The sequence below is a fragment of the Pongo abelii genome, chromosome X (assembly GCF_028885655.2).
Source record: "Pongo abelii isolate AG06213 chromosome X, NHGRI_mPonAbe1-v2.0_pri, whole genome shotgun sequence".
Lineage (NCBI taxonomy): Eukaryota > Metazoa > Chordata > Mammalia > Primates > Hominidae > Pongo > Pongo abelii.
The window spans coordinates 43,804,563-44,038,981 of NC_072008.2; the positions used below are offsets into that span (position 1 = coordinate 43,804,563).

Sequence of the window (234,419 nt, forward strand, 5' to 3'; positions counted from 1 at the left end):
AAGGAAAAGAAGGAGGCAGGATGGTCAGAGTCAGAGAGGGAAGATATAAACATAGAAGCAGAGGTTTGAGAGAAGATAAGATGCCTGATATGCTGCTAGTTTTCAAGATAGAAGGGTTTACAAGCCAAGGACTACAGATGACCTCTAGAAGCTAGAAAGGGAAAGGGAATGGATTCTCCCTAAGAGCCTTCAGAAGGAAGGAGCCCTGCTGACACTTTGATTTTAGTCCAGTGAGATCCACTGTAGACTTCTGATCTCCAAAAACCATAAGATTACAACCTTGTGTTATTTGAAGCCACAAATTTATGGTAATTTATTACATCCAACAATAGAAAATGTATACAAAAGACCTCAGCCAATTCCAGCAGGAAGTTCTGAAGCTGAGATGGTCTTTCAGAGTTTCCCCAAGCTGGATTGATGGGCTGGGCATTTATACCCCCCAAATAAACTACTCACTGGAAACGAACTGCTCCTCAGAAAAGGTTGTGACCTTGAGCAAGGCAGTTTTTGTTTTCAGCCAAAGTCAATTCCCAGAGAGGACGTATAGCACTCCTAGGGACTGAGGCAAACTAGTGCCTAAGCCCTGGAAGGATGAGGGGATTTATCTGAGTGGCAAAACATGACAACCACTGTGCTCTGAAAATCTATGCATTTTCCCCATCCTCACCTCCAGTCCTTGCAGTACTGATATGTAGAAAAAGAAAATTCAGTTAGTTGTGCTCTTACCAAGAAAATTAAACTCTTTTATCCTATGCTCACTTTAACATTCTTGAGCTTACCTGCTCTATTTGGAGAGGGGAGGGTTACACTTATGTTCTCTATGCCTCAATTCCCTTGGGTTCCTAAAGTTAAGAAAAGCTTCAGAGTGCAGATTTTCCCAGAAACTATTCAAGAGCAAAATTAATACAATTATTCTGAAACATGCTAAAAGTGAAACAGAAATACTGTTTAACTGAGTACTGTAGAAGAGAAATTAGGAATTCATTTTAAGAAACACATTTCTAAAGATTAAGTCTTTGAGGAACTTGCCAAATGATGCAATTCTAATTTCACACATGCTATCGATGTTATTTGTTGAAATATCGTGACAAACTGTTAAATGAATGTTTAAAGGGGGTAATAAGTGAACTCATTTTTAGTACAACAGGAGTTACATTTTTGGCCATTTTGCATTTTATTGCTACAATCTGGTATCACGCATTGCTTGATTATTAGAACATGAAAATACAACTATTCCTTTGTATGTGCTATTTTCTTTTTTTTTTTTGAGTGCTTTATAAAGTTTTTTTTTGAGATCATAAAGTCTTTTATTTTCAAGTATCATTATTACAGAATGCTTAGTAAATGTGTAGAGCATTGTATTAGTACCAAAACAAATTTAAAACTCTCTGTTTCTCATTTTTCAGGATATGACATAACTAAATATTCAAATTCTGTATAGACTGTGAAATATTTCCATGTGTTCAGACACTCATTACACCTTGTTTGAACTAATTCCATAGTCTGCCCACTTGTCCTGCTCTCAGCCACTACTCCAACCCATTCTGCGCACTGGAGTCAGATTCATCTTTTTGAACAATAGCTTTAATTATGCCATGCTTTTATTCAAAACCTTTCAGTATCTCCTCAATGTCAAGCTAGTTGCAAAGTCTTCTCCCTAGCATTGAAAGCCCTCAACATAATGTCCCTAAAATATCTTCCTAGCCTTTTTCCATTAACCTCCACCTCCACCACCACTACTCTACCTACCCCATGGTAGATCCAGCCAAATTGTAATGCTTCCTGCTCTTGAGAACTCTTTATTAGCCTGTTTTTGTTACTGCTCTTCCTTCAACCTGGAACATGCTCCTCATTTTTGGTAGTTTGAGTCATATCCATCCAGAAAAGTAAATGTTATAAACCACCACATAAAGTCTTTGCCCATTCAACTAACTAGATGTGATCTCTCCCACTTTTGATTCTCCATAAGATTCCTGTCCTAGTTAGGGATTGTTTTGATTGCAAGTAGTAGAAACCCACCCAAATGATTTAAATAAAAGGAAGAATTTATGTGAAATATGAAAGGGGTATCATAATACCCAAAGTCCCAAACAGCAGCTACAGTCCATGAGGTTAAAGAGAAAAACTCACTCAGAAGCACAAAACTGATTGCTATGAAAAAGATGAAATCAGTTATTAGAAATTGAAAACATGATTTATGACAATAACAATACAGAGTTGAATAGCAGAATGGACATAGTTGAAGAAATTAGTGAATTGCTCTGCTTGATTTTCCAGTTCACTAATAAATTCAGCAAAAAGATATGGGGGGAGCAAAGATGAAAAGCAGATTAAAGGGGGAGGTTAAGAAATAATGTAATTTTAGATGTTGATAGAAAATTTTCAGTTTAAAACAAAAAATGCTTCACTTTAATACCATGTACCAGCATGAATATAAGATGTATGGCTTCTGGAACACAAGAGGAAGTCTGGGGCAAAGGGTGAGAGGAGTGTAGAATGCAGAAATCTTGTTCAATCACTTCCTTTCAGTTTTGCCAAAACAGTAGATAGCAAGGGATCTTATTTTTGTTTTCATTTGCATTTTCTGCATTACTAGTGAAGTTACTTATCTTCTCATATGTTTATTGGGTGTTGGTATTTCTTCTGTCAATACCTGTACATACACTTTGCCCATGTCTATTGGGTTGTCTTTCTTATTAATTTACAGTTCTCTTTATATATTAAGAATATCAAAACTTTGTCTGATGGACTGGGAGGAAACAGAGTATATGTTTCTTCCCCCCCTCCTTTTTTTTTTTTGTATTGTGTTTTCAAAATGGAGTCTCACTCGTCGCCCAGGCTGGAGTGCAGTGGCACGATCTCAACTCACTGCAACCTCCGCCTCCCAGGTTCAAGCGATTCTACTGCCCTAGCCTCTTGAGTAGCTGGGACTACAGGCACATGCCACCATGCCCAACTAATTTTTGTATTTTTAATAGAGATGGGGTTTCACCATGTTGACCAGGCTGGTCTTGAACTCCTGACCTCAACTGATCCACCCACCTTGGCCTCCCAAAGTGCTGGGATTACAGGCATGAGCCATCACACCCAGCCCAAAGTATATGTTTCTTGTCTTTAAAGTTTATTTTATTATTTTCTATAACATATTTTTAATTATTTAGAGAAATAGGCTAGAGGAAAATATAAATGAAGGCTAATAGTGTTAGGATCAGATTGTCTATTTTTCTTCCTCTACAATTTCTTGCCTTAAAGAAAAAATAAAAAGGAAATACTGACGGATCTGACTACAAACTAAACTTAAAAATTCTACATGGCAAGCAATGAAGTTCACATTATAATAGTAATATGATGCTTCCCATATGCCAGGCACTATACTAAGGGCTTTATATAGATTAACTCATTCAATTTGCACAACTACTTTATCAGATGGATATTATCATCATTTTCTTCATTTGACAAATGAGGAAACTGAGGCACAGAGAGGCTAAATACTTTCCCAAAGCCATTCAGTAGGTAAACAGCAAAGGGAGGATTTGAACTCAGGCAGTCTTCTGGTTCCTGGACCCATGCTTTAAAGCGCTGTGCTATAATTCTGCCTTTCAGACAGCCAAACTCTATAGAAAAATATCTTTCCAGAGCTAAAAGAATTTGGATATGGACATATTTTTCACAGATAGCTGGGTGCTGATCCTGCTGTCTTTCCTACAATGATGTTGTCTTAGAGGTGCTAAACTTGGCTCAAGAACCAGGAGAGACTGATGTTTGTGAAAATTGCCCTAAACTGAACTACACGGATTTGTGGTGTATGTTCTTCCAGAATAGTTACATAAGCCACAGTATAAATGACTTGCAGCATGGCAACAAATAAGCTGTTTTGTCAATTTTGTACCCTATCAGGGCACCTCAGCTGCCTCTGACAGTGTTTGTGCAAGTCCAAAACAAGATAATGCTGCTTCTGTCCCTTCTCTGTGTAGTACCTCAATTCCACCAAGCTCTGAATCCTCAGTAAATACATTGGGGCATTATAAAAGGAGTGTGTATGTGTGCGTGTGTGCTTGTGTGTGTGTGTGTGTGTGTGTGTGTGTGTGTGTGTTGGGGGGGGTATGTAAATGTGACAGACCAAAAAAGGTGATAAAATACATAAGTAAAAAGTATGTTCAACACACCCTATTCCCACAGTCAGAACAACCCCAAATCCCCTGGTCTATGTGAAAAACAAACAAACAAAAAAGTCCTGTTGTGAATCATGAGCCTGCATTTAATGGGATAAATAATAAACATAATATCCTGTACCAGTCAGGGTCCCAGCAGGAAACAGATGGTACACTCAAATTAGGATAATTTAAAGAGGAATTGTTATAGGTAATATCCCCCAGGAAGCAGACGACTCTGAGATGGAGATTAGCAAACAGAAAGTTTATTGTGCAATGCTCTGAGGATCAAAACTTGGGAAAGAAAAGGAAGCTGACTTGGGCAGAGGGAGAAGTTGGGTTGGTAATGCCATCTCAGCCAAGGTTTTGGTGGACTCTAACAGGAGCTACGAAGCTGGAGCAGTCCTTCAGAGTTGTCCCAAGTTGGGCTGAGGAGGCTGGGCCTTTATGCCTCCTGCATTGACCAGTCACTAGATATTGGCTGCCCATGGGACAGGGGATTACTTGGGCATCATATCAGCTCCCTCAGCAGAGGGCAATTCCCAGAGAGGACAGGACTGACACCTGACGGCAGTTGGTGGAATAAATCCTCCCATCCTGAAGGGGAATCCTGATAACTTAGTGTAGCATCCACTACAGGGTTTATAAAAGGAACTATTTCCCAAAGTAAATGCAGAGTGTATGAAAAAGCCACGTGGAAAGTTATCAGGTAACTTTATTCAAAGAGATATGACGTGCTGTATCTCTCAACTGAGAGAATGAATAGAAATAGAAAAATGGCCATATCATATATATATAAAATAGAACTCTAACCCACAACCTAGAGTAACAGGCCCAGGAAACCAATCAATTATCTACAGTAACCAGCCCAGGAAGCCAGCCTGCTATCTATAAGTCAGACTTGTAGAAAGTCAGACTGCTATCTCTAATAACAACCCAGGAAACTAAATAGAAATCCCTGTACAATCAGCCCAAAGTAGACAGAACTTGATTAATAATTGATAGATTCCCTAATATTTGTCCCCTCCTCCAACTTAGGACCAGAGAAAAACAAATACGCACCCCTAACCAATCACATAAGATGCCATGCTTCTAGTTAGCCCCTCACAACTTCCCCAGGTCAATAGCATCTAATCAGGGCATACATGAGACCTACCCTTTTATCCAACATAAAGCTTTCCCACTCCTCTGCCCACCTTGGAGTCTATCCCAAAACCCAAGTGATGGTGGTTGACTCTCTTGCTATAGCAAGCTCTGAATAAATAGCTTTTGTTTGTTTTCATTGGAGTGGTCTTCATTTATTTCCACATGACAAAGCCTCCACTGAGAAGATTATCTCAGGACAAATTGTAAGAGGACAATTCGCCTAGCCCTGAGGCATTTGGATCTAAACTTAAGTTTCTGGAAGTCAACTAAGAATTTTCTTGTTGTATAGAATAAACATTCAGAATGATGAATATACCTCCTTGCTTTTAAGACATATCTAGGTCGACAGCAGGTCCAGGAGCAAGAGCAAGTCTGAGGCTGGGTACACCAAAAATATATAAGAAAGATCCTCCAATATACAGGAGTGGAAAAGAAACTTCAATTTTAACAGTCCAGTTGCCCAGTTACACTCTTAGTTATTCCAAATATTTCACATGAGAATATGCCCTGAGGTAAGGTACTTTGTGAATGTTCCTGATCTGATATGCATAGGTAGCTTTGAGAGAAATGAGCTTGGGGTCGGGGTGGGGGGTGCGGGAGTAGGGGGGAGTTACTTTATTAAGTACACTCTCTATGTTCTCTTCCCACCCTAAATCACTGTGTCCATGCAAAATGGGTAGCTTTTGCTTGAACAAGGGGCTCTTGTTAAGATCTCCTTTTTGTTCCAGCACATCCCTGCTTAAGAACTTAACTTTCAGGCCACACACAATAGCTTATTAACCCAAATAAATGATTCATGCTGGACATTTTCAGAATTAAATGCTGGCCATTTTCAACAGCCCAGTGGGAATGGTCAGGTGAAGAAGAATGGAAAAATTATGCCGTCAAATAATTTAGTAGATGGTTAACTATACCACCTCAAGCTGGCGCTGGATGAAACTAACTCACTAACCCTCTTTAATACATCAGCAGGCCTTAGTTTACCATATTAGCTAGATTTAGAGCTGAGCCCCTAGAGAAGAGACTCCAGATTGATTCAGTTTAAATGAGAGGAGTATCTGAGAGGCTTGGGGTTACCATGGAAATACTATTAAACAGCACACAAAGCACCTGTTGGAGTTGGAGTAATGAGTGGATAATTTTTTTTTTTTTTTTTTTTTTTTGAGACAGAGTCTTGCTCTGTCTCCCAGGCTGGAGTGCAGTGGCACGATCTCAGCTCACTGCAACCTCTGCCTCCCGGGTTCAAGTGATTTTCCTGCCTCAGCCTCCCGAGTAGCTGGGACTACAGGGGCCCAACACCACACCCGGCTAACTTTTGTATTTTTAGTACAGACAGGGTTTCACCATATTGGCCAGGGCGGTCTCAAACTCCTGACCTTGTGATCCGCCTGCCTCAGCCTCCCAAAGTGTTGGGATTACAGGTGTTAGCCACCGTGCCTGGCCCAAAATATTGATTAGAGAGCAAGACAAGGTGCTATTAAGAAAAACAACTTTGCCTGTGGCTGAACCTAATCCTTAGCTTGAGCCAGTTATGGATGAAAGTCTTTAGAACATAGGAATATTATGATCAAATAGCTGCAGTGGGGGTAAGAGAAGTGGCCGTTAGAGATTACTTAGTGAATCATCATTCCTCATCTGCTCAGCCCAATTCCACCTAACCACCAGCCAAGCTGTCTCACCACCAACATACTCTAAGCCCCTATGGTAAATAAAAGATCTTTGGTGAGGTGAGGCCTTGCTCCCCATGACTACTTGATTTTCCACCTAGGCTTCTGTAGGGATGTTGTTGAGGAAGGCACTCCATTTCCCCAGGGGTCCCTAAAGAGCATGTACATACTTCCCCTGCTATGTGATTTAGAGCCTGTTCCTCTACCTCACTGAAAGGGAAAAAGAGTACTTATAAAATGTTTACTACTGTTAATCCTTATAACAACCCTCTGGAATTCTTACTCTTCAAACTTCACAAGGAAGGGGATCAGATTGTGCCACCCCAAAATATGCCACTTTGGCATAAGGATTATTTTGAGCTAAAGGCAATTAAGAAGCAGCAAGAAGAGAAAAGGAATTCTTTTTTGGGGGGGGTGGGGGGGCCAGAGTCTCGCTCTGTCACCGAGGCTGGAGTGCAGTGGCGCGATCTCGGCTCACTGCAAGCTCCGCCTCCCGGGTTCACGCCATTCTCCTGCCTCAGCCTCCCAAGTAGCTGGACTACAGGCGCCTGCCACCACGCCCAGCTAATTTTTTTATATTTTTAGTAGAGACGGGGTTTCACCATGTTAGCCAGGATGGTCTCGATCTCATGACCTCATGATCCACCGGCCTCGGCCTCGGCCTCCCAAAGTGCTGGGATTACAGGCGTGAGCCACCTCGCCCAGCGAGAATAGGAATTCTTTATCCTCCCCGCTTCTGCCTAAAAGCAGGGCGTAAATTTCCCTTTGTGAAGGTGTCCCCCCTCCCCTCTCCAGTACTGGGAAGAGGAGAATGACTCTTAATCACCACAGACACTGGAGATGGCCCTGATTTGAGTCTGCATAACAAAGCTTACTAAGTAACTCTATCTTCTTTAATTTTTTTCCCATATATTTACCTTCCCACTATTTACTGCCCCTAAAAATCCAAACCACTTTTGCTTTGTCTAGTCACTTCTCCATAATTTATTGCCCTTTGTTATAATGGTACATAAGGTCTGAAGTCTAACCACCTCTTTCGATTTTTACTTTTTTAATAAAGTTCCTGCATGCATGCATAGTAAACATTTTCTTCTGTCAATCTTTCTTTTGTCAATTTAATTTGCAGGCCCAGCGCTTGAACCTAAGAGGGCAAAGTTTTTCCTCCCCTACAACATTCGCCACACTTTACAGATGGGAAATTGAGTTGGAGAAATTGAGGCTAAAACAGCAAGTAGCTAGTGCCAGAATTTGGGACCTGTCAGTCTGATTCCAGTCCCTATGCTCTTTCTTAACTACTCCACTACAACTTCAGTTTAGAGAAACAGAATTTTTCCATAAAGCCCGGTTGCACACAAGGGCTACATTGGATTCAAAATACATGCTGAGTCTTTAAATACTAGAATCAGACTCAGTGAAGCAAGAAACATTGCAAGGAACATGAGACAGAAGCCTAGAATCTGCTGTCCCCTCAGGAAGTCTCTATCTGGGGCACATGCCTCTTGAGTGAAGGATGGGCAAAATCTCTTAAAGTGTTTAAATCCTTCCTTGTTATGTATGATCACAATAAGGAGATTATCAAAATGTGACTTCATTAATCACACAGTTTATTGCCACAAAAAGAGAATTTTTTTTTCCTTAGGTTCACAATGCTTATAAAGGGGGAGAATAACAGGAACAAATCTCACAGGGAACACACTCAATAGATGAGGGACATTAAGCATATAGTGAATGAGATCCAAAATTATTAAAGTCTGGTTGTTCAAGCAGGCCTCTGTGGAAAGTAACATCAAACGAAAGTTTGAGTTATACCTTTTGGTTACAAGCAGTTTTTTGGGAGCGATGGCATTCAACGTAACAGAGATCCATGAGGACATGTAAGGCCCCTCAGTGCTAGAGGACAGTACCAGTATTGGTGGGCAAGACTTCAAAGCTCAAAGATTAACAGAGCAAACCTCAGGTATCAGAGAAGTGGCTGACAGAGTGCAGCCTCGTCACAGCAAACGCTCTGTCTCTCATATGAGGTCTGATAAGACATCACATGCTCGAGGGGAAGAAGGAATATATTCCAAGTTCTTGCACAGCAAAACATGTTACTCACATAGCAAACTATGTAAGTATTTGGAATCACTTCCAAGATACATAACATTCCTTCATCCCTCTTTGCTGCACACATACAGGAAAATTTACGTATATTAAATGTGCACATGAGGCCAGGCCATCATTTGTAAAACAAGGCAAGGTGTGTGGATTTTCAAAGTACTTAGAAATATAATTGACAAAGAAAATAGACAAAAAGGATCTAAGGCCTGTAGACTGGTCAACTTCCTTGCCTGTGTGTTGCTTCTAGTTGGCCTGTGGTTGTGCAGCAGAATAGAAAACATTATTTCCGCTGGTTAATAGAAGACAGGTCTGAAGCCTCACGCGATTGAAGAAGTTGGTCAGTGCTTCTAACAAGCTCTGCAGGAGAAAGTGCAGCTAGGAGGATAAGGAGAAAATGGAAAACCTCAGGGAGGCTTCCTCCCAGTAAGGCTGCTGCAGGAAGGCAAGGCACTGAGCATTTCTGACAGCTCTCTTGTTTTCTGCTCCCCTATCGTATTGATAAAATATCACCAAAGGGCTTCTGAGCCTCGGACCTGGAGGAAGTACTTGGTTGAGCTGTTACTGATATTATGCACATATTCATACAGCTCCCAGAGGCTCAGGATTTGTTTGTCAAGAAAGCTACAATCAACACTTTCACCATATCAGGAAGACATTCTAGGTTGTGAGCATGAGGTTAATGTCTGCACCCCTCACTCGGATGGAGCCACTTGGTCTCACATCATGAGATGTGAGCTGTAAACAGAAATGGCAGATGCTGTACATCCCACCTCATTACCTAATGCCTTCAAATGAAAAGCAATAAACATGCTGCTACCTTAAGCATCTTGTACTTGTTCCACATTAATGGAAACTCTATGTTCTAGCTACAAGTAGTGGATTTCAGGTTGTTGGTTAATAACGATTCACTAATTTAAAACAAACAATTGGAGCATTCATTTGAAGGGTGGTTACTAGATGGGGAGCCTGAACTCTCTCAGGCTTCATTGAGCTTGGTTTCAGGTGACTCTGCAATGACAGACTTTGGATACATGCATTGACTTCATCAGCAGAAGGAAAGATTTTTATAATATTCACACATTCCAGGAATAATAACGAGGAAGGACAGGAGAGAGAAACAGAGAAGGGAAGAGGGGAGGGAAACATCAGTGAGGGTGAGAGGAAGAGAAAAAGAGAACAGAGAGGTAGAGAAGAAGGGAAAAAGAAAGTGACGGGGGAGGGGGAACACACAGAGGAAAGGTAGAAGGGAAGAAAAAAAGAAAAGAAAAAAATATGTTCTATCATATACCATATGAGTTGGAAAATTATGGGAAGAAAAACAATAGCGGAGAGGTTTTGTTTGTTGTTTCTTAATGCAAGGAGGTTTTTGATTGCTACTACCACAGCTGGCTGTACTCCATGGTGACTGAGTTTTGTTTTTTGGTTTTTGGTTTTTTTTTTTTTTGGAAAAGACCTAATAGAATAACTTAAGCAACCTAGGGAAACAAAAGACAAAAAGGAAAAGGGAGGTTGATGAAGAGAGGATGATGAGGCTTCAAATGTATTACTATTGCTATCGTACAAAGGAATCCCAGGTAGATAAAGTTCCAGAGTGGTGCTGACCTGATTTTAGTGACATTTCTAATCCTGCCTAGGAGTACTCAGTAATTGACAGCAGGTAGGTTTTATTTAAAAGGGAGAAGAGAGAAGGGAAAAACATCAGTCATTAAATGCTGTTTACCATTTTGGCTCCCACTTTGCATTGAACCGAAGTTTGAAAACAATGGCTAGAATAAGCAGAAATAAAAATGAGAAGGTTCCAAGGATTTCTTTTTGGCAGTACTGCAATGCGGATCTGACAGAGCCAAGGGGCCCAGGAGCAGTCAGTGAGCACTGCAGAAAAAGTACGTTCACAACTCTGCAGTTAGTTGCCCTGTAGAGGGTTTTACCAGGTGGCACTCCTTTCAGTATTTTTCTGTGTAAAATGGTATAACATTTGGTCTATTTTTGCTAAAAATAATATTTAGGCAGGGACTCAGAAAAGTAAGGTCGATAAATAAAGTTTAGAGGCTTGGTACTGTAACTACCTTATGGGTTGTTCCTGCTCACTGCACAGACAAAACCAATTCACTGAGACCATGCCATTGCAATAAAGAAAGAGTTTAATCAACACAAAGCCAGCCACATCATGTGGGAGATAGAGTTATTACTCAAATCAATCTCCCTGAAAATTCAGAGGCTAGGGTTTTTCAAGGATAGTTTGGCGAGCAAAGGAAGGGGTGTGTGGAAAGTGGTCCTTCTTTTTTAGAGGGCGCATGGGGGGCAGGTCTGGGTGGAGCCATCATTGTCAGAAATGCAAAAACCTGAAAAGACATCTCCCAAGGCCAGTCTCAGGTTCTACAATAGTGATGTTATCCACAGGAGTAATTGGGAAAGTTGCATATCTTGTGGAATATCTCTGGAATAAGGGCTGGTAATCAGGTGGCCTTTCATTAGTTTTACGAAGGAGGTTTAGTTTTGGGAAAGGGCTGTTATCATTTATACTATAAACTAAATGTCTCCCAAAGTTAGTTTGGCCCAGGCCCAGGAAGGATTAAGGGCAGTTTAGAGGTTAAAGGCAAGATGGGGGTTGGTTAGATCGGATCTCTTTCACTGTCATAATTTTCTCATAGTTATAGCTTTTGCAAAGGCAGTTTCAATACTGAAATCATAGTTTGAAGACCAGCAGCAGGAGAAGCATCTGGGAGCTGGTTAGAAATGCAGAATGTGGGTCCTACTCCAGGCAGACTGAATCAGAATCGGCATATTAATAAAATCCCAGGAGATTAATACACAGATGAAATTTGAGCAGCCCTGGTTAAGAGAAAAATGGTAGGCTAACATCTCAAGTCTCTATTTACTGAAGGCCTTTTGTTCTATCTGAGATCCTTAGTGCTTAACTGTGTATGCCCTTGCAAGTGACATGTACAACCTCCATCCCCTTCCCCATCTCACGGCCAAGGCAGATGTTCCTAATTGATTAATCAATACTGGACACCAGGAACACTGTCCTGAATTGTGAAGCTGAAAAGTGATTGGGTGGAAAATCTGGTTTAGCTTTTGTGTGTATGTGTGTCTTTATCAGAATTTCTCAAGCTTTAGCATGCATCAGAATCATCTGGAGAACTTGCTAAAACACAGAGTGCTGAACCCCAGAGACAGAGTTTCTGAAGCAGTAGGTCTGGGGTGAAGCCTGAGGATTTGCATTTCTAACTCATTCTAAATGCTGATGGTCCAGGGATTGTACTTTGAGAACCGCCAGACACTATCCTTTCCCTACCCCTCTCCCTCATATAAAGGCATTGTCATCTATCCTTGCCCTTGTTCTCTGCAAAGTGAGGGATAGTAGCTTGATGTGGTAACAAATATTGGCTGCTTAACCTGTTATACTCAAGAGAACAGAAATTTTATGAATATCTTAAAACGAACTCCTAAGAGTATTGTCTTAAATTATCTGCAGATGGTATTTTAAAAGTAAGAGTCAGCCGGGCGTGGTGGCTCATGCCTGTAATCCCAGCACTTTGGGAGGCCGAGGTGGGCAGATCATGAGGTCAGGAGTTCGAGACCAGCCTGGCCAACATGGTGAAACCCCATCTCTACTAAAAATTCAAAAAGTTAGCCAGGCGTGGTGGCGGGCGCCTGTAATCCCAACTACTCGGGAGGCAGAGGCTGGAGAATTGCTTGAACCCAGGAAGCGGAGGTTGCAGTGAGCCAAGATCGTACCACTGCACTCCAGCTTGGGAGACAACAGTGAAAACTCTGTCTAGAAAAAAAAAAAGTAAGAGTCATGTGTTAGAGATGGAGAGGAGGTGTTTGGGGGCAGTCAGTACCATGCTATGTCCTCTAGGTACCATCACCTAGACACTTGCCTCCGTAGGCCCTACCAACAGGACCAGGGGTCAGCTTCTGTGAATGTTTCCAGCAAGGCATGAGTCACTCTGCCAGGGAAACCCCTTTCTTTATCATAAAATGTAAGGGAAAAAAAACCTATCCAAAAAAGGAAGAAAGGCTGCCTTGCAACATTTTTGGGAAACAAGTAAGTTCTTTGTCTTATTGTAAAATGTGAAGCCTTCTTTATTTCAGAGACTAAAATGAGTACTAGAGACAGAAAGTCAAATAAGATATGGTTCCCAGGTTCAACCATGCAATTACAGTATATTTTGGATAATACAGTACAGGTATGAACCAGGTCCCATAGAAAGAGAAGAAGGGAGGCTAATTTAGTCCAAAGGTTATGAGGGCTTCCTGGAGTAGAGGATGGTCAAGGAAATGAAAATATGAGTATATATGTAAAATGAGTATATTACACCAAAATATACTTCTTTGACATATTTTGACATGGATATTCAGACAATCAGAAAACAAAAGTATCTCTGCAAAGCTGTCTTTTGTGAAGGAGATTTGCATCAGGAGAGAAAATCTGCATTGACGCAGATTGACCTCGTCCAGATCTAGGAAGGTTTAACTGATAATTCGACACCTTTAAAAGTCTGAAAAACAAACAAACAAAAACAAAAACAACAACAACAAAAACATTTACCATCTGTTGTCTCTGAGGGCTGCTACCTGTGAAGTTTCAACTACATAACAAGATCCCCTTCGCTAGCCAGGCCTCCTGTTCTCCCCACTCCCATAATCTGTCTTGTCACCATAACTGTTTTGCCAGGATCCAAGCTCCCATTCTTTCTGTAACCTCAAGATGGTATGAAAGCATCAACCAGTTTACCTTTGAGTTTTTATGTAATGTGTGACTCCCATGCACATGTAATACATGTGTGTATTTTTTCTTGTTAGTCTATTATCAGTTTGTTTCATAGACTCAAATTATCAAACCTTCAGAAAAACATTTAAACTTTCTTACAATGGCTAATCTGATTATGAAATAATGATTAGGACTTACCTTTAGTAAGGGAATAACATGATAGTTGTACTTACCAGAATGATTACAGTGACAGCTTTGTGAAGAAAGGATTGAGTTAAGACTTGGGATAGGGACTGGTTAGAAGATGGTCATGTTAGCAGCAGAGAATCTGTATGGGTCTGCAGCAGCCTCAATTCTTGCCTCCACACAAGAAAGAATTCAACCAAGTGGCACGAGGCAGAGTGAGAGGCTGAGGAAAGTTTTAGAGCAGAGTGAAAGTTTATTTAGGTTTTAGAGCAGGAACAAGAAGAAGTACACTTGGAAGAGGGCCAAACAGATGACTTGAGAAATTCAAGTGCCCATTTGACATTTGACTTGGGGTTTTATATGTTGGCAGGCTTGCAGGGGTTGCATCCCTTCTCCCTGAATTCTTCCTTTGGGATGGGCTGTCTGCCTGCACAGTGGCTTGCCAGCGCTCGGGAGGGGCTGCATGTGTTTACTGAAATTGTGCACATACTCACTTGAGGCATTTTCCCCTTAGCAGTTGAATGTTCCTAGGGGAAGATTATATGTCAATTAAACTCCGCCATTTTGCCTCTTAGCGCACATGCTTGATCCCACTTGCCCAAATCCTGAGATCTTATTGGGAAGCTGCTAATCACCAGCTTCAGGTATTTCTATCCATTGGAAGACTGCCTTTCCCTGGTGCCGGCTGCAACCAAGCATTATTTTAGAGAGAGTTTAACAACTGCCTGACCATCTCCTGATGGTTGCTTAACATTCCTGGTGAGGGGTGGTGGCGGGGGTGGGGGTGTTCCCCTGACCTGCTCATGTCTGACTAACTACCTACAGTAGCAGTCACAGTAGTATATGGAGACCTAAACTAGAGAATGGCAATAGAGAAGGGGAGAGATAGACAGTCAGAAAATATCCAAGATATGGAATTATCCAGTCCTCATAATTCTAGCTGTAGGTTCCTCTTATGCAGAGTCATGCTTCTTGAGAATGATACCCAGAAATGTGGTCACAGCTCATTTAGCTCTGCCTTCTGGAGAGGACTTCATCTTATTTTAACCCTCTACTACCACCATGTAGGGGCCAAGGGAAAACTTCTCCTTTGCCCTTTGAAGTTTCATTGAAAATCAACTGACAAAAGGCAGAGTAATAAGAGAAATGGCATACAAATTTACTAACATGTACAGGAGAATACCAGAGTGATTACCCCAACTCTCCAATGGGGTTCAGAAGCTTATATACCATCTTGAGGTTACAGAAAGAATATGGGCTTTAATCCTGGAGAAACAGTTTAGGGTGGCAAGATAGATTATAGGAGAGAGAGAAGAAGCGGTCTGGTTAGCAAAGGTGGTCTTGTTATGTAGATGAAACCTCCAAGGTAGCAGTCCTAAGTGAGAATATAGATTGTAAATGTTTCTTTCAGACCTGTAAGGTGTCAAACTCTCAACTAATCTTTTCTAGATACAGACAAGGGAAGGCCCTCAGAGAAAACCTGGAAGTATCAATGCAGATTTTATCTACAGATGCAAATCTCCTCCACAAAAGACAGCTTTGCAGGGTTACCTCTGTTTGCAGACCCTCTAAACAGCCATCTCAAAATATGTCAAATTAGTATATTTTGTGGTAAAATATTTTCATTTCCTTCAACCATCACACTCTTTTACTTCTATTTTACTAGATTCCTCTAGAACTGACTATAGTGCCACTTCAATATTCTTGTTTTCAGACATCCCAATTAAAGAGGACTCCTTATTAGACCATGTTATTTTTATGAAATGCCCCAAGTGTCTGCCCTGGCTCTGCTTCCCTCCCCCAGGTACCAAACTCTGCTAGCAGATTTGACTGGTACCTGTCCTCACGGGGAGCCATCTTTAAATACCAACTCTCCTAGCCAAGAGCTGCTTGTATCTATGTACATGTATCTTTGCTGACTTGTGTCTTGCTGACATCTGCCTTCTAGTTACTCTGACGGTCTACTTATGCCACTATATCGATAAACTCATGATTTTCTTTCTGAATCAAGACTTTTGGCTGGCAGGTAAACTCACAGCCCAATCTGTCTCAGCAGCTTTCACCCCCAGCAGTTATTTGCCATCGGGGTATTTGATCTAGACCAAGGAGTGTCTCAGTCTCCACTATTTGGCCATTATAGCAGATGCCTCTGGTACCCTAGCCTTATCCCCTATGTTCACCTCTGATTTCAGCCAAAGATATTATAAATAGTTCTGTGCAAAGGCCCCACTTTTGCCTTTATCCCACCTCAAGCCACACCTCTTTTCGCTTTTTGCCCTAGGGCCTTATCCAATATTTGAGGGAACTTCAAAAAGTTCATGGAAAAATGGAATTAAAAGATAAAAATTCAAAATATAAACTTTATTTTTTCACATAAGCTCCATCAAGTCCAAGACACTTTTCTAAGTGATAATAACAGCCATTTAGTTCATCCCTAGAGAACTGAGGATCCTGGGAATTTAACCGTGTCAATGCAGTCATTGCACAGCATTAACTGAAGAAAAATGGGTGTCCTTTAAAGATTTTTTCTGAGACAAAGTCTTGCTCTATTGCCCAGGCTGGAGCGCAGTGGCACAATCTTGGCTCACTGCAACCTCCGCCTCCCAGGCTCAAGCAATCCTCCCGCCTCAGCCTCTTGAGTAGCTGGGCCTACAGACACATGCCACCACGCTTGGCTAATTTTTGTATTTTTTGTAGAGATGGGGTTTCATCATATTGTCCAGGCTGGTCTTGAACTCCTGGGCTTAAGTGATCCACCCATCTTGGCCTCCCAGAGTGCAGGCATGAGCCACTGCACTATGCAAAAGATGTTTTAAGATTAGGAAACAAAAGGAAGTCAGAAGGGGCCAAATCAGGACTGTAAGGTAGATGCCTAATAATTTCCCTTGAAACTCTTGCAAAATTGTATTTGTTTTGATGCAAGGAATGAACAGGAGCATTGTCATGGTAGAGAAGAACTCTCTGTTGAAGTTTTCCTGGGCATTTTTCTGATAAAGCTTTGGCTAGCTTTTTCAAAACACCCTCATAATAAGCAGATGCTATTGTTATTTGGCCCCCCAGAATATCAACAAGCAAAATTCCTTGAGCATTCAAAAAAACTGTTGTCATGACCTTTGCTCTTGACCAGTTTGCTTTTGCTTTGACTGGACCACTTCCACTTCTTGGTAGTCATTCCTTTTATTGTGTTTTGTCTTCAGGATCATAGTGGTAAAGCCATGTTTCATCTCCTGTTACAATTCTTCAAAGAAATATTTCAGGATCTTGATCCCACTTACTTAAAATTTCCATTGGAAACTCTGTTCTTGTCTGCATTTGATCTAGGCACAATGGTTTTGGTGCCCATCGAGTGAAAAGTTTGCTCAACCTTAATTTTCCAATCACAGTAGTGTAAGCTGAACCAGTTGAGATGTCTACGGTGTTGGCTATTGTTTCTGCTGTTAATCATCAGTCTTCTTCAATTAGAGCACAAATGGGATGGATTTTTTTCCTGGCAAATTGATGAGGATGATCTGCCACCATGGGCTTCATCTTCAACACCATCCTGTCTGTTCTTAAAATGAGTTACCCATTTCTAAACTGCTGATTTCTTTGGACATCGTCCTTGTAAACTTTTCATGAAGCACCAGTGATTTCACCGTTCTTCTACCCAAGCTTTACCATGAATTTGATGTTTATTCTTGCTTCAATTTTAGCATAATTCATGTTGCTCTAATAGGGGCTCTTTTCAAACTGGTATCTTATCCTTCCTAGTGTCTCAAACTAGATCCTGTCAAAAGTTAGTACTAGCTTATTGTACTAACAATACATGCATTTTATATTGTTCAATACATTAATTATATATTTTGAAATTCATCCATAATTTTTTCATAATACAAATTTTCTCATGAACTTTTTGAAGCTTTCTCATATTAGTAGTTTGCCTGTACATAAGCATACCCCAAAAGTGTGGGAAGGTAGTGTCTGCAGGGGTGATTTTCAAACAATAAGGGGGTAGGGAGTGATGTATAAATAGATGAAACCTCCTACCAACCATGAGATTCTTTATACTTCTTTGGAAGCCCTGGTGGAATCAAGACCCTGTTCATCACAGCAATTACCTCAATTAAGTGCCCATATATTAGGTTTTTCACTCTCCCTGCCTCATTTCCCCATTTCTTCACTCTTGCTTCATGAAATCATATCCCAAATAAACCATCTACATTCAAATCCTTGTCTCAGTTTGGGTTCCCTGCAAGGCAGAGTCAAAGATAGTCATATAGCATGTTTTAGTCTGTCTCCTATATTACTCATTTCCAGAAAATGCCAAACAATATACAACATTTAAGAGGAAGAAAGAAGGGGTATAGAGATCTACAAGGTAGATGGAATAAACGTAGTATTAAAGTAGAAAAGTGGTGATATTAGGGACAACAAGGAATTATATATGCAGACAAAAAATCTGAGACCAAAGTTGCCAACATTCTTTCAATTAAAGGACTAATTCTTAGGCAGACCACAAATACAACTCAGAGCTCTTAGTCAAAGGAATATAGAGGTTGGCATGCCACCAAGTTGCTCAGCATCATAGTTGTTAGATTAAAATGTGATGATGCCTCCAGGGTAGTGCAATATAGAGACTGTGATGTGAAGAAGTAATTTGTTTGAGATCCATTTGTCTAGTGGTAAAAAAATAACCTTTTGGTTGGGACAGGGGGTAAAGAGGAGGAGTCAGGGAGAGAATGTATATGTGTTTGGGAAGGGATGAAGTAAATTTTAAGAAGCAGTTGAGGTGGGGTATGGTAGCTCATGCCTGTAATCCCAGCACTTTGGAGGCGGGAGGAGCACTGAGGTCATGAGTTCTAGACTAGCCTGGCCAACATGGTGAAACCCCGTCTCTACTAAAAATACAAAAATTAGCCAGGTGTGGTGGTATATGCCTGTAATCCCAGCTACTCAGAAGCTGCTCAGGAAGCTGAGGCAGGAGAATCACTTGAACCTGGGAGGCAGAAGTTGCAGTGAGCCAAGATCACACCACTGCACTCCAGCCTGGGAGACAAGAGTGAAACTCCATCTCAAAAAAAAAAAAAAAAAAAGAAGAAGAAGAAGAAGCAGTTGACAGATTCACTCATCCTTTATGCCTTTTGTCAGAAAATGTAAGAACCCAGGATGGTGACAGGTAAAACTTAGGATATATAGACCCACCATTAGCAGATGCCATTGGTGCCCAGCCTATGTCTTCCCATATTCACTGTGGTGGTTTTCAAATAAGTCCACAAATTCTTTGACATACCTCCTTTCAAAAGGTGATGATAAAGTTCCCCTTGAGTGTGTGCATTGGAATTAGTGATTTCCTTCTTACCAAAATAGGATATAGCAGGACTAGGTAACGGTGTGTGACTGTCAATACTAGGTTATAAAAGGCATTGTGGTTTTCTCCTTGCACTCTCTCTTGTGTTGCTCACTCTGAAGAAATCAGTTGCTGTATCTTGAGAATACTCAAGTAGCCCTAATGAGGGGCCCACATGGTGAGAACATGGGGCCTCTTGCTAACAGCCAGAAAAGAACTGAGCCTTTCTGCCAACAGCCATGCATCTTGGAAGCGGATCCTCCAGTCCCCGTCAAGCCTTCAGATGACTGCAGCCTGGCTGACATCTTGAATGTAACTTTATGGGAAACCTCGATCCAGAACCACCCAGTTAAGCTGATTTCCCGATTCACAGAAACAATGGCTTAGAAACATTTATTATCCCACAAAATGTGGAAGTAATTTATTATGCAACAATAGACAATTATTCACTATTCTAGTACCTGCCAATCCAACAGCTACCAACTGAAGGTGCTTGTAACTCTGTGCCTGAGGGGTTTCTCTGGCTGCTGCTACCCTCTCATTCATCATGCTGGGGCAGGCTAGAAGTATCAGAGAGTCAACATTCTCAGAAGTAGCTTTCAGTCAATCACTCAGAGAGTTTAGTGGACAAAGATTTTCACCTTCTTGCCCCCGCATGTAGAAAACTATCTTCCAGAGTCCTCCAACAGAAGTGAGGCCCAGGTGCTCGCAGGTAAGTAATCTGCTCTCATTTCATGTTCATCTTACCTTTCCAGTCCCTTACCTATGACTACTGATATAATCTCCTGAACAAAGTACTGCTACTCAAATCCTTGCCTCAGGGTTGGCTTTTGGAGTAACCTTACCTAAGATATCACCAGATAATTAAGTCCCAGCCTTTCTATTAAAATGAAATAAAATTATGGGAGAAAAAAATATACAGTCAGAAATTAAGATTTTTTTTTTCTTAATAAGACAAGATGGCTGGGCATGGCGGCTCACACCTGTAGTCTGAGCAGTTTGGGAGGCTGAAGTGGGTGGATCGCTTGAGGTCAGGAGTTCAAGATCAGCCTGGCCAACATGGTGAAACCCTGTCTCTACTAAAAATACAAAAATTAGCCAGGCGTGGAGGCGCATGTCTGTAGTCCCAGCTACTTGGGAGGCTGAGGCACCAGGAGGCAGAGGTTGAAGTGAGCCAAGATCGTGCCACTACACTCCAGACTGGGCGACAGAGCAAGACTATGTCTCAAAAAAAGACACAAGACTATTATTGATCACATAATATCTTCTAGTGCAAATGTGCCCCCTCACGACCATAAACTCTACAGCTCATTGCTAAAGATTAAGATGGAAAAAGAAAAAGAGGGCTGATGACACAGCATAGCAGAGATCTCTAGTTTGGGGTGATGATCTTGAAGAAAGTGGCTCTGGGTAAACCGTTCTTTTGATAAACTTCTCCACCCTCCTCCGTTCTATCTGGCTTGCGTGAGGATTGCCCATAACAAGATTTTCTGAATTGGAATTAAGAAAATATATTTCACTGGCTGCTCCAGGATTCACATATATGAATATGAATGTGGTAACTTTCCCAGTTTCACCAATAGAGAAATATGGGCCTTGATTTTTGCCTTGAGGAGAAAGATAGCCTGAGAGAACAAAGCTGAAACAAAGAGAGAAGCAGAGAAGGAAGGAGAAGAGTAAGGGTCAGCTGGCATTTCAACTCCTGGTTCCTGAAGCCAGTAATATATCTGGCTCTCTTACAGACAGTTTACATAAGCCAATAAATCCCTCTTTTGCTTCATCTTATTTTGGGTTGCAAATGAAAGAAACCCAAGATGTGAATACTAATTAATACATCTTACTTTAATAATCCCCAAATAATCAGACATTCCTCTTCTTGAACCTCCAGCTCCCAAACTGGTCTTAATCAGGCTAATTGAGCTTAATTTAAAGGTCAACTTTCACCTAAAAAGAAGATGCACTAAAAACTTATGGCAGATGCTTTCCGCAGAGAATTTTTAAAACCTGTCATTTAACCCTCACAATTATCTTTCAATGATATTCCTGTATCGTACATCAGGAAATCAAGGCTCAGAGAAGTTAGGAAAGATTTGCCAAAGGTTATCTAACTGGTAGTGATAGAACTACAGATGGTCACAAAGCACTAGGCTGGAAAAGGAGAAAGGCCCAGGCCTTCAGCTTCTCCCTCGTGTCATTTATCTCAAACCCTGACCCTTAAGACTGCAAGATCGTATTTAACACCTGTTGTTATTTTTTGCATTCATGTATTCCACAAGGGTAACCCTAAAATGAATCCACTTTGCACTCACAAAAAGAAGACATGACATGTAGCAGCCAGGGAGGCGTACCACTCATATCCCCCTCCAAGAAAGTACTTGTCATTCAGCTGTAAAAAAAAAATGCAGTTAGCTGACAGTTTCCAGCTTTTGAGCCAAGGCTGTGCTTCCTGGGAAGCCCCAGCTGATGACTGAGCTCGGCAAGGCTCCTAGAGCCCTGCCATTTCCTGTGCACCATGGGACTTCTCTAATGAACTGTCTTTGCTCTGGGGCTCCCCACTGGGTTGGCCAAAACTTTGTCATATTTGCATGGCAGTCTGAAGCTCTTTTGCCCTGTCCTGCTTTTTAACTTCTTTCTTCAGGAGTCGGATCAGTATCATAGCCTGGAAGCTGTGCCTGCCCAGTCCTGCCTCCTCTCTGTTTTCCACACAGACATTTACCCCTCAATGAACTGCTTGCATTTTTTATTCCATCTCAGCTTCTGTTTCCTGGAGGACCCAACTGGCACACTAAACAGCGAGGGAACGAGCAAGAGAAGCAGAATTCAAGGGAAAATAGTTCTTTTGCAAGACATATTTTCCTATAGATAAGGCAGCTGTGGTAGACCTTTGTAATTCTAGTTCAGTAAAGCAGATTGTGCTGAATATGCCAAATGGCTCCTCTTAGCTGGAGGGAGTGCTTCCCTGAGATCTGTCAGGCAATAGTATTTATGCGACCATTTCTATCTTAGTGACCCAGTCCCTCTTTATGTGGATGATTGCTTTGCAGCCCTGCCATAGGTATTTACCATCAGGGCTATTATAGCCTACTGAGCCATCCAGGAGAGAAATCCAAGTTGATAATTAACATCCTGAGGAAGGTAATTGTGAAACACTTAAGCATGGGGCTATAACTTCTGGCTGAGTGTCAGTAAGGACAACCTGTAGGGCATATCATACTTAATGAGTCAGTAGCTACCTAAGATGATTATAAAAACCCAAAGCATATTATTTTTATTGCTGCGTGCAGTAGCTGCAGATTATGTCCTTTTGACCTATTTTGTGTTTTCATTCCCAGCTAAATAATAACCGTTCGAGAGTGGAGGAGATGAATGATTCTTCTCATTATTAGGAAATGCTATATATCTGCAGTATGTTTTTCTAAATAGAAAACTTGTAGGGTAGGAGCTTTTCTCCTTTCCCTCATGAGTTAATGTTCTGTTTTAATTATGAACGTGATTCTCCTTCTTACTTTAGAGTTAGTGGAAAGTAGTAGACAAATGTACATCACAGTCCATAGACAGAGCATGCATTGATAACGAAAGGGTCAGAGGTTGGGTTTGACCTTGGAAAGAAAAGCTGGAGCAGCACCCTTCAAACAAAAGGGGCAACACATTCACAGACAAGCCAACTATTCAACCAAAGTTTTAGAGTCTCCCTCAACTGCTCCGCTAGTTTCAATCACTGATGGTTTAAATGTAACCGTCCATTACTCCCAGAAGGATGTTATTTCATCTCTACTCATTTCTGATAGTTTCTTCTCCTTGTCTGTGCTGCAGTCTACATGCTCTATTTACCAGGTACACAAAGTAGATGACTTTTACCGTAGTATAATGGTATCAGTTCAGGTCCTCTGGTAAGCAGACATCAAAGACAAGTTAGCAGTGTAAGATGTGTATTGGGGAGTAATGCCTGTGAAAAATGACTGGGGAGAAAGGAGTAGACATAGAAAGTCATAGAAAGATCATGATGCCAATCAGACTCATGACTGGGTGTGGCTTTTGTTGCAGAAAAAAAAAAATCAGACTTGTGAAAGGAAAGAAGGAAGAGGACAGAATCTGGCAGGCAGAACCTCAGAATGCAATGCAAATGTGGTCAACGCAATAGACAGCACAGAAACAAAGGGTGTCCAATAGCAAAGTCCCACACTGGGCAGAGAGGCTAGGCCCTAGTATATCCTCGCCTTGCTCAGTCTCAGTCATTGTGTGGGGAGCTGCCTGAGAAAAACATGGCCTTCGCTCAAACACTGCAGTGGATCCCAAAGGTGAAGCAGCTGGAGGCTGTCAGCTAGCTGTCCTCCTTGCCTTGCAGCTGATCAGCAAGTTCTTCGTTGAAAGGAAATCCAAGAAGCACGCCTCCACAGCCACTAGGATAATCTAGTCTCTTGGGACTGTGATACAAAAAGCAAAGGCTTATTTCTTGGTTATGTTACATGTTATTTGTGGATTAACTGTGGTTCTATTCTATTTTGTCCCAAGTTCAGGACCCAAGCTAAGAGAGGAGCCACCATTTAGAGCATTGCCAGTAGGTGTGGTAGAGGGAGAGGCTCCACTAGGTTTCACACTAACAAGAGCTCACAATTCATTGGCAAGACTAGGTCATATGATTCCCACCCAACCACAGAGGAGAAGAAAGTTCAATCCTACCACATGCTTGGAAAGCAGAGAGCCTAAAACAAGCAACACCAACAATTACAACAGTGAACAAATTGGTTAACTCCCAAAGCCTCCTTTATATTCTATAAATAACAATTTGTGGGGTACTCAATAAGCCCAAAGGTTTGTATTGGTTTTTTCCCCTGATAACTTATAAGTCATCATTTCTCTAAGAACCCTTTCTATTTACATTATTCCTTACAAAATCTCCCTGTTTTGTAAGGAATAAATCCTATGCTCCCTTTTGGTTGTTTGGAAGCAAGGCAAATAGAAATTCACCATTTCGGGAGGAAGCATTGGAGCTCCAGCTCTTTCAACCATTGGGCAGAATCACCCAGCATCCCCACCTCTGCCCATTTCTACAAACTGTAAAACTCTGTAAGCTTTCTGAGAAGGTGGTGAGAAATTTTTCCAGGAACCTACTGTGGGAGAAGAAGATGAGGCCACAAACTATTTCTTGAGAGTCAAAGTTATTAAAACGAATTTTGGTGTTTGGAAGTGTTTCTGTCTAAGGCCTAATGTTAGAAAAGAAAGTCATACGTTGACGAAGAAATTTTCCTGAAAATAGAAAGAGACTGGATCAGGATGCTGGCTTCTGCACCAGTATTTACATTGCCAAAAGAGAATATCATCCTGGGTTTACGAAAAGACCAACTGAAGATTCTACACAAAATCTTCTCCTGGTCATGGGATTTAACCCCAAAGAAGTACCTGTGAGTGGAGATACTAACTAACAAAGCCTTGTAAGTGAAGAACTGTAACTTGGAGACCAAGGCAAATGTGAGATAATCTGTAATTATGGGTAAAAGGAGATTCTAGCACCATATCAAAGAGAGCACCTCAGCCATCACAGGTCACTTAACAGAAACAGAATTGAATTGCATGGTAAAGGAAATCAAAATATTTTACCCCAAAATGTATTTCTTTGACAAATTTTGAAATCGCTGTCACAGAGCCAGAAGATTGAGATGGAAGAAATTTGCATCTGTAGAGAATCTCTACTAAAGCAGCCAGGCCTTCCCTTTCTAGGCTTTTCCTGGATCTAGAAGAAGTCTACTAAAGTCTGACAACTTTAAAAGTCTGAAAAGAAACACTTACAATTTATTCCCTCTGAGGGCTACTACCTATGAGGCTTCATCTATATAACAAGACTACTTTTGCTAGCCAAACCTCTTCCTTTCTCACTCCCATAACCTGTCTTGCCATGAAAACCTGATTTACCAACATATCTGTTTTGGGCCATGCTCTGAGCCTGCATTCTTTCTATTGCCTCGAGATAATAGATGAACTTCTGTACTCTGTTGGGGGGTTCGGTCTTCCTTCTGAAGGCTCCCATGTATACATGTTAAATAAATTTGTATGCCTTTTCTCCTATTAATCAATCTGCCTCATGTCCATGATTTTTCAGTGAGGGCCTTGGCCCCCACAATGGCAAGACAAGTAGAACCCTTTGGAGTTCCAAGCAATTTCTTTGCTTTTCTCCTCCTCGGGGTGCAGCAAGGTGGACCCTTAGGATTGTAGGATTGGCTAAACCACTATTCTTGTGCTTGTTACAAAGAAGAAAACCTAGAGAGAGAGGGGCTAAACTCTCTGCTAATATGAATCTAAGAAGACAAGAGGGCTGGGTGGAGCAGCTCATGCCTGTAATCCTAGCACTTTGGGAGGCCAAGGCAGGTGGATTGTTTGAGCCCAGGAGTTCGAGACCAGTCTGGGCAACATGGCGAAATCCTGTCTCTACAAAAAATATTAAATATCAAAAATTATCCGGGTGTGGTGGCATGTGCCTGTAGTCATAGCTGTTTAGGAGGCTGTGGTGGGAGGATCATCTGAGCCTGGGAGATCAGGGCTGCAGTGAGCCATGATTGTGACACTGCACTGCAGCTTGAGTGACAGAGTGAGACCTTGTCTCAAAAAAAAAAAAAAAAAAAAAAAAGAAGAAGAAGAAGGACAAGAGCAGCTTGGGGCATTGTACTAGGGGGGCATTATTTTTTTTCCATGAATCTAATGTGATCAGAAAATGTTGATTTGTAAAGCTATGTTTTGAACACCCCAACAAGAACTCCTAAGGGAAAATTACTCTAATTTGTTTTTGTATGATCTGTCTTGATTCCTGGGGATTTCATTTGAATATGGACTTGTACAAATCACAATCATCAGTAATATTTCTCTGAATCTTTTTCCCATGCCTGCTAAAGTAAGATCTTTAGCAGGTTGGGGTGGAGGGAGAGGAAAGGACAGAGGCACTATTTCTAGGAGTCTCCAAAAGACACCTTGCCTGAGCCCACAGGAATATTTCTTTTTGCCACTCCATGGCATTAGCCATTTCTTTTTTCTGCTGTGTTTCCCTGTAGCTGAGATGTCAGGCCGCTCATGCCCTCAAGAGGCAATGTCCTTCAGTTTATAACAACTCTGTCATCATAGGTGAGGGCCTTGGCACTGCCACGGGTGAGATAACATAACAGGGCAACTCACTGGGTTATTTAGAGGCTTTGTTCTACCATATCTGGGCTGTTTTCCTCAGAAGCAGAGACAATTCCTCTTTCCTCATCTTGGCATTTTAAATGTTACTCCAAAACAAAGCTGCACTGTTTTAGATCCTGAGTAAAAGCATTTTAATGCAGCTATTCTGCCAGTTTTTTCCTGTAGTTTTCTCAACCCCAGGACTTCAGCGTCAGTCAGTGGGGATTAGATTGGAGAACTGGCTGAGCAGTAGGACATGTTAATACTCAAAATCATCCCAACCCCGATCAACATGGGCATTGTTATTAGGAAGGACAGTTGAGAAAATCCACTTTGTTTGGAGGAGTTATTTCCCAAGAGACTTCTTGATCTTTCATCGAAGGGGAAACCTGGTGACCCCTAGCTCCACTGAGCAGAGGCAAGAAGCTCACAGACAGACTCTTGCTACCCATGCAGAGATCATATTGCCCCATGATTAGTGAAACACAGTGACTGGACAATGGGGGTGAAAAGTGAGGAGTGAGCGCTCCGACGCTTGAAGGCAGGGGTCAGGTGTCTCCACTTCTCTCTAGTATTTAGACCACACCCTCTTATATCTGTTATCTGCCTGGTGCTAATCTGTTGTGAGCAAAAAAGGTAAGAAGCAGAGAGACAAGGCAATGTCTTCTTTCCAAGTGAAGGTATATTGTGAGCATAGGTACTAATGGGAAGGTGGCAAACATGCTGGAAAATACCCTGACACATACAGCATTAGCACACAGGTATTTTTTGTTGGATGCTGTAAAATTCAGAGAAAGTTTGCCAAGAGGCAGAGTCAAAAAAAAAAATTGGGTTATTATTTTAGAAACTGATTTTAAAAGAAGGAAGATTAAAAAAAGAAAAAAAGGCTTCTTACTAGAAGATACAGCTGACCTCAGAAATAAGCAGATGTGCCTCCACCACCAGGAGACAGTTTTAGAAAGGATTCCCCCTTGTTAGCTCAAGTTTATTCTTATCCCTAAGTACAAACTCCCTAGGGGATTTGGACGCAGGCTGATTGCAGAATTCCATATGCTGAGAGCCAGAGTAGCATAATAGCAGGGAATACAGACTTTGAAAGCAACCTGTCTGTGTTGAAAGACCTTAGATGTGACATTTAACTAGCTATGTGCTAGTGAGCAACTGACTTAACCTCTCTATGTCTCAGTTATCCCTTTTTGATAGATGAGGTAAGGACGCCTGCCTTACATAACTGCAGTAAGAATCACGTGGCTATATGTGAAAAGCGCTTAGCTCAGTTCTCTGCACATAATCATTCAAAAGATGTTGGCTTTAACATTTTGTTACCATCTAATTTTAAGATTGACACAGTAGAAATCAGAAATCTAATATGTATGCAGATATTTAGACTCAGGGCTCAACTTGCTTTAAAATTTTGTTCTAAAGAATATAATTTACTTAAATATATTTGAATTTTTACAAGTTATTTGCACAAATGTGCAGAAATCCAGTTGTATTACCAAACATGATTAAGACCCACCATCTTGAATCACGGAAAACACGTTTCCAGCAAAGCTGAATTCTGAGATTATGGTACAGTGCTGACATCTGGTGGCAGCAAGCCCTGAAACATGAAATTGAAGTTCTGTCACTAAAAGGAAATAGGTAAACACCCATAATAAGTCTTCATTGGGCGGATATGTTTTAGAACCCCTTCAAACTCTAAAATATAAATGAGTCTTAGAAGTTTTATAGATAAGAAACTCCAAATGACTAATAAACATACTAAAGATGCTTATCTCCCCTAAAAACCAAAGAGATGAAAACTGAAGCAATTAGATACCATTATACCATTTTTATCCAACAGACTGAGAAATAGTAAAAAGACTGATAATACCAATTGGAGATGAGTATGGAAAAATTGGGACTCTCAAACACTGCTGTCCAAATTTGAAGTGCTATTTTGCTGTACCAATAGACATTTAGCAGAATCTGGTAAAAGTGATGATGTGCATGGCCTGTAGCTCATCAATTCTAGTTCAGGGTATGTATTCCAGACCCCAGGAAAAGCCTGTGCTCAAAGAAATGTGGTAAGGATACAAATAATACGTGGCAGCATTATTTGTAACAGCAAAAAAAAAAAACCTGGAAACATCCTAAATGTTCAGCAATAGGATGATGGCTAATTTGTCATATGCACGTACTTAAAAGGATAAAACAGTAAAACGAAATGCACTGGAACCACATGCATCAACATGGATAAATCTTGAAAACAACAGTAAGAGATGGAAACTTCAGAATGTCACATATAGTATGCTATTTATTGAATATAAAAACACAAGAGAATACTATATATTGTTTTGGAAAACTAAACATATAATATAAAAATATTAAATGGGAAGAAACCCATCAACTTCAGGGTAGTGATTACCTTTAGGGAGGGAGGAGGGAGAATAGGATTGGGAAGGGGAATAAAGGAAGTTTAACTATAACTGCAATTTCAGTTATTAAAATTTCTTAATCTCTCTAACATTTTTATACCATTTATTTTTTGCTATTTATTGTACCCTTCAATATTTTCTGCACGTTTATATACATACAATGGAATATTACTCAGCTATGAAAAGGAATGAAATTCTGATACATACTACAACATGGATGAATCTTGAGGACATTATACTAAGTGAAATAAGCCAGTCATAAAAGGACAAATATTGTATAATCCCACTTCTGTATAGTACCTAGAATAGGCAAATTCATAAAGACAGAAAGTAGAATAGAGTTTACTGGAGCTGGGGGTAGGAGGAATGAGGAGTTCTTGTTTAATGGGTAGAGATTTTCTGTTTAGGATGATAAGGAAGTTCTAGAGATGGATGGTGGCAATGGTTGCACAACAATGTGAATGTACTTAATGCTACTGAATTACACACTTAAAAATAGTTACAATGGCTTTATGTTTTTATTTATATATATATATATATATAAAACCACACTAAAAAATTAAAAACCTATAAGTCAGTTCCTGCCCTTTGGGCAACCACTCCAAGCATGGCAGAGAAGTATGATATCTCCACATCTGTGCTGGCAGTTGTACAGAAGTTGGTGGAGAGGCAAAGAGGTGGCTGTCGCTGGCATTTCTTTTTTTTTTTTTTTTTTTAATTAGAGCTGTAGTAAGAGGATGAAACCAAAGTTTAGGGTTTGGCATCTGAAGACTAGAAAAATTGTATTTTATTGCTTCTTGAAATGCTAGCTTTTGCTGCCCTCTAACCAACAGGAGACCAGGGCCAGCTGGGCCTTCTTGTCTTTGAGCAAGGTCTACTTCTTTCATTCCCCCTGGGCCCACCTCCCCAGGGGAGGTGTGACTTGATTCAATTTCCTAAGAGTCTGGGTTGTAGTGAAAGGATGCCAGAAGGTGGCAGCAAAAGACCATCTCGTGGAAAAGACCTTATGCTTTCTTCTCTCCACTCTCCTGGGCATCTGGCAGAAGTTGGCTTTGATTGCCAGGGTCCCCACCTCAATTCAAGATGAAGCCTAGTGTAGTAACACCATGCCTGGGGCCAAGAGAGACACACCAAGCACAAGGTAATCAAGAGGCAATAATTCAAGAAAGGGTGCTTCCAAAGGCAGGGGAAGGATAGGAAAAGATATAGGTGAACCTGGCCAGTTAAACTCAATGAAACTTCCTATGTTTGGGGCTCTGTGGACCCAAAGCTGGGTAAAGCAATCTCTTTCCTTGAAACATAGTCTAGTAAGAGAGATAAAATACATGCACTTACATGAGGAAAAACAAAAGATCAAGGCCCAAGGTTTTTGGAATGAGCCCATGTTTGGTATTTTCCTTTCCCCTCCAGATCTACTTTTTCTACCCTTTTCCTTACCTCTCCCTGTCCAGAGATGCTGATCTGTATAGATTGGAAGCCAGAAGATAAAGGCACCTGTGAAAATGTTGGCAAGATCACAAGGAAACAGGTAAACGTGCTCAGGCTTTTATTCCCAGGACTCCCTCCTGTGATGTTGCCTTGGCCTGGCCCTGTTGCAGAAGATCTGTTCCTCTCAATGGGCCTGCTCTACAGGATTCTCTCTCATTCTAGTTTCCAGCAACCACTCCTTCCCCTCATCTCTTCTAGCCTATTGGTAGTAGTAGCTGCTTCTAGTCTTGGGTTCCTGCACTCTCTTGTAGTCCTCTTCACCCCACCTATGCTTTAATTAAACCCTTTGTAAATAAATCCTCCTTAAATGATCCTAATTTGTGTATGCCATCTGTTTCCTGTTGGGATCCTGCCTGATACAACACCTGGCTAAATTATATTCATCCTCTACAACTAAGCTCATATAAAACAAGGAATAGCAAGGAGTGGTTTACATGAAGGCTGTGGCATGTTTTCACAGAGGACTATGAGTAATTCAGTACCACCAGAAAATAAGTTATAAGACTAGACGTGGCAGTTCAGTTGAAGGTGACAAGGAGTTAATATGAGACACGAGGTTCTCTTGATCTAGCACCTAGCATCTTAAACTTATGTCTGAAGGATAAAGACAGTTCTTAAAGGGCACTGATTAGTTAAGTGGTTTAGAATCTTGAATATAATTTCTACCCAACATAGAGATTTAAGACAGTAGTTAAGGCATAAAGTTAGCAACATGGAAACCAGTTAGGAAAAATTTACCACAACCTAAAGACATGGCAATTTGAACCAGATTTTTTTTTTTTTAAGTTTTAAGTTCAGGGATACATATGCACAATGTGCAGGTTTGTTACATAGGTAAATATGTGTCATGGGGTTTGTTGTACACATTATTTCATCAGCCAGGTATTAAGCCTAGTATCCATTAGTTATTTTTCCTGATACTCTTCCTCCTCCCACCTTCCATCCTCCAATAGGTCCCAGTGTGTGTAGTTCCCCTCTATGTGTCCATGTTGAACCAGATTCACGGTACTTGGAATGCATATGATAAATATTTAGAAGGTAAAATATCAATAGACCTGGATATTCAAATATTAGGGATGTCAAGGAATAAAATAAAACCACCAGAGGTTTAAAAATTACGAAATTGGGTGCTATGGTTTGAATGTTTCCTCTAAAACTCATGTTGAAATTTAACTGTCATTGCAACGGTATTAAAAGATAGGACCTTTAAGAGGTAAGACCTTTGGCCGGGCACGGTGGCTCACACCTGTAATCCTAGCACTTTGGGAGGCCGAGGCGGGCGAATCACCTGAGGTTGGGAGTTCAGGACCAGCCTGACCAACATGGAGAAACCCCGTCTCTACTAAAAAAGTACAAAATTAGCCAGGCGTAGTGGTGCATGCCTGTAATCCCAGCTACTCAGGAGGCTGAGGCAGGAGAATCCCTTGAACCCGGGAGGTAGAGGTTGCGGTGAGCCAAGATTGCACCATTGCACTCCAGCCTGGGCAACAAGAGCAAAACTCTGTCTCAAAAAAAAAAAAAAAAAAAAAAAAAAGAGGTAAGACCTTTAAGAGGTGATTAGGTCATGAGGACTTTTTCATCATGAATAGATTAATGCCATTATCGTGGTGGTGGACTAGTTAGCCCAAGAGTTTGGCCTTCTTTTTCTCACTGTATCTTGTGCACTCTCACCTTCTCTCACCATGTGATGCCTTCCACCATGGGCTGATGCAACAAGAAGGATTTCACCACAGGCGGACCCTGAATCTTGGACTTCCCAGCCTCCAGAACCATAAGCCAAATTTATTTTGTTTATAAATTGTCCAGTCTCAGGTATTCTGTTCTAGTAACACAAAATGGACTAAGACATTTAGTCGATTAACTTCCTAGGCAAAGGAAAGCATGCCTTTCAAGAAATGCACTGATTTCTTCATTGAGAGAAAAAAAATAGTTTTTAAATACCAGAAAGCAGGTTTCATAGTGGTTATACTAATTGAGAATTAAAAACTAGCACTCTGGCTAACATAGAATGAATCCATAGGTCTGACAAGGTTGGTTTACTCAATTCCTATTATTCATTGGTGAGGAAAGCATCATCAGTTAGGTCCAGTCAGTGTTTGGCTTACCAGGGGCACTCAAACAGTGTGGTTTTAGTTTTTTGAAAAGAAAAATACTTCAGCTGTTTATAGACAGTTGCAATGACACACAACATTTAGTTTTGGTATTTCTTAGGTAAGTGTTGCTGTACTTAAAACATCTTCCTTTGGTAATGAGGGCACTGGGGAGGAGGACATGGGGGAAGGGAAGGTAATGAAAGCATTGAAGATCCTCTCAGGTTACTGCCTTACATGATGAGTTGGATAAGAATACCATTGACTGTAGTCCTGAATATCAAAAAAAAAAAAAAAAGAAAAGAAAAGGGGGTTTATGGGTAGGCAGGTGATGAGAAAGAAAATCAGACATCTTGGCCATAGCGAATTTGAAATACCAGTGGGATAGACAAGTCTGCAATACAGAGGCTGTAAAGAAAGTCTTGAGATACAGCTCTGGCAGCCAGCATTGCTTAAGAAGAGCATGAAGAAAGGCAGTGGGCGAAGAAAGGCAGTGGGCAAAGAAAGATTGTGATGGTTAATTTTACATGTCAACTTGGCTGGGCAAACAATGCCTGGATATTCAGTCAGACATTATTCTGGATGTTTCTCTGAAGGTGTTTTTGGATGAGATTAACATTTAAATTGGTGGACTTTCTCTCCATAATGTGAGTGTGCCTCATCCAATCAGGTGAAGGCCTGAATTGAAGAAAAGACCGACTCCCCCCAAGCAAAGAGGAATCTGGCCAGCCGATGGTCTTCTGACTTGAACTGCAACATCGGCTCTTCCCTGGGTTTCCAGTCTGAAGGAATTCAGACCTGAACTGTAGATTTTGGACTTGCCAGCGTCCATAATCACATGAGTCTATTCCTTAAGTGGCTCTATATATACACACATCCTACTGGTTCTGTTTCTCTGAAGAACCCTGACTAACACAGACATCTATCCCTCAGCCTTTTACTATTTACATTAAAATAGGAAAATAACTATTTTCAGGTGGAATGAAAACATCTTTCCTTTCCTGAAAGGAATAGAGATCCTTCACAGCAGGAAATAGATATTGGTCAAGCTTATACCACTCACCCCTAACCCTGCCCCTCGTCCAGGATGTGGAGAACCAGTTTTCTGTTGCTTATAATTTTAACTCTAGTGATACTGACACTAGATAATGACTCTGGTGATAGAACTATTAAGGCTCCTCCTGACTGGCCATCAGACTTCTTCTGAGGGAAAAAAAAAGAGACCCTATCTCTAAAGGGATTGATGAAAGAAAATAGGGCCAGCTTCTCCATATCTGGTTCCTGCAAAGGTAAAGCATAGTTTTGGGCACTGTCCTCTTGAGGAGAAGTTTTAGCATCTCCAGACTCACTCCGTTTCATAAGGCTAACAAGAAACCCTGAGTGGGCATCTGCTTGAGAACCACTGACCTAGGGTACTTCTTTTCAAACTCTAACATGCATATGAATCACTTGGGGACCCTGTTACAAAGCAGATTCTGATTCAGCAAGTCCTGAGTAGGGCCTGAGCATCTACATTTCTAGGAACCTCCTGAGTTATGCCTATCCTGTCAGTTCATGGTCCCCAGTTTAGTAGCAAAGTCCTAAAGAGCAGGAGGTTACAAATGCCCAATTGACTTCTTTACAAAAATCAGGATAGCTTTTTGAAGAATTAGGCAACAGGCTTCACGTGGCCCAATGGAAAGCTCTGAGTAATAATTGTTCTCTTGATAGTTGTCTTCTGTGCACACATTTATTCTGGGGGACCTTACAGGTAAGAGTAATTTGTTAAGGACTAGTCTCTTGTCCATCAGGAGTGAGAAGGGGAGATAAGGTATGTCAGCAATTCCTCATGTGTCTTGTGTTCGTGAAGTTTTTTCTCTTTTTTATTTTTCCAAGACCGAGTCTTGCTCTGTCACCCAGGCTGGAGTGCAGTGGCATGATCTCGGCTCACTGCAACCTTTGCCTCCAAGGTTCAAGCAATTCTCCTGCCTCAGCCTCCTGAGTAGCTGGGATTACAGGCACCCACCACCATGCCTAGCTAATTTTTGTATTTCTAGTAGAGACGGGGTTTCACCACGTTGGCCAGGCTGATCTCGAACACCTGACCTCATGATCCGCCCGCCTCAGCCTCCCAAAGTGCTGGGATTGTGAGCCGCTGCACCAAGTCCTGAAGTAATTTTTATAGGTTTAAAACTATGTACACAGAGGCCTGGCTATTATGTGCTTGGCCTCACCCTCTTTGACCAGCACTAGATATTGCTCTCAATCAGGGTCTCTGCCGGTTTAAACAAACTGATTGTGAAAAGTTACAGTTAGCAAGTAGCATTTGTGATGAATTCCCCTCCTCCTGGTTCAACATCTAAATGTAAACATACCTCTATTATTTTCCATCAGTACTGTCACTGACAGGAATAGAACCCCACAACCATTATCCCATTACATTTATTTTTCTTGCTAATGAGTTTGCACTAGCAGCAACGGTCTACCCAGGATCCAGCTTATATCCCTGGTTCCACTAATACCAGATCCAACTTCCATTATGTGTGAAGTCACCTTTCCAAGCTATAGGCTTACTTACTGCCTGTGGGATGTTGGGAACTTAGGAGACTGGATGTTTTGAACCTACCTCCAGTGAAATGTTTTATTGGGATGGATATGATGAGACGCACCTGTGGAACGTGCTCCAGGAGAGGGATCCACTCACCTGAAACTCCACATTTTTATGAAGAAGTAGAGAGGAGAGAGGGAATATCCAACCGGTCTTGTAAACATCACTTAAAAGTCCTTGAGCTCACAGAGTCAGAAAAATATCTTTCTGATAGGAACATGCCATTCTCAAAAATCAGGCAGGCAGGGAAGTTTGCACACCCATGCCAGAACCAGCCAGGGAAACAGCATTTCCTAAGCTACCTATGGTAGAGGGGAGGGGAGCTACCTACAGTGGGTGAGTGGGTGGGTGGGGGGTGGGTGCGCAAAGGGAACTATCTATAGGGGTGGGGCAACCTGGGCTGTCTAATAGACAAATGGGCTTATGTCTGTCTCCTCTAAAAACTATTTTAAGAGGTCCACAGTGTATACACAACCTCTGTGGGATGGTATAATTAATCCATAAGTAATTAAAGAACATGAGCCTAGGGAAGGCAGCTTCTTAAACCAAAACATAGTGGGGCAGGGTGGAAACCAATGAAAAAAGAATTGGAAGAAAATAAAAGACTAAGAAAAACCAACACCTGTCATGTCTTGACTTTAGGAATCAGACATAAGTGAGCGGAGAATCTTAGTTCTGTCCATTCAAAACCAATTCAGCAGACAATTAAAGCTTTAGAGATAGCATAGACACATCTAGAAAGAGTTGGAATCTAACAGAACATGAACCAACTCAAGAAAACACAGAAACTATTAGAGTCAAGGCTGATACCATAAGAAAAGAAACAAGGTGGCTCTAAACTGGAGAGAATGCCGTACCCAGCTCTGCCTCAACTTGGGAGAAGGTTGACTAACTGACCTTGTTTTAAAATATAGGAGTAAATATTTCATAGACTTGGAAAACACACAAAAAGTAAGCACTAGAGGTAAGGTAAAATTATCCCAAATCCCTCAACTCAAAGAGAATTTGTGTTAGATTTCTTCTGCTCTTTTCCTTAGGCACATTATTTTCTCTTCTTAAAGATTGGGATTATGATATATAACAGTATCATGCAGTACTATTTGAATTCTAAAACTTTTGTGAAGTATTAAATAATTAAAATTTAACATAGCTGCAAGACTTATAGTGAAAATAAACAGGTTTTTCTCCCATGCTCCACATTAACATTTCATAAGTTTACTTATTATAGAAGATGAATATTAGCACTCTTATAAAATACCAGTTTCCCTCTCTTTTGATGTTATATAAGTTTCTGGTTAAACCAGTATTTAATATTTACCTTTATGATTACTATGAGTCACTGCTAAGCCAAGTGGTACATATGATTATGAGTCCTTGTTGATATTCTTCTACCTCATTCCTGGAATTTGCCTGGCTTTTCTTCTTTTTTATCATCAGTTATATATTTGTATAGGTTCAAAGGAAATAATTTGGAAATTCAACATGTCTTACAAGACTTACAATTTAGTTATCAGTCATTAGTGGAGAAAAACCTTTTTGAACTAAAAAACACTACTATTATATTGCTTCAGCTTTGTGTATTGAAACAGATGCCTATACGTTCTCAATTCTTTCCAGAATTGCCAAGTCCCCAAAAATATTATTTGATGATGTATTATACACACTTCAAAGCCCCATTTCTCTTATACTAAATGTCCAGAAGTAGACATGTTTTCAGGAGATGTTGATGATGTACTCTTTGTCAACAGGAAAGAGGAAGAGAAGGAAGGATGGAAAAGCAGGTCTTTTTCTTGTTTGGCATTCATTTTCAACATTTCTTCTTTCTGAGAGATTTCTTACATTCACTTTTCCATCACAACTTACGTACATGTTCTGAGCAATAGTCCTAAGTGCTGAAGTGGAGATGTCTGCTCATTACTGAGTATTGGGTCAATGGCACTTCCTTGAGTATACCAGTATTTTCTGGATTTTTCCTTAACAGCTTCAGAATCCAAGTTCCAAAACACTAAGAAAATCTGAAGCCTTTTTGTGCATTTCTGTGCATCTACCTCAAATGAATCTTCAATTTTTGAATCACACTAGCAATTGCCTGATTCACTTTTTGCTTTACTTCCAGTAAAATCATTTTTAATTTGTAATCTTGTTTCCAAACTCTTCATCTCTGCCATTTGCAAATGTCTGGACATTCCCTTTTATCCCATACTGTGGCATCAATACTGTTCCCTTTTTCCCCTTTCACTTTCTTTCAAGATTGGCTGGAGTTGCATGGTTTTCTCTTCCTTCTTCCCTTCATCTTGCAGTCTTCTAATTTGATCTTCAAGCAGAAGCTGCATAATTTCCTATGGAACAGGACAATCTTTTCATGTACACTAAAAGGACAGCAAACCTCAGGATATTTTGCATGTTTGGATATGTATCTGTCATACTTGAGTACTAAAGCCATGGTCACATGTATTGCAAGGGAGTAGAATACCCTTTTTTCCCTATTTTCTACTGGAGATATTAAAATCATTGCAATCTATGTCTTGTTTTCCACAAAAAATAAGAGTTTTCAATATCATAGTACTGGGGACAGTGTCTTGAAATTTCGTTTTTCTCAGCCGAAGTATTACAAGCCTCTGGATGAAAATTGGGAATCCGGGAAGGCTGTAAAACAAGGAGGGCACTAGGCGCAGAAGGGGCAGTGCCTGGGGAAAGGCTGGGCATCAAGAAGGTGCTACACCTCTGAGAAAAGTGGTAGAGGTGGTAAGGATAGAAGCTGCTGCAGCATTGCTCAGAGCATCCAGTTGTCCAACAGGGGGACAGTGCTCTCCAGAGGCCCCAACATGGGTGTCAACCGTGGGGTTGGGTGCAGCAACCATATCATAGGAGGGATGAAAAACTAGCTGCCCCAGCTATAGGACTTGCCAGCTTGGGAAACTCACCCACAAATGCCTTTTTTGTCTTATTTTTCATTACCTCACTTTCCTATCTATTATTAATTCTTTAGGTTCTATAATAGAACTCTAAAACTCTTATGAATGCTACTTTCTACATAATCAAAATCTAATATTTTTATCATGGAGAAAAAAATCCATGACTGGGCAATTATTTTGATTTTTTTATTTTGATTTATTTGATATGACCCCAGAAGCACAGGCAACAAAAGCAAAAATAGACAAATGAGACTATATCAAACTTAAAAACTTCTGCACAGCAAAGGAAACCGAGTGAAGAGATAATCTATGGATTGGGAGAAAATATTTGCAAACCACACCTCTTATAAGGAGTTAATATCCAAAATATATAAAGAAACAGATTCAATAGCAAGAAAATAAATAACCCAATTTAAAAATGGGCAAAGGACTTGAATAGACATTTCTCCAAAGAAGATATACTAATGGACAACAAGTATGTGAAAAAGTGTTCAACCCCACTAGCAAAATGCAAATTACCAATACTTAGGAAAATGCAAATTAAAACCATAATGAGCTATCATCTCATACCCGTTAGAATGGTTATTGCCAAAAAGACAAAGAGCAAGCGTTAATGAGGATGTGGAGAAAAGGGAACCCTTGTACATTAAGAATGTAAGTTAGTACAGCTATTATGAAAAATAGTATAGGGTTTTCTCTAAAAAAACTAAGACTAGAATTACTATATGATCCAACAATCCCGCTTCTGAGTCCATATCCAAAAACGGAAGTCACTATGTTGAAGAGATACCTTCACTCCTATGTTCAATGCAGCATTATTCACAATAGCCAAGATATGGAATCAACCTAAGTGTCTATCAACAGATGGATGGATTTAAAAATATGGTACACATGTACAATGGAATACTATTCAGCCCTTACAAGGAAGGAAATTCTGTCATTTATGACAACATGGATGAATCTGGAGAACGTTATGCTAAGTGAAACAAGCCAGGCAAAGAAAGAAAACTACTACATGATCTCACTTCCATGTGTAGCCTAAGGAAGTTGAACTCCTGGAAGTATAGAGTACAATAGTGGTTACCAGAGGCTGGGAGAAGTGAAAGAGAGATGGGAAGATGTTGGTTAAAGGGTACTAAAATTCCAGTTAGGCAAGAAGAATCAGGTTGAGATCTATTACGTAAAAGTGATAGATGTGAGGTGATGGACATGTTAGCTTGATTTAAGTATATCAAACTGGTATCTACATTTCCATGTCTACTGTAACACTATTCACAATACCCAAGGTATGTAATCAACGAAATATTCATCAACAGATGAATGGATAAAGAATGTGGTATATATACACAATGGAATATTATTTAGTCATAAAAGAAAAATGAACTGGATGGAACTGGAGGTCATTATGTTAAGTGAAATAAGCCAGACACTGAAAGACAAATACTGCATGTTCTCATATTTTGAAGCTAAAATGGGAGATCTCATGGAGCTAGAAAGTAGAATGGTGATTACCAGAAGCTGGGAAGGGAAGAAGGATGGTAGTGGATGAAGAGAAATTGGTTAAAGGGTTTAAAAATACAGTTAGATAGAAGGTATAAGTTCTAGTATTTGATGATACAGTAGGAAAATTATAGTTAATGATAATGTACTATATATTACAAAATAGCTAGAAGAGAAGAATTATAATGGTCCCAACACAAAGAAAAGATAAATATTTGAGGTGATGGATATCCCAATTACCCTGATGGATCATTATACATTGCAGACAGGTATCAAAATATCACATGTACCCCCCAAAATATGTGCCAATTAAAAATGATGTTTAAATGTAATTTATGCATATCTTGTTAAGATTTTAAAGACCAAAAACACCCTTCAGTGTTAAACTCAAGAGACTTTTCATTATTTTAATGCAATTCAATTGTATTAAAAGGAAAGCCATTAAGTATCCACTATGTGTAAAGAATTATGCTCCCAGGGCAGGAGATACAGAGATGAATAAGGCATAGTCCTGGCCCAAGAAGGGTCTTTCATGTTACTGTCAACAAGCAAATGAGTAACCTATCAAATGAAAGATCTGTGATAATCATAATGTTGTATTCCAGCAAATGATTACCAAAAATATTTTTCATGATTCATAGTGAAAAAGCTATGTTTTTTAAAAAGCTGGCAGAAAATACTTAACAATTTAGAAGTATGCTGCAATAAGTACACCTTCAACTTATTACAGGTCTCCACAGAGTAACAGAGGTTCTGGGGGTAAAGATAGGTATAACCCTCCAACAACCAATAAATTTCAGAGTTAAAGTTATCTTTTTTAGAAAGCAATGTATGGCCTAATGCAGTTTTCTTTACATCCAAAAATTAGTTTGATTTAATCATTCCTTGATGTATACATATATTAAAACATTGTGCTGTGCCCTATAAACATATACAATTATCAATTAAATAAAATTTTTAAAAAATGATTTAAAAAAAATCTAGTGTTTTGTTTTCTTGGAACCACCCCTCCTGCAGCCCTCCGTTTTTCTTCCACAGCTCACTGGATGTTGCTCTGGTAAGGTAATGCAAGCTTGTTAGAGTCCCACCAACTGTCATACCAATAGGTTTTCTCTAGGAATTTTGCTTTTGGAGATGTTGAGCAAGCCCTGTCTCCAGTGTGGGATGGAAGGGAAGAGAAAAAAGCCCAATGGCCAGCATTTTTAGGGTGAGCTTGAGAAAGTATTGTGAATCTCCCCACTCAATTAAGAATATCTTCATTTCATCATTCCTCTCAATGTGGCAGTTGAAGGATCAACTCCTATTGTGTTTAATGCCCTGAAATTTAGAGCTTCTCTGGTACAATGTTTCCTCAGAACAAGCCTCCAGATTCCAGTGCCATTCTGGGATAAGTGGTCTCCAGGATTTATAGGAGAGGGAAAGGGGGCTGGGAGATTAATGAGTTCATTACACAGACTTTTTAAACAACTCCTTTTTTTTTGTTGTTTTTGTTTTTGTTTTTGTTTTTTGTTTTTTTTCTTTTTATTATTATTATTATTATTATTATTATTATTATACTTTAGGCTCTATGGTACATGTGCGCAACGTGCAGGTAAGTTACATATGTATACATGTGCCATGCTGGTGCGCTGCACCCACCAACTCGTCATCTAGCATTAGGTATATCTCCCAATGCTATCCCTCCCCCCTCCCCCCACCCCACAACAGTCCCCGAAGTGTGATGTTCCCCTTCCTGTGTCCATGTGTTCTCATTGTTCAATTCCCACCTATGAGTGAGAATATGCGGTGTTTGGTTTTTTGTTCTTGCGATAGTTTACTGAGAATGATGATTTCCAATTTCATCCATGTCCCTACAAAGGACATGAACTCATCATTTTTTATGGCTGCATAGTATTCCATGGTGTATATGTGCCACATTTTCTTAATCCAGTCTATCATTGTTGGACATTTGGGTTGGTGGAAGTCAGTGTGGCGATTCCTCAGGGATCTAGAACTAGAAATTCCATTTGACCCAGCCATCCCATTACTGGGTATATACCCAAAGGACTATAAATCATGCTGCTATAAAGACACACGCACACGTATGTTTATTGCAGCATTATTCACAATAACAACTCCTTTATTTTCGCCACTACGACTCATCTTCTGAGGTACAGTATCTTGTCTGAAGCATTTTCTTGTCAGCAGACCAAATCAGAATACTTTTCATGGCATCCCCTCTGCCAACACTTGTTATTAGAAAGGAGACAGAGGAGCTGATAACATTTCTTTCTTAGCTTTCAAAGATGTGTTGATATTTTTCCACTGTTGTCTCCTCTCCCATCTTCTTTCTGCCTGTTTCTTTACAGAACCAAATTAAAATGAGAAGCAGGAATTCCTTAAAAGTATTAACCCCCAAAGGCAAACAGTTCCAATCCAATATGTATAAGCATAAATCTACCCTTTTCCTTGGGTTTTGTGAGCTTTAACCTAGCGAAATTGTTTTAACTTAAGTTTGTATTTTGGAATATAAACAGCTTGACATTTTACTTCTCAAATTAGTATATTTACTGTTCCTCCCTCTTCACCTCCCTTTTCTCCAACAACCTGATTGTTATTGATTACCTTGTCCTTCTTAGCTTTAACGGTATAAAATTAAACATAAATGCTATCGTAGCAAACAATGTGACCTCTCAGCTATAAAAGATGAGGAAATCAGCATATGTATAAACTCTGATAATGTAGAAATGACCATTACTTCCCAGCATCCCTCTCCTTTTCATTCTATGTTTATTGGTTACAAAATAGAATGTGAATGTCCAAATTTATTTGAAACAATCTTTCAAGCATATTTGATTTCATAAGTTCTTTTACCATAGTTTTTTCAGTAATTTTATCTGATTGAATTTAATGTTTAATATTTCTAAGGAAAGGGCTCATTCCCTGAGATCTAGAATGCTCATTAAAATACATTTATAGGTATTTCTTTTGTTCAAATAAGGGCAAGCAAAGTACTCAAGAAAATAAAACATGGCCCAAGAATTTTACATGCAGCAACTACTCTTCAAGAACAATTTTATATGCAGAAACTACTCTTCAAGAAGAATTTTATGTGCAGCAACTACTCTTCAAGAAGTAGTGAATATTGAGGAATGAAGGCAATCATTTTATCCAGAAAGCTTTTAAACTAGAAGGCCATACCATGACCTAGGAAGATTAAGTCATTATGTTTTAATGATGAACATCTTATGTCCAAAACAAAAATGAATCTTTGGGCAGCCAGGCAAAAAACTGTCATTCACAAGAGAAAGAGAAAAAACTTGAAGCTATAAATTAATGCTTAATTTGAAACCATTAAAAGTACTGAATGGTGGCCCAGAAGTAAAGGGATAAGAAGAATTTAAAAGGATGAGTGAGAAAAGAAATAGGGGATCACCAAAACATGCACAATTTCATTTCTTTCTTATTTTTCTTTCCTATTCCTTGCTATAATTTCAGCAATGCCTACCTTCTTCTACATTTCCTCTTAATTTGTGTTTTTTTCTTCCATTTAAAGTGTGAGCTGGTAGAGCTCAGAAAATATTGGCCGGGCACAGTGGCTCATGCTTGTAATCCCAGCACTTTGGGAGGCCGAGGCAGGTGGATCACTTGAGGTCAGGAGTTTGAGACCAGCCTTTGCAACATGGTGAAACACCGTCTCTACTAAAAATACAAAAAATTAGCCGGGCGTGATGGCAGGTGCCTGTAGTCCCAGCTACTCGAGAGGCTGAGGCAGGAGAATGATGTGAACCTGGGAGGCGGAGCTTGCAGTGAGCCGAGATCACGCCCCTGCACTCCAGCCTGGGCGACAGAGCAAGAGTCCATCTCAAAAAAAAAAAAAAAAAAAAATACAAAAAATTAGCCAAGTGTGGTGGTGCAAGCCTGTAATCCTAGCTACTCGGGAGGCTGAGGCAGGAGAATCACTTGAACCCAGGACGCAGAGGTTGCAGTGAGCTGAGATCATGCCACTGCACTCCATCCTGAGCGAAAGAGCGGGACTCCATTTCAAAAAAATAAGAAAAGAAAATATGGGTTTTCCTGGGTCAGTATATTTCCCGTGAGCTCTTATGCATCTACTTTTGCTATTGTTTTAGAGAGATAATTGCTTTAAATTTTCTTTTTAGGATAACATATTTTAGTTTTTATTTTCTCCGTGACAATATTTTTCTTGTATTAGTCTGCCACAAGGTATTCCTATGAATTTCCTGTATTTTTTTTTATCTCTAAACAGGTCATGTGCTGTTTCCTCTTTTTTTTTTTTTTTTTTTTTTGAGAGGGAGTTTCACTCTGTCACCCAGGCTGGAGTGCAGCGGCGCAATCTCAGCTCACTGCAACCTCTGCCTCCCAGGTTCAAGCAATTCTCCTGCCTCAGCCTCCTGAGTAGCTGAGATTACAGTCGCATGCCACCACGCCCAGCTAATTTTTATGTTTTTAGTAGAGATGGGGTTTTGCTATGTTGGCCAGGCTGGTCTTGAACTCCTGACCTCAAGTGATCTGCCCACCTCGGCCTCCCAAAGTGCTGGGATTACAGGCATCAGCCACCGCGCCTGGCTGCTGTTTCCTTTTTAATTACTCATCTTTAGTTCAGAAAAGCCTTTTTCTGCCAGTCAAAATCATTTGCAGATTTATGGTGGATGGGTTAGGCCCTGTTCCAAACAAGGAAAATTTTATCCAATGGATATAGACTTAGCATAAGGAACACCTCTATGACTACGTCTTCTCCCAACAGCCACATGGACAAAATGTGGCTTGTCTGTGTGCATTTCTGTTCAGCTTCACCAACTTTTCCCTCTAAGAACCAGGAAACCTTTGGCAGACAGGCTGTGTTTCCCATTTCTACTACTGCCATCAAGGAATTTATGTTTAGGGTGTGTTTATCACCTTAAAGAAATGATTTTTGTCAGCCCTTACTGAAATCTACAGCCACACGAATTCTCTTTCCATTTCCTCCCATATGTATTCCAGTTTGATTATCACTTTGGGCACTCATTCCACTCATTTTGTGGTTTGGGTTTTTAGTGAAAGCAGAAGTCCACTAAGATGGAACACATTTCTTTTTCTGCCTCCTGGGGTATGTCTGGATGATTTCCAAGAGGACAGGGAAATGCTAACTTTACATCTACATCTTCATACCAAAATATCTCCAGAACAGGAATTCCTGATGATCTTTTGGAAAGCTGAAATAATACAGAGTTCACAGGTCTCTTCCTCTCATATATCCTCACATTTTACCCAGCTTCTACAGCAAAGCAAGTACCAGAGAAAACGAATGTCTATATAATCCAGCCAAGCTTTTCAATTAAGAATTTTTCTTCGGTTTATATATGTATTTTTTAGAGACCTTGAGGAAGCAAGTTGTTCAGGCAAGGGTCACTTTGGGGCAGGGAACCCATATACACTTCTCTCCACTTAGCACACTTAACTGCCATCAAAATTCTGTATGTCTTTACAACTCTGAATCATATAACATCTGATGGGATTGTGTTCTCGCGAAATTTTTCCTATCCAAAGAAGGGCCAGGAAGGAAAAAGATTACTGTACTCCTGATTGCCAGGTCTTCAGCATTCAGTGATATTACAGGATGTTGCTGGAACTGTACCCTATTATAATGGGGGCAATTGGTCCCTAAATGGATATCATGTTGGGGACGCCTAAGGATCTGGGTTCATCAGGGTTTCCGGTTTCCAAACAAAATTCAGTCACTATTTGAACTTCTGCATGTCACACTAGATTTGGAGAAGAGGAAAGTACCTTGTCTATTTAAGCTAAACAGGCCTGATAAAAGGTCACTTCCAAAACAGAATGTTTCTGAAGAAAAGTCTTTTTTTTAAATTTTATTATTATTATACTTTAAGTTTTAGGGTACATGTGCACAACGTGCAGGTTAGTTACATATGTATACATCTGCCATGTTGGTGTGCTGCACCCACCAACTCGTCATTTAGCATTAGGTATATCTCCTAATGCTATCCCTCCCTGCTACCCCCACCCCACAACAGTCCCTGGTGTGTGATGTTCCCCTTCCTGTGTCCATGTGTTCTCATTGTTCAATTCCCACCTATGAGTGAGAACATGTGGTGCTTGGTTTTTTGTCCTTGCGATAATTTGCTGAGAATGATGGTTTCCAGTTTCATCCATGTCCCTACAAAGGACATGAACTCATCCTTTTTTATGGCTGCATAGTATTCCATGGTGTATATGTGCCAGGTTTTCTTAATCCAGTCTATCGTTGTTGGACATTTAGGTTGGTTCCAAGTCTTTGCTATTGTGAATAGTGCGCTATAAACATATGTGTGCATGTGTCTTTATAGCAGCATGATTTATAATCCTTTGGGTATATACCCAGTAATGGGATGGCTGGGTTGAATGGTATTTCTAGTTCTAGATCCCTGAGGAATCGCCACACTGACTTCCACAATGGTTGAACTAGTTTACAGTCCCACCAACAGTGTAAAAGTGTTCCTATTTCTCCACATCCTCTCCAGCACCTGTTGTTTCCTGATTTTTTAATGATCGCCATTCTAACTGATGTGAGATGGTATCTCATTGTGGTTTTGATTTGCATTTCTCTGATGGCCAGTGATGATGAGCATTTTTTCATGTGTTTTTTTGGCTGCATAAATGTCTTCTTTTGAGAAGTGTCTGTTCATATCCTTTGCCCACTTTTTGATGGGGTTGTTTGTTTTTTTCTTGTAAATTTGTTTGAGTTCATTGTAGATTCTGGATATTAGCCCTTTGTCAGATGAGTAGGTTGCAAAAATTTTCTCCCATTCTGTAGGTTGCCTGTTCACTCTGACATTAGTTTCTTTTGCTGTGCAGAAGCTCTTTAGTTTCATTAGATCCCATTTGTCAATTTTGGCTTTTGTTGCCATTGCTTTTGGGGTTTTAGACATGAAGTCCTTGCCTATGTCCTGAATGATATTGCCTAGGTTTTCTTCTAGGGTTTTTATGGTTTTAGGTCTAACATTTAAGTCTTTAATCCATCTTGAATTAATTTTAGTATAAGGTGTAAGGAAGGGATCCAGTTTCAGCTTCCTACATATGGCTAGCCAGTTTTCCCAGCACCATTTATTAAATAGGGAATCCTTTCCCCATTGCTTGTTTTTCTCAGGTTTGTCAAAGATCAGATAGTTGTAGATATGCGGCATTATTTCTGAGGGCTCTGTTTTGTTCCATTGGTCTATATCTCTGTTTTGGTACCAGTACCATGCTGTTTTGGTTACTGTAGCCTCATAGTATAGTTTGAAGTCAGGTAGTTTGATGCCTCCAGCTTTGTTCTTTTGGCTTAGTATTGAATTGGCAATGTGGGCTCTTTTTTGTTCCATATGAACTTTAAAGTAGTTTTTTCCAATTCTGTGAAGAAAGTCATTGGTAGCTTGATGGGGATGGCATTGAATCTATAAATTACCTTGGGCAGTATGGCCATTTTCACGATATTGATTCTTCCTACCCATGAGCATGGAATGTTCTTCCATTTGTTTGTGTCCTCTTTTATTTCGTTGAGCAGTGGTTTGTAGTTTTCCTTGAAGAGGTCCTTCACATCCCTTGTAAGTTGGATTCCTAGGTGTTTTATTCTCTTTGAAGCAATTGTGAATGGGAGTTCACTCATGATTTGGCTCTCTGTTCATCTGTTTTTGGTGTATAAGAATGCTTGTGATTTTTGCACATTGATTTTGTGTCCTGAGACTTTGCTGAAGTTGCTTATCAGCTTGAGGAGATTTGGGGCTGAGACGATGGGGTTTTCTAGATATACAGTCACGTCATCTGCAAACAGGGACAATTTGACTTCCTCTTTTCCTAAAAGAGTTGGGAGGATGTTGGTGGGAAAGAGAAAAATGAAAGATGATTTCCTAAAGTTAATTTATCTTCTTTCTGGGAAACTCAGGTTAATAGAGATCCATTAAAAACAAACAAAAAACTTAAAGGCAAAGGCTTATGCGCCACTAATTTTTAAGGAAAGTATCATCCCACAGAAAGAAAGGAAAGGAGGGAAAGATGAGGAAGGCATATTACTAAATTTGAGCAAGTGGTTCTATGAGTTTCCCTGTTTGGTATCAAGAGCAACTGTCTTCCCAGAGGCCGTATAAAGAGCTACTTCTCAGAGCGGTGTGCTTGTGGAAGGAAGAGGAAGAATTTTTCTGCCAGCTGCCTCTCATTGTTTAAAATTTCAACCCATACCAAATCATCTCTCCTGTGCTATTCTGATCCTTCTAGGCCTCAGCATCAAGCATGCCCCAGGAGCAAGAGATAAGCACTCTGTGGCTTAGGTATAGAGCTGCTGTGAGGTTGCACCTGCATGAAGTTGGAATCCATGTAGATTTCATGACTGGCCATTTGTTCCAGCAACATCTGCTGCTGCAAAGGCAACATAATGATAAAAGGATCAGTCCATCCAGAAGCCATAACAATTTTAAATTGTATGTACCAAACAGAGCCTAAAAATACATAAAGCAATAACTGATAGAGATGAAGTGAAAAATAGACAAACTCCCAACTATAGCTAGGGACTATAACACTCCCTCTCAGTGACTGATAAAACTACTAGACAGAAATTGGCAAAGATATAGAAGAGGCGAGCAATTCAACCAATAGGATCTAACTGACGTATATAAAACACACCACTGCACCACCCACTAGTAGAATATTTTTCCCCAAAATGCTCAAGGGGCATTCACCAAGATAGACCATATGTATGGCCATAAAACAAATTTAAAAGAATGAAAGTCATACAGAGTGTTGCTCTCCAACCATAATGGAATGAAACTTAAAGAAAACATGGATGTCTCTAAATATGTAGAAAATAAACATACTTATAAATAAACCATGGATAAAATATGAAGTTAAGGCAAATAAAAATACACAGAAGTTAATGAAAATGAAAATGCAATATATTAAATTGTAGGTGATGCGGCTCAAGCAATGCTAAGAGAGATTTATAGCACTATAGGTTTCTATTAGACATGAGAAAAGGTCATTAAACAGTACAACTTGTTACCTCAAGAAACTGGAAAAAGATAAAGTAAACCCAAAGCAAGCAGAAGGAATAAAACATCAGCAGAAATCAATGAAATTAAAAACTAGAAAACAATAGAGAAAAAAACAAGTGAAACAAAAATATGGCTCTTCGAAAAAAGTCAATAGAATTGATAAACTTCTAACAAGACTGATAAATAGAGAAAAGATACAATCACCAGTATCAGGAATAAAATAAGAGACATCAATATTAATCTTGCAGCCATCAAAAAGATAACAAGCAAATACTACAAATAACTTTTTGTTCATGAATTTGTCAACTTAGAAGAAACGGATCGATTTCTCAAAAGCTACTAAAACTCCATCAAGATGAAATAGATAATATAAGTAGCTGTGTGATGATTAAAGAAATCGAATTTATAATTTAAGAGCTTATAAAGAAGAAATCTCCGGGACCAAATGGTTTGCTGGAGAATTCAACCAATAATTTAAAGAAGAATTAACACCAGTATTTCACAATCTCCTCCATTTTATGAGGCCAGTTATTACCTGATACCAAACCAGAAAAATGCATGTTCTGCATTTATGGTCATTATGCTTCCCATACTAAGTGAAACCGTTAGTTTCCTAAGGCTGCTGAAAAAAAAAAAAAAGCACCACAAACTGGGTGGCTTTCAACAAAAATTTATTCTCTCACAGCTCTGGAGGCTAGAAGTCTGAAATAAAGATGTCAGCAGGATCATGCTGTCTCTGAAGGTTCTAGGGGAGAATCTGTTCCATGTGTTTTGTTGTCTTCTGATGTTAGCTGCAATCCTTGCTGATACTTGGTTTGTAGACCCATCACTCTAATCTCTCTTGTTATCACTTGGCATTCTCCTTTGTGTGTGTGTTTTCCTTCTCTCATAAGAACAGTCATTGGATTAGGACTCACGCTAATCCAGTGAGGTCTCATTTTAACTTTATTACATTTTCAAAGATCCTATTTCCAACTATATTCAATTCATGGGTGCCAGGAGTTAGGATTTCAACATACTTTTCTGGGGGACATAATTCAACCCACAGCACCATCTGAATAAGTAGAACAACATTTGAAGAAAAGCTTTGTTTAATGTGATTTCATTAATTAAAAAAGGAAGAGGCACAGATAGTTGATGCCAAATTTACAGATTTACTTTTAACAGAAATCACATCTATGTAACCATGATAAACAATCAACATCCTCCAAAATGCAATTACAAATGCAATCCTGTTATCAGGAGCAATGTTACTGCAAGCAAAGGAAATACAAACAGTTGTCCAATTTCAGTTGCTTTATCTATGGTTTCAATGACTGTTTACAACCATTTACTTGCAGTGCCTGAATGTCATCAAAACAAAAGACTGTTTATGAATTCCTTTCATTCTGAGGTGGTTGAACTGCAGGCATTTACTATCTCACTCCCTCCTTCATAGACTCACACTTTCTCATCTTCACCCACCAAGCAGCAAGTGTATCTATCAGTCAAACGAAAACAGAAGCCACTTCAAGGATTTGCAACAGGTGAAATTTAACACAATAAATTGTTCACAAATAATAGAGTAAATGAAAGGAAAAAAAGTGGTGAGGCAACGTAGAAATGAGGAAAAACAGGAACTGACTACAATTCTTAACCTAGAAGGTCAAAGGAAAGAAGCAATTCTCAGAGCCCAGGGGGAGTTGAAAGAGGCTGGAAACATAGCAGAAGTTGGGTTTCAGGAAAGAATGGAACCATTGCCAAAGCTGTACCTAAGGCTAAGAAGGCGATAGAGAGAGATCCTAACTTCTCCCCACCCTCCAATCTGATATGTGACCCTTGTCTCCTATTGGTCAAATCCAGCCAGAAATCACCTTTGTAGAGGCCAAGGGAATGCAGCTTTATGAGGAAGGGCAGAGCAAGAAAAGGGCAAGAAGTCTGTCGGGAAATAATGCCCGGGTCCTGCACATCTTACTCCTCTCACCAAACTTTACTCAGGCAATTCTTCTACCAGTGACACTTTTTGTATTGCCTTTTTATTGGCATGTTAGATGTCTAATATTCTACTGCTTATGTGTTTGCTGCTATGTAGAAGGAAGATAGCTCATATTTGTTGAACCCTGAAAACAAACATACCCAGCTAATGAATTCATTGTTAAGTAACTAGGAATCACAGTTTAATATGCTATTATACAAAAACCTCTTGTGAATTGCTGTAGGTGTTTAAGAGTTTGTTTTTGTTGCTTTTTAGTAGAATTTAGAGGAATGGATTAGGATTTGGAAATGGAATGGGAACACATTTTTCTTATTTAAAGTAATAGCTCCTGCATTTCCAAAATTCTCTGCCACCAAGTTTTGGGAAACAAATTAAGAGTCAGAAATTAAGAGATGCATGGACTTGCCTAAATCTGCTAACAAGTTTTTCAAATTGGGTCTGTAGAGTCCTCTTTCTAACTCTTGATTTATATTTTATTTCTTCCAAGATTTTAGAGATACCTATAGCCTAGACATTTTCTACTTGGATATATGCTAAGCCTTGCTTTTTTTTTTTTTTTTTTTTTGAGACAGAGTCTCGCTCTGTCGCCCAGGCTGGAGTGCAGTGGCATGATCTCAGCTCACTGCAGCCTCTGCCTCCCAGATTCAAGCGATTCTCCTGCCTCACTCTCCTGAGTAGCTGAGACTACAGGCATGTGCCATCATGCCCAGCTAAGTTTTGTATTTTTAGTAGAAGCGGGGATTTCACCATGTTGCCCAGGCTGGTCTCAAACTCCTGAACTCAAGTGATCTGCCTGCCTCAGCCTCCCAAAGTGCTAGGATTACAGGCATGAGCCACCATGCCCAGTGAAGTCTTGCTTTTGATCACTATTTATAAAGGATTTTTTTTTATCAGATTCATTTAAAACATCAGTAGGCAAATTCGGTTACCCACACTATTATGAGTTAGAACATCGCTGCCTTGAGACCTAGATCTATTTGAAATTTTTTTTAAAAGGTTAAAATGTTTTCTGCTGTGAACTCCTGGCCTCAAGCAATTCTCCTGCCTTAGCTTTCCTAGTAGCTAGAACTACAGGCATGTGCCATCATGCCTCGCTCTTGTTACTGAATTCTTACATTCACACATAACTTCACTTAGGAAGGAAGAGTGCTAAAAATAGTAATAATTTTTATTTCCTTTAAATCAAAGTTATACAAATTAAAAGAAGAATAACTAGTGTTTGGGTACAACATTTATTCTCTGAATAATGTCCTTTATCATGTTATATGTATAAAAACAAAGTTTATGGAAAGAACAGTGATATAAAATTTTATATATGGGACAAAGCCAATAGAGTCATCATTCTTTATGAGAATGGTGAGCCTGATACTAGGAAGCCTGGAATATTCCAGACATTGCATTCCAATCACAGCCTTGCCTCAGTATTCTATGATTTCACAAAAGTAAGACAAGGGGACAGTGTCAATAGTCCCCTCTCTGTCAACACAACTGATAATATCAAAGAGAATAAACGTACCAGCAAGAAGGGTTTGGCCTCCAGGCATGTCAAAGAAGTTACAGAAACACACATGGAAGGCCCTGGTTCAAAGCATAGTATCAAACACCTGAAAGCAACATGTGGCAACTTGCAAGGTAGCTGCTGGTTCACAAATTGGACACCAATACAGCAGTGGGAGAGGAGGGAGGAGTACTCAGTGGAGAGACTCTTCCAAACAAAGGCTAACCGCATCTTCTAGGGATCATTTGGTGGGCTAGTCCTAGGTGGGCTCAGGTGCTCTATTTAACAATCATAGCACAATTACACAACCATTTTCAAACACTGTGACTACAGTACCACCAATATGACACCTTTCAAGCCTCACACTTGAATTTCTCCAGCTGGGTTAAAAGCCATATCCCACACCAAGAGGGTGTGACATAGTCTTGGCCACAGACTGGGTTCTAGAAGGTGAGTATCTGGAAAATGTGGTCAAACTAACTGCCACAGAACATACTTTAAGAAGTTGAGTAGGAATATATTAGAGGACAAAAAATGTCAAACCCTAGCTTTCTGCTAATATGTAGTTCCTTGATCCATAGACCTCAAGTCATTTTCATGTGCTAGGGAGAAAGATGACTAACACAGTTATCTGCCTCTTAAGAGTTATTACATCTAGTAACAGACTCTATAATATTGTATTTTAATGTTGGAATATGAAGTATTTACCAAGACCTGTGGCAATACAAAACAAATGTGTGACGGTACTGCATGAAGTAGAGGGTATTCTGGCACTTGAGGTCTATGCATTCTCTAAACGTGACCAAATTGCTCAATACACTACCAGGTATTATCTAGTACACCCTTAGGTGTTAAAAAAAAGTCTCACTGGGCTATTCATGCTCAGTAATATGAGCATGAAAATGAGCAAGGATATGACAGCTCAGGCTGTCATAGGATCCAGAATTTATATCAAAAAAGCTAGACATTTAGAACAGTATGTTTCCATATTTTATCTTGGGATGTGATGCAGGTTTTCCCAAGGCCCTGTGGAGCTCTGTCTGAAGCATGAAACTACTTGCAGGGAACAGAAGAAAGCCTTTTGGTGAGGACAAAATATTGCCTAATAGATTGAGCAAGCCCAAGACAAGTGAACATAGCATGACTCCTGAGAAGTGAGGTACTTCAGCTTACAACACTCCAAACTTTGGGATCCTGTTCCTTCTCAGGTGATAGAAGATTGGCCCATGCTATCAAATCCCAAGTATTCCTTCAGAGTAAGAAGCAACTAACAAAATGTACTTGAGGCTAACAGCGGATATTCAACTTAGGTGATTAATTTCCTTAGATCAAGACATCCCAATATCCCAATATAAAAATAAAAAACAAAATACCAATGCCAATTTCCTGGTTTTGACGTTGTACTAGAGTTATGCCAATGCTACTATTAGGAGAAATGGATGAAAAGTACATGGGACTCTCTGTTCTATTTTTGCAACTTCCCAGGAGTCTATGATTACTTAAAAAATGTTTTTTGAAGTAATAGAGTCAGAGATCTTGCCCAAAGTCATAGACCTTTTAAAAACTTATAATTAGATCCTAGGATAGAATAACTTGTTTGATTAACTAGCCTTACGAAACATGCTATCACAGTAGAGATCACCTTGACCCATGAGCTACAGGCCAAAATAAGCAATCTATTACATTAGGGGTTCTTAAGTTGGGGGTCTGTAATATCCATGGGGTTTTTGAGCTTGATTTAGAAAGCATTTATCTTTATTTTTAGTAAACTCCAACTTAAATTTAATACTTCCTTTAGCTAATACATTCAAACCACAGCACCGTTAGCAGAACCTGTGAATTTGTCACAATAGAAATCAGCTATTTTCATTTCACATTACCTTGTTGCAGATTTCAAATTACAACTTGTGCTTATTATTATTTCAAAACTATGGTAGTAAATAGATTAGCCACCAGATCTTATATGACTGCTCTCTTTGTGTCTACAAACAGTAAAACGTAGTCGCTCAACTCTGGGTCAGTAAGATATTCAGCTACTAAACAACAAAGTAGAAAGTTATTTCATGGGTAATCGAGGCAGTCACGTTGCTTTCGAGTACTCCCTATCTACATTTTTTTTTTTTTTTGAGATGGCGTCTTGTTCTGTCACCCGGGCTGGAGTGCAGTGGCGCCATCTCAGCTCACGGCCACCTCCGTCTCCCAGATTCAACTGATTCTCCTGCCTCAGCTTCCCGAGTAGCTGGGACTACAGGTGTACACCACCGTGCCCAGCTAATTTTTGTATTTTTAGTAGAGACGGGGTTTCACCATGTTGGCCAGGCTACTCTCCAACTCCTGACCTCAGGTGATCCGCCCACCTCAGCTTCTCAAAGTGCTGGGATTACAGGTGTGAGCCACTGCACCCAGCTACAATTTTTTTTTTTTAATCTATTCACTAAAGGTGGCAAGTCATTCTCATTAAGTTGTTGCAAAACTAGCACTCAAATGAGAGCTCTTAACTCTCCATAAGGCAGCATGACTTTCATAACAGAGAGTACATAGACTATAAGGGTGGACCAGGCAAGTTCAAACACATCTAACACTTGCAGTAACTTCAAATAATACGTTTTAACAGTTATTACTAATAGATTAAACAATGATGTAGGTAGGTCATGCACAGGGTAAACATGAATAACAAGTGATTTTTTTCTTCTTATACTCTTTTTGCACACTGTTAGGAAATAAAGCTATATACAAGGCACATACAAGGTATTTTATGAGGGGCATTTACGTATTATTCTGTGAAAACACCCCACATTTAAAACATAACTTTTGAAGGAAAACCAGTCACACTTGTAAACCATTTTCCTAGGAAGGCACAGAAAGCTACATAACTGCAATGCTGGGGGGAGTGTCTTACCACGATGAAGATGCAAGTTCATTTCTTTGAGGAAGGATAGTTGTCAACACCTGGAAACACTGCAGAACTTTTTCAGAAAGTCATTTTTCCTTAAAGGCAAAATTCAATCATGGATTCATAATCTTTTTGTAAGTATAAAACTCTGTCAAAGATCTTGGCCTAGTCAAAGATGACCTATTGATTTTAAAAAATAATGGCTCTGAGACACGATTCACGTATGAAAAGAATAACCCATTTCTGCTGTACAATTCAGTGGTTTCTTAGTATATTCACAAGGTTGGGCAACCATCATCCCTATCTGATTTCCAAACATTCCATCACCCTAAAAGAACTCCCATACCCATCAGTAGTCATTCCTTTCTCCCAGTCCCTGAAAACCACTAATCTATTTTATTTCTATAGATTTATTCTAAACATTTCATAGAAATGGAATAATCCAACACATGGCCTTTTGTGTTTCCTTCACTTAGCATGATGTTTTCAAGGTTCATCCCTTTTATCACCAAGTAATATTCCATTGTATAGATATGTCAGATTTTGTTTACCCATTCAGTTGGACATTTGGGTTGTTTCTACCTTTTTTGGCTATTAGGAATAATGCTGCTATGAACATTTATTTACAGAGTTTTGTTAGACACATTTTAAATTCTCTTGGTATATATCTAATAATAGAGTTGCTGGGTCATGTGATAATTCTATATTTAATATTTTAAGGAACTGCCTAACTGTTCTTCATAGCAGTGGTGCCATTTTTTTTTTTTTTTCTGAGACAGTCTCACTCTGTTGGCTAGGCTGGAGTGCAGTGGCGCGATCTTGGCTCACTGCAAGCTCTGCCTCCCAGGTTCATGCCATTCTCCTGCCTCAGCCTCCCGAGTAGCTGGGACTACAGGTACCCGCCACCACGCCCGGCTAATTTTTTTGTATTTTTAGTAGAGACAGGGTTTCACCGTGTTAGCCAGGATGGTCTCGATCTCCTGATCTCGTGATCCACCCACCTCAGCCTCCCAAAGTGCTGGGATTACAGGCGTGAGACGGTGGTGCCATTTTACATTCTTAGCAGCAACATATGAAGGTTTAATTCTTTGCAACCTTGCTAACACTTGTTATTGTTTGTTTGTATTTTAGCCATCCAGGTGGGTGTGAAATCATATCTCATGGTGATTTTTATTTACATTTCTCTAATGACTAATATAGAGTATCTTTTTGTGTATTTATTAGCTAATTATATATCTTCTTTAGATTTGTCTATTTAAATCCTTTGCTCATTTTTAAGTTGGGTTAATTTCTCTATTATTGACTTGTAAAAGGGCCTATCAATCTTAGTGTGAATACTTTTCTATAACTGGACTTTGAACTCAAAAACGCTTGGTGAATTCAAGTGTTTTTGCCTCTCAATGTGAGTTAAAGAAGCTTTAATTCATTGTGAAACTATATATTTGTGAAATTGAGATTTTTTTTTTCAAACCCTTGTATCCATTAAACAAAAAAACAGAACGGATATGGACAACTAATTGGATATCTATATTGTCTTGGCCAAAGACCACCCTCAATTTAATGTTCTAACTCAAGCTAAACAGCGTTCACTCTGATGTCTTTAAACTTTAACCTGCCTGTGCTTAATATGTATCATCTTGTTACTTAATGCATTAAGGTATATTTTTATATCACAAGTTTGTTTTAAATTGATACCTTTAATTACTCTCTTTAAAATCTCAAGTGTTTTATTTTAGAACTTTATACACATTACACTGTACTGCCCACAAGCTGCCAAAGTGGTCCATGCAAAACAAAAACACACAAAAATGCAGAGCTGCAACTGCAGACAGGAGCACACTTTCCAAAGGGCACAAAGAATCACTGCAGCATTTAAAAAAATGGTACACTGAATTATATAGCTGGTGACAATGAGCCTCTGGCTTTTTTCTATTTCATTCTAACACTGCACACTGGAATGGGCAACATTGCTGATTTTGTTGTGAGCAAAAGGAAAGACAAAACCTTTGGCTTTTCTTAAAGACGCAAGCAAATCGATATTTGGGAGATAGCTTGTCTGTAATGATTACAATCAAATTTGTAAAGCAGATCCTTAGGCCAGCCCAAAATGGTAATGTCTGCACAGCTACATTTGATTTTTCAGAAAAACCTCTTAGCTTCTTTAAGCAGTATCACTGTAAAAGAGTTGATGTAAATTTGTGAATCTTCACTGCTGTCTTATGAATGTGAGCAAGATGAGCTTTTCCAACTAAGTCAGATGGTAGAAATACAAGTCAATGGGGTCGGGCATCATGGCTCACACCTGTAATCCCAGCACTTTGGGAGGCTGAGGGGGGCAGATCACCTGAGGTCAGGAGTTTGAGACCAGCCTGGCCAACGTGATGAAACCTCATCTCTACTAAAAATGGAAAAATTAGCTAAGCCGGGTGGCGGGCGCCTGTAATCCCAGCTACTCAGGAGGCTGAGGTAGGGGAATTGCTTGAGCCCAAGAGACGGAGTTTGCAGTGAGCTGAGATCACGCCACTGCACTCACTCTAGCCTGGGCGACAGAGTGAGACTCCATCTCAAAAAAAAAAAAAAAGAAAAGAAATACAAGTCAAAGTTTCTGGGATCTGAGGAATCTAACTGATTTTTACCCACCCCAGTAAAAATCTTATAGAGAAGAGCATGACAGATCTCATTTGCTCTGTTCCTAGAGCACCTGGATGTTGCAGGCAGGTTCTTTGGGAAAACCCAGGATCTGGAATCCCAAACACAGGAGACATCTGAAGAGGAGATTCTGTGATTTAATCAACAAACTATTCGTTTTATTGTCTCAGAAACACGGAGAACTAGTCACAGAGAATGAAAGTTTGCACACTAGAAAAACTAGATACTCAGGAAATAAAGGATGGAGAGAGGAAGACCTCCTACTAAGGACATGGTGAGATCCCTTCTAAATTCCCTAACTCTAATAGGACAAATAGTTATTGCATGCGGGGCTTAAAACCTAGATGATGGGTTGATAGGTGCAGCAAACCACCATGGCACACGTATATCTATGTAACAAACCTACACATTCTGCACTTATATCCTGGAACTTAAAGTAAAATTTTAAAAAAAGAATCAGAATTATATCTTGGATAAATTAGCATAAATAAATAAATGCCCTAGCTCTAATTTAATGATTTTGGAAAAATAGTATCTATCCATTTCAATCATTTGTGCAACTGCTCTGTCAGGTGCTAGATGCTTCAGATACAGATAAATGGCTGTTCTTGAACTCAAGGACTTTGTGTTCTGGCATTTGACACACTTAGGCATGTCAACCTCAACACTTTCAAAATAGAACTCTTCAGGGTCCCTATGCAGTACCTAGCCCTCACCCCGTCAGGTCTTACTCGTCTCAGCCATTGTCACCATCCACCCAGTTGTTCAGACCGAAAGTTTATATCATCCTCAATTTATCTCTTATCCCACAATTAAGCCATCAATATTCGTGGAAGTTCAAGCTTCAAAGTTCTCAAAATTAGGTTCACTTCTTACTAGCTCCCATCACCTCCACCTGAGGCACCACCATGTGGCAGACTACTGCCAATTTTCCTAGCTGGCCCTGTTCATTTTTACCCTGACACAAGTCAAAGTGACTTTTCTACTACATAAGTCACATGCAATGACTTTGCTTAAAACCTCCCAATAACTTAAAAAATATCCTTTAAAAATACATTTTAAAATGAATTTGCAGTTCTTTACCATGGCCTCCAAGACTCTACATGATCCAGCCCCTGTCTGCCTGATTTCCTTCCACTTTTCTATTTACTCAAAACTCTTCAGTCACACTGGACACATTGCTGTCTCTCTACATTTACAGTTCTGGTAAAAAGAGACTCCTACCCCCAGTATTCATTCTGCTGCATCCTTCTCATTCAGGTCTCTACACTAAAGAGGCCTCCCTCACAACCTAAACTAAAACAGTCACCTTGGCTATAGTTACTCTCAACCACATCACCCTATCTTTATGGAACGTGATTCTACAAATTCTGACATACATGTGTCATCTCCCTGCAGTACGATATAAATTCCTTGGAGACTAGTACTCATTTTAGAGCCTGGTAAAAGAGTAGTAAGTCATGTCTGTTGACTGCTTGACTCAGTGACAGCCATTCCTGGCTGTTTTTTCTGGTAGCTAAAGCTGTCTACAAATACGATTATCTGATTTTTGATTTGGACATTTGCTCATTCTGTGTCTTTTGGGTGGGGGGGTGGGGGGTGGGGGGTGGGGGATGGGGCCTTGCTATATTGCCCAGGCTGGTCTCAAACTCCTGGGATCAAGTGATCCTCCTGCCTCAGCATCCTGAGTAGCTGAGATTACAGGCATGCACCACCATGCCTGGCCTATTCTGCTTCTTAAATGTATTCAACTACCTCCCGAGCCCAGCCTAAAACATCTTCCTCTTTACTTCCTTACTTGCTCCCTTTTTACCCCTACATGACTCTCCCCTCAGAATTAAACAGAGGCAGACGTTTACCTGGTGCTTCCCATACAAAGATGTACATCTCTTTCTTTTTTAAAATTTTTATTTTTTATTTTTGTTATTTCCATAGGTCTTCAGGGAACAGGTGGTGTTTGGTTATATGAGTAGATTATTTAGTGGTGATTTGTGAGATTTGGGTGCACTCATCACCCGAGCAGTCTACACTGTACCCAATTTGTAGTCTTTTATCCCTCACCTCCCTCCCACCTTTTTCCCTGAGTCCCCAAAGTCCATTGTATCATTCTTATGCCTTTGCATCGTCATAGCTTAGCTCCCATTTATGAGTGAGAACATACGATGTTTGGTTTTCCATTCCTGAGTTACTTCACTTGGAATAATGGTCTCCAATTCCATCCAGGTTGCTGTGAATGCCATTATTTCATCCCATTTTAGGGCTGAATAGTATCCTGTGGTGTGTATGTATCTATATATATCTCTCACAATTTCTTTATCCACTCATTAATTGATGGGCATTTGGGCTGGTTCCATATTTTTGCAATTGTGAATTGTGCTGCTATAAACTTGTGTGTGCACGTGTCTTTTTCGTATAATGACTTCTTTCCTCTGGGTAGATACCCAGTAGTGCAATTACTGGATCAAATGGTAATTCTACTTTTAGTTCTTTAAGGAATTTCCACAGTGTTTTCCATAGTGGTTGTACTAGTTTACATTCCCACTAGCAGTGTAAAAGTGTTCCCTTTTCACTGCATCCCTGCCAACATCTATTATTTTTTTATTTTTTGATTATAGCCATTCTTGCAGGAGTAAGGTGGTATCTCATTGTGGTCTTGATTTGCACTTCCCTGATCACTGGTGATATTGAGCATTTTTTCATATGCTTTTTGGCCATTTGTGCATCTTCTTTTGATAATTGTCTGTTTATATTCTTAGTCCATTTTTGATGGGTTTGTTTTTTTCTTGCTAATTTGAGTTCCTTGTAGATTCTGAATGTTAGTCCTTTGTCAGATGTGTAGATTGTGAAGATTTTCTCGCACTCCATCAGTTGGCTGTTTACTCTGCTGATTGTTTCTTTCACTGTGCAGAAACTTTTTAGTTTAATTAAGTCCCACCTGCTTATCATTGTTTTTGTTGCATTTGCTTTTGGGTTCTTGGTCATGAAGTCTTTGCCTAAGCCAATGTCTGGAAGGGTTTCTCTGATGTTATCTTCTAGAATTGTTATGGTTTCATGTCTCAAATTTAAGTCCTTGATCCATCTCGAGTTGATTCTTATATAAGGTGAGAGATGAGGATATCTCTTTATTAATGCAAATCTTGCCTACTAGCTGTCCTAGTAGCAGATCCTGCCAACAGCAACCTTAAATTTAATAGACTACGCTTGAGACTCCCAAGGGTCTTATAATGAAACATGACCATAAAGGTCTGCGAGTCTGTCTAGCAGAGGCCACCCTCCCTTGCCTCACTGGGAAAATGATTACATAGGTGGTCTGATAAATGCATCAGGAAATCTGTCATATGCGATTCCAACAAGAAGTCTAACACCTTTGGGAGACCAGGACAAACGATGACCTCAGTTTGAAAAGGAAGAGATTTGATCTGAAGATGGATGCTGGAGTTGTGTCAATCAAATACAGAATACAAGAGGTGGCCAACCAATTGTCCATCAAACCCAAGGTCTGGTACATGTTCAAACTGATTATATTGACCAGGTAATTTCCCAGGCTCAAGATCTGAGCTGATGCCCCACCTCATTTCTTTCCTCCCCTCCCACGACCCGCATCCACAAGATAGCACCAACTCTACAGGTTTCTCCTAGTTTGTAAGTAAATTAGAGGTGATAGAAGGCTTCAGCTTCAGGAACCAAAGTTGCCTCTTTCTCTCCCATTACAAGGCCCATTCATTGAGCAGTTGGATTACATGAAGCCAACCCCACAGATTCTAGGACTTCAGTGAAGACAGGGCAGCTCTGCAACTCAGCTGACTCTGAAAAGACTAGCACTGCAGAGAAACCACCAGGTCAGCTCTGCAACTCAGCTGACTCTGAAAAGACTAGCACTGCAGAGAACCCACCAGGTCAGAAATACTGGCTCTATAATCTCAAACAGTAACTGTTCTGATGCTCCAGTGCCCATGTTGCTTTCATCCTAGACCATTTCATGTCAATCCCACCCATTTGTCCAGCTGTTCTGTTCAGTTATAACTAAATATTGAAATGCAGAACTCAAAGTCCATGGGGAACAGAATAGCAACATTCTTCAGGTCCTAGCTTACTAAGGAAGGGGAACATGGAGCAGACCCATAGCTCTAGTCATGAAGTCTGGTAACCCACAGAGAAGCCATGGGATTTTTCATCACAAGACATGTGCTCTATGCATACGTATGACTGGGCAATGGCACTGGCTCAATTATTAAGTCCAGGAAGAAGTATAGTAAGTCTTCTCTTAACATCCTAAACTCTTAGAAACTGTGACTTTGTGCAAAACAGCATACAACAAGACCAATTTGACCATAGGCTAATTGACATAAATGAGAATTAAGTTCCCACAGCATGCCTCTGGTCACAAAAAACATCAAACTTCTAAATAAAGACCAAAACACTTCTAACATTAAACACTGAAATAAATGGGAGCCATATATGGAAAGATTAACAAAAACAAGGTAATTATTTACCTGCTTATTCCAGTTCAGAATCAGGTGACCAGAGCCTGTCCTGGCAGCTGAAGGCACCAGGGAGAAACTCACTGTAGACAGGATGCCATCCCATCACAGGGCACACTCATATACACACCCACTCACACTGAAACCATGTAGACACACCAATTCACTTCACATGCACAGCTTTGGGATGTGGAAGGAAACTGAAGTCCCTGGAGAAAACCCATGCACACATGGGAAGAATGTGCAGGCTCCACACAGACAGAGGCCCTGGCTGAGAATCAGTGATTGTCATCAACATTATAACAAAATAATGTTGAATGAAATAACATTATTTGAGGACCTGCTGTACACGGAGTGAAGCAGATGGGGACCCAGCCCAATGGCTGCTAAACCTCTAAATAAGTAGATTTTAGAATGGCTGCTTCTAAATAAGTAGATTTGAGAATGGCTAAAGTTCAGCTACCTTCCCCTCTCCACACACATTTGCACCTACCTCCACTGAACAGGAGATGGGGAACTGCAACCAGCTATGTTCAAGCTAGCACTTATAGAGGGGGTATGACATGCTGCAGGGGCTGCTATACCATGGCACCTAAGGCTCAGAAAGCTTTTGCCTCTGCTGCTAGGAAGCACCTGGCCCAGTAGACATTGACCAGCAAGGCCCTACATTGTATCTCCCATCCTCATGTTCTCATTTCATCCTTCTGAGAAGTGTGGATGAGTAAACCTGTCTCCAAGCCAACATGATGGGTAATTAAAGAGAATGAGCATATTTGTGAATCAAACCTTGGTCCAACAGGCCAGCAGCAACCATAAGCCACTTGTTGATGGATAGCCCCTGCTGAGGGGAGGGCAACATCCCACATGACCACTCCTGTGTAGCTACCCATGGATAAGCAAAATTTTGTTTTACTTTACTGAGACTTTGCCATTAGGATCCTTCCAGCTATTAACCTCATCAGCATTACTACAAGATCCACCCATTATTTTCGCAGTTTTGCCGCCAGACCTATCTATGTGTCCCACAGTGCCCTGTTCCTCATATTCAGGACTCCAAGTGCTCTATCTCTACAAATACTTCAAACACAGGGACAAGGGAGTTGCCACTACATTTTATATAACAGCACAACTAGCCTGGATCCCAGCAGCTATAGCAAAAGGAGACTCACTTTGGGAAGCCAAACAGACTGAGTTTGTTGACAGTAACTTGCAGCAGGGGTTATTCCAGGGTTTGGCTAATGGAGATTCGATCTCTGCCACGTGACTGAGATCAGAGTGTTGCCCATCCCTTAATTGCTCTTGATCCTTCAAATCTGGAGGTCACAGATCTTCAGTAGATTATACCTCTGTGATAACCCCAGCCTTGCCAGCCCTCAGGAAGGACTTTCACCTGTTACTAAAACTGAGGAAAACAATATGGCTTGGGCAATAAATGAATGCCCACCCACAGCAAGGGCAAAATCCAAGGTTACAGATGCAGTTAGAGCAGTTTACCTGGGCATTATCTTCCTGAGACTCTGCTCCAAGATGCTTGTGTAAAATAGCATGTAGGTGTTTAAGAGGTAGAGGAAGTCACTTGTGGGAAAAAATTGAAAGTCTGAATCAAGGTTTTTTAGAATGACTTAAAGAATGAATAGGAAAAGTAGTTAAGTTTTTTAGTTTGTTTGCAGACATAAGATGAGAAATAACACAGAATAGAGAGAAAACCAAAGGAATTGCCAACAGTAATCTTTAGCTTTTTAGCAGTCACAGGCATGGAGCCCTAGCAGTGTGTGGCCAAGGAGAGGCTTTTATATCATAAGTGAAGCTGTCCTTCCAAAGTTTAACTCATTTCATTACTGAAGATCCTTATCAGGTTATAGCCAATACTGAGAACTTTGTTGGAGAATGCCATTTCCCAAATAAACCTACATCTAGATGTATTAGGACTTTTTATTTTATTTTTTATTTTTTTTTACAACAGAGACTCGCTCTGTCACCCAGGCTGGAGTGCAGTGGCGTGACCTTGGCTCACTGCAACCTCTGCCTCTTGGGCACAAGCAATTCTCCTGCCTCAGCCTCCCGAGTAGCTGGGACTATAGGCGTGCGCCACCATGCCCAGCTAATTTTTTTATTTTTAGTAGAGATGGGTTTTCACCATGTTGGCCAGGCTGGTCTACGAACTCCTGACCTCAAGTGATCCACCTGCCTCTGCCTCCCAAATTGCTGGGATTACAGGTGTGAGCCACCATGCCTGGCCAGAACTTCTTCCTCATTCGTAGCTGGGAGATTAAACCAGCTGTGCAGGAGGACAGGCAATTTAGAAAACAACCTGAAACAGCAACATCCAACAGACTCAGGTCTCTTTCCCTGAGAAAGATTCTTAAACTGGTGCTTTCTGAATGAATTTGTTTTCTGGAAAACCAACTAACCTATTGCCCACCAATCTTAGCTCAACAGGCTAAAACCACCAGGGACAAACCTATAGTTCAACAAGGTCAGGTTTATTGACCCATTGCAATAAGGAAGACTGGACAACAGAGGAGTGTTAGAGAGCAGCTCTCCCCAAAGGACAAGGTGGTTATTTGAGGGTTTGAGAGAAGACAGAGTATAGGTAAGTAATGGGCTCAAAGAAAAGCAGACCAATGTGTAAGGGAGTCAACATCAAAACTAGTCTGCAAAGTAGTCACAAGCTCCTGCATCCTTGAAGATTGCAAAGCTAAGGTAGATGTGGAACACTGTATTCTGTAACCACTTTTCTGCACCTGGGTTAAAATGCCAGGCTGATTCTGTCTGTCACAGCAACTCAGAAACTCTAGGCAGGAGTGGGTGATTTAATGTTACTGTTCTAATTTTAAACACTTAAGTTTCTGATAGTCTATGATTTTGGAGAACACGTTTCTCAGTAAAAACACAGTAGTTAAAGAAGGAGGTGCTTATGACTTATACAGCTGCAGTGACCTGAAAACATATTCTTTCCTGATAACATACAGCTGGCTTTATTTGTATCTGAGATTGTACCAACTTGATGAATAGCAAGGCAGATTTTTACCTTCTGAATGTAAGCTAATTTTTACTATATCACATTCAAGCAGGGCCTTTCCACTGCCCCTCACTTGTTTGCCAAGTGTTTTTAAAAAATGAAGTATTTGCCAACTCTCATTAGGTCTAACAGTACTGCAAGCAGGAAAACCTGAGGTCATTAGTGCTTTCCAAATGAGGAAACCCAGGATAAAAAGCTTACTTGAGTCCTAACCATATTGGAAAGGCAAACTCATACGTAAACAAAAGTTACACTAGGGAAAAGTTATAAAGGTAACTGATTGAGCAAGAGTCTAGAAAAGGGAGTGGTAGTCAGAATAGAACAGAACTAGGTGTTCTAGTTATATTACAACAGAAAAACCTTTCCAGTGAAAACAGCTAGAGTTAAAATAGTTAACCCCTTGCTGACAGTGAGAAGCCCTTTATTATTGCCTCTTTCCTGATTTCATTAAACAAAGAAAGCCCCACACTGTTAGATTAATTTTGGTCAAATGATTTCAGAGCCAAAGACAAACAACATTTAAAAGTCCCTGACACTGAAATATGATTAAAATGTGAGGCCATTTCTAGAGAGGAGTTAGCACACAAAGACTCCCCGGAACATGAAGGGCAGTGGTGATGTAACTTAGGCTGGTTTTGAGTTAATACCAAAAACTTGCTTGGCAAGAAAAAAATAAGCAGTCTCATTTCAACTTGGCCACTTACTAACTCTGTATCCTTGAGAAATTGCACATCTAAAGCTTCAGTTATTTAAGCCACAGAGCACAGATCACTCACTGATGAGTGATAATCAGATCACAGATGCTTAACAACGAAGTGAGAACAAAAGTGGGAAAACTGTGAGATATGAAGCACCGTACCATGTAAAATATTATTGCTGATGAGCCAAGATTCTGGTCTATTTGAGGCAAGTATTAAATCCAAGAAGAAAGCCAGGGAACACCAATTTCAAGATAAGTCCTACTATGACAGAAATAATCCAGTGGTGGACCCCTAAAATTTCCCTCTTAGCTCTCTGAGTACATAGTAGGAAATCACTTTTAGAAGTTGTTAGGGTGTTTTCTGAAAAATACTCTTGATTAAACTCACAGCTCCAGCACTTAAAGTTAATTGTACTCAAAAGAGAATTGACATATGAGGGAACAAAAAACAGAAGCCAACAAGAATGTAAAGCCTTGTGCTATGGTTGCCTCATACAGTGATAGTCTCTAAAAAACAAAGTACCTCAAAGAAAATTGTAATGTCTTGTTTCTCATCTGGCCCAAGTGGTTGTGTTAGTCAAGCAGAGCTGTCTAGTTTATTTACTTATTTATTTATTTTTTGAGATGGAGTCTCATTCTGTCGCCCAGGCTGGAGTGCAGTGGCGCAATCTTGGCTCATTGCAACCTCTGCCTCCCAGGTTCCAGCGATTCTCCTGCCTCAGCCTCCTGAGTAGCTGGGACTACAGGTCCCCGCCACCAGGCCTATCTAATTTTTGAATTTTTAGTAGAGACAGTGTTTCACCATGTTGGCCAGGCTAGTCTCTAACCCCAGTTGATCTGCATATCTCGGCCTCCCAAAGTGCTGGGATTACAGGCGTGAGCCACCACGCCCGGCTGGGAGAGCTGTGTAGTTTAGAACTGAATGGCAAATATCAGAGTTAGATGTAGAAACTTAATCTCATTTAAGGATAAAATAATTTGGAGTAAGATAAAGCAAAAAGTGTTTAGGTGTTCTTTCTGCTAAATTATTCTACTAGTACTTTCTTCCAGTTATTTGTTACAATTTCCATTCATTGACTATACTGTAAAATTCACATGTTTCATCTTGACCAAGGACAAAGTAAAATCAGCTCTCTGCTCTCACAGTTAACAAACCACTTGTTACTCAACCGGACTGTCAAGAGTTGTCAAGAAATGAAAACAGCAAACTAGAAAAAGGCTAACTAGAGGAAGAACTATTGTGCCTAATGAAAAGATCAAAGCAATTGAGAAGGAAGGAGCACCTATCTTTATGACATTCAGAAAACATAAATGGTGTTTGGCTACCCTCTTTATATAAACTGACCTTCTGACTGGCTGGTTGAATACTGACTCATTTTTGACCTTATCAAACAGGTGCTCCCTTTTAACTTTTGTTGTGTGTGTGTGTGTGTGTGCGTGTGTGTGTTGTTGTTGTTGTTGTTGCTGTTGTTTTTTTGAGATGGAGTTTCATTCTTTTGCTCAGGCTGGAGTGAGGTGGCACGATCTCGACTCACTGCAACCTCTGCCCTCCATGTTCAAGTGATTCTCCTGCCTCAGCCCCCAAGTAGCTGGGATTATAGGCACCCGCCACCACTCCTGGCTAGTTTTTGTATTTTTAGTGGGGATGGGGTTTCACCGTGTTGGCCAGGCTGGTCTTGAACTCCTGACCTCAGGTGATCCACCCGCCTCAGCCTCCCAAAGTGCTAGGATTACAGGCGTGAACCACTGCGCACGGCCCTTTTTAACTTTTGGCTCAGAGGTATTCCTACTGGAAAATCAGAGCCATTAAAAGCCTAATGTAGGACAAACTAATTAAATTCTAATAAAGTTTGTGGTTTATATCACAATGTTTATACCAAAGTTTATTTCTTAGTTTTGAGAAATGCACCATGGTATGTAAGATGTTCACATTAAGGGTAGCCAGGTAAAGGGTACACAGGAACTCTCTGTATTTTGTTTGTAACCCTTCTCGAAATCTAAAATTATTTCAAAATAAAAGTTTATTAACCAAAAAAGTCTACTGTATTCTCGGCATTGTGCTCCACAAGGTGATGGCTAGCCTCCAAGAGCTGGATATATTCTTGCTCTGTCAGCTACACAGCCTCTACAGTCAATTCAGCAATATAAGGGAATTTTCCAGGCAGCATCCAGTACAGACTTCTTTGATGAAGAGGAGAAACATCTCTAAAAACAGAGCTTTGTTCACGATGGGAAAGAACGTGGGACTCTGCAAGACTTGTTACTACCTGCCTGTCTCACTCCCACCCCTAGGGCCACTGGATTCTGGAGTCCATCTAAAGGGCCTCAGGAGGACTATAACTGTCAGGGAAAACTTTCACTACTGGAAAGCTTGTTAGCACTTTCCTCTTGCAAATGCTCCTTCCAAGAAAGCTCATCTTCTACTCCATTGACGTGTGGGACAAATGTTGAAGTTTAATTTGTAGGCAGGGAGTTCTCCATCGACACACACTGTGGCACTCTGCTTTGATGGCTAGAGTGTCTGCTTAGGCAAACCTAGTGGTGCTGAGCAACATCCTTGACACCTTTGTATCGAGGCATTCCTGCTAAGGATTCATTATGATGTCATAACAAGAAGATCCCTGTAAAAGACTTTGGTGGGCATTTTACTTGGTGGGAGTATTTTGTGCTAGATGGCCTTTTGCTAGTTGTTTCCTTACAGATGATAGATTATTTACTCTCTCTTTATTGGAAGGTTCCTGCCTCTAGTTTGAGATGTATTAAAGCTAACATTTTCTACTCCCCTTCCTCAATAAATTCTTCAGCCTTTCTTGATGTTTAAAGGAGCATTAAAGCCTCTAGGCTAAGCTTTATTTATTTGCAAGCTCCATTACTAAGCCATCCATGTGACTCAGTGAAAGCCTTTTATTGAAAAAGTAAACATCTTAAACCAAATCGATCACTTGCTTTTTCTCAGTCTATCAAAAACTTCATATCATTTTTTTTTGTCCATCAGATATAGGTGAAAGAAAGACAATAAAAAGATATGTTGCATGGGGGCTGTGGATGGGAAGTAGAACAAGCCAATGTTTTGTGTCATTCCCTATAAGATTCAAGGAGCATTGGGAATATAATGAGAAATGAGACAAACTTCCTTCCTTCATGGAGCTTACCTGCTCATAGAGGAGGGAAATAAAAATCGATTAAACATAGACATTGATAAAATAAATGTAAATTGTCATAGATGCTATGCAGCAGACAAATAAGGGGCTGAGTCAGGGAATATGGTGGAAGGAAGGGGCTCTCTACCTGGAATGAGTTGTCAGAGGAGGCTTCTCTGGGAAAATGATTTGAGCTGAGACCTAAAGAAGGAAACAACCAAACCCATAAAGATTGGAAGAAGCAATATATGTAAATCCCTGGGGTGGGAAAGCTGCTAGTGAAAACTAGTGGGGTTGAAGCACACTGAGCAAGGGGAAAATGGTCCAAGATTGGGCTGGAGAGATGAGCAGGGGCCAAGTGATTCAGGGCCTCATAGGTCATGGGAAGGAGGTTGGATTTTTTTCCAGGTATAGAGGGAAGCCATGGAAAAGCTGTAAGCTAGGAAGTGACATGATCTGTCTAAGACTTTAAGAAGATTACTTTTGCTGCTATTTGACATGATGTACTAAAGCAGATCAAGAGGGGAGCTGGAAGGCCAGTTTGAAGCTGTTGCACTGCTCTGTACCTGGATGAGGAAGATGCCAATGGAGAATGGTGAAAGTGGGCAGATTCAGGATATGTCTTGGAGAAAGAAACTACTAAACACTTCCATGGATTAGATGTATGAAGTGAGGGAAAGGAAGGAGACTAAAATAACTACTAAGTATGACTTAAATGACAGGACTTCATTGTAAGGGCTGTCATTACAAAGTAAGGTTTTAAAAATAGGATTTTCTTTTTACAAAAGATAATAATCTCAATTTTTAAAAATAAAGGTTGGTGTCTTTGGTTTTTAAACTTTTATGTGTATTAGAAACCATTGTAGGCTTGTTTTCTTTGCTTAAGATACAGATGCTTAGGCTTCTACTCCAGCCCTACTGAATCCAACTGGGAAGGCATAGGGCCCAGGCATCTGCTCTTATAACAAGCTGTGAAGAGTTCTGATGTAGTTTGAGACCCACTGGTTTAAAGAGAAAAACGTGAGATGCACAGACACAGCAATTTGTTGAAGGAATGGGCCAGGCACAGTGGCTCACACCTGTAATCCCAGCACTTTGGGAGGCCACGGCAGGTGGATCATCTGAGGTCAGGAGTTCGAGACCAGCCTGGCCAACATGGTGAAACCCTATCTTTACTAAAAATACAAAAATTAGCTGGACGTAGTGGTGGGTGCCTGTAATCCCAGCTACTCGGGAGGCTGAGGCAGGAGAATCACTTGAACCCAGGAGGTGGAGGTTGCAGTGAGCCGAGATCATGCCATTGCACTCCAGTCTGGACGACAGAGTGAGACTCCATCTCAAAAAAAAAAGGAAAAAAAGAGAATAGATAATAAATCAGATTTACCTACAAGTTTATTCAAACCACTGTTTCTGGTTAACACAAAAATAATAGTATTCAGATAACAATGATAAAGAACTCATGAATATCCTAACAAATTGTGTTTCTAAAAGATAAATTGAATGACTGGTAAAGAGGAAAGGCAAGCAGCAATTTTGAAAGGAAAGAATTATCTCTACTCTCATGATTCTATATTTGAATCAACTTGTTTTGTGTTTATAAGGATATATCAGGTAATATAATTACACACATGCACACACAGCGGGAGAGAGTGATTTGGCTAATCAATAACAGATATTTCTGCCATAGTTTATAAAACTCCAAAGTGTTTTTGATACCCTCAACAAAATAATGAATTCAGTAAATATTAATGGAGAAGCACTATAGGAGGGACCATAGAATGTTATGGAGTACATAAGGATGGGACGCACGAGTGGTGGTTTACAGTGATGAAGACAGGTGGAAAGGGAAAAGGTGTCTCTACAATGTGACATTCAGAGCATACATTATTTCCCTGAGTCTTTAGAGACCACTGTAAGACTGAAGTCATATGTTCATTTTATAAATGAAGATACAAAAACTCAAGAATATTATGTACTGTGTTTAATCCTGCTGTGAGTGAGCAGTAGAACCAGAATTTAAACCAATTATGTCTGGTTCTAAAGCCTGTGTATGCTTTTTGTGTGCATGCATTGGCACAGAAAATCAAATGATACAGTCATCCCTCAAATTTTTCAGCAAATACTTGATGGAAAGGAAGACTGTGAAATAATTGCTGAAAGCTGAAATATTTCTTCCTCCTAACACGGTGGACATTATATGAAGTCTACCAGGAATAAATATAAATTTGGCATGACCACAAGTCAGACAGGCAGGCAACAAGAAGAGTATTCATTGTATTGTGTTATGTAGTCACTCTGCTGCAGCATTGCAAAACACAGTTCTGCTGCAAGTATTACATTCTTGAGGTTTCCCGAAGCTTGGCCTAAGCCTAATATAAATTAAGTAAACATATTTTTTTAAGGGGGGTGGGTGTGAACTTTGGTAAGTTAAATACAATTTTAGGTTAAATATAAATTTGAGGAGCAACAATAAGGCATTAAATGCATATGAGGTTTTTGCTTCTGATGAGGTATTGACTCCCTTGGAGATATCATTCATCATTCAAACATAGAAAGGGCCAAGCAAATTATTTCAAGCTTTTTTTAATATCATGAAGGTGGCACAGCCTTATGAAAATTAAACAATTTTATGGCCAGACGTGGTGGCTCACGCCTATAATCCCAACACTTTGGGAGGCCAAGGCGGGCAGATCACCTGAGGTCAGGAGTTCAAGACCAGCCTGGCCAACATGGCGAAACCCCGTCTCTACTAAAAATACAAAAATCAGCCAGGTGTGGTGGTGCGCCCCTGTAGTCCCAGCTACTCAGGGGGCTGAGGCAGGAGAATCGCTTGAACCAGGGAGTCGGAAGTTGCAGTGAGCCAAGATGGCGCCACTGCACTCAAGCCTGGGAAACAGAGCAAGACTCCATCTCAAAAGAAAAAGAAAGAAAAGAAAATTAAACAATTTTAAATGCAAGATTTCCTACAGTTCTTTTCACAAAACCGAGAAATGTTGATTCTTTATTCTCTACAAATTACTGGTTTCCTTGATCTCCCTGTGCCCTAAGATAAAATTAGACTTTTTGAAAGGAAATGAAAGACCCTTTTCCATGAATACTCATATCAAAGAACCCCTCACACTTGCCTATCTATCAGGGTGACTCATTGTATTAGTTTCTTATGACTGAATTAACAACTCACCCCAAAACTTAGCCTAAAATAGCAAATGTTTATTTAACAATTTCTGTGGATCAAATATTTGAGAATGGCTTAGAATGGTTCTGATTCACGATTGGCCAAGACATTATAATCAAGATGTCCGCCAGGGCTGTAGTCACCTGAAGGCTTGCCTGAGGTTGGAAGATCCCATTCCAAGCTCACTCAGGTGGCTATTGGCCAGAGTCATCAGTTCTTCACCAGATGGATCATACCATAGTGTTGTTTGAGTGTTCTCATGTGACAGTTGTTTTCCCGCCAGAGGAAATGATCCAAGACAAAGAGAAGCAAGAAGTAAGCCACAATGTAACTTAGAAGTTACAAACCATTGTTTCTGCCATATGCCATTGATGAGAAGTGAGTCTCTAAGTCCAGCCCACACTCAAAAAGAATGAAATTAAGCTTCAACTCTTCAAAGGAAAAACATCAAATAATTTGTGAACTTATTTTAAAACCACCATAACCACTGAAGTAAAACAAAACAAAACAAAACAAAAAAACAAAAAACTAATATAGTTCCCTGTGAGACGGAGAAAGTTTCTATTAAATACTAGTGGTACTCTTTTGTGATTTCTAAATCACAGCTAAGAATGATGAATTGCTCAGTAAGAAAACACTATATCAGGTGGGAAACCATTTTTATACAATGGTGGTCATACAAATTACTATCAGGCAAGCTATCCTAGAGGTTATGAAACAGAAAGGCTTATTAACGAAATTATAAATGTTTAAATCACACACAGTCTTTAAATAAGTTTAAAACACAGAGTGAGAAACAAGAGGAAAGAGATAGGGTACCTTAGTACACTTAAGATAGGGTACAAGCAGGGTGGAAGGACTGCACACCTGAATCCTTAGAACCTTCTTCTGTTCTCTCTTTCTCTCTCTCTCTCTCCCACCTCCAAATCCCCACCGTACTACATCATGCTACATTGATAATGTAGTTATAAAATTATGTGTTATGGGATCTCAGGCCACAAATGGAAGATTCCTGGGACTAATGGCACACATTTGCTCTGTTGCAGATGTACAGGGATCAGCACACCTGAACACAGATGTAGCTTATTGATACTTCTGCTGAAGAGCTATGAGATTTATTTGTTTTTTTGGGAAGAGCACATGTGAGTCCAGTATTGTACTCTACTGGATGTCACCAATGGATGACCAATTTAGGGGCTACACAACTGTCAGTCTAAAGGTAGCATAATCATGACTTGGTCTTGGCCTATCCATCACTTTCTAGCCATAATAACACGCTATTCTATTGCACATTTCATTTATTCTATCTTTTAACATATCTTATAGGTTACTAATTTACTATTTACATTTAAACCCTTTTATATATTCTGCCTGTATCACAAACTACATGCTTATTTATTACTTATACTTAACACATTCTATAAATTTTGTCTGTATTTTATAAGCTTCTAGCTTACTATTTTTTGTTAACACTTCTTATGACTTTCTTCTATTCCATTTAATTTTCTTTTCTATAGCAGAGTTGAATTATTGAATTATGGCAGAAATATCAATTATAGCAGTTGTATTATCCTCAAATAATACAACAAAAGACATTTCACAATATTTCCAAAAGCAGAGACAGCTCTTCTCTTATTGAGGAAATATGTTTTTCCCAATATGCAGTTGGGTTGTATAATCTCTAAAAGGAATGGATTAGCATTTAAAAGAGGTGATTATGTCACTGGATAATGGAGCTACGTGGCTGTCAGTTTGCTTGGACAACAGGAAATCTCCACAAACACCTTACCCCCACCTCTGCCCCTGAACAACCAGTGACAAACAAAGTCTACCCAGAAAATGCAGGAGACCCCTAGTAATGACTTCAGGAACCAAACAGGATCCAGAGAGCCTCTTGCAGGTTGAGTTCTCTGGAAGCAGATGCTGTGATAGAATTTGGGGTGCAAGATGTTTATTAGGGGTCAACGTGTTAGGAAGTGAGAGCAGAGGGAGCAGGTGAGCTACAGTGTAGGCTCAATACATCCTAGTTCAATTCAGTGGAGATCTCTGAAGAGAAGATTGCCCATAAGAGTTGTCTCCCATTAGGCCAAAATAAGAGGGCCTTTATACCTCCTCCTCACTCAGTCATTGAATGCTTGCTACCCTGGAAGGACTCAACCTCCAACAGGGCTGCTCTCTGCAGATGAGGCTGATTCTGAAGGACTGACAGCCAGAGACTGCCTGCTGACTATACTTCTCACAGCTGGGTAACAAATCCTTCCTTGAAGGAGAATCTAGGGGGTATATCTCTGTGTCTAACACAGAGCCAGATAGATCTTTCCTTCTGGGGTAGCGTGTGGTTTTCCTGACAGAGAAGAAAGAGTATTCAGACTGAGAGATTTGAAAGAAATCGTTCTTGGGAAGAAGAGGCCCAAGCTGAGGGTGAAAAGGCCAATTAGGAGTTAAGGGAAGCTGGGAGAGGTTGGCCTTCTCCAAGGGAAGACCTATGTCTTTGGGAGCATCCCTTGGGAGATGGAAAGCAAAGTCTAATGTAGCTAGAACTTTAATTTGTATCTCCCTCTCTATACCTCTTTTCTAAAAATGCTTTATCCCTATAGGAACAGGGTGTAGAGGCAGAGTATCCAGAGCACATAGGTCTGTTGTATTCTATCCCCCATTCCTTGCCTAAGGAGAAAGGAGAGGTACATCTGCTGACTAACTGGACCAGATCTCTGAGAGCACAGAGGTGATTTCCAGTCCTGGAAAGCTTCCCACAGTTAAGCCCGAGGCAGAAGAAAGAACCAAGACATAAGATAATTTTTCTGGAGAGAACATATGCAGAAAAGACCAAGCCTTTTGACTATGTTCATAGATTAGCAAATGATGGCTCCTAAGAAAGAAGGAAGGGACTCCAGAAAACTCCTGATTTTGTAACAAACTTCCCACATTGTGAAGTGAAGTAGCTTTTTCTGAAATGTTTACCTAGGAACCAGAATATATTTTTAATCGACCCAAGTTTTGAGTTTTTCAGTTCAGTCACAGGTTCCTACCAATGGTGGCTGGATTAGTCAGGAAACAGTAACAAATAAAACCTAAAATCTCAGTGGTTCAACATGACAACAAATTACTTCTAACTCACATTATATGATCAGCACAGTCAATGGGGGACTGCGCTACACAATCAGTCATCCAAGTCTTAGAAGCTCCACCATCTTGAATATATAGCATTCGGAAAACATGGCCTTCACCCACTTCCACCACACACAACCCATTACCTAGAATCCAGTTACATGGCTGAAATTTCAAAGCAAGTGAATTTGGAGACTGTAACTTTCCTATTTATCCAGACAGTGGAAAATGAAATGGGATTTGGTGAGCATATAGCATTGTTTCTAGCACAATGAGGAACAGCTGGCTGTCTGGTTTTGCAGAAAAGCCTGGTGAACCTTACAAACCCCTTCTCAGTTGGTTCTTACTTTTATCTGGGCTAAATAATCCTAGACTTGGAAACACATACAGGCAACACAGAACAACTGCTTTTGAGAAGAGGATATTAAACTACACTTCTGAGATGAATTGGTACCCAGAGATTATTGCCTTAGCTTATTAATAAACCTTCAAGCAGTTAGGGTAAAGAAATGATGAGTACAGCTGAAAAACCATGATAATATTTTCAGGTTCAAATAATATTTTAGAAATAGTCTTCACAATTTTAAGAAAACCAGAATCAGTAGAGGACTGATGTGCTCTGTCAAAACACCAAGGAGTAACATAAACATCCTTCTATAGTCTTCAGAAATTATTTCTTACAGAAAGTAAGATAAGGCCAGGCGCAGTGGCTCACGCCTGTAATCTCAGTACTTTGGGAGGTTGAGGCAAGCGGATCACCTGAGATCAGGAGTTCGAGACCAGCCTGGCCAACATGGAGAAACCCTGTCTCTACTAAAAATACAAAAATTATCCAGGTGTGGTGATATGCACCTGTCATCCCAGCTACTCAGGAGGCTGAGGCAGGAGAATCGCTTGAACCTGGGTGGCAGAGGTTGCAGTGAGCCAAGACCCCGCCTTTGCACTCCAGCCTGGGCAACAAGGGCAAAACTCCATCTCAAAACAAAAAAAAAGTAAGATAAAGTAGTTCCCTGGGGTTGTTTCTGTGGATTCTTTTAAAAAAACATGAAAAAACAGACTGTTTCCAGAACATTCATGACATCTAAACCCATGGATAAATACAGCATCTGAATATCTTCTATTCATTCCATCTTTTGCTCAGTTCAATAAAACCATGACTTATTAGCAAACAGGTACCATAAATTGCATCACTGAAATGAGTAGATAACTTACCTTTAGTCTACAAATTTTTATTGAATATGTATTATGTGTGGGGCAATTTCCTCTAGAGCTATAACAGTGATCATAACAGAAAAATTCCCTGCCCACTTAAAGATTACATTTTAATGGATAAATTCAAACAAAGAATTTAGTAAAGCAAACATTGTGTCAGAAAGTTGTAAGTGCTGTAGAGAAAAAACAGAGCAAGGAAGAAGGATGGAACTTGAGATAGGGGTTGTCACTGCTCAGAGAATTACTTGGGGATTAGTGTCTGGGAGAATAGAAAAGAAATGTTGGGTTTCTTATGGGTACTGCCATAAACAGGGACAAAGATCATGGTGAGACTTTTTAAAAGTGTTTATTTTAGGTTAGGGGTACATGTGAAGCTTTATTACATAGGTAAACTCATGTCAAGGGGGTTTGTTGTACGAATTATTTCATCACCCAGGTATTAAGCCCAGTACATGATAGTTATCTTTTCTGTTCCTCTACCTCCTCCCACTCTCCACCCTCAAGTAGACCAGTGTCTGCTGTTTCCTTCTTTGTGTTCATAAATTCACATCACTTAGTTCCCACTTATAAGTGAGAACATGCAGCATTTGGTTTTCTCTTCCTGCATTAGTTTGCTGAGGATAACAGCCTCCAGCTCCGTTTAAAGGACATGATCTCATTTCTTTTTATGGCTGCATAGTACTCCATGGTGTATATGTACCACGTTTTCTTTATCCAATCTGTCATTGATGGGCATTTAGATTGATTCCATGCCTTTGCTATTGTGAATTGTGCTGCAATGAACATTCACATGCCTGTGTCTTTATGGTAAAATGATTTATATTCCTCTGAGTATATACCCAGTAATGGGATTGGTAGGTTAAATGATAGTTCTGCTTTTAGCTCTTTGAGGAATCACCATACTGCTTTCCACAATGACTGAATTAATTTATACTCCCTAAGATCATGGTGAGATTATTCTTGATTCCCTCAAGGCAAATAGTGGTAGTAAAGCTGTAATGAGTGGAGAGATGGAAGTCTTGCCAGAAACACACAGAGATCTCGTCTCCCTTTTCATTCCTGCCAGTGATGACATGGAGACTGGGGAGTAGATGATTGTAAGTAGAGAATGTAGATCTCTGGGACTCCATCTGCACTCTTGCTCTCCATTGATGGAACTGTGAATTTCTTAAAGGCAGGAGACTGTACCTCTTATCTATTGAGACTTGTCAACTTAAAAATCACAAATTTATAAATTTAGAAAAGAGACTTTGTTTTGTATAAAGGTTTATAGTCTGCAGGGCAGCCATTCCACAGGCTGGGAAGTATGGCCTTCATTAGAGACCAGAAATAGGCACTTTGAGGGAGGGGAGGGTGGAAGAAGAACTTACGTTGAACAGGTTGGCCAAGTATATATATTTAACAGGTTATAGCAGGAGCTATGAATATTCACAAAGGGGATCCTGACACATGGGTATTCAACAAACATGTATGTAACATACAACCCAAGTTCATGTTAGGGTAGAGACTTAACATTTAAATGAATTACTATTAGGCCCTATACATCAAAAGCTAAAGCAGGAACATGGAGGCAATCAGGTGTGCAGCCTCTGTAAACAAGCGAGAACCAGTCTATGGTTGGTGGTCTCTCATCAGAAGAAAGTTACTGAAATCATTCTCCTTCGTGGCTTTTGGTACAAGAGGTTAGTTAGTCAGTGCCTGGCGGTGGATGAGCCGCAATTGTTTAAAAATTGTTTATCTCAGGCCATGTGCGGTGACTCACGCCTGTAATTGCAACACTTTGGGAGGCCAAGGCAGGCAGATCGCCTGAGGTCAGAAGTTCAAGACCAACCTGGCCAACATGATGAAACCCTGTCTCTACTAAAAATACAAAACCTAGCCAGGTGTGGTGGTGTGCACCTGTAATCCCAGCTACTTGGGGGGCTGAGGCAAGAGAATCGCTTGACCCGGGAGGTGGAGGTTGTAGTGAGCTGAGATTGCGCCACTGCACTCCAGCCTGGGAGATAGAGTGAGACTCAGTCTCAAAAAAAAAAAAAAAAAAAAGTTGTCTATCTCAAGGCCAGTGCTTGTTTAGCTACTAGTGAAAAAGAAAAATGTTGTGGCAGATAGAACATAGTTTATTCTTTAAGTGTGGTGGTGCGTGACTTAACCCTTGCCTGGCATGTTTATAATTTGGTATCTTATTGTCACAAAGACCCCGTTCTATCAATCTTATGATCTCTGTTTAACACTATTGTTGGTTAATTGTTGTGTCTAAACCACAAAAGGGAGGGAATATAACAAACTGTGTCCAACCTCTTGTCACATCATGACTGGGAACTCAATTTTTAAGATTTCTCTGGGGTCCCCTTGGCCAGTCCATTCAGTGGTTGGGAGGCATAGGATCTTATTTTTAGTTCTCAGATTCAGTACATGTTGAATGAATCAGTCTCTATGAAATGCATTTTTAAATGTATGGTATGAGCAATCTATAGCAATCTAAAAAGTAGTTTGGTGTTGGGCGCGGTGGCTCACACCTGTAATCCCAGCACTTTGGGAGGCCGAGGCAGGTGGATCACGAGGTCAGGAGATCGAGACCATCCTGGTGAACACTGTGAAACCCCGTCTCTACTAAAAATACAAAAAAAATTAGCTGGGCGTGGTGGCTGGCGCCTGTAGTCCCAGCTACTCGGGAGGCTGAGGCAGGAGAATGGCATGAACCTGGGAGGTGGAGCTTGCAGTGAGCAGAGACTGTGCCACTGCAAGCCAGCCTGGGCAACAGAGTGAGACTCCGTCTCAGAAAAAAAAAAAAAGTAGTTTGGTAATTGTGGTGGCTTTATAATGTGTCGACTTGGCTACACTGAACTACATTTCCCAGAATTCTCTTTATTGTATGTTTCCTGTTGCCATCAGCCGCAAGGGAGATTCTTGGAAGATTTGGAGCTTAGACAGGAAACAGTAGCCATTTTGTAGCTCACACAAGTTGTTGCTAATCTGCTGACTCGTGTTGGTGTGAAGTAGTGGCTGAACCAGCAACTTCTCTACCTTCCCCGGATCCTCCTTCAGCTTTTCCAATTCCTAAGGCAGGTATGTGTGTTTACCTCCAAGATGAAGCAGAACACTCACACCACTAAGGTCAGAACTGACATGGATTTCAATCTCTCCTTATGAGATCCCAGACTGCATTTTCCATTCCCCACTTTACAGTTATCTTCTCTCATGACACACTGCTCTGTGGACTTCACATTCTAACATCAGATACAAAGAAACACAGACACACACACACACACACACACCCCTCCTTGTGGCTCTGTCTCTCTAGTTGAACCATAATGGATACAAATATTTTAATTATTAACATCCCCAGGGAGTTAAGAGAAAATATTGCATCCATGAAACAAGACTAGGGTACTACAATGGAAAAACCATTTAGAAAATGGCAATCAAAAAAAGTTATTAGAAGTGAAAAACATGATAGCAAAAATTTCAAAAACCAACATAAGATTTGGAAAACAGAGATGAAGAAATCTCAGAAATAAGAGCAAAAAAAATATGTCTTCCACCTTATACTCTCTCTCAGACTCTTCTTGCTTGTTTGCTCTTATGAAGCCAGCTGCCATGTTATAAGCTGTCATATGGAGAGGCCCATATGACAGAAACTGAGAATGGCCTCCAGTCAACAGCCAGCAAGGAACTGAGGCCCTCAGTCTAACAGCTCACAAGGAACTGAGTCCTGACAGCAACCACATGCGTGAATTTGGAATTGGCTCTTCCTCCAGTAGAGCCTTGAGATGACTGTGGCCACAGCTGACACCTTGATTGAGGCTCATGAGAGACTCTGAGCCAGAGGCACCCAGGTAAGCTGCATTCAGATTTCTGATCCACAGAAACTAGAAAATAATAAATGTTTGCTGTTTTAAGCTGCTAAGTTTTAGGGTAATTTGTTATGCAGCAATAGATAATTAATATACTGATAGTGGATGATCGATAATCTAAAATTAGTTATTTCTATTCAGAAGTTCTAAGTGAAATATTATCACTCTTATTACAGACTTGTATCCCAATGGAATTGTGTGCAGGTTAGGTGGAAAGCATTAGTGTTTTGGAGTATAATAAAGTATGTAAACGTTGTTCTACTCTCTCTCCCTGCCTAAAAGTATCATAGAGTAAACATGGCAGTGAACAAGACATTCTCAGAAGAGGAAGGTGAGTTTCCATGGGTCCTGGACTAACATGAGAATTTGGCAAGGCTGGGAATCCTGAAATTGAAATAAAGAAGTGTTTGTCTGTAATTAGGCTTTCCTGGAAAGTTTTCAGAAGTGAGTAACTCACATCCTGATATACCAAGATACCTAACCCTACGTGAAGTGTGTCATTATTAGGATTGTGTATAAGTGTATGTAGTACTGCCTTACTATAACTTATAAACCACTGAGAAGGGCCAAGGCCCTCCAGTTTCAGAATTAGGCTTAATTCTTGGATTATTCTTCTTTTATTGTATGTTTTTAAAGAAATATCAAAACTATTAAATACCAATAAAAATTTTGAAAAATAAAAATAACTATATCATTTAAAAATTTTTAAATAAAAAATGATTGTTCTGTATTTAGGAAATATTCCATAAAAGCAATGACAACTGTGGTATTTAGATAATGGTTCAAGGATTTCTGTGTTAAAAATGTGTCATATAGAGTTGCTTTTCTAACTTTCAAATGGAGATTTCATATTGTAATGAGTCTTTTATGCATGTTTAAGGATTTTAAAATATAGAGGATGTGGAAAATGAAGAAGATGAAATGAAATCTACATTGTTGAGCTCCAAAAGAATTAGTAGTTTTATATTAGAAAGCGTCTTTCTGTATGTGATATTTTTGGGTCAGTATTTTACCAAGATTATGCAATGCTCACTTACTATTGATTTTTTAGTATCTATCTTGTTGTTTCAAATCTATGACTTGCTAAGGGATAGACCAAATTAGCAAGTAAAAATGCATGTAAATAATTATAGGAAAATACAATAAAAATTGATTTCAATAACTTAAAACTCTCTAAACACAGGAGAACTGTCAAATTTACTTTTTAATTTTAATTTTATTTTTATTTATAATTTTTTATTTTAATTTTTGTAAGTACATAGTAGGTGTTTACATTTGTAAGACACATGAGATGTTTTGATACAGGAATGCAGTGCATAATAATCACATCAAGTAAAATGGGATATGCATCCCTGCAAGCATTCATCCTTGTTGTTACAAACAATCCAATTATACTCTTACAGTTCTTTTTAAATGTACAACTAAATTATTATTTTCTATAGTCACCCTGTTGTGCTATCAAATGCTAGAACTTATTATTCTTTCTGCCTATTTTTTTGTACCCATTAACCATCCCACCTCCCTCCCCACCTCCCTCCCCACCATCCACCACTATATTTCCCAACCTCTGGTACTCATCCTTCTACTCTCTATCTCCATGAGTTCAATTGTTTTGATTTTTAGATGCCACAAATAAGTGAAAACATGCAAAGTTTGTCTTTCTGTATGTGATTTATTTCACTTAGCATAACGACCCCCAGTTCCATCCATGTAGTTGCAAGTCACAGGATCTCATTCTTTTTTTATGGCTGAATAGTACTTCATTGTGTATATGTACCACATTTTCTTTATCCGTTCATTTGTTGTTAGACACTTTAGTTGCTTCCAAAGTTTGGCTATTGTGAACAGAGCTGCAACAAACATGGGAGTGCAGATATCTCTTCAATATACTGATTTCCTTTCTTTTAGTTATATACCCAGCAGTGAGATTGCTGGATCATACAGTAGCTTTATTTTTAGTTTTTTGAGGAACCTCTAAACAATTCTCCATAGTAGTTGTACTAATTTACATTCTCACCAATGGCGTGAGAGGGTTCCCTTTTTCCACATCCTTACCAGCATTTGTTGTCACCTGTCTTTTGTATAAAAGCCATTTTAACTGGGGTGAGATGATATCTCATTGTAGTTTTGATTTGCATTTATCTGATGATCAGTGATGTTGAGTGTCTTTTCGTGTGCCTGTTTGTCATTTGTATGTCTTCTTTTGAGAAATGTCTACTCAAATCTTTCACCTTTTTTCTTTTTCTTTCTTTCTTTTTTTTTTTTTTTTTTTTTTTTTGAGACAGTATTGCTCTGCTGCCCAGGCTGGAGTGCAGTGGCACGATCTTGGCTCACTGCAATCTCCGCCTCCCAGGCTCAAGAGATTCTCATGCCTCAGCTTCCTGAGTAGCTGGGATTACAGGCGTCCACCACCACAACCAGCTAATTTTTGTATATTTAGTAGAGATGAGGTTTCACCATGTTGTCCAGGATGGTCTCGAACTACTTAACTCAGGTGATCCACCTACCTCGGCCTCCCAAAATGCTGGGATTACAGTCATAAGCCACCGTGCCTGGCTTTCACCCATTTTTTAATCAGATTATTAGATTTTTTTCCTATAGAGTTTTTTGAGCTCCTTATATATTCTGACTATTAATACCTTGTCAGATGAGTAATTTGGTTAGGTGAATTCCTAGGTATTTAACTTTATGTGTGGTTATTGTAAATGGAATTACTTTTTAAATTTTTTTCACATTGTTTATTGTTGGCATATAGAAATGCTACTGATTTTTGTATGTTGATTTTGTACCCTGCAACTTTACTGAATTTTTAAGTTCTAATAGTTTTTTTGGTGGAGTTTTGAGATTTTTCCAAATATAAGATAATATCATCTACAAACAAGGATAATTTGACCTCTTCCTTTTCAATTTGGATGCCCTTTATTTCATTCTCTTGTCTGATTGCTCTAGCTAGGACTTCCAGTACTATGTTGAATAACAGTGGTGCAAGTGAGCATCCTCGTCATGTTCCCTACCTTAGAGGAAAGGCTTTCAGTTTTTCCCTATTCAGTATTATACTAGCAGTGGGTCTGTAGCATATGGCTTTTATGATGTTGAATTGTGTTCCTATTATACCCAGTTTTTTAGGGTTTTTATCATGAAGGTTGTTGAATTTTATCAAATGCTTTTTCATCATCAATTGAAATGATCATATGGTCTTTGTCATTCATTCTGTTGATGTAATGCATCACATTGATTGACTTCTGTATGTTGAACCATCCTTGCATCCCAGGGATAAATCCCACTTGGTCATGATGAATGATCTTTTTAATATGCTGTTAAATTAAGTTTGCCAGTGTTTTGTTGGAATTTTTCCAACAACGTTCATTATCGATATTGGATTATAGTTTTCTTTTTTTGATGCATGCTTGTCTGGTTTTAGTATCAGGATAGTACTTGCCTTGCAGGATGAGTTTAGAAGTATTGCCTCCCCCTCTATTTTTCAGGATAGTTTGAGTAGGATTGGTATTAGTTCTTCTTTAAATGTTTGGTAGAATTCAGCAGTAAAGCCCTCAGGTCCCTGGCTTTTCTTTACTGGGTGACTTTTTATTATGGCTTCAATCTTGTTACTTGTTATTGGATTTCTTCATGGTTTTGGATTTCTTCATGGTTAAATTTTGGTAGGTTGTATGTGTCTAGGAAATTTGTCCATTTCTTCTAGATTTTCCAATTTATTGGCATATCATTGCTCATAGTAATCACTAATGTTCCTTTGAATTTCTGTGATAAAAGTTGTAATGTATCCTTTTTCATCTCTGATTTTATTTATTTATTCTCTCTTTTCCTTAGTCTAGCTAAAGGTTTGTCAATTTTGTTTAACTTTTCAAAAAAACGTTTTGTTGCATTGATCTTTTGCATTATTTTCTTCATTTCAAATTCATTTATTTCTGCTCTGATCATTATTATTTCTTCTACTAGTTTTGAGTTTGGTTTGCTCTTACTCTTCTAGCCTTTAAGATGCAGCGTTAGGTTGTTTCTTTGAAGTTTTTCTTCTTTTTTGATATAGACACTTATAGCTATAAACTTCCCTTTCAATACTGCTTTTGCTGTATCCCATTGGTTTGTGTATGTTGTGTTTCCATTATCATTTGTTTCAAGAAGTTTTTCAATTTCCTTCTTAATTTCTTCAATGACCTACTGGTCATTCAGGAGCATATTGTTTAATTTCCATGTTTGTACAGTTTCCAAAATCCCTCTTGTTATTAATTTCTAGTTTTACTCCATTGCGGCCAGAGAAGATACTTAATATTATTTCAACTTTTTTGAATGTTTTAAGACTTGTTTTGTGACCTAACACATGATCTGTCTTTGAGAATGATCCATGTGCTCAGGAAAAGAATGTATATTCTGCAGCCATTGGAGGAAATATTCTGTAAATATTTATTAAGTCCAATGTTTATTTGCTGATTTTCTGCTTAGAAAATCTGTGCATTGCTAAAAGTAGGATATTGAAGTATCTAGCTCTTATTGTATTGGGGCCTACGTCTCTCTTTAGCTCTAATATTTGTTTATATATCTGCGTGCTCCGACGTTGGGTGCATATATATTTAAAATTGTTATATCCTCTTGCTGAATTGGCCCCTTTACCATTAGTGAATTTATTTGTCTCTTTTATAGTTTTTGTCTTGAAATCTATTTTGTCTGATATACGTATAGCGTATAGCTACTTCTGCCCTTTTTTTTGTTTCCATTGGCATGGAATATCTTTTTCTATCCCTTTATTTTCAGTCTGTGTGTGTATTTATTGGTGAAGTGTGTTTCTTGTGGGCAACATATTATTGGATTTTGTTTATTTTATCCATTTAGTCACTCTGTATCTTTTGTTTGGAGAGTTTAGTGCATTTACAGTAAATGTTGTTATTGATAAGTAAGGACTTACTCCTGCCATTTTGTTATCTGTTTTCTGGGTGTGTGTGTGTGTGTGTGTGTGTGTGTGTGTGTGTGGTCTTCTCTTCCTTCTTTCCTTGTTTCTTTCCTTCCTGTCTTCCTTTTAGTGGACATGATTTTCTCTGATGATATGATTTAGTTTTTTTGCTTTTAATTTTTTTGTGTATCTATTTTATGTTTTTTGGTTTGAAGTTACCACGAGACTTGCAAATACTATCTTATAATGCATTATCTTAAGCTGATAACAACTTAGGACTGTTTGCATAAACAAATACACAAAAAGAAAACTAATAAAGGCTCTATGCCTTAACTTTGTTCCCCCTCATTTTAACTTTTTGTTCTTTCTATTAATATCTTATTGTTCTCTATGTCTTGAAAAGTTTTACTTATTATTTTTGATTGGATCATCTTTTAGTCTTTCTACTTAAAATAAGAGGGGTTTACACACCGCAGTTATAGTGTTATGATATTCTGTGCTTTTCTGTGCACTTACTATTGCCAGTGAGTTTTATACCTTCAAATGATTTCTTCTTGGTCATTAACATCCTTTTCTTTCTGATTAAAGTACTCCCTTTAGCATTTCTTTTTTTTTTTTTTTTTTTTTTTTGAGACGGAATCTTACTGTGTCGCCCAGGCTGGAGTGCAGTGGCGTGATCTCAGCTCACTGCAAGCTCCACCTCCTGGGTTCAGGCCATTCTCCTACCTCAGCCTCCCAAGTAGCTGGGACTACAGGCACCCGCCACCATGCGTGGCTAATTTTTTGTATTTTTAGTAGAGACGGGGTTTCACCGTGTTAGCCACAATGGTCTTGATCTCCTGACCTCGTGATCCGCCCGCCTCGGCCTCCCAAAGTGCCGGGATTACAGGCGTGAGCCACCGCGCCCAGCCTCCTTTAGCATTTCTTGTAGGACAGGTCTGGTGTCGATGAAATCCCTCAGCTTTTGTTTGTCTGTGAAAGACTTTATTTCTCCTTCATGTTTGAAACATATTTTCACCAGATATACTATTCTAGGGTAAAAGTTTTTTCATTCAGGACTTGAAATACGTCATACCACTCTCTCCTGGTCTATAAGGTTTCCACTGAAAAATCTGCTACCAGACATAGTGGAGCTGCATTGTAGGTTATTTGTTTCTTTTCTCATGATGCTTTCAGGATCCTTTTTAAATCCTTGATCTTTGAGTGTTTGATTATTAAATGCATTGAAGTAGTCTTTTTTGGGTTAAATCTGCTTGGTATTCTATAACATTATTGTATTTGGATATTGCTATCCTTCTCTAGGTTTGGGAAGTTCTCTATTATTATCCCTTAGAATAAACTTTCTACCCTTATTTTTTTTCTCTACCTCCACTTTAAAGCCAATAGCTCTTAGATTTGCCCTTTTTATGGTATTTTTTAGATCCTATAGGCATGCTTCATTCTTTTTTATTCTTTTGTCTTTTGCCTCTTCTGACTGTGTATTTTCAAATAGCATGTCTTAAAGCACACTAAATATTTCTTCTGCTTGATCAATTCTGCTATTAAAGAACTCTGGTGTGTTCTTCAGTATGCCAATTGCATTTTTCAGCTCCAGAATTTCTGCTTGATTTTTAAAAAATATTTCAATTTCTTTGTTAAATTTATCTGGTAAAATTCTGAATTCTTTCTCTGTTTTATCTTTTTTTTAATTTTATTTTATTTTTATTTTGAGACGGAGTCTCACTCTGTCGCCCAGGTTGGAGTGCAGTGGCACGATCTTGGCTCACTGCAACCTCTGCCTCCCAGGTTCAAGCAATTCTCCTGCCTCAGCCTCCTGAGTAGCTGGGATTACAGGCACCTGCCACCACACCCAGCTAATTTTTGTATTTTTAGTAGAGACGTCATTTCACCTTGTTGGTCAGGCTGGACTCGAACCCCTGACCTCGTGATCCACCTACCTCGGCCTCCCAAAGTGCTGGGATTTCAGGCGTGAGCCACTGCGCCCGGCCTCTCTGTGTTATCTTGAATTTCTTTGAGTGTTATCAACACAGCCATTTTGAATTCTCGGTCTGAAAGGTCACATATCTCTGTTTTTCTAGGATAGGCCACTGGTGGCTTACCAGTTCATTTGGTGAGGTCATGTTTTCCTGAATGGTGTAAATGCTAGTCAATGCTCTTTGGGGTCTGGGCATTGAAGAGTTAGGTATTTATTGTAGTCATTACTGTCTGAGCTTGTTTGTACCCACCTTTCTTGGGAAGGCTTTCTAGATATTCTAAAGGACTTGACTATTGTGATCTAAGCTGTATCTGCTTTAGGGGGCACCCCAAGCCCAGTAACACTGTGGTTCTTGCAGACTCATGGAGGTATACCTTGATGGTTTTGGACAAGATCCAGAAGAATTCTCTAGATTACCAGGCAGAGACTTTTGTTCTCTTCCCTTATGCTCTTCCAAACAAATGAAATCTCTTTCTCTCTGTTTGGAGCCACCTGGAATTGGGAGTGTCGTGACACAAGCATCCCTGTGGCCATCACCCCCAGGACTACACTGAGTCAGACCTAAAGCCAGCACAGCACCGGGTTTTACCCAAGTTCTGCTGTAACCACTCTCTGGCTACTGCCTATGTTTGCTCAAGGCCCTGGGGTTGTACATTCAGCAGGTGGCAAAGCCAGCTAGGCCTGTGCTCTTCCCTTTAGGGTGGCAAGTTCCCCCAGGCCCCAGGCATGTCCAGAGGTGCCATCTGGGAGCTACAGACTACAGTCGAAAACCTCAGAAGTCTACCTAGTGTTCTATTATACTGTGGCTGAGCTCACACTCAAACCACAAGATGCAGTCCTTCCCACTCTTCCCTTCCCTTTTCAAAGGCAGAGGAGCCTCACCCCATGGCCACCATCACCAGAGGCCCATATAGAGTAATACCAAGCTAGCACTGATGTTCCTTTAAGGCCCAAGGACTCTTCAAGTCAGCTTGTGGTGAATGCTGCCTGGCCTGGGACTCACCCTTCAGGGTGATAGGTGCCGCTCTTACCTGAGGGAGGTCCAGAAATGCTTTCTAAGAGCTAAATCCTGAAATTGGGAACCCCAAGAGCCCACTTGGTGCTCTACCTGCCGTGACCAAGCTGGTACCTGAGATGCAAGAGAAAGTCCCTTTTACTTTTCGCTCTGCTTTTTTGAAGTGGAAGGAATCTTGTCCAATAGGTACCACCAGCTGGGAATGTGCTGAGTCTCACCTGAAGCCAGGAAGTCTCAGAGTCTCACCTAAGGCCCTTGACATAGTACCTGGATATCACTGCTGGTTATTCAGGGCCCAAGGGCTCTTCAGTTAGCAGGTGATGAATTCTTTCAAGACTGGGTCTTTCCTTTCAAAGCATCAGGTTCCCTTGCCCAGGGTGTGTCTAGAACTGTCAAGGGAGCAAGGGCCTGGAATGGGGGCCTCACAACTCTGACTGGTGCCCTGTGCTCCTATGGCTGAGCTGATATCCAAGATGATAGTCTTCCCCACTCTTTCCTCTCCCCTCCTTTCCTCTCCTCTGCCCTCCTCTCCTCTCCTTTCCTCAAATAAGGGGAAAGGGTCGCTTTTGGAGCCACAAGCTGTACATTCTGGGGTTAGGGATAGGGTGATGCCAGCGCTCCTTTAGCCACCCCAGCTGGTGTCTCAGTAGGTCATGGACCCCCCAGTCCACTATCTCTGAGCGCAGTTCAGCACTAGGACTCACCTAAGGTTTGCTTGTCTATTTAGGGCCCTGGAACACTTTAGCCCATGGTGGTGAAGCTTGTGGGAACTCAGGTATGGCCCACTGGGATTGGCCATTCTCCTCTGGCTAGGACTAGTTTAAATGCTCCCTCTGTGGGTGGGTGTCAGCTGAGTTTGGTCTGGTTTTGTTTTCTGTTAAACAGGGAAGCACTGACTAGATTGCCTCACAGTTGCTGCCATCTCCTGCTCCGCAGCATACAGAAATGCTCTCTGCACCAGACTGCCAGTGCTGGAGGATGGGGGAGGGGTGGCATCAGCAATTCAAGACTGTTTTTCTTATCTCTCCGGTGCCTGTTTTAATGATATGAAGTTAAAACCAGGTACTGTGAGTGGTCATCTGATTTTTGGTTCTGATGAAGGTGCTTTTTTTGTGTGTAGATAGTTATTAAATTGGTGTCCTCGCAGCAAGAAGGATTGGTGGAGCCTTCTATTCTGCCATCTTGCCTCAAATTTTCTTTTGATGATGATACTAGATTTTGAGAACGGAAGAACCAACTAGAGCAATTACCAGAATTGTGTATTAAAAGAACAGCATATTGTGTTTTCCCTGAAATTTAAGCTATCTATTTAATGCTTAACTATTGTGGTGCGGAATGATGGTTTAAATCAGGAAATCAATCATTTGACTTCAGGTCTGGAACTTTTGTTTTTCCTGAATGGGTATAAAAAGAAGAGTGCTGAAGAAATGTCTAATAATATGCAGGAAGAGGTAATGCCTTTTCCCTACCTTCTCTTCAGTCACCTAAAATAAAGCTTATCATGTAATTTATTCATATTGGAGTGCCCCAAGCTATCACTCTGAATTTATTTACAATTCTAACATATGTTATTCATTCATTAAACAAATAATAAATTGAGCACCTACTATATGTCAGCTTCCTATCTAGTTGTTGGGATTATAACTGCAAGAAAAATAGAAACAGTTCCTGCCCTAATGAATCTTACATTGTATGGGGGATATAGATAATTAAACCAATGGCCGGGTGTGATGGCTTACACCTGTAATACCCAACAAATGTAATAAAATATCATAAGTGCCGTTACTGGGGAGGAATTAAAGAAGCACATGGCAGGGAGACCTAAACTAGTACAGGCAATCAGAGAAGTCTTCCCTCATGAAGTGATATTTTAGCCAGGCAAAAGATAATGCCTCTCATTAAGATAATAGAGGAGGAAGAGCAGTTATGTCAGGTGTAAGAGAAATAAAAATTATTTTTTCAACATTCATAGGTTCTTAGCTGGAATGGACCCCTGTACCAAAAGATAAATTAACAAGAGAAAAACAAATTTATTAACATGTATATTTCATACATGAAGCATACACTTGGAGAATGAGTAGTTCTCAAAGAGGTAGCTTTGAATTACAGCTTATATATCATCTTCAACAAAGAATGGTCAACTTTTGGAGAAGTGACAAGACAAAGGAAAAAGACTTTGAATCTCTAGAGGTGGAAACTTGAGGGAAGGCAAATAAATGGCAGGTAAAGGCTAGTTAGTAAAGCTTATAGATTCCTCTAGTAGCATCTACAGGCCAATAAGGGCTTACACTGTCTTGTTTTCTCTGATAGAGAAAGGACAGGATATCTTTTGTCTCTGTAAATTTATGTCCTGATTTTAAGCAAATAGAGGGAGAGCAGGGAGCTTTCCTGCATCTGCTGCTTAATTGCCTTCAGCTCAACTATCATTCATATTATGGCATGGCACAGGAAAGGTGGATTTTATTGTAGATCTGTTGAATAGGCTTATGGCGCCTAGGCACAAGTGATATTTTGGTGGCACTGAGATGTATCTTTGTCTTGAGCTCACAAGAAAGGTCAGACTTGGGACTCTTCACCCTGTGGATAGTAAAGGAAGCCGGAGGAATAAATGAGTTCACCTAGTCAGAGGGCATGGAGTGAGAAGAAAGGATACCTAGAGAAGAATCCCGACAAACAAAACATCCAGAAACAGGCAGAAGAAAATAAGAGCTGCCAAAACAGTGGGAAGAAATCCAAGGGTATGGCATGCCAGCAGTGAAGGGAGAGGAGAGCTTCAGGGAGAGAGAGAACATTGAGTGCTCGGGAAAGCCAAGTAAAATGACAACGGAGAAATGTTAATTAGATTCCAACAAGCAGCTCCTTAATAAACCTGGCAAAGCCAGTTGGAGCAGAGTGTTAGAAAACAGAATACAGATTGCTAAAGAGTGGGAGCTGAATTAGGAGAAACATCCAGTACAGACAACTTACCCAAGAAGTTTGTGAATGGGGATTGAAAGAGGTAGAGGCTGAGCGAGAGGGCAAGAAAAAAAATGAATTGCATAAGCAATAGGTGAAGCCGGATGAAACCCAAAGAGACTTTGTTCTTTGTTTTGTCCTTTTAATGATATTAACTTGAGCATATTTACATTTCGATGGGATAGAGAGTGTAGAAAAGAAGGGGATAAAAATAAAAGCAGGAGAGAGCAGGAGTGGGGGGAAGGGGCAGAGGTTGGGAAAAGGAAATGAAAATAGCCATAAATTATAACAATACTACAGGAGATAGGATCCAGAGCACAGGTTTTACTGCAAGGAATGAGGAAAAGACTGGTGCAGGTTTTACTGCAAAGAATGAGGAAAAGACCATGGTTTGTAGATGTAATTGCAGGGAGTTGAGAGGATTTTGTTACACGGGTTCTCAAACCTCGTAAGATTCAAGATAAGAAATCTGAAAGTGTGGACTTACTTGGGGCAAATACATTGACAGTAATAAAAAGTAACAGTTGGCCAGGCGCGGTGGCTCACGCCTGTAATCCCAGCACTTTGGGAGGCCGAGGTGGGCGGATCACGAGGTCAGGAGATCGAGACCATCGTGGCTAACATGGTGAAACCCCGTCTCTACTAAAAATACAAAAAATTAGCCGGGCGTGGTGGTGGGCACCTGTAGTCCCAGCTACTCAGGAGGCTGAGGCAGGAGAATGGGGAGAACCTGGGAGGCGGAGCTTGCAGTGAGCCGAGATCGTGCCACTGCACTCCAGCCTGGGCAACAGAGTGAGACTCCATCTCAAAAAGAAAAAAAAAAGTAACAGTTGATCACAAAAGATACTCAATTCATTTATGTAACAACATTCAGCTAGTACTATAATAGGTTTTATAAGTGTTACCAGAAAGGTGTTTCAATCCAGACCCCAGGAGAGGGTTCTTGGATCTCGCGCAAGAAAGAATTTGAGGTGAGTCCATAGAGTAGAGTAAAAGCAAGTTAATTAAGATAGTAAAGGTATAAAAGAAATGGCTACTCCATAGGCAGAGCAGCCCTTCGGGCTGCTGGTTGCCCATTTTTCTGGTTATTTCTTGATTATATGCTAAACAACGGGTGGATTATTCATGCTTCCCCTTTTTAGACCATATAGGGTAAGTTCCTGACATTGCCGTGGCATTTGTAAACTGTCATGGCGCAGGTCAGAGTGTAGTAGTGAGGACAAACAGAGGCCACTCTCTTCCCCATCGTGGTTTTGGTGGGTTTTGGATGGCTTCTTTACTGTAAACCTGTTTTATTAGCAAGGTCTTTATGACCTGTAGCTTGTGCCCACCTCTTATCTCATCCTGTGACTTAGAATGCCTAAACATCTGGGAATGCAGCCCAGCAGGTCTCAGCCTTATTTTACCCAGCCCCTATTCCAGATGGAGTTGCTCTGGATCAAATGTCTCTGACATAAGGATACTTCAATAAAAAACTCATTGTCTTGGCCGGGCACGGTGGCTCACGCCTGTAATCCCAGCACTTTGGGAGGCTGAGGCGGGCAGATCATGAGGTCAGGAGATCGAGACCATCCTGGCTAACACTGCGAAACCCCGTCTCTACTAAAAATATAAAAAATTAGCCAGAGTGGTGACATGCGCCTGTAGTCCCAGCTACTTGGGAGGCTGAGGCAGGAGAATTGCTTGAACCCGGGAGGCGGAGGTTGCAGTGAGCCAAGATCACTCCACTGCACTCCAGCCTGGGCAACAGCAAGACTCCGTCTCAAAAAAAACAAAACAAAACAAAAAAACAAAAAAAAACCCATTGTCTTAATCTTATGAACAAGTAAGAAAAAACAGGCTTCCTGCTCTCAGGAAATGGTGGCTCCCCAATTCATCTATTTGCTTCCAAAAGAAACCCAGGAATCAACATTGATTCCTTCCTTTCCTTCCCCTATGCCCCACCATCCCCTCGCTCCAGAAAACACACCACACAAATAAATATATACACACCATACTCAATTCACTGGGGAGCCTGTCAATTCTCCTTCCAAAACAGATCTGGAATTTGACTTCCATTTCCATCTTTACTGTCACAACCTTGATCCAAGCCACTAGTGTTTTCCACCTGGAACTAATGCAATCACCGTCTAACTGGTCTTCTCTCCATATCTACCTTGGTCCCTTTCCGTCCATTCTCTATACAGCATCTATAACATAGATCAGATCATTATTCTCCCCTACTTAAAACCTCCCAATGATTTCCAACTGCTCAGAAATAAAATTCCAAATCCTAGCCATGTCCTGTGTAGAAGCAGAGGGAAAGCTTCCCTTTCACCCTCTCTGAAGGCTCACTGAAATGAGCTGACAATAGACACTATCAGGATAAGAAACATACAAATTTATTTACGCGCACATGGACACAGAAGTCCGGCAAATATGAGACCCAAAGAAGGGCCAGAGAGTTGAGACTTAAATACCCTCTTCATAGTGGAGAAGAAACATGGGGGATGTAGGTAATCCTGATGGGTAGTAAATGCTTTTCAGGGGAAATGCATGGACCCAAAGAGCAAACAATTGGGCTAGGACAAAGTTCCTCTGAGCTCTGGGGGAGGTGGTGGCAATTTGTGGGAAGTGAGAGGTAGAATTTCACTGTGAACAAAGGTGATCTTATTATGCAGATAAAGTCTCCCAGGCAATCTCTGGGAGCTGCCCTCAGAAAAGTAGACGAAAACTCTATCTGGGTGTGGTGATGACTTTTAGTCTTTTTACCTGCTCTGGTCATTAATCTTTTCTGATTATTTGATGAGATTTCTAAAGGAGAAAGTTTTAAGACAATTGCATTTCCTCTGGAAGAACTTCCCTTAATGGCATAAAGGGACTTCAGAGAAAGCTCCTGTCTGTGCTTCAGGAAAGAAGGGATCAGAGCAGGGGCAGAGGGAGACCTTGGTTCTGAGGCTTATTTCTGAGGCCTTTTCCTTCCTTCCTTCTCTCCCTCTCTCCTTCCTTCCTTCCTTCCTCCCTTCCTTCTTTCTTTCTTTCTCTCTTTCTTTCTTTCCTTTTCTTTCTTTCTCTTTTTCTTTTCCTTCCTTCCTCCCTCTCTCCCTCCCTTCCTTCCTTCCTTTCTCTCTCTCTCTTTCTTTCTTTCTTTCTTTCCTTTTTGATAGCTGTTGTTGCTGTTATTTTCTTCTGAAGTTTGAGTTGCCTGGCTTCAGTTTGCAGGGCTTTACGAAAGCACAGCTTAGTTTTCAGTGACTCCAAATTAGGAAAAATAGGGGAAAAAAGAAGGAAAAAAATGAAAACATTATTTTGAAGACTTGTAGCCAAGAAAAATTAGAATTCTGTCCAAACTGTAGAAAATAATAAAAACTGAAAAACATTAGGCAAGACTAGAATCTAACAACAGGTGTACTATAGTTTTGAAACAATTATAATTATTACTGATAATGTAAACTAAGTCATATCAGAAGTATAGGAGTTTACCATGATTTTAGAACACATACCAATAACATATTTATACAAAGACAGCTCAAAGAAAACCAAACACCATTTCATATTTGACAATGTTTCCTATATAATTTTTATACCAAAAAAGCCAAATCATGCTATTTTTGGACTTTAGGGAATCTAATATCATAAAAGATTAATTAGATCAGAAAAAAACATAATTTATAATTTGATTTTGGGAAGTTTGTCAAATAGCAAAGGTTTAAAACACTTGATATCACAGTATCACAGTTCATTGTAAAATAAGTCATTCATTTGACCAAAGTGATAACTCAAGTATTTAAAAAAAAAAAAAAAAGGTGAAAACCTTCATTATCTGAGAGAAGACACTTAATTTTCCAAACAATAAGTCTTGATAAAAACAGCATGAAGCCAATTAAATTTGTTTTTCAAAATTTTATAAGCAGTCTATAAAATTTTAATCTTGACCATAAGATATAACTTCCATAAGCCTTTTATAACCTTTGTAATATTTATTAAGGAGTTGGTTAATGCTTCAAGAAAACCTTGTTAATCTGACACAGGGGCCCTTATGCTGGTCTTGCATCAGCGTGTCTTTGACATTAATGATTAATTAACAGAGAAACTGAACTTATTTTATCTCTCAAAATCAGCCTTTACAATCTCACATACCCACCTCTTCTACAATAATCTCTGGCCTTGAGGAGTTGAATAGCTTTAATTTCTGGTCCTGTGTCTCAGGAATGCCGTTTATTTTGATTGCCATCTTCTACTGGGCCTGAAGATGAGGCTTTAATTACTGTCAGTGTTTAAGATTTAGCAGGACTTGGTGTCCTTTTTAGACTCAGGGGTCAAAGCTCTGTAACTCAATGTCACAAGAACTTTAAAAGCACATACAGAAAGGTACATGGATGTAATAACTTTAATTAAAAAGAAGTTTTTTATCTCAGTTTTTTCCCTAAGCAAGCCAAAATGTAACAATAATGGCATAGAAATTGTTTTGATAAACCATAAAATCTATTAAGCCAGTTACCAAAAGGCAAAAGAAAAGACCTTCTGCACTGCACTGAATATTATGTTGGAAGGAAACTTTCTCTTTAGACCTTTAAGAAAACATTGTTAGCATCAAGCCACAACAAACACAACTGGAGGAAAAAACTTATATGAGTTGAAGAAAATGAGTTGAAGGAGAGCATTACTATTTCACGCCCTTTAAAAGGGGAGAGAAAACCGAAAATGGCGAGATGCAATAAAAGTTGAACTTTGGGTTAAAAAAATTAAAATATGTTATAGTTTATTAAGGGTAAATTAATCCCTTAAGGAAATTTTATTGTTCTAACCAATTATTTAGTGTATAAGGGTTTTTTTAAATGTCAAGCCCAATCTCTAGAAACACCATTATAATTTTCCTTTAATTATAGACAACTTGATCATATAAAAGTTTTTTTTTTTTCCTGGTTTGTCCTGAACATCTCTCTTTCTTAAACAACCACTCATTTTATTCTAGGCCTAAATTTACCATACAAGATTCTTTCTCATATAAAATTACTTCTCTTTAGCTTTCTTACCAAAGGAAAAAAAAAGAAAACCTCTTTATTTTTATAAATTTCCTTATAGCTCTCTTATTTCCTGGTTTCTTTTACCTTGTTTTATACTAACCTTTAAATAAGCTTTGAATTAGACAAAATTGTTCACCTTTTTTAAAAGAACACATGGCCGGTGGTGTTGGCTCAGGCCTGTAATCCCAGCACTTTGGGAGGCCGAGGCGGGCGGATCACGAGGTCGGGAGATTGAGACCATCCTGGCTAACACGGTGAAACCTTGTCTCTACTAAAAATACAAAAAATTAGCTGGGCGTGGTGATGGGCGCCTGTAGTCCCAGCTACTCGGGAGGCTGAGACAGGAGAATGGCGTGAACCCGGGAGGCGGAGCTTGCAGTGAGCCGAGATCGTGCCACTGCACTCCAGCCTGGGCAACTGAGTGAGACTGTCTCAGAAAAATAATGAATAAATAAATAAATAAATAAATAAATAAAATAAAAAGGACACACATTTCTTTTTTAGAAAGAATGTTTTCCTACAATATATTTTTATTGGAAAATGCCCAAATAACGAAATATCTATTATTTAATTTAATATAATTTTAGATTCTAAATTATAATGAGTTTGTCTACAAGTATTTATTCCATTACATTTGCCTAGTAATTTAATTTTAATCGTTTATCTATATTATTTATAAAAACTGCAATAGTTATCATTTAAAATTATGGAACTGCCATTGCAAAATTATAACTGAGACAGTGAAAAAGAGCTGACCTAACTAACTCTATCTTGCTTCAAACCTCCAAGCTGTCTTGTTCATTCCTGGGCATAGGCCAAACTAACTTTAGGAGGAATTTAGTTTATAGTTTAGCTTTGAAACAAAGATGATAACAGTCCTTACCCAAAACAAATCTTACTGCCTGTGGACTGGACAGTCTAAAGCCACAAGATTAGAAGTTATAGTAATCTTATTAAATTCAAGATGTAGCTAGTTTCATGAAACCAGTATCAATGTCTTATTTATTAAAAATTACATAAGCAAATATTATTCTGTCTTAGGCTAGGTTTGTAGTTTTGTAACTCCTATGCCAAATTTTGACACCCTATAGTATTTGGCAGGGGTAAGTATGAAATTGCTTGATTAATAAATGCAAACAAAAATGTATGCTGGACAGTCTTAAGACATTTCTAATATTACTTTACCAATAATTTTAAAGCTAGGTTATTTATTGAAGATTTTACTTAAGTTACATAAACTTCAAAAAGCATTTGACTAGTGTTTTCTTTTTTCCTGATAAAGTATTGGATCAAGTGCTTTTATTAAGCCAATTAACTAGAATTCTTTTATACATTTTCAGTAGTGAAACTTTGTGTGCACACCACATAAATACGTAGACGTATTAGGCATGCCAATAGAAGTACATTTTACAGATTCATAAAAACCTTTTTTTCCCTATCTTAGACTTTCAAATTCTTGATAACCTGTTTTACTACCCTATGTAGTTGTCAGCTAAATAGCTTTAAATTTGCATATTAAAGGAAACAACTCAGGTGAAAATCAAATAGCAAAATTTACATCATAAGGCATGGAGAGAAAAAGTCTGGTGTGCTAGAGGGAAATTAAAACAGATTTAATTGCCAATTCAACATAAACTTATAGAAATTATAAAGGCCTTTTAAATATATACACACACAAAGATTCTGTAGCTTTTACTTCAGAACTTTAGCCATGAGATAAATACAAATTCACCTGCTTGCAAAAAGAACTTGTTGGATCCAAACAGTGGCTTTTATCTGAATAGAAAAATAATAGCAGATTTAAAGCAGGCAGAAAAGAAAATAGAGAAAAAGAGGACTTAGGAACTCTGTAGTATAAAGGTCAACCTTAGGGCTCTTTTTCCTTCATGTAAATGTGCACAAAGACCATATTACTTCCATTTTACATAAACTCTGGCAAGTCGAGGTGCCATCAAACCTATGGAGTGTTCACCAGGGTGTCATTCTCCTTGTTTTCTCCTCATTCTCAGATTATTTGTTTCTCACTTTTTTTTTCTTAAGAGGAGGAACTGAGCTATGGCCTAGGGTTTTAGTGTGGTGGATCTGTGTGTGCTGCTTGTGGGCAGGACTCCACAGTGTATCACCACTGAGTCGTTTCTGTCAGGCCTCTGAGCCCAAGCTAAGCCATCATATCCCCTGTGACCTGCAGGTATACATCCTGAAGCAGGTGAAGAATCACAAAAGAAGTGAAAATGGCCGGTTCCTGCCTTAACTGATGACATTCCACCATTGTGATTTGTTTCTGCCCCACCTTAACCTGAGCGATTAACCTTGTGAAATTCCTTCTCCTGGCTCAGAAGCTCCCCCACTGAGCACCTTGTGACCCCCGCCCCTGCCCGCAAGAAAACAACCCCCTTTGACTGTAATTTTCCACTACCCACCCAAATCCTATAAAATGATCCCACCCCTATCTCCCTTCGCTGACTCTCTTTTCAGACTCAGCCTGCCTGCACCCAGGTGAAATAAACAGCCTTGTTGCTCACACAAAGCCTGTTTGGTGGTCTCTTCACACGGATGTGTGTGACAGTTTCCACCCACTTACATGTCTGTTTCTCTCCCCAGTGGTCTATGACCTCTGAAATGACTGAAAATGCCAGGTGATCAGCCCTTATATGTGTTTCCTGGAAGAACCTTTTTTTTTTTTTTTTTGAGACGGAGTCTCACTGTCGCCCAGGCTGGGGTGCAGTGGTGTGATCTCCGCTCACTGCAAGCTCCGCCTCCTGGGTTCACGCCATTCTCCTGCCTCAGCCTCCCGAGTAACTGGGACTACAGGTGCCCACCACCACATCCAGCTAATTTTTTGTATTTTTAGTAGAAACGGGGTTTCATCATGTTAGCCAGGATGGTCTCAATCTCCTGACCTCGTGGTCTGCCCGCCTTGGCCTCCCAAAGTGCTGGGATTACAGGCCTGAGCCACCGCGCCCGGCCGCTTTTTTTTAAAACTAATTTTTATTGAGGATTTCCCTGTAGGACTGCTGCACATTGTGGGAGATTAACCCCCTAGACACCCCTACGAGGCCCCTGGACACCCAGGGGTGCCTTTTGGCTGGGAGGAGAAGAATGCCTTTTCTCTTCAGAGCTAAGAAAACTCAGTCTCTCATTTATCTATTAAAATAACAGCTCAGCTCCTCACACAAATGTGCACAGACAATCCGAATCGAGATTAATATTGGGAGAAAAAGCAATAGAATGCATCTCTGAACTAAAATTAGTATCCTTAAACAACAACTTCCTAGGAGAAGAAAAAAAGAAAAACAACAGCCAAGACCTCTCCCTGTAAACTGGGCTCAGCCACCACTACTTTGCAGCTCTTGTCTGCTATTATACTCACCAAGGTCAAATCCTCTCACAATACAAAGTAAATCTCTGGTACCTCCAAAGATAAAGACGTCAGGTCATGCAATACAAGAAAACAGAGCTTTAGACCTAAGAAGAATCTGCCCGTGACTCTTGAAACTCCACAAGGAAAACAGAACACCCCAAAAGGGGTGAGTGGCAGCTTTGTTCTGAATTCTTTAAAGGGGTTCAAGTCATTAGAAGCCTTCTCTAGATTTTTTGGTACTGCAAATGGCAAAGGGGGAAGGAGGTATAGGGTGGAAGAAAAGTAAACGAAGGAATTTTTTATTTTTAAGACAAGCAAACACAGGGATCAAACACATGGTTTTTTGTGTTTTGTTTTGTTTTGTTTTTCTTTTTTTGCAGCTGCGAGGAATTTTAGCCAAATTAAAGAGGATTTGTTATTCATAATTTGGAATTCTCACTCGGATTTGACCAAGTCGGGTAGAGTCGGTCAAACCTGATGGGAGAAAGACCAGAACGAACAATAACAACAAAAAAACCAACAATATGATCACTGAGCGCTCTAATGGTAAAGAGAAATTAAGACTAGCTGGTTATTAAACTTTAGCCAAGACAAAACCCCAATTCAGCTACTTACCTAGGGACAGGTCTCAGGCTGAAGACTGCTTTCTACTATCCTAGAAGCAGGAACAAAACCTCAAACTCGTCTTCCCTCCTGGGAGCGAGTTGAAACTCCATGAAGGAGTTACCTGCCTTCTATCATTATGGAAGCAGGAAATTTTGCCTTCCTTGTTGGAAGCAAGTAAAACTCCAAGAAAAGGGGAGGTGTAAAGCAAAATAAACTAGATCTCAACCAAATTTTGGGAGATCTGGGATTCTCTGGAGGGGGACCTCAGACCTCAGCAAATTGTCCTATTGGTTTGAGCCATAAAGTTAGCTCATGCTGGTCCCAAGCACTGATAGGAGATTTGTCAAAGGTCGGGGCACCCCCACTCAGAATCCCCCCATGGTTACCAAAATGTGAACCCCAAATATCTAAGACAGGTCTCAGTTAATTTAGAAAGTTTATTTTGCCAAGGTTGAGGGCACGTGCCCGTGACACAGCCTCAGGTGCTCCTGATGACATGTGCCCAAGGTGGCAGGGGCACAGTTTGGTTTTATACATTTTAGGGAGACATGAGACATCAATCAGTATGATGTGTAAGATGTACATTGGTTTAGTCTCGAAAGGTGGGACAACTTGAGGCAAAGGGGGGACAACTTGAAGCGAGGAGGGGGTTTCCAAGTTATAGGTAGATAAGGACAAGTGATTGCATTCTTCTGAGTTTCTGATTCACCTCTCCAAATGAGCCAATCAGATATGCATTTATCTCAGTGAGCAGAGGGGTGACTTTGAATAGAATGGGAGGCAGGTTGGCCCTAAGCAGTTCCCACCTTGACTTTTCCCTTTAACTTAGTGATTTGGGGACCTCAAGATTTATTTTCCTTTCACAGTTTACTTTTATTGTCTGTCTTCCCCTCTGGAATGTAAATTCTATGAGGGCAGAAACTACATCTGTCTTATCTCTACTTCCTGAAAAAGTACCTGACATATAGCAGGTATTCAAAAAGGTAGCTTGAATAAATGAACTAATCAAAATCAATTGAACAATAAACAAGGCAGAATGAAAGTGTATTTAATTACACATAAGATAAAAGCTATGAGAATACATAAGAAGGGATGATTAATTACCATTGTTAAATGATAATAGTTACAGTGAGATAAGGTTTAAGGCAAAACTAATCTATGCTGTCAGAACATAGGATGATGTTTTGTTTTGCAGGGGGCTGCAGGTAATGACTAAAAGGGAATGTGAGTCAGGCTTCTAAAGTGCTGGTAGTATTTTGTTACTTTATTTGTTTACTGGTTACCCAGGTATGTTCAGTTTGTGACTATAGACTTATGTGCACTTTTCTGGATGTATAATGTTCTTCAATAAAAGATTAAAGTTGAGGAAAAACATAGTTATATGGACCATATTACATCAAAGTACTATAACTGATGTTCATAATGATGTCTAATTCATCAAAAAGATTAAGTTTAGTGTGACTGTTTTCAAAAACGTCAAGGGTATAATGTAGTTTTAAAAAGATTTCCATGAAAAATAGTTAACATTATGCCACGATGTTGTGTCTATAACATGCTGACTTAGATGGAACACCTTCTGTTTCAATGATGCTCAAGAAATAAGGTATTAACACATTCATATCTTTAGAACAACCACAAACCCCATGCTGGCATTATTGCCCCTGATTTTGCAGAAGTACCTGAGGGAGGTAACTCGATTTCTTCAGTTGCATGTAAAGAAAGTGGTTGCTCCAAGGCCAAGATTCCATTTACTCTGACTTCAGGAGCAGGACAGTATGCTTCTTTCAATACATGGTAATATGGAAAAGGAGAGGCACATCCAATGGCATTGAGCCATCTCAAGGAGAAGGGTCTGCTAAGAAGATGATCTGCGAGTGGCCCCCACCTTCAAGACTCTTCTTGAGTCTTGAAGTTTTAAATATCTCCCATGCCTCCTCCTCACCTCCTTTGAGTGGTACTTGGCATTCTTTTGAGCAGTGAAACCATGATTTTTCAACAGATATTCATGAACTCCTACCATGGATATACCTTGTCTTAGTAGAGCCGTCTTTTATTTCTAGGGGCTATTGTGCATCTATTCTCTGGTTGTAAAGAGCAACAAACATGTGCAGAAATGACTCTGAAAAATGACTATATTCTGTTGAGGTCTAAAAATTTTACCCTAAAGCATGGGTAACCACTTCAGCATTCAAGTTCTACAGCTGATTGACTTTGACTCAATCAAGGACTATCAGGTCCGAATTGAGTGAAGAAGTGGAGTGTTACAGGAAAAGGAAGAAATGAGGCCCACTCTGGTATACAGTGGTTCTGAGAAGGCTAGGTTTTCCAGGCTGTCATATCTGGAGGGCTTAGTGCAGGCCTCTTCTTAAGCCAACATGGTAAGTGCATGCAGATCAGATAAAGCCCACATAGCTACAGAGCCCCCATGACCCTCAGAAAGGGGCAATTCTATGGCCTGGGAAGAGCCTGAACTTGATCCAAAGCTCTAAAGTAAACTTCTAGGTAAGATCCATAATTGACATAAGACCTGAGAGCAGATTAGTTGAACAAAGCCACACTTACCCTCCCAGGCCTATGAGAGACCATTGGCAGAGAGTGGGAGACACCATGTGGCAGAGAAGGAGTCATTGCCCCCTAAAATTCCAAGTAATGCCAGTGTTTTCAACCCTCTAGTGGATGCTATGGTTGGTCATCCCAGATTCCACCTTCAGGGCTGAGACAGTCACTCATTAGCCCAGCTGCCAGGAATGTTGGTGGCTGGTAACCATCAGCTGAGTCTCTGTCCAGGAGTTTCTGTAAGCCAAAAAGAGCCACTTGACTCAAGGTCCTGCTGCCTGCGTAGAGGTAGACATCATCCAATGACCAGTTATGACAGGAGTTGAAAGCTTGGTCCCTGTGTCTCAAAGTGGGACAACACTAAGGGGCCATCCCTGGGAGATCAGCTGAGATCTTTTCTGTGACTGTATCACAGCTCACCTCCACCCAGTACTGCTTCTTTCACTTTCCCACTTTCAATGTTCACTTCAACATTTCCAGGTATCAATCTTTGTGTATAGGAAGATCCTTAACACACTTCCTATACACAAAGCTGTGGCTCAGAGTCAACTTCCCCAGAAACAGAGAACCTGACTTCAAACAATCCCTTATTAAAACATAAAAGGTATCATAAGTTTAGAAATCAGAAAGGCCGTGAGTATAAATAGCTAAAATATGAATGCAGCAGAAAATACCTTCCTTAGAACATTGTTTTAGAAGTGGCAAACTAGGAAACTTTGAAAAGAGGTCAGTATGAAACTGTGATTTTTTTTAAAAAGATTTCATTTTGACTTAGTTTTAAGGGTGTTTCAGCCTGCAGTTATTTCAGAACTAGAGATCTAAGCAGATGTGCTGAGTTTTCATTCGTGGGAAATTTTGCATCAATAGACCAAGGGTTGATATTTTTAATGTCTAAGAAGCTCATACACATCAATAAATAAAAACATGAATACTTCAAAAGACATAAATGTTTAATGGTGTGAGTATGCAACTCAAAAGCAGCAAATAATAACAATCTCTAGTAATAAAAAAAGTAATCAAAACTAAACAATGTTTTCCCTATTAAATTAGGACACATTAAAAAATTATAAAATGTCTAACCCTGGTGAGATTTTAATGAAACATAACTGTTACTTACTGCCAATGGGGAGCAAATTGGCACAGTCTTTTTGGGGATCACTTTAACATTTGATGTTAAAACTAAGAGAATAATATTACTTGTTAAAGCAATTCTATTTCTGGAAATCTAAAGAAATAATTCCAAATGTGGGAAAAGTTTTTCTCTACGTATTTTTTTTTTTATCACAACATTAATTCAAGTTGAAAAAAACATGAAAACAAATACATGTGAAATTTGTTTAAAAGAGTCACTATATATATTTCATGGGTTGTTATGCAATCATAAAAAGTGATTACAATGAGTTTATGAAAATTTGAAGAATGCTTATAATTTAGTGTTAAGTGAAAGAAGACACATACTTTTTCTATTTCCTCTCTGCTGTTGAGTAGAAAGTTTCTCTTCCATTGATACCACTTTAAAACTGTTATATCCTGCATTTAAACTATGTTTTCTTATCTCAACAATTTAAGATACTAAAAAGGTGTTTTCTATGTCAGTTTTACTTACTTTTAAGATGATTCTTATGTTGGATATGATTCATTCACATTAGTTTTCTCTAGGAATTGGACAGAATGGTTCACTGAAACTTTGACTGGAACACAACACAGTAGCAGGTTAAAACACTGTCCTACTGTGCAGTGGTTTTCAATAATTTTAGGGCTTTTAAGCACTCCTGGATCATTGCCTTAACTGTATTTGCTCTAGTAAATGCAATAAGACTTTACTGAACCGCCAAAGAGATTTTGCCTCAAGGTCACTTCACCCATAAAGCCATCAACAGTAAAGCTCAAGGACATTCTGGCAGGGATACTGCACCCTGCTGTTGTTAGCTCTGGTAGGAAGAGCTGTACTTCAAGCTGAACTTCATCATTAACTGGTTAGTCCCCACGTTATTTGAGCAGTGTCCAGCCAGAAGTGAAGGTAATGGCTTTGTATTTTGTACACATGTTCCAGAGTAAAATCCACAGTGAGGTACTGGAAACACAAAAATACTTCTACTATATTGCATTTCTCTGCATTTCTAGAACAATAGTTCTTAAGGGAAGAAATGTTCATTAGATTGCTTGGTCTGTGACTTTCTAGACCTCATTGCCCTGGATGAGTTTGATACATACAAGTCTATTCCTTTACCAGAGCAATACTTGGAAAGTCACATACATATCAGCAAGAAATGTGTCAATTTTCAAACGCTTTGAATGTTTCGTGCTTTAAAAAAATTTCAAACCCAAAAATATGGTGAGAAATATATCATCTTTCCTCATGTCATATAACTTTGCAAAAATTATTCCTAATGTGTTAAAATATCTTAGCTATTGCACATATAAAGTTAATGGTTTTCTTATTTTTCATACTTGAATGTTACTGCCTTATTCCTTCTCTTTGGGATGTAATTTTCCATAACGGGTTAATAGAAGACTGGATTTTAAGGTCAGTTAATGTTTGTTAGAACCATATTATTTGTCCCTAATACAGATTATTCATATGCACTGCTTTACCAAAAATAAAAAATAGAAACAACAAAAAAGAGGGAAAGAAAAATTTTCCTCTTTAGGTTCAATTATAACAAATCCATTTCACCAAAGTGACACTCTTAATAACAGAATATGCAAGGATGTGGAAGAACTAGAATTCTCATAGATTGCTGGTGGGAATGTAAAATACTGCAATCGCTTTAAAAAACAGTGTGGCCATCTCTTAAAAAGTTAAAATTAAACATATTTTTACATTATGATCTAGCCATTCTACTTCTAGGTATTTATTTAAGAGAAATGAAAGCGTAAGTCCATACAAGACTTGTACATGAATGTTCATAGCAGCTTTTTTTTTTTTTTTTTTTTTTGAGACAGAGTCTTGCTCTGTCACCCAGGCTGGAGTGCAATGGCGCGATCTCAGCTCACTGCAATCTCCACCTCCCGGGTTCAAGCGATTCTCCCGCCTCAGCTTCCCAAGTAGCTGGGATTACAAGCACTCGCCATCATGCCTGGCTAATTTTTGTATTTTTGTAGAGACAGGGTTTCACCATATTGGCCAGGCTGGTCTTGAACTCCTGACCTCAGGTGATCCACCCACCTCGGCCTCCCAAAATGCTAGGATTACAGGCGTGAGCCACTGCACCAGGCCAAGCAGCTCTATTTGTAATAACCAAAACCCGGAGTCATTGAAATATCCATCAGGAGGTGAATGGATAAACACATTGTGGCATATCCACAATTGTCCAATATCCACAAATACCCAATATCAGCAATAAAAACAGAATGAACTGTTGATACACACAATGTGGATGCATTTCAAAATAATTATGCTCAGTGAAAGAAAAGAGATAAAAAAGAATATGTTGTGTTTGACCTCGTGTATATAAAATTCTAGAAAATGCAAACTAGAGTGGCAAAAAGCAGATCAGTGGCTGCCTAGGAGATAGGTGTAAGGGAAGGGCAGGAAAGAGAGATGACAAAGGAGCTCGAAGAAATTTGTGAGGCTGGTAAATATGTTCATTTTCTTAAATATAGTGATGGTTTCAGCCACGTATACAAATGCCAAAATGTGTCAAATTATACTCTTTAAATATGTGCAGTTCATTATATGTAAATTAGACTTTATTAAAGCTCTTAAAAAAAATAATAGGCCAGGCAGGGTGGCTCACGCCTGTAATCCCAGCACTTTGGGAGGCTGAGCTGGGCGGATCACGAGGTCAAGAGTTCGAGACCAGGCTGACCAACATGGTGAAACCCCATCTCTACTAAAAATACAAAAATTAGCTGGGTGTGGTGGCGGGCACCTGTAATCCCAGCTACTCGGGAGGCTGAGGCGGGAGAATCGCTTGAACTTGGGAGGCAGAGGTTGCAGTGAGCCGAGTTCTTGCCATTGCACTCCAGCCTGGGCATCTCAAAAAAAAAAAAAAAAAAAAAAAAGAATAACATTCAGTAGAACAAAGGTTGTAAAAAATGTGATAACTAAGTTTCTTTGAAAAGGGATATAAAATTTAAACATCCTGTTTTTTTTAAAGAAAGGCTTGGGGGTTACATAAGGAGTAGGACTAGAACTGGAAAAGCCTTGTGGAAGGGACAATCACTGAGTGACTTTCTATTCACTAAGTCATCAGCTATGAGATATAGGGGCCAAGGCCCTTGGCTCCCTGGAGGCTTGAAAGTGATATGAGGCAGGCTAATAAGAGAAAAGGCATACAAATTTAGTTAATGTGCATACACAGGAGCCTTCAGAATGAAGACACAAAGATACAGGGGAAATGGTCCATTGTTATGCCTAGGTTCAACAAAGTATGGACAGCCGTGTAGAAATATAATTGGAAAAGAAGGGCATTATTTCATGTTAATAAACTGTGTGGGGAGACACAGCAAGGTCTATCTTCTTGGCCTCTCTGAACAACACTCTTTGTCTAGATTTTTCTTGGCCTCTCTGAGCAACATTCCTTCCTTCTGAGTGTGGGGCAGGGCCATCTCTGGAATGAGGGTCTTATGACTGACAAACAAGGAAGGTCAGATAATTTCTTTATGGCCAGTTTTTACACAGAAAGGCAGAGGGAGCATTAGAATAATAGTTTTAGGTTTTATGACAAGTTTTGTGGGGAAGGGGTTCTGGTTTCTATGACCCAGCTTGGGGAAGAGGGATTATAATTTCTATGGCTGGCCTTGAGGAGAATGGGACTGAGACATGCGGGCAGAAGGTCAGAGAGAAACTTTTGCCCTCTTTCTAATGCCTTCATTTTAGGCATTGTTTTCTGAGCCCCAACAGTAAAAATACCCCCAGAATAGATAGAAATAGTCTAGATTATTATATCAATAATTGTGTAGATTAAAATACCAATGGCCAGGCACGGTGGCTCATGTCTGTAATCCCAGCACTTTGGGAGGCCGAGGTGGGTAGATCACCTGAGGTCAGGAGTTCGAGACCAGCCTGACCAACATGGCGAAACTCTGTCTCTACTAAAAATACAAAAATTAGCCAGGCATGGTGGTGCATGCCTGTAATCCCAGCTACTCGGGAGGCTGAGGCACGACAATCGCTTGAACCCAGGAGGCAGAGGTTGCAGTGAGCCAAAACCATGCCATTGCACTCCAGCCTGGGCAACAAGAGCAAAACTCCATCTCAAAAAATAAAAAAAAAAGTACCAATGACAACACTCAGAGATTAAGGGAGAGCAAAGTAAGATACTGAGCATATAAAATCCTGGTCCAAATATAATCCAAAGTTTCTCCACCCAAGAGAAAGGGATATAAAAAATTTAAAAGCCTTTAGAATCCACAGAAGGTATTCTCCTGACAAATTGCATCTTATTGCATAGGCCAGAAAAGGTGTTAGGAATGCATGTGAAAACACATATTATCCTGCAAATCTCTTTTTTAAATAAAACTCTACCCATGGACCATTTTTCCAAGCATCCATTAGTATTTAAAACACAAACCCAGTTGAAAAATTTTACATTTCACTTAGGGACACACCAAGGAAGGGGTTGGAGGGAGGGGGAGAACATAAAGGTTAGAGGCCTGAGGATCTGCCATTCCTGATTTAATGTGCCAAGAAACAGATACCCTAAATGAGTTAGGATTACTGGATCTGCCTTTCCTCAAAGCAAGGAAATAATCCTACTGAATATATCTTCCCTCTGAGGCAGCTTTGGAACTGCTGTTTCACCCTAAATCTTCTCTGGATCCTCTTGGCAAATGGCTTTGAGATGACATAATGAAAATGGACTTTGGGTCTTGTTTTTAATTTCATTCATGCAAATGGAAAGATGGGTTCCATCTAAAGTTCTGATGTGGACACTGGCAAGTGTTGGAAGTAACACAAACACAAAACAGGCAAGATGAGGAGAGAAGCAGAGAATACAAGAAGAGATGAAAGGAGGGAAGAAAGACCCTATGTATGATTATTTGGAGTTAGGAAAGGAAATTGGATTGCCTAGAATGGCAGACACTTGGAATAAGTGGGAACCCACAATATTTACTGATGGATACAGCTTCATTAGGAGATAATCGTTAATTTAGTCTAAAAGAATGAATAGGGAATATCCAGGTAAAAATTTATATAGAGAGAGAATGAAGCCCAGGATGCAGCACAAATAAAGGCGTGACATTATGTGCTGCTATTACTAGTGCATAGAATGTGTGTATATTGAGGGTGGAGGGCGGGGCAGGTGAAGAAATGTGTAGAGGGTCAAAATCAGGAAACTGACATTGGCACAATACAATTGATTTGACTACAGATCTTACTCACATTTACCAAGTAACAGTGTTTTAAAAATTGAAGTGTTGACATTTCAACAGTGACATGTATATTAGTCAGGTATCATTACTAATGGCTTACGTGGACCGTCATTCAGAAATAACTTCAGTGATGCTGGTGAACATGTACTAACCTATATAAGTACATTTCCTGGTATGAGGCACAGATGGCCCCTGTCTCCAGTTGGGGAGCTGATGTAGGGGAGGAAAAACAATTTTCTCTTTATCCTTTGTAGTTCTTAGTTGAGATGGATCCTTGTATCAAAAGATAAATTAATAGGAGAAAAACAAAGTTTAATAACATGTATGCTTCATGTATACAAGGGATATATTCAGGGAGAATGAGTAATTCTCAAAAAGGTAGCTTTGAATTCAGGCTTAAAAAATCATCATTCTCTAAAGCAAAGAAGGAAAAGAAGACCAGTTATGGGGAGATAGCTAGGAAAAGGAAAAGCATGGTAAAGAAGGATAAGGTTTGTTACACAGATTTAAGTTGATTCCTTCTCCATTGATAAGAGTCTTTATTGATTTAGAATCATTCCTCTCCTCCTGATACAAAGAGGGAGACACCCTTATAAGTGAATTATTTCCTTTATAGATGTAAATTTCCCTTACAAAAGGATAACCTCTACTCTGTTTTCAGAGTTTCCCCTGTGTCTTCCATTTCTCAAAATAATCTTTATGCCAAAGAGCTATATTTTGGGGTGGCATATTCTGGTCTCCTACAGTCACATTTTGGGGTGGTGTTGGGGTGGAGAGACCAATACCACAAAGTATAGTGCTTGGGCATGCTGAACACTTTTGAATTAATATGCTGAACACTTGAAGGCCTTCGAAGCTGCCTCAAAACCAAGGACTCTCTAACCTTCTCTTGCTTTTCCCTGACTAGCACAGGGAGAGAATCTTTCTGGAATTTCCTCATCTGACTAAGAAATCTTCTTTCCAAATAAAATGCAATTGTCTTAAGACTCCCTCCCTAGGAATAAATAACCAAGAAAAATTAACCAGCAGGGAAGAAAAAACACAAAAAGTTGTCACTATGCCCAGACAGACTTTTCATCTATTCTTCTGAGGACAGCTCCAAGAGATTACCTGGGAAACTTTATCTGCATAATAAAACAACCATTGTTCACAATGAAGTTCTGCCCCTCATCTTCCTGCTACCTCACCCAGAGCTCAGAGGAACTCTGTCACAGGTCATTGTTATTTGTGTTCATTCGTTTCCCCTGAAAATCATTTATTACCCCTCACTGCTAGGTGGGGTGTCAGAGCCCTGGCATCAGAAAGTGATCGACTCATGGGTTGGTAGGAAGAATTTACCAATGACAGTGTAGGTTTGAAAAAGGAAAGTTTTATTAGAAAGAAATAATGCTGTAGATGAGTGCAACGGGGCACCTCAGAAAGACAGGATGGAGTGTGCCATGGTGGATTTTTTTCCTCAGGGGTATTTATGGACCTTAAAGCAGAAGCTTAAGGGTAATTTGGAGTATATTAGTCACAAAGGTCATGATAAATGATTACATTTGTAGACATTTTGGTGCCTTAATGTCAGCAATGATTGCACAATGAGTTTCAGTATGCATGCATTCCAGAGATGTATAGAAATTCTAGTTACTTAAAAATTTGGGGGAAAGAGACCTGGAACCAGATGCCTGCTTTGGATAATAGGGAAGTCTAATTACTTCTGAATTCCTCAGATAAGGAGTTTTGTCTCTAGATGGTCTGCTTGCTGGTCACCAGGTGATCTTGCTCTCCTCATTTTCTGCCTGAAAAATATCTTGGTCAAATCTTTGACCCTTTATATTCCCCCATGCTCATGTCTAGCTGCTGCCTATTAGGGTCTCAAGAAGAAAGGGAAAATGGCACAGTGAAGAGCAGTGTCAAGTCTGGTTACCTCCTGCTGAAAGGGAGCATTGAGGGGATACATTGTGTTTTCCCCTTTCTTGCCCTCTGTCATGAAGGGGATGAGAAAGGTCATGAAAACTTGTTCACAGGGAAGACTAGATTCCATCAAGAGTCCTCATGTAAATGGAAGTTGCTGTTGCAGGCCAGTATTGGGATTGCATAGTCATCTGTAGATGGAATCGTTGTAATCTGGAAGATATAAACTTAATAAGAGCATTTAAGAGGCAGGGACTAAATATTAAAACAAGAATGATAAGGATTAAAGGTGCAAAGAATGGGGGAAGCCAAGTGATTTATGGAAACCAATCAGTAAAGGTTTTGGGCCAGTCTTGGTTACCTTGGGAAAGTGTGTGTAGCCATTTGGCTTGTTTGAAAATTTCTTGGACATTATTTTTCACTTCTCCAGACACAGATGCAACAGATTTTGTTGATGACAGCACAGACTTCTCCTTGCTCAGCTTGGAGGTAATCTAGAACTCATCTATTCAAAAACTATTTCTGCTAGTGGGTTTAAAGGCTTTTCTAGCACCGATAGACTTGCACTAGCTTTGGCTAAGGCTATTTCAAGGGAGGCAGTAAGTTCTCATAGTGTGATTTTATGGTAAATAAAACCTCCCCAAGGGGCAAGAATTGTAATGGTTCCTACAACTCCAGTCGCAATAAATCCTAGGGCCCTTTTTCTTCTTGAATGGAATTATAGATTGGAAGTTATGCTCAAGACAGTAATTTGGATGGGAGCTATTGTTCCCAGAGTGCAATCACCATAATGAAGAGAGAATTATCAAGGTGGTATAGTGCCAAAGCTTGAAAAGGGTTTAAATAATTCTTAGCAGTGCCACAAAGCCATAAGAGCCCAGGATGGGCAGGTAATATAGTTTGAGGCTTTTTGGACTAAGAGGTCCTCCACTGCTGAGGCTTTTAAGTGGGTGCTGGGGGGCCATCCCTAGGATACTAGGTCTAATGTTTTTGAAAAATATGCCATAGGGTCCTTAGACAGCCCCAGATTTTGGGCTAAGAATCTTAAACCTATTCCTCTTTGTTCATGTACATACAAAAAGAAAGGCTTAGTCAAATCTGGTAGGGCCAAGGTCGGGGCTGAGATTAAAACTTGTCTTAAAGTGTTTAGAGCATGCATCATATCATTAGTCCAGAATAGAGGTAGTTCCTCAATTCCCTTGAGGGCTCATATAACGGTTTTGCTATTAATCCAAAGGAAGGAATCCATATTCCGGCAAAGCTACTGTTTAGTTTCTGGAGTTGTCACATTTAAAATGAGATCTTTTCAAGCACTAGAGAGGCTCTTTGTACCAGGGGTTAAAATAAGACCCCAAAATTGAACACTTTGTGTGGATATTTGTACCTTAGAAGGAGATACTTTGTACCCACAATTAGCAAGTTACTTTACTACTACTACTGTATTTTGGTCTGAAACAGTCTTGTTAGGACTACAGATTAGTAGGTCATCCACATACTGGAGTAGACTGCTATCTGGGAGAAGCTGCAGGGTGGACAAGTCTTTAGCTAGGCCCTGTCCAAAAAGGTGGGGGCTATCTCTGAATCCCTGGCACAGAACTGTCCAAGTTAACTGTTGAGTTATTTGAATATTTGGGTCTTGCCATTCAAAAGCAAACAAACATTGGCTATTTGGGTGTATAGGAATGCAGAAAAAGACATCTTTACGATTAAGTATAGTAAACCACGCTGTGGGAGAGGGAATGTGTCCAAAAAAGGTAAAAGGGTTTGGGACAATAGGATGAATAGGAATAACAGCTTCGTTAATAATTCTAAGACACTGTACTAGTCAGTAGGAGCCATCTGGTTTCTTTACAGCTAAAATGGGAGTGTTGCAAGGCACATTGCACGGATGCAATAATCCATGGGTTAAAAATGTTGTTATTAGGTGCTTAACCCTTTTTGTGCTTCTGGTTTCAAGAGGTCTTGGGGGTTTCTAGGGAACTTATTTAGGATTTTTAGGCTGAATGATGATAGGAGCAGCTGATATTGAATGGCCAGGAATGGAAGTATTCCAAACCTCAAATGGCACTTGTTTTAGAATGTGAAATTCTATAGACTGCAGTGGCTCTTTTGGTGACATGTGAGTTAATACAGCTAGAAGGTGGGGGGTGTTAGCTGTAAATTAGCTTGTAATTTTGTGAATATGTCATGACCTAATAATGGAACAGGGCAGCTTGGCAGGACTAAAAAGGAGTAAGTAAAGGAATAACCTTCCGTTTTACAAGGGAGTGGCAATGTGAAACAGCCTCATTGGGGTTTTCCATCAATACCTTTGAGGAAAATGGAGGACTGGCACATTGGGCCATAATAAGCATTTAAAGCTGAATAACTGGCCCCTGTATCTACAAGGAGTATTCTCTCTTGTTCAGCTATGATCAGATTTACTTGAGGCTTGTGCAAAGATAGGGGCCTGGACAGCCTCAAGGCCCTATCAGTCATCTAGAGGATGACTTTCAGAGGCTTGATCATAATCCAGGAATAGAGTGAGAGATGCTTGTTCTTGCCCTTGCCCTTGCCCTAGTCCTCGTACTGTAGGATCCCTTTGTTGGGTAGGTTGGCAAGGTTGTGGCTGTGACAGCCCAGAAGGAAGAGATGCCCCCCTTCTCATGAGGGAGAGAGGGGCACTCACTCTTCCAATGACCCTCTTGTTTGCAATGAGGACAGGGTCTAGGGCACAGCTTGTAACCCAGAGGTTTGGGACATTCTTTACTCCAGTGTCCTAGATTTCTACAGCAATGCCAGGCCCCCATTCTGTTAGTATTATAGGGACGAGCCTTGGGGTTATTAGCTAACAAAAAAGAATGTGCCAACGCTGTTGCCATGTATTTAGCTTGGCAACAGCATTTTTTTCTCCTCTAATTGAGCCTTTTTTATTTTTTGGTGTTTTCTCCTGGTTATTAAAAACCTAAAGTCTGTATTTAATAAAGTAGGAAAGGGAGTTTGTGGGTCTTGCTCTAACTTTTGGAGTTTTCGTCTGATGTCTAGGGAAGCCTGACAAAATGGATTGGCCCTCAGGGCTTTTGGAGTCTAAATTTGTATATTTATGCATGGCTTCCACCAGTCTAGCTTGGAAAAGGGCAGGATTGTCAGATGGCTCCTGAGTGATTTCTTGTAGTTTAGAAAAATTAACAGATTTTATTACAGCCTTTCTCCTTCCTTCCAAGAAATAAGTTATCATATAGTTTCATCTGCCCCTGCCTCTGTTTGGGCTGGCATCCGCAGCCTGGTATTGCAAATTGGGTTGTGTGTTGGGGACAGCTTCTGCACCAGCTCTATCATCATTAGGATTATAAGCATGAGCCTCATCTGCCCAAGCTGGAACTAAAGACCATATGTGTGATTTTTCTTCATGGAAACAGCAAGTAGTTAATACCACAAATATGTCTTGCCAGGTTAAATGAAAGACAATAGTTAAAGCCCCTAATTCTTGAATGAACTTAGAGGGATCCTGGCTAAACGAACCCAACTTGGATTGAATTTGCAAAAAATCAAACATTGGAAAAGGAACATAAACTCGAATTGTTCCCAAATCTTCATTTGCCACCTCATGGAGAGACAAAACTGTACTAGTGGTATATGTGACTCCTGTGTGAGTATGTGAGAGGGATAAAGTGTCTAGATATGGAAGGGGGGTTGATTAGCAGATGGAGCAGATGGAGGGGGTGTAGGTGAAGTGGGAGCAGGCTGAGGAGAGTGTGATAGGCAAAAGGAAGGATCATCTAAGACATAGAATCAGGGAGGGAGGAAGTTCCTTGGAAGCATATGCGACAATTTTTATGTTATTTTGACTTTTGGGATAAAGCCAAAAGGACCTGAACATTTGGGACCTCGGAATCCTTTCCAAGGTTCTGGCAAAATGAATCTAGTTGTAAAATAATATTCCCGTCCAAGGTTGGTTCAATTAAGAGGCCAATTTAAATTATTGGGAAGCTTATATTGAACCCAAGCTGTATTACAAAAGAAAATCATACACTTCTTTTTGAGAGTGTGTGGGTCAAAATGGGACTAGTTTTTAAGTATGCAACCCAAGGGCAAGTCGAGTGGAACTGAAGAATCGATTGAACCCATGTTGGATTTTGGTAAAGGACTACAAGATCCCTGGGGCAACCCTGAGGGATTTAGACCTCCCTTTTTCCATTGGCTTGCTCTATTCAGGGATGTTCCACCATGGATGTATGGCCTGCCCTTGCCTGGATGACCAGTCCAAGAGTGCCCTTGTTTGAGTGGTCAGCTCAAACCTAACGTGAAGGAGAACTCACCTATAACTTGGGATGAGGTGCTTGTAATGAAGGTGAATCCAAAATTTGGTCCACAACCAGTAGAGTGTGTCTGCGCAGAGTTGAGATTGCTGCTGCTCGTTTCCAAGTCACGGTTTACAGAGTGTTAAGTGAAAGTGGACTTGCCATCCTGACGGGCAATAGGGAAATTCACTCTTTTGTCTTGGCCTTCCTGTAACACCAGGGAGTGCCCTCAGCCAGAAACCCTCAATTACCAAAGAATACTTAAGCTGATTCGCTGGCAGTCAGAAAACAGAAAAAATCCCTGGCCAGTCCCTCACCCCTAAAGGCAATGACGGACAGGTGTCCCTTCTCTAGGGCTGCAGGATCTCACCGAAGAGTGGCCTCAGCCAAGGATCTTCAGCTCCCAAGAGTAAAGAACCAGACCATCAAGGGAAGCAGGGAGGAAAAAAAGAAAGGAGAAATCCCAGTAAAGTCTCACTATGGGCAAGCAAGATGCCGAGCAAGGTATCAGAGCCCCAGCATCGAAAAGTGGTCAGCTCATGGGTTGGTAAGAAGAATTTACCAACGACAGCATAGGTTTGAAAAAGGAAAGTTTTGTTTGTTTGTTTTGAGATGGAGTCTCACTCTGTCACCCAGGCTAGAGTGCAATGGTACAATCTCGGATCACTGCAACCTCCGCCTCCCGGTTTCAAGCAATTCTCCTGTCTCAGCCTCCCAAGCAGCTGAGATTACAGGGCCCTGCCACTGTGCCTGGCTAAGTTTTGTATTTTTAGTAGAGATGGGGGTTTCATCATGTTAGTCTGGCTGGTCTCGAACTCCTGACCTCAGGTGATCTGACCACCTCGACCTCCCAAAGTGCTGGGATTACAGGCATGAGCCACCATGCCCACCTAGGAAAGTTTTATTAGAAAGAAAGAACACTGTAGAAGAGTGCAGCGGGGTGCCTCAGCAAGACAGGACTGACAGCGTCATAGTGGATTTTTTCCTCAGGGATATTTATGGACCTTAAAGCAGGAGCTTAAGGGTACTTGGGAGCATATTAGCCACACAGGTCATGATAAATGATTACATTTGTAGATATTTTGGTGCCTTAATGTCAGCAATGCCTGTGATTTTTGTTGTTGACAGGTACTGCTAATACTACAGTTGTTTGTTACCTACATTCATAGTAAAAAAATATTAATTTCGGTTAGAAGTTAGCAAAAATGAGTATGTAATTTTTTTTCCTTTTCAAGATCACAGATCCTCCTGAATTCTATTAGTTGACTTCAAGTTGAGAACTTCTGGTCTAAAAATCTGTGGTTTTATTGTATACCTACAACACTGGATCTGCTAGTGTGTCCTGAGAAAACTCCCATTAAACAGCAAACTACATGCTCAGAGACAATTGCCAATCTTCACATATCCCTCACCTCTTCAAGTCATAGAGAACTGGTCAGGAGCATGTGCAGGGCCTGGCATCTCTGCCACTTGTATAGTATCTGTTTGTGTCTTTTTATCCTTAAATCTCTCTTTTATCCTGTCCCTGATGACCTTAGGGCATATTCTTTTTTCTTTTTTTCTTTTTTTTTTTTTTTTTCAGTAATTATGGTTTCAGCTTTTATTTCCCTCTAGGGAAAACCTTTAAAAGTTTTATTTTAATGTATCACAGATGTAAACTGGAGGGATTTCCACAAACATGAGTGCTCTACACTTGTAGTAAGAGTTGTTAGCTCCAAATTTTTATTCTAAACAAACATGAAAACAATTGAAAATAATGAGACGCTAACTCATGCTCATATTTATCAATCTAAGTGGTGCTAAAGAACTTTCATCCCCATGCAAAGGACTTTGGTGACTGATAGCAACTGACTGATAACAGATGTCACGTCCCACTTTCTCTTTTTAAACATTCTTTTCCAGCTCAGCAAATTTAGAATGGTATATTCACCATGCATATACACTGTAATTACAACTTCATTTTTAAATTTTTTTTTTTTTTTGAGACGCAGTCCCGTTTTGTCACCCAGGCTGGAGTGCAGTGGCGTGATCTCGGCTCACTGCTACCTCCGCCTCCCGGGTTCAAGCAATTCTCCTGCCTCAGCCTCCCTAGTAGCAGGGATTACAAGCATGTGACACCACACCTGGCTAATTTTTTTTTTTTTTTGTATGTTTAGTAGAGATGGGGTTTCACCATGTTGGCCAGGCTGGTCTCGAACTCCAGACCTCAGGTGATCCACCCGCCTCGGCCTCCCAAAGTGCTGGGATTGCAGGCGTGAGCCACTGCGCCCAGCCCATTTTTGAAATTTTTAAGGAACTCATTCAAAGCACAACATAGAAAGTGGACACAGATCCAGAGCCTTGCTTATCAGCTGCTGTAGTAGGTCATGTTGACATGGTCGACCATCAGTCAGGATCCTAATAAGAAACACATGACAAACTCAGCTGAGATTTTTGTATAGAGTTTTAAAGATGGCAATATTCACAAAAGTATGAGCTGGGTTAAGAAAACTGACAAGGGATATTGAAGCATCCAGGGACTAGTCATGATGGGAAGCCACTACTTGGCCTGACAGGATATAGGGAGGAAAAGGTGTTAGGGTATCCCAGCTGAGAGCTGGAGCTGTGGACAATGACAGGACAGAAGCTATAGTTAGAAAGGGGCAATCGTGGCCATGTCTCAGCTGTGGAAGATGGGGTGAGGAAAGATGGTGACAGTGATGAAATAAATACCATGACCGTTCTCTCCTGCCGTTTAGTCTCTTGTCAATCCCCACTCCAATGCCCCAACCCAACCAGAAGCTAAAAGGCAGGGGCACCCAGGTGATGCATTCCATGGGGGTCAGAGCAGGACAGAGAAAGGTGGAAAATCAATGTGGAGGAGAGAGAAACAGAGAATAACCAGTACCTTCCCTCCACACTTTTGAACAGTGTTTTTACAAAAATAGGTTGAGGAAATTGAAGGCAGTAATCTGGTTTAAAATTCAAGTCCCTCTTAAGATGATGCTTTTAAGGAAGGTCTTGTCTGCCTAGCATTCCATATTGATCAAATTGTGTAGATAATTGTTTGTTTACCTTACCATTTTACTTTGCCTTCCTGGTCCCAGTCAGTGGGAATGCCTAGAGCTGCATCTCTTAAGTGAGTCTGATTTGAACTTAATTGCTTATCTGCTGAAAGAAGGGCACTGCCTGGTTTTTTAAAAATCATTCTTGTTCAAATTGTGTCTTGAAATATTGAAAGTTAAAAGAATGATTTAAAGAGCCTGGACTTAAAATTGCCCAGAGCTGCATGATTCAGAGGATTCTCTGACTCTTGTCTATTTAGATGGAAGGAAGAGTAAACACGTTTATAAATGTCAGACATGGCCCCTGTAGGGGCTATTGATGCAGACAGCCAGAGCCAGCATTAAAAAAATTATCCAAAGGGCTGGATTCAATATCACTGCTGACCAGAAGTCTGGGAAAGAACTGAGGTTTATGTGCTTGAAAGCCCTAAATTACCCTTATCCTCTGTCCCTGCACATAAGAACTTCTTTAAAGGAGCAGCAGTTCTTGTGGTATGAGCATAGAAGCTTCATCTTCAACTGTTGAGTAGCTGGAATGCTGTACCTTCCACCCCACCACAATACATCCAATACCTTGCTCTGAGCTTAAGTCACCTGTCACTTATTAAGGAACTAAACAACATACATTTATACTTCTTGAATCGGGGAGAGTCCTCTGAGGATTTAATTAGGTCCACATATATCATATCTCAGTGATACCATCACTAGTTATCACTATGATAATCGGTGAAGCCCCTTCCCATAATGGAATGGGTTATACTTCAAAGTATTATTCTGCTTGTTTTCAATGTTCTCCCCTGCTCCTTCTTCTCTCTCACTGATATACTATGGTTCAATTTCACTCTTCCAGTCTACATTGAAGTTGAAATAAAGTTACACAGAAAACATAAAAGAAACTTTTAAATTTATGTGTCAAATGGAAATTCAAATGCAAGAGGAAGGACACAAGGATGGGCGGAATGAACTTTCTGTCATGATAAAAGAGCCAAATAAAAGGGATTCAGTAGGGGCTGTTGTTGAATGCAGATTCCCCTTCCTCTACCCATGCCAACTCACAGCATGTAGACAGCCCACCTTTCAATAATATTGGATATTTGTAAGTCTTCTCCACTCACACCCTCCTCTGACCAAAAGGTGGAGATGCGAGGCATGAAAGGAGAACCTCAGCCCCCGGTAAGGTAGAACTGAACAGGGCCAATTGGGAGTATCCTCCTTGGGCAGGGCAACAGTAGACAGACATTTACTGTTCTACATTCATTTAAAGAACTGTATCAGAAGGATTAAGTTCAGCTGCTTTTGACAGAAAACCCCAAATAATAGTGACTTCAACCAAAAGAAGTGTATCTGTCATATAAAAAATGTCTAGCAATGTACATACTCCTTCTAATTATTCTGCCAGCCTTCTTCTATCTCTTTGTCTCAGGTGACAATGCCTACATTCCAGGTGGCAGAAAAGAGGAAGGAAAGAAGAGAGAACAATCTTTCCCTTTAAGAAAACTTTGTGGGAGTTTCACATGACATTTCCAATTATATCTGTTGACCAGAACTTAGTCACACTTAACTGGAAGGGAGGCTGGGAAATTATGGTGTTTATTCTGAGCAGCAAAATTGTGGTTATATTTCTAAGGAAGAAAGAGAAAACAGATACTGGGGGATAACTGTCTCTTCCACAAAGATAATCACAGTGATCTTTCATTTACAATGAAGTAGAAGATTGCGGGGAGAAAGACAGATGAAAGAACAGAAATAATGCTCAGATTCTTGGTAGTTATGCTTTTTAAGAGTAGAAGTATACTAAGAAAATTGGTGCCTCATAATGTGGCAACAGACAAATGAAAGGTAATTTTAACATATCTGTACTACATGCAATAGAAGATATAATACCCACAGGAGGACCAGAGGCTAGACATTTATTTAGGACTGGAGACTGGACAAAAAGGGCTGCTGTCAGGGCCTGCTACATAATTTGCATGGGCCAGTGCAAAACGAAAATTCAGAACTCCTTACTCAAAAAAAGGCATGCTGGCAGGGTGTGGTGGCACACACCTATACTCCCAGCTACTCAGCAGGCTGAGGCAGGGGGATTGCTTGAGCACAGGAATTTGAGGCCAGCCTGAGAAACATAGTGAGCCCCTTATCTCTTTAAAAAAAAAAAAAATCCTAACACTATGCAAATAGGGCAACAATGGGATGACAAGGAACAGAAGACATGCATATTACATGGATCTCCTCAGCTCATATGCATACTCCATTGCCCAGTGAAGTCTCTTTGGGCTTCATTTAAAAAATGCAAGTTCAAAGGTAAAATCATTAAGAATTTCAAGACAGAAACAGCAGGGCATTAAACCTAGGGCCAGACCCTTCTAAGAGAGGGGCCCTATAGGCCCATGAGGGGCCCTATATACCCAGCCCTGGGTGCTATAACAGGCATGGACATGCGTCACTCATATCCTTCAAGAAGGCTCCTGCACAGATGTGAGAAGTGTGGCTAGCTGACAGCCCCTTGCTGTGATTTTCTTCAGGATCTGCCTCAGCTTTAGTGTTAACTTCACAATATTCTTGGGGAAACACAAGCCAATGACTAAACAAAACAGTCTTCATAGGAAAACCTGCAGTGAATGACTAAGCAAGGCAGTGGTATGGGGCTAGTACTCCAGTTGAGTAACTCCGGGCTTCTCTGAGAAGTATCTTTCACTGGGAACTCCCACTTGGCTGGCGGAGACTTTCTAGATCTGCATCTGGATAGCTCTCTTCTGAAGTTTCCTTTCAGAAAGAGAGATAAAGTTTATTTTTTGTTTGTATGAAGATGAATTTCTTTTGCCTTCACAATTGAATAACAGCTTACCTTGGTAAAGGATTTTTGGCTCAAAATAACTTTTCCTCTGAACCGTTTCTCCCCAATGCTTAATATTGAGCAAATGTCAAGCCTAGAGAACAGTTAAAAGAATATTTTGACCAACACCAACATAGTCTTGACCTGGACTCACCAATTGTCATAGGTATTACCACATTTTCATTATTTGTCTATTTTCCTTTTTTTTTTTTTTTTTTTTGAGTCAGAGCTTTGCTCTTGTTGCCCAGGCGGGAGTGCAATGGCGTGACCTCAGCTCACTGCAACCTCCGCCTCCTGGATTCAAGCAATTCTCCTACCTCAACCTCCTGAGTAGCTGGGATTACAGGCATGAGCCACCATGCCCAGCTAATTTTTTGTATTTTTAGTAGAGATAGGGTTTCTCCATGTTGGTCAGGCTGGTCTTGAACTCCCAACCTCAGGTGATCCACCCACCTTGGCCTCCCAAAGTGCTGAGATTACAAGTGTGAGCCACCGTGCCCAGCCTTGTGTTTTTTAATAAATTATTTAAAAATAAGTTGAAGCACTCATGACATTTCACCTCAAAGAACTTCAGCCTGCATCTTCTAGGAATAAGAACATTCTCGGCCTGATGCGGTGGCTCACACATGTAATCCCAGCACTTTAGGAGGCTGAGGTGGACAAATCACGAGGTCAGGAGTTTGAGACCAGCCCGGCCAACATGGTGAAATCCCGTCTCTACTAAAAATACAAAAAAATTAGCTGGGTGTGGTGGCGGGTACCTGTAATCCCAGCTACTTGGGAGGCTGAGGCAGAAGAGTCACTTGAACCCGGGAGGCGGAGGTTGCAGTAAACCAAGATCGCACCACTGCACTCCAGCCTGGGTGACAGTACGAGACTCCATCTCAAAAAAAAAGAAAAAAAAAACATTCTCCCCATAACTATAGTACTATTATCACATGTAGTAAAATTAACACTAGTCAATAATATCATCCAATATGCAGTCCATATTTAAATTTCCTCCATTGTCACAATAGCTTTCTAATTTTCCAAACCAGAATCCAGCCAAGTTTTACAAATAGTCTTTGATCATATCTCTTTATTCTCTTAATCTTGCACAGTCCCAATGCTTTTTAGTTTTTTCACAACATTAACTTTTATTGAAGGATCCAAGCCAGTTGTCTTGTAAAACAGCCTGTATCTGAATTTGTTGGATTGTTCTCTCATGATTGGATTCAAGTTAAGCATTCTTTGGTAAGAATACTGCATAAGTAAGGTTGTGAACTTTTTTTTTTTTTTGAGACGGAGTTTCACTTTTGTTGCCCAGGCTGGAGTGCAATGGCGTGATCTCAGCTCACCACAACCTCTGCCTCCCGGGTTCCAGCGATTCTCCTGCCTCAGCCTCCTGAGTAGCTGGGATTACAGGCATGCACCACTACACCCAGCTAATTCTGTATTTTTAGTAGAGACGGGGTTTCTCCATGTTGGTCAGGCTGGTCTTGAACTCCTGACCTCAGGTGATCTGCCCGCCTCGGCCTCCCAAAGTGCTGGGATTACAGGCGTGAGCCACCACGCCTGGCTGGTTGTGAACTTATTACATGACATCAAAGGACATATTATATTAGATTATTGATGATTGATGATCTTAAGTTTGATCATTTGGCTTAGGTGGTAACTGCCAGATCTCTTACCTGTAAAGGATTTTTTTTCCCTTTATAGTTAATAAAATAATCTGTGGGGTGATAGTTGGAGACCTTGTGAATGAACAATTTCCTAATAATCTTTCACTCCTGGTTTTTAGCATCTGCTGAGAAGCTTGAATTGATTACTACAAGAGTTCAAAGTGGCTGTTTTTAATAATGCCTTCTACATTTACTACCTGATATCTTTCTGTAAAGAAAAACTTTCCTTTTTAACATCTTTCTTCTTATGTTTTATTAACTTATTTATCTTGGTATAACACAATGGGCTGATGGATTTTCTATTAATGTTTTATTATTGTCATCATTTTTTGATGCTCAAATTGTTCCAACTTCAGGCAACATTACTTATAGCAAAAAAGTGCCCTCTGACTGGTAAATAGCATCTGGACTGGTAGACTTCATAAATAAACTCTAAATACTCAATGCAGATACCATAATTTTGGGCTTCCTTTAGTGTGGTAACTGTTATAATTGGCTATGTCCCATGTGAGGGATCCTGGAAACTATGCCTGTGTAATTATTACAAAAGTTATTGGCTCCTATGGGGCATAAGGCTGCTAAATCAGGCTAAGTTCCACCGTTGTCTGAAGTGAAACTTGTTCCCTTGTACGTAAACTACCACTTGGGAAACTAATGAGAATAGCTGCAGGATAGCTAGTCTGACTGCTCTTTGATCTGCTGTAAGAACACCCATGGAAGGTAAACGCTCCATGCTGTCCTGCTGGCAAGCTGTGGTTTGTTGTATCCCTTTGAGTGTACTGATGCCAAATATAGTCCATGGTAGTTTTGTGAGTCTGAAGGTTTAGTTGGACCCATGAAGAATCCCTAACGGGAGTTGCATTATTTAAAAAGAGTACTCAGAGAAACTTCACTTCCATTCCTACCCCTTCCATCCCATTCTCATTCATTTCTCCATATACAATTTATCCTTCCTACATATTTTTGAAGGTATAAGTAATGTATCCTTACACAGAGATACAAATAGGCATACATACATATAGACATATTCAAAGGTATGGTATATATATATTCTCTCATACCTTCATTTTACTACTTTTTTTTTTTTTTTTTTTTTTTTTTTGAGATGGCGTTTCGCTCTTGTTGCCCAGGCTGGAGTGCAATGGCATGATCTCAGCTCACTGCAACCTCTGCCTCCTGGGTTCAAGCGATTCTCCTGCCTCAGCCTCCCTAGTAGCTGGGATTACAGGCATGCACCACCATGTCTGGCTAATTTTGTATTTTTAGTAGAGACAGGGTTTCTCCATGTTGGTCAGGCTGCTCTTGAACTCTCAACCTCAGGTGATCCACCCTCCTCTGCCTCCCAAAGTGCTGGGATTACAGGTGTGAGCCACCGCACCCGGCCTTCATTTTACTACTTGAAAATACATCCTGAAAATCACTCCATATTCCATATCAGTTCATAGAGATCTTCTTTCTTTTCCTTTTTGTAATGACTGCATAGTGTTTCATTGTGTAGACTTATCAATGTTTATGCAAACAGTCCTCTATAGATGGGCATGTAAATTGTTTTGAATATTTTGCTATTCAAAATAATTCCACAATAGATAACCTTGGGCATATTTTTTCACTGTTTGTGGAAGTGTATTATTAAGGTAAATTCCTAGGAGGATTGCTGGGTCTAGGGGTAAATGCATAGGTAATTTTGTTAGATATTACCAAATTCCCCACTATCAGAGGTTGTACCATTTGTACTTGAGCCAGCAATGTATGAGAATGCCATATGTGTCTATAGACCGAGAATAGCATTTTTGGCCTAGGGCAGTGGTTCACACCTGTAATCCCAGCACATGGAGAGGCCGAAGTAGAAGGTCGCTCGAGACCAGGAGTTCGAGAACAGCCTGGGCAATAAAGTGAGACCCTAATCTCCACAACAAATTTTAAAAATAGCCAGATGAGGGCCGGGTGTGGTGGCTCATGCCTGTAATCCCAGCACTTCAGGAGGCCGAGACGGGCGGATCACGAGTTCAGGACATGGAGACCACCCTGGCTAACACGGGGAAACCCCGTCTCTGCTAAAAATACAAAAAATTAGCCGGCCTGGTGGCGGGTGCCTGTAGTCCCAGCTACTCGGGAGGCTGAGGTAGGAGAATGGCATGAACCCGGGAGGCAGAGCTTGCAGTGAGCCCAGATCATGCCACTGCACACCAGCCTGGGCAACAGAGCAAGACTACATCTCAAAAAAAAAAAACAAAAAAAACAAAAAAAAGCCAGATGGGGTGGTGTGTACCTGAAGTCCCAGCTACTTGGGAAGCTGATGTGAGAGGATCCTTTGAACCCAGGAGTTCAAGGTTACAGCAAGTTATGATCTGGCCACCGCACTCCAGCCTGGGTAACAGAGCAAGACACCATCTCAAAACAAAACAAAACAAAACAAAACAAAACAAAACAAAGAAGAGCATTCTCAAAAACAGTTGATGTTGTCCCCAGAAAATACATGAATTAGGTTTCTGTGAAACAGTGAGGAAATCATAAGGAGAAAATGCATTGAGATATACATGGCATAAATGAAAAGTGAGTTGGCTGAAATAAGAACTTAAAGTAAAAAACAAAACAAAACCTAAAATGAAATGACAGTTAAAATCTACATTAGAAGCAGTACAAATAGAATTAGAACTTCAGAAAATTAAATCAGTAATGTGAAGGATAAATTTGATTAGCTCTCAGAATTCAGAGGAAAAGGACAAAGATGACAACAATGATAAAGGACGTAGAAAGGTGATCCAACAAGATAACTATGGGTGTTTCTCAGGAAGAAACCAAATATTTACAACAGATACAATAATCCAAGTTATAGTAGAGACAAACTCCTTGCCCAGGAATGAACAAAAACCCCAAATTAAAAACCCACAGATTGAAAGGATTTATGATACTACACACACACAAATAGACACACACAGACACACACACAGACTCTTATTGTCCTCATAAAATTGTTTAATTTCAAGGATAAATGAAACAATTTCTCAAGAGTATTCTGTAAATGAAGACTTATTTTAAAAGATGCGAGGGCTGCCAAATAGAAATTTTTCAAATTGATGTCTAGGAAATATCATCACAATTAAATTAACCAGTCATTTCATTGATGAAATGATTTTGAAATTTATTTAAATATATAAGAATATATTAATAAAAGGACTACGTAAGAATATTGCTAAGAATTTGTTAAAAAAAACTATTGGGAAGGGACTAATCTTTCTATCTGATAAAATCTAATAAGGCAACAATAAGTAAATCAATGTGGCATTGATGGTAATGTGGCAAAAATAAGCAGGTCAATATAACACAAGAGACAGTTCAAAAGCATATCACTATTTATGTTACATGAGGTAAAACAAATCAGTGGAGAATGGAAGGATTTTTCAACAGACAGTTCTCTTATGATTGGTTAGCTATTTGGGTGGGGGAGCAGAGAATCCATTTAGGTCCTCACCTTATAGCACATAGCAAAATACATACCAGTAGATTAGGATTAAATAATTAAATTTTAAAATATCAGGCTGGGCACGGTGGCTCACGCCTGTAATCCTAGCACTTTGGGAGGTTGAGGCGGGCAGATCACTTGAGGTGAGAAGTTCGAGACCAGCCTGGCCAACATGGTAAAACCCCTTCTCTACTAAAAATACAAAAATTATCTGCATGTGGTGGCGCAGGCCTGTAGTCCCAGCTACTTGGGAGGCTGAGGCAGGAGAATCTCTTGAACCCGGGAGGCAGAAGTTGCAGTGAGCCGAGATCATGCCACTGCACCCCAGACTGGGCAACAGAGCAAGACTCCGTCTCAAAAAAAGAAAAAAAGAATTTAAAATATCAAACCATCAAAAACTATTATAAAAGAAAACAGACTTTTTCCTTCAAATCTTTGAAAGACAAAGCCCTTCTAAGTTGAAAAGCAATGAAAGAAATCACTAAATAATAGATACAACCACATAAATTTATTTATTTATTTATTTATTTATTTTATTATACTTTAAGTTTTAGGGTACATGTGCACAATGTGCAGGTTTGTTACATATGTATACATGTGCCATGTTGGTGTGCTGCACCCATTAACTCGTCATTTAACATTTGATATATCTCCTAATGCTATCCCTCCCCCCTCCCCCCACCCCACAACAGGCCCTGGTGTGTGATGTTCCCCTTCCTGTGTCCATGTGTTCTCATTGTTCAGTTCCCACCTATGAGTGAGAATATGTGGTGTTTGGTTTTTTGCCCTTGCAATAGTTTGCTGAGAATGATGGTTTCCAGCTTCATCCACGTCCCTACAAAGGACATGAACTCATCATTTTTTATGGCTGCATAGTATTCCATGGTGTATATGTGCCACATTTTCTTAATTCAGTCTGTCATTGTTGGACATTTGGGTTGGTTCCAAGTCTTTGCTATTGTGAATAGTGCCACAATAAACATACATGTGCATGTGTCTTTATAGCAGCATGTTTTATAATCCTTTGGGTATATACCCAGTAATGGGATGGCTGGGTCAAATGGTATTTCTAGTTCTAGATCTCTGAGGAATCGCCACACTGACTTCCACAATGGTTGAACTAGTTTACAGTCCCACCAACAGTGTCAAAGTGTTCCTATTTCTCCAAATCCTCTCCAGCACCTGTTGTTTCCTGACTTTTTAATGATTGTCATTCTAACTGGTGTGAGATGGTATCTCATTGTGGTTTTGATTTGCATTTCTCTGATGGCCAGTGATGATGAGCATTTTTTCATGTGTCTTTTGGCTGCATAAATGTCTTCTTTTGAGAAGTGTCTGTTCATATCCTTTGCCCACTTTTTGATGGGGTTGTTTGTTTTTTTCTTGTAAATTTGTTTGAGTTCATTGTAGATTCTGGATATTAGCCCTTTGTCAGATGAGTAGATTGCAAAAATTTTCTCCCATTCTGTAGGTTGCCTGTTCACTCTGATATAACCACATAAATTTAAATGTTATGCATATCTAAAATGTCATAAACAGCACTAAAATACAAATTGGAATAAACTATCTTCAGTGAAAATAGCAAGCAAGGGGTTACTATCTTTTATAAAGCACTTTCGGAAATCAACTGCAGAAAGGCATGAAGTGATCATTCACAACAGAAGAGATGGAAATGGCTATAATACATTTTTGAAAGATGTATTTCACCAGTAAGCAAATAAATGCTAATTTAAATAGCAACGCCATGCTGATTTTTCACCTTTCAAGTTAAGAAAGGTTCAAAGTGAACTTGTTTATTGTTGGAGTGGGTATAGTAAGAAGATAGCCATTCTTAGACATTACTAATGAAGTATAAATTTGTATAATCTTTTGGGGAAGTAATTTGGTAACTTCAGTCAAAGAGCTTAAAAATGCTCCTACTTTCTTACCTCATAATCCTGTTTTTAGGATTCTATCTCAAGGAAATTGTAAAAACTACATACAATATTTTATGCACAAAATGTTCGTCTCCATGTTATGTATTATATTAAAAATTGGAAAGTACTAAACGCTTAATGTTAGAGGGTAATGATTAAGTAGACTAGAGTAGGCAATTGAACATAGAGAGTGAATATATATATATGGCATGAATATATAATGTAGTTTTTAAAAAATTGAAGTGTGAATATGTATTGAGTAATTCTTACATGTCTGGTACTACCCTAAATGTTTTAATGCATTTGCTCACTTAACCCTCGCTTCAGCTGTGCTAGATATCTTCATTTTGCTTCTCCAGGTGCCACTACCACACTTCTCTACTCTGTTCTGGCCCCTGAAGGCTGACCTGTGTCAACTAAGGGAAAAAAATCAAGCTTTTAAAGAATTACAGTTAATTTTATTCAGAAGTCTTACTGGAGACTATAGACCAAGGCTTATAGCCCGGGAGCAGTTCCGTCAGACGGCTCGGGCACAGTATTTCAGCCCATTGCTTATAGACAAGCGTGGGAGTTCAGTACATGCAAAATTGCATCAAACCTGCTTGGAAGTTACAATGAAGCAGAATCACATCTAGATTTGGTTGTAAGAATACATCTGGCAACAGATTACGGACGCATAATCACCAACCCCCATCAGACGTTACCTTATGTGTGGGGAAAGGCAAGGACTAGGGTCATTTATCTTTTAAGGAATATAGTGACTCAGACAAGAAACATGGGAGGCCGTGTGCTCTATCCTGTTGTGTCTTCAAAGCATCCTTCTGGTGAGCTGCATATCTTCACAGAGTCAGAGGCTTTGTGAAATTATGCTGGCAAGCAGAAATGAGCAAACATGGCTTCTTGGCACTTGCTATTTTGTCTCACACCTGTATGGACTGCATCAACAGAGTCTCCCTTGTTTTCTAGCTTCTGGTTGGGTTAGGTCTATGCAGAGGACCAGCAGGAGACTGGAGGGAGGGAGATTAGGTATTTATTCTCCCAGCTTCCTCCCTGCGGGTTTCCTGTGGGCTGGCTGTCTCCCTGAACTAAAGGCCACACCTTGTGTCAGCAGCCCTTTCCTAATAACATTGTCACTAAATTTCTGATGACTGCTTTCTCCCCCTACCTGTTCAGAGTGATACCTTCTTGCTGTTACCAACCCAGGGTACTGCGCAATTCCTTACGGCATCTCTCCATCTTGCCCACGTCTTTGAAAATAGTTCGTTGATGATACGCTCTTGAAGTTACTTAATTTGAGTTTGCTGTTTCCTGCTGGAACCCTGACTGATTCAACAACTTATAGGATTCTATGATTCTACGGCTGGGACAATAGGCAAAGAGAAGTCCAGTAATTTGCCTAAGGTCACACAAGGGAGGAAATAATACTTATGGAATGTTTCACAGTTATTCTTTTATTTGTTAATTTAAAATGAACTTTTATTGTTTTCATACAACACAAATAAAATGAAGAGAGAAAATACTCATATTTCTACTCATCGATTTCCATCCTTTATTTAATAAAACTTCCACATTTTCATCTCCATCCAAACTCTTGCTTTGAGTCTCAGGCTTTATGTTCAGTTGCCTACTCTATAACATTCATCTGGATGTCTCAAAAGCACTTGAAACTCATCATGTCCAAAAACATGCTCATGGTCTTCCAAATCCTAGCTACAACCAAGTCCTGTCAACCTTATATGTAAATGTCTCTAAGATAGCCACATGTCTGCAGCTCCACTGCCACCACCTACCTCAGTCTAAGACACTTTCACCTCATTCTTTAAAGAATTCCTAACTTTGGTCTACCTGTACCTATCTACTCTTGCTCAATTATGCACATGGCAGGCAGATAGACCTCTCCAAGTTGCAATCTATGTATATTGCCACTTGCCTAAAGTCTTGCAGTGGCTTTTGTTGCTCTTAGGATCGAGGCCAAGGATGCTACCTTGGCCCAGCCGGCCTCAGCATCCTTGTCTCCCCCTTGCCCTGAGCTCCACAGAGTAACTTTTAGTTGCCTTAATGAACTATGCTTTTTTTCTACCACAGGGCCCTTGCACACATTGTTTCTTCTTTCTAAAACATTTTTACACTCCCTTTCCCAAAGTTAATCTCCAGAGGGGTCAGGACTCAGGACACCCTAACACTTTCTTATCCCTGTGGATCTTTCTAATATAACATTCGTCAGAGTTTGTATTTACACGTCAGATAGACAGTTGTCTATGTCCTCTATTAGCTCCTCCACTAGACTGTGTGTTCGATGATGATGGTCTCTGTCTTGTGTTGCCTGTGTATCCCAGTACCATGCCCTGTGCCTAGCACATACTGTGAAATCAAGTATTTGAACGAAAATAAATGAAAACAATGAGAATAAGGAGAAAGGTGAACAGAATCACATTAGAAAGAGCTGATTTCTTCATATCTAGTTTTTCTTCTCTCTGTGCTCAAAGTCTACCAAGATAAAAATGATTTCAATTTAGTCATAAGTCTCAAGTCCTTTTCTAGGAAGTAAAAGTTATTGAAACAGGATGAAGAAAAGACTAAATCCATATTTCTTTACAGTTTATTCAACAAGATGTTTGATACAGAATGGGGTGAGGGGCAACAGGAGGAATGTTTATAGGTGGGAGCAGACATCGTTAGCTTCCTTGAGTTCTCATCACTTTCTCTAAATTTACGTCACGATTTCACCTTTTTTTTTTTTTTTTTTTTTTTTTTGAGACGGAGTTTCGCTCTTGTTGCCCAGGCTGGAGTGCAATGGCGTGATCTTGGCTCATCACAACCTCCACCTCCTGGGTTCAAACAATTTTCCTGCCTCAGCCTCCCGAGTAGCTGGGATTACAGGCATGCACCACCACACCGGGCTAATTTTGTATTTTTAGTAGAGACGGGGTTTCTCCATGTTGGTCAGGCTGGTCGTGAACTCCCAACCTCAGTTGATCCGCCCGCCTCGGCCTCCCAAAGTGCCGGGATTACAGGCGTGAGCCACCGCGCCCGGCCAGATTTCACCTATTTTTGAGAGTTCCAGTAATGACAAATTCAGCTTTTGATGACAAATTCAGGATAAGAAAAAGTGGAAAATTAAGAAAGGGATAAAACTAGCAAACAGAAGGCTGGCTGCACAGTAAAATATGTGCACTAAATAGCACTCTTTTCAGTAGGATGGGGAAACACGTTTTCTTATTTCATTTGTTTCTGCACCTTAGCCATCCCTTTGACCTTCCCTTTTAAAATGCAGTCCCACTTAATACATGATAGGTGAGTTATTTTTCTTGCCTACTTGCTTCGATTTGGGTTAAGCGCCTCAGCTTGAAAAACCCCATAGAGAACCAATATTTGCCTGGTCTCCCCCAAGTGACGGTTCTCGCCCCGCCCCGTCCCGTCTCGCCTCGCCCCGCCCCGCCCCGCTCCTCCCCGCCCCGCCCCTCCCCGCTCCTCCCCGCCCCGCCCCTCCCCGCTCCTCCCTGCCCCGCCCCTCCCCGCTCCTCCCCGCCCCGCCCTCAACCTAGTGAGGGCTGGAGGCTGCGCAGACCTCGACTGGCCCTACATGACGTCACAAAGGTGCCAGACCAAGTGGGGCAGCACCCTGCGACCCTGCGATCCTGCCCGGCTCAGCCTCCTTCACATATCTGCCTCCTTAAGTCCAGTCTTGCCCAGATAGCTTTCAGTTAAAACTAAAGAATGAAAGCACTAGGTTGAGAGCCCACGCGGCTACACCCACATCCACTCTCCCACTCTCGCCAGGCAACCGCGCCCCCCACCTGCAGTGGCATCGCCCGGCCACGCCCAGTGGCAGGGCTTCCAGCGCGAGCCGGCAGGCAGGCTGGGAAGGCGGAGCCAGGCCGGCCTAGAGTCACTTCTCCCCGCCCCTGACTGGGCCGGGCGCCCGGGGCAGGCCTCCAAGAGTGGGTACCGGGAACATCCTGACCGTGGAGAAGGGCTGCGGGAAGCAGAACACCGCCCCCAGCGCCCAGCGTGCTCCAGAAACATGAGCACAAACGCCTCAGCCTCCTCCCCTGGCGGCACCGGCACCGTCACCGGCACCAGCACCGGCACCGGCACCGGTACCGGCACGGGCACCGGCACCGGGCGCAAGGCGGAGGGCCCGCCCGAAGCCGGGGGCACAACTGCCCAGGTCCCGAACCCGGACTCCAGCTTGGACGACACCTCCTACAGCCCGTCCGAATGGAGCGTCCGTTCTGAGTGGCGGTCCGTCTCGGATCCGCTAGCCAGTTCCCAGTGGAGTACGTCCTCAAAGGCCGAGGCCGCCTCCTGGAGCTCCAGCATACACTCCCCAATCAGCACTACCGGTCTTAGCGAGAGTATTGACTCCGACTCCAAGAGTGGCCTCCGGGGTTTCAGCGCTTACAACTCGAGCAGTCGGATCCCCAAGTCTACCACCAGCTCGAACTCCTCCGATGGGGCCGCCACAGCCTCCAACCAGGACACCGGCATTCCCTGGGTATTAGTAACAGGACCTACCCCGCCCGTAAACTCCCCCCTAGAGTCATTGCAAGGGTCTGCCTTCTCCTCAGGGTTCAGCACCCCACGGGGTTCGGTAAAAGGACCGACCCTGCCCCCGGATTCCATCCTGACCTCAGTGCCCGGCCACACTTGGATATTTGTACGGGGACCTCCTATACCCAATGACCTTTCGCAAGTGTCAATACAAGCACCTCCTATACCCGGTAACACCCCCCGAGGGTCAGTACAAGGGTCTGCCGCATCCTCAGTGTCCAGCTTCCCCTGGGGTTTGGTACCAGGACCACCTCTACCCAATAACATTTCCCCAGTGTCGCCACAAGCACCTCCTGCACCCCATAACATCCCCTCAGTGTCAAGGCAGGCGTCTACCCCCACCTCAGTGCCTGACACTCCGCGGGGTTCAATACAAGAACCTCCTGCACCCAGTAATCCTTTCCAACTGCCGACACAAGGACATTCTAAACCTAATAACTCTCACCAAGTGTCAGTACAAGGGTCCGCCCCGCTCTCAGTGCCCAGCTCCCCCCGGGTATCAGCTGAAACATCAGCTCCGCCCCTGAGCGCTCCCGGAGTATCAGCAAAAGGGTTCGCCCCGCCCACAGTGCCCGGCTCCCCCCCGGTATCAAAAGAAGGATCGGCTCCGCCCCCGGGCTCCCCGGGGGAGTTGATAGAAGGGTCCTTCCCACCCTTTGCCGTCCCCACTCCTGTGCCTACGACCCAGGAGAGTGTCAGCCAAAGCATGGAGAATCAAGAGAAGGCGAGTATCGCGGGCCACATGTTCGACGTAGTCGTGATCGGAGGTGGCATTTCAGGTCAGTGTGGACCGTAGCGGTGGCCTGGGGGACCCTGGCCAGTGAGGGGTAGGGGAACCTACAGTAGCTCTTGTGGTGTTTGGGGGTCTCTGATGCATGCGAGAGTGTAGTGTAGCCATGGCTTGGCCCCATATCCTGCGAGGTGGGAGTGGGGGATTGTGCCAGTTTTGCTGGTGGTGTGACTGGGGGAGGCAGACACAATAATTTTACTACTACTACTATTAAATACCAATATTTAATTAGCTCTTGCTGTGCAGTTATATTTAGCACTTTACGTGGCTTTTCTCAGTCCTCAACAGTCCTGCGAGGTGGGAACTAAATTCATCCCTGTTTTGCAAAACCAGGAAACTGAGGTCTGGGGAGTTTCAATAACTCTCTTGAGGTCGAATCACCTAGCTTGTAAGTGGCTGAACGATTTTCTCCCGTTTAAGACCTGCAATACTAATTCCTGAGGTGGCTGCTTTGCCTCACTGATTTCATATCCTTTGCCCTAAACAGAACATCAGGATACAGATTTCTGTAGTATTGAGGGAGCAGTAGTGTTATTCTAGCCCTGCTCTTCTCTGTTTTCCGTAGAAAATTTAGTAGGTGAAGAGGAAGGAGGTAGACTCCTTTAAGAAAAGGTTAAAAAAAAAAAGAGGGGAAGAGGGGGTGAGCTCTTAAACTATTACTGTGTGTGTGTGTGTGTGTGTACATGAACTGTGTTTATATATATATATGAACTGTGTTTATATATATATATGAATTGTGTTTATGTATATATATATGAACTTGCGGGAAGGTGTAGGGCATTTATTGTCCAAAGAGAATCCCTTTATGAAGCAGGGGCTGAGTGCCCTGTTGTATCCTCCTTCCTCCTTTCACTAAGAGCTCCCACCACCTGAATCTTGTCTTCTGATGAGCCAGTTGGTGGGCCAGGGTGCCCCTGGTCCTGGCTTGGATTTGTGGCTAACCAAGTGAGTGGTGCGTGAGGCTTTCCAATATCTTCCTGGAAGCCTCATCATGATTGATATATTGTCACCTATGTTGCCATCATTGGTAAAATGTTTGAAAATTAGGAATTTTGTTGCCTTTCATCCCTGGCTAGAATGCCACACTGACCTATCCTCCCCCCATTAGGTGTTAATAATTTCTGAGTTATCCCTGCAGGATCTGATTCAGAAAGAGAAAGATGATGGGAGGGAGTAAGTAGAGTGGCCCCACAGTAGCCATTTTTATATATAAATCTTTCGAGGAGACTCTGAACATGCTTACAAATTAATGTTGGGTAGAGATAGCTTTATCTGTACCCAACATTGTTTATCCTGAACAGGCCAAGAGAAGAGATTGGCATGAACTGTTGCTTTGACAGTTCCAGCCAGTATCAGCAAAAACATACATGTATGTTGGAGCATCAGAGGAAAGCAGCTCCTGGTGGAGAGTAAGAAAAAGGAGTATTTCACCTTGTTTATATATTTATTTATTCATTCAAAAAACACTTGTTGAGTATCTGCAATGAAGTGGACTGCTGTTTCCCAAAATCTGGTCCCACTAGGCAAGCCTCCTAAAAGCAATATGGTTGTAGATCACTGGAAAATAAATATGATGACAATGTGTTATATACATTGACTAGGGGTTCTGGGTCCTCTCCCATCTCCATACCATCTGTATTCTGCAATTCAGAGTTCTTTCTGGGATTTTATTCTTAGTCTTTTTCTTGTTCAGTCTCCAGAATTCCTTAAGGAGCGTTGTTTTTTTATTTTTCCTCTGCCTGATTACCTGCTCTTCCTCCCTTTCTGTACTTTATGCTCAATACTTGGTCATTAGCAGAGGTGAAATTACCATGTAGCTGATAAACTTTATGCTTTATGGCCTTATAACTGTAGGTCGCTTCTGGTTCTCATTCTAAATAAATAACCAGTTTCATACTCAGTCCTGTATTTGCAATTTTGCTTTCTTATTTCTTAGAGAGGATACCCAAGTTATATAAGTTGTAGGTCCCACAAAACCTGAATCTGTTCATGGTCACTCTTAATTATTAATTTATTTCCATTGGAGGGAAGTAGAGGGCATTTCTTGCACAGTAGTTCACACCCCTATTCCAGAGGCCAGCTTCAGTGACACTGGAAAAAGCACTTGGCTTCCTCTAATGCCATCTCCATCAGTCAGATCTGAGTGATTTTAATACTCAAACTGACCAGAAACATTGCTTTCTATCTGTGGTACCTTCCCAGATGGTTCACAACTAAAATGAAAGTTGTTGCAAGTGTGGTTCATGTTAGATCCTGGACATAAACTGAGTGTTTCATGAGCGGGTGAGAAGCATCACTTCCCAAGCATTCTTGTGAATTCAGAAACATACCATTTTTGTGTGTGCTTGGCAGTATTCCATGAATTACTTAATAGTCCCTGTGGCAGTTTTATATGCCTTTGGATGTTCTTTATAACTTTTGTTAGGACTTGCACACTTTGATAGGTTACCCACACATTCATAATACGTCACCAATCCATAGCATCAGCAGTGTTATTTCTATTATATAGCACCCAGAAGAGTACATATTCTAAGTGACATTACTCAAAATTGATCCATGTTAGCAACATTTTTTAATAACTCTCTCTACACAGAGAATAGCAGCATCTTGATGTATCTCCTTTTTTGTCATTATAAAACATAAAATAGACTGTCTTACAACCACAAACTCTTTTTATCTGCCTAACCACCAATTAAATAATTATATATAGTATGTTAATAGTTGAGAGGGGAAATAAACCTGCTGATTTGCTGGTCTAGTGATATCTTTAAAATGCTGTGGTCCTTAACCATCATTCATCATCTATCACCCATTCCTTTTTGAAACTCCTTTCATGTTTTCTGCGATGCTATTGGATCCTGAATTTTTATCCCATACTGATTGCTGCTTTTCCATCCCTTTCATTGTCCTCATATTCTTGCAAACATCTGGTTTTGAAAGGTTCCACTGTTCATCACTTTGGGGCTCTTGGTACTCTCTCCCTCTCTTTCTCATTCTAGGACTTCAGCTGTCCCTTATCTGTAGAAAACTCTCAAGTCTCTAATTTGAATCCTCTTCTTTCCCTGAACTCCCATCCCATAGCTTATCTGCTCCTGGGTATTTCACGATTGAACACTTCAGGTTCAACATGTACCATATTGAACATGTGCTAGCCAATCCAGCTTCTTTTCCTCAGTTCCTTGACTCTGTTCCTAGCACCACCATCCCTTCTATAATTTTTGACATAATCTTTTCTTTTATCTTCTGCACCTTTTTAGCAGATCCTTCTCACTCTTCTTTGGGGCTATCTCTCTTCTCCTTTCTCTATGATGACCTCCCTCCCCCTATCACCAGGACAGACTCTTTTTTAAAAATATTTTGTATAAATGTAAGGGATACAACTGCAATTTTGTTACATGGATAGATTGTGTAGTGGTGAAGTCTGGGCTTTTAATGTATTCATAATGTGAATAATGTACGTTGTACCCATTAGGTACCTCCTTCCTCCTGCCCTCACACCCTTCCAGTCACCAATGTCTATTATTCCATACCTCTATGTCTGTTTGTGCACATTATTTAGCTCCCACTTATAAGTGAGAACATATGGTATTGGACTTTCTATTTCTGAGTTGTTTCACTTAAGATAATGGTCTCCAGTTCCATCAATGTTGTTGCAAAAGCTCTTGACCCCTGAAGCTACCTGGTTATGACCCCCTTCCCAGTGGCCACCCTTTACAATAATGGCTCTCCCTTTATGTCCATCCTGCATTCAGTGTTCTCCCAAACTTGATTTTTCTTAAACACTTCTTTCAGCACCTTGCCCCTCTGCTCAGGGCCTTCAATGGTCTCCTATTAGCAGCCTCCCAAACACCTCCCTATCCCGCCCCCCAAGTAGCATTTCCTACTATTTTCCAACATGGATTTGAGCTTTAGTCTCACTGCCTCATGTCCTCAGGCTACACTAAGTTTATTTTGTCTCTTCATGCCTTTTCTGTTTTTATCTTTCTTAACATGGAAGTGCTTTTCTCTTACATTTATATTCTATCTATCCTTCAATGCATGGTTGAAGATCCTTTCCTTGATCACTCTGGCTCCCATTGATTTTTCTCTCCTCTTGTAGAGCTTGTAATCTGTACTTAACAAACAATTTACACTTATTTTCTATCTCTTATTTCATGATTTGATTTTAAGGATAATGGCTCGGTCACTGAATTCAGATGCTAGTTCTTACTCATGAGCTGCCACAGATACAATAAATGACAGAAAACTAGCAGTGGAAGATTTTTAAATCTGCCCTCAACTGAGAATTTCTGAAATGGCTCTCTTTAGTAAATAAAAAAAGGAAACAAGAAAAAAGCCCACCTCCAGGGGACAATGTATACTTCCTTCATGAGTCTGTTTGGAATTTGAGTCTTTGGGTCAAAGGAGTTTTAAAAGGCAATCTAGTCCAATCACCTAAGATTTTAATCTTCTTGACAGCACCTCGCTAGTGATTAGGGCCAGATGGCTGTAGCTTTGAACACATTTAAGGATAGGAAATGCTCAATCTCTCAAAGCAACTCATTACAAGTAGAGGTAGCTCTGGCTCCTGGTCTTGTTTAAGCATTTCAAGAACCTCTACCTATATATTAAGCAGTGACTGGGGATCATGGGGAAAGAAAGAGATATATAATGATGAGTAAGTAGCATCCCTGTACATAAGGTACTTCTATCTTCTGGAAGAAGTAATCAAGTGGGTGAATAATTGACATGAATACAGTGAGATAATAATTGATATGAATATAGTGAGATAAATATCAATGCGGTGAGATAAATATTAATGTTTTGAATATGAACAAAGTGCAGTGATCTTGAGAGAAAAGTAGAATTTTAACAGGTAGGGATAAGAGGATGGAAAAAAAGACATACCATACAGGAGAGACTAGAGGAACACAGATGCAGTCATGAGGGTGTAAGCCAGACATGAGCAGTGCTTAATTTCCCAACGGCGAGAGTTCCAGGGAATGAAAATAGTTGTTTCCTATGCCTCTAGGTATGTGATCCTGGTAGCTATTGAGATGAGCCCAGTGTGCCACGTCTACCCATGATTTTTGTTCCTGTGTGAGCTGTGAATGGTTAGCGAGTGCACAGTGAAAATGCCTTAGTCATAATGCTGGATTGTCCTGGGTGAATAAAGCGTTTCTTCATTTTTTTTTTTTTTTTTTTTGCAATTAAATTCCAAGTGTCATGTAGAAAGACCTCTTCGTGTCCAAATAGTGTTTAAGCAATAGAACTCCTCTCTATTTTTGTCCATCAGCTGAGCTCTGCTAAAAGAATTGAGAACACTAGCTGCCCAGAATTCAGTGCTGTATAAAACCAGCAGGAATGAATTTTTCTTATCTTCTGAGAGACAGAAAAGCCATTTTGCAAGAGAAATGACTAATGTTCAGCGTTCCAATGATTGAGTCCACAACATACCACAATTTCCCCTTTTTGCTGAAATATATCACCCGTAAAAATTATTCTGCTAGGACCATTTTAGGCATTTTAACCCAGAATTTGGCAGCATGTACTGTGTGGTTTTGCAGTGATTAAGAAAAGCTTCCATTTAAGAAATGCCACTTATTTTTGGTGTCTTAGTTATTTAAATACTCTGAGGTTCAATGTGGGCTGAGCATTAATTTTGTGCTGTTTAGGACACTTCTCTGCCCCTAATTTATATTTTATTTTTCTAAAAAATAAACTAGGGTGTTTTTACTTCATAAACTTTTAAAATACTAAACAAAGAATACAAGAATTACATTTATTTGTGTTCTGATTTTTTTTTTTTTTTGAAATCTTCATGGTTGAAGGAGCTTTTGGATTTATCCGGCATTAAATGGGAATTTTAGCATTTAGTCAATACTGATTGATTTGAATTGTTACATAATCCTCAGCTATTGTGAAAAATGTATTTAACAATAGATCTAGTTATAGCATAATTGCATATATTACAGAGACCAATAATGGAGAAAAAGAATCATGGAGCACCATTATTGGTGAATATTGGGTCACAATCTTTGTGCAGTTGTGGCATAAAAATATTTTAACCTATGAAAAATCTTGCAGTATTTGCATCCAAGTGTACTCAGAAAGACTAAGGTTGTATTCTAGTTTTATATTACATATAGGGTACCCAGCCCTGTGATTTAGAAAGTGTAGACACCCGATAAATAGTTGTTAAGGAATATACTTGTATGTATGAGATGTATAGATTTCATAATGATAGGTTTTTTTTTTTTCATTGTAATTAGAACTTCAAAAATTGAATCAAAACATTTTCTAAATGTTGTGAGCATTTGAGACAAATTGATTGTTGGGACTGTTTCTCCTCCTTTATCATGACAAATATTTTATATTTTTACCAGCAATTTGTATTTTCCTTCAAACAATCTATTTCTTGTTATGTTGCCATCTGTCATTGTGTATTAGGGAAATTTAAAGTCTTTGAACTGTGGTTTTGTCATCCAAGAAGTTGGATTAAGTTATATGTGATATATCTTCTGGTATGGATTTTTAGTAATTAGTCAATTTCATGAAGATCTGTCTCTTTAGCTTTCTTTCTTGGACCCTCCTCAACGTTTTTTTCTTCTATGCTTTATTCTGGGAAGAGTTTGCATTATCTCTCATACTGACATTCTTCACAAACTTAAATCAGGGCCTGGGTCTCTTCACAGGTGCTCATTCACACTTTCCCCATGGCTTCTCTGAGACTTTGTTTAAAAACCCTTTTCTAGTTGTTGCTAGGCGAAAGTAAACAAAGCACACTCAATGACAATATTTAATTGATTGATTAAGTAAGAGTGTTAAGAACATAAAAAACAGATGATAAGATTTAAGAGTTGAAGTAATTATATATTAACCATGTCCAAGGGTTATAGGATGGTGGCCTGTAAGAGCCCAAAGGGACTGAAACAGAGGCTTAGAGGGGTCAAGGGAATTACCAAATGCCACAAAATTCTTAGCTGTCTAACTTGTCCTTGGATGCGTAAAATACTGACTTCCAGGACAGTGCTCTTTCTGTACCTCACCTCACTGGACTTGCTTTGTCAGCTCATCCATAGATCTGCAGTAAACCTTATTATTGCTTTACTTTGAAGGTTGATGCTCTAAAGCATAGTGACTACTGCTTAACAGTAATTTATATATTATAAGGTATCACAAGCAATATTATTGCTTTCTGAACATTTAAATTTAAAAATATGGGACACCCTATTAGATAAAATGACTTTCATATGACAAATCTATTTCCTTTTTGGAAAGTCCATTCCTAGTGCATTTGGGATATGTGGAGATTGTTGGGATAGTTTAGATCAGTGATTCTTGACCTTTTGAACCAAATGTCTCTTGGAAAATCTGATGAAAGATATTGGACCTTTTCACCAAAAAAATGCATATTTTTACGCATAGATGTTTTTCTCCTCTGCACTAGGCCAGTGTTCTGGAAACCTCTTCTGTGTCACTGTCCTAATAGTGTAATTATTTTTAGCTGATACTGAGACTTCACAAAAGTGGTGAAAAATATTTCAGAGGATTCATTACATCATTAGACAGTTACTAGTAATGAATTTTTAAGTAGACCAAAACATTCAGGCTGGAAACGAAGGCACCTACATTTGCTATATTAGCTCTGTGATAACTAGAGAAGTGAAATTGACATGTTTTGAAAAGAAAGAATTTGGGAGAAAACATTGGTGAAGGAAATGGAAGGCTGTGGTGGTTGAGATTTCTTTTAGTAGTTTTCAAAGATTGTTTATTTAAAGTATCATTAGCCCATCGTCTATTCAGTGACTTGTGTGAGGCATAGAATCTATGTAACCTCTGTGTCACAGGGGTTACAGAGATGAGCCTAAAATGCTCTTCAAAGTTGGTTCAGAGGTCCAATGTCAGCACGGAGGAGGGAGGAGTTAATTCCACCTGGAGGAAGTGACAAGGAAAGGATTTCATGGAGGAAGTCATACTCGACAGAAGTGTCATAGATTTTGGATAAATTCTGAAATGTAATGAAGATGACCTTTAAGGTGACCGTTTCCAGATTAAATGAGTTAGCTTGGAGCTGTGGCCTAAGTTGAAGACCATTTTCTTGCTTGTATGTATCTGTTCATTCATTCAGTAAATATTTATCAGTTGTGCATCACTATATGCCTTGGGTAAAATTTGTGGGGTTTGCACTCTGCTTTTCTGCTTTGGGCATATTGCCTCAAAAATGAAATGCCTCTTCAAAAATCTGATGAAATCTGATTGCCTCAAAAATGAGGCAATATTAGTTGATATTTGACTATACTTTTTATTGCCCTTGGAGTGTTCAGTCCAAGAGTCCAAATGTGCAGTTATGTAAGAATTCTGTTGGCCAGAGATCACTTCACTGAATAATAGAGAATTAACTTAATGTATCATGCAGTGTACTCTGTACAATTTCTAGGTGATGATGCATATCGAAGTTGAAGAAAGATGTCACTTTTGGGAATAAAGAGAAAGAACTAGGCAGGCATCAGAGTATATACCATAGCTACACTAAAACCTTGCTCCAACATGCTCAGCTTGTGCTCTGGGCATTGTTCACCTAGGACCTTGCCTTTGGGAGTTTATTATGCTATTTGAACAATCAATCTTGTAAGATATTAAACAAGCTTTCCTAAAGTGTGTTTTCAGGTATACATTTTTTTTAAAAGCAGAGGGTGGATAAATGCTGAGTTAAATGGGTCTTTTTGCTGCGGGACTTCTCAGGACCATATGCCGGTGTGCACCAGGCATTTCCCAGAAGGAGAAACAGTATATGGTGTCTCAACTTCCATGAACATTGATACTTCTCCCCAGAGCATCTTTCTTGAGGACTCATGTTCCATAAAACATTTGGGGAACTACAGCCCATCCTAGTGTGCACAGTCCAAGAACAGCAATATGGAGTGTCCCTGGTGTATTTTAAGTTTCAATGAAAGAATGGGACAAATAATGAATTAAGGGGTAAATTGCATTCCCTAACTTGGGTGAGATCCTTTTATCTAAAGTGAAGATGAATGCTGAACAATAATCAAATAAATTAGGACTGTCTAGACAACCAGTCTGTTGAATTCAGGGCAAATTGAAGTTAATTGTTAGCTTTCATCTGTTTATTACTTGAGACAGCCCTATCTTTTTTAGCCTATCAAAGGGATTAGAAGATTTGGCCTTTCCAAAAGCAGAGAATTATGTATCTGAAAGGAAGTACAAAATGCAGATGGGCATAGGTATAGATTAGATAGATAGATAGGTAGGAATGTTTTTATGTATCAAGGGCAAGTTTGTGTGTACATTGATATTCTCTGTTGTCTTCTGCCAAAAAGCACAATGCTGGTTCAAAGATCAGAGAATGTGCTAGCAGTATTTAGAATCTGCTGACTTACTTAGGAATAAAGGAATAAAGGACTTACTTAGGCATAAAGGCATAAAGGAATAAATATTGCCCTTGGACTGAACACTCCAAGGGCAATAAAAATGACATGCCACCCTATCCTTGTCAATGTTTCTTAGTTGCTTGAGATAAATATATTCTAGGTAGCATTAGAAACTTCCCTGTTGCCCTCATCCACATAAGCATGATTTTGTTTTCTTAGTATGTGGTTCTTCTATTCATTGCAACAAGCATTTGGGCACTGCAACATGCAGGCTCCATCCTAGGGATGCAAAGATTTGTAACACATTTCTGTTTTTCATAACACACATTTAGCTCATTTATGCATCTCAAGATTAATGCATCTAAAGTAAGACACTTGATATTTCCCCATAACTCTTCTTCCCCTGGCTGTTTCCAGCTTAATAAATGGTACCACCATTTAACCAGTTGCTCAGATTAAAAAGATTGTATCCATTCTTGGTTCCTCCCTTTTTGTCATACACCACATCCATTCCAGCAGCAAATCCTATTGGCTGTAGCCTCAAAATATGTTCTGTATCTCACAGCTTCCCACAACAACTGCAACCACAGTTATCCCCACCCAAGCCATTGTGGTCTTTTGCCTTTGTCCAAGCCACCATGATCTCTTGGCCAGAGATCTGCCTCTTTACTAGTCTCTGTACTTCCTTCCTCTTTTGCCCCACTACAGTCTGCTTTCCTCACAGAAACCAGGATGATCTTTTAAAAAGTTAAAATAAGGTGAATCACTCCCCTACTTATAAGCCTCCAGTAGCCCCCATCATACTTAGACCAAAACCTAGAGTTTTGCTGTGGTCTACAAGACACTCTGTCACTTAGTCTCTTCTTACTTTTCCAGTCTCATCTTCTCCTCACTAATTTCCCTTTGGCTGTGCCAGCCTTACTGGTCTTTGAGCACCTCAGCCTTTTTCCTATCTTCCCCAGATACTTGCATGGCTCACTTCCTTCATTAAGATCTCTGCTTTTGTTCTCACTCATAGGTGGGAATTGAACAATGAGAACACTTGGACACAGGAAGGGGAACATCACACACCGGGGTCTGTCATGGGGTGGGGGGTGGGGGGAGGGATAGCATTAGGAGGTATACCTAATGTAAATGACGAGTTAATGGGTGCAGCACACCAACATGGCGCATGTATACATATGTAACAAACCTGCAGGTTGTGCACATGTACCCTAGAACTTAAAGTATATATAAAAAAAAAAGATCTCTGCTTTAATGTCACCTCTCAGATACATTCACTGATGACCCTGTGTAAAAGTACTCCCCACCTCCATGGCTCACTCTTCCCTTACTCTGCTTTGTTTGCCTTCATAGCACTTAATATTTCCTTAATAGTTCCTAATCACTTAATCTTAATATTTATTCCTTTATTTGTCTCTCTTCCCATAAAAATGTAAGCTTCATGAGGACTTAGTTATATTCACCTGTATCACAGCACCTAGGATGATGCCCGGGACTCAGTAAGAGTGCAATATTATTTGATGGGTGAATAGATAAAGGAATGACTTTAGCTAGGTTTATGATACTTGTGAAGGGGTAAGTATATGTACTTGCAGAAAGATTCCACTGTTATCCATGCCTTAGATGCTTCTCATGAAGACAGCCCACATTTCATATATCTGTAGGCTGTATTTGAAACATTTTAAGGGGAAAAATAATTTGGGGTAGCAAAACATTCTTAATGTTTGTGTGTACTAGTTTTCTCTTTGCAAACACAGTGATGTTCTACAGGAAACATATATATGCAGTACATTCAAGTAAGTGTATTGAAAGATGACTCTTCATTCCACTTCAGCCCCAAGCACTATACCCCAAAAATAACTGCTATGATAGTTTATTGTGTATCCTTTCAGATATTTACTGTGCAAGTATGAAGTATATACATTTTTTGCTATTCTACAATGGGCCTATACTATATACAGGGAATCTCAACTTTGCTTATTTTACCTTATTTATTTCAAAGAACTTTCATTCTTTTTAATAGTTGTGTAGTATTTCAAAGAATGCCTCTACCACATCCTTGTATGTAGCTCTTGGAGCACATAGGTAAGTTTATATGTAAGAGAGCTTACTAGGGTTGTAATTGCTGGATCAAAGGGAGGTCCATTTATAGTTTTGATAGCTAATGACAACAAAATTGAATCACTTTACTTTGCCACCAACAGTGTAAGACAGAATCTGTTTTTCTGCATCCATTTCAATACTATGTTTTAACTATTTTCATTCTTCAACCCAATAAGCCAAAATGGTACCTTATTTTTATATTTCTCCAGTTATGAGTGAGATTGAACACCTTTTCATTGAAAGGCATTTACATTTCTTCTGTAAAAGCTCATGTTCACATTTTTTAACCTATTTTAAAAGCATGTCTGGTCATTTTTTCTTATTGATTTGTGAGAACTTTTTATATTTTGAAGAAATGAATTCTTTGTTGAATGTTGCAAATATTTTCTTTTTATGGCTTCTGGGTTTTGTGTCTTGTACAGGAAACATTCTTTATTCCAAGAATATTACTTTATAAAAATCTGCCCTACTTTATTCTAGTTTTTTAAGGTTTTTATGTTATGCATTTAAATCTTTCTTCTGAGTTTATTCTGAGTAAAGAGTTAGAGAGAGATTCTGCTTTACTTTTTTAATTTCCCCAAATCAGATGTCTCAACACAATTTATTGACTAAACCAGGATTTACCTACTGATTTGTATAATTTAGGCTATTTCTAGACCATATGCTCTTATTTCTCTGTCTCTCTAATCTTGTACCAGCACAACTCTTTCTACTGTAGCTTTGTCATACATTTTAATGAAAAGTTGAGCTAGTTATAATGCTTTTTCAGGAATTTTCTGGCAAGCTGGCCATGCTATTTTTCCATGTGAACTTTAGAATCAGGCTTTCTAATATAAAGAAAAAGTTACTAATATTTTAATTGAGATTTCATTACATTTGTAGATTTATTTGGAGGAATTAAGGTCTTTATAATACTATTTCCTTTTATCAAAAAATAAAAACTATTTTTCTGTTCAAATCTTCTATTGTGTCTTTTGGTGATTTTGAAGATATTTTTCAGGTTTCTTTTTCAGAGCTCTTGTTGAGTTGATGTTGCTCTAAGAAGTGAGCTTATTTTTTTCCATCATATTCCAATTCATTGTACATAGGGTAGATATTTATCTTTTAATATTAATTTTGGCTGGGCATGGTTTTCACAGCTGTAATCCCAGCACTTTGGGAGACTGAGGCGGGTGGATCATGAGATCAGGAGTTCGAGACCACCCTGGCCAACATGGTAAAACCCCATCTCTACTAAAAATACAAAAAAAAAATAGCCAGGCGTGGTGGTGTGCACCTGTAATCCCAGCTACTTGGGAGGCTGAGGCAAGAGAATTACTTAAACCCAGGGGGCAGAGATTGCAGTGAGCTGAGACCGCACCACTGCACTCCAGCCTGGGCGAAAGAGCAAGACTCCATCTCGAAAAAAATAATAATAATTTTTAAACTAGACACCTTATTCCTTGAATTTTCTTTTTGTTTTTCTTTCATTCATTTATTCATTCCTTCTCATCAATTTTCCAGGCTAAGTTTCCACTATCCATCCACTATGATAATTTTCTCTCTTCTCTAATTTTTATGCCTCATTTCACCCTTATCTAATGGCATTGATTAGTACTTGCCCAATAATGTTAAATAAAATTGGTAATGGTGGCATTTCTACCTTGTTTCTGATTTTAATGCTACTGTTTTTTCACCATTAAGCATAGTGTTCAAGCCAATCACTCCAAAAGCTCTGGAAGCTCTCCTAAATCACTCCATAGCACCTTTTCTTTACCTTTATTGTAATCTGGAACACAATGAACTTGAGAATGTGTTTATCTTACTGAACAATGTTGACAAATTCTGTGTACATCCTCAAAGAAGTACTTTTCCACAGATCGCCCTCTGGGAAACACAGATTTAGAGAAATACATGATCAACAATACCAACCATAGCATAAAAGAGTTTAAGGATTGAGACAAAACCATGAGGCTTAGAAAAAAGGAGGTCATCAGTGACCTTAAGGATAATGGTGATGATGATAGCTCATACTAATGGTATATTTACCAGGCATCAGTCTCTTGGCTGAGTAATTATACATGTTACCTTGTTTAATCTTCACATTACCCACCAAGGCAGAACAATTATTATCTCTGTTTTATAGCTGTGGCAACAGGCTGAAGAAACTTTCTTAAGATTATCACACAGTAAATAATAAAATGTGATTTCAAATTGCACTAGCTCTATAGCAGGAGCTCTTCCACATAATACTAGGAGAATAAATCCAGAGCCTGCCCCAGGAATGTTTTGTCTGGCCAATTCATTATGGGATTTTTGTTTTGTTTTGTTTGTTTTTAAACTGTGAATGCCTTCAGTAGGCATACATACCATTGAATTTGTGAGTGTTTTTGAATTGCAGTCTCTGAAGTTTTATAAACTCTATTCATTCATTAATAAATTATTTCAACAAATATTTCCTGAGTGTCCACTGCATGCCAGGTACTATGTTAGGCTCTGGAGATACAGCAATAAGCAAAAATGAGCAAAGACCCTATTTTCATGTGGGCTTAGTTAAATAACATACAAAAAATGTGTGTGTGTGTGTGTGTGTGTGTGTAGTGCCAGGTAGTAATGTGTACTAAGAAGAAAAATAAATCAGGGTAGCAGGGACAGAGTGTGACAGATGACTATATTGATTGTCTGCATTGATGGTGGGGTCACTGGGCATTTTTTATGAGGAGTACACTACATTTCCAGGTTTATTCAAGTTAGGAAATGGAGACACCTGATCATGTGTTGTAGAAAGAAAATCAGAAATCACATAGGAGCTGAAAAGGGTGGCATGAGTCAAATTGAGGAATTTCTTACTTTTCTGTGATAGAATAATGTGAATATTCTTGAAGAAATAAGGTAAAGCAAATGGCCCTGGGAGAGGTGGAGAAGACAGGGCTAAATGTGGAAGCTAGGTTCCAAAGCAACAGTATGCCTGAGATTTATGCCCTGGGAAGCAAAGGGATTATTTTCTCAAAGGCTTCATTGCACAAATTAACTCCCAAGGTATGCTATGTGGGTAAAATCATCTCCTATACCAGTTCTCTGGGGACAGCAACCATTTTGGGTTGTTGGAAGCATTGCAGAATTGGTGGTAACACTGTTTCTATGGGCAGTTACTTTAAGAACCTGGAGCTTGGTTTAAGGTTGCCATGGTAACACCACTGCTGGCTGCATACAACATCTCAACCAGGCTCTCTTGATCTAATAACCAGGACCCACATTGCCTTGAACTCCGTTAAACAAGGTGTGCTTTTAGCAGACTAGCTTTTTTTTTTTTTTTTTTAACCTCTCTGATAAATCCATTAACCTATTTTATTTTGGTTTCTGTAAATTGCAAATGATTGAGGAGAGAGAAATTAGGAGAGGAATTGTATTGCTTTAAACTCATCATCCCGATTTAGAATACTTAATGCAAACTAATTAAAGATCTGCTTGTGCTATGATCTGCTATCTTCCTGTTTTCAAGTTTTTGCATTTTGAAGTCTATCATATCTCCTTGTTCACACAACAAGGCCTTAACAAACTCTTTGTGAATGTAGTTTCTCTGACCTCTCTACTCTCATAGAAAACCACAGGATACTCAGGAGTCTTGGGCTCTTTTCTTCCTAATGAGCTCTGTTTGCCATGGTTTGGGAGAGGAAGAACTCTGAGTATAGGGGACGATAGATTTTGCTAGTGTTCATTTAGACCTCTTCTCTCAAAAACATGGGTGAGAGAATCACAAATTTTTGACACTAGGATACTTGAGAGTTTGGCCCAATGGTCTTTTACCAAGATGGCCCCACATCTCCTACATCCCAATGATGATCATAAACACTTGCTGATTTAATAGACAATAATGTTAGTAGCCTGAAATCACACTAGTAGTTTGAAACCCATGATGAGAGTGCATATACACCATGGAAATCTAAATGCTGTGAAACAGTCCTCGCTTCCCACTACTGGACTGGTTGTTAATCATTTACGGGCATACCTGTATCAAACCCTCCCCTTATCATGCGGGTGGGGAGACGTGAGAAACAGGCTTCTTATCACTAGATTCTATGTGGCCATTAAATGATGGAAAATGAAAGAAAGGGAGATCTGTAATGCATAATGCTCTTCATTTTTGTTTAGCAATTTATATTACTTTGGAACAAGATGAAATAAAAGATTTAAGATGAGATTTTTCTCTTTTCATAATAAAATGTGAAAAAATATTTGATTACAAAAGCTATCTTTATAGTAGCCACATTTTATTTGGTGACTTGCCTTCAGACTTAAGAGTCTTTTCTAACAATTTTATCCCATTTACAAAAAAATGCTCAATAAATATTTCGAAAGATTAAGTCAAAAGCCCTTAAACTAATCTGTAGGGTTGACAATTAAGATATCATTTTTTTTCTGTAACTGATCATTGAATTTTGTAGTGATGAGGGAAGGGTAGAATGCATAGTGAGTGACACACAAGTACAAAAAACAGTTGGTTATAATCCAAGACTTACATCTTAAAGTAGGAATAATCTTTAGGTTTTGCCATTCAAATCAGCAGATAGCCACAGTTATTACATTACAAAAGATTTCTGAGCTCCAAGTGTTTGCGTGTACTTTGACTTACTAAGCATTCAAAAATAGTTTCCTAACAGCATCATACTTTTATTTTCATATTGTATATATTTTAACCTTTAAGTTATCATGGAGATTCCTTAACAGGGTCTTCTTCCCAGTAAACATGCAAACTGAAACATCAGCACCCATTTATTTAGCATCTTAGAAGAAATATGCTTAATATAATAGATTTTCCTAAATAACTTAAATCTTCACCCTTCAAATTCTAAGACCTTTCAGAAACCATTTCTCTGAAATCCTTTTTAAATATTTTAAACATATTTCTTATTTCTTAAACTAAGAGTTTAAACTCTCCTTGCTGTGATAGGGCTAATCGTTTTTCTGCAATGTAGAAACAACTACTTTCACCAGCTTTTAAATTTTATTTAGTTATATCCTTAAATGCCAAACTGCAAAATGACCTTTGTCACTGGTGTGGTCACTGTATTGGCTCAGACAGCCCTGCTCCCCCCTCCCCTTTTAGTTTCCTAAGTAGTGTTTATTTATTATTGGCACTGAAATCCATTCATAAAACTTGTTTGGAGTTACATACTAGATTAGATTTTATTAAGACTCTAAGTGAGGGTGTGAGAAGTAAAATCCTTCGCTTTTCAGGAGACTTTGTTGTGGTTATATCAGGCACTTGGAATGTGGAGATAATGAAATCTACTCCAAGGGATGGTTGTGAGAGGCAACAAGGAAAGGCATATGAAATGAATCTGTAGGATGCTACTGAGAGGTCCCTTTATGCACACAACTGCTACAGGTCCCACCACTGTTGTTCAAAGTTCCCCACTACTCCATCCCCTTAGGCAGTGTGGGGAGAGCCAGTTTCTCCTCCTTACAAGAGGAACTGCCAGAGCAATTCTAGTAGACCCTTGGGTATATTTATCTACCTAACTGGTTTTTATTTAGGTTGATGAAAGGGAATGGGAAGAAATAAAAATTTTGCATCTGAGTTTCTCTGTTTTTAAATATGGAGTATTACTTTGGGCCTAAAAATGTTCATCACTTTCGACTTAGTAATCTCCCTTCTAGAACTTAACCCTAAAGAAATAATCAGACATAAGGAGAAAGATTTATGCATAAACATATTTTTCATTTCACCTTCATCCCATTTTTACATTAGTCAGCACAACCTTTGGCTGTGTTCCAGAAAACATATTGTGCCAAGACTGGCAGACATTGGTTTGAGTTTATTTATCTGTCAGGGGATGGCTTTCTTTGTGAGCTGATTCCACAAATTCATTACATACTTAAATCTTTGATGGGCATCAGCAATGTAAGAGTAGTGTACTCGAAGGGCTCAAAATTGCACACGAACAGCAGATAGCAGTGCTGGATATTATGGTTTAGACTTAATATCTTTTAAGATATTTTAGATCTTGTAGACCCAAACTCATCCTTGATTTGGCTATGTGTATTCTATGACATTCTGTATATGAGTAAAATACTGGGTTCTGTGAGAGCAGGCATCAAGATAGAACTAGCTCTCTAAGAGATTTATTGTGGGAGAAGCCCATGAAGGATAAAGGGGAAGGAGAGCATGAGTAGGGAATTAAAGAAAAAAAATAGGGTAGTCCTGTATAATTTCCTACAATTTGGATTTTGTTCATTTCATCCCAGTAGTATTATTTAACATGTTCCTCTGTCCCCTAAGTATCAGATACAGAGGGCCGATCACATTAGAATTTAATTTGTTCCTTCCTTCCTTCTCCCCTCTCCTCCCCTCCATCCTCTCCCATTCCCTGTCCTTTCCTTCATTCTTGCAAAACTACTTCATAGGTGATGGTGTGTGCTTCCATCAAGAGGCAGATAACATTTGTCTGATCTGTTTTTCTGTGTGTGTTAGCAGCTTGATTATCATTATGCTAGATTCATTAATTCATTAGGGGTTGCAAAATGCTGACATTTGAATTATTTCTGTCTTCACTTACTAACTAGCATACTTTTATACAGAGAAACTTCCCCTCATTAGCTATTTGGTTGTTTTGAGGTTCAGCGCAAATGGGAAAGGTAGGATGAATACTAGATTTTTTCTTTTGCTTACCATTTTTCAAAATGGTAAGTTGATTCCTTATCATTTTCCAAAGCTGGAAAATGAGAGTTTTTGTGTTTGTTTAGTATTATTATGAACTCATGGATTTAAGCCATTGTAGTTGTTATCTTTATTTGACACTCAAATTATTTCATCTTTGGCCAGTAGGAGTTTATATAGGTAGGCTCCTGAGTCTTTTTGACAGAATCCTAGTAGTCTCTGACAGCCTTCTTGCTTTCTGGTATGATTTAGTGTTCAGGCTCATCTTGTACATTTCCTGCCTCAGATCTCACTAGGTCACAAGCCGTAGTTCATTGTAGTGAGAATTGATTTTTTAGAAACAACACTCTAAGTGTTGGGAGTGTTCATTGCTACTGGGTAGGTTATTTTTTCTAGGCCTTTTCATTGTACAAAACTAAGAAATATTTTTTTTTAAATTAGAGTATATCCAGAGATCATACTTATAATTCCAATTTATATCTAGGACTACAGGGTTACTACTTCATCTCATCATTTTTTACATCTGAATTTCTTTATCTCCGTGCTAAAAAACCTGCTTCTCAACAACACAAGCCTGATTACTCACTTGTTTTATCACATACTACAAATGTAACAGCCTTGGGATCACAATGCTAATACTAGGACTAGCTAAATTATTATTTAAAAAAAATGTGAAGTTCTTTTTATCTTTAGGATATAAATGGACTATCAAATCCGTGTGTTTTAAAATCAGTTAGAATAGTTCTTCTCCTCAACTACTTGTATACATATTTAGGTATTATTTGTATCACTTTACTAATCTTGTCTCTGGTGCCATTCTTATTTCCCTCTACCCTAATATAACTAGCATTTTCTCCCTATATTATGTTTATCTCTGTAATAATGAGAAGTTTATGAGAAGTATAATGAGAAGTATAAAGTTAACTAGGAACCGAGACAGAATTTGAAGTACAAAAATGAATGTAGATTTAAAAATAAATGTATGCACAATAGCACAGTATATATATATATATATATATGTATTTTTTTTTTGAGATGAAGTCTTGCTCTGTTGCCCAGGCTGGAGTGCAGTGGCACAATCTCGGCTCACTGCAAGCTCCGCCTCCCGGGTTCAAGCAATTCTCCTGCCTCAGCCTCCCGAGTAGCTGGGACTACAGGCGCCCACCACCATGCCCAGCTAATTTTTTGTATTTTTCGTAGAGACGGGGTTTCACCATTTTAGCCAGGATGGTCTTGATCTCTTGACCTCGTGATCCACCTGCCTTGGCCTCCCAAAGTGCTGGGATTACAGGCGTGACTGTGCCTGGCCTGTATTTCTTTGTGAGCTGAGAGGTCTTAGAAGCAATGACACCCCAGTAGCAATGAGCACACCTAGAACCCAGATCTTGGTTTCTAATACTGTTCTCCAGTAAAAGGGACCAAAGCTCACTGAAGAAATGCCTGATTCTAAGGCTGTGGCAGAGAAAGATAAGATGAGTCTGGAGCATTGTGTAGTACTAGAAAGGAAGGAAGTGCTCAAACACACACACAAAATGATAGGGGCATGTCAAAGGGGCATAGGAGCCAACTAACAGAACTCCTAATAACCATAGCTGGAAGAATTTAAGCAACGAAATAAATGACATAGTGTTGGATTATAATCCAAAGTATAAAACAAATATCTGTGAGTCCATATTGATATATTAATAAGTAAATGATTGAAAAAATCAATAAGTGAGGAGAAGAGACACATCTCCAGTGCAGAATTCCAAATAATTTATACAGATACTCTACCCTCAAAAAGCTGGAACATACTTCCCACTCCTTAAGTGTGGGCTATGCATAGCCTTTCTTTCAAAGAGTACAGTATGTTAAGATGGGAAAAAGAATAACTATAGTGGAAAAACTTGACAAACACTACCTCAGCCAGGTGATTAGATCAAAGTCAACATCAGTGATAAATCATGCTTGTAGCATGCACCCTTGATATAATGTTAATCTGCAATACTTCCTTAATTTTTCTGGTATTACTATGTTGGGTTTAAAAAATATTTTATCTTTCCTGAAGGCTTTTAATTACAGGTGAAAACCTGTTCTCAGCTTTGTTTGAGCTAGTGAAAAAAGTATAAAGCATGGTTTCTACCTTATGGTAACTTAGAAACTAGTGAAGGAAACAAGATCTAGCAAGCATGTAATCAAAATATAAATCATAGGACATGATTATACAGGATTTTTAAGTTGAGAAAAGCAAAGCATAGATATTCTGAGACCTGGTGTAGCTAAAGGAAGTTTTAAAGAAAATCGTCTCTTCTGCTAATACTATCAGGATTTCTGGATGAGGGAAATAATAGGGATTGATTTAGAGGCTCAAAAATTCTCTAAATATATGATTATCACCAGGAAACAAGATATATATATTTTAAGACCATTACATTTTGTTTCTGTTGACCAACTGAAATGCAAGATGACTAAATTAGTTATTTTTGAATCCCTTATGACAAATAATAAAAATTGGTGGCTCATTTAATCACAGTGTGGTCAGAATTTATTAGAAAGGCAGCAAAATCATTGGATTGTATATGATACCCTGCATTTATTTGATGTGTAGACCTGGTTAAATCTTGGATTTTAAGCATTTGAATGTTACGTTGCTCTCTTTTGTTTTTCCTGTAGGACTATCTGCTGCCAAACTCTTGACTGAATATGGTGTTAGTGTTTTGGTTTTAGAAGCTCGGGACAGGGTTGGAGGAAGAACATATACTATAAGGGTAAGTGATTTTAATACTTACATGTAATGTAATATCTCACTCAAACTACAAGTGGCACCACTGGAAATCACAGGGCTAGAGGAGGTTTTAAGAGTTCATGCAGTTAAGCCGTTTGTCCTCCATAGCCCTAAAGTACTCCCATCAAATAAGCGTCCATTCTCTTTAACATGTACACACGGAAGACTGACAGCTTCTGACTTTCAGTGGAGTGAATTCAACAAACATGAGCAAATAACTTCAATACAGTGTCACAATTTCCATATTAGAGACGTAAATGAAGTGTGTAGTATCGCAGATGGGGTGATAGTTTGGCTGTACTGGAAGTGACTATACACCCACAATACACACAGACACAGACACACACACACACACACACACACTTAGATTCCTTATTTATCCAATGACACACAACTTAATAGAAATGTGGTGGCAAAAACCCAAAAAACCAAAAACAAACAAAAAAAGAAATGTGGTGGCTGCAGTAAGCAGGAACAAATATAGCGTATTTTTGCATAACTTTTCCCTTGGCCGTTGTTCCCTAAGAAGTATGCTGCTGCCAGAGATACTCCTCAGGTCGCGTCTGGCTATATATAAGAAGGAAGCCCAGTTCTTGCTACATCACTGCTTTTTTTATACTTGGGCTTACATCACCATTCTGGAAAAAATGCATGCTATTATTTACTACTATTAAGGGAATGGTTGCAGGTGGTTGACTCTGTGGGTACTGATGAAAGTACGTAGGGAGACAATGAAGAGTGGGAAGGAAATAGGGGCAAAGATGGAAGTTTTTGCACATAAAAGTGGGGGAGAAAGGGAGAAGAGCCAGAGAGAAGTACTAGAGGCAGAAGAGGAGGACCAGACTAGACCAGCAATGGGTAAGTCAGTGGACGAAAGAGGAAGGGGTGCTCAACAGTCAACTGACACGGTATGAAGGCAAAACAAAACAACAAAAACCCTCGCATTTGACAGTTAGAAGTTCATTAATTAATGAGCCCCTTTGCTAGAGTACACAAATAGAGTGTTAAAGACTAGGGATTGAGAGTAAAGACAAAACTAGACTGTTGAAGTGACTGGAAAGAGAGGAAGCATCTATCTAACTAGAAGATGCTTCAGTTAGACTAATAACAGAATGGCGTAAGCAATGCAAACATTTGATTATTTCACAGAAGTCTGGTGGTAGATAGTCCAGGCTGGTGCTCTTGCTTTTTGCTCTTCTTTCTGCTCTGATATTCTTTCTTTTCTTTTTCTTTTTTTTTTTTTTTTTGAGACGGTGTTTTGCTCTTGTCGCCCAGGCTGGAGTGCAATGGTGTGATTTTGGCTCACTGCAACCTCCGTCTCCCAGGTTCAAGTGATTCTCCTGTCTCAGCCTCCAGAGTAGCTGGGAATACAGGCACCCCCCACCACGCCAGCCAATTTTGTATTTTTAGTAGAGACTGGGTTCTACCATGTTGGCCAGGCTGGTTGCGAACTCCTGACCTCAGGTGATCCACTGGCCTTGAAGCCTCCCAAAGTGCTGGGATAACAGGCATGAGCCACCGCACCCAGCCCTGCTCTGATATTCTTTGCATGTAAGCTTATTGTCTTGTGGTAACAAGATGGATGCTGAGATTCTAAGCATCAAGTTCTCATTCAAGGCTGAAAGGAGAGTGAAAGGGTGGCACTAGCCTTATCTGCAACTAAGCTTTTCCTTCGCCAAAAGACCCCAGCAGACATTTGCTTTAGTCTCATTGGCTAGAGTTGAGTCACATGGCTACCCTCAGCTGTCAGGGATCCTGGGAAAGTAAGTATTTCACAATACTAGGCTACATAATAGAAGCAGGCATGGGAGAGGAAATATCAATGGGTATTGGAGTAGCCTACAGACAACATTTGAATTAGGATTTCATAGCAGCGATTTCAGCCACATTGTACCATGCTACCCTTCTGTCATTTGCTTCCTACCTTTTTAGATACAGGGATGTATCTAGGCCTATTTCTGCTTTGCTCAGCTCTAAGGGTGCTGTACAGCCTTGCTATGCAAAGTGTTGTCTGTGGGTCAGTAGCCCCAGAATCAACTGGGATTTTGATAGAAATGCAGAATATCAGGCCCTGTCTCAGAACTGCTGAATCTGGATCTGCATTTTGACAACATCTCCAGGGAACACTATAGAAGTGCTACTCTATGGCATTTGTTTTCTTGCTTGCCTTAAATTAATGCCAATCCGGATTAAATTTTCTGAGTGCTCCCTTAGATGTAGTCCACTGGGAAGCTATTGGTCTGGGAGTGAGGAGACTGGGATTCTAGCCTCTGTACTGACTTGACATGATGTCTTGGATAAGTCCTATTAGCACTTTACCTCTCAGTTTTCTCATCTGTGTAATAAGATACTATCTAAATGTCCTTGAAGAAACTCCCTTCCATCTTCAAATTCTAATTGAAGGCAGCGTGTTATAGTACAAATGAAGAGTTGCATCTTCTGCCTGTATGCCTTTATTAGATATGATTCTTCTGTCATTTTCTGAAAAATATTCCTTCATTTTGGAGATAGTTATTGAGTTGTCCCTTAGCCCTATTTTTCTTATCTCTAAAACCTTTTGGTTATTAAACAGGAGCATCAGTCATGTTGCGGATTTTCAGTTAAGAACAAGTTTCTTTGTATAAGGGAAATGAGAATTCCAACATACTTGTCCCCATCTGTGTTATTGGCCCCAATTACTTTGCCATGCTGTGTCATTTATATATGTCAGCACCACACAGGAACCGTTATTGTCTATTCAGCATGATATTACACCCCCCTTAGCAATGTGAGAAAGGAATCTCCGAAATGCTTGGAAATTAGGACTTAGCATTTATACTCCAAATGATGAGAAGGAGAAAAAGAGGGCTTTAAGAAACAGGCATGGAGGCTGGGCATGGTGGCTCACACCTGTAATCCCAGCACTTTGGGAGGCCAAGGCAGGTGGATCACTTGAGCTTGGGAGTTTGAGAACAGCCTGGGCAACATGGTGAAACCCCATCTCTACTGAAAATACAAAAAGTAGCCAGGTGCAGTGGTGTACACCTGTAGTCACAGCTGCTTGGGAGGCTGAGGTAGGAGAATCACTTGAGCCCGAAAGGCAGAGATTGCAGTGAGCCGAGATTGCACCATTGCACTCCAGTCTGGGTGACAGGAGTGAAACCCTGATTCAAAAAATTAAAAATTTTAAAAAAGGAAACAGGCATGAAAATTGTATTTAATAAGAAACTGAAGCAAATATTTTTAAAATTGCTTCTAATAACATAATCAATTAGGATAATTTTGGGAGGAGATGCCATAAAAGCTACTATGGATTTCTGAGTACCAGAATGTCAAATTTGGTATTACCTGGCAAGCTGTTCAGATGCGTCTTCCATTAGTTCAGAACTTCCCCATTTTTCCTAATGTGATTCATCCATGATTCTTCAGAGTCAAATTAATAAAGTTGAAATGCCTGCAGGGCTGCCACAGGGTTGGTGTATTTGTTTCCAATATTGTTGCATGTCTGTGGCCTCTTCAAAGGCTGAGTAGTGAGATCTAAATCAAGACCCCAAAGACTGAGGTGCAACATAGTAGAATACAGTGTTACCGCTTCTAGTGTCTTCATGCTGAATTTGAGGCACCTCATTTAGAATGTTCTTACTTTGTAAAGGAACATTCTGCAAAATGCCTCACTCTTTTTACTGCTTCATTTAGGATTATTTGCTTTAAAGATAGTGTCAGCGTTCTAAAGACATCATGTTTGGAAACTCCCAGGAGTCCCCTTGCTGTCTTTGTTAAAGCCCAGAAATTTATTGGAGTACTGATTCCAGTTTTGTTCTTTATATCTTAAAATGGATGTTGGAGATTAGAAGAGGTTTGAAGGACAGCACTGATGGTTACTAAAAGAGAGAATAAACATCATATGAGGGCACATTAAAGAAGTCACAGAAACACTTCATTTCTGGTATTATGGCAGAATGGAAACCCTAACTCCTCATTGAAATAAGTAAAATGCTGAATACAATAGGCTGTGCTCATCTGACATGGAAGTTAGAAATTTGTAGATCTCCTGGATGTTGCATAGACATCTCAAACATAACACATCCAACACTAGACTTCTGATCTTCCTCAAGGCCGCTATTCCAGCTGCCCATGTTAGAAGATGGCAACTTTGAAAAAACTCAGAGTCATGCTCAACACTACCAGACCCTCATTTGTTTTGTCAGGAAATTCTGTTGGCCCTGCCTTCAAAACATATCCAGAATTCAACGCTTCCCACCACTTCCACCGCTATCTCCTGGTGGGAGCCACCATTATATCTCTAGGCCAGATTACTACAGTAGGCTCCTGATTTTCCTGCTTTTACTCCTGCCCCCTACGTTCTGTTCTTTCTTAGTGCATCAGTGAGAGTGAGCCTTTCAAATATAAGTCAGATTTTAGCATTTCCCTGCTCAAGACCTTCCAAGGGCTCCTCTTCTCACTGACAGCCAAAGCCTATGTCCTTACAATGTCCTGTGAGGCTTTACGTGACCTGCTCTGCCAATAACCTCTGTAACCTCATCTTCAATTTTTTTCCTTGCTCACATTGTTCCGGCCACTTTGGCCTCCTTGCTATTTCTTGAATATACCAGCAGACTTCTGTATTACAGTCTTTAGATCCATGTTGCTAGGAGTTTTTGCTTTTTTTTTTTCGAGACGGAGTCTCACTCTGTCGCCCAGGCTGGAGTGCAGTAGGACGATCTCACCTCACTGCAACCTCTGTCTCCTGGGTTCCAGCAATTCTCCCGCCTCAGCCTCCTGAGTAGATGGGATTACAGGCTCATGCTACCATGCCCGGCTAATTTTTGTATTTTCGGTAGAGACAGGTTTTCACCACACTGGCCAGGCTGGTGTGTTTTAATTTCTACAGCTGGAATGTTTTTCAGTTATTTTTCGTCATCACTGCATTGTGGTCAAAGAATGTTGTTTTATGGTAACAATCCTTGAGGCTCACTTTATAACCTAGCAAGCACATGGTTAATATTCAAAGATCTTCTAATTTCTGCTTGAAAAGAACATGTAGTCTCTAAAAACTATATGCAGTTTTATATATGTCCACTAGAATAAGCTTAATTGTGCTCCTTCTTTTTTGTTTGCTTAATCTATTATTCACTTTTAAAAGTATGTTAAAAATTCTCTGTTCTACTGGGCACTTATCTTTGGTTCCTGTCAAATGTTGCTTACATTTTGAAGCTATATTACTCAGTTTATGCAAGTTTAAACTTGGTTAGCCTTCTGGATCTTTTAGCATTACGTAGTGACACTTATTTCACTGAGATTTATTTTGTTTAAGGTTTTCTTTGATATTAATATAGTTATAACAGCTTACATTAGTATTTGTATATCTCTTTATCTTTCAGAGTTTTCTTTATTCTGACTTTTTTTCCTTTTTTTAAATTTTAGATTCAGGGGGTACAGGATTTTTAATTTTTTTTTTTTTTTTTTGAGACGGAGTCTCGCTGTGTTGCCCAGGCTGGAGTGCAGTGGCGTAATCTCAGCTCGCTGCAACCTCCGCCTCCTGGGTTCAAGCTGTTCTCCTGCCTCAGCCTCCCCAGTAGCTGGGATCACAGGCGCCTGCCACCACACCCAACTAATTTTTGCATTTTTAGTGGAGTTAATTGACAAACTTGGTCCATCAGTATTTGTTATGATTTCTTTTTTAAATGTTTTAACTTTATTATATTATGGCTTTCCATTTGTCCTACTTTAACAGTTTTCCTCTTGGTTTCTTTCTTTCCCTCTTTTGGGTTAATGGTTTTCTTCTTTTTGTTTTCTTTTTAAGTTTTTTCTTCTACTTGTTTGGAAGTTATATAGTCAGACCAATGTTTTTCAGACAATTTTTCTAACTATATTAACACTCAATGTAGTCTAAAGTTTATCAATATACTATCTTTCTACTAAAAAATACAAAAGCTTTCATGCTTCAGTTGTGAGCACCCTTCTTCCAATCTGTAAACTATAAAAGTATTTCAAGTTTGTATGTTTCTCAGACATTATTAATTTTGTTTTATTCTATTGTTGATGTTGCTTAATTTTCTTTAAAGTTTTGCCAATATCTTTGTTCACTGTCTGTTCTTGAATCTCAGACCTTTTATTTGTAACCATTTTCATTCTACTTGAAACACACCCTTTCCTCCAATCTGGGTCCTAAACTCTGAACATTTGTCAGCTTGACAAAAACATAGTTCTAACAGGTAACAAATTCTACTTAGAATTTCTCTTCCTCTTTTTTTTCTCTCAGAACAGCAAAGATATTATTCCCCTATCTTCTGGCTTGTATTTTTATTGTTGAAGAGTTACTCATAAGTCTAATTTTTGATTTTTTTCAGAGTATGTATGATTTGCCTCTTTTGTTTTCTGAAAAAGAATTGCTTTTAGGAGCTCTTTTCTTTGGTATACTGCAGTTTCTCTGTGTCTGGGTGAGAAATTCTTTTTTATTTATCATTCTTTGGACCTCTTGGGTTTCTTATCTTCCAACAATGCTGGTAAATCCTCAGCCACTATTTTTTTATACTACTTAATATTTTGACAACATTTTCCATGTCTTAACTACCTCCTCAACATATTTTCCAATTCTTTATCTTTGAACTGCATTTTAGATAATTTATTCAGATCTAGCAGTTTACTCACTCTTTAACTATGTCAAATATACTGTTTAATCCATTCACGGAGTTTTTAAAATTTTAATTAGTACATTTTTATTACTAGCAGTTATTTTTTAATCTACTTGATAATATTTTCAGTTTCTTTTCCCCTGCTCCTAGTTTTAATGACTTATTTTATTTAAAATATATTGCATAGTACTTTTAGATTCTGTGTATAATTCAACTATTACAAAATCTTTCTGGATTATTTTTTCTGCTTATTTTCTTTTGGTGCCTTGTTTGCACGTATGTTTTGTAACTTTTGGCCGTTGGTTGCTAATTTTCCATGGAACTTTATCTGTGTGTAAATTATTTGAGGCCTAGGGGAAAAGGACTTAAGTCTACTTCTACCACCCTCCTTGACACTTTAAATTTTCTGCCCAAGGTTTTTCATATCATATGGATAGCGTAAATTCAGATGGAAAACATAAATAAAAATAGGCTTGTTTTTTTTCCTTTTCTTTGTGACAATACTTACAGCTGCAAAATAATGGAAAATATAAAGTCGTGGATGCAGCTAAAGCAATACTTAGAAGATGTATAGTCTAAATTCTTCCATTAGAAAAGAAAAAGGCTATATATGAATAAGCTAATCATGCAAAGAGTTAGAAAATTAAGAGCAAAATAAATCCAAAGAAGGGGTAAAAAGGGCATAAATCAATGATATAGAAGATAGACACCCAACAAAGAGGATCAATAAAATAAAAGTTGATTCTTTGAAGAGACCTATTAAAGATACACAAGAAGTGTCTGATAAGATTTTTCCAGAAAAAGAAACAGCCCAAATAAATAAGAGATGAGAGCCAGATGTGGGGCTCACGCCTGTAATCCCAGCACTTTGGGAGGCTAAGGCAGGTGTATTGCTTGAGCTTAGGAGCTCGGGATCTGCCTGAGCAACTCTAACTCTACAAAAAATACAAAAATTAGCTGAGTATGGTGGCACATGCCTGTGATCCCAGCTACTCAGGAGGCTGAGGTGGGAGAATTCATAGAGCCCAGGAAAGTCGAGGCTGCAGTAAGCCATGATCATGCCATTGTACTCCAGCCTGGCTGATAGAGTAAGACCCTGTCTCAAAAAAAATAATAAAAAAGATGAAAATGAAGATATAATTACTGATGCTAATAAAGAATAATTAAATGAAAAGAAGATGCTATGAACATTAAACCAACAGTTTTGAAACATATATGAAATGTACATATTATGAGAAAAATATAATTCGTCAAAGTTAACACTGATTAGTCTGGAAATAGAAAAGATGGGTAGTGCTTTAACCTAAAAATAAATTAAATGTCTAGTTTAAGATTTTCCCTAAAAAAATCACCAAGCCTAGATAGTTCTACAGGTATGTTCTATGTAATGTTCAAAGAATGGATCACTTTATTTACGTACAAACCTTTCTAGAGAATAGAAAAAAGTATGATCACTAACTAAGGAGATTAGCAGTACTCTAATGCAAAAAACAGACCAGGCAGTAGAAGAAAGGAGAATCATAGACCAGTCTCAATATTGCTTATAAACATAGATATAAAAATTCTAAACAAAATGTTAGCAAAGCATATCCTCCAACAGAAAGATAATATCACGTTGGGTAGCTCCAGGAAGGAAATGTTGAATAATACTAGACAATTTTCTGGAAATAGCAGATTAGGTAAATTATAACAAAATACAAAGAGGCTAGACAAGTTGCACTGTATAGACACACACACACACACACACACACACACACACACACACACACACACATCTTTAAAGCATTAAAGAGCCAGCAAGCTAACAAGATAGTGAAGAATCACTGGGCCAACATCTGGAAAGGATTAACCTACTTTTCCCTGGGTGGCAGGGGGAGTTGCTGACCACTGAAGAAGCTCCTGAAGGCTGAGCAGTGCTTTGGACCTAGTGCAAAGCTAGGGTGACAGGTCAAGTCCAGAGCCCCATGAAGTGTGTACTGATTTCTGGGGGAGTGTTTGTCAACTCCTTGTGCTGTGGGTTGGGCTGCATCTAAGGACCAAGGGTGAATGGCAAGAAAACTAGGCCAAATGTGCATTTCGGCCCAGCTTCAAATCCTCTCAGGTACTGAAAATGAAATAAAGTTATCTGGTACTGTGAGAGTCCCAGGCTGTGGGCAGAAGCAAACATAAATCCTTTCTGAGAAAGATATCATCTTCCTAGGATTCAAATGATTTCTACATGTTTTCAAGTGCAATGAGTGGCATTCAATAAAAAATAATCAGGCAAACAAGGAAAAAATGAATGACAACATGCTTGAGAACTGGTATACACAACGAAATAGACACAGACCCTTTATTAAAAAAGAAAAACCACGGAGGGGTTGCAGCCCACCAATATTCAATTATTGATTAAATCATTGGGACTTGCCAATTAATAAAAACAGCTGAAAAGCATGGAGAACTGTATTTATGAGGGAGGAAGTAAACAATTTTAGTTTATGATAGAGGGTTTGCATATTTGTAAATAATTTAGTGATATGTGAATCTTTTTATACCTTCTTGTATTCTTTTCCTATGACACATTCTTTCCTGGAAGTGTTTTAAAATAGCATCTAGAGCCATCAGTGTGGACTGATTTAAGATTTCACCTGGTGGAAATTAGGGAATTAGGCTTTGGGTGGCTTCTCCAGGAATAACACCAGACAGAAGCTCACATAATAATTTAAATGTTTCGTAAAGGATCTAAACTGGCAGAATATACTACAGTGTTCTTTATCTTTTATGCATTGTATTGCTGAATTGGCCTTACCAATAGCTTTACCAAATGATGGTGCTTAGTGATGAGTGTTAGACAGGATTGTGCCCCAGTTCTTGAGTGGACAAGGAAAGATTGCCATTTTCAGTTGCTCTTTATAGGGGAGACGTAAGGCACAATTAACTTTTAAAAAAATAAATGCGGTTATTTTTTTACAAGACACATTTTTCCAAGTTTTAACTAAAGTCCTCTGACCAATTTTTCTCTTTTTGCAGAATGAGCATGTTGATTACGTAGATGTTGGTGGAGCTTATGTGGGACCAACCCAAAACAGAATCTTACGCTTGTCTAAGGAGCTGGGCATAGAGACTTACAAAGTGAATGTCAGTGAGCGTCTCGTTCAATATGTCAAGGTAAGGCTGACTTTTCACCCAAGTGACTGATAGGGAAACATTTTATTTGAGAAAACGTTTGGTTTGTTTTTAGTTATTTTTCTTTCAAAGCAATTGTAAAAGTAGGCTCTTGACTTTGAAGTAGCATTTGCCTTTCTTTTCTTGTTTTCTTTTTTCTTTTTCTTTTGAAAAAAATTGCTAAAGTCTCCTGGAATCACTGCAGGATATTATGACTCAGCTTGACCTTCCTCCCTGTCACCCTCAGTGGCCCTCACAAGCTATCCTCACTCCCGGAGAGTAGGAATGGGAGGCTCTGGGTTCCCTCCTAATGCATTTGAAGGCCACAGGGGTGGGGGCGGCAGGTGCCTGCAACAGACATGTACACACACACACACACACACACACACACACACACACTCCCCTCCCCCAGCTACAGGGAATCCCTGAGCAACCTAGGAAGCAACTCTAGAGCCCCAAGGAACACAAGAGTTTGAGGCCACTTCTTTAGCCTTTGAACTGGTTATTCATCCTCATTCTTACCTGGCATTATTTGGAATGCTTTATTTCCTCTGTACCTGGCCTTCACTCTTGGGAAGTCTAGCTTGTTTGTGCAGTTTCCTACTGTTTAAACAAGAGATTGTTTAAACTCTAGCCACTGATATCCACAGCTGTTGCCAATGTTATTCTTTCTCACTGAAGCCAAACATGGAGTGGCTGGAGTCTGGAAACATGCCTTGAGAAATCAAAGTTCCCATCTGACATTGCAGCCTACTTCCTAGAGCTAGTGTCACTGAGGAAGGGGTCATTTACTCATTCTAATGTCAGGATTCCCACACCAAAAACCACATCACTTCTCAACAAATACATCCCTTCCCCTACTTCACCTCGGGCAATAACTGTGGGTCCGGAGGCTACAGGGCTTTGAGTGTGTCCTGGGAGTTGAGGATACTTGTGACATATGTACACTGATAACCAATCAGGAGAGACCAGAAACCTTTGTAAACTCTGATAGCCACGTGGTTTGAGATACTTGGGATAGTCTGGTGGTGACAGATGTGAAAAAGCAAATCAGTAGTCTTTTTATTCTTTTCTTTTCTTTTTACCTTTAAGCTCTGTTGGACTTGAAAATCAGTAGTCTTTAGAAAAACTGTGGGTTCAGAGGTCAAGGGAGGAATGAAGAAGGTATAAAAAATTTCACAAAGTATTTAGGAACTCTGGCTACAACAGGCCGTGATCAAAAAGGAAAAACCCCTTTGCTTCCTCATTTTCTCTTTTCTGCACTGCATAGTGTTTCCATGGACTAGTAAGTAATAACAACAGTGAGAATAATAGCTGCTAACATTTATTAAGCACTTTTACCTGTATTCTCACATTTAATATAGGGAGAGAGACCAAACCCTTTGCACTCAACTACTAATTAAACAGCCATGTAAATTCACTCTCCACTCCAACTGGGAAGCAAATGAGTGTGATGATTATCTTGGAATCTGAGCAGATTCATGCTGATAAGATTCAGAGGCTGAGAGGTTTTTAGTTTGCCTGGAGGCTAACAATAAACAACAACTAAAAGCTTTTTATGCATGAACTCATTAAATCCTTACATCCACCCTGCTAGGCAGGCATTATCATCCCCATTTTACATATGAGAAACCAGAAGTTCAAAGAGGTTAAAGTGACTTGACAAGGCTATAAAACTACTAACAGTCTACCTAACCCCTGAGTGCATGCTCTTCATTATCCCAATATATGGCCTAGAAAATGAAACTGAGGACTCTGAATGGAGATGTGCTGGACCTCCAATGTTTGTTTGTCCTCACACACATCTATAGTAAGGTATCTCACTGTCAATATCACTGAAGCCTGGGTCATATGATGAGGAGATGCAGTCATTGAAAGACCACTTTTTTTTCTACTTTCTTACTCTTCTTCTGGTTTCATGTTCCTTTTATGTACATTTTAAAAACTGGGAAAAACTGGAAAAAACTGGAAATTTACAAGTATGTCCTCAAGCTAGGTACCTGCTAGTCTCCCAGCCACGCCCAGTCTAAAACTTGATATTGGGCTGGGTGTGGTGGCTCACATCTGTAATCCCAGCCCTTTGGGAGGCCAAGGTGGGAGGATCATCTGAGACCAGGAGTTCTAGACCAGCCTGGGCAACATAGTGAGACCTCTTATCAATGAAAAATAAAAAAATTAGCTGGGCATGGTGGTGCACGTCCTGTAGTCCCAGCTATTTGGGAGGCTGAGGCAAGAGGATGGCTTGAGCCCAGGAGGTCGAGGTTACAGTGAGCCATGATCATGCCACTGCATTTCAACTTGGGCAACAGAGCAATACCCTATCCCAAAAATAAAAATAAGAAATAAAAAAAGTAAAACATGGTGCTAAGGTGATAGTTTGAAAGTGGCACCCATAGGCAGCTTTTGTAAGTAATTTAGCTCCTCATTGTTCTTGATGGAGGCATGGAGGGGTTAAAATGATAAAGTTCTGTTTGAGAATTTTGACTTTGCCTGAAAGTGATCAACAGATCGTGACATGCTGTCCAATCTTCCTAACAGGACCTTACAAATTACGTATCTTAAGTGTCAGACTTTCTGATGTCTCTGAAATTTTCTGGGCTTTACTGGGAACCCTGCTTTCTAGAAATCCAGGTGTAATTGTTCCGTACTTTAAGAAGGTGGTCCTGCTGCAAGCTTTAATAGAGGATGAACTAATGGAAAGACTTAAGGAGATGATGCATGTTACATTAGGTGCCTAAGTAAGAAAAGAGAAATGTTAAGAGTAGCATCCAGGGTCCCTTTTTTGATTTTGTTGCTGCTGCTGAGTCCCACTGTAAGGTTAGGTCCACACTACCCCGATAGTCCTGTTCCTAAAGAAAAAACAACTTCAGCTTTCTGGAGGGGAGAACTGCTCAACTCTACCATATTTTTCTTTCACAAAAATACAAATATGGCTACACTATTGCATAACCTACTGGACAAAGGTATCTTGCCATGGCATTGGACTTGGTAGCCTGAGGCTGCTTTCAAGAATGTAAGGCAGAAAATAAAATAAAAACAAAAAAAGAGGCCAGGCGTGGTGGCTCATGCCTGTAATCCCAGCACTTTGGGAGGCTGAGGCGGGCAGATCATGAGGTCAGGAGATCGAGACCATCCTGGCTAACACGGTGAAACTTCATCTCCACTAAAAATACAAAAAATTAGCCAGGTGTGCTGGCAGGTGCCTGTAGTCCCAGCTACCAGTTACTCGGAAGGCTGAGGCAGGACAATGGTGTGAACCTGGGAGGTGGAGGTTGCAGTGAGCCAAGATCACGCCACTGCACTCCAGCCTGGGCAACAGAGTGAGACTCTGTCTCAAAAAAAAAAAAAGAAAAAGAACAAAAAACAACCAAACAAACAAGAATGCAAGGCATTGTTAACCTCTGGATCTTTGCCATTGCATGGCCATGGACATCAACACAATGGTAATATTAGACCATAATTATTGCATATGCAGCACGTGGCAGGTGTGTGCTAAAACACATACCGTGCCTACACTTTGGACAACAAATGGCACCTTTAAATCACAGCCGCTGTGGTTGATCCCTCAAGGTCAGTACCACTCCCATAGTAATAATAATGACCACGCTCCCTACTGAGCTCCCAGTGTGTTCCAGGCCCTGTGCCAGGGCCTTCACCTCCATTATCTTAACCCTCACATGGATCCTAAGTTAGGGGTTATTGTGCCATTTCACAGAAAGAGTCTGAAGTTCAGAGGCCCAGTAACCTGCCTAAGAGAGTAAGGGAATTCAGATTAAGGTCTTTTGACTTTATGCTGTCTCTTGCTAGTCCAGATTCTACTGTCAGGGACTATGGACTCCAGGAAGCTGCCTTACAGTGTGTGCTTGTCCTGGCTCTTTCTGGCAGCTCTCTTCTGGTGGGTCATCCTGTGTCCTTCATTGTGTCCTCATATGCAGTGCTGTTGACCATTTTGCTCAATCTTTTGGCCTGGAAGCCAGAAAGAGCAGTGTTAACTACCTGCTGTGATACAAGCACTGTGCCTTAGTTATTGTTTGATGGATGCAGTAACTGGAAAACAGCCATTTAACTGTCAGAAAACAAAGATTGAAGCTCTATTTTGAATTTTAGTACTTATTTTCAAATAGCTACACATTTAAGATGGTAAGCATCATTCTTTTCATTGAATACTTAATCTCATCAAATGAAAAGATGAAAAATAGAAATACATATCATTAAGCCATCCTCTCACATACTTTAACCTTTCAGAGAATACATATTTTCACCCAAGGCAGACAGCAATGTGAAGGCAAAAAAGTAGTGGGTTGGTTAAAGTTTAGTTTATTTGATCTGAATGAGTGCCTTTTTGCTAGTGTTTTCCAATACATCATATCATTTCTGGAATGAGAAGTACTCATTGTAGTAGATGTTTTTATGATTATCAGGAAACTATATTAGGGAAAAGCAGGAAGATATTTAATTCAATATTCCAGATAAGATGGTTAATAAATTGTATACTAAAAGTAACTCTACTTATTTTAAAATATCTTAACTCTCACTGTTTTTCTCCACTTCTAGGGGAAAAGTGGGTGTTTCCCCAATGTGATAGTGTATTGGGTTAATAATGCAAATTGTCTTTGTGACATTTTCTGCATTGCTTTTTGACAACTTCAGCTTTCATAATCTAATACAGTCAATATTCGTTTCTGTAAATAAACAGAAGAGGAAGATTGCCATTTTCTAGATAAACCAATCAATAATCTTTGTGGCCCTGATTGCTTCAGCTCTTAAATTTTTCCAATGCGAAACCTTAAAGAATGTTTAAATTGTTTAAACACTGTCAACAGTCTGTGGCACATCTAGTCTCAGCTTACTCCAGGATGGTTTTTACTATTCACCAAGGAACTACTCGTTACCTTTGTTAGATTGTGTTTACAGTGCAAGTTTTAACAAGACAGTATATAGTTCCAAGCCTGAGCCTCTCAGATGAATACTGAGGATACACCTTAGTGGTGTTTCCTCTACCTGATCCCTTCCTTTTCTGAGACTATGCCTATCTACTACGTTCATAGAGGATTCACATCGACATGCTAAATTCACTCATTGCTTAATATTTATATTTATGTATTTGATAAATATATAAGTATTTACAGAACAAAATCTACTCTGTACCAGATATTGTTCCAGGCTGCAGATAGAGTGGTGAATAAATGATCAAAATTTCTGCTCTCATGGTCCTTCTAATCTAAAGAGAGAAGACAAGTAAACAAGAACAGTAAATAAATATTAGCTAACATTTTTGCCTGTATCCTTCGTGGATCTTGTGAATAGAATCCCTCTTCTAATTCTGGTTTAGTAGATCCTGATTCTTATATAATATGTTCCTGACTGGTTTCTACAGTGAGCAGCTTTTATGAATTTTGTGAATTTGACATGGTTTTATTGGGGAGATTATATCTGATCTGTGAAATTAACATAAATTAATCATATCATTGTGAGCCTTAAAAGTAGATTCTTAAATGGCGTCAGCTAGATATTTTTATACTTGATCTTAGCCAAAAAGCCAGGAAGCAGTAGCTAGATATGTTTAAAACATTCTCTTTATCGGCTGGACGCGGTGGCTCATGCCTGTAATCCCAGCACTTTGAGAGGCTGAGGCAGGAGGATTGCTTGAGCCCAGGAGTTTGAGACTAGCCTGGGCAACATAGTGAGGCCCCCATTGCTACAAAAAAATTTAAAATATAATTTTAAAAATAAATAAAATAAAACATTCTCTTTATCAGTTCATCTCTTCTGCATGGCATAAAGGAAGCAGCTGGACCTGAATGCCAAGTGGATTGATTCATTACTTGCATTAGTAAATAAGATGCTCCATCATTATGAGTGTGTTTCATTGAGTTGTGGAGATCTTTTGTTAAATTTTGCAGTGCTATGTCTTGCAGAAAAAAATGAAAATGTTGGATTCTATTTTTTTTTTTCTTTCCATGAGTTTCCTGCACATCATAATGCAGGTAGGGTGAGGGGTATGGAGAGGGAGAACCCAGCCAGAAATGGAGCAAGGCATTTTGCAGAGGCTACTTCAAAGGAGAAATTGACAATTACATGCATTCTCACGTTCTTCCTGCTTTTCACGTCCTCTCTAAATAAAAGTAGAGACTATAAATATATACCACCCATTTGTTTTTAGAGAATGGTGTGATAAAGATTTATTTAAAACAACATAGGCTTTGCTGACAGTAACAGCTCAGCAAGAATTTTTTTTTTTTCTTTTTGTATTGGTTCTATTCTTCCCACAGCCCTTTACTCCAGGTTTCTATGACAACGACTGAAATCAAAGGCTTTTCACAATGTGTATGTTCTGGAATACTAAGTAAATTTTGTTGTTGCTAAGAGGGAAACTTGGTTTTAGCCAGCAGGCCATGTAGAAAACAGAGTTTGTCTTAATGCTTACCAGATATAACCCCTCACTTCTAATAGAATTTGACCCATGGCTTATAACAGAATTTCTTTTGGATACATGACATTTCATTTTAAGTTTCTTTTAGTACCTTGTCCATACTAACTCACAGAAGATATTTCTTTTGTCTTCAAAGAAAGATACATTTTCACTTTCAACCCCTCTCAGAAGGAAACTCAAGAAGCGGAAAGTGTTAAGTCCTTGTAGGGATGTTGCTTGTTGTATATTTGCCTCCTTTCTTTTAAACACCTAAATTCGTCCCTCCTGATTCCATGCTATTAATATTGCCTTCCATCTGTAATGTACCTATACATGTTTTACCTCACTTGAGCTTCCCAATGGTCCTCGGAGTAAAAAGCATTATTTTTCCCAACTCAAAAAGCGTAGGAGCCAAAGTGTGGCTTTCCAGCTCTGAGCCCAGTGTTCTGTGGGTTACATCACCTTGTTTTTTATTCCAAAGTTAACTTGTGAACCCTTCTAATAAACTGCTCCAAGATATGACAAAAATCACTTTATCCCAACAGGCTCTGAAGTTGTAAGATGCCACTTTGGAAACAGGGACTCCTGTGGATATGGGGGTCATCGTTCATGGGAGCTGTATGTGACACAGTTCATATTTCACAGTTCACAGTTCACAGTGGTTGTACATGGGAGCTGTATGTGGCACAGTGGCTTCTCCTCTCTTGCACCCTGAGCTGTAGTCTGAGAGGTCCTCTGGCCTTCAGTGAACACCTGGCAACTAAACAGCCCCCAGTGTGTCCCAGTTAGGCTCAGCAGGCTGAAGACCACAGATGGATTCTATTATTTTGTTAAAATACTAAATCTGGAGGTCTAAGGCATGGTTTGAAATTGCTGGCTATATATTATTTTTGTTAAATGATCCATGTAAACTTATTATTCAAAGTATGGCCCAAGTATTGGCCAGTATTTTATGTTATGCCATTATATCCTGCCTGATTTTAAAAATAACAAAAAAGGAAAGGATTTAAAGTGGTTCTTGACAAGTATTACTAATTTGGATAAGTCAGGGTAGAAGATAGAAAAACAAAACAAAACAAAAACACCAGTTAGGTAAGGACAAGCAAGTGGTTACAGGCCTGTGCTCATGATAAGAAATTCTGTTTTGATGATAGAAATGAGGTAATACAGGAAGGATTGCTTTCTTCTCTCAATTACAATTCTGAGTAGGTTTTAAAAACAGAGAGGCTAAAAATGTTTACATATTTTCAGTTTGATCTATCCAGTATCCAGTATAAGGATATTTGAAGATAGCTGGTAAAAAATAGTTTTTAGTAACTTTCATTCTTTTTCCCCCCCGCTCACTTTGAAAAGACTTCATTTGCTGCTTGTGAGTTCCCAGAGAGCTTAATGGCAGAATTCCTCTTAAAGCTTTGCACTGTTTAGAGAGCTAGGTCAGCATTAGCCATCTCCTTTCAGAGGCTCCTTCTTCCTATAAACTCTCAGGGTTACATCTCAGATTTGGTTTCAAAAATATAAAGTTCCTACTCAGCGACAACCCAATATATAGCAAAATAAGTTAATTATTAGATTTTTTCTTAAAAAATGGTAAAGTACACTAACATAAAATTTATCATCTTCACCATTTTTAGGTGTACAGTTAATTCAGTAGCATTAAGTTCATCCACATTGTTGTGCCACTGTCACCGCCATCCATCCAACAGAACCCCTCTCATCTTCCTTCCATTCATTTCTAATAGGGACTAATTCACTACAGGAATTGTTTTCTAACCATTCATTGAGAAGTAACCTAGCATCACCCTCCCACTGGCGGTTAAGTCAGACACAAAGGATTTCTCTCACACTCAGGCTGAGGGACTTTGTGATCCCACATAATCATGTAGGGCCTCAGCATTTGGGTTAATGGCCAAAAGAACTTTGTGAATGGAATTAAACATTATATGAGCAGCTTCCTCAAGAGAAATTGCTCTAGTCTCCATAATAACTGAACTCCTGGAGGTTCTGACCTTTCAGGTTAAAATGCAGTTGCCTCTCAGAGGTTAAAATCTCCTCCTTCCTCCTTGCTTTCTACTTCCTTCCTATTTCTTCTCAGCAACCCCTGTCCTCACCCCAGTGGCATGCACATTACTCCAATCAAAAGACTCAATCATTGATCTTTAATTTTCAAACTTTTGCAAAGTAGCCTTCTAACAGTTGAAATCTTAAACAGCCTCTAATGTCCAATGAATCCCATATGTAGTCCATTCTGGGCACTTCCTGAAGAAGGGAAATTCAGTTGTCCCATGATCACATGTTGAGCCAGCTAGAAAACCTTTTCTGTCATTGCCTCATCCTGCTGCCTAATAGGATCGATGCGGCCATGTAGCCCTCTGTATCACTTGCAGATTCAAACCTTTTTCATTTCTATGTCAAATTAAATGAACAGATACCTTTTGAAAACGTACTGGGCCACCGAGTTTTAGTAAGTGACAGTTATTCCTACTTTAGAGATAAGAGAAAGTTATAATAATGAGAGTGGTTCAAGGTCCTACAGAAGTGAGAGAGAAAGAGGGACAGGCATAAAAGCCTAGTTAATTACTAACCTTTGCAAACACAGAGCTTCAAACCAAAAAGAGACAAATAATGATAATAATGTCAATACCTGATATTTGACAGTCCAGTACTATTTTCATAGCACTTCATTTAAGTTTTTGCTTTGTGTTTGGGTTTTATGCAACCAGAAGAAGAAAATTCTTGATGGAATCACAGAAAGCTTGAGAGTTAATTATAGTTCAGTGTAGTGAATGCTTTGATCCTGAAGGCTGTGAAACTGAGTTGTTTTCATTTAGAAGACTTCTCATGTCAGGTTTTTCAAACAAAAAGAATGATTAGTAAACTATTCTATTACCTTTCGTTCCCACAGCTCTCCTGTAATTTGTAAGACTCAAATGATACACGCTGAACCTCGGGCTGAGATTTAGTTTTGTATATTTGCCAAAGTACACAGTAGCCTAGTTTCCATAGCCATATCTAGCAGATAAATGTCTCTGGAAAAAAAAATCAGGCTTCAGAGACAATGGGAGGAAATCACTGTGGCTCACACTTGCAGACCAGCAGTGGGTGACAAAAGTGGACCCTGGGACACACACATGGGTACAGTCACTAATTGACATAATTATTTGAGCATCCGCCAGTCGAGTAGTCCTGAGTATCTGTGACTTTTCCTAATCTGTAGATTAAAAAAAAAAAAATACTGTTCTGATGTTTAAATGCTGGGAAGATGGTGCTAAGAGTATAATGGCTCTTAATTCATCCACCCTTTCATTCCATGCCATCACCCTATCTCCGCCATCATGGTTATAAAGCCATCACTGAAGTAACTTCATCTAGTAGTAGGGGGCAGGGCCATATCCTCCCAGACACTGTGATACACAAGGTGAATGCACTCACTTAACAGCTTAGCTGACAAGAAGTTCTGCTTTGCCCTTGGCCCCTCCCTACCTGCTCTTATGTACTTTCTCACTGCACTGTCTTGTTACGAGGAGGATGGGCTAAGGGCAGAAACTCAGCGTGAAGCCCATGATGCACTTGCAATTTTAGCTAGATGTACAAGCAATTTCCTTCCTTTCTCCTCGGTGTTGTGGAATGATGTGCCCTTTTGTCCAGAAGGGATACAAATGAAATTGTATTCCCATGTGTAACATTTGGAAAATAAACATTCTGGTTGTCACAGCTTCTATTTCATTGCATATTTTCCTGTGTTATGTCATGCTTCTGCCAGTGCAAGCCAGAATGTGAAGAATGCCTAGGGGAATATTTCTCAAGTGTTTTCTAAGCAACATTAATCGTAAAAATACTTTGCAAAAACAGGGCATTTGGTGTTCAGATAAATTTTGGAAGTACTCCATATTCTATCCCTGTCTTTGATAGTCAAGATACCCATGAACAAATTAGGAGTCCTAGGAAGCCTGGCAATAAAAAAGACTATTGAACGCAAACCAGGATTTCCCAGACTTATGACCATGGAAACTATTTTCATATAACACCTGTAAAGATCAGAGTAAGAGATGCTATCACAGGAAGTGTTTTTAGAGATTTAGGTTCACAAATTACCAAAACTACTCAGGAATAAATAGAAAATTGAATAGACCTATAATAAGAAAAGAGATTGAATTAGTAATTTAAAATCTCCCACAGAAACAAACCCAGACACAAATGGCTTTACTGGTAAATTTTACCAAAAGTTTTAAGAAGAATTAATACCAATTCTTTATAAACTCTTCCAAAAAAATACAAGAGGAGGAAAGATTTCTCAATTCATCCTATGAGGCCAGTATTATCCCGAATAACAAAACCAAGGACATCACAAGAAAACTACAAACCAATATCCCTATATAGAGATGCAAAAATCTTCAAGAAAATACTAGCAAACTGAATCTAGCAATATATTAAAAGGTTTATACACCATGACTAAGTAGGATTTATTCCAGGAATGCAAGGTTAGTTTAATATACAAAAATCCAATAATGTAATGCACCACCATATTAATAGGATGAAGGACCAATAACACGTGATCATCTCAATAGATGGAGCAGAAACATTTGACAAAATTCAACATCCTTTTGTGATAAAACCACTAGAAAAACTAAGAATAGAGGAGAACTTCCTCAACCTAATAAAGGCCATCTACAAAAAACCCACAGCTACCATAATACTCAATGGTAAAAGATTGAAAGCTTTCCTTCTAAAATCAGGAGCAAGACAAAGATATTTACTCTGGCCACTTGTATTTAACATTGTACTAGGGATTTTAGCCAGGGCACTTAGGCAAGAAATACAAAAAAAAAAAAAAAAAAAAAAAAGAAGAAAAATTGTATTTGCAGATGACATGATCTTGTATATAGAAAATCCTGATACTGACTAAAACAACTCATAGAACTGTTAAACAAGTTCATCAAGGTTGCAGGATACAAGATCAATATTCAAAAATAAATTTTATTTCTATACAGTAGCAATGAACAATCTGAAATGAAATTAAGAAAACAACTTCACTTAAAATAGCATCAAAAAACAATAAAATACTTAGCCATAAATTTAACCAAAGAAGTGCAAGACTTATATACCTAAAACCACAAAATAACACTGAAATAAATTAAAGATGTAGATAAATGGAGGCATCTTGTATTCATGGACTTAATATTGTTAGGGTGACAATACTTCCCAAATTGAACTACATTTTTAACACAATTCCTTTCAAAATCCTAGCTGACAGTTTTTGCAGAAATTGGGAGATTGATCCTAAAATGTATATGTAAATGCAAGAGACCCATAATAGCCAAAGCAGTTTTAAAAGAGAAGAACAAATTTGAAGGACCCACACTTCCTGATTTCAAAAATTACTATGAAGCTAGTATGCTAAAACAATGCGTACTTGCATAAAAACAATGTATACTTGTATAAGGATAAACATATAGGTAAATGGAGTAGAACTGTGATTTCAGAAATAAACCCTTACATTTACACCCAACTGATTTTTGTCAAGGGTGGCAAGACAACTCAGTGCAAAAAGTAAAATAAGTTATTTCAACAAATGGTGTTGGAAAAACTGGATATCCACATGCAAAAGAATGAAGTTGGACCTCTTCTCACACTATACACAAACATTAACTCATTTTAGACCTAACTATAAGAGCTAAAAATATAAAACTCCTAGAAGAAAAAATAATAAATCTCTGTGAGTTAGGCGGTGATTTATTTGATGATACTGAAAGCACAAGCAACAGAAGAAAAAATAGATAAATTGGTCTTCATCAAAAAAAGTTTTTGAAGTGTTGTCATTTGTATACCATCAAGAAACTGAAAAGACAATCCATAGAATGGGAGAAAATATTTGCAAATCATATATCTGATAAAGGACTTGTATACAGAATATATAAAGAACTCTAACAACTCAATAATAAAAAGACAACCCAATTCAAAAATGGACAAAGGACTTGAATAGATACTTTGCCAAAAAAAAGATATGCATATGATCAATAAGCATCTGAAAAGATGATCAGTGTTACTAGTTATTAGGGAGATGCAAGTCAAAACCACAATGAGATATCCCTTCACACCCAACAGGATGGCTGTAATAAAAAAGGCAGACATTAATAAGTGTTGTGCAGGATGGGGCGACATTGGAACCTCCATCCATTGCTGGTAGAAATGTAAAATGTTGCAGCCACTTTGGAAAATAGTTTGGCAGTTCTTCAAAATGCAGTGTCAGAGAAAGAAGAGTGACTACTAATAATTAAGGGCTTCTTGTTGGGGTAAAGAAAATGTTCTAAAATGAGATGTGATGATGGTTGCATGCTCTGTGAATATACCAAAGACCATTGAATTGTACACTATAAATGGATGAATTATAGGATATGTGAATGATATGTTAATAAAGCTGTTAAATAGCTATTTGTCCTCACAATGTGATATTTTCATCTTTTTTCACACTTCCTGTTTCTCCTGAGTTAATGGCATCTGTGAAAGAGGAAAACTATTTTTTTAAAAACTCTGTCAATTATCTTTAATTACACAAAAGCCACCAGAAGAACTCATTATTGTTTCTATCTGAACTGTTTTGTTTGTAATTTCTGTATATAACTAGAATCCCTTGGAGAAGATGACATAAATTTCTTTTAAAACCCTTCAGTGTTGGGGCCAGGCACAGTGGCTCATGCCTGCAATCCCAGCACTTTGGGAGGCCAAGACAGGAGGATCAGTTGAGCCCAGGAGTTCAAGACCAGCCTGAGCAATAAAGTGAGGCCCCATCTCTACAACACAAATAAATAAATAAATAAAAATACAAAAATTAGCCATGCATAGTGGCACACACCTATAGTCCCAGCTTACTTGGGAGGCTGAGGCTGGAGAATCACTTAAACCTGAGAGTTTGAGACTGCAGTGAGCTGTTATCACAACACTACACTCCAGCCTGGGTGACAGAGAAAGATCCTGTCTAAAAAAACAAATAAAACCCTTCATTGTTGATGGTATGGCATCATTTATATCTGAGTTTAGTGGTTCTCTTTTTCCAGAGATGGGACTACACAACTCAGGCGCCCATTGCATTGGTAGCTGTACAAGTCCTGAGACAGAGGCTGATAATATGAAGTATCAGGTCATAAGCAAACACAGAGGAATGTGCTGCCAGCCCTTGAAATGGTGTGAGAGGTTATAGATAATTTGGTATTCATAAACATGGAGCAGAGGCATGAAAAATGTAAACCATAAGACTGTGCAAATACAATAACAAATTTGAGAGTGGATGAGTTCCCCAGGGAAATGGGAAAGGGGTGGGCAGAAGGAAAGGAAAAGGCTAAGGATCAGACTCTGGGGGATTCAGTGGATCATAGAAGGAGGGGTCTTGGGGAACTAGGCTGAGGCTTGGGACAACTAGCACTATCTGATGGGGTGGTGTCAGATGCAGCCAAGTGCTAATGGGATGGATACATCCCTTCATATCTGGCTAAAGGGAGCTCATTGGTGACCATAGAGAAAAGGGCATCCACGGACTTTTGAGGATACAAGTCAGATGTTAGAAAAAAGAAGGATATGAAGGCAATGGGGGCATCATTTGAGTGGGACTGTTAAAAGAATGCAAAGAGGATGACAAATGAAAAGGACAGATGTCTCCATGTAGGGTATGAAGGCTTTTTCTAGATAGAGTGAAGCTATGTATGTTTGAAGAGAGCTTGGATACCTGCATTTGGAAAGAGGAAGATAATGCTTTTGTAAACTATTAATACAACACAAAACTGCCATCCTATTTAATGGGTCTCTTCTTAGATGATTTTAAAATTTAAAGCATTGTTATAAACTATAGAAAATAAATCATCAAAAGATTCATCTTACAGGCTTTGTCACAAAACAATGGGACTAGAAGGGTCTCAAGGTATTCATATAAGCTGGACAAGCATGTTTCTAAATTAATCTGGAAGATAACTATTTTCCAGATGATTAAAGAAGGCTATTTGGCAGCTTCCCCAGTGACTTATGATACTCTAATAACGCTCACTTCCTTTTGCTTAACTCAAATATAAAAGTACAGAGAGATGAAACTCTCCAGTGTGCCAATCAGGAAATGCTATTTTGCTTACTATAAACTTAGCTTATCTTATAGGACCAACAATAAAGAATTATGTGGGAGCCATAAACTGCCATCTCCTGGCAATAGTCTCCTGTTATTATGAACATTAGTAGATTGAAGATGTACTTTCTCAAAGTCACTTAAGTGTTTGGGGGCACGGTTCCAGGGACATTGCATTCTGCTTGACATAAACAATTTCTGCTGTATCAAAGACACTGCCCTTTAGAGATTAAAGGCCGCTTTGGAAAACTAGTAAGCTTTCAGAGTGTAGGTACAAAATGAACTTGACCATTACACTAGATTTTTCTCCTTTTATTTTTAAAGAGCAGTAATCATTTGGAAGTATTCCCAGAGCGCCTGCTTCACCCTCTTAGGTCATGAAGGCATTCGTTACTGAGAAGTGGCTTAGTATTGAGAAACTGCTGACACCTTGGTGAGAAAACTATAGAATCACATTTTGGAGACTGAGAGGGTCCACACTGTCAGGCAGTTCTCACTCAGCCAAAAGACATCTTCCAGGCCCCCCTACTGCACTACTTTAGGGATTCACACATGCAAAAGTGTTCCCCACACATGTGCATTTCTTTTTAGCAGGTTTGGGTTTTCTGTGAAACGAGAACAGAGGAGCCAGAAACTGATAGGGGTGAAACTAATTGATGAAATCCTTTATCAACTGCAAAGAAGTTTATGTTATGGGCCTTTATGGTCTTCTTGTTTTTTTTTTTTTTTCTTTTGAGACAGTCTCGCACTGTCGCCCAAGCTGGAGTGTAGTGGCACGATATTGGCTCACTGCAGCCTCCGCCTCTAGGGTTCAAGCAATTCTCCTGCCTCAGCCTCTCGAGTAGCTGAGATTACAGGTACCTGCCACCATGCCTGGCTGATTTTTTTTTTTTTTTTTGTATTTTTAGTAGAGACAGGTTTTTTTGTTTGTTTGTGTGTTTGAGACAGAGTCGTGCTCTGTCGCTCAGGCTGGAGTGCAGTGGCGTGATCTCGGCTCACTGCAACCTCTGCCTCCTGGGTTCAAGTGATTCTCCTGCCCCAGCCTCCCAAGTAGTTGGGATTACAGGCGCCCATCACCACGCCCGGCTAATTTTCGTATTTTTTTAAGTAGAGACAGGGTTTTGCCATGTCGGTCAGGCTGGTCTCAGACTCCTGACCTCAGGTGATCTGCCTGTCTCAGCCTCTCAAAGTGCTGGGATTACAGGTGTGAACCACCGCCTTTTCTTTTAAAATATTCCGTGGCTCCCATTTCTAAAATGATTGCCAGGCCAGACTTTCCTCTTTCCTTGAACTCTTTACTTCTCCTGCCACCTCTGTTTATCAAGGCTCAGATCAAGGGGTCTTTGGACCTTGTGTGAAATCATACTCAAGTTGGCATCTTTCTGTGAAGAACTTCGTTGGGAATGTGGGACACATTTTGTTGAGTTATATTTATAATACTTTTCTTTATGTTCCCAGACTATTGAGAATATTTATTTATTTATTCATTTAAGGCAGAGTCTCTCTCTGTTGCCCAGGCTGGAGTGCAGTGGTGCAATCTTGGCTCACTGCAACCTCCACCTCCTGAGTTAAAGCAATTCTCCTGCCTCAGCCTCCCGGGCAATATTTATGTTTTTTAATAAATTTTTTTTTCCAAAGCAAAGATCAGTTTTGCATTAGACTATTCCTTGACTATACATTTATTTTACGGAGGAAAATGTAGATTTTTCCAGATTTCAGTTGAAGGAAGAATTATAACAAGGACCAGCTGCTCTGAGGCTGCCCCTGAACTGTTACTTAACCTCAGGCCCTCTCTTCTCCATAGCTATTTTTGTTTTCTATGTAAAATATCTTTGCCCATTTCTCTCAGAGTATGCATTAGCATTTTCCAAAGCTGTTTATGTTCCCTCAGTGGTCGTCTTCCACCCCTGAAGCTTCTTAAGTCTCTATTTTTACTCCTTAGAAACAGAAAAGGTACATGTGGAAGATTTCTAAGTTTCACATTTCAAAGTTCTCTTTCTTTTGGGAAAGAAAAAGTTGGAAGTTTAAAAATGCCTCTAGAACAAACCTATCTCCACATTCCATCAACTGTATAGGAGGCAGGAAAGCACGTTTTATGAGCAAAGGCTTGGGGAGCAGGAAATTTACATTCTATGATGTCCTAGCTACTGCCGCTGGGCTTTAGTTTCCTTATTTATAAAATGGAAATATCAATAGTGCTTGCCTTCACAGGGTTGGAGTGAGCATTGCACGAGATAATGCATATGAAGGGCTTTAGCCAGTGTCAGGCATAGAGAAGGATCTCAATAAATGTTAGTGATGATGGTGGTGATGATGATAAAGGATTTGGAGTCTCAAAAAGTTGTATTGCAGCGTTACAACATAACATTTTCAGATAAGAAACGAGATCACATATTCTGCCAAGGTTATTTTAATTTGCTATGTGGAAGGGAAAATTACTTCTCTGTCACTTAATGGCTGCCATATATTCTTACTCATTTAGGAGGTGTGCATACACGTGCTTGTGATGTCGTGTGTCCTTGCCCTGATGGTCAGGAGTTTTGTTTTAGCCCTTTAAAAAATCCAATACAGCTTTCAGTATTCTGCAGTGCATGCAGTAGACTTTTTACAAGTAAATGTTTTAATTTAAAAAATCAAATTATCATGCAAATTATACTGGTAGAAAAGATTTTGGCCTTATGAACATTTACAAGACATTGATTTTTAAAGTAAAAGAAATTAAATTAGCAAATAAGGCCTTATAAACTACCTATTTCTGGTCTATTTCCTAGGGACTCACCTCTACTCACCCTTGCTTCTCTTAGCACTTTGGCTGTTACACAATGAAATGAAGTTAATGGTTTCTGATAATGAATGAGCCATCTTTATGTTAGAGGTCTTGGTACCAAGCAATAGAAACCAACTCAGGCTAACAAGAGGGAATGTACTGAAAGGAAATGAGAGGACCTACAGAACTGATGTGAGGCTGGAGGACCACACTTGAGAATGAGCAAAGAGCATGAGAGCTCTGGCAAGTTAGGGGCAGGAACCATAGCCATGGTCTTTGTAGCAGGAAGCATCTGCTCAACACTTGGCCATGGGGAAAGAAAACTCACAGTCTACTTTCTTCTCTATGTGGGTGACCCACTTCATGGTCAGAGTCCTCTGAGAGTGTATGACTGGCCAAGCTCAGATAACAGGCTCACAGCCAGGCTATACCAGGAGCTGGGGATAGGGGTGTAGAGATAAAAAAAAAAAATCTAACTTATCATTTTCTGTAATGGGAGCTGGTAGCTGGGACCATCCTCCCAACACCGCTATACAGAAAAGAAGAGAGACAATTTCCCAGAAAGAAACCAGGATACCACCAGGAAAGGGGAATGGATGCTCGGCAGCCCACAGTGGCAACTGCCTGATATTCCACACTGCTAATAATCTGATTCTTTACATCAGGCATAGTCTGTAGTCTAGCCAGTCTTTATTAAGCCTTTGTAGACTTTAAAACACAGTATAAGACATTCCACTTTGCTATTCTTGTCCTATATGTGGTCTAAAGACAGTCCTCCACGTCATCATCCTGCTCTCGTCTAAGTGGGAACAGCTTTCTCAAGAGATTAGATGGGAATTCAGGAGTTGAGAATATTGTAGCACCAGCATTAGATACTAGGATGTGCTACCTTTATTTATGTATAATTTCCAAATAAATAGAAATAAATTTAAAGCTATTATTTACTGTAAATTAAAACCGCCAACACAGCACCAGGGAGATTCTGCACATTTTATTAAATTGGGGCCTGTATAGGTATAATGTATTCAGTTTCCATCAAAGGGAATGTTTCTGACACAGTAGAGGGTCTGGTTACTTTGAAAGTCTTAGGTTCGTTGCTTTTTTGTTGTTTTAGAACACCATTCAAATTTAAGGTATTACTCTTTTTGATTGATTCTGTTTGCTTTTATGTTCTAGGGGAAAACATATCCATTTCGGGGCGCCTTTCCACCAGTATGGAATCCCATTGCATATTTGGATTACAATAATCTGTGGCGGACAATAGATAACATGGGGAAGGAGGTAAAATATGTGTTCAGTTTGCACATGACCCATTACTGAAATAACAATGGCAACTGTTTAATATCCTTCCATAGTGCAGGGAACATTGCTCTGGACACCAATGCATATCATTTCCAATGTACCCAAACTGCAAAGTTGGTCGTATTTGCACTTCACAAATGGGAGAAATGAGTGCCCAGAGATTATGTAATTTACTCAAGACCTCATAGCAAGGGAATCAGCATACCAACCCACTCTCTTATACAAATGCCTGTGTGCCTTCAACTCTATGCTACTGAGCATTTATATGACATATTTTTGCCAAGTATCTCTACTTACAGTTGTCTGTCTGTCTGTAATGCCATTTTAAATAGTAAAGGAGAGAAGGACTTGCTGCCCCAAAGCTTTTTTACTTAGTCTAAGGCTCTGTAATATCAATTTGGGACATAAAATGGGTATTAGCTTTCAATAATAATGATGATGATAATTGTCATTATTATAATAATTACATATAAATTTGTACATAGACATATATAATATTATCACTATTATTATTGTTTTGGCAATGGCATTAGGACACAGAATCCAAAGAATTCTACCCCACTCCCTCTCTCTATATAGAATTCTATGCCAATCACACATTTCAACACAGAGACCCAAGAGACCCATTTTCAGAGGTTTTCATGAGGGCCTTCCCGAGAAGAGGTGGCAGTTACCATCAAACCTGACAGGGGACTTCCTTTCTCTACAGATTCCAGCTGATGCACCCTGGGAGGCTCAACATGCTGACGAATGGGACAAAATGACCATGAAAGAGCTCATTGACAAAATCTGCTGGACAAAGTAAGTAGACTTGACCATTCAAAATTTACTTTTTATCTTCCCTTCTCGTCTTTTATATCTTGCCTTGAACTGCAGTGCTTTTCTTAACAACTTACAGAAAAAAAGAGGAAAGCTAGTAATCTTTCAGTCAGTAGCAATGTTGAGGGCACCTCAAAGTAGGTTAGAACAGAAAATGAATCTAAAAATTAAGAAAAGTAGGTGAATGAAGTAGAACTTCTTTTAATGAAAGCATTGTGTGATCTGCAATAAAATCAATAATTGTGTTTTCATATTATGGAAAGGTTGCCTACAAAAGCAGTTTGAAAAGATATTTTTTAAAAATGTGGTACATTTACACCATGGAATACTATGCAGCCATAAAAAAGAATGAAATCATGTCCTTTTCAGGGACATGGATGAAGCTGGAAGCCATCATTCTCAGCAAACTAACACAGGAACAGAAAACCAAACACCGCATGTTCTCACTCATAAGTGGGAACTGAACATTAAGAAGACATGGATGCGGGGAGGGGAACAACACACACTGGAGCCTGTCAGGTGGTGGGAGGAGGGAGAGCATCACGATAAATAACTAATGCATGTGGGTCTTAATACCTAGGTGATGGGTTGATGGGTGCAGCAAACCACCATGGCACATGTTTACCTATCTAATAAACCTGCACATGTACCCTGGAACTTAAAATAAAATAAAATGGTAATCCCATATAGATGTAGAATACTAGGAAATGAGAGGAAAGCTAGTCTGTAGTAATAAAAATGTTTTCAATTAGACCACGTGTTATTAGTTTATGTGGGGCCTACTATGTGAAGGCACCATACCAGGCACTGAGGAATGGGGGTGAACTTCTTAGGAATAGCCCCTACCCTCATGGAGTTTATGTTTTCCTAGCAGGCAAGACTGACCTTGAACACAATTGCATAATGCTAGGAGAGTTCCTGTAACAGGGAGAACCTTACATGGTCTGAGGGTAAAGGAAGCATTCTTTGATGAAGCAATCTTTAACCTGAAACTAAGGAGTTAGTGCATCAACTAAGAATGAGCCATCGGGGCAGGGGGGAGTCAGAAAAGGTGAACAGTGTAGGGCGATGGTATCTTCCAGGAATGACACACAGGGACAGGAGAGAGAAAGGAAGAGTGGATGAAGTTGGGGGGATAGTATCTGCCAAGAATAAGCCATGGGGCAGGAGAGAGACAGGAAGGGTGGATGGTGTGGTAGAAATGGTACCTTCCAGGAGTAACCCATAGGGTTGATAGTAGTGCGGCAGATGGTATGATCTAAGAATGACACACAGTGTCAACGGGAGAGAGGGAAGGTTGGACAGTGGTGGTGGGAGGAGGGAATGATATCTTCCAAAAATTACCCACAAGGGCAAGAAGGGAGAAAGGGATAATGGAGAAAGATGGGTGGTGTTTTAGGAAAGACCCACAGAAACAAGGGGAGATGGGGACTGGAAGGGTGGATGGCATTGGGGGATTTTGTCTTCTAGGAATGAGCCACAGGGATTACGGGGAGATAGGAAGGACTGATGGGGTAGGAAGATAGTATGTTCCACGTATGATCCACAGGTTCAGAGGGGAGACAAGTATAGGGGATGGTGTTTGCCATGGATGAACCACTAGGATAGTGGGGGAGACAGAAAAGGTTGATGGTGTGGTGGGATGGTATCTTTTATGAATGACCCAAAGGGGCAAAGGGAAGACAGGAAAGATGGATGTTGTGGGGATATCATCCACCAACAACCCAGAGGTGTAGTGGGGAGACAGGAGGTGTAGATGGTATTACCAGGATATGTCTTCTAGAAATGAGCCACAAAGGCAGGGATGAGATAGGAAGAGTGAATGGTGTGGCCTGGTTGCATCTTTCAGGAATGCCCCCACAGTGTTAGGGAGTGGGGAACAAGGATGGATCCCTGTGGGGGTATGGTATCTTCTAGGAATGGCCCACAGGGTCAAGAGGAAACAGGCAACATTAGGTAGTGTGTGTGTGTGGTGGGGAGATGGGGCGGGGGTGGGGTGGGGAGAATGAAATTTTCCAGCTATTTCTCTCTCTCTGGGGAGAGAAAGGGAAGGTTGGTTTGTGTGGATGGAGATGGTATCTTCTAGGAATTACCCAAACCAGAAGGGTGGATGTCTTAGGGGAAGGGGAATTTTCCAGCAATGACCCAGAGGGATGGTGGGGAGACAGGAAACATAGATAGTGAGGCAAGATGATGTATTCCAGAAATGACCCATAGGGCAAGGGGTAGATACAAAGGTGGACTGGGTGAGGGAGATGGTCTCTTCCAGTTATGACCCACAAGGGTAGAGGGGACACAGGTAGTGTAGATCATTTGGCAAAATGGAATTTTCCAGGAATGGTCCACAGGGAAGAGGGTACATAGGAAGGTTTGGTGGTGTGGCAGGATGGTATCTTCCAGGAATGAGCCACACTGGCAGTGGTAGGGGGGAGAAAGGAAGGGTGGATGGTGAGGGGTCATGGTTTCTTCCAAGAATGACTCATAGGATTGTACAGGAATGACCCAGAGGGGTAGCGCAGAGAGAGGAAACATGACTGGTGTGGCAGGATATACCTTCCAGGAATGGTCCACAGGAGCTAGGGGATGCAGGGAAGATGGGCTTGTTTGCAGGCATGGTTCTTCCTGGAGTAACCCAAAGGGTGAGGGGTGAGACAGCAAGGGTGGATATCGGGCCGTGGATAACTTCCAGCAATGACCAAAAGAGATGGGAGGAGACAGGAAGTGTGGAAGGTGACCAGGATGGTATTTCCAGGAATGACCCTCAAGAGTTGGGAGAGACAAGTAGGATAGATGATTTGGTGGAGTGGTATCTTCCAGGAATGAACCAAAGGGGCAGAAGAAAACATGGTACATTGTGTTTAGAGAGATGGAATCTTCCAGGAATGAGTTACCCTGGTGGTGTTTGGGGGCACACGGAAAGGGTGGGGATAGTATCTTCCAGGATGACCCACAAGGCCAAGGGGGAGACAGGACAGGGTGGATAGTGTGTTTGTAGGGGGAGGGCATGTTACTTCTGAGGGATGTGACACAGGCACTGTGGGGACACAGAGAAGGGTAGATGTTTTGTGGAGGAGGTGGTCTCATCCCGAAATGACCCAGAGGGTTTAGAAAGGTGTAGCAGGATGGTATCTTCCAGGAATGAGCCACACAGTTGGTGGCCGGGGGAAGATGGGTGGTATAGAGAGATGGTAACTTCCAGGAATCACCCACAGGGGCAAGGGGGTGACCTGAAGGGTAAAGGTTGTGAAGGGGGATATCTTCCAGTAATCACCCAAAGGGGTAGAGGGAGATAGGAAGAAAAGATAGTGAGGCAGGATGATATTTTCTAAGAATGGTCTTCAGAATGTGTGGGGTTAAGTAAACAGGAAAGGTGGATGGTGTAGGAAGATAGTATCTTCCAGGAATGAGCCACCGAGGTTGGGGTGAGACAGGTAGGTAGATGGTTTCGTGGAATGGTATTTTCCAGGAATGAGCCACAGGGCAGGGGGTAAAGGATGGATGGTATGGAGGAGATGGTATCTTCCAGGAATGAACTACAAAATTGAGGAAGGAGGGGAATGATGGATGAGCTAGGTGGATGGGATCTGCCAGGATGGCCCACAGAGCCAAAAGAAAGACAAGGCAGAGTGGATAATGTAGGGGAAATAGTATCTTCCAGGAATATGACACAGGCAATGCAGGGAGGCAGGAGAGGGTAGATGTTTTGGTGAGGGAGTGGTATCATCCCCAAATGACACAGAGCGGTAGAGGGGAGATAGGATAGTTGAATGACAGGATAGTATCTTCCAGGAATGAGCCACGGTGACAGTGATGGGGGTGGGAGACAGTAAGGGTGTATGTGGATGGTGTCTTCCACGAATCACCCACAGAAGTCAGGGAAATAAGTTTAGGCAAATGGTATCTCCTAGGAATGTGCCAAAAGTGTAGTGGTGGGGGGAGATGGGAATGGTGGATATTGTGGAGGTGATATCATACAGGAATGAGCCAGAGGGGGTAGTGAGGAGTCAGGAATCATGAATGGTGTGCAGGATATATTTTCAAGGAATGACCCACATGGGCTAAGGGGACACAAGGAATGTTGGCCTGACTGGGGACATGGTATCTTCCTGGAGTGACTCAAAGGGTTGGGGGGAGATAAGAAGGGTGGATGTTGTGGGGAATACATTCCAACAATGACACAGAAGGATGGAGCGAGATACAAAGTGGTTAAGGTGAGGCAGGGTGGTATTTTCCAGGTATGACCCACAAGGTTGGGAGAGTAAGAAAGATGAGTGACGGTGGGGGGAAATGGTATCTTCCAGGATAACCCTCAGGGGTAAGGCTAAACAGGACAGGGTGGATAGTGTTGAAGGGGTTATATCTTTCAGGAATGTGACTAAGTCTGTGGGGGGAAACAGGGAAGGGTAGATGTTTTGTGAGGGAGTGATACCAAAATGACCCAGAGGAATAGTAGGGAAATAGGACAGTTGCATGGCATGTCAGGATGGTATCTTCCAGAAATGAGCCACACTGGTGGTGTTGGAAAGAGACAAGAAAGGTGGATGTTATCATTCAAGATGATATCATTCAAGAATTACCCAGAGGAATAGGGGAGAGAGAGGAAGCCTGACTGGTGTGGCAGGATATATCTTCTGGGAATGAGCCACAGGTGTGGGAGAAGACAGTCAGGGTAGATGGTTTGGTGGAATGAAATTTTCCAGGAATGACCCACAGGGTCATGGGGGAAAACTGAAGGGTAGACATTGTGGATGGAGATATCTTCCAGCAATGACCTAGAAGGATGGGGGAGACAGGAAATGATAATGGTGCAGCAGGATGGTATCCTCCAGGATTGAGCCACACTGGTGGGGTTATGGGGGTCATGGTATCCTCCATGAATGACCCACTGGGGTCGAGGGAAGACTGGTAGGGTAGATGGTTTGGCAGAATGTTATTTTACAGGAATGACCCACGGGGCAGAAGGTAGATAGGAAGGATGGATACAGTAGAAGAGACGGTATGTTCCAGTAATGAGCTATAGAATTCGGGGAGGGGGGGAATGTTGGATGAGGTAGGGAGATGGTATCTTCCAGGATGACCCACAGAGCCAAGGGGGAGACAAGGCAGACTGGATAATATAAGGGGTATAGTATCTTTCAGGAGTGTGAACCAAGCACTGCAAGGAGGCAGGGAAGGGTAGATGTTTTCGGAAGAAGGTGGTATCATCCCAAAATAACCAAGAGGATAACAGGAAAATAGAATGGTTAGATGGTGTGGCAGGATGGTATCTTCCAGAAATGAGCCAAATGACAGTGGTGGGGGTGGCAGAAGGTATGGGTGGATGGTATCTTCCAAGAATGATTCACAGAGGCACGGGGAGACAGGGTACATTGGGTTTAGAGAGATGGTGTCTTCCAGGAATGAGACACCTGGGTAGTGGTGGGGGGAAACAGGAAGGGTTGAAGTATGGGGGGATGATATCATCCTGGAATGAGCCAGAGGATTAGTGTTGGGGGGGTTATATCAGGAATGTGACAAAGGCTCTGCGGGGAAACAGGGAAGCCTAGATGTTTTAGGGATGGTGTGGTATCACCCCGAAATGATCAGAGGGGTAGTGGGGAGATACAACGGTTGCATGGCGTGGCAGGATGGTATCTTCCAGGAATGAGCCACGCTATATGTGGTGGGGGAGACCATCAGGGGGATGTTGGCTGGCATGGTATCGTTGTGGAATGACCCAGAGGGACAGGGCAGAGAGAGAAAGCATGAATGGTGTGGCAGGATATATTTTCCAGGAATGAGTCACAGGGGCAGTAGGGAAACATGAAGAGTAGATGGTGAGGTGGGATGGTACCGCCCAGGAATGGTCCACAGGAGCTAGGGGATGCAGAGAACATTGGCTTGTTGGCAGGCATGGTTTTTCCTGTAGTGACCCAAAGGGTTGGGAGTGGTGGGGGAGGTAACTTCCATCCACGACCCAGAGGAGAGGGAGGAGACAGGAAGTGTGGAAGATGACCACGATGGTATCTTCCAGGGATGACCCAAAGGGGCAGCAGGACACAGGATGGATTGTGTTTTGAGAGATGGTGTCTTCTAGGAATGAGCCACCCTGGTGGTGCCTGGGGGGGACACAGGAAGAGGTATGTGGAGATGGCATCTTCCTGGATGACCAAAGGGGAAAGGGTGGTGGAAAGGCAAGGTGGAAGTGTTGGGGGGGGGGGGGGTATGATAGTATCTTTCAGGAATGTGGTATAGTCACTGTGGGGAAACAGTGGAAGGGTAGATGTGGTTATATCATCTCAAAATGACCCAGAGGGCTAGGGGGAAATAGGAAGGTTGCATGGTGTGGCAAGATGGTATCTTCCAGGAGTGAGCCACACTTGCCGTAGTGGGGGTGGAGACAGGATGGAAGGTGGATGTGGATGGTATTTTCCTGGAGTGACCCACAGGGGCAGTAGGTAACAGTGGGTTGGGTTTAGAGAGATGGTATCTTCCAGCAATCTGCCACAAGGGTGGTTAGAGGTCCGGGGGATACCGGAAGGGTGAATGGTGTGGCAGGATGGTATCTTCCAGCAATAAACCCTGGCAGGTGGGTGTTTTGGGGGGATTGTGTCTTCCAGGAATGGACCACAGGGGTAGATGGGAGACAGGTAGGGTATGACAGAATGATATTTTCCAGGCATGACCCACAGGGCAGGGGATAGAGAAGAAGGATGAATGTTGCATTGGAGATGGTACCTTCCAGGAATGAACTACGGAATTGGGGAAGCAGGGGAATGATGGATGAGGTAGGGGAATGGGATCTTCCAGGATGGCTCAGAGATCCCAGAGGGAGTCAAGGCAGGGTAAATAATGTAAGAGGGGATAGTATCTTTCAGGAATATGACACAGGCACTATAGGGTCACAGGAAAGGGTAGACGTTTTGGGGAGGAGGCGGTATCATCCTGAAATGACCCGGAGGAGTAGTGGGGAAACAGGAAGGTTGGATTGTGTGGCAGGATGGTATCTTCCAGGAATAAACCACACTGGTGATGCTTCGAGGGGGACACAGGACCGGAGATGGTATCTAACAAAATGACAGGGAAGAGTACATAGTTCTGTGTAGGGGTATAGTATCTTTCAGGAACGTGACATAGCCACTGCGGGGAGGCAGGGAAGGGTAGATGTCTTAGGGAGTGGGTGGTATCATCCAGATATGACTCAGGAGTAGGGGGGAAATAGAAAGGTTGGATGGTGTGGCAATATGGTATCTTCCAGGAATGAACCACACAGGTGGTGACTGGGGGAGGCAGGAAAGGTGGGTGGTGTTGGGGGATGGCGTCTTCTAGGAATGACCCACAGGAGAAGGGGGAGACAGGGTGTATTGGCTTTGGAGAGAGCCACAGGTGCGGTGGCTGGGGAGACAAGAAGGGCAGATGGTGTGGAAGGATGGTATCTTCCAGAAACAACCCACAGGGATACGGGGAGACGGGTTTAGAGAGATGGTATCTTCCAGGAATGAGCCACATGGGGAGTGGTAGGGAGAGACACGAAGGATGGATGTTGTGGGGGGTGGTATTCGGGAATGACATAGCTGGGAATGGGGGAGACAGGAAACAGGAATGCTGTGGCAAGATACATCTTCCAGGAATGAGCCACGAGGGCTTGAGGGGAGACATTATGATTGGATAGTGTTGGTACATGGTATATTCAAGGAATTAGCCATAGGTTTAGAGGGGAGACAGCAAGAGTAGATGGTGTGAAGGGGATATCTGCCTCTAATGGCCCACAGGTGCACGGGGTAGATAGGGGAGATTAGATAGTGTTGGGGGAATTATATCTTCCGGGAATGTGACACAGGCTCTGGAAGAGATGGTGAAGGTGGAATTTGGTTGTGGGGCAGGGGAGGGGGGAGGTAATGATATCCCCAAATCACCCATAGTATTAGGGTGGCAAGAGGAAGATTGGATGGTGTAGGCAGATGGTATCTACTAGGAATGACTTTCAGAGTCAGTGGGGACATGTGAAGATAGAAAATGTGTTTGCGGAGATACTGTCTTCTAGGAATGAGACACAACTGCTGAGGGGAAGCAGGGAAGGGTGTATGTTTTGGGGGCAATGGTACCATCCAGAAATGAACCAGAGGAGTAGGGGATAGACAGGAAGAGTCAATGGTGTGTGGCAGGATGCTACCTTCCAGAAATGACCCACAGGTACGTGGGGAGACAGGAAAGGTTGGATGATGTGGGGAGAATGGTATCTTTCAAGAATGACTCAAAGTTCTCAGGGGAATGGGGAGACAGGGACAGGTAGATGATGTACAGTGATGGAATCTTCTAGGCATAGAGGACAGGGACAAGCTTTTGTGAAGGCCTTGAGGTGAGAAGGATATTGGCATGTTTGAGCAACTGAGTGGAACAGTGTAGCTGGACCATAGTGATGACAAGAGCAAGTGGTATAAGGGGAGTTTGGAGGACTGGTCTAGAGGCTGACAGTGCAGGATCTATTGGCCACATTGAAGATTTGTCCTTTCTTCACTGAAGATCATTGAAGGGTTTTAAGCAGAGGGTTTTTTGAGTTTGGCACTTTTAAAAGACCTCATTGGCTATAGTGTAGAGGATACAAGAGGAGATGCAAGATGACCAAGTAGGAGCCACCACTGCTATAGCCTGGACATATTGGTAGCCTGGAACAGGGCTGTGGCAATGAAGATGGAGAGGAGAGGATGGGTATTGAAAGAAGCTTATTGATGCTTAGAGAGAACCTGGATTAGCATACTTGGAGCTAACTCATAATTTCTTTTTTTTTTTAAATTATACTTTAAGTTCTGGGGTACATGTGCACAACGTGCAGGTTTGTTACATAGGTATCCATGTGCCATGTTGGTTTGCTACACCCATCAACTCGTTATTTACATTAGGCATTTCTCCTAATGCTATCCCTCCCTGAGCCCCCCATCCCCTGACAGGCCCTGGTGTGTGATGTTCCCCTCCCTGTGTCCATGTGTTCTCATTGTTCAACTCTCACTTATGAGTGAGAACATGCGGTGTTTGGTTTTCTCTTCTTGTGTTACTTTGCTGAGAATGATGGTTTCCAGTTTCATCCATGTCCCTGCAAAGGACATGAACTCATCCTTTTTTATGGCTGCATAGTATTCCATGGTGTATATGTGCCACATTTTCTTCATCCAGTCTATCATTGATGGGCATTTGGGTTGGTTCCAAGACTTTGCTATTGTTAACAGTGCTGTAATAAACATATGTGTGCATGTGTCTTTATAGTAGAATGATTTATAATTCTTTGGGTATATACCCAGTAATGGGATTGCTGCGTCAAATGGTATTTCTAGTTCCAGATCTTTGAGGAATCGCCATACTGTCTTCCATAATGGTTGAACTAATTGACATTCCCACCAACATTGTAAAAGCGTTCCTATTTCTCCACATCCTCTCCAGCATCTGTTGTTTCATGACTTTTTAATGATTGCCATTCTAACTGGCATGAGATGGTATCTCATTGTGGTTTTGATTTGCATTTCTCTAATGACCAGTGATGATGAACATTTTTTCATAAGTTTTTCGGCTGCATAAATGTCTTCTTTTGAGAAGTGTCTGTTCATATCCTTTGCCCATTTTTTGATGGGGTTGTTTATTTCTTGTAAATTTGTTTAGGTTCTTTGTAGATTCTAGATATTAGCCCTTTGTCAGATGGGTAGATTACAAAAATTTTCTCCCATTCTGTAGGTTGCCTGTTAACTCTGATGATAGTTTATTTTGCTGTGCCAAAGCTCTTTAGTTTAATTAGATCCCATTTTTCTGTTTTGGCTTTTGTTGCTATTGCTTTTGGTGTTTTAGTTATGAAGTCTTTGTCCATCCCTATGTCCTGAATGGTATTGCCTAGGTTTTCTTCTAGGGTTTTTATGGTTTTAAGTTATACGTTTAAATCTTTAATCCATCTTGAGTTAATTTTTGTATAAAATGTAAGGAAGGGATCCAATTTCAGCTTTCTGCATATGGCTAGCCAGTTTTCCCAGCACTATTTATTAAATAGGGAATCCTTTCCCTGTTGCTTGTTTTTGTCAGGTTTGTCAAAGATCAGATGGTTGTAGATGTGTGGTGTTATTTCTGAGGCCTCTGTTCTGTTCCATTGGTCTATATATATCTGTTTTGGTACCAGTACCATGCTGTTTTGGTTACTGCAGCCTTGTAGTATAGTTTGAAGTCAGGTAACGTGATGCCTCCAGCTTTGTTCTTTTTGCTTAGGATTGTCTTGGCTATGCAGGCTCTTTTTTTGGTTCCATATGAAGTTTAAAGTAGTTTTTTCCAATTCTGTGAAGAAAGTCAGTGGTAGCTTGATGGGGATAGCACTGAATCTATAAATTACTTTGGGCAGTATGGCCATTTTTGTGATATTGATTCTTCCTATCCATGAGCATGGAATGTTCTTCCATTTGTTTGTGCCCTCTTTTATTGCGTTGAGAAGTGGTTTGTAGTTCTCCTTAAAGAGGTCCTTCACATCCCTTGTAAATTGGATTCCTAGGTATGCTATTCTCTTTGTAGCAATTGTGAATGGGAGTTCACTCATGATTTGGCTCTCTGTCTGTTATTGGTGTATAGGAATGCTTGTGATTTTTGCACATTGATTTTGTATCCTGTGACTTTGCTGAAGTTGCTTATCAGCTTAAGGAGATTTTGGGCTAAGACGATGGGGCTTTCTAAATATGTAATCATGTCATCTGCAAACAGAGACAATTTGACTTCCTCTCTTCCTAATTGAATACCCTTTATTTCTTTCTCTTGTGTGATTGCCCTGGTCAGAACTTCCAATACTATGTTGAATAGGAGTGGTGAGAGAGGGCATCCTTGTGCCAGTTTTCAAAGGGAATGCTTCCAGTTTTTGGCCATTCAGTATGATTTTGGCTGTGGGTTTGTCATAAATAGCTCTTATTATTTTGAGATACGTCCCATCAATACCTAGTTTATGGAGAGTTTTTAGCATGAAGTGCTGTTGAATTTTGTCCAAGGCCTTTTCTGCATCTATTGAGATAATCTTGTGGTTTTTGTCATTGGTTCTGTTTATGTGACGGATTACGTTTATTGATTTGTATATGTTGAACCAGCCTTGCATCCCAGGGAAGCTGACTTGATCTTGGTGGATACACTTTTTGATGTGCTGCTGGATTTGGTTTGCTAGTATTTTATTGAGGATTTTCGCATCAATGTTCATCAAGGATATTGGCCTAAAATTCTCTTTTTTGTTGTGTCTCTGCCAGGTTTTGGTATCAGGATGATGCTGGCCTCATAAAATGAGTTAGGGAGGATCCCCTCTTTTTCTATTGATTGGAATAGTTTCAGAACGAATGGTACCAGCTCCTCCTTGTACCTCTGGTAGAATTCGGCTGTGAATCCATCTGGTCCTAGACTTTTTTTGGTTGGTAGGCTATTAATTACTGCCTCAATTTCAGAACCTGTTATTGGTCTATTGAGAGATTCGACTTCTTCCTGGTTTAGTCTTGGGAGGGTGTATGTGTCCAGGAATTTATCCATTTCTTCTAGATTTTCTAGTTTATTTGCATAGAGGTGTTTATAGTATTCTCTGTTGGTAGTTTGTATTTCTGTGGGATTGGTGGTGATATCCCCTTTTTCTTTTTTTATTGTGTATATTTGATTCTTCTCTCTTTTCTTTATTAGTCTTGCTAGTGGTCTATTTTGTTGATCTTTTCAAAAAACCAGCTCCTGGATTCATTGATGTTTTTGAAGGGTTTTTTGTGTCTCTATCTCCTTCAGTTCTGCTCTGATCTTAGTTATTTCTTGTCTTCTGCTAGCTTTTGAATTTGTTTGCTCTTGCTTCTCTAGTTCTTTTAATTGTGATATTAGCGTATCGGTTTTAGATCTTCCCTGCCTTCTCTTGTGGGCATTTAGTGCTATAAATTTTCTTCTACACACTGCTTTAAATGTGTCCCAGAGATTCTGGTACGTTGTGTCTTTGTTCTCATTCATATCAAAGAACATCTTTATTTCTGTCTTCATTTTGTTAATTACTCAGTAGTCATTCAAGAGCAGGTTGTTCAGTTTCCATGTAGTTGTGCGGTTTTGAGTGAGTTTCTTCATCCTGAGTTCTAATTTGATTGTACTGTGGTCTGACAGACAGTTTGTTGTGATTTCTGTACTTTTACATTTGCTGAGGAGTGTTTTACTTCCAATTATGTGGTCATTTTAGAGTAAGTGTGATGTGGTACTGAGAAGAATGTATACTCTCTTGAATTGGGGTGGAGAGTTCTGTAGATGTCTGTTAAGTCCACTTGGTCCAGAGCTGAATTCAAGTCCTGAATATCCTTGTTAATTTTTGTCTTGTTGATCTAATATTGACAGTGGGTTATTAAAGTCTCCCACTGTTATTGTGTGGGATTCTAAGTCTCTTTGTAGGTCTCTAAGAACTTGCTTTATGAACCTGGATGCTCCTGTATTGGGTGCGTATGTATTTAGGATAGTTAGCTCTTCTCGTTGGATTGATCCCTTTACAATTATGTAATGCCCTTCTTTGTCTCTTTTGACCTTTGTTCGTTTAAAGTCTGTTTTATCAGAGACTAAGATTGCAATCCCTGCTTTTTTTTTTTTTTTTTTTGCTTTCCATCTGGTTGGTAAATATTCCTCCATCCCTTTATTTTGAGCCTATGTGTGTCTTTGCATGTGAGATGGGTCTCCCGAATACAGCACACCGATGGGTCTTAACTCTTTAGCCAGTTTGCCAGTCTGTGTCTTTTAATTGGGGCATTTAGCCCATTTACATTTAAGGTTGATATTGTTATGTGTGAATTTGATCCTATCATTTTGATGCTAGCTGGTTATTTTTCCCACTAGTTGATGCAGTTTCTTCATAGCGTCAATGGTCTTTACAATTTGGCATGTTTTTGCAGTGGCTGGTACTGGTTGTCCTTTCCATGTTTAGTGCTTCCTTCAGGAGCTCTTGCAAGGCAGGCCTGGTGGTAACAAAATCTCTCAGCATTTGCTTGTCTGTAAAGGGTTTTATTTCTCCTTCATTTATGAAACTTAGTTTGGCGGGATATGAAATTCTGGGTTGAAAATTCTTTTCTTTAAGAATGTTGAATATTGGCCCCCACTCTCTTCTGGCTTGTAGGGTTTCTGCTGAGAGATCCACTGTTCGTCTGATGGGCTTTCCTTTGTGGGTAACTCGACCTTTCTGTCTGGCTGCCCTTAACATTTTTTTCCTTCATTTCAACCTTGGTGAATCTGACAATTATGTGTCTCTGGGTTGCTCTTTTCGAGGAATATCTTTGTGGTGTTCTCTGTATTTCCTGAATTTGAATGTTGGCCTGCCTTGCTAGGTTAGGGAAGTTCTCCTGGATAATATCCTGAAGAGTGTTTTCCAAGTTGGTTCCATTCTCCCCGTCAATTTCAGGTATACCAATCAAACATAGATTTGGTCTTTTCACATAGTCCCGTATTTCTTGGAGGCTTTGTTCGTTTCTTTTCACTCTTTTTTCTCTAATCTTGTCTTCTCACTTTATTTCATTAGGTTGATCTTCAATCACTGATATCCTTTCCTCCACTTGATCGATTCAGCTGTTGAAACTTGTGTCTGCTTCACGAAGTTCTTGTGGTGCGTTTTTCAGCTTCATCAGGTCATTTATGTTCTTCTCTACACTGGTTATTCTAGTTAGCAATTCATCTAACCTTTTTTCAAGGTTCTTAGCTTCCTTGCATTGGGTTAGAACCTGCTCCTTTAGCTCGGAGGAGTTTGTTATTACCCACCTTCTGAAGCCTACTTCTGTCAACTCGTCAAACTCATTCTCTGTTCAGTTTTGTTCCCGTGCTGGCGAGGAGTTGTGATCCTTTGAAAGAGAAGAGGCGTTCTGGTTTTTGGAATTTTTCAGCCTTTCTGCACTTGTTTCTCCCCACCTTTGTGGTTTTATCTACCTTTGGTCTTTGATGTTGGTGACCTATGGATGGGGTTTCTGTGTGGATGTCCTTTTTGTTGATGTTGATGCTATTCCTTTCTGCTTGTTAGTTTTCCTTCTAACAGGCCCCTCAGCTGCAAGTCTGTTGGAGTTTGCTGGAGGTCCACTCCAGACGCTGTTTCCTGGGGTATCACTAGCAGAGGCTGCAGAACAGCAACTATTGCTGCCTGATCCTTCCTCTGGAAGCTTCGTCCCAGGGGGGCACCCACCAGATGCCAGCCAGAGCTCTCCTGTATGAGGTGTCTGTTGGCCCCTACTGGGAGGTATCTCTCAGTCAGGCTATACGGGGGTCAGGGACCCACTTGAGGAGGCAGTCTGTCCATTATCAGAGCTCAAACGCTGTGCTGGGAGAACCACTGCTCTCTTCAGAGCTGTCAGGCGGGGACATTTAAGTCTGCTGAAGCTGCACCCACAGCTGCCCCTTCCCCCAGGTGCTCTGGCCCAAGGAGATGGGGGTTTTATCTATAAGTCCCTGACTGGGGCTGCTGCCTTTTGTTCAGAGATGCCCTGCCCACAGAGGTGGAATCTAGAGAGGCAGTAGGCCTTGCTGAGCTGTGGTGGGGTCCACCCAGTTCGAACTTCCCGGTGGCTTTGTTTACACTCTGAGCATAAAACTTCCTACTCAAGCCTCAGCAATGGCAGACGCCCCTCTCCACACCAAGCTCGAGCATCCCAGGTCGATCTCAGGCTGCTGTGCTAGCAGCGAGGATTTCAAGCCAATGGATATTAGCTTGCTGGGCTCCATGGGCAGGGGACCCACTGAGCCAGGCACCGGAGGGAATCTCCTGATCTGCCGATTGCGAAGACTCTGGGAAAAGCACAGTATCTGCGCAAGAGTGTACCATTCTTCCTGGGACAGTCTCTCACGGCTTCCCTTGGCTAGGAAAGGGAAATCCCCCGACCCCTTGCACTTTCCGGGTGAGGCGACACCCCGCCCTGCTTTGGCTTGCCCTCCATGAGCTGCACCCACTGTCCAACCAGTCCCAATGAGATGAACCAGGTACCTCAGTTGGAAACACAGAAATCACCCACCTTCTGCGTGGATCTCACTGGGAGCTGCAGACTGGAGCTGTTTCTGTTTGGCCGTCTTGCTGGACCCTCGGCTCCTTTTCAACTCAATTTCTTAAGCAGGAGAAAATGTTAGTTTCTCCAAGAGTTAAAGAATGCATTCCTTCAGAAACTGAATCCTTGAGAGTTTTTTTTCAATTGCAGCAGAAAAACTTTCTGAACACACTAAATAGTGTTGTAAAAACCTGACATTCTCTGACTCCTGTACATATTGACACCTGACTTGCACTTTTGTTCTATGAACAGGACTGCTAGGCGGTTTGCTTATCTTTTTGTGAATATCAATGTGACCTCTGAGCCTCACGAAGTGTCTGCCCTGTGGTTCTTGTGGTATGTGAAGCAGTGCGGGGGCACCACTCGGATATTCTCTGTCACCAATGGCGGCCAGGTATGGTGTGTATGTGTCTGTTCTGAAACAAGAGCTTCATCTGTGATTTTGCTTTCTCCCAGGGCAGTGTCTTTAATAATTGCTTCAGTATTTTGAAACCTGAATAATTAGCAGCATGAAATGATCTCAAAAGATTTTCTGAAAAAAAAATTTCTCATTTCCTTTTGTCACTCCTGTAAAGGAGTTCACAGATAAAGATTGTTTCATTTTGAATTAATTAGGTTTTGAGAATTAAGTTCCTTCCTTTTGGTGGCAGGTAGAATTAGGCTGTTTATGTAGGAGAAGCTAAATTCCTAAAATAATTTCCAAAAAATTCTAGAAATTGTACAATTATTGTACTTAAAATCATCTCTGTTCCAGACACAAGGTTTCTGTCCCATCTGTTTATCAGAGTGATTCTTTTATGTTAACTGTTACAGAAGGGAAGTGACTGTTCTTCCTTCTAATTCACACAAGTGATTATGGCCACTCTTGCAATAGTAAATTCTGCCTTTCGGATTCTTAGTTTTTGCTACTCACTTGAATTTGCCCAGCTTCCATATCATTTCCTTTATTAATAAGTGAATTCATTTGGTTCATTGGCTGGACACATGGCGAAGCCAGAATCCTAATTCCCCAGACTCTGAGATTCTCTGCTTCAACCTTTTCTGTTATCCAAAGAGAATGGGTATCTCTGTTCTATAAATGTTGTGCTTGGATGGTATGAGGTTTAATTAGTAGCAGTTTACTTCTAACTTAGGTTCTCTGAGTTCCCGAATTCTGAGTGCACAGTACAAGGTATGGTCTTTCTCTGCCAAGTGAATTATTCTTCTCCTGAGGAGATCACCGGAAATCCCCAAGTTCTTGTGACACCAAGACTCATTGCCCATTTGACCCCTAGCCTTGACAAAAGCAGGACAGTTGCATTTTTTAAGTGTCTTTACCTACAGGCAGAGATGACAGATACTCCTTTTAGCCAGTATTTTACTTTCTGAGGTATTTTGATTCACATTTGATATTTGTGTCCTTCATTCAGAGGAGCCAGGATACTTCTAGCCAAATTCTACATGACCTTTTGGAAAATATGGTTCAGATGATTAATCTCAAACCATGATCACAATATTTTTATAAAGAACTTAGGCTTATCCTGTAATTTAATTCAACAAATACTAGACCTGGAGGGGTGGACAGTGAACAAGTTCGTGGTCTTTCCACCACACAAAAACTCAAAGTAGCTCTTAGAAAATAGACCAGATTATAAGTTAAATGGTCTGGGTTTCTTGAGGAAAGACAAATCATGAATGTAGGTCTGAACCACTCTGGGATTTCTTTTTCCTTTCTTTAATTTAATTTTTGAGACAGAGTCTCGCTTTGTTGCCTAGGCTGGTCTCCAACTCCTGGGCTCAAGCAGTCCTTCTGCCTCAGCCTCTCAAAGTGCTAGGATCACAGGCATGAGCCACCATGCCTAGCCAGGAGTATTTTTTATAAAGAACTTTGGTGTTGTCATTAAAACAGTAGCCAGTTACAAAAGTGCAAAAATCACTGCATGGCTGCTTGTGCAGTTTTCTGGAGGAGCATGATTGAGGAATCTGTTAAGTGGTGGGCTGTGCACTTCTAACCATTTAAAGAACCTTCTGGCCGGGTGCGGTGGCTCACACCTGTAATCCCAGCACTTTTGGAGGCCTAGGCGGGTGGATCACCTGAGGTCAGGAGTTTGAGACCAGCCTGGCTAACATGATGAAACCCCATTTCTGCTAAAAATACAAAAAATTAGCCAGGCGTCATGGCACGCACCTGTAATCCCAGCTACTCGGGAGGCCGAGGCAAGAGAATCACTTGAACCCAGGAGGCGGAGGTTATAGTGAGCCAAGATCGCGCCATTGCACGCCAGCTTGGGCAATAAGAGTGAAATTCCGTCTCAAAAAAGAATCTTCTATAATAGGCCAAAAATATCCTTCTGGTTCTTACCAAAAGCATTGTGTTAAGGACTTACCTTCTTAGATTAAGCTGGAAATATTTCCATGGTGATCGTAGCAGAAGGCAGAGGGTAGAGCACTTCTGGTCTTATAAGGGCCGCTCAAGAGAACTATTTAACAATATCTAAAGGAGCAAGCTGATGCTTAGCCTTCACCCTCTGCCTCCACCTTGAAGCTTCCAGATAGTTTTGCAAAAAGTTACTCAAGATCTGATATTCCGAATCTTTTTTTTTTTTTTTTTTTTTGAGACGGAGTTTAGCTCTGTCGCCCACGCTGGAGTGCAGTGGCGCAATCTCGGCTCACTGCAACCTCTGCCTCCTGGGTTCAAGTGGTTCTCCTGCCTCAGCCTCCCGAATAGCTGGGATTACAGGCACGTGCCACCACGCCTGGCTAATTTTTGTAATTTTAGTACAGCCACCGCACCCGGCCCTTCTTCCTATTCTTAAAACATCATTTGGTGGTGACTAGTAGGACTAGTAGGACATGACTATCCCTGAAAGCACCCTGTAACTTTGTCTATAATATGGCTCTATCTGCATCCTTACCTGCCTGGACAACCTCAGCCCAGAACTACAGGAATCAAAGGAAATTAGAAACTTCATCCTCTGGAATAAGCACCGTGCCTGCCCCTTCTCAGGGCTCCCTCCACACCCTGCACTCTTTGGCATTTGAAACCCACAGACTTGCTGATATTCCCACTTGGTCAGGGCAGCATTGGCATAGTGGAACATTTCTTCGGGTTCTGTGATTTTTATAAACTTGTAATGGCTTTTCTTTGCCAGAAGCTGTGCAGGGAATGATCATTGAATTGTCTTGGTCAACTCTGCCTCTGTCCTAATGAATTCTTCTGACAGTTAAGTGTGCAGACATTGGAGGCGTGGCCTGTGACTTTCTGGAGGTTTTCTAATCAGTAGCCAATAGGATTTTCCTTCCTTGGGCTTTCATAATGTTTCCTTTCTTACCTACCTCCTCCTGTAGGAACGGAAATTTGTAGGTGGGTCTGGTCAAGTGAGCGAACGGATAATGGACCTCCTCGGAGACCAAGTGAAGCTGAACCATCCTGTCACTCATGTTGACCAGTCAAGTAACAACATCATCATAGAGACATTGAACCATGAACATTATGAGGTAACTCAGTTTAGTCAAAAGGAGCATATAGTAAATAGGCCTTGTGTCTTTTGCAGCTTCTAACCAGATATAATTCAAGCAGTAGCATAATTAATGCTGACATGTTTCCGCCTCAGTCTTCCAAATTACCAGCCTTGGTTGACCTACCTTGATCTGTTTTGTTGCCTCACAGTTGCCTCATTTTCTCGTTTTGTATGTTTTTACTGCTCAATGTTGTTTAGAAGTGATAAAGATGATTTTTCATGCCTGCCACAAACACTGCAGCTCACATTTGAGGTAATATTTTGCTTGTGTGTGTTTTAGTGCAAATACGTAATTAATGCGATCCCTCCGACCTTGACTGCCAAGATTCACTTCAGACCAGAGCTTCCAGCAGAGAGAAACCAGTTAATTCAGCGTCTTCCAATGGGAGCTATCATTAAGTGCATGATGTATTACAAGGAGGCCTTCTGGAAGAAGAAGGGTAGGCTGCTATTATTCATGTTTAAACTGTATTATATGAAGAAATCACACTCTTTTAGGATTATTGAACAGAAGGTATTGAACAGAAACAAAGTATTTTCAAACTGGTAGAAAAAGGATTAGAAATCTTGGTCTGTCAATTTCCTCATATCCTTGCCCACACATAATGACCCCAAGAGCACTTGTTGGCAATGGGAGGGAAGAAGGAGATCACATCAGTCATAAGGCCACCATTGCCCTGACTCCTGGTATCTGTCCTGCTTCTTACTTTTTATGAGCAGAGTGAGGTCAACAGGCACCATGGAAAGACCACTGCATTGAAGTTACACATTCCAGGACTTCGCTTGCTTGCTAGCATCAGTCTGTAGGTGTAAAGTGGTGACAGTAATACCTACCACTAAGGTGTTGTGAGAATTAAATGAAGCGGGATCTTGGACTTAGAAAGCTTCCCAGATATGGTGGCTACTATTGATAAGCATTCTGGTTATACTCATTGGATTCCCTCCTCCCACCTCTTCCCTGGATTGGGTCGTTCCCTCCAATGCAGCCCTTCTCTTTCCTCATGTATGCTAGGAGCCAGGGTCATCTTACCATTTTTGTCATGCATTGGCTGGTCATAAGCCCTTTATGTAAAGGTGATGGAGATGGGTCATTTTCTGTCTGTGGGTGAATAGACATCCTTATATATTCAGTGTGTGTATTTAACAAGACATAACATGTAGGGTTGGGGCCAAGACCAAGAGTTTAAGATTAGCCTTCATCTTAAAAAATAGTTTATATATATTTATGCGTGTATGGGTGTCTCTGATGAGCTTGGTCTCGATCTCCCATTGATTTTTCTCCTGGTTAAGATTACTGTGGCTGCATGATCATTGAAGATGAAGATGCTCCAATTTCAATAACCCTGGATGACACCAAGCCAGATGGGTCACTGCCTGCCATCATGGGGTAGGTTAGAGCAGGCTGTTCTGCATTTTCCAAATTGTGTTGATGTATTGGTGTGGATGCTGTCAAAGTATATTACTTTGGAATTAACCTCAAGCAATGATGAATAATGCTATCAAAATATATAATGTTTCCATGTGTTAAAATATTGCAGTAATGTTTCGTATGTAGCACAAGAATACTGGGAAACTTTACTAAAATTGACACCATTTTGAACTTGTACCCATGTATGTCTTTCTCTCATACAAAGCTTACATGTTGAGGATGGAGTGAAAAAAAGCAGCTAGACAGGCAGTATGGTAGCCACCCCTGCCTACAGGCAGAATGTCCACAGCCATTCTGAAATGAGAACTAACCGCTTTATTCTATAAAAACATTCTAAATGTGGGGTTTCTCGGTTTTATCCTTTTCTCCGTTCCAGATATCTGCTACATAGCAAATGTTAGTTGTTGCCCTGAGATATAAGACAGCTGACCAATTAGGAGGCCCAGTTCAGAATTGAGCCAGGCCTTGATTGGATGGCGTGGCAGTTTTTCTGGTGGGTCACTCTAGTTATCCTTCACCAGTGGTGCTTCGCTTAACCTCTGAAGTGTGCGGATGATCCAGGTCCTGGTTCTGTGTAGGGAAAATGAGAGCTTTTCCCCTCTGTTCTCATTTCGGCACATAGCTGTCCTACTCGATGGGGGCTGGGGGGTCCAGAGAAGGAAGTGGGATCCCCACAAAGGAATTGCTAAGGAGTTCCACAGCCTCCCTCTTGCCTGCCTTTTGGCCTCCTCAAAAACTATACAAATAAAAGGCGATTTATTCTACCACACTATAACAAAAGAACATAGCTTCAGTAGCAATCAAGTGACTTTTAGAGACCAGTGGTCTCCCCTTTACCCCTGGGAAATGCATAGCTCTTGCTCAAAGGGAAAGGAACTCATGCACATCATGTCATTGAAGGAAAATTACAAAGGCAAAAGGAGCAGACCCACATCCCAGGGAAGTTAGAAAGCAGGTTGTGCTGCTGGTTACTAACGAGACATTTTATAACCACTTCTCTCATTGTAACATATAAGAACACCAGCCTCCCTGAGAAAGGCAGGTGCTTACAACATAATGACTGTTGGAATAACACATCCTCTTCATCTCTAACCCTATTGGGCAGGAAAGGATATAGGTTGTTTGGGTAGTTTGACATCATCTTCTATATGCCAGAGAAAAGCAGGAGGTTCAGGTACAGGTTTCAGGAGAATGTCAGTTAAGACCAATTCAACTATGAATGGAAGAGCATTGATGTTTTTCTTTCCCTGGGAGTTAGATATAGTGATGTCTTCTGCTGTTTTGGGCTTTCTTTTTTTTTTTTTTTTTTTGGAAGTGGAACTCAATATTTTAATGATTTTACTTAAGATAAATAGTATAAAAGGAAAATGTTAAATGGTTGTGTTCTGTGGACAGTGGGGCTAAAACAAATGTAAAATAATAATAATTGGTTATAGAGGACCAAGTATAGAAGATGAGAGTTTCCTTGGAAACTGGGGAATAGCAAAATAATCTGTTTCTTAACTTGGCGATGTAGTGTTAAAAATTAAAGCTACCATTTATTGAGCACTGGTTGTGGGTGCAAGTTTTTATGTGTACAATGCTTTTGGGCTTTCTTCAGCTTTATTATTAACTAGGTTAGGGCTCAAATAACCTTCCAGGTGTTAATGGAGTTATTTAGGCAATTCTTAGAAAGTGATATTCTAATCTCTTTCATCTTGACACTTGCCTCCACCCTGCTCTTTGCTGATGGCCACAGCCACGAAAACCTTGAAGATAGGGGTGGTAATTGCCCAGCACTGTGTTTGTAATAAACTTTTGGAACTAGAAAGGACCTTGTACTTTAGAACTGTGAAATGTTTCCAACACAAAGCCAGCATGTTTAATTTCCTCAATAAAACACCAAAGTAAGTTAAAGCTTATTTATCCATAGTTGGGATTAGATCAAAGAGATTATTTCATTCATGACTTGAGATTTGACAGAAATAACCAACACTAACTGCCCTTTGGGAAGGGAACTGTAAAAAGTATACAAGACGAGTTGACTAAAAATGTTTTCAGATAAATAATTTAATCTTTTATCAGATATTGATGATTAAAAAATATTATATACATCTAAACTTACTGATTCTTGCATAAACCCAGAATCTAACTAAAATAATTAATAACAAGCTATATCTAACTAAAATAATTAATAAAAAGCTATAACTTAAGATGTTGAATCATGCAAAATTATGACTATCCCATAAAGTTCAATAGTTCAGATTTCCTAAATAGTCCACAGCTTTCTCTGAAATACTATTCTCTGCATTAACATACATCTTTGCTTCTCAGAGTGATCTCAAATGACAGCCCTAAAGGAACTGCCAATCCAATTTGAGGAACACTTTAATTTTTGGGTAGGGAGAGGAGGAAATACCTGTTTTTTGCACTGATCTACCTGTCCTTTTGGTCTTGAATAAAAGAAATACAAATTTAAAAATTTTTTAATGGAAAAATAATTTCATTGTCCTTTAGCTCATTTGGATTTTTGAAAGCTTTCTAATAATAGTATAACTAAGGACTTCATGTCACAATTCAATTCTTTTAAATATACATGCAGTTAGTAATATCAGTATAATAAATAGAATATATTTGATTAAAGGGGAGCAGGCAGGTTATAATTGAGTTTTACTGAGTTACTTTATTTGGGGACTATATTAGTTCAGTTTCCAGGGAAGCTGACTCAGAGCTGGAGATCTGGGTGCTGGAACTTTATTGAGAAGTGCTCTGGGGATGACTACCTATGGCAGAAGGATTAAGCAGAACTTGAGCTTCAATGTTTTCCCAACAAAGGCCTCTGCCATTCCCTTGGAAGTTCTGGAGCTGGGTTGCCCTTCAGAGTTGTCTTCAACTGCATCTAGGTCAGAACAACTCTGGGGAGGGGTGGGACCTTGAGCGAGGCATTCTCTGCTGCCCCGTCCAGTTACTGGGGAAGGTTTCAGCTGTGAGCTAAGAGTAACGAGTGCCTGGTCCCAAAGGGAGGCCTGGGGGGGCCCACCGTGGCCTCCACTACAGACACATGTTTATATTTGTTTTTCCAGCTTTGATAAAGTATTTGGCAGAAGGCAACAGTCATTACCAGAATAATCATTTAGCACAACATTCATTCATTCAACATTTGATTTCCTACTATGCGCCAAAAACCATGTTAAACTTTAGAAGTAAAATATTGAATAGGAGGTCACCTGTCATGTAGGGGATCACAGCCTAGCAGGGGTTTTGGACACACAGGCAGACCAAAGACAATATGGCATTTGCCCTAGTAGAGGAGGAGGGTCTGAGAGAGTTCATTTAATGCTGAATAGCTACAGGTTAAGAATACTTCAAAAAGAAAGGGCAGCTCTTAAGATAAACAGCTGTAACCTGATCATTCAATGTAACCTCTCTCTCCAGCTTCATTCTTGCCCGGAAAGCTGATCGACTTGCTAAGCTACATAAGGAAATAAGGTAAGAATTTATAACTGAAAAACAGATGAAAAAGTTAGCTTTGTATTGTGTTTTTGCACTGACAGTAGTAGAATAACATGAGGAAAAACACAGTACTTCACAAATATTCTCAAAATTCCAACAAACCAACCTTTTGTATTTTGCTACAGCCCTCTTGACCTAGCCCTTGCCCGTGTGCATATATTAATTTTACATGTTCGTGTTTATTTTACAGTGGTTAAGAGGTAGGATTTCCCTGTGAGATAGATGGAGAAAAATCATAGAAAATATTAGCTGTGAAAAATGCTGTAGAAAACGAATCCCAATCCTCTTTCAAGGCCATAATCTTTTTCTAAGATTCTCTGACATGGACTTTCTAAAAAGTATATTTTAACCTGTAGCAACTTGTGTACATGAAAGTATTCACTACTGATTATCTGGGACACAGTTCTGATGTTCCCTTATCTGAAAGCTTCCTAGTATAAAATTTATTTTAGGACAGTGGCTTTTTTTTTCTTTCTTTCTGCCTTTCTCTTCCTGTCATGGTATATTTGTTTTGTTTTGTTTTGGAATCCTTTGTTCAGTTAAAGTCTTACCTGAAGAGGTAAGCCTTTTAACATCAGAGTTATTTGGCTGTTGGAGGGATGCCTCTGGGTAGCCCTAAATCTTCTGCTAGCTTTTAAAGAGGTCCAATACATACACAAAAACATAGACTTTTCTCTGAATGTAATTAAAAAAATTAAACAGCTAACCCATTAGCAGCCATTGCTTTGGGAGTTACTCTGATGACTTTAGAAGTGGAGGAAAGGCTGCAGAATGAGTTCCTACATGTGCACACGGATTTGTTTATTTGAACAACCATGAGATTCAACAATCTCATGGTTTGCAGGTAAGCTTTACATGGAAGAAACTCCCAGCTTCAATTAGCAGGTTCTTCTCTGTTCACTGTAAGTGGTAAATGGTTGAATCTCAACAATCATGGGATTCAAACAACCATGAGATTGTGGAATCTCATGGTTGTTAAAAATAAACTCTACTCACTCAATAGAATGAGTAGAGATTTGGGGTCCAGTGATGGGGAATGATTTGTTCAAGGTTCCATAGCTAGTGTCTTAGTGCATTTGTGATACTGTAACAAAATGCCTGAAACTGGGTAATTTATGAAGAATAGAAATTTATTTCTCACAGTTCTAGAGGCCGGGAAGTCCAAGATTATGATGCCAACAGATTCAATTCAGTGTTTGGTGAGAACCTGTTCCATAGGTAGCACTTTCTCATGGTGCCCTCACATGGCAGAAAAGGCAGAAGGAGGAAGGACAAAAAGTGATGAAGGTGGTGTCCTCACTTGGAGGAAGGCAGAAGGGCAGAAAGGGCCTAGCTAGTTCCCTCCAGCCCATTTATAAGGGCACTAATCTATTCATGAGAGCAGAATCTTCCTGATTTCATCATTTCTGCAGAGACCCCACCTCAAAATACCATCACCTTGGAGGTTAAGTTCCAACATTTAAATTTTGGAGGGACACATACATTCAAATCATCGCAGCTAGCTTGTGACAAAGTCTGGAGTAGCATATAGCGCATACTTTTTCATTACACCACACTAAGCTGACATTTTCTTTTGGATTTCCTGCTTTCCCTCCTTATTAATAGTAAAATAAATACCAGCCTGTAGGTAGACATTTGGTTATGATTCCACACAGTGGCTGAACTTCTCAAAAGTTCTTGTAAGGCAAAACCCTTACTGAATATGTCATTGACAAAAACAGTGGTTCCCAGATCTGACTGCATCAAAATATCCCAAAGGATGTTTGGAAAATATGTTTTTATAAGACCTATAGATTGTGATTGAGTAGGTTTGAGGTGGGGCCTGCGTATTTGTATTTTTTAGCAAGCTTTTCAGGTGATTATGATAAGCAACCAGATTTAGAAACCAGCGAATAAGTTCAATGAGATGATTTGCACAGTGGCCTCTTTTGGTCATCACTTAGGTTCTGTTATTTTTATAGCCAAATTAATCAATCAGTGCATTGTTTTAACATCCTTGCCTTACCATATCTTTTCCAAAAGGTTTTAATTTTAAAGGGAAGAAGGGAAAGGGAAAGATAATTTCCTGTGTTTGTGTGAACACATCCTTGGCTCTTCTAATAATATGAAATACGGTAAATAATGACTTGTAACTATTATAATTGTTTTTAACATTCATGAATGAAAATTAACTACAAGGTAGGTTGATTGGATTTCAGGTTTCACTCTACTTTAATAAAAATTTTATTACACATCCAGAGAGTAAGTTAAGCAAGCCTGGTGCATTGGCTCACACCTGTAATCCCAACACTTTGGGAGGCTGAGGCAGGCAGACTGCTCGAGTGCAGAAGTTGAAGACCAGCCTGGGCAACGTAGAGAAACCGTCTCCACAAAAGATAAAAAAATTAGCCAGGCCTGGTGACATGTATCTGTAGTCCCAGCAACTTGGGAGGCTGAGGCGAGAGGATCACCTGAGTCCAGGGAAGTTAAGGCTGCAGTGAGCCATAATCGTGCCACTGCATTCCAGCTTGGGTGACAGAGCGAGACCCTATCTCAGAAATAATAATAACAGTAATAAGTTAAGTACTGTTGAGCTTTTTAGAATAATCATTGCCGATACTTTCATTTTCTAATTAACTCAAAATGTCTGAATTATTGCTTGTAACACCCTTGTGAAGTAGGTGTTAGAATCAGTCATCTCTTCATAGACTAGGCAAAGAGTAGGCTGAGGATGGGTTTTGACTGAACAAATATTTATTGAGTACCTACTATGGGCAGATTACTCAGAAGAGTAGAGCCTTACCCTGCTATTAATTAGCTGAGCAAAATCAAACAAATCTCTGCAGCTCCCTGAGCCTCGGTTTCCTCATCTCTGAAATGAAGGGCTTGAATCAGGCTGAGAGAGACAGACAGACAGACAGTTGTCTTGAGACTTCTTCCCATTCTTCCTTTCCTTTATGACTTTTTATGTATAATGTGAGCAGCTCTTTGAAGGAAGCCAAACTTCCTCTGACTATCGTGAAATTTAACTATCCACCTAAATATCCATCTAATGTTGCATGACATCATCTCAGGAGTGGCATTTGTCTCTCCCTTAAAACCTTCCATGGAAAATGGTGACAATAAGCAAAGTTTATAATCTGCCTCCTCCTCCTGATTTTATACATATGAGGTGAATGTTCTGGAAGTTATATAAATGGTTTAAGTGTGAGGATTTAGATAAATTTATAAGGTTACATTTTGTCCCACGTTATTCAGAGACATTGGGGGCGTGTCTTTAAAATATTTTCTAATGTAATTGGCAACATAAAATTGTATATTTCTAAATCTCTATTTCTTTATTACCAGTAAGCTTGAGCTCCCCCCGCCCTGCATAATTTTGTCTCTTCAGCTTTTAATACTTGTCTTACAGATTTGACTCAAACCTTTTGCCACATTTTTAAGCAAATATTTTTCCAGTTGCTTGTTATCCCTTAACAAATATTTTAGAGCTTTTTCAAATGTTTAAACTATATTAAAACTATAAAAGGTAAATAGGAAAAGTATATAACTGGATCAGTGTGAACCTATGCAAACAAATCCAGAAATAAAACCATTAATTTCTAAAACAGGTGATTTTAGTAAATTAGACCTTTTAAAAAATTCACCATGAGTAGTTGTGAGTTTAAAACGTATTTCGTTTCAAAAAGAGTTTATATAAGTACAACCACTAACTTTTTCAGACATGAAAATACCATGTTCTGGGCTAGTCATTTAGATAATTAATTATGAGAATAACCAAAGGCTGTGTTTGAGGTAACATTAGCATATTGTGCCCATCCCTCAGATACACTTTGAAATACTGTGGTCCACAGACCATTCTATCAAGTGACAAATTCCTAGACTGAAATGACTGTAGATACTTTCTGTATAGCATATCTTATGTTACGCTTAAAAGATGAAATGAGCTTTATATGTTTGTAGGTAATTAAAACACAAGTATAGGATAGTTAAAAGACACCATCACTTATACTATAGACTTATAAAAGGGATCATTTTAGAATTCTACGTATTCCAGAAAAGTTACATAGAATCAGTTCCTAAGACTGGCTAAACTTAATTGAATCCATTTTTCCCATTTTTATCTCGAGAAGATATCATATTAGGTAGTGAAAGAGGCAAAAATGTAAAAAAGAAAAGAATAATTCCATTGAATCCTCAAATTAAATGACTACTGAGGCATTGAAAGTCAATTTGAGTGCAGGGATTCATGGAAATGTTCATTTGTGCAGTTACGGAAGGCCATGGATTTTAATTTTTCTGTAATAAATCTGGTTGATACCAAGAGCTCTAGAACTCACTGTATTTATTCTATACCCATCAGTTACTCCTTCCCTAACTGTTTTTTTTTTTTTTTTTTTTTTTTTGGCTCTGTTTTATAGGAAGAAGAAAATCTGTGAGCTCTATGCCAAAGTGCTGGGATCCCAAGAAGCTTTACATGTAAGAAACTCCCAGCTTTAATCCCTAGCAGGTTCTTCTCTGTTCACTATAAGTAGTAAAGCAAAGCAGATTCTGATTTTTTGACAGTCTTATGAAGAGATTATAAAGCGATATGCTTAACTTGGAGGATAAACTTCAGCAGTCACAAAAAGGTCATTAAAAGCTGGTATTAGGTGCATGGAATTTCTGACACAGCAACTCCTTTGGGCTGTTTAAATGTTCACTAGATAACTGGCAGCCAATTGTAATGAGAGCCTAGAGCTGCAGGGATTATGTCAAGAATGGGTGAGATGGGTTCCTAGAACAGAAGTCCTGCCCCCAGTCAGTGTCACTTACCTGCTGCACAATTAAATTCCAGATATGTTATCATTTGTTGGTGAAGGCAAAGTAGTATGTACTTGACAAGAGAGACTGAATCTAGAGTCTCTTCCCAGGTCAAAGTCATACTAATTTATTTTTCCATGTGTGAACTCAATTCACAACTCATTTAGGAATATCAGTGCTTTCAATCCACCACTGAAAGCAATTAGGAGAATGAAATTATATCTTTTTGAAAAAAAAAAAAATAGAATGGCTGAGGGCTCTCTCAGGGGTTTGTCTCCAAACTGTTCAAATAATAAACTTTCTGAATGTGCCGGGGAAATTAGAGAAGGTTCTCTTATGTCCCCTAGGAAACATTTTCCATCTTAATTGCCCCTTTTTAGTGGAATTCCCATCATTCATGTTTCCAGCTTAGAAAAGGGGTTGGGAAAAAAGCCTTTCTTAGACATTTGTTTGTCTTCTGCCTCCTCCCTCCCACCCTTTCCTTAGCAATAATGCCTGATAGATGGGGAAGTAAAGTCTGTTATTAGGGACCCCAGAGATTTGAGCAGACCTTTCCACAAGCTGAATTGTTGGTGGGGTTTCCTATAGACTTAGCTCTAAAGACTTCAGAATCTGCATGGATGGATGGATACCCCTCTCTCCCAGATACTGGAATACTTCATGTCTTCCCTAATCAAGAAAATGGGAAGAGCAAAGTATACATGTTTTGCCACATGGTACTTCACAAAAGGCCATTGCTTGGTACTATCATGTTTCCCCTTAAGTGAGTTAGAAAAACAGGATCTTCTTTATTTTCTTAATGTAAACTTTTTGTTAAAGCAACGATATTGTTGACTTGCAGCATTTCAGCTTTGTTTTCTCTTTTGCATTTTCTTCCCCACTGAACTGCAGCCAGTGCATTATGAAGAGAAGAACTGGTGTGAGGAGCAGTACTCTGGGGGCTGCTACACGGCCTACTTCCCTCCTGGGATCATGACTCAATATGGAAGGTATTACGCAAGCACTACGCCAATTAATCCAAGACCTGTGCCAAATTTAAAAGGAAAAGCAGAGTTCAACGGGAATTCTAGAAATAGTTGTCAAAATCCGCATTTCTTATGTCCTAGATAATACTTGTGTATTTCTGGATGTCCATAGAAAAATAAGGATGTCATTACACAGAACAATAGCTGTCAGCATACAGAACAATAGCAGAACAGCGGGGAGGATTTCAGATGTGAACAGTGCTTTTGAGAATGAAGCAAGCTACAGTGTCCTCCAAGGGGACTTCGTGAGCTCAACTTGACATTTAGTCTCACATGACTGCCTTAGGCTCCTTGGCACCAGTCAACACAGAAGGACATTGGACGTGTTTATCCAACACTTCTGTCTTGCCAACAGAGCAGCATCAGCAGACAGTCCTCTTCAGGGGAAGAGTCCTCACTGTATACAGTTGAGGTGTGAGGAAATGACATCCACGTGGGGTGGGTCCACCTTGACCTAGAAGCCCCTTGCTCCATGGGAGCCATTATCTCTATGCTTCATAGGCATAGTGTCCGGTAACTTGCTCAGTTACAAGAGACACCACACTCAGGGAAGCCCAAAGTGATAGCCTCCTACCAGGTATTTACAATTCATTTAGAGTCCTCCCAGCCTGGATGCAGTTTACTAATGTGGGGCTGGGAGGGGAGGCCCTTTTAGCATAAGTGGTGTTGCCTCCATAGATGGCATTACACCTTAATCTGGTTTCCAGAGAAACAGAGCTAGAAAGTTAATACAAGGTCACATTTGTCCACTGAAAAGGAGGAAGTATTTATTAACCTTTTCGTTACAGGAGGTTTTGGTCTGTTTTTTTTTTTTTTCTTCTTAATTGAGTCAGATCGCCTTTGTTAACAATAGCAGGATTGATGAACTGGATTAGTTCTGGTATCAAAGTAGAAGTCTAGAAGACAAGACTAAGATGAGGAATAGATGAAGCCCAGGGTTCTGGAATTGGAAAAAGGAGTGCCAACGGGTTGAGATGAAGGCCATCAGGGTGGGGGGCAGGACGTGCAGCTTGGGACAGTTCATGAAACTAGCTGTGGACATGGCAGGAGTCAAAGCCAAGAAAGTTGGAGGGGACAGCTGTCCATTCAGTCCAGCCCTTCTTTGTAAGAGGAGACCCATTTCCTTGCTCTCAGCCAGTCCCCAGAGAAGTTCAGAGAAGCTAACTGTACAGAGATTGTTTTCTTAAAGAGACACACCCATATAATCTCTCAGGTCTCTCCTTTGCCAGAAATGACAGTTAACGTCCCTGTCTTCCCACCTGCCACTGCAGTTCCTCCTGACACACTGGGAGTGCCTGCAAAGCTGGATCTGTGGCTGTTTTCAAGAAGAGTGCACCCTCCCCCGAGAAAGACAGGACAGGGAGAAGAATGGACTGCCAACAGGAAACAGCAAAGAAATCTGATTTGGGGATTGAATACATGTTCTTATATTCCAGCTCTGGCTGGCTTGGAAAAGATCAACATCCCCTTTAATGATTGATGATCTGATGGCCTGATTCTCCCTGGCTTGAAAGTTCAGATCCTCTATGCAGACCCAGAAAGCAAAAAGTGGCCTTTCACCTTGGGCTAGGTCATATGGGTGTTTTTTAAACAGTCTGAATTTCTGTGCCTTCTGCAGACTAAATGAGGGCAGTGATTGGCTCGTTTACTCTGCCTACCTTCCCAAGTAACTCTGTGTAACCTCTTGGTTCCCTTGAAGGGTGATTCGTCAACCCGTGGGCAGGATTTTCTTTGCGGGCACAGAGACTGCCACAAAGTGGAGCGGCTACATGGAAGGGGCAGTTGAGGCTGGAGAACGAGCAGCTAGGGAGGTAAGCAGGAAAGCCCAGGCTCTCTCCCTCCTGAGTCACGGCAACGTTTTTGGCATCTGGTCTTGCTAGTTCTTGACACTGATAGAATCTGTATGTCCATTTCTCTGCCCCTCACTCATGGGGCTCATCTGTGGCTAGCAGGGCCTTGAATCTGTGGAAACTATACAGCCTCTTTTCATAATACCATGGTCACTTTCTTTCAGGTCTTAAATGGTCTTGGGAAGGTGACCGAGAAAGACATCTGGGTACAAGAACCTGAATCAAAGGTAAGTTTGGTGGCTCTGGGCACTATCTCTCCTTAGACCAATCATGGAACATAAAACTCACATCTCCCTTCTTCTAGCCTCTGATTTAATTATAGATGCAAGTATCCCAGGGGTCTCCATGCATGGATCTTGCAGAAGTGTTTTGTTCCTCCTTGTCAGCATGAGTTTTTTGCTCACGATCTGTGTTCCTTCATCTAGGACGTTCCAGCGGTAGAAATCACCCACACCTTCTGGGAAAGGAACCTGCCCTCCGTTTCTGGCCTGCTGAAGATCATTGGATTTTCCACATCAGTTACTGCCCTGGGGTTTGTGCTGTACAAATACAAGCTCCTGCCACGGTCTTGAAGTTCTGTTCTTATGCTCTCTGCTCACTGGTTTTCAATACCACCAAGAGGAAAATATTGACAAGTTTAAAGGCTGTGTCATTGGGCCATGTTTAAGTGTACTGGATTTAACTACCTTTGGCTTAATTCCAATCATTGTTAAAGTAAAAACAATTCAAAGAATCACCTAATTAATTTCAGTAAGATCAAGCTCCATCTTATTTGTCTGTGTAGATCAACTCATGTTAATTGATAGAATAAAGCCTTGTGATCACTTTCTGAAATTCAAAAAGTTAAACGTGATGTGCTCATCAGAAACAATTTCCGTGTCCTGTTTTTATTCCCTTCAATGCAAAATACATGATGATTTCAGAAACAAAGCATTTGACTTTCTGTCTGTGGAGGTGGAGTAGGTGAAGGCCCAGCCTGTGACTGCCCTTTTTCTTCCCTTAGGCAATGGTGAAGTGTCATTACAGAGCCTAGAGGCTCACAGCCTCCTGGAGGAAGCAGCCTCCACTTCGGATCAGGAAATAGTAAAGGAAAGCAGTGTTGGGGGTAGTGGCATGCAGACCCTCAGACCAGAATGGGGACATCTTGTGGGCTGCTGTCTCAGGAATCTCCTGACCACTTGTAGTTCCTCCGACTTTTCTAGACATCTAGTCTCAGTGCTAGCTTATTTGTATTTTTCCTCTTTCACTTCTTATGGAGGAGAGTGTTTAACTGAGTTAGAATGTTGAAACTGACTTGCTGTGACTTATGTGCAGCTTTCCAGTTGAGCAGAGGAAAACAGTGGCAGGACTGTCCCCCAGGAGGGCTCCCCGCTTAGCTCAGTGGGAGACCAACTACGACTGGCATCTTCTCTTCCCCCTGGAAGGCAGCTAGACACCAATGGATCCTTGTCAGTTGTAACATTCTATTTCAACTTCAGGAAAGCAGAAGTTTTCTTTTATTTTTTCCTATGACCATAGAATTAGACATACCTCTTAACTTACGTATGTCTTCAACATGGTTACCTCTGCATAAATATTAGCAAAGCATGCCAGTTTCTCTTAAGTACTGAAATACACATGATAAATTTGACTGTTATTTGTTGAGACTATCAAACAGAAAAGAAATTAGGGCTCCAATTTCCTTAAAGCAAGCTCACTTGCTTTAGTTGTTAAGTTTTATAAAAGACATGAAATTGAGTCATTTTATATATGGAAACTAAGTTCTCTATCTTAGGAGTAATGTCGGCCCAGAAGGGTGCCCACCTCTTGTTTTCACCTTTTACAAACTCAGATTTTTAAAAGCCCTTTCCAAAGGTTTCAGCCGTAAAATACTTCGTTTTACAATGTATCAACATATTTTTATTTAAGGGGAATTAACAATTGCCAGGGGAAACCAGCCAACCCAAGTTTATTATATCATTAACTTTATCATAAATTCAAACCTAAGTTGCTGGACCCTGGTGTGAGGACATAAATCTTCCAAAGTTTCGCCTATCCTAAGAGCTGCATTTTTCTGCTGCTCTTTACCTTGCATTTTAGCTAATTTAGGAGTTTTGAGAATGTATTGGATGCGCTCCAGTACATAAGGAGTTGCCGCATATTGTATCAAACTGCTTTGAGAAACCTCATCCCTAGTCTATTGCAGTTGTTTCTATTAGCTTACTGATTAACTCCGTCCTGACACACCTTTTGGGAAATGCTGATTTAAACTTCTTAACTGGCAACAGTTGGAACAGTAATCAGTTTGCTAACATATTTGAAGTCTTGAATGTTGAAGAACTCAGGTGATTTACCCTTTTCAACCTTTTGGAAAACGATTTAATTTATTCTAATTGGATTAACCCTATTAATCTATGGATTGGATATCAAAATGAATGCCAGTCCAGGTGTGCCTAGACATGAAATTGGAGCTGAGGACTCTCACCATATGCGAGTTCATCCAACATGAAGATACCATAAGCCTTTTCTCTGAACCAGAGAAATGAAAGTCAGTTTAAGAGGCTGATAGATCTTGGCCCTGTTAAGGCATCCACTTCACAGTTCTGAAGGCTGAGTCGGCTCCACTCCACAGTTAGGCCAAGAATTAGATTTTAAAACTTCATCTGTCTGTCCCAGTTAACTGTTAAATAAGGCCTCATCCTCCACTGAAGAGTATGGATTGAAGGATTGTGAACTATGTTTAGTCTGATTGTGAACTTGGTGCCTAATGTTCCATGTCTGAAGTTTGCCCCAGTGCTACACGTTGGAGTATACCTATGTGCGTGCTTTGCCACTGAAGTAAGAGTTTGCCTGTATGGTACTGTTTTGTTTGTTAATAAAGTGCACTGCCACCCCCGATACAGACTCGACTCCTGTATTTAGTTGATAGCTCTATGCAGAAAGTTCAATGGCTTCTTATAGCAGGAGGTCACAATGAGGCATTGTCCATGGAGGATAGACTTAGGAAATTGTTTAATACCGACTGCAAATTCTCAAAGTTGAGTTTGACTCTCATGTGTTATTGAGGTTTTCTGGGAACTGATTAAACACTGAAATACTGTAGCCTGCCTAACTGGGCCACAGATGTGGATTCTGGTCCAAGTTTTCTCACCTAATTAGCTTATGATAACTTAAGCAAGTCACTTTGGTTCTCTCGGTCTCCACATCTGGAAAAGGTTGGATTGCATTAGATGGCTTCTAAGCATTCTTTTCGTGGCAGCATAATGTGATCTATGCATTTTGTTGCCAGCACTGTAACTGTTTTTGCCTATTGGTATGCCAGGGGCAAAAAATTCAGTCTTTCTGTACCCTGGTTTACTCCTTGTCCTAGATTGGGTTCCCTGGAAACAGACTCTCAGATAGAGAGTCAGGGCAAAAAGTTTATTGAAGACAATCCTCGGGAAATACACCTAAGAGGGTGAGGAAGGCAGGATTGGGCAGGAGAGTCGACCTACAATGCAGTTCAACTACAGGTTCTAATGAGGAGCTAGGAAGACCCTTCAGAAGTATCCCTCTTGAGAAAAGGAGGTCTGGACTCTGTGACCCTTCATCAGCCTCCCCCTGAGAGAGGGTGTTACCTTGAGTAAGGCAGGTTCAAGGACAATTTCTAGTGAGGAACTGTAGCTGGGAACTTCGACCAGCCTGTATTCCCTGCAGATCCAGGGTGGAGCACTGCATTATCTACTTTATTCCCATAGAAAATAGAGAGTTGCCTTGTCATGTAAAAGACACTGTGGACTTGAGCTTTGGCTTTATAGATAGAATGGAGCTCTCTCTGTGAACCTATCCCTGTTAGGTAAGGGAACTTCTTTTAGAGGGTTGTATTTCTGCACTATTCTTTACATGGAAGAAAAAAAAAATCAGAATTGGAAGGAACCCTGGAAATGATTCAATCTCTGTCTCAATGAATGAGCCCCATCTACAGAAAACTAACAGAAAGATCAAAGGGAAAAATAAGCATTTCTAAAGAGGAGTCCCAAATTCAATGTCTTCAGGAGATGGGCAGCTGAAAACAAACAGCAGCAGACATAAGACATTTGGGAATACTGAGGACTGGCTGACCTAGGAAGTATGTGCCCTTCTAAAGAGCATTTATATTCAAATTCCTTGAAGATTGCTGACCAATTAAAACACATTTGGGGTGGGTGCGATGGCTCACACCTGTAATCCCAGCACTTTGGGCGGCCGAGGCAGGTGGATCACATGAGGTAAGGAGTTCAAGACCAGCCTGACCAACACGGCGAAATCCTGTCTCTACTAAAAATACAAAAATTAGCCCAGCGTGGTGGTGCACGCCTGTAATCCCAGCTACTTGGGAGGCTGAGACAGGAGAATCACTTGGACCTGGGAGGCAGAGGTTGCAGTGAGCCAAGATCGCGCCATTGCACTCCAGCCTGGATGACAAGAGCAAAACTCTGTCTCAACAAATAAAATAAAAGGCCGGGCACGGTGTGGCTCACGCCTGTAATCCCAGCACTTTGGGAGGCCAAGGCGGGTGGATCACGAAGTCAAGAGATCGAGACCATCCTGGCCAACATGGTGAAACCCCGCCTCTACTAAAAATACAAAAATTAGCTGGGCGTGGTGGCGAGTGCCTGTAGTCCCAGCTATTCAGGAAGCTGAGGCAGGAGAATCGCTTGAACTAGGGAGGCGGAGGTTGCAGTGAGCCAAGATCGTGCCACTGCACTCCAGCCCTGGTGACAGAGTGAGACTCTGTCTCAAAAAAAATAAATAAATAAATAAAAATAAAATAAAATAAAAAATAAAACACACTTGAAGGCTTGGTTCACATGTCCAAGTTGTCTTCAAGTCCTTGATAAAGAAGTGCAAGGTTTGGTTTTGCATCACTTACAAGTTCTTTTTGGATGTCTGATTTTCTGAGAAATAAACACAAAGACCAGCAACCATTTTGTAAAACTACCTGGAGTGAGTAGGAGAGGCCTGGGTTGGAGTGGCAAAAAGAAAAACAAAGACAGAAAAAAGTCTTCTTAGACCAGAAATCTCCCTTAAGAAATTACCCTTCCCCAGCCCAGCATACCGTGGCAATGTTTATCTCCTGCTATGTGAATGTCACGATTGACGAGAGCAGTGTCAGACTTTATTGGAAAAACCACATATTTGCAGTGAGATAGAAATCACCGCTCTTCTGTTAACATTTATTCTGTGCTATGATATAATTTCAGCAAACAGGACATCAACATTGAGTGTATTAATTTTTTCAAACTATACTCCTTGCTTTACACTGAGGTGGTGGTAAACATGCAAGGTATGCCCCTTAGCCTAAGGAAGCTGACTGAGACATTAGAGGAAGAGGATGAAAACAAAGGAAGGTACTAGGTAATAGTAACAGTTCTCTTTCCTCTATCAGAGCCCAGGGCTTGGCTCTCTTCCTTGATCTAGGCCATTCTTTTCAGAGTTTGAAGGCAAAAGCAGGTCTCAAAGTGACAGTTGATGTAAACTGGTTGTCTCAGCCTGGTGCCAAGTTTCTGAAAAGCAGCTTTGGAAGCCTCATGTGAAAAAGCTGGCTTGAGGAAACTTGCCATTCATTCAAGGTGGGCTGTGGGCCCTTCAAGTAAGACCTCCCCTTAATGCACGTGTGATCCATCAAAGGCTACTATTTATTTACACTCCAAACAGTAACACCTCAATGGGAACCAGGTTTTCCTATTAATGGGCCTCATATATTTTCCACAAACCACTGAGGTCTATCGGTGAAATAGAGTGGAAGAAAGAGGTGTGGGTGTGTGCTGGGGGATGGGGAGGTAGGGACAGGGAAAGAGACGAAGATTGGCGGGGGTGGGGTGCTTAAAGGTCCACAGAGTAGTGCAGTAATGAGAATCTTGATGGATTGATATAGGGCACCCCTGCACCTTGTGTCATTTACTTTTTACATGCCCCTAGATAAGTACTGTGGCTTGAAGTACCTGTCTTATAGAATTGATGGGAAAACGGAGATAATGCAGGTAACGGCTTAATGCAGCAAGCACTCAGTAGGCATCAGCTCTTCTCCATCGACCTTTTAGAACAGCAGAAAGGAAGCACTGCTTAAGTTTCGCGAGCAGTTATTGCCTTGAATTTCTTACAATCGTTCAACACCTACTTATTGAGCATCTACTATGTGGTAGGTAGGCACCATGCTGTGATTCAGCAGTGTACAAGACACAGCCCACCTCATGGAGCACACAGTTGATTGTAGATACTGTGGAACACATTAATTGTGGCTCTGGTCAGTGCTATTACAGAAAAGCATGAGATGCCAGGAATGCAGGGGAAGCACGATTTAAAAGGAAGTTACCAGAATCCTCAGGCCTCCATAAGCATCACTGTGTGGCAAGAGACTAAGGACACCACATAGTGAGACAGGAAGTAAAAAATAGAAACGGCATGACTAAATGGTAAAGAAAACCACATCTGCAACTAATAAGTGCTGACTGTTAAGTCCTATTTGTCCTACTGACCGTAATTCACCCCATCAGTCTTTTACTGTTCCCCTGTCTGCCCAGCCCTTCTCTGCACTTGGAGCTCTTTAACGACTGTGATTGACTATCTCCCAGCCCCTGTGCTAGGGGGCTGCCCCAATTTGTTTTAAAAGAGTGCCATCTTCTGGCCAATTAGTGTTGTTTCCTTCTAGTGGAAATCCTAAAGTAGTCAAGACAGCCTCACTCTTGGGGAAACTAAGAAGCGTCACCTCCACCCAGGATTTCCTCCAACACATTTGCCTGCACTCTCTTACTTTGTTTTCAGTTGTGACATGGATCAATATTGATATCTAATATTTGCAGCCTTTCCTCTGCCATAATCTCTCAGGAAGGTTTTTTGTTAGAACTTCTTGGTTTTGCAGCCTCTGTTGTGTGCATCTGGGTAATGGGTGAAGAGAACATTGATGGGAGATGAGACAGGTGGAATTGCTTTCACCTTAGAAAGGGCAGGGAAATAATCTGGGGAAAGCAGGAGAACGGAGCTGGGGAGAGGAGAAAGTTTCAGAAAGGCAACTTGGGGCCGTGGAGGAGTGCAGCTGGACAGAAGAAAGGGTTTTCCCTTGATTTTATTTTACTTTAAGTTCTGGGATACATGTGCAGAACATGAAAGTTTGTTACATAGGTATACATGTGCCATGGTGGTTTGCTGCACCTATCAACCCATCAGCTAGGTTTTAAGGCCCGCATGCATTAGGTATTTGTCCTAATGCTCTCCGTCCTCTTGCCCTCTCAGGCCCTGGTGTGTGATGTTCCTCTCCCTGTGTCCATGTGTTCTCATTGTTCAACTCCCACTTATGAGTGAGAACATGCAGTGTTTGGTTTTCTGTTCCGGTGTTAGTTTGCTGAGAATAATGGGATAAGAAGGGGTTTCCAAAAGCTGTTTTGACAACCTAAGGAGACGGAAGGAAAGAAGGAAGGAAGGAAGGAAAGAAGGAAGGAAGCTTCCTAAGTTTGGCTAGGAGTTTTGTGGTATAGTAAATATTTACATTACTTTTAAGATTTGGGCATCAAAATTGTGTTTCTTTTAGGCACTGTATAGTGCTGGGACCACCTTAGAGGTCCTCAGAGCACCCTAGGTTATTTGGGGCTGTACAAATTCAGAAAACATACACCTAATAGTGGCTGGCATCTGGAATGGTACATAAGCGTCCCATGGGTTCACTATACGAGATTTCAGTGGAACTAAACCTTGGCAACTCTGTCTTCAGCAAGATCAACATCTAAGCTGGTAAACTGTGTACCCCATGCCGGACATACACTGAATATGTAATACATCTGGCAGTGAATTAGATTTACATTAAGAAAATGAGAAAAGGAGGTCTGTTTGCCTGGTGTCGTGTATTCATCTGGCTACTATAGACTATTCTGTCACATCAACTAGCAAACATGGAAGATGCAGGTATGAGGCCCCTAGATGGGTCCAACGAGGCAGCTGTTATCAGATGGGCCTTATATTTAGACTGTGTAGAGCTGGCCGGAGGATACATCTGAAAGGTAAGTCCACTGAGAGATGGGGCCAGTTCAGACAGGCCAAAGGTAGTGAGGGTAAGTCAGCTTCTCTCTCAAGCAGCCTGACCACGTTTGCTATATCAGCCATTTTAATTTTGTTGGCTGTATTAATGTCCTATTGCCCCTGTAGCAAAATGGCACAAGCTTAGTAGCTTAAAACAACACAAGCTTATTATTTTACAGTTCTGGAAGTCAAAAGTTCAAAATGAGTCTTACAGGGCTAAAATCAAGGTGTTAGCAGGAATGGTTCCTTCTGGAAGCTCCAAGGGAGAACTCATTCCTTGCCTCTTTCTGCTTCCAAAGGCTGCTGGCATTCCTTGGCTTGTGGCTGCATCACTCCAATCTCTTGTTTCCATGGATGCACCATCTCCTCCTCACTTTGAGCCTCCTGCCTCCCTCTTAAGAGAACCCTTGTGAGTACATTGGGCCTACAAGGATTATCTCCCTATTTTATAATCCTTAATCACATCTGCAAAGTCCCTTTGCCATGTAAGATAACATATTCATTTGCCCCAGGGTTAGAACGTGGACATCTTTGGCCAGGCTATTATCTAGCCTACCACATGGGCCTCAATATTTTTGAAAACCAAGAGTTAAATGCCACAATTGGTCTGTCCTCAAATCCCTGCTGTTCCAGGCACCTGAATTTGGAGCAGCAAGTAGAATTTTTAATGATTTAAAACCACACGGATTCTGCCCTGCTTCCACCAATGCCTACCCTCTTCCCTATCACACACACACCCCAATATAGCTTCTATCCAGTTTTGTCTTCTACAAAGCCTGAAAAGGCTTGCATCTGGGATCCTGAGAAGCAAATGTACTTGTCTTACATAAGCACAAAACTAGATTCCAAGTCTGTACCTTTAATAAACGACACAAAATAAATTTCTATTCTTTAACCCTAATAACTGAATTTCTTTCAGACTCTGCACACAAACTGAATACTGGACTTTCACATGAACCTGCTCAGGCATCCCTTTAGATGACCAAGCCCCAAAGCAAGAGTATCCTACCGGGCACTTGCCAACCATTGACTTCCCAAAAGATCATCAGAAAACATGTCAATCAAGAAAAGCTAAGTTTATCAGACACATTGCATAAGGGAGAACATAGCATTGACAGTCTTACTAGTGTCTCAAAGTGGAAAAATTGGGGGAGGGTTCACAGGGTTTTCAATTTGGGGGTTGCTTTTAAGGCAGATCTTGCAAGGCAAAAAACTGGTTGGAATTGGAAAAGTTTATGATAGAGTAGTTGTGGATTGGTAGGCAAAGTAAAGTGGTGTTTTAAAGCGAGTCTTGATGAGCAAGCTGTTAGCCTTGATAAATAATCTATTTTTGTTACTTCAAAGCTTTGTATTCCAGGAGCAAGTATTTCCTGGGACAAGTAGCCAAGTTATTTTGACTGGCTCAGTATTGTTTAGCTTAGGGACAGGAAAGTCTGTTGGTTTCAGCTTCCTACATTTAACACACAACTAGGAATACTTATTATTCCTAAAGGCACATTCTGATTTCTTAGCCCTAAGAACTGTCTTTAGAAACAGATACTTTGTTAAGTCACCCTCTTTTGTAGGAAAGCATAAATGTTAAAAGCTCAGGTTTCTGGAGCCGGCTAGGCCTGGATTTGAATCTTGGTATTGAACATGCATTTTCTTATCTGTTAAATGGAGCTAGCTGTTCAGTTGTTCTGAGCATTCAATAGGATCACATAAGTGAAGTTGTTACAGTACTAACGATAAATGATACCTTTAAAGAAATAAAGGATCCCTTTGTGGTCTACTATGATTCCTACTTCAAAAATACATCTCAAATTACTTTTCTCCACTAGTAACTCCTCTCTGATTAGTGATCTCTTGCTAAAATGCCCTGGTTTCCCTTTTACTATACCACCCGAGCAGCCCAAGTAGATCTTTTAAAACTGCAAATCTGATCCTGTCAGTCCAGACTCAAGCCCTTTCAATAGCTGCTCAATGCACTTTGGATATGACGCACTGTGGCTCCCAAGGCCTCGTATGCTTTTTTCTGCCTGTTTCCCTACCCTCGTCTCTGGTCACTCCAATCTCCCTCAGAACCTTCCAGCCATCTAGTTTTCATAAATCCTCAGATATATCCAGTTCTTTTCTGTCTTGGTTCCCTCTCCATGGAAGGTTATTTTCTCCATTCTTCAGTTGGCTAAATCCCTTAGGTTATTTCCCAAGGGATGAAATAGCACTTCCTCAGAGATGCATTTCCTGAGGACCCCTCCCTGACAATTAATTCTCCATTACAATCTCTTATCACTGCTTTAAAAAATTATTTTCCATAAGTGATTTGGGTACAGGTGGTATTTGGTTACATGAGTACGTTCTTTAGTGGAGATTTGTGAGATCCTGATGCACCCATCACTCGAGCAGTATACACTGCACAATATTTGTTGTCTTTTATCCCTCGCCTCCCTCCCACTCTTTCCCCCCCAAGTCCCCAAAGTCCATTGTATCATTCTTATGCCTTTGTGTCCTCATAGCTTAGCTCTCACATATCAGGGAGAACACATGATATTTGGTTTTCCATTCCTGAGTTACTTCACAAAAGAAGATATACAAATGGCCAACAAACATATGAAAGAATGCTCTTATCACTGCTTTTGTTTTCCCTCCATAAAGATTCGAAATTACATATTTTTTGAAATGCTTGTTTAATGTCTCCCCAAATGATAGACCCCACCACAAATGGGTTGTATCTACGTAGAGATCTGGAGGCCATCAGTTCTCCAGTCAGAGGAACAGGAACTTGGGTGGCCACAGCCCCTAAGCTACTAGCTTCCATGCATTCAGTAACTGTATCCATTTACCCAGTGTGCCAAAACAAATGCAATCAATTTTTTTTTCTGTGTGATGTGATGTGAAAAAGGTTGGCAAGCACTGCCTTATGCCAGTATTTTTGGTATAGATAGAGAGATAAGCAAGTAGCGATCAAGGATCCAGGTTTTACTACGAAACATCGCTTGCATGAGAAAAAGTAAAACCCACTGTTATTTCCCAGGACCACAATTTCATATGGTGTCCAGTATCATAATGGTAATGACATACCTTCAAACATATCCAACTACAAATTCAAGTTTTCTGCTCTTTAATTATTTCACTTCCATTGTAACATGCCCTCAAAAGAATGAATTTAAATGAGCCAATTAGTAACCGAAGGTCAGTCTGGAAGAAATAATTGACAGAACCAGTCCTCAGATCTCACCAGGGCTCCTTGGATTTAAACTGGAATCCAAGAGAGAAGCATTTATTCATTATTTATTTCATCCGATCATTTATGACAAGCCTGGCCTCTCGGGGAAGCTGGATATCTGGCTGAAATGCAAAATTAACAAATTAAAATTAACAAGCACAGAAAAGAAAAAAAATCCAGTCTCCCTCCAGCTTACTCCAAGGGCTAGGACTGACACTGGGTGTACCCAGAAAGGGTGCTCTTGGCTTCTCAGAGTTGGGCTAACCTTCTCCCCACCCCCACACATGAATCCATGGTAAAAATTTCCGGTTAGGTAAAGAGAGAAGACAGTATTGGAATAATATAAGCGTCGTTTGGCATCAGGTGGGTGCTTTTGAGCACTCGGCAGATCACATCCTTCACGGATTGGCATCGAGGGAAATGAGGGTTCTGCACAGCAGTCCCTCTGAGACAGGGAGAAGGGGCCCATGTAAGGCACAATGCCCTCTCCTGGCACAGACTCAATATGGTGGGGTGTCCAGGGTGAGCAAAGGGAAACGACAGCCTTAGTGGTCAGGAAACAGTTAGAGGAGAAGATGGGCTTGCCACACAAGGACTTAGCCATCCTCAGTCTGGGTTTCAGGCAAACAGGTCCAGGGTGTCTTGGTGGGGATGGGTTGGCAGAGGATAATAGCAGGAAATCTAGGAAACACACACTTTTAGGCTCAGACAGGAGAGCCCTACACACAAGGAGCAGAGGATAAGGAATTGCTAATGGCTACTGGGCATGGAGCCTTGGTCCTGTACCCTGAGGCAGACCCATCTCTGTGAGAGGATGGGATCTGAGATCCAGTCCGAGGCCTGTGGTCTGCACTGGGCACCTTAACTACCCTGTTTTCAGCACAGATCCCTTTGGGGCAGGGATATGGCTGGCACCCAGGTGCTGCTAATGTCTTGCTCCCTGGTTGAATATGACTTTTTGCATGCCTGCTGAATACTGGGCCCTTGAATCCACCTGGATTAGCCTCTGCAGAACCTTGATTGAATAATCTGCCAGCAACACTGGGACCCTGCTGCTCTTCCCTGCCCGCCTATCTGGTTCACCCTACTAAGCTGGGCATATGGTGTTTTTGGCACTGCCAGCCCGGATGGGTTGGGGTAGAGAAAGAGCCTCACTGGACCCAGGTGACTCTCCTCTCCTTGGCTTCTCAAACAAGGAAATTCTGGAGCTGAGTGGCTAAAGACAAAATGTAGAAATTCTCCAGGCGGACAACAGGATAAGACACCTAAGGCAGAGGGAGTAGCACTTCCCGCAGGTACAAGCCCCAGGGAAAGGTTCTTGGGCCATAGTCTGCTGGGTGGACCAAAGGCCTATAGAAATTATCAGAGCCTTCCCCGCTTTCCTATCTTTATTCTAGTTTTTTCACCCATCCACTTTTTCATAGAGCCCTTTCAAATAGGGAACCCAACCTTCTGAGGTCAAGCTATGAAAAGCATCATTTTAGCATGCCTGCTGACCCCTGGGAAGCACTGGACATATTTGGAGTCCTCTTCTTACCATCAGCAAGATCTTGAAAAAGGAGGCAGTCACCCACTGAAAGTACTCCAGAGGAAATCAAGGAGAAACATGAGGAAGAGCTGACATTAAGGAGGCCGGCAGAAAGAAGAGTTCAGAGGGTGATGGGGAAGGAAGAATCATTGAGTCCCACAACATCCTGAAGTCACCTTGTGCTGGTGTTGCCCAGAATTTCATCTTTGGAGTAGACTTTTTCCCTGAGTTGACCACAATTTGATAAAGCTTATTTACACTAAAGTGAGACTTGCCAGGAATCCATCTGGTGGGCCAAAGGTGCATTTTGATAGACCCCAGTCTAAGAGGATTCCTGATGTAACATTTCAGACAGTGCAATAAAATGAAACAAAAACATTTTCAGGCCTTGGTCAATGGGTCTTTGCTGGAGTCCCTCAGATTCCCTACCTAGACAGCAGTCGGCCTTCCCTGTGCCCACCTGCTTGTCCACATTCTCCTAATCCACTTACTGCTTACACACCATCTCCTTTTGTTTTGTTAACTTGGTGTTTAAATGTGTTGCTGGATGTTGTCTCAAATTCTCTGGGAAGTAGCAGACAATAAGCAAATACATAAATACAGCAACAGATTGTTTAACCAGGTGTCCAAACACCAGAAATATAAAACACAAATGTTTTTAAAAGATTTTGAAACAATTATTACTCACTTTTTTACATCAGCTTGCTGTAATCACTGAAAAGCTGCAATAATGGAGATTATAATGAATGATTACAGTGAAATCACTGTAATCTGAGTACATAATTTGTCATAGCTCTTAGATATATATTTCGTTTGGGGATCACTGCTGTTTGTAATTGAGTAAATAGATATTGAACATTTCACACTTAATGGTTGGGTGTCTCGGGTCTCATCTTCAAATATTGCTCTGTTTACACTCAACCCCACAACTTCCCAAATTTTATCACCAGTCCCAACCTCTCCCTGAACTCTAATGTACATAGTTAAAAGCCTACTCAACACCTCCACTCGGATCTTCATGGATCTCCATGGATCTGTATCTTTATTACTCTAGACCAAGCCACCAGAGTCTCTGGCCTGGACAACTAACTTTCCAGGCCTCCTACATAGTCTACTGCTTTCACTCTTACCACACAGAAGCCTGCTTTCCACATCACTAAGTGTCTCACAGGGTGGAATTTCCAGGAAGCAGACTCTGTGATGGAGATTTGCATGCAAGAAGCTTATTGGAATGTGCCCTTGGGATCAATACCTGCGAAGGAGTGAGGGAACAAAATTGGGCAGAGGATGAAGCAGAACTCTGAAGCAATTGCAGTAAAGGTTTTGGCTGATTCCACGGGGAGGTCTGGAACTAAAATAGTTCTTTGTACCCACTCATTGGATTTCGACTACTCCTAGGAAGGCGCATGCTTTGGGGCAGGGGGTTTCCTTCAGCCCGCAGAAAGGGACACAGCTATGAGCTGTCAGCCTCCCAACTTCGAGCAGCTGCGTGAATGAGTGCATCATTTCCAAAGGAAGATTTGAGTGGCACACTACAGTATCCACAACAGACTAATTCTTGTAAAAATTTACCAGACTGTCTACTACCTTACTAGAAACACTCCAGTGAATTGTCTTCACACTTAGAATAAAAGCCAAACCCTTTCCTGTGGCCTAAGACTTCCTACAGGATCTGGCCCCTGTCTATCTCTCCAACCTCATTTTCTAGCATTAATTTTTTGTTACTGTTGCTCCTGCCATACTGGCTCTTTTGCTATTCCTTTAATACTCCAATCATACTCTCACCTCTGGGACTTGCAATTGCTATTTCCCCTGCAAGTAGCATCACGGCACTTTTTTTACTTCATTTAGGTCTCAGTTTAGTAAAAGTCACTTTCTCGGTAAGGCCTAACCTGACCACTCAATCTGCTATAGCCATCCCCTGCCACCACATCACTCTTTATCCCCTTTCCTTGCTTACTTTTTCTTGATGATGGTTTTCATCACCTGAAAGTATAGGTTACACCATTTATTTATTTATTATTTATTTATTTATTTATCATCTCTCCATTAGAATTTAAGTTCCATGAGGGAAGGGAGTTTCTCAGTTTTGTTCACAACTATATTCCCAACACCTACAAAAATACCTGAAATAGAAAGTGTATTCAATATATATTTGTTGAGTTATTGTTGAATCGTTATCATTCTTTAATCCTTATAATGGAACAGGCAAAAGATTGTATCCAGAAGATATCGGGGCCATATTGAGTGGTAGAAGCAAATAAAAATATTTTTGGAAAGAAAATACCTAAGTTTTGGAGATAGCAATAATTTAGAAAGATCAGGTGCTAGGTATTCTGGATAAGTAATCTTATAAGGCTGACCCAGGGAGTAGAGACAGTGAAGAGAACACTTACAGGTTTAGAGCAACTCTCATCTGTGTTTGAAGCCCATCTATACCTCTTACTGGTTATGGGAACTTTGCCTTGTCTCTGAGACTTAGACTCCTTATGTGTAAAATGGAAGTGATGGGAGTGGAATCAGGATAAAATAAGATGACGTACAGCATCTTGTAATTAATATTTAATAAAAGTAGCTGTTGTTATAATAATATAATTAATAATAAGCATTATTGTTATCCAAAGGCAGTCTTATAAGAAGCTCTTAAAATTGTGTCAAGTGAGGTGGATCTTTTAGGATGTTTTGGACTGTAACAGAAAGCCCGTATTCAAAATGGTTGAATTTATTTCTCACATGACCAGACTTCCTAAAATTGGGTAGGCTGGGAGAAGGGTATATCAGGGCTGATGTTTGATTTCTTTGTAACTTTTTTGGCCTCGACCTTCTCTGTGTATGGACCTCATCCTTGGCCTGGAAGTTAGATGGCTGCAGCAATTATAAATGTCACAGCCAGATACTTGTAACATCCCAAAGAAGATAGAATGTGTCTGTTTTCTCATGTGTCTGTTTTTAAGAGTGAGGAACTCTTTTCCACAAGCTCCAGCTGGCCCCCTAAGAAGACTTCTCCTTATGGTCATTGGCCAGAATTGCATAACATACACCAGTAAGCCCGGGTATGTTTATTTTTTCTTTTTTTCCTTTCTTTTTTTTGTCAACCATTGACAAAACAAAATAGGACCACCATGATTGCCTTAGGCTAACCAGTACCCACGTCTTGGGACTGGCGATGTGGCCAGCCTACCTTTTCTGAAGTACAGTAGCATGTAAATAGCTGAACAAAATCAAGGTTCTATGTTGAAGGAGGTGGAAGAATAGATATTGAGTAAGTCTAGTACCCAACATTCTGTCCTAACTTTTGACTCAAAAAGAGATGGCCATTGCCAATGGGAATAGTCTATAATACTTACATCTTCCTCTGTGAACCCTACTCCTATACTGCTCCCTTCTGTGATAGGTTTAACTGCCTACATTGTCCTTTGCTTAAAGCAATGCCTGTGGCATTGGGCACCTAAAAGAAAGGGGGCTCAGCTTGCATGGAGAGGGCATGCAGGGAATTGGCAGGAGGCTCTTATATTATTTAAGGACATATACTTTATGTACTGTTTTTCACATTTAGCAGGCAGCTTTTAGAAGATGTTATTTTGAAGACAATCCTGCCCTTAGAGTGCTTCCAAAACATCAGGATGCATAGCCCAAAGGGCCACCAGCCCCATCGAACTTTGGGCTCCAAAAGGAATTATATTTATCCAGAGTAAGCCTTGACCAGTAGACCAAAGGCCTGAGCATTTGGCAGCACTGGAGATAGAAGAGTAAAAGATCAGGTAGAGCACAACACGAGGCCAGAGAAGATGGACGAGTTGTGGGGATGAGGAATTTATAGCCCAAGACAGCCCTCACTCCCTTCTGAAACAGCTGGTGGTCTTCTTCCCATTGCTCCCACACAACTCCAGGACTTTTTCCATAATTTTCTATAACCCAGGGAATATTCTGGTATTGAAAACATTTTGACAGCAGGCTAGCGGGAAGAAAATATAATGCAATGAAATGGCCTGGAGGTAAGAGAGATATGTCAAATTCAAGAGCAAAAGCTCAGTGCCACTCAGCATTTTGCCTGGCAGGTAAATGGATTTTCAAGGAGAATGAAGTGAACCAGAATGGTTAAGGAAGAAATGGTTGGGAATTAAAGATGTAAAGAAAGGTAAAAAAGAGTTCAAAGTGATCAGGGTTGGAGGCCAGGGGCTGAGATGTCAGTCTGCTGGAGTGGTATATGACTTGTTAGTAACTTGTCACGTGGTCTTAGCAGAAATGACAAGAGCAATTAGATCAGAAAGTAGCAGTCCAGGGTAGCTGCAGGACCTGATTAGATCAGTTATTTCTAATACCGGAGCTTGGCTTCTAGTGTCCACAGGCTGAAATGTCATTAAGATCACTCGCCAGGAGGATTTTCAAGTCAGATGATTCCTCATGAGCACTTAGACAAATTAACGGGAAACAAACAACAACAAAAAACCCACCAACACATTTCACCAAGTTGTCTACACATTCCCCTAGAGTCCAGAACATTCTAGATTATTCTATTTGGTTGCAAGATTGACTCCATTATTGAAATGAGGAGTGGGTGAGAAAACTACCATTGCTTTCGAATAGGACCTGTCCTTCTTAGTTTGAGGCCAAGGCTAAGAAGGAAGTAAAGGGATTCTAACATATTGGCCAGGAGACAAGATCCTAAAGGGTATGCAATGACAGAGGACTAGTAACTGGGGACAAGCAGAGTTAACGTTTGAAAGGAAGCAGATAGGAGGGCAGGTGAATGTTGGCAGAGAAAAGATGTCTCTGTTAGGTACACTCTGTTTCCATAGGAAAACTAGGGGCAGTGAGGAAGTAGAGGAGATCACCTCCACAGTGGTTCATTCAAATCTCATGATGTCCCAGAGCATTGGTCATTAGTATTGAGATGCCTCAGTAGGTCACATGGCACAGCAGCCACTCAGATTTGGGCTTCATTCTCCCATTCCCTGTGACTTAGCCTGCTCTCTCCTTGTATCAACTTTGTCTTCACCACTGGCTTTTAGCCAGGCCAACTCATGGACCACTGGCCACCTATAGAGTGCTTTGACTCAGGAATCAATCCTAGTCCAATCAGTTGTGGCCAGTTAGTAGGACCAAAAAACCAGGTGACGTTTTTGAAAAGATTCATTTCTGACCACCTTTTAAAAAGGGAACCACAGGCATGGCAAGCACTCAGTGTTTCATAGACATCTTTCTGGCATGAGACCTTACCAATAGATGGGATTTATCCCACTTGTGCAGCCTTGAAGATCCCAAATTGAGATGTTCTCTTTATAACTAAAATATCCATGAGACTGTCACATAAACAGGTTGTTTTTCTAAGATTCAACATGTCTCTCCCTTGGACAAAGAAAAAAATTAAAAAAAAATAAATAAATGAAATACTGTGCTTCTTTCAATAGAATTCTTTTAAGTTGTGTATTGGTTCCTATACATTACACCTCTTAGGCACCACTGTATCCTCTCAGCCCATCTTTTTACTCTAGCCATAGACGTGGCAACCAGATGTGCAAACTGACATCAGCGCCTTCCCCAGTGGCTATTCCAATTCATGGGCAAACCTGGAAGTTCAAGGGAGTTAACATTCCAGGGAACACTTTAACTATTCTAGGGTACATTGTGCAAGACTCCTCAAAGGGTCCCCAGAAGGACTGAGCCCCTGTATCCCACAGCAGTGACCAGCTCAATAATACATCCTTGGATTGGCTCTCCCACCTTCCTTGTTTCACAGTCCTGCTCCCTGGGATCACTTTCCAGAGTGAATGGTCTTCATAAAAGCCCTTGTTTGAGGCTCTACTTGTGGGGGGTACCCAGTTCAAGACAACCATGCCTTCCAATCAAGATAGTCTTTCTTTAATCAAGTAGTTCCTATGATCCAGGAAACATGTATCACTCTTTAACTTGTTAAATTGATGCTTAACTTTTATTTTAATTTAATTTAATTTAATTTTTTTGAGACAGAGTCTTGCTCTGTTGCCCAGACTGTAGTGCAGTGGCACGATCTCAGCTAACTGCAACCTCCACCTCCCAGGTTCAAGCAATTCTCTTGCCTCAACTTCCCAAGTAGCTGGGACTACAGACATGTACCACCACATCTGGATAATTTTTGTATTTTTAGCATAGACGGGGTTTCGTCATGTTGCCCGGGCTAGTCTTGAACTCCTGACCTCAAGTGGTCTGCTCGCCTCGGCCTCCCAAAGTGCTAGGATTACAGGCATGAGCCACTGCACCCGGCCCAGATGCTTAACTTTTAGGGAGCAACACTGTTTGCTTTTATTGTAAGTATGTTATTAGCATCTTTTTTTTCACTCCAATATAGCTGGGTAGGTGAAAGAGGATGGAGGCTGAGCAGCAGTCTTGTGAGAAAAGCTCAATGCCAGATCTCCAAGCTTTACTGCATCTTTGAACCAGTAATTCTTAGCCCTTGATTATGACCTTCACAGAGAAGGTCTGTGAAGACACTCACCACCTACCACCCTGCTATATTCAATTCCTCATGTATTTAGGTACAAGGGGTCTTTCCAAAGTCCCCCAGTCATTTTGTTATGCACTCACAGTTGAGAATCATAGCTTTAGATCCATCAATCTACCCAAGAAGGAAACTGTATCCAACCAGTTAATGCTATCTCCACTAAAATCTAGTAAAGAAGACAATTGACACTTTCAAAATGAGTATGCCAAAAATTTAAGTTGGCTCTCTGCAAAACAGCATAGGAGCATTCTGTTTGCTGAGTAAGTATAACAGGATTGTCAATTCAGAATTAAAATAAAAATTACAAGAATCCATTTATTTATTATTTTTTAGACATTATGATGGCTTAGGCACCACAGGAGGTACGGAGGATGAAAAGATGAATAGAAAACTCTCTCTGCTCTCAAGAATAGATGATAATAATACCAGTGTATTGAATGGGATGTAAATAAATCACTTTATTTTTTGTCTTCCACTGTTCATTTAAACCTGCTCAGTGAGGGAAGTTTCTCCATTTCTTGTATTTGAAAACCCTGGCAGGTCTATGACTCTATCATCAATTGCTCTTAAATAACAGACAATCCTATGACTTCCTTAAGCCACAAACCACAGTCTCAATTCAGTAATTTTGATGTCCAATACTGTGCAATAATCAAGTCTCTGAAATTGATTTGAAACTCAGTCTTCTCCCCTCTTCCAGTTAAGACCAGCTTCAGGGGCAGCTGTGCCATCTTGCAAGGGGCATGTGGTAAGCTTTTCCTTTCCTTCTGTACTCCTTCC

General features: G+C 40.3%; 1 protein-coding gene across 2 annotated transcripts; it reads left to right on the plus strand.

The window, feature by feature from the left end:
* Window positions 1–79,280: 79,280 nt before the first annotated feature.
* On the plus strand, window positions 79,281–217,292 carry MAOA (monoamine oxidase A). Of its 2 annotated transcripts, XM_054543972.1 has the most exons (16): window positions 79,281–79,369; window positions 79,892–80,139; window positions 154,065–154,159; window positions 163,800–163,937; window positions 182,394–182,498; window positions 183,229–183,320; window positions 198,590–198,731; window positions 201,665–201,814; window positions 202,118–202,277; window positions 203,128–203,224; window positions 206,681–206,734; window positions 211,159–211,216; window positions 212,432–212,529; window positions 214,265–214,376; window positions 214,580–214,642; window positions 214,841–215,286. In XM_054543972.1, exons 5-16 carry the CDS (start codon window positions 182,487–182,489, stop codon window positions 214,985–214,987), a joined length of 1,185 nt encoding a protein of 394 aa, XP_054399947.1. In that variant the 5' UTR covers window positions 79,281–79,369; window positions 79,892–80,139; window positions 154,065–154,159; window positions 163,800–163,937; window positions 182,394–182,486; the 3' UTR covers window positions 214,988–215,286.
* The last annotated feature ends 17,127 nt before the right edge of the window (window positions 217,293–234,419 follow it).

Excerpts from the sequence above, each read along its gene's own strand:
- MAOA (XM_054543972.1), top strand. Across the intron at positions 183,321-198,589 it reads GACAAAATCTGCTGGACAAA|GACTGCTAGGCGGTTTGCTT; the intron begins GTAAGTAGACTT and ends TTCTATGAACAG. Across the intron at positions 206,735-211,158 it reads AAGCTACATAAGGAAATAAG|GAAGAAGAAAATCTGTGAGC; the intron begins GTAAGAATTTAT and ends TCTGTTTTATAG.